Raw genomic sequence first — 241,398 nt, 5'->3', positions numbered from 1 at the left:
AGAAGTGAGTAGCATCACTGTGATGTCACACTTCGGGCCCTAATTTCGTAGACCATGCGCAAGCGCAGGCGCACCTGCTCTGCGCCCGCCTTTGCCGCGCGGAAAGGGCGTGACCGGCGCACTTTGCAAGTTTCCTGCAGTGCCAAGAGAGGCACAGTCAAGGCGCAGAGGAGCGCAGAGGAGCTCAGTGGTGCCCATCCACGCCTCCCTCCGCGCAAATGGCAGAGAGGGAGGAGAAAAGCCGTGAGTGGGTTTAACACCTAGTTCACACATGAAGCGTTTTCCGCTGCGCTGTGTGTGTGTGTGTGTGTGATCAGACATCGACTCAGCTCAGCAGTGATCGGACATGTCCGTCTGCTCTGTCCAAACTTTACAACTGGCGCGCGCGGCGCTTTAGCGTGCGTGCTGTGTGAACAGTTACATTGGTTAACCCCGGCCAATCCAAAACTGCCACGCACGGCGCGTCCTGTGTGAACCTTGTGTAACACAGCCGAGAGGTGTTTTCACCAATCAAATGAGCGCCTCTTCTCGCCTTTAAATGTGTTTTCTAACCACTAACCATTTAAAAGAACTTCATATAATGTTAAAGGTTCAATATTAAAAAAAAAAAAAGAAAACAATTATGTTCCAATGGTTCAAATGAGCGCCTCTTCTCGCCTTTAAATGCGCTGCGGCCGAGGCGCAGCGTCTGATTGGTCTGAGTGATGCTGTGACAAGAACTCAAGGTCATTACTTGCCACAATTTAAAAATATACTTATGTATCGTTGTTATTTTCATATCATTTAGGGTTTTGAAAATGTGTTTTCTGACCACTAACCATTTAAAAGAACTTCATATAATGTTAAAGGTTCAATATTAAAAAAAAAGAAGAAAACAGTTATGTTCCAATGGTTCCCTACCTTTAAAAAAATTACATGTGAAAACATAACCTTCATCACATGTGTGGTCTACTGTTCTATTTTGAATAGGTCAAAGTCCATAAGTCACTAAAAAGTCAATAAATAAAATTGTCAATGATTTTTGTCTTGTATTGAGTTTTTACAACTTCAGTGGTTTAAGGCAATTGTTTTCCTCATTTGATATGAGTTGCAGTAAGTTGGATAAAAGAAATTAATGTAAGTTCATCTATTAAAAAAAAATACAGTCACATATTTCATGTAAGCTCTTTAAAATACTTTTTGTGAGTATAAAACAATAAATGAAACAAGTTCACAAAACTTAGTTAAAATTAAACAATATAATTAATTTAAATGTGTTACCATAGCACTACACATTTAAGTAGCTTGAACTCAAAGAGTTTTAACTTATACAGTATAAGTTAAAAAACTTAAATGATTCAAGGCAATCAATTTCCTCAAATCATTTGAGTTGAACTTACTCATCAGGTTTTACAGTGCATGAACCAAAAAACAGGGAACTCGAAGGCCATTAAAATCAAAGTTCTTCTCTACAAAGACCCAAAAGACCAGAAACTGGTCCTGAACTCGTCAGAGATGGTCGCTATAGTACTGAAATTCCTCCAGAGTCTCAGTGAAGAGTATGTTATTGTTAAGCCATCATTATATCACATAAACCAATTGCTTATTCACATAAGGTATATATGCATGCAGGATGTTGGTGTCTAATCGTTGTCTCTGTTTTTTTAGGCAATGGAAAGAGGTCAACAAAGCAGTTTTCAACAAAGGCGTGAAGAGAAAGGTGGCCAAAATGTGTGATAGGATGATCAAATTCATCACAGACGCAGTCATCCTGATTGTCCGCCAACCAACCTGCACCAAAGCCATCAAAACGGATACCAGCTGCTGTGCCTTAACAGAGCAGTTCAAATGTGACATTGTCATCAGTTTTGAGAGCTCCTTGAGTCAAGCCCTCAAGGAAATTGGAGGTGTGGACTCCCCGTTTAGGATTTCACCTCTTTTCAACCAGGCTATTGTGAAGTCTTGTGAAGTATTGTGAAGTTGGACTCTCTTCCACTCTGGAGTTGCCGATGGTGAGAGGCGGCGGGCAGGGGTGGCGATACTTATTGCCCCCCGGCTCAGTGCCTGTACATTGGAGTTCACCCCAGTGGACGAGAGGGTAGCCTCCCTCTGCCTTCGGGTAGGGGGACGGATCCTGACTGTTGTTTGTGGCAGTGGCCCAAATAGCAGCTCAGAGTATCCACCCTTTTTGGAGTCCTTGGAGGGAGTGCTTGAGAGTGCTCCGTCTGGGGATTCCCTCGTCCTACTGGGGGACTTCAATGCTCACGTCGGCAATGACAGTGAGACCTGGAGGGGCGTGATTGGAAGGAACGGCCCCCCTGATCTGAACCCGAGTGGTGTTTTGTTGTTGGATTTCTGTGCTCGTCACAGGTTATCCATAACAAACACCATGTTCAAGCATAAGGGTGTCCATATGTGCACCTGGCACCAGGACACCCTAGGTCGCAGTTCGATGATCGACTTTGTAGTCGTGTCATCGGACTTGCGGCTGCATGTCTTGGACACTCGGGTGAAGAGAGGGGCAGAGCTGTCAACCGATCACCACCTGGTGGTGAGTTGGCTCCGATGGTGGGGGAAGATGCCGGTCAGACCTGGTAGACCCAAACGTATCGTGAGGGTCTGCTGGGAACGTCTGGCAGAATCTCCCGTCAGAGAGAGCTTTAACTCCCGCCTCCGGGAGAGCTTCAACTGTGTTCCGGGGGAGGTAGGGGACATTGAATCCGAATGGGCTTTGTTCCGTGCCTCCATTGTTGAGGCGGCCGATCGGAGCTGTGGCCGTAAGGTGGTTGGTGCCTGTCGGGGCGGCAACACCCGAACCCGCTGGTGGACACCAGAGGTGAGGGATGCCGTCCAGCTGAAGAAGGAGTCCTATCGGGCCTTTTTGGCGTGTGGGACTCCTGAGGCAGCAGACAGGTATCGACAGGCCAAGCGGAATGCAGCTTCGGTGGTCGCCGAGGCAAAAACCCGGACATGGGAGGATTTCGGTGAGGCCATGGAGAACGATTCCGAACGGCTTCGAAGAGGTTCTGGACCACCATCCGGCATCTCAGGAGGGGGAAGCAGTGCACTGTAAACACTGTGCTCAGTGGGGACGGTGCGCTGCTGACCTCGACTCGGGATGTTGTGGATCGGTGGAAGGAATACTTCGAAGACCTCCTCAATCCCACCGGCACGCCTTCCTTGGAGGAAGCAGGGCTTGGGAATGATGGGGTGGGCTCTTCCATCTCTGGGGTTGAAGTCGCCGAGGTGGTTAAAAAGCTCCTCGGTGGCAGGGCCCCGGGTGTGGATGAGATCCGCCCAGAGTTCCTTAAGGCCCTGGATGTTGTGGGTCTGTCGTGGCTGACACGACTTTGCAACATCGCGTGGACATCGGGGGCAGTGCTTCTGGATTGGCAGACCGGGGTGGTGGTCCCTCTTTTTAAGAAGGGGGACCGGAGGGTGTGCTCCAACTACAGGGGGATCACACTCCTCAGCCTCCCTGGTAAGGTCTATTCGGGGGTACTGGAGAGGAGGGTCCGTAGGATAGTCGAACCTCGGATTCAGGAGGAGCAATGTGGTTTTCGTCCTGGCCGTGGAACTGTGGAGCAGCTCTATACCCTCAGCAGGGTCCTTGAGGGTGCATGGGAGTTTGCCCAACCTGTCCACATGTGTTTTGTGGACTTGGAGAAGGCATTCGACCGTGTCCCTCGGGGACTCCTGTGGGGGGTTCTCCGGGAGTATGGGGTGTCGGGCTGCTTGTTACGAGCCATCCGCTCCCTGTACGACCGGTGCCAGAGCTTGGTCCGCATTGCTGGCAGTAAGTCGGACTCGTTTCCAGTGAGGGTTGGACTCCGCCAGGGCTGCCCTTTGTCACCGATTCTGTTCATAACTTTTATGGACAGAATTTCTAGGCGCAGCCAGGGTGTCGAGGGGGTCCGGTTTGGTGACCTCAGGATTGGATCACTGCTGTTTGCAGATGATGTGGTCCTGTTGGCTTCATCAAGCCGTGACCTCCAACTCTCTCTGGAGCGGTTCGCAGCCCAGTGTGAAGCGGCTGGGATGAGAATCAGCACCTCCAAATCCGAGTCCATGGTCCTCAGCCGGAAAAGGGTGGACTGCCCTCTCCGGGTCGGGGATGAGATCCTGCCCCAAGTGGAGGAGTTTAAGTATCTCGGGGTCTTGTTCACGAGTGAGGGAAGGATGGAGCAAGAGATCGGCAGGTGGATCGGTGCGGCGTCCGCAGTAATGCGGACTCTGCACAGGTCTGTCGTGGTGAAGAGGGAGCTGAGCCGGAAGGCGAAGCTCTCTGTTTACCGGTCGATCTTCGTTCCCACCCTCACCTATGGTCATGAGCTTTGGGTAGTGACCGAAAGAACAAGATCGCGGGTACAAGCGGCCGAAATGAGCTTCCTCCGTAGGGTGGCCGGGCTCTCCCTTAGAGATAGGGTGAGAAGCTCGGCTATCCAGGAGGAGCTCGGAGTAGAGCCGCTACTCCTCCGCGTTGAGAGGAGCCAGATGAGGTGGCTCGGGCATCTGATGAGGATGCCTCCCGGACGCCTCCCTGGTGAGGTGTTCAGGGCACGTCCCACCGGGAGGAGACCCCGGGGCAGACCCAGGACACGCTGGAGAGACTACATCTCTCGGCTGGCCTGGGAACGTCTTGGGATCCTCCCGGAAGAGCTAGATGAAGTGGCTAGGGAGAGGGAAGTCTGGGCTTCCCTACTTAGGCTGCTGCCCCCGCGACCCGACCCCAGATAAGCGGAAGAAGATGGATGGATGGATGAATATTGTGAAGTCTGTCATTCACAAGGTCAGAGCTGCTCTTCCGGTGAAATCCACGGCCTCACTTGATAGAGATTCCTCCAGCATGGTTGAACCTAACAACAACAAAAAAAAAAAGGTTCAAACTGGCAGGAGCTGTTTCGACAATGAAGTCATTCCTCACAGGCCATGTCACCACCGTCAGAAAACAGATAACGAAAAGAGAAAGGGCTGAAGCTAAGAAAGCTCGTAAGGAAAAGAAAAAGATGTCCCTCTGGAAAAGAACTGTACTGAAAATGCACAAAAGGAAAGTTCAGTCAGTTGCCTCAGAAGACAGTTCAGACTGTAGTCTTTCTGAAGAAGAACATCCCTCTGACTCATCAGCAAGTCCAACTAATGACTCCTGTGGTGATCCTCTGAGGGCTGCAGCTGACCCTGAAGAAGAGGTCCACACGTCTGAGTCGACTGGCAGCAGCTCTGGAGCCTCTGAGACGACCATTCAAACCATGATAATCCAGGTCTCTCCCTTTGAAGACCCAGAAGAAAAAAATAAGGCTGAGGCTGAAATGAAGCTGAGAAACAAGGATCAAACAGAGCAACCACAATCACTACAAAGTGACTTGGAAGATGAGACAGCAACTACAGTTGATGAAGCCCCAAAAGAGAAGTCCATCTGGGAGAGGTGTAAACTACCAAGGAAGAGAAACAGGGTCCAGCCGGCTCCCGTGGCAGACTTTGACTCACCTGGGAGTTTATCCTGTGGTGACTTGTTTACCATATTGAGTGATGAGCAACAACAACCGTCATGCTCGGTAACAGTTTGCTTACCCGACACATCTGATTTAAGGTCAGATCCTGAGGTCATCACACCAACTGAGTCCAACCAGTCCTTCACTGGCCCAAAGGAGGACAGCAGATCCACTCCATGGGAGCTTGAAGACTATGTAGAGGAGGAGACAAAGCAAGATGAAAGTGGCGACTCACCCTTAACCACTGTGGAACCAATTCCCACGGATGAGAAGGCCTTTGAGGCCACTGACGACTCCCAAGAAAAGATGACAACCTTCCTTGAGTGTCAGCCTGATGACCATGACAACAATGGGCCTCATCCACGAACAGTGCGTACGCACACATATGTGCTTAAATCGTGCGTACGAACGTTTGACCCACAAATCTGTGATTCATCAATATTTTCTTACTCGATTTGTTCTTATTTTACAAACAAATTTCGAACCTCCTTGGACTATGCGTACGCATAAATAATGAATGATCGGTGTCCAAAAAAACTTCAAACGCACATCTTTTAACAAGATGCACAACGTATTGAAGCACATTAATTTATAAATATCATAGACATAATAATTAAAACGGGGAATTTGTAAATGTACTGACTGAATGTATTATATGCATGTAAGTAAAATAACACAACTTTGAGTATTATTAATTGAAAATTGGAAACCACCGCCTACTACAGGGTTCCCGCGGTTCCTTGAAAAGTCTTAAAAGGCATTGAATTCATAATTCTAAAAATAAGGCCTGAATTGGCATTAAAAAGTTTTAAATCCAAATTTCAAAAGTCTTAAAAATTTGAACACATTGGTAAGATTTATGTTAGTTTGAAGTTAAAAAAAATATTAAGTAACACTTATCTATTTTCTAAATAATTTCCTGATTTACTCTTGTGGTAACATTACGTAATCACAATAGCGGAACTAAAAAAACGGGGATGTGGTTGCACTTTTGAAGCAGACGCATGTCTTGGTTCTACCTAGGGTGCCTGGAGAGAAAAATTTAGGAAAAATGGCAAAAAAAAAAATAAAATCCAAAAGTGGCTTAGGAAAATTGATTATGGCAGCAAAATTGAGAATTAAATTTGAAATTTAATTTCAAAAACCATGGAAAAATTCAAAAAATGGTTGAGACAGTGGCCAAAAAAGATGAATGGGGGCAAAATAGGCATAAAATTGTAAAAATGGGGTTAAAAAAAGGTAAAAAGGCATGTTTTATGTAAAATAAACATAGGGTTAAAATTGCCTCTAACCTGGGTAATTCATGTGGTGTTTTTGTTTGTTAGTTTTGTTTGTTTCAATTGTGGTTTGTTGTTGACTTGTTTTTAAATATGATTTCCAACGTCATTAAAAAAGTCTTAAAAAGTCTTAAATTTAAATTACCTTGAGCTGTTGGAACCCTGTACTATGAAATCACGCATCTGCTGCTAATTTAACCGCATAATTGTTGGCCTATAAAAGGCATGCATCATCTCACCAAAAAAAGGAAAGATGGCAGATTTAGTTTTGCTGGAAGAAATTGCGGGCTGTGCCCTAAGAAGAGAGTGCATTTTCAGAGACCGCAGAAACATGTTTGAGGAGAGTGATGAATGGCTTATCAGCCGATTTCGACTGCCAAGGCATATATTGCTGCAACTCTGCAATTCACTGGGCCATCAACTGAGCCCTCAAACGCATCGCTCTCATCCGGTTCCTCCTGATGTCCAAGTCCTCTCCACCCTGGCTTTCCTGGCAACGGAAACATTTCAGAGGGAAATTGTGGATCGGGCTGGGATCTCTCAGCCTTCTCTGAGCCGTGCCATCCCGAAAGTTTTGAATGGCATTGTACCGCAAATATCCAGACATATCCAATTTCCCTATGGAGAACAGCGCTAGAGAGAAGTTAAGAGGGGTTTCCATGGCATCACTGGAATGCCAAACACAGTTGAGGCAATTGACTGCATACACGTGCGTATTAAGGCTCCAACAGCAGACTCCATGCAGTTCATGAATCGAAAAAATTACTACTCCATCAACGTGCGGGTAATCTGTGATGCTGACTGCCAGATTCTCAACGTGGTGGCTCAGTGGCCTGGAGGAACCCACTTTATTCTCCAGAACAGCACCGTGGAGATGCGCTTGGAGGCAGGGGCTTTGAGAGATGGGTGGCTTGTGGGTGAGTGTAATTTATCTTTTAAGACCATAATATCAAATCTAAAGTGGTGTCCAGTTTGTGCTGATTTTCTTTTTATTTCTACCATTTAGGTGACCGTGGATATGGTCTTAAAACCTGGCTAATGACTCCATTTGCTGATCCAGAGACCCCTCAAGAGGTGTGGTTTAATAACATTCATGCCCACACGCGCGGCATAATATACCACACATTTGGGCTGGTGAAGGGCCGCTGGATGTGCTTGGATATAGCTGGTGGTAGACTCCTCTACACCCCTGAGAAGGTTTGCAGAATAATCCTGGCATGCTGTGTCCTGCACAACCTTGGCATGGCCCATGGCGTTCCTGCACCACCTGGTGCTGAACCACAACCAGACGGGGACGGGGACACACCGCTAAATGCAGGCGCTCCCGGCAGAGCAGCAGTTCAGGCGCGCCACTAACTACTGCAGCGGCTTGAAGGTGAGCACTGAAAGCTGTTAAATAACTCTTTGGTATTTAAGTTAAATCTCTTGGATTAATACAAAACAGAACGTAATAACTAGCAGGAAGAGACGACTCTTGTAAGATGTTAAACTGCTTTAATTAGTAACAAGTAACTGAATAAAGTTTGTCCAGAACTGTTCAACAAGTTGCACCAAGAGCCAAGATCGAGCAACTTCTTAAATTGAGCTGAACAGACTTAATTCAATTACTTGGTACCACCTGAAGTGGTTCAAGTTTGAAGGGTTTCTTTTCAGGGTGGAACAGTCAAAGAAGTTGAGATAGCCTATCAATTAAAAGTATATGACAAACGCACACGGAGCTTAACTGGAAAAAAAAAAATTTCAACAAAAATATCCAAAAAGTGTTTCAGTGTTTCATTAATGTTACTGATGCCCGTTGCTATCTCCTTCACAGCGTCCAGGAGAGCCACCTGAATTTTCAGGACCTTGTCAGTCAGCACGTGGCCCTGCCAACGCGAGTCCCGAGAGGAATCCTGAGGAGTGGGATGTGTGGCTGGTGGTGGCAACAGTGATGAAGACGTTGATGGCGTGACGTCCTCCACATCACTGTTATCCGGACCTTTAGATTAAGAAATTGTTGCAATCAGAATGTACTTTTTCAGTTAAATAAAAAAAATTGTCTGCTTGACTTCACTCGTGCAATTTATTATTGAATTCCAAATCTAAGCAAATTATTACCTTTAAGTGATGGCAGAATGTCGTCACTTTCACCCTCGTACCGCTGACATATCCCAGAGATGGATAAGTCTCCAAGTATTGCAGCCAATCGTTCATGAATGAAGCCAACAGGACCACATCATCTGCAAACAGCAGCGATCCAATCCTGAGGTCACCAAACCAATAAAAGTTATGAACAGAAACGGTGACAAAGGGCAGCCCTGGCGGAGTCCAACCCTCACTGGAAACAAGTCCGATTTACTGCCAGCAATGCGGACCAAGCTCTGGCACCGGTCGTACAGGGAACGGACAGCTCGTAGCAAGCAGCCTGATACCCCATACTCCCGAAGAACCCCCCACAGGACTCCCCGAGGGACATGGTCGAATGCCTTCTCCAAGGCTGTTTTCGAATTGGCCTACTACATACTGCCTATTAAAGTAGTATGTAGTTGGCACTGCCTACTACATACTACTTTCATAAGCAGTATGTAGTATGACTGTTTAGTTGGGTTAATTTTTGTAGCATGCTACGCTGGTCTTCAGTTAGAAAAAAACGGAAGTTGGCTACGGCTGACTTTATTTTCCCAAAAAAACTTCATTGAAAATGTAAAAAATAAACAAACCACGAGTAACTTATCTGCAAATATATTGCCAGAGAGAGCAATTTATATCAACTTTCAGTGGTGGAGATGATGAGGATTTAAAGATAAAAAAAGAAATGGCTCTTATATTTATACTCCTCTGCTACTCCGGTTGTTGTTGCTCCGCTCTCTGCCATTTTCACTTCTGATATGGGACCAGGCGCGTTGCATTGTGGGTAACAGTATGCGAAGCAGTCTGGTCCGATGCATTCTGTGGATTTTTCCCGATTCAGTACGTCATCCGGGTGTTTTTCTCATACTACAACTCTGAAATTTGTTTGCATACTGCATACTACATTTTGGTCGAATCAGTAGGCACTGCTAGTATAGTATGCGAATTCGAAAACGGCCCAAGTCCACAAAACACATATGGACAGGTTGGGCAAACTCCCATGCACCCTCGAGGACCCTGCTGAGGGTATAGAGCTGGTCCACAGTTCCACGACCAGGACGAAAACCACATTGCTCCTCCTGGATCCGAGGTTCGACTATCCTTCGGATCCTCCTCTCCAGTACCCCCGAATAGACCTTACCAGGGAGGCTGAGGAGTGTGATCCCCCTGTAGCTGGAACACACCCTCCGGTCCCCCTTCTTGAAAAGGGGGAACACCACCCCGGTCTGCCAATCCAGAGGCGCTGCCCCCGATGTCCACGCGATGTTGCAAAGTCATGTCAGCCACGACAGACCCACAGCATCCAGGGCCTTAAGGAACTCTGGGCGGATCTCATCCACTCCCGGGGCCCTGCCACCAAGGAGCTTTTTAACCACCTCGGCGACCTCAACCCCAGAGATGAAAGAGCCCACCCCATCATTCCCAGACCCTGCTTCCTCCAAGGAAGGTGTGCTGGTGGGATTGAGGAGGTCTTCGAAGTATTCCTTCCACCGGCTCACAACATCCCGAGTCAATCTGTGTCATACATAAACTTGTTACTTTTACCGATCAGGAGTGCTGACAGGCTGTCAACATTCCTGAATACGGAGGGAGTCTCTCATTTTTTAACTCTTCCTCCAGCTGGTCTCAGAGCTTCTTATTTCTCCTGATTATCCCCCAACTTTAAGTTTGCTCCTGTGAGCTCTAATATTTTTCTAAGTCAAATCAAGTCCTGTACTTGGGCATTATATCCAAAACTCAAAAACCATCCATCCCTTTCTCTCCTAGTTGGAGTTAAACTTGATGAGTTGATGAGTTAGACTCTTGCACCAGTTAAAAAGTTGATTGATCCTGTGGTTAGCCCTTGTTTGCTCGACATGCTCTAACGTGCATTGTTGAGTTACATTTGTCTTTAGCCCTGGTTCTCCTGGCCTCATAGAAGTGTAGAACTTCATGTTGCAGTGAAAAATGAGACCACATTGAGTAAAAAATATGACGGAAGCAAAAAACGCCCAGAGTGCTTGGGATTATAAGGGTTTTAAGCAGGCTTCAGCCCTAAAGCACGTTTTGAATGGCCAGTGTGACCTTAACCGCGTCGTGCTTGAGCATGATTCACTTCTCTGCTTTGGCACGGTTTACTTCATGCATGAGTACAAGCACGCGGATAGCACGTGTGATTCACGACTTATGACCACCGCGAGCGCAACTCTCGACAATCATTTTAAACAAAGTGGGGTGAAAGCAAAGAGGGATGTGGCCAAAACGAAAGTTGTAGCAGTGCTCTCTGTGTCTCATTTAGCTGATTCTGATGAGACCGCGCTTCATGTAAACAGACGCTTCACATGCGCGTGTATACAACGCGCTCTCTCTTCAGAACAGGAGAGCGTGCAGGTGGAGGAGACTGACTGAGCCAGTGAATTATCCGGGGCTGAGGAAAAAACATCCAGGGCTTGTCTAGGCGATGCCTATGGTGTGGACAATGGACCTTCAGTGAGTTCTTCTGTGCCCCAAGACAAAAGCAATGTATTATAAAGCTAAACTACAGATGCACAATTTTACTTGGTTCAACCTGGGTAACAAAGATAGGTATTGTCACGCCTGGGAGGAGCATGAGGGCTCCCTTAGCAGTGAGGTTTTTGCCCATCTGCAGCGCAAACACTTTGAGTCAGTCCTAGGGGCCGACCCAAACACTGAAAAAGTCGTAGTCTGGAGTGATGGTTGCGGCTATCAAAATCGCTGTTGCACCATCACAAATGCGTACATAGAATTGGTCATGAATTATGGTGTCACAATAGAACAAAAGTTTCTGGTTTCAGGGCACACACAAATGGAGTGTAACTCCATGCATAGCCTCATTGATCAGCGCACCATCAAAGATGTTCACACTCCACGTGACTACATAGTCATTGTTGAGACTGCACGTCTGCATCCATCCCCATACATGGTCACCCAGCTATACCACGATGACTTCATGTAGTTAACTGGGGCCTATGTCACCTACATTTGACCAGGAAGAGAAGTTGGCGACCCCACAGTCCATGACCTTTGGGCTCTCCAGTACCTGGCAGATGGTAGAATCCGGTACAATTTGGATCTCGAGTCTGACTGGGAGGACCTGCCTCAGCGATGGAGCCGTTCCACTGGGTCCCATTCCTCCCTGCCCAACTGTCAGTTACTCTCAGGAAATTCAATGACTTGCAGGCAATGAAACCAGTACTACCAAAACTGGCCCACCAGTACTATGACAACCTCTCTCATCAGTAGACAGTGTAAAAAACAAGTTCACACAGCACCTGAGCGGGACTTTGGTTAAGGTTGGTCAAGTTTAACAACCTGGTTAAGGTTAGACATTTAAAACAACCTACTTTAAGTTAGAAAAGTAACACAACTTGGTTTTGTTTAGGAGGGTAAAACAACGTTGGTTATGTTACAGTTGTGTTTATATGTAAGAGAAAAATTGCCTAAGTCAATGCATATTCTGCCTAAGTCACTTTTATTTGTCATGCAATCAATGTTGTGCCTAACTTTTTTTGGAAACTTGGTCCCACATCTGCTTGAACCTACAATATCAAAAAAAAAAAATCCAGCATGCTTCATAAAAAAATGTGTTGTTTCTTGTTTCCCGAAAACGCTAAAATATGACCTGGGCAACTATGCTAATAGGCTAACAATATGCAATATGCATATTAGGTTGCTAGGCGCTACCCAAGTAGCTGCCTGTTGCAGCAGCTCTCTCGTCTTTGTCCGTTTCTTGTTAATTTTTTCGTCTCTTTTACGTAATCTTTGTATTTGGAGTGGATCATCACTTTGTATGGTTCATTGTCGGTCACGGACGCCAAAATTTTTGTGGCTTCGGTGGTATTTTTGACTACTTTTTTCCTGTGTTTGTCTGGAGATCCTACATGTAACCATGGCTGCATTGTTTACATGCGAAATTAGCTGTAAGCAGCCTGTAGCATGTCAATGCTAACTAGTGTAGGGCTTGATGATTTCCCTCGAGCTGAGGAGGAGGAGGTGAGGACGACGTGCTGGTTCTCAGATGTGAGCTGGGAGGTGAAGACGTGGACCTGTCCTTCCATCCATCGTTGTTGGGAGCGTGGGATCTCGCTCCGGGGGATGGATGAGCTAGCCGTGCTAACCCAGCGGCATCGTGCTGTTCATGGACGTGGCTGACGGAGCTGACATCGGACGCCGGCGACACATCGGAGGAGCTTCGCCTGCTGTGAGCAGACAGGATCCAGGAGACAGAGACTGAACAGACTGCTGGGGAGGCTCAGTCCTGGACCCTGTGGAGGTGGAGACTGGCTGGGCTGGAGAGTGGTGGACGAGTGGTGGACGGGATGTCGTCATCTAATTTCTTATGGACATTTTTGCACTTTCTATACTCTTTCTTACTTTTTTTTTCTTAAATGCTGCGGTAACTCCTGAATTTCCCCTCGGGGATAAATAAAGTATTTTCTATTCTATTCTATTCTATTCTATTCTATTCTATATGCAATATATATATATATTTTTTCCGTTGCTAGGCGCTACCCAAGTAGCTGCCTGTTGCAGCAGCTCTCTCATCTTTGTCTGTTTCTTGTAATTTTTTTCGTCTCTTTTTCGTAATCTTTGTATTTGGAGTGGATCATCACTTTGTATGGTTCATTGTCGGTCACAGACACCAAACTTTTTGTGGCTTCGGTGGTATTTTTGACTACTTTTCTCCTGTGTTTGTCTGGAGATTCTTCATGTAACCATGGCTGCATTGTTTACATGCGAACTCAGCTGTTAGCAGCCTGTAGCATGCCAATGCTATCTAGTGTAGGGCTTGATGATTTCCCTCGAGCTGAGGAGGAGGAGGAGGTGAGGACGACGTGCCGGTTCTCGGATGTGAGCTGGGAGATGACAACGTGGACCTGTCCTTCCATCCATCGTTGTTGGGAATGTGGGATCTAGCGCCAGGGGATGGACGAGCTAGCCGTGCTAACCCAGCGGCATCGTGCTGTTCATGGACGTGGCTGACGGAGCTGACATCGGACGCCGGCGACACATCGGAGGAGCTTCGCCTGCTGTGAGCAGACAGGATCCGGGAGACAGAGACTGAACAGACTGCTGGGGAGGCTCAGTCCTGGACCCTGTGGAGGTGGAGACTGGCTGGGCTGGAGAGTGGTGGACGAGTGGTGGACGGGAAGTCGTCATCTAATTTCTTATGGACATTTTTGCACTTTCTATACTCTTTCTTACTTTTTTTTTCTTAAATGCTGCGGTGACTCCTGAATTTCCCCTCGGGGATAAATAAAGTATTTTCTATTCTATTCTATTCTATTCTATTCTATTCTATTCTATTCTATTCTATTCTATTCTATACCAAGTGAGTGGTGATGTTTTTTGAATAATAACAGAACACAGAACACACAGAACACTGTGACGTCACACTCTGTGACATCACAGTGTTCTTAAGAATGTTCAGTTAGTAGCCTGTATAAGCTTCAGAACTATTCCACAGAGTGAAGCAGAGTCAAGCAGACTGCAGGGAGAGACAAACCCACAAACTAAACCTGAAGACAGGATTTCAGCCATCATAAGAGGCAAAGAGAAAAAAAAAACAAACGTACCACGCATTTATCAAGATATTTAAGGGAGAACAGGTGAGTGGATTGAATGTACTTTGATAAGCATCAAAATTAGGTTGTTTTTTTAAGTCAGTATATTACTTTACACCCTTTTCCCAAATGGAAATAAAAGTTATATGGAAAATCAAGTATCCAAAATAATTAACCACAAGATTTAGACAAATGCGACCAATGCAACAAATACTGCTAAACAGAAATTTTACATGACTTTTAAACCTTCAAAAATCCAACAGTTAATGTCTTATGGTTGTTGCACCACAATTTACCAGGACTGTTGCAAAGTAAAGTCAACAAATGAGACTTTAACTTATGGAAAAACTTTATCAACAGGTCTTATATCAGAAAATTTCTTCTGTGGTTCTTAACATGTTTTGTATTTTGTTTTTTCTACCTCTAGAACTCAACTGCAACCATGAACCGGAAAACAGGGAACTCAAATGCCATTAAAATCAAGGTTCTTCCCTACAAAGACCCAAAAGACCAGAAACTGGTCCTGAACTCGTCAGAGATGGTCGCTATAGTACTGAAATTCCTCCAGAGTCTCAGTGAAGAGTATGTTATAAGCCATCATTATATCACATAAACCAATTGCTTATTCACATAAGGTATATTTGCATGCAGGATGTTGGTGTCTAATCGTTGTCTCTGTTTTTTTAGACAATGGAAAGAGGTCAACGAAGCAGTGTTCGACAAAGGCGTGAAGAGAAAGGTGGCCAAAATGTGTGATAGGATGATAAAATTCATCACAGACGCAGTCATCCAGATTGTCCGCCAACCAACCTGCACCAAAGCCATCAAAACGGATACCAGCTGCTGTGCCTTAACAGAGCAGTTCAAATGTGACATTGTCATCAGTTTTGAGAGTTCCTTGAGTCAAGCCCTCAAGGAAATTGGAGGTGTGGACTCCCCGTTTAGGATTTCACCTCTTTTCAGCCAGGCTATTGTGAAGTCTGTCATTCACAAGGTCAGCGCTGCTCTTCCGGTGAAATCCACGGCTTCACTTGATAGTGATTCCTCCAGCATGGTTGTACCTACCAACAAAAAAAGGTTCAAACTGGCAGGAGCTGTTTCGACAATGAAGTCATTCCTCACAGGCCATGTCACCACCGTCAGAAAACAGATAACGAAAAGAGAAAGGGCTGAAGCTAAGAAAGCTCGTAAGGAAAAGAAAAAGATGTCCCTCTGGAAAAGAACTGTACTGAAAATGCACAAAAGGAAAGTTCAGTCAGTTGCCTCAGAAGACAGTTCAGACTGTAGTCTTTCTGAAGAAGAACATCCCTCTGACTCATCAGCAAGTCCAACTAATGACTCCTGTGGTGATCCTCTGAGGGCTGCAGCTGACCCTGAAGAAGAGGTCCACACGTCTGAGTCGACTGGCAGCAGCTCTGGAGCCTCTGAGAAGACCATTCAAACCATGATAATCCAGGTCTCTCCCTTTGAAGACCCAGAAGAAAAAAATAAGGCTGAGGCTGAAATGAAGCTGAGAAACAAGGATCAAACAGAGCAACCACAATCACAATCACTACAAAGTGACCCTGAAGAAGAGGTCCACACGTCTGAGTCGACTGGCAGCAGCTCTGGAGCCTCTGAGAAGACCATTCAAACCATGATAATCCAGGTCTCTCCCTTTGAAGACCCAGAAGAAAAAAATAAGGCTGAGGCTGAAATGAAGCTGAGAAACAAGGATCAAACAGAGCAACCACAATCACAATCACTACAAAGTGACCCTGAAGAAGAGGTCCACACGTCTGAGTCGACTGGCAGCAGCTCTGGAGCCTCTGAGAAGACCATTCAAACCATGATAATCCAGGTCTCTCCCTTTGAAGACCCAGAAGAAAAAAATAAGGCTGAGGCTGAAATGAAGCTGAGAAACAAGGATCAAACAGAGCAACCACAATCACAATCACTACAATGTGACTTGGAAGATGAGACAGCAACTACAGTTGATGAAGCCCCAAAAGAGAAGTCCATCTGGGAGAGGTGTAAACTACCAAGGAAGAGAAACAGGGTCCAGCCGGCTCCCGTGGCAGACTTTGACTCACCTGGGAGTTTATCCTGTGGTGACTTGTTTACCATATTGAGTGATGAGCAACAACAACCGTCATGCTCGGTAACAGTTTGCTTACCCGACACATCTGATTTAAGGTCAGATCCTGAGGTCATCACACCAACTGAGTCCAACCAGTCCTTCACTGGCCCAAAGGAGGACAGCAGATCCACTCCATGGGAGCTTGAAGACTATGTAGAGGAGGAGACAAAGCAAGATGAAAGTGGCGACTCACCCTTAACCACTGTGGAACCAATTCCCACGGATGAGAAGGCCTTTGAGGCCACTGACGACTCCCAAGAAAAGATGACAACCTTCCTTGAGTGTCAGCCTGATGACCATGATAACAATGTTACCTCTGCCATCAAGGATAGTGACACCACAGAGAAACAGGCTAAGAGCAAAAAAGGCTTCTTTAGCTCCCTCCGCAGCTTGTTCAAAAGGGTATGTATACAGATCTGATCAGAACTTAGTCTTCGTAAACATCTTAATCAACAGTTCAAGAAATAGATCAGTGTTTACAGGATGGAGGGATTATAGAGCTGAATGTTGGGAAAAGGCAGCAGTTTAATCAAAAATCTGAAATTTTCTACTTCTCTTTTGTATTTTTAACATTTCATTTCAGCACCACACAAAAATTTGGTCATTTTTATTTGTTTTCATTTTGTAATTTCCTTTAACTTTAAAATTCGTACTCATGTTTTTTTTTTTTTTGTACAGGACAAGAAGAAAAACAAGAGCAAAGAGAAGAAGGAGGAAAACACCAAAAACCCGATACAGAAACTGTTTTTACTCTGTTGCACCGCAGTTGAGTGACATGAAGAAAACAATGACAAAAAGAAAACAATGACAAGTCCTGACACAGAAACAAAAAATAAAAATTACAAAATAATAAAAAAAAACAGTGTGGTAACATTCTAAACATACAGTAAATCCAAAATAATTTACACCACTCAACAGTCCTAGTGGTTAAGGTCGCCCTCTGTGGGGTTCGCCCTCGCGCAGGTGGACAAGCTTTGAATCCAGCCTGTGGCCTCTTGGCTGCATTTCACTCCCCACTCTTCCCCTGTTTCCTGCTCTATCCACTGTCCTCTCAACTATCTCATTGAAGGCATAAAAGCCACAAAAATAACTTTAAAAATGCACTCAACACCTAATACTGACAATGTCAAAACAAGGTTCTTTGGAAATTTTTACAATTTCATTAAAAATCAAAGATTCAAGACATGTGCATAAATATTCTCAGCCTTAGCTTTATACTTTTGGTAGCAGTTACAGCCTCGAGTCTTTTTAAATATGATGCCACAAAATTTTGGATCCTGGCAGCAGGAGTTGTCCTCATTCTTTCCTTGAAGAAGATGATATAGGTTGGGTTGGTGATGGTTGGATGACCTGAAGTCTCAGGTAAAATTTAACATCAAAGTGGTTTTGGTACCTGACCCAAAACATTCACTTTGTCCCTCCCCGCTGCTGGAGAGACATCTTTCCAGCAGTGCGGAGGGGAGTGGGTGGGGAGGAGGTCCAGGGGTATCTGCTCTGGTGGACCAATCAGGTCAGACTTGCTCCTGATTGGTCAATAAAGGGAATCGCTGACGTTGGCAAATCCCCCAAATCCAAACAGCTCGTTTTAGGTCAGGATTTTACATTCACAAGCACTACTAAGTACAGGTTTTGTTATTAAATATCATATTTTGTGGGCTGGGAAGAAAGCCAAAGACCCACAAATTTCACTAAAGACTTAATAAAGTGATTTTTGCATAATATGGGACCTTTAAGCTACTCTGTACTTAAAAAAAACAACAACTTGAAACATCCTTGGTCACTTTGGTCTGACAAATAGATGGTGAGAGTTGAGGAAAATGTCTGAGTGAAAATAAACGAGGGTGGGGTTGTTTGGTGGTGCCTTCAATACATTAATCACGCATGCCTGGGTTTTGGCCAGCATCTCGTGCAGCTCTCTGTTTTTGCTCTCAGCGATGGGCTCTGCTGGAAGATGGATGCTGCTCACCCTGTGTGTGTGTTTCAGCGCTCTGGAGAGCTGTGAGTATGTCTGTGAGCTGTCTTAAGCTTTGACACAAATTTAGTGAGACACGATGAGACATATGGCTAATTTTGTTCACGCTGCCACAGCTTCAAGTGACTTTGGGGGGGTATGCAAAGTGGGATCCTCAAAGGAGGTTTAGAAAGTGGAAAGTGTTAATTTATGTAACTTATTTTGCTTTAATTTTCTGGATTACATTTTATTATATCATCCAAAAGGTGACCTTTAAGGTAAAGTCAGATTACTATGTTTGATGTGGATTGATGCGTTGTTATTGCAGATTTTCATCTACTAAAAACATGTTTAACATGTATAACTTGTCACACTTGAAAAAGGTAATAGATGACAATTTCAACAAAAAACATTTACTAGATAGACTTTACTAGATAGCTTTGTTAAAATGGGGATCTCATTCTCACTAAAAACTCTCATTTCTTGAGAGCTGTTTGTCAAAAAGGTGCTCTTTTAGGGCATATTTTGTATTTTTTTGCTTTTCATGAAGCATGTTTTGTTTTGTTTTATGGGACTGTGTCCTGTTTGACATTTTACCAATTGGTCATCTACACAGAGACAATGTCATTTATTGACAGTATGTTTTTATCCCAGTGAAGCAGGCTGTTGTTCCACTCAGACTGTGACCGGTTTGGCTCACACTCAAAACTGTCATGTGTAATTAACAACTAATATGGAGACCAAATTCCCACACACACAAACCACAAAAGGCCTGGGGATGACAGCAAGGAGGGGAGGAGGGGAGGAGGGGACAGGGTTCATTATTTCAGTAATGAAGTGGGAGAGGGAGCAGTGCTGTGGTCTGCATGTCAGCAGGGACAGTCGCATAGGCTTATAACATGACGACTGCTGGTCAGATATTTGATGTCTCACTCATTTTTCTCCTCCCTGCTTTGGTGATTCACACAGCTACACTCAGGGTAACCATGAGGGAATCCAGTCTCAAGGTAGTTCAAGGAGACTTTGTTGTGCTGCCCTGCTCCTTCTTCACCTCCAGTCCCCTCTCTAGACTCAACGTCATCTGGACCCTGGCACCCTCCTCCAGCCCAGAAACCCCAACACAGGTCTGAACCCTGACATCTGCACATTTTTTTGACATTTGAAAACAAAAATGACTGGAATTTGACACCAAACATTGGTATTGCCTTAAATAATCCACACATGAAAAGAAATCACAAAGTTCAGGTCCATAAATAATGATTATGTGGAATTAAGTCGATAACACAGAAAAAAGGTATTGAACACGCTAACTGAGACTCATCTAATGCTTCCAGACTTCTTGTATGTTTTTACTAATCGCCCACACTGCTCAGGTGTGATTTTGGCCCATTCCTCTGCACAGATTGTCTTTAAATCTTGAACATACTTTGGTGCCCTCTGGTGAACCCTTTTCTTTAGTTCTTTCCACAAATGTTCAATTGGATTTAAGTCAGGTGATTGACTAGGCCATTCTAACAGATTGATTTTCTTTTTTTTTTAAACCATTTGATAGTCAGCTTTGCCATGTACTTTGGATCGTTGTCCTGCTGGAAGGTCCAGCCACGTCTCATTTTCATCATCCTGGTGGATGGCAGGAGATTCATATTAAGAATTTCCCCCATACATGGCTCCATTCATTGCTCCGTCAATTATATGAAGTTTGCCAATACCATGAGATGAGAAACAACCTCATGCCATGATGCTTTCACCTCTAAACTGCACTGTTGGTATAGTGTTTTTTGTCTGATATGCAGTGCCATTTCTCCTCCAAACATGGTATGTAGTATGACAGCCGAAAAAATCAATTTTGGTCTCATCTGACCAGACAACATTCTCCCAGTAGTCTAGAGTCTTGCGGGCTGAGCGTCCATAGAGGCCATGGCGGTGGAGTGCATTGCCTATTGTTTTTTCTGTAACAATTGTACCTGCTGCCTCCAAGTCTTTATGGAGCACTTTCAGGGTGGTCCTTGGCTCATCGAGTACTCTTCTCACTATCTTTCTGACTCCCTGGTCAGAAATCTTGCAAGGAGCTCCAGTGCGTGGCCTGTTGATGGTAAGGTGGTGCTTCTTCCACTTGTGAATAATGGCCCCAACGGTGCTGACTGGAATATTCAGGTGCTTTGATATAAGTCTGTAACCAGTTCCATTCTGATGCTGAGCAACAATCATGTTGCGAATGTCTTCAGAGAGCTCTTTGTCACCCATCATGAGGTGTGTCGTATTTAACTGCTTGGTAAAAAAAAACAACCAACCTTTTTTATAGGACCATCAATTTGCTCTAGCCCAGCTGGTGTTGGTTTGCACTAATTGAAAGTTTAAGTAATAATTTCTGACAGATTTCAGGTGGTATGATGCATTTCCTTGCCAAAGTATACAGCCTTTCCATGGTGTGTTCAATCCTTTTTTCCTGTGTTATCATGCTTAATTCCACATAATCATTATTTATGGACCTGAATGTCATGATTTCTTTTCATGTGTGGATTATTTGAGTTAATACCAATGTCTGGTTGAAATTTTGTTTCAATTGCAGCTTTGGAAATAAATGTAATGAGAAAAAAGTTGACGCATTCAATACTTATTTTCCCCACTGTATTTTTGGATGCAGTGAGTTATCTTGGTGGTACGGTTCTCTTCTGGGAGCCTGATTTTTCCATGTGCCCATGTGCACACACACACACCACCTCTAACGTGCAAAGGCCATCACAGGTAGACCAGCAGCAGCAGAGGCCAGAGCAGGGCATCAGCAGCCTCTGAAAAGCAGCTTGCCTGAAAGTACATCCCAATGACCTCTTTCCAATTTCAGGTGATCGTGTATGACCATGGGCAGGTGATTGAGGACCCCTCCCTCATTGGCAGGGTGGGGTTTACAGGTATGACCAGTGTTACATTTTTTATGTGGACTGAATGAACCTCTAACTATTTGAGCTGAAGACAGGAAGAATGATCACAGACTGATGTTGAACTGCAGGCATCCCCTGGAGTGCAGACATCGTGCTGAATGACACACAAGTTTCAGACGCAGGCGTTTACCGCTGCATGGTCAATAATCCACCGGAGACGGCAGACCCTGGTATTGGAGAGCTAGAGCTCAGTGTCTTGGGTATGTATTCAAGGATTCATGGGTTTTATTCGCTATTTGTACATGGACCGACAGTCCAGCCACATAGGAAATCTCTCAGAGTCAAGATATATAAAAGATTTAAAAAGAGAAAACAAACTGTTTAAAAAAATAGAGTATAAACACTTTAAATAAAGAAAATAAAACAATTTAAATAAAGAATATAGAAATGTATAGTTATCACATAATGTGCAAATCTATCAGAGGCTGTCATATCCCATGACTTACAAATGTACTGAAGTGTTTGCTTTCAGTCTGACTTCCTCCTATGGATGCTTCTGAAAGATAAGCTTGACTCGGTGTATTTATGAATTAGAAAGCCATGATTGTTTGCTTTTTGATATTCATCTGATTGTGTCGTAGCTCCACCCTCACTTCCTCTGTGTCAGTGGGATGGAGACATCGAGGTGGGAGGAAGTGTCACTCTTTCCTGCTCCGTGGCTGAGGGTGTCCCCACTCCTGACATCCAGTGGGAGAAAGTCAGTCCAGAGGAGATCACACTTCCTGTTAACATGGAGGGTGGGTCACACAACCACACACTCTTTATGTTCAGTCTGTCAACTTTTGATAGACTTTGGCAGATGATTCATCTTCTCGTTTTTATCACATAGTTTAAAAAACAGCAGGTTTTAGTTTATTAAAGGATGTACAAGACAGTTTTATGCAGGACTGCAAAGAAGAAGTTTACTTTATTAATTTACTCACCCGCAGAGTGAGAATGACTCAGTAACTCTGCATTTTTAAAACTCAAACTTTTTATCAAGGTAACTTCTTCAAAATCTCTGGAAGAAACTTTTGGTTTCAATTTTGGTGCCTCCTGTGGACCAAAGTGTTCATCTCATTACTTCCCAGATCGTGTGTCAATGTAAAGATAGTATAGTTAGAGTAAGTGCCAAATTTTAATTCATTTGTAATATTTGTGGTTTAAAATGTAAATAGAGCTGTTGCATCAGAAACTGCAATACAAAAATCATTGTTCTTGTTGCTGATGGTCTTGCTTTCTTTAATAGATATATTACATATTTAGTCAAAAACTGCACAGTGGCTTTATATAAAGGAGGATTAGGAACACTGAGAAAAAACATACAAAAAAATGTTGTGCAATTTTTTTTTCTGGGAAAAAAAATGCAGACATCTGAGACTAAAGATTAAAGTCAGAATTCTGACTTTTTTCTCAGAGAGAAAGTAATAATAAAAAAAAATTTGGACGATCTTTTTTTCTCAGTGGCCCTAATTCTCTCCTGTGTGCTTTATGATCCTCTAAACTTGTTCTTTTAAGTCCACCAACTCTCCCCTCTTTCTCTGTTTCAGATGATCTGTCGGGCTCGGTCCAAATCATCAATGTGTCGTCTCAGACGTCTGGCTTGTATCGCTGCTCTGCCACCAACCTCCTGGGTTCAGAAAACTGCTACATAAACTTATCTATCTACAGCCGTAAGTGCCTCTCAACCCTCTAAATTTTTTTTACTGAAGCCACTTTTCTCTGACAACTACCTTGTCTTCCCTTGTGCAGCCCCAGAGACTTCTTCTGGCATGCTGCAGGGTGTGCTGCTCACCCTGTCCATGAGCCTGCTGCTGCTGGCGCTGCTGGTGCTGGTGCTGTGGCTGCACCGCACAGGTCAGGACGGGAGGAGGTGGAGGGAGCGTAAAGAAGAGGAGGAAGAAGAGTGTTATAATGAAATACAGTACACTCCGTCGCTGATGAAGCGCTCCTTTGTTTGATATCATTCACTGGAAGAAAAGATAAATGCTTCAAACAAGCTATCAAATGAGAGATTACAATCTGTTCATACACTTTTTGTACAGCTGTATTACTTACAGCATTAAATCTTTAAAATCAACCAGTTAATTGTGTTTATTTTTTGATTCAAAACAAAAAAATCTACATATGAGGATTTGGTCTACTACTTAGTAGAGATAGACCAATATGGATTTTTTGGGGCCGATACCGATACCGATACTGATTATTATTAGGCAAGGAGGCCGATAACCGATATTTGAAGCTGATATTAATTTGCAGTCAAAGTGGAAATATTGGCGTAAAAATTTTGAACAATACAAATTCCAACACTTAACTGTATTCAAATGCCTTCAAGCATATGTTTATTAGACAGCTCCCAGACTTAGCAGCATGTTTTATAAAGTTAAATGAAAACTTAAAAAAAAAAATTAGCACAAGTTTTCTACAGTGAATAAAGTTTTCCAAAACTTCTATGTCACTGCAATAAAACTGGACTGAATTGAGTTTGTACTGCCTTTTACGGGCATGTAACGTAATTGTATTAATTTTCTGTTTGGTTTTACATGACTTATTTTATATGTTTTGACCATCTAGGGCTTCCATAGTGTTGACAGGGAGAAACTCTGTTTAGAGAAGCATCAACAAACATCTCCTGAATGTCTGCAGTTTAAAACATTTCTTACCATTTTTAAGAGGCAGCAAAACGTATTCCTGTGGGTATTGATAAGAGTGATTTTTGTGTCTGTGAAAGTTAAAATAAGCTTATAGACAGTAAGATAGTCACGATGCTAATTGCGTTAGCCTGTCAATGGGATTTTCCATTGACATTAGCATTATTGGCCTTCGGACTAAAAAAAGGCTGATGCCGATATACCCAAAAATGCCAAATATTGGCCTGATCGGTCTATCCCTACCACTTAGGATTAGAACTTCCTTCTTACCTCAGTTTGAAGTAGGCCAACCAGATTTCAGTCTTTTCAAATGAACCTTTGTGGTGCAGAGTCCAGCACAGACTGTCGAGTTCTCTGGTAATAATTACTTCAAACATCCTACAAAACATCTAATTTGAAAAGCTTAATGTGGATGTGTTGTTTTGAAACTCAGCACAGGTCACTCTGTCTATAACAGATCAGCTTGAGGCTGGTGAGCAGAGACCTAAGGCTGCTGACTTTCAGATCAGTCAGTCAGTCAACTGAGAGTTAACACTAACCCCTGCAGAACGTGGAGTTGACCAAAATCTTCACTTTGGCAGGAGATGTCATTAAACATCGTTAATAGTGTCGTAAAGCTGCGGTTCCGTGTAGACGACAGGCGTAAACGTATACAAATCTAAGCAGTTTCCCAAATACCCGGCTACATGTGGACATGACCATAGACTGCAAGGACAGAAGAGATGAGGTTTAAGGTTTTGAAAGGACTTTGCTGTAAAATTGTCGAGTTTGAAAGCCTGAAACACAACTGACAACGTATTTAATTACTGAGCAGTGAGCAAGAGCATGACCAGGTTAACTACGCTCTGAACAGCAAGTGTGCCTCCATAAATTAACTTAGACTTAAATCAGCTTTTTGTTTCCTGTGAGAAATTTTCCAGCATTTAACCACTGAACTAAAAGAATTAAAGGAATTAAGAGTCAAGTGCTGACACCAATAAGAAAGTAGAAAGGAAAATTGAGTCACTCACAATAGTTAATTTGCAAACAAGACACAAAAACCTTTAATTTAAATAGGAGGAAAAAAATCACATAAAAAACTGTACAGAACATTGAACAATGACTTAAAGTTCTTAAATAAAAGACCCCTCTTCCAAAATAACTAAAACAATAAAATGTTAACCAAGTGGGATGGTGTATGATACATTTTGTGCAAAAGAAGTTTGAGCTGATTCTTCCCAAACTGCACGTTTCAATGTGAAGAGTGCCCCTCTCCACTCAGCTCCCTCCTCTGATGGGTAAAAGAGTCCCTCCCCTAAACCTTAACATAGTGTCTTTGATGTAAAAGAACCCAAAACTCCAATAATAATAAAATAGATTTATATTTTAAATATATATTTATATACCAAACATGCTGTACATAATATAGCTGAGATTAAGAAATCCCTTTTTATTGACACCCAGGTCTGTCTGTGAACTTGTGCTTTCCTCACTCCCAGCAAACATAAAAATGATAATCATATAAAAACAATAGCACTCCCTGTTGCTTTGGATAAAGGATGAATAAGGAGAGAAAGAAAAACAGAAAACAGCACGGATCAGAAAGTCTGTTTTTCCTGAGTCGAGGGAGTTACAAGCGTGTTTTTTGAGGGGGATACTGTTGCACTTTTCACCTGTCGGTGCTTCTTCACAGCTGAGACTGACAGACATCTCCAGGTTGCTGAAATAGATTTTAAAAAAAGGAGCAGCTTTGAGACCTTGGGTTAGATTTTGCCAGAAGCTCAAAGTTGAGGGGAGAAAATAATGCTACAAAAAAGGATTTAAACAAAGAAATGGCAGAAAGCAAATCCTCTTATTAACGTCGGTGTGACCCAGTATTTAACTCACGTCACTTTAATTTTTTGTAATCCTCATTACAGTTTCCTCCTTTAGCCACTTAGCTCCATGGGGGAAAGCGATCTCCTTCCCCATTTTCAACCCTGAGAAGACTGACCTTCTCTTTCAAGTTTCCTACGGGGGGGGGGGTCTCCGCAGAGAGATTATTTGCAGAGAAAACCAGCATAACCTGGTGTTGTCTTGTATTACGTTTTATGCAGTAGCAAGAATTATATCAGACTGGGCACACTGGGATAAAGTAACCATGGGTTAAACTTTTGTCTGTAGTAAGTCAGTCCTCCAGCTTCTTCCTTTGTCACGTGATCTATTTCTATTTGTCTTTCATAGTGGGGGGGTGGTGTGGGAAACAAACCAACATCAAGTGACTTCTCAGGAAGTACTTCCAGTTATTTCACTCAAAAAAAGACCAACCATCGTGAGATGATACGAATGCGATGACATCAAACAATAGGGGAGGGAGGGGAGGGGAGGGAGTCCACGGAAGGCAAATTCCCAAATTCGTTACATCAGCATACAATATTGACAAACCTTGTTAAAGATATCTGACATAAGACAATAGTATTCAAATAAATAATCCACCTTTGCTTTCAGTATTTATTCAGCTTTGTTTGTTTCCAACTAAAACGCTGGATTAACTGTTGTAGAGACAGTAGTAGTAGTGGGTATATTAGCAGTAGCAGGAGATGCAGAAGCAGTAGTATAGAAACAGGGAGGGAGAAAACAGAGCCCCCTGCACAAAGCCACCTGGGTCCCTGCTAATGTGAAAATCATGAGCTGAGTGGGTCTGATCGAAGGGGGAGGGGGTTATTGATCATCCAAAGAAAACAAACTCAGTGCACCTTTAACACCGAGCAACTCTTCAAGTAAAGTAAAAAAAAAAGGACATTCCACTCACCAAACGAATAAAGGCTTTAAGTTTCCAACACTCCAATTTTGTAAGTTTGTGATCAACACAATTTCACAGATTGGACTTTTTTCCAACTGGATCCTGATCCGAGTGCAGCAGCTCCACCTGAACTCATCCCAGGTTTTCACTTTACTAGTCAGATTCAGGACTCGTACTCGAGCCTACGCAGACTGTAAACTAACGGTAAAGCACCACATGTTGGCTGGGGTGGAAGGGAGTTTTCTTTTTGTATTCCCTGAATCTTGTTCCAAGACAGGCCTGTCGAGTGTTGATGTGGTCAGGAACCTCTGGAGGAAGGAAGCGGGGAAACAAAGATGACAGTTTTGGTGGGATGTTTCTTTTTCCTCTGGTTGAACATGATTAATGTGCAGGGAAGAAGATGATGCCGAGGCTCCTGAACTTGATCAACGTGTTCTGTTCAATATTGTTTGAAGGGTCAGATGAGTGCAGTAATAAACGGGGAAAAAGAAAACAAGGCTTATTGTGGTTTCCACTTATCCTTCACCTGCAATGACAGCAACTTTTTTTCTTTATAAATTGGTTACATGAAAAAAAATCTGCTGCAGATGTCAAGTGAGAGAAAGTCGGAGTCAATCCTCTTTCCTCCAACATAGAAAAATAATCAATCCTCAAGCAAAACATCCCTTTTCATTGCACTGGCCTTTCTGGCCTGTCACTACTGTTCCAACCTGAAGGTTGTCCATAGAGACACTGTGTGCCTTCATCAGAGAAAACGAGAACCGCATCAAGCCCGTGAGTCGTGGTGAAAGCTGACTTTGGCTGAAATCATTTCATGATCTGAAGTGCATCAGCTCAGCATGCGATCAGATGTTTCACTCCTTTGGCTGACGAGGAGAGGGTTATGTGTATCTAACTGAATCTATCCAGCGCTGCAGCTGGCTGTAAGAGGATTTATAAATGGTGTTTAAACTGAGTTAAAGGAGGGATGATGGAATGAGTCCCAATGGGCTGGAATGAGTCTGGAGTCTGGTCCAGATTCAACCGCCTAATGTGCTTTTGCTGTGAGAGTGTAACCCGGGGATCCCGGTGCAGACTCAGCGCAGGTGCTCGAGTAAAGGCAGCTCTGTGGATTCCTCTCGGGGAGTGGGGGGGTCCCCTGCATTCAGCAGGGTGGGGTCCAGCGTCTGAGTGGCTCCAAGGGGATCTTGTGTCAGAATGGCCTCTTGTAGAGGTGCAGGAGCAGCAGGCTGTGAAAGATGAGAAAGAAAGATGCAGATTAGAGAAACTTAAGACTTTCACGTTAAATGGGGAGAATATTTATTACCAGCATGTCTTTAGACCAACAAGTAAGAATAAGCTCATACATTTCTTTAGGTTTCATTTGAGTGAGGAGTCAACCAATCAGCCTCACCTGTGTGCGTAAGGTCTGAACAGGTCCTCCTTCCTCCACTGCAGCTGGTCCGTTGAAGCCCTTCCTGCCTGAAAAACTCCACTTGCCAAAGTGACTCTCATAGTGAAGTCCACTGCTTTGTCCAAGGCTGAGGCCAGCCCGCTGGCCCGCTCGGTGCCCCGAGTTCTCCAAGAGGCTCACTGGGCAGAAACGCTCTGAACCTGGCAGAGGCGGGGGAGCCATGGAGCTGCTGAAGGAGAGCTGGGAGCTGGACAGCTGCTGGCCCAGGAGCCCCTGGATGGAGGATGTACGCTGGAGGGATGTTAGCAGTCCTGCCTCAATCCTGCCCTCGGATTGGCTGAGCAGAGCTAATGGGAGAGGCTGGGGGTGATGAGGCCAGCTCTGGGTTGGACCTAAGGGGTTGTCTGTACCTTGAAGAAAGAAGTAATTTCATTTCTTACCAAAAAGTAGAAATAAATAATTATATTTTCCATACAATACAGCAACAGAAAAGCAGGTAATGAAATGGGTTTTTTTAAGAACATCTTATTATACCAAACCAAAGTGCAGATTATCTTGAAGGTCGTTTCTCTACTGATCTGCATTTTTACACAACCCTGTTTTTGTAACACTTGTCTTTCCTTTTTAACCAATGGTACTAATCTCAGTTAAATGCCACAAGATTAACCATACTCAATCTGAGAGTAGCTGGCAGCAAACAGATGCATGTCTGTGCTGCACATTTTCCTTCAGTCGTGACAATGAAAAAACTGTTGTGCACACATGCAGAATGGCCAAGTACTGACTAACATTGTACTTGTAACTACAAATGATGGTCACATTGGATCAGGGTCATGGATCAGAAATTCTGTGAGGTCTTACCCATGGAGGGCTGGACAGTGGTGATGTGGGGCTGGGGAAGGCTAGAGGCAGGTGTACTCTGGGTGGTGTGAATGGCTGGGTTGGTGGAGATAGAGGTGGAGCCGCCTCCACAGTCTGAGTCCTCAATGTTTCCTCCGCTGTTACAGCCAGCACCACAACCCTTCTGTAACCTACGGAGAGACAAATATCAGAGTGTAGGCGTTAACACCCACATCCCTGTCCCTTTTGGTGTTGTCACATAAAGCTTAAGCCACGTACCTGTCCCAGCTGCTGATGAGCCAGATGTAAATGTTGTGTGGGCTGACAGGTCCTCCCCACACAGACCGGAGCTGGCTGTGGCCTCCAGCGTAAGAGGTGGTGAGGGGAGACACATAGATGGGGTAGCCAATGGGCTGGTCACATGAGGAGTTGATCATGTTCCTGAGGGCCTGTTTAGCGTTTTGAATGCTGCCGCGCTCTGGGTTACGGTTACGCAGAAAAACCAGCTCCTGCTGCTGCCCTGCCCACAGCCCACGCACACACTCTCTGTTCACCTGACATGAGCACAAAGGTAAATAGACTCAATACAACAGCAGAACACTCATCTAGTAAAGGGTGGGACAGAAACATTCACTCATACATCAATGATAGGGCTGGGTGGGTACGATATGCTATTCTCATGGTTCCATTCAATAATCATTTTGTGGGGGGAGGGAGATTCTATTTAAACTGTGCTTCTTTGATATTTACCATTTTTGCAATTTTTAGTTTGCTTTTTTAACACCAGACCATGTGAAAAAGTTGTATAATGATGATAATGAGAAATATTTCACCCTCTGCTGGAGAAAAGTGGTAACTTTTTCCAACCCAGTTTATGAACAAAGACTGGAATGCAGAACTTGAATTAAAAAAAACAGTTTTTTGACAAAGAATCCCAATTTCAATATTGCCGAACAAGAAATTCTGAAATATCAAATTTTGATTTTTTTCTCCCACCCCTAATAAATAAGCAGAGACAGTAGGTACCTTGATGACTCTGAAGCTGAGGAACCTCTTGTTGAGCATGATGATCTTATATTCGTCGCTGCCATCATCCATGATGTGGCGCAGTGCAAGCAATGAAGGCATGTTAGCTAGAATAGCACTGCGCCACACAGGGTCACCCTCGTGAGATATTAACATCTTCTCCTCGTTGGCAGTGATGGCGTCGTACAGAACCATGGGGTCCTCATACTCATCCGGGGATGTGAAGTGATCCTGGAGGATTTCAGATTAGGTTTGTCTTAGTGTCAAAAAAAAAGTATTAATCAAACCTGAGAGCCTTTTCAAGCAAAGCTCTACCTGATGCAGTTTCAGGGACATCCGCACGCCTGGCGCCACGACCCGATTCAGGAGGTCCATATCTGCGAACACCCATTCATCTCTGGGAGATGTGATGCGAAAGTCTCCTTTGAAGAGTGCATGGAGGCCATAGAGGAATGGCTCCAAGCTGAAACGGTGTTAAATCATAATTACAGAGAGTCTTTGTATTTCAATACAGAAGTAACTTGTCATCATGATTCAAATGATAAAGATAGTTGAAAAATGAAATGTATTTATGTATTTAGGTTCCAGAACATGGGTGTATTATTTGACTCATCCACAAAAAACGACAACTCATTTATGTAATTTGCAGTTTTCAACTTCAAAAATTTACATTCTTTGCCTAAATTAAAATGAAGAAAATGGCAATTTTTTCTTTATTTTTATAAATTCTCTGCTAAATACTTATCATAATACAAATGAAAACTCAAATTTTAGAATAAAAATGCAGAAACAGAAATACAAATGCATTATATTTGATGTTCATTTAAAATTCTGTCATCCAATTTGTATTCTATATTTGCTCTATAAAGTTGCATACTGTATGCCATGATTCAAATGAAAATGACAAGACTTGTTTTCTAACTTGCCATGCTAAAAAACACTATTCAAACCTACTTGAAAACGAAATTGCAAAATGGACAGCGCAGGAAAGTGATGTCATACCGCAGCTCATTTTACTTTTAAGTAATACACCCACGTTCTGAAACTTTAAAAGCATTTCTGTTATTGCATTTTCATTATCAAATTAGCCCTTTCTTGTTCAGGAAGTGACATAGAGCGTTAAAGTGGAAGCCTGCAGGTTGGCTCAGTGTGGCTTACCTTGCAGACATGCTGTGGGAGGCTGTGCCCAGAGCTCTTCTTCCAAGAATACACAGCCCGAAACACAAGTTTACAAGAGGAGAGTCTCTTTCACAGGCCACCGGCTGCAACAGCAGAGGCAACAGAGGCAAAAATTCAAAATGACACATAAAAATGTTTTTTAACCACTAAAACTACTTATTCTACACTATTAGGTTTTACAATTTTTGTGTTTTGCGGGGCCACTTAGCATGAAACTATGTTGCCCTGTTATTATGGACAGCATATCCAGACAGGACAAGCAGCACCTGGCCTGACCTTTAGCTATTTTCTGTTATAGTTGAAACAGTTCAGATCAATTATTGTCTCTTGAAGAGTCATGCTGTGAATGGCTTTGTTTGGTCACAGCTCAGCTAAAGATCAGATTATGAAGTTGGTATAAGAAAGTTGTTGAAGACTGACCGTTTGACGCCTGCTGTTGCAGTACTGAATCCAGTCCAGGTAAATCATGCAGAATGAGGAGGGGGTAATGCCTGAGGCCCTGTGGTCATAGTCCTCATCAATGTTCAGGTTGAAGGTTGGGTCACTGTCCACATAGTTAGGCCCAAGACAAGGTCGCAGTGCTTCCTGAATCGTCTCATTTGTCAGCCACTCTTCTAGCTTAGAGGATCGGCTCACATAGTAGATGATGCTCTGCTCGAGGGGGAAATAAAACACAGATGTGAGTCATCATTGGCTAAAAAATGAGGTTGTAATCATGATAAGGGAAAGAAAGATAGATCATTTAAAATTTTAAGTGACACTGGCGTACCTTGACATAGTAAGTGATGAGGATCTTACGAAGGTCAAATACTTGCAACATGGATGCTGCATTGTTGTCGCTGATGCTGTAGCCCTCTAATACGTACTTAGTGGCAGCCACCTCCCAGGCCAGCCAGCGCTGCCCAAAGGCAGCATTGAATGACAGCATGTGTGGGAGGTGACCGGGCTCACAGCAGCAGCAGCCCTCGTCCTCCTCCACCCCCTCTGTGATGGCCTCTACCTCCCTCTGCTGACAGTAGGTACCTGCACACATTAAAGCAGATACAGCATGAGTGTACATGCAAAAAGCTCCTCTGTGTATCGCTGCAAGATTTCAATCTGTGACACATACGGCAGAATTACCTTAGATTTAACATAAATTAAAATAATTTTCACGACTAAATAAGGGACAAGGGACTTTATGAATGAACAGTCTTTTCTTTTGCATAGAAATCAGAATGTTTATTAGAGGATCTTGATTTTATTGTTTTAGACATTAAGGCCCTGCTTTAGTGGCAAGTGACAAGTTCCTTTTGGAGAGTGACGCATAGCCGCTCTCTTTTTTAAGCTTCTTGAAAAATCTTAAAATAAACCACACAGAGAGTGATCTTATTTTCAGTTAGATAAAAATAAAAACCACCACTTTTTGTGCCACCTTAAGAAGTGGCACAAAAAGTAATTCCAAAAAGAAATGAACTAACATTGATACAGATGGGTTGCAGCATTTAAAACACAAGCTGCAAGTGTTACAAGCCCACATCACCCCCTGTTGCTGACCTCTGAACTCCAGACCCCTCAGCTGGAAGGTGACCAGGCCGTTGCCGATCTCAATGATGTGCACCAGAGCGTTGAGGTAGTCCGAGGCGAGGATGAAACAGTCACCTGTGGTGTAGTTACCCCAGCGACCGAGTAGCAGGTCTCCACACAGGCTGTGCTGCAATGAGCGTGTGAGGTGCTCATAGAAAATGGAGTTCAGGTTGTTGTCATCAGCTCCTGTACACAAAGAAAAGACCACAACCAGGAGTTACAGCACCAAAGTAAATAAGAGAGCTGTGGACATGTTGGAGGGTATGTTAGAGCGTACCTGGGTTGCGGTCTAACTGAGTAGCGAGTCTGGTGTTAGAATGATCGACGCGTTTGGTGCTGTAAATATAAACAAATAGCATTAGGGCTGTAAAAAAATACAGTTTATGATATTCCTGCAGAGACCGTAAGTTTCCAATAACACACTTGTAGTCTCGTTCCCAAAACTTCACAGGTCTGGTGTACGAGGTGACGAACACAGCGCTGCCCAGGACAGGATTGAGAGGGGTGGAAAATACAGCAGAAAAGATGGCTTGAACAAAAAGCACAGCAGAATCTGAAGAAACCAGAGTTAAGGATATTGAATTTGATGAAGAACTTTTTCCTCTCAGCATGCAGAGTCCTAAAGCCATCTTCTGGGACAGATAGAGTTTGTGCTGCCCCTGTATAAGCTTATCTGGTATAACGTGGACAAGACAGTATAAAGAGACATTAAATCAATGAAGCAAGAGGATAAGTGCGCGCCCCACATATAGTTTTTAAAAGCTACCATCTCTATAACAGCAGTCACAGGTTTGATTTCCAGTACCGACTCTTTGCTGCATGTCATCTCCCACTCCTCACATTTCTGTCTTGCTTCAAACTGCCCTATTTATAAAAGACAAATGCCCAAAAGGTCATTTTAAATAAGTGAAAGTCTGAAGGATACGGGGCACGGCGAAGGGTTGAGCAAAGGCGTGGAAAGCAGAGCCCCATGTGATCTGCCAGGGGGCGATGTAAGTTAACACAAAACGTAGCTTGTACAACAGGTCCCACATCTGAGAACACAGAGGACAAATACATGAAGTGAAAGTTCAAAATATTCTTAAATCATAACATGTAAAATCAAATATTTCAACTATTCTCCAGTTATTGTTTAATGTTTTGATAAGTTGGGTTTTTAGCTCAAATAATACACATGGAGGTGCCCTGACAAGTATTGGTGTATAAATTGATATACTTTGAAGATTTTCCTGTACTTTGAATGCATTTTTGATTTTTTTCAGAGATATAATAATAATTTGAGATATTTGGATTGCTTTCATCTTATGCTTTAAGCCCAAATAATCAAATATAATAATTTACTGAGATGCATCTGTGGGCCATGTTAAGTGTAACGAGATAAAACTTTCCACAGAACAATAAAATGCATTTCTGTGCTAAAAACAAGTCTGATGTGCACATTAGAAAGAGATTTAGTTTAATTCCAGTTGTGATGTGTGTCTTACCTTGCTGAAGAGAATGGACATGAAGTAGTAGTCGATAAGGAAGGTCTCTGAGAAGTGTGGATAGTCAAAGTGGAAGAAGAGCGTGGTGAAGCACAACGTGACGTACTGGTGTGAGGGGGTGCAGAAAGATGAACGCAGCAGCTTCATGCCTGCTATTGAGATGAAGAGAGCCCGGCTGCTGCAGGGATCGAGAATGAGAGGATATCAGTGACACGTGCTGACAAAAGCAGCTCAAACTTTACACCGTGGAAAGACATGAAAGGCTTACTAGATGTCAAGTTCTTTGTGGTTCTGGCCCACAGTCCGAGCTTCTGTCGTCAGGGAGTTCAGCACGACGGCTGGGTAGATGAAGTACTTCTCCACACACTGCAGCCACGCATACAGCTTCTCAAACCACATCAGCTGAGCAGCGTCTGTAGCAAACACAGAGAAAAATAATGTCACAAAGCTGCACACTGAACTTTAACCTTGCTCTCTCTGGTTCCCAGTGTGGTGTACTGCTAGTTTTTATCAGGTACTGAGCATAGATCAAATAAATCAGTTTGTTGCCTTTTTTAAGTTTCAATTCAGCTATCAAAGCACTCATGTTGGGTTTTAGTCTGTATTTGATAGTCATAATATTCTCCTTAGTTTCTTGAAACTGAATGCACAGCTTATCATTGAGGAAACCTCTAAGGCCCTGCTAGTGTTGTTCCGTGTTTTGTCTTTGAAAGCTTGTTAACTATATTATTAGACGTCTTTACCTTGTCCTTGCTTCTTCTCCTTCTACAGTCCCAGTTGTTCATAAAATAGGGTTTCAAAGAACAATCGGACTCTCACCTCGGACCTCAAACTGGCTGTACTCTCTAGAGCGGAGCACAGGGTGAGCCAGGCAGAACCACGGCAGCTGCTTGCGGAGCTGAGGCAGCAGATAATGTGTGATGAAGCCCACAACTCCAGCCAGGATGTACAGGACAAAGCTTAAAGCAGGCTGTGGTTGGAAGGAGGAAAGATGGGAATTAGCCCAATCGTCCTCTGGGAAATGTGTTGTAAGAGAGAAAGAACTTAAACCCTGCACCAACTGACTTGAAGAGCGATGAAAACTGTGCTGGCACTGATGGCGAAAGTAATGACGGCCATGAGAGGACACATGACAAGGTCTGAATGTAAGATTTCTTTCTGTAAAGAGACAGGGAGAAGGCACAACACTTTAAAATTACAGACACAAAGAAATTAAAGCTGTCTGTGCAGGCGAGTAAGGAGTGATTTGTACCACAGAGTTACGCAGCTTCTCTGGAAGGGGGTCCTTGATCTCCACAGGGGGTTCTTCAGGAGTTCTGTTTTCCAACTCTGGAAATAACTTAGACCGGACCAATGACCTGATGAAAATGGTACAAAAACATCCAAAAATGAGAACATTACAAAGAGCTGAGGTGCAACATTAATGTCTGCACAGGCCACACACTGAGAGCAGCTTGTCTACAGCTGAGCAGCAGTAGCATCAGTCTTCCAGCAGTGTCAACAAAAGGTGTGTTCGTGCTCATTTCTGTGCGTGAATCACTTGTGTTTTGGCAGTGCTCAGCACAAATTACACAACATGTAGTTACATTACTAGATAAATTTAGGAAAACAGCCATTAACAAAGATGTCTCTCAGGTTGCTGCTGCAATACAGAAGAAAGCTGCCCTGATTTCTTCCACCAGACAGTTGACTGAAAAAATAACTGTAATACATTCTGCAGGGTTAAAATGTGAAGCAAAAAAATTGGAAACCCAAAAAACAGGTTTGCCACTAAATATATAACTTTGTTTTTTTGCAAAGTTGCAATTTTCTCTCTCAAGTCTTTATATTTTTCAGGTATTAGTATTCATTTTATAATTTACAGGGACAGTGCATCTTATCTAACATTTCTGTTAACATGCCAAAAATGGTACAGTGATATAGGCCTATCTTGACACACAAAATACTAACCAAAGGATGGTTGGATCACTGCTTTGGCGGCTGAGGTGATAGGACAAGGCCAGGAGCAGGCCACAAAACACAGAGAACAGCACTGGCACATGGGCGTCCCCCCACGGTGCCTGATGGAAAGAAAAGTTAAGAATAAATCTTAGATAGGACTGTTCAATCCACTAAGAAAGCCTGTTTTTAGTTATGAAACTCTGTTCTTCTTACGTTAATAGCACCGAGGCAAAATCCATACAGCAGAGCAGCCACCAAAACACTGCGTATGAGGCTGAACAGAGATGAGAGGGGGCTCGTTGTGGCTGAGAAATGAAACACAAAAGGCGAGATTCAGTCGGTCTTTTTGTAGATACATGAACACTTCCTGATCATTCTGTCTCTGCTGACATGTTCTTACCAGTTCCACCAAACACGTGCATGTCAATCTGTTCCAGCAGACACATCACAAAAGTATTGACCTGAGGTAGCAGCCCAAACAGGAAAATGACCGGGAAACACAAGGCAAACACTGCCAGACAGGAAAGAACAAAAAGAGATGTAAGGCATCTGCACAAAACAAAAGATGCTGATGTTTTTAAGTCATGTGTTAAAACTAACCGACGAGCATATCTCTGACACAGAGCAAAAAGTGTGCAGAGAAGAAGGTGACACCGTAGAGGGAGAAAGGTTGCAGGCTGCCAGATCGCCCAGACAGGTCAAAGATCCAGATCATCACACAGCACAAGCAGAAGTAGACCGGTCGACTGTACACAATGATCCAGTTATGGCCCTGAGGGGTAACAGAGGAGGACAAGGTATTGTTACAGATCAACTGCAAGGTGAAATGCACGGCTTTCATTGGCGTTTTAGAGCATATAAACACATAGAAAATCAGTACTCACATGCATGGGAGAAGCTGCATCTGGCTGTACACTCTAAAACAAGACAGGCAGCCATTAGACATCATAAAAAGAAAACAAAACAAGAAAGAAGTACAAACAAATAAATGGTTAAACAAAAAGATGCAATTCATTAAGGCAATAAAATCCAGAGGAATTGCACCTTAAGTAATGAGTACTGGCAGCTTGCAATAACCAGGCAAAACTGGAAGACCCAGATGTCCCTGAAGAAGCCCTGAAGCAGCAGGAGGAACCCCAGGAAGGCCACCAAACTGGCCAGCACCACAGCAAACACGTTCTCTCCCACACGGCGATTTCTGCAGACAGATGGATGAAACATCAACATAAGCAAAAATAATAATAACTGAATCCCCTTCTCAGATGTTCTATAGATAGTTACCACCATATATGTATTATCTTTCATGGCCCTCAATAAAAAATACCTTTTACTCTGTTGAAAACCTTTAAAACTGAGACAGAGCTTAGATATAGAATTAGGACCCACTACTCTGTTCAGAGCTCTCAAAGGAACACAAGAACAGAGTGCGACCAAAAAGCATCTAAACACACAGACCAAACCTCTAAAGCATCAATGAGAAGCTCTCTCTTCACACAGAAGCACTGTGGTTTCAGCCTCTCTTGATAAACAACACAAATGCTTGTGCGTGATTTAGCCAATGATTGCTTTAGGTTTGTCTTTGTGGACAGCTTTCATAGAACATTGGTCGCTCTGCTTGCATTTTAAATATTCATTTGAAGTATCAAGACGCCATCAGATGGTAAGCTCATTCTATTTATAGCTACCGTAATTTCTGGACTATTGGGCGCACCTGAATATAAGCCACACCAACTGAATTTAGAAAGAAAAAAAAATAAACATTTATATGCTGCAGTTCACTATAAGCAGCATGTTGTACATGCTGATATTTACATGTGATATTTACTCAGAAATGGGTCAGCCCGATGTTTGCACCATTGCATTTATTACCCCAAAATATAAGGATAACAAACCCAGGCTAATATCTGGCTCCTTTTTTTATCACTGAAACATTATTAGTACATGCCTGTGCAGATGCCAGATATAACTCCTGGGAGAATTGTGTCAGAAAGCTGGCGTAAGAGCCATTCAGGAGGATGGATTCCTTCTGCAGTCACAGCGTGGTCTTATCCTGGATCAACAACCATTTCTATCTGTTTGCTTTCTCTGACCAAGTCCACAAGTGAAGTGTAATTATGTTGAAAATTTCTGCTGTAACTTTTCTAACCTGGACACTGGATTACAGCTGTCGGAGCTTGTTAATTTAAATTACATCATTTGTAACATTACAGGCTGAAGTTGTGCATATTTTTGTTCTTGCTCATTTATTTATTAAATGTAAAGCAAAAATAAGATGAAAAGTAATACTGGGTCTACAATAATTATTTTGTATTTCATTTAGGCCTATATAGTTTCTGCAGGCTTAAGATAAACCCTAAATTAGCACAATTCTCAAACAACAATGCCCAAAATATTAATATTTATTTCAAACAAAGGCCCCCCAACATGAAAATAAAGTAGGTCTTTGTCTTTCTGTAGATTTGAAATAAACTACTACGGTATGGCGGTGTGACCATGCATTTTCTTCACCTGTCCTCTTCCCATGTTTCTCCTCCTCACTGCAGGTTGCTTTGTTTATCTCTCCCTTTGGAGATCATGGGAGATCATTGTTGCTAAATGAGTACAACCCAAAGAGCGCCCCCTTGCAGCCGTAAAAACAGCTGCATTGTTGTTGCAGGGTTGAAAGTGTGTGAGAAAAATAGAAGCTTATATGGTAATTACGGTAACTTTCTTGTCTGGGACCCCTTTTTAAATATAGTATTGCTTCACTTTCTAAAAATAGTGGTAGAATTTGGTCAACATAAATGAATAATTAAAGCAACGCCCTGTTTGGAGTTTTCAGCCACAGGAACAATGTTTTCTTAAATAACCAAAGGCATTAAGAAACAAAAGGATATAAGGGATTATACTGCACTTCAAATACAGATATATATTATTTATCACATTGGTTAAAGGTATCAGAGACAACCACCAGCAAAGTACTTTGTTTGTTTCAGAGAACATGAGCCCAAACAAAGTATTATTTATTTCTTTTTGACTCCAGCAGTCTGGCCTACCTGTCCAATAAAGCCAGAAGAGCCAATCGATCATATCGAACCCTGAGCCACTTCCCGGGGAGCACCCAAAAGCGATAGTACTGTTTGGGTTTGGCTTTCTCCTCGATCATCAGAGTGTTTTCCTGAGACTCTTGCAGAGACTCGTGATCCAGATCAAACTAGATAAAAAGTGATAAATGAAGGAAGAAAAACAACAAGGTCAGCCTGCGGTAAAAAGAACCGTGACTTATTTACTTAATCTACAAAATCAAACTTTAACGAATCCTGACCTCGGGCATTTCCAAAGGCACCCTGCGCACCTGCATACCCTGTAACACCACAGGTCTGGGCTGGAGCATAGACAGAACTGGAGCTCCTTCCTGGACCTCAGTGGAGGTGAAGCTTGAGGACTGGGACTGTCTCTCCCTTTCCCTGCAAGGAGACATTTTACAGAATCAGTGATAAGAAGCTTTGTGATGGATTTCTTACAGTGAAATAATATGATTTTGACAAAAAGGAAAATCAATCACTTACTGTACTGGGTCCTCGTACCCTCCTCCAGCAGGTCCAAATGTGTAGGACCTCTTTACTCCTGTTTCGAGACAAAGTAAACCTTAAGAGTAAAACTGGACACAATGCATCAATAAAAACAATATTTTTTGGTCCTTTTGACTACTTCTTTAAGTTGATCAAAGTTGTGAATTCATAGTTTTTGTGGGTTGAGGACTGGAAAAACTTAAAAATACTAACTCACCGCTCTCATCATAGAAATAGTGCACTGCCCCCTCTGATGTGTCGTCAAAGGTGGAGGCCTCATGGATACCACTGCGGGGCAGTAGGAGTGAGGAGGCAAACTGTAAGGCTGATGGAAGTGTGCGGGTCCGAGAATGGGAGGAGGTTCGTGCCCGCTGGAGATCCTGAAGGCTATGGGTTTGAACACAAACGTTCTAAATGACTTGGTTTTAAATTAGATTTTTAGTTGAAAGCTTCTCTGTTATTCTTTTAGAGCTATATTTATGCAACTCAAATAATTTACTGTGAATATTAATTTCTTGTCAAATCAACATAAATTTTGCATGGGACCCAATTGTTTTTTGGCTTCATTATTCTTTCAACAGTTTTTCCAAAACGTTAGTAGTTGCTTTGACTGCTCTGCACGTAGAAAAGACTGGGGTAAAAAATGGTTTAGTTGAGGCAAAGCATTTGCTCTTTTTCTTTTCACACTTACCTGGGAGGAGATCCCATAGTGGATGGGGGCGGTGTAGGGTTGCTCCCAGCATTGTGTCTCCTGCGGATGGCCTGGGTCCTCTTAACGCTGCTGACTGAGTCGTGTTTGCCCCCATCTTCTGGAGCCATGGCTGAGAAAGAGTTATCAGTTACATCAGTGTGGGGGAATACATTACAATGTCAGTGTACAATATTCAAAACAACATCACAGCTCGTAAAAACACAAATCTCTGTATCAGTGGTACTAACTCACTGACTAAACATAGTGTAATGTAAAGCTAATAACTATTTAAACCTTTAACTTTTATCCAGGCATAAAAGTCACAAACCTGTCTGCATCAGTAAAAGTAACTGTGGTAACAATTAAAGAACAGAGTTAAAAACTAGCGCTCAGAGTTTACTTCATAAACTTGATGAGAAAATATTGAAATAATGTATGGTACACTAACGTGGAATAACAGTCACACTGCTTTTTTACAGCCTCCTACAGTGACTCTCCAGGGACATACAGTTCAAAAAGGCAAAAACAAGCAAAAACGGGACAGAATGTTACCTTAGCTTTAGCAACTCTATGGCTTAAATGTCAGCAGTGTGGAAATATATCAAACAGTCCAAAAGCCATACATGAATACATTTATGCAGAGCAAACTTCTTGCGAGGCCTTCAGACACTACCAGATAATCCTAAAACAACATGCAACACAGTTCATTGACAGAGGAAAGGCTGCACCAATGTGACTGGGCTTTAAAAGAACGGGTTAACATGCATGGAAAGAGGTCACCCAAAAAGCACAAAGAAGAAGGTGTGACGCAGTCACTGGATTCAAGCTTCAACCTGAGTTTTGTATTTCAAAAAGTCCTTTAACTTCCAAACTATTACAACATTAATTTGTTTTTTAATAATTTTGGAGATCTTCACACCATTCTTTTGATTAAGTCTGTGCTTAGTCACATTAGGTTTGCTGTATCACTAAGCTTGAAATTGAGTATGCATGCAAAATATACATGGGTGTGATTGTATGTGTGTATTACAGTCTACAACCAACTTCTTATATCTTTGTTAAGACAGTAGCTCATACCTCTCTTTATTTTTAAAGTTATTTTTCAGTCTTTTTATGCCTCTGTTTAGTGCGGACAGTAGGGATGGGTACCGAATTAGGTAGTTTTATACGTACCGACCAAACTCTGTCAAAAGTTCCGGGTACCGATTTATGTGAAATCAAAAGGTATCATGTTAAAGTACTTAAATGCATCCTTGTGACTGTGGGAGAGTGGAAGAGAGAGTGATTGTCCATGCTGTACAAGATTATATACTGGAGAATAAATATATTAAATTAAAAAGAATTAACATTTTATTATTTAAAAAAACTGATATTTTTTACCACATAAACACACAAAAGTACTGAAAATTGGTATTGTTGAGTACCGGTACCGATTGGGTATCAAATGTGAAAGGTCCCATCCCTACTGGACAGGACATTGGACAGAGGAGGACACAGGAAAAGGAGCCACAGGCTGCCTGGTCAAGGGCTGGCCTCGTTGGGCATGTGACCTCACTGTCTGTCCCTGTTTTATGTGGTTCAGTGAGGATGCCATGATTTGCTCCATTGTGAGGGTGAATTAAGTGGGCCCTCCAGACAGAAAGTGACATGTATTGTTAATATATTGGAATATAATAAAAATAACACTTTCGTTGGACTTTTTAGGTGAATGTGGCTCCTACTAAATCTAATAAGAATTCTTTGTACGAAAATTAACATGAACATTCATCTTGATTGGAGTTTTTGCAGAGTAAACGTGCAATCAAATATCTCTATTTTAAAACACTGTGTACCATGGCAAACATAATAACACATTAAGTGACATGCTCCACCATTTAGTGATAGAAGAGGAGAAAGAAGAAGAGATGAGAACAGAAAAAGTTGGAGAGAAAAGGTAAAGGTTATGAGGCTTAGATGCCCTACACACTCCCGTGGTGTATGAGTTCTGGTTTACATTTGTTTTTAGACAAAGTCATATTGCATCGTCTGCTGATGTGTTCCAATGTCACTGAGGTGTCTCACCCCACAAAAATATAACTCTAAAAAGTAGGGATGGGTACCTTTCACATTGGAAACAATACAGTACTGATGCCCGATACCTGGCAACCGCTATCGGTACTCAACAGTACCATTTTCTGGTACTTTTTTGTGTTCATGTGGTAAAAAATATCAATTTAATAAAACTTACTAACAATAAAATCTCAAATTTCTTTAATTTAACATATTCATTCTTTAATATATAACCTTGCAATGCTGTGTCCAGCATGGAAAATTGCCTACTTTTCCACTCCCTCACAGTCACAAAGATGTGTTTAGGTACCTAAACATGGTACCTTTCTGATTTCATGTGATTTGGTACCAGGTACTTTTGACAGAATTTGGTTGGTACCTATAAAAGTACCTAATTCGGTACACAACCCCAGTAAAAAGTTGGGCTGGCACGATATGCTTTTCTTGCTATTTGATTGTATTACGATTTTTGGCAAGCCAATTCGATTTAAATGCGTTTCATCGATATTAACAATTTTTCGCAATGTTTGGTTTGCTTTTTTTAACACTAGACCATGTGAAAAAGTCAAATGATGATGATAATCTCTACAGACTATATCAGAAGACATATTTTCCCATGAAATGCACATGACGTGAGTCAGAGAGAAACAATTCTCTCTGCTGGAGAAAAGTGGTTACTTTTTTCTTACCCAGTTTATGAACAAAGACTGAGACACATGATTTGAATTTATAAGAAAAAAAATATTTTGACAAAAAATCCTCATTTTGATATTTTCAAACAAAATCCCTATATCAATTTTCAATTGTTTCTCCCACCCCTAGTAAAAAGTGTTTAATGTGTGAAGCATAAATACGCAAACTGATGTCACTGACTTAATATCCATTATCAAATACGTCTGAAACTAGTTCTGCCATCTGTTTCTGTCAACTATGCTGACTTTGAACACTCACCTGGTACCATATTTTAACACTCTGAGTCTGCCAAACCAGAAAACTCACTCAGCTCTCATTGCACAAAGTGTCTTTTCCCCTCGTACAAGGAATAATTTTGCTTCTGCTCAACAAATGAAGATCTTCCTGTGTTTGAAAAGTGTTTGTGTTGAAAAACTGACTGGTGCTGATTTAAAGAGCCACTGCTGTCTGGTCTCTGCACCCCCTGCAGCCAAGAGTATGTATGCCCCGATGTTGGAGTAAACATGAGCCGCTGCTGCCAACACTTCTTGAAATCATGACTAAGTAGTAAGTAGCAGCTATTTCTCTTCATCTAAAAATCTTCCTCTTGCTTCTGTCATTTGTAAACTACAAAGATGAGTCATGACTCTGGAAACTAACAGCAATTTAGAGTCGGTAAATGATATGTTTATTTTCACATTTCTGACTCATTGAAGCCTCAACAATAATGTGATGAGAAATCACGCTTTTTCAAACAACTTAACATGTTCACAGCCAGGGACTGCACCGGGACTTTAACATCATTACATCTGATTACAGTGTTTGTCAGCACCAGCTTTCCCTTCAAATATAATACTTTTTTAGTTTCTTGGGCTTAGTTGGTGTTCAGCAGCAATGAAAGGGAACTCTGTTTAGTGATTTTTGTTCTTCAAATATTAATCTTGATGTTTAAAGGATTTTTTCAATTTGCCGTGTTGTGCTTCTTTTTATCAAAGGTTTGTTGAAACTGTGGTGCAATCCATGAGGTGATTACCAAATTGCTGGAAGGGAGATATGCTCAGAAAAGGGTCATATTTTGTATATTCTTGATCACCTGATCAAGATGATGTAAAGTGCAAATAAATTATGTCAATTTGTTATTAATGGAAAATGTCTGCCTTAGATTTTCTGATTTAGGTTTTCCTCTGAATGTTGCACATCATTTTAGACTCCCAAGACTTTGCCTAACTAGTTGGATTCACCACACAAGCTCATCATGGGATTCTGCTTTCACTGCCCTATAAAACTTCGGATCATTTCATTAAAGAAACACTTGTGCTAATCGATAGGATAACTTACCTCCACCCACAGCTCCCTCTTCAACCAGCTCCTCTGCCCTCCAGCCCATCTGGTTTCCAGTCCAAGAGCCTCCAAGAGAATCCAGACGATGATGATGAGTGCCAGGGAAGCCGTCAGTGTGAACAGTGCGGGCTTCCAGATCAGACTTGGAGATAGTGAGAGTGCGAGGTGCAGGGGTGGAGGTGGAGGGCATTGTAAGTAGAGTTGAGGGCAAAGCTGCATTGTTACTCTGGCCTCCACCTGCCCCGTCCATACTAAGCACTCTGGCATGAGTTTTAGCACTCGCTGTGCTTGAGGAGCGCTGAGCAGCACGAGAATGTGAGGGGCCAGCAGGTTCAGGTAAATCCCCTTCCCGAGGAGTAGGCAGTTGAGCAGCAGCAGGGAGCGGGGAAGTAATGCCAGTGTTAGCGAGGTCCGGGGAGTAACAGGAGGTAGAGGAACTCGAGTCGTCGTCATCGTCGTCATCTGAACTGTATCTCCTCTGAGAGCCAAGACTAGAACCAGCGCTCATGTCGCTTCCATCGTCTTCATCACTGGAATCCTCAAACAAACTTTCACTGTAAGCCTTGGCCCCCAGTCGGTTTCTCACTGGGATGTAATCTCTGTGTTGTCTATGATTGTGATGACGCCTGTAAGAGCCACAGTCAAAACTACTACTCCCTGCTCCTGCTCGCCTTCGTGGCGCTTTCCTTCGGCCTGGCCTGTGCCCTACACTACCACCGCTGGCCCGCAGCAGCTTCAAGTCTTTGGGGCGCACAACCTGCTGGGCTTGCAAAGCAGGCTGGTCAGGCAGCAAAAAGGGGGTAGAGGATATGGGTAAAGCAGGTTCAGAGCACACTAAACCCAGGGCCAGCCCTGAGGGCACTGAATTGGCTTGCCTAGGAGGGGGTAGAGGAGGAACTTGGACAGTTCTGTCTAAATCACAAACCTCTGAATGACCACTACTTGAAGGGGAAGAGTTCTGGAGTGGAGGGGGCTGTGCAATATCACAAAGTAGAGGAGGCAAATCCTCTCCTTCAACAAGTGTCCTGTCTAGCCCCTGATTGAGGGAGAATTCTTTGGAGGGGGAGCGCAGTAGTACACTGTCTGACAGGTTGTCAGTATCACTGCCACCCTGTCCTGCTGGGTCCTCTGTGAGTCTGGGGACACTGGAGCCTATCGCTGGTGCTGAGCCAGGAGCCTGTGCATCTGCAGGCCTCGGCTGGCTGGACGAAGGACTTTCCAGCTGAGTGGAGTCAGTCTTTTCACTGCGGTAACTGCTAACAGTGCTTAGTGTCTCACGGTCTGTGGTGGCACCACCTGCACTGAAACAGCTGTCTGTTGATCCAGCAGCTAGCGCCACCCCACTGCGGCTGCCAGGGTGCTCAGTCCCTGGCGCAAAAGCCACAGGATCAAGGCCCAAACCCAGGAGATTTTCACTCAGCTCCTCACTTAAGCTGCTCTTTATGAGTGGGCTGAGGGGAGTATCTCCTAAACTCTCAGACTCAACAGAGGGGCCGAGGGGAGAGTAAGCCCCCAACCCATTGTCCTCAGGACTCTGTTGAGACAGTTGTTCTGGTAGCTCCTCCACTTCCTGCAAATGTTCTTTCTCACCTCCATCTTCTTGACTGGAGGGTGACGGGGGGATAGACAAGCAGTTTCCAGGTTCTCCAAACCCAGTCGACACTCCAGAAACTCCCATGAGAGCAGGGAAATCTCCTCCAAGAGCGGCAGCAATGCAGGACTGGACCACACTGGGTGCCCCTGTACAGTAAGAGACCAGAGTCAGACTGGAATGCTTCTGAAGGCTGTAACACTGAGTGCCTGTTTATGTGTGCTGAAAAGTGGAGGACTTACTAATGGTGTCCTGGGAACTCTGGCGTAGGATATCTCGGTGAGCTGATGTGACAATCACATTATTGCTTCCTTGTTCCCGCATTAGTTCTCTGATATCTACAATTTAAAGAAAAAGCAATAGGAAATATTTCTAACAAACTAAAATGACATTGGTCCTACATTGTGTTGTTGTCTGAAGATAGTCTAGGAAACTATGGATTACATTACACACCACTTCATAAAAAAACACCTGTCAAATTTTGTACTAAAACTAAAAGTTAATACATTTACCTTTAGTTCCTCCTGAATCCTCCAGCTGGGGCAAGAACTCCTAATGAATAAACCAAAATCTTCAGTTATCTCTTCCTCAGTCTTCGTCAATACAATTAACGGTGACAGTGGAACAGTGTAGTCTACATGGTGATAATAAAAAAAGGTATTGCTCACCGACACCTGATTCAGTCCAAACAGAGAGTGTTGGGAGCTGCAGCGCACAGGGGGTGTTGAGTTCACTTTTCGAAACACAGTCATCTCCACTCCAACATGACTATCCCTGTGAAAAAAATCCACATTCAGGACATTTTCAGCATTCATTGTCATCTCATCAATTATTCCTGATCCAGAAAATACTTTTTACCTGTGATGATTCCCATCGTGTGCACCTGATCCTTCATCTCCATCCTCTGTTTTTGGTGCTTCAGCTGTGAGAGAGGCTTGCTTTTTCTCCACAATCTCCCCCAGGTCAAACATAGCATGTAACCGGTAGTTCACCACTTTGATGGCTGTGAAGAAGACAGCCACCACAGCTGAGTACACGCCTGCTACAACCAAACTAGGAGGAAGAGCCTGAGAAAGAAAGAAGAGAAAAACAGAATGAGTGTGAATATGAAAGGGACGAACATTTCAATCAGTCAGGGATATTTATTTTTTGATAACGGTTGGAAAATTGTTTAACCTAAAAAAAGATTAAAAAGTTAATAGGCCTTTGTGCTGATCACGGTGAAAGTTCCTCTTGCTTCTCTCATGAAAACTGTGGTCAACTGTAGTTAATGTATTTGGATACCATTTCCACAGATATTTGCTTTGAGAAGATACAGAGGTAATATAATATGAAAGGCCAATTAATTATACTTAAATAGAAGACTTCTCATTGATAGTTTGACAATTCTGAGCGGCTAAATTGTGCAGGGGAGCAATGAATATTGTGGCAGATTTTTGCACTTGCACAGGTACAATCACAAGCAAGCATTCTGGTCAAACAGTTACCTATCTTGCTGAATACAATTCTGCGTACACCTTTTCTTTTAATTTTATTAGTATAACATAGATTTAATATATGCCCTTATATTTTAACTTTTGCTGCTACTTGTTTTCTTGTTTTCTTTTTAATGTTTTACAATTTCAATCAGTAAGCACTGCAAGGGACCAAACTGGCAGATGATGCCACTGTTGTTCTCTCATCTGTTGTGTCATTAGCTTTAAAATTAAACAAAAGTTTTAACTGCTTGATTACAATAAAAAATGTGTGACTGTATGCTTGTACTCAGTAAGACCTTCATGTACATGTATACGCTTGCAGTCAACTCTGCTAGACAAATGTACTCACCATGTACAGCAGAAAGGGGAAGGCAAGGAGAAATATCCACAGGTAGAGATGGAAGCAGTTTGAGAAGGTGCTCTGATGGGGGTCCACATACCATCCGCCTGTCAGTGAAGCCCACACCCCCTGTCGCAGTATCTGAAGAGCTTGGGAACCCATCTCTACCTCCAGGATCAACAAGAAGCAAAAATGCTTCTCCCAAGGCTGTAGCTCAAAAAACTGTGCAGCAGTTCGAGCCACAGTATCTTGTGTCTATGATGGCACTTCCATTTGGGATGGCAGGATAACCAAGACGGGTTCATCAAGAATAATAGTTCTGGGTCTCAGATATGTATACTTCAGCAGAGTTCAAGAGTCCTTGCATATTCTCGTGCCAGTGTGTGCTCTCTCCTTGCACCGATGTTGCCACACTGTAGCCTAATCCTTGTTGAGTACTCAGTAGAATGACTTTTTGGCACATTGGTAACCCACTGAGTGCATGAAAACACATTCATCTGTAAGAAAGAGCAAAAGTGGTTTGTTTTCTTCTGTGGAGCTACATGATGAAAAATACATTAAATTTCATTTGATATCACAAAATATTTTTCAATATCATATCAGAAACCTGTCAACTGTTCAGCACCTTCAGGATGTCTTTTAAACGGCCCAACAGTACTTACTTCCTTATGATCTATGTTGTGATTTTGAGATAACAGTCGTCTATGGTTTCAAACTGATCTTGAATTATATCAGAAGATCCCAAGATGTGATCATTTGTCAAAGTGTCGTTTATCATGTTATTACCAGAGAATATTGTGTCAGCTATTGCAGGATTGTGTAGTTTAGCTGATCACTTAAAACAACGCTTAAAAACGTTAAGCAGACACTTGCACGAATTAAAGTTATTAAATTAGTGTACCGTTAGTCGGATGGCGTTTTCTATCAAAACAGAGCAAATGGGAGGCTACATAACAAAGTAGATACATTTTCTGATTTAGACAGGATGACAAAGCTCCATGTTTTTATGTACAGGCCAGTGCAGTGCTAGCAAGATTAAGTTTTCTGATTGACATTAGCAAGCTAACAGATAGTGTAGCCTAGCTTACTAGCTCTCTCTGCATTTGTGGTAGGCACAAACGAAACTGTTCAGCTACCATCGCTTCAGTCACTTCGATGAATCCGCAAAAATAATCCACAGCAGCAGTACGCTACTGCACACCCACTGACAAACATTTAAATAATCAGACTGCTAGTTACCGGCTAATGCTAGGCCGCGTATAGAAGCATTTCAACCTGTGCTATGTCCCTGTCGTAAACTGGGCAATTGTAACGCCAATCTACAACCTCATCCGCTGAAAGCTAAGTGAGCGTTAGTTGCTCGTCATCCAACAGTGTTAGCCTAGCTTGGCTTGAAATATTCAACAACTATGCTCAGGGTTAAATGCTTTCACATTTGAATCCTTACTATTAGCATTAGCTGTCCAGCTTGCCTCATATCCTCCTTCCGCATCCAGTCCTTACAAAATCTCAGAGCTCTCCTTCTCCAGATGCTAGCGAGCAAGCCTGTCCACAAAGTGTAGCTTCACTTTTTGTTGGCGTTAGCTGACAAATCATTGTTTTCTGAAAGTCTCTCTTCGTCTTTGGCTTTGAAGGTTGGCTGTCATGTTGTGGGAGCGGTGGTCCTCTTTCATGGTGAACGACAGCTTTCTTCTTTTCATAAACGGTGCCTCTGTGAGAATGTTTCAACAAGCTAGCTAACTGATGAGCTAGCGCTAGCCAGCAACTAGTTGACACACACGCTCGCACGCACGCACGCACAGAGAGCGATCAAGCGAGAGAAAGATTCCCATGGCGCTGATTGGTCATGTGCCCTGACGTCATGGGGATAATATTTTTGCAGTAAAAAAAACAATTCTAATGATGATAATGACACAAATATGTGAGATCAACTCACTGAGAATCGGAAATATAGTGCTCAACCATTAGCACGAAAGATGCTTGCTGGGGTTGTTTTTTTTTTTTTTTTTTTTTTTTTTTTTAGTAAAAGTAAATAGTTTTACAGCAGTGTTTTTTTTTTTTTTTTAGCATACACAAGGTAAACTTAATTTAGGGTATATAAATGATTTCCTAAAATTATAATCTGTTTTTGTTTCTGATGTATGCCTACACACAAAGATTTTGAACTACCATTGCTGTTAAATCAGTATTGTGGAAATTAAAATGAAATTCATAAAGAGAAAAACATGGTGAGCAAACAAGTGCAACGAGGACTGTACAAAATGTGAAAAAAAAAAGAAAATCCTTTAACAGGCTACTCTATGTAACTGGAGGTTGCTGGAAACAGCATTGTATTCAGCACATAGTTTTCAATCAGTGATCTTCTATGATAATAGGTGTATGTGGAAAGTGGTGTGCTCTCAAGTCATAAATACATAATTGATCATAGTGGATTCTTTTCTATTTGCGAGTATTTTAGATACTTATTTTCTTCTGTTTGCTAATGTCAGATTCCTGCTGCTTTGGACTTTTCATGACTATTTTGCATCCTTCAGTCATCACACAACTTTTCTCTCCTCCTTTCTAAATATAATGAACATGAGTTGGAATTTTTTTTAATTGAGTCAGATTTAAGTCAGAGAGTACCTTAACCATTTTGGTCCTTTGCTGAGTGGGTGGTTTATACTCACCATGCTTTTTGTATTAATCAAAATTTCCTCAGTTAGCTTTGCAGACTGTACATCAGAATAAAGAAAATAGTCCCATTACTGCACAAGCTCCCCAGCAGTATGTGTTCAAGAATATATTGCTTTCCACATTTTTGTATATAAAAAAATGAGGGTTCTGACTAGCTGTGCAAATTAACAACTTAAATTTTAGCTTGAACTCTCAACTATGCATCTTGATTTACAAAAATCAAGAGTTAATAGTACAAATCACTGTAAAAAGAGTAAGATCACAAATCACAGTATAAAAGACTGAGATTGAAAAAAAAATAGAATAACAAATACAAATACTTACGGTATAAAAGACAGGTTGATCAGAGTGGATATGTCTTGGCAGTCGGCATCTGGACTTCGCTTGTCATGGCTGTTCTGTTGAATTAGGCTTGTGACATCCCAGCAATGCTCTGAAGTGGCTTATCGTATCCCGTAACCACCCTTGTTGATACCTCATGTCAGCGCAGATCAGACCTAACGAACACCAGACCTGCACTGACACCACTCCTCACTTAGCCTACAGGTTTGCTCTCCATCACTCTCAGCACCAATGGGCTAACGGGACAGGTGACCCTGCTGGTTTGAAATACAAGCCCTCTAAATTCTTGTCTTTTGTGATAAATGTCTTCTGCTTGTGTAGGAATTGATGGCTGCTTTAGTGACTATGCATCACATCCTTCAGTGATGTGGGCCTAAGCCAACCCCTCTCTCCATCCGTCAGTTCCTTTTTGTTCTCAGCAGGGGGTAGTCAAACAACACACAATACATGTTAGTACCAAGGTAGGTTTACAGCACTGTTGTAAATGACAAAAATGCTTTTTAGTATATATGCATTTTTCATTTACTACACATACTGTGTATTTGACACACACCTCCTAGTGTGAAAGAATCATTGCATAGTAAACTCCACTAAATAAGCAGATAATCAGCTTTTATTCTCAAAACACTTTCCTTGCAATTATTGACAGCACATGAGTCACTTTCATGACTTAGGCTCAAAGAAGTCAGACAACGGACTAGCCAATCATGTTAAAGGAGCAGTGCAGTCATCAAGTATTGCATTGTAAATTTAGGGGACCTGCAGGGTAATGTAGAATCCCCATTTTGTTTTAGGTAGCAGACTCTGACCTCCAGTCCTTCAATATGGGTACAACTAGTACGGTAATTTGTATAACTGACACTTTAACATTCATTTAGCAGTATCTAGCTGCCAGAAAAGTCCTTTCCAAATTATTGCATCTGTTGAATAATTTGGAACACTGCATCCATCCATCTATTAGTTTTATTGTTTGTGTCGTGCAGGTAGGTGGTGGTGGCTGTCTTTGCTGCCATTGGACACCAGGCAGGGAGCATCCTGGGCCAGTTGTCAGCCTATAAAAGGGCTAAAGAACAAAACAGCAAGCACACACTCCCTCCTGTGGGCAATTTAGAGTGACCAATCAACCCAGTAAGCATGTTTTTGGACATAAAATAAAGAACTTTAGCTGTGTTTGACATCAAACTAAACATACATCAAACCACTTTTATGCAGGAGAAACTAAAAGAGCCCCTGAAACATGCATCAAGTTCTTCATGTGCATGTGGTCCATCATCAGTGGAGGTGAAGCCAGGTGGAGGTATGAAGTGTCATAGTTTGATGTCTTTGTTTTAGGAATTGTGACATTTGGAGTAGATTTATTTTCAGACTTTGATTTACCTGACGGCTCTTTCTATGCCTTGCTAACAGTGCGGAACTGCGTACATTGTTTGTATTTGGCCTCCAGACTCTTCTGACTGTGGTAGACAAACTGAGGCTCTAACTTTGTAGGGGTAGCTGGACATGGTAAACATTAGGGTCTAATCCTAAACCTAGGTCTCCATGAGCCACATCAACTTAATATTCCAATCAAAAAAAAAAACAAACAAACAAAAAAAAAACCTTTCTTGTGTATAATTTTTTTTACTTTGAGGGGTAGATCAATAGTGTGTCAATCTGCTAAACTTTATAGGTTAAGAGCTGTAAAAAGACAACTAGCATCTGCTGACACTAGCCAATCAATTTTTAAGATTTCAGTGTGGTCACTGGGGCGGCCAATCAAATTTCTGACTCTAGCCCTAGCTACCTCCTCCCTGTAATTACTCAACCCCCTCCCCCTACGGGTTGTGTGCCCCATTTTGGAAACCCCTGCCATAATGCAGCATTATAGTTTCTTCATTTAAACACACTCTTCTACTTTATTCCTCTTAATGCCCAATGTAAAACACAGGATTCCTGTTTTCTGAAGCATCAATGGGGGTCACTCACCAACAAAACCGCAAAAATGAAAATAAAATAAAAATGTATTTCACAGTGGAGAGGATTTTAAGCTTTCTCGGGAGTCTAATGGATTAATGATTTCTTCTAGGCATCACTGTTCCAATTCGGCCTCTCTTGGATCAATATTTTAATGGAGATCCAAACTAGATGGCAGCAGTCCTGTAAGGTGCAGAAAAAAACCCTTAAACATTTCATTTCATTATGAATAATGGACTTCAAGGCATTACTAACACACCAGCCTGGAAGAGAGAGTGAGCATGAGAGAGAAGAGAGAGGGAGAGAGAGGAAGATGATGATGAAACTCAAGTGTAAGAAGCTTATAAAAACACATCATGACCTGCAATTTGTGTGAAACGGCGTCTCTTCATGTTTAACATGTTAACTTATCTTGTTAGCAAAGTGTGGCCTGTGTAAAATTACATCATTGTGGTTTCATTTGGTTCCCTTTGTCCCAAAAGCTTAATTATCTGTCCATAAATTCTTGCAATAAGTGCACAGTAGACATATTTTCAGATGTACCTATGAGAGGATACGCCTGATTTAAAGGAAATTTCAACCTGAAACTCTTCTTCATACCAGTTCACTCAAAATTCCTCTGACCTAGATACAGCTGAATTTTCAGTGCATGTGTGATCAAATCTATATTCCACAAATAAAAGAGCACATAATAAGATTTTTCTTGTACACCTACAAGAAGCAAAGCACAACACAAGTGTATACAAAGTATATAATCAAGTGTATTTTCATATTTATCCACGTTCTGTACACATATTAAGATCCATTTCACATGAACACTATACAATAGCAATGAGTGAGGAATGGAATATTTTTCTGAGTGCTGAGCAGCTCATGTCGAATGGCACTTTCATAAAAAAAGAACAAGAAATCACAGAGCATGATGAAGAAATGTAGACATAACTCAACACAGAAAATGGCTTTATATTATCAGATCCATTGAGTAACAGATTCAGCACATATAAAATGCACAATGCAACAAAATGTCTGTTTGTTTTGATCCGTCCTTGTGTTTTCTCTGCATAATATGGACCGTCAATGATGCAGAAACAGAAGATGTTTGCAGCTATCAGAGGAAGGTGTGCTCTTTGTCTGGACTGAAGTAAAAGGCAATCTAAAATGTAACGTGTTAAGAGGAGTGGTAACAAGATACATCGAAATATCAGAGAAATATCAATACAATTCACAAACCTTCAGTTATTCATATCATAGAATAGTCTTTTTGTAACTGATAGAAAAAACAATACATGTTTGGCTGCTTTACAAGGAATATCCATGTCTCAAAGATATGTTTACATTTTCAGTGTGTGCTTTTGACTTATCCCATGACAGTTTGGAGTACGGAGAAGATCAAGAGAGAGCCAGCCTCTGCTGAGGCGCCTTGGTTCCCCGTTAAAAAGAGGAAAAACACTCTTGAATGTGAATCCCTCAAATTCCTGTGAAGTTTGGGCTCTGATGGTTTTGATGTCATTGTAAAAGCTGTGGGGGGTGGTGGGTGGCAGAGCTTTTTAGACGTTTATTTTCTTCATACTTGTCCCCTGTGTACACAATGCTTTTTCAATCTGCTAAACTCTTTATGTACATACAAGCAATGTTTACAGAGAAATACCTTCACTGGTGTAGACTGACTTGTTCACAATAATTCCTACAAGGAATGGCATGGCAGATCAAATGTGAAACCTCACATATTCAATGTTAATGATCCATCATACTATCAAATTTACTGTTTGTTGAGTGGTGTCGTAATCCCTTTATAAAGCTGTAATTTTCACCAGGAGAGCTAAATATCATGCTTCGTTTATGATGCTGCACCAGAAACTTAATACCATCTCTTGTGGACACAGCGAAGCAGAGTGACTGGGGAGTTTTAAAACCACATGACATAACAGGGACGCTGCAGAGATGATGTCTTATCCAAATAAAGGCTTTTCTTTTTTCAGTGTAGAATTACTGGGCTGCTCTCTGCTCATCTACCGTAACAATTCAATAACTGGCCTGTTCTGCCTCATATATCATAATGGGGACATTGAGACTTGAGATAGGGCATTACAAAGAAGTACAGAGAAAACACTTAGGCAAATCTGTCCGGATGTTCTCAGCACTTTCTTCACTGCACCATGCTATATACAAAGCCTAAGTGGATATGCCTCTAAACATAAAAAAATGGTTCTCTGACAAAGAATTAGTGAACGCAGACTGAGTGCACGTTGTGACACAGGATGAGTCAGATCTTGTGCCGTAGATGAGGGTTTTATCACGAATAGGAGCTGGGCAACCTTGACTCTGGAGAAAAAAGTCACCGTTAAAAGCAAGATACAGTTGCTTTGTGCAGTTGATTTTTCTTTCCTGTGAAATTTCTCAGACAAAACAGGGGAGCAAAAAATCGAAAGCATCCTCTCTCATCCTCTTGTCCCGGTCCAAACTCGCCCTCCTCTTCTCTAGACGTAATATTCTTTGTCTTTGTTCTTTTTGCCTTTTGTAATTGCCTTGGCCACGGAGGCCGTTGCTGTGCTTTTGTCCTTGACTACTGCTCCGTTGCCCTCTACAGTAGAATTGTTGGCAAAATTGTGGCCCTGGTCTGACTGGTAGGAGCCCTCGTCCCGGTTGCGGTACTTGTACATGGCATAGAGGAGGATAAGGATGCAGAGAGCAGCAGCAGCCACAATACCAACCACCATCCCCGTGGTGCTACTGGACTCCCTGATCACCTCCACGGCACCTGGTTGGCTCTTTTCATCGGAGACTGTGGGGTTGGCTGTGGGCACATGGGGAAAATTGGGGGGGTAAGTTAGTCCTGGCGTGTTTCGGGAGGATGGAGGAGCAGGGGGCAGAAGCACCTGGTCACGGGTGTTCATTTTGCCTGCAGGGATGTGGAGCTGGTCAGGGTTGGTGGTGGGAACATAAGGAGGTAATGGACGGGGTTTCTGGACTCCACCCTCACCAGAGGTGGGAGGTGGAGGAAGGACTGTCCTGTCAGTGACCATGGGGGAGTTATTATTGTAAAAGTCCTCATCATCTGATTCTGTCATCTCCCCAGAGCCGAAGGCTGAGACCTCCACTGGGTCACCACAGTCCTCCTGGTCCGGGGGGCAGGAAGGATGAGGAGTGAGAATCAGGGACTCTTTGGTGGTTTCGAGTGGGGACAGGAGGGTAGGGGGAGGAGGGATGACAGGGTAACGGGTGGCGATGGATGGGGGCTCAAGGGAATCCACTGTTATAATAGGCAACACTAATTCACCTCCTAGAAAGGAAACAGAAAAGGTGGGGGATCCTAAGTTAGAACAGCATTATACTCTGCTTGTGCTCATTAAAACAAAAACACAATCTGCTTATTTTTAAAAACATTATGAAAAAGTATACACCATTTTAGCTAGCACATCAGTTATACAAACAACTCAGATTGCATTGTGTTTGCGTCTATGCTAACAAGCTTTTGTGCATCAACATGAAGAAAAAAAAACAGCTAGAAATCAGCATGACGCTTGTCTTGTGCAGTTTTGGATTCTTACATGAAGCCGATGTGTGGGTGTGCAGATTAAGAATGTTTAAATACTATGCAAATGTAAAACAGTGCAGCAAGAACACCGAAGAGCTCACATGTAGACACAAACATACAGTACAAGATGGCCCATGAAAGGCGGCAGCCGAACGAAGAGCGTATGACAAACGGAGCACATGACAGACAAAAAGAGCAGTAAATTAAACTGCCATGCTGCTGTATGCACATCTGGAAGCAGGCGTGAAGGGGTGACAAGAGAAATCACAGACAGGTTATTGTATGAAGCAAATGTGGAATATATGTGTAAAGCAACCAATGCAGCTTGTGCGTATTAAATTGGATTATAGATTCCTGATCAAACAAGCCCCTATATATTAAGCTGTTTGTTTATAATAAATATCCCTACATAAACAATCCATCAAAGCTTTTTCATTTTACTTAGACCTGACTAGGAGGTCAGAATGTCCTCTGGCTGTGGAGGAATGTTTCAGTCTGCAGAGTTTGGTTATTTATGGCCTCTAGGTTCTCTTTCATCATTATTTGAGTCACGGTTTGCAGGGCCGGTTAACAACAAACAATTCTGATAAGGTCATTTTAATAATTGAAGCTACCATAATAAGGGCACATCCCTTTTTAAGTTCCATAGCTTGTTTCTGTCAAAAGCCTGATTTACTATCTACTGTCAGACACTCTTAATGACTGCAGGCCATTTTAAAGAGATTTTTCAGTTCATATCACAACATACAGACATGACTTTAAAGCAAATGTACAGGATGAATGAAGGCTGGTCTTTAACAAGTATCTGAAGAATAAAGTGGACAGCTGTCTAACAGAGGTCCTGAATGGCAGAAAATTCGTGAAAAGAGAGTTGGAATGTGAAAATAATGATGCCTCTGTGTGTAATGTCTACAATCTTGGGTAAAAGAAACAACACAAGCTGTACTACCATCTTTTTCTGACACAGCTGACCCACCTGTTCCTGGCTCACACTCTTCCAAGTCCTCATCATCACTCGGACACTCAGCAGATGCTACCAAAATATCATCAGAGTTCTGAGGCTGGAAGGAAAATGATGAAAAAAAAATCATCAAACACAAAGGCATCACAATCCCATCATTTAGATTTGTGCTATCTTTTTTTTATGACTGCGTTTGCTGTTTGTTGGCTGTCCTATTTGATGAAAACTGCAGCATGCAGCTATGTACTCCTCCAATGTTTTTGCTTGAAGCAACACTAGCAAGACTACAAACCCACAATATGCTCATATGCAGCTGCTTTTTATCCTTCAGCCCTGTGGCTGACTTGATGTGTTTACAAACAAGAGAGAGAATAACACTGATGCAGAGCAAATACTCAGAGGGTTAGTCCACATTTTAATTTCATCATATAAAATTTACTTTCTGCACATACTTAAAAGTGACTGCAGGAGACTAAATCTGACATGCTCAGTCAAGGCTCCATTGTGTCAAAATTGGTTGAAGGGTGCACAATAGACGCCGAATTTCTGAGCAGAGCAGAGAATAAAGGAATCCCTAATGGACTACCTGAATAAATTAAATATACAGTGCAGGCAATTTTAGAGAAATGGGACCAGAGAAATGTAATGAAAAATGCACTCTTTCTTTTTATTGGGAGTGGCAGAGGGGGTTTTCTTTGAAACCTCAGGACCTCTAGTACAAAGGCTGAAATCCCCTCAGTTTGGCAGAGTGGGGTGTTTGGATTTAAATCAGCTCATCTGAAGTGGTGCTTTGTCACATTCACCAGTCTGGGTGCAGTATTGTGACTGCACGATGTCTGCAAATCACTCTTTGAATTTATTAAAATATATATATTTTTAACATTCTGTTTGAATGTAAAAAAATATATTTGAGCATGGACACTTTTTTATCATTATTGTTATTAAGCAGGACATCCAGTGAGCTGTGAATAAAATTCACAAACTGGAATAATAAACCCAAACCTGTTATATCAGAGTCCTCTAGTGATGATTGGTATTTTTACAACTGTTTTTTGGAATGATAAAACTTTGTTTCACTTTCATTCAAGGTTTAAAAATATGAAAAAAGGAACTCAGGCTGCTTTTTTACCCAATTCCAGAGTGTGGTGGTGCCTGCAAGCAGATGTATTACGTGATTTTCTCTGGCTATGATTGTGTTGGTTTATGTCCACACAGGATGACACAGTCAGATACGGAATTACATTTATGTCTCTTAAAGTTATATTTTGGGCTTTTTATGTCTTTAATTAGACAGTAGAGATGACAGTGGACAGCAGGAAACAGAGTAAGAATGGGTAGTCTGGATTCAAACCTGGGCCACCTGTGTGAGGGCAAACCTCATGGAGCGCGACCTAAACCACTAGGCCATCTGTGCTCCTAGAATTACATTTATAAACATGACTGTGAATCATATCACAGACTGAAAACCCAAGATTAAGAGTCAAATGATAAGGTATGTTTGACGTAAAATGGAGAATCCAGGTGTGGTGTCTTAGAAAAGACAGAAAGCTTACTGCTAATTTTAGCTTTCATGAATTATTATATTATTTTAAATTGTAAAAGACCCAGATAAGCAGAGGGATCATCACAATTGGAGTATTGAATCTTTGAGCATAAACAAGACAAATATCACAGCTTTCAATCTTTCTCTGTCATCACTGCCCCTCTGTAACTTACAGATACTCTCATAAGAATGTGCTGGACTGTTTTCCCAGATTGATTTGTTATGTGTGTTTTCCTTAGTTTTCCCCAGCATCATTTCCGCCACTGGGAAATAATCACTGTTGTTAGAGGGATTTGACAAGGGTTGTGACTGTTACACTGGCACTGGCTGGTTGTGTCTCAAATGTCTGTTCAGACCTCACCTTTATGAAATCATTTATTAAAATACTTAAAAACATAAAAATCTGGTGCTCATTTTCTAAAACTGTGTGATAGAATAAGTGCAAAAAGGCAGATGCACATATTTATGTTGCTCTCTACTACTAAAAATGATATTACACTGTTTATGTGATGCTAACCTGGTGCAGAGGTTAAAAGTATTTATACAGAGTAATAATGTTGTCACATGTGATCTCCATGCCTTTGTGAGTGCAGAGGCATCAGTTTTATTTTCAGCCTATAAGCAGATACAAACTGGAGATTTGAGCTATGAAACACTTAACCTCCAACTGTCTCCTCACATCTTCCTCTCTGACCTTTGAGATGCTCTCCCTCAAGCTGGGTGACCTCTGCCTGCGGGTGGTGGTTGTAGCCATAGTGGTGGTGGTCTCCATGATAGTGGTGGACATGTCAGACACAGCCAGTGGGGTAGCAGAGGTGGTGTCTGTGGTCATCACTGTGAGCGAGTCCCCGACCAGACGCAGGTTTCCCTCCACCTGCACGCTGGGATCATTCTCTGCTGCCAGCTTGAGCACCTGGAGACCGTTGTAGTAGAGGCCTGAAATCTGACCCTGGAAGGGCCGGCCCTTGTCCTGGCCGCCAATTTTAATGGCCGCCTGGCTGTTAAAGATGGTCAACTGTCTCCCTAAAGTTAGACAGAGATATAGAGAGAGGAAGGAACAGTGGAGAGAGTAGTAGAGCAGACAGAGGAGTTACATGGTAGAGCTTGCACAGAGTGGTCATTTGAACCAGGTTAGCTTTAGTGATTATGACATTCATGATAATTTGTTTAGGACTGAATTTAAAAGGGGAAGGTTACTTAGCAGAGGTTTACATCCATAAGACGAGACATACAGTGCCTATATTTAGGTGCCTATTTAACTGTGTTGTTATGAGAGAGATCATCATTTTGAATTGGCTCTGACTTAACAAAGTGTCTGTGGGGGAAAAAAGACAGATGGTTCTCCTGGAAATCTATTTATCTCTCAACTCCAAAGCAGACGGTGCAGGGATGCAAATCTTATGACTTCTTTTACTAAAATGGCCAAATTATTAAAACAGCAGCCTCACAATAAATCAGGCTGAATCTAAATGGCGCTAAAAGACCCTCCTTCCACTGACTTCATCAGCCATTAGCTCTTTAAAACATGCTCTGCTCTGGTTTCCCTCTGGTCCAATTGTTTCACCTCCTCACAGATATCTAATGGCACTATTGTCAGCGGCTTCACTGATAAGCAGTGTTACATCACAGGAGGAGGACTGCAGTAATGGGCCCTTCTCAGGGGAATACTTATTAGCAAAGTTAATGGTTGCAAACAGTGATCTGCTTTAACAGCCTGTCAGGGCCGTTTTGTCGCAGCTCAAGTCTTGAGCTCGGGAGTCTAACATGAACGTTGTGGGACAAGGTGAGACAAGGTTGAAGGGAACAAGAAGAAGGAAGTTCATTTGGCCTGATAACAACCAGGAAACCAGGAGGTTTTATTTTTAATGACTCCAGTTTAGGGGGGACGATTATGTCACATGTTAGTTCGCTGCTGGTGATGTTACACAGCATTTCGATGATTTTTATAAGTACACACATGATCTAATTACAAACAGTGGTTAAAAGGGACGATAGGGGGTTAGACAAGGGTTATGTGTTTTTAGTTCATCGGTTTAAAATCGTGGTTAAGGTGCAGCTTTTCCACAAGGTGAAAGGATGACAAAGAATAAACAGCAAGTATGCTACATCCCCTTAGGTCAACTCTTTTACACTTGGAGCTAAAGTTTAGTTGTCAAAATCTGTACCAATAAAATGTTCCAATTAAAATGATGGCATACATCTGAGTTACTCGATCCTTGTCACCCTTGTCTTCTGGTACTGCACCTCTCATGGGGTTATTTAGTGGTTATTTTCAAGGATCAGTTAATTAATCAATTAATTTTTACCTTTATCGAGTAGCCACTCGTCAACTACCCGACCGAGTCTGTATGGGATTCTTTGTCTAGCAATAGCCAGTCGTTCATTATCATAGTGTCCTTCAAAGAATTTGGAGAGACAGATTAAAGGTTAAAGTCTGCAGGCTGAAAGATCACATGGTTAGAAACAGTGTTAGAATGGCTAACAGGTTTAACAAGTTATCAATTTTAACTCAGAATGAGTTAAAAGAAACTTGTGCTGTACTTAGAGTATCTAGTTATCACGAGTAACAGTGGCAATGCTAGTTAGAGAAACGTTTAGGCTATCTATAATACGCTACACTAGTTAGTGTCATTTAGTTCACTTTTTAAGCAAAGCATAATCTTCAGTAAAAAGCAATTACACTCAAATGTCAAATCACTTATACTGTACAAAAAAGAGGATAATTTAGTTAAAAAGGCAAGAAAAATCAGCAAATTACAACATTCGACCTGAACCATTATAGAGCGCCAAAGTCTCACCCCACCTCTGTACTACTTTAGGATTCAGGGTTTTTTGTTCTGCTTTTCATTTATACAAGAAGATGCAGTACAAAGTGTTTGCTTATTTACTGCATCACAGTGACATAAAAGCATTTCTCAAAATCTTGTTCAAGTTTCTAGTCATTTGGATAAACCTGAAACATATATGTATATAAAAGCTATATTGTGGTATCGGGGCTCCTGTAAAGTAGCCTTCAAGCTGGTTGAGACTTCAGTTCTCTATTTAACACATGCAAGACTCATCCTCAGAAATTACAATGGGAAATATACTGCAGGAGGAAAACATCGACATGAATTCAGCAACTTTTAAGCCTGGTTTATCTAGTTTTTGATGTAGCAAAGTTAGAAATATGGTTTATTCCAGGAATATACTTCACAACCAATAAATTCTTGTTGACATTTTCTAAATTAGTTCAGTTTATGTGCTTCAGTAACATGAAGATCTAAAATAAAACATGCCACAGTCTCTGACAGCTGACATCCTTTCCTGAACAGACACCCTCATCATTGTACTAATCATTTGTCTATTGCATATTAATCTGTACATTATGTTCATATCACATCAGTAAGCTCTCAATCTAGTAACTCATCCATATGTAGCCAAATGTTTTGCAGTTTGTTCATAACACATATACTTGCACTTCTGCTCATTGCATTTCTGGCGAATCCTCATTCTGTTACTCTACACTTGTATGTGTGTAATGACAATAATGTTGAATTTCATCTCTCATCCCAGTTTTTTTTTTTTGACCATTTACATCGTTGAGTCTTCTCATGCTTCCAAAACTCACCTATCCCTTCTACTCTCCCTCAAAAGCAAAAGCGGCTTCATTTAATTCTGCTGCGCAACACTTTATATATTATCATTAGCAATATATCAAAAAGCACTGATTACTCAGAGGGAGCTGACAAATGGTGTGCAATGCACATGGTGATCACCATCAGACAATTTTGATTTATATGTGGCTGCGACTGTAGTGTGTGTGTGTGTGTGTGTGTGTGTGTGTGTGTGTGTGTGTGTGTGTGTGTGTGCGTGTGTGTGTGTGTGTGTGTGTGCTTGTGCACGCGAGCACCAGCTGGAGGCTGAGGGGGACTCGGTTTCCTCCCGCTATGCCAGCTGGTGCACCTGTTCTAAATAAGGTTAATTGGTTGATTGGTTCAGAACAGGTTAAAGCACAGCCGGTCGTGATCATATTATCCTTTTTTGGTATATTTGGTATATTCACACAGAAGTTTGTCAGTTTTAAACTTTTTCGGAGGTGAAAATCCACATCAAGATGTTTGTTTCATGTGTATTTGTCGAGACCTCCATCTCTTTTCTTTTTTTTTTTTCTCCTGTGAACATTAAGTCAAGATTTCCCATGCATAGCTTTGAATGAAGTTTAATCTAACATTAATCTTTGTTTTTCAGTTCTGGGATGATTACATTTTTGGGTTTTGTGATATGCATCAAACACTTTCATTTCAATATAGAGGAATACATTATTATTTAAAGTGAGCTTTGCCTTGTCACTGACAAGCTTCAGCAGTGCTCGTATTATAACATTTAAGGCTGTAACTCATAATGTGTGTGTGGCTTTGTTTGAGCAGAGGCCCATGACTGACAGTATACAGTCCAAATTCAGCCTAATCCATCAATCTGTTTATGTAAATCAGACAAAATGCAAAGGTGACCTTTCCACTGGAACGAAGTATGTAAATTTAAGCATATTCACATCAAACTGCCAATGTCAACAAGGATCTATCAGCTGAATTTATAGCACTACATTCAATAACAATATAGTCTCAAAAGAAGTCCAGAGTTTTGTTGAATAATTAAAAAAGAGAACAATTATAGTGGGACTTCCTGATGTCTTTTGGAAATCCTGTTTATGTATGGGCCATGTGTGTTAATCCCAAACAAGACTCACAATAAACCACATCCACAGAGAAGATTAGAAGGGAAATGCTGATTAAATTTCCTGCTAAGGAAAATCTTTTTCTAACTGCTGCATCTCCACCTGTCTGACAGACTTTCTGCAGCAACAACAGCCGCTGATTGAGAAATTTCACTGCAAGATATAGTTAGCAAAGCAGCTGGAGGCAAAAGTATCAATTTCAGATTATCATATTGTTCAGCCAATATTCCACGTCCAATTGTATGCGTGTGGCAACTTAATAGATAGCTTATAGAGCCATGAAATGACTAGAAGAGAGAACTGAATTATAATAAGCCACCAGGCAAATTGCCAATCATTTTTTTTTTCACAAACAGTATATTTCCCAACTACTCATTTGAAGATTTATGGTAGAAAGGCAGACATGCAATCCTCTTGGGCTAATCCAGATGTTTCATGCTTCATCTCTTTGTATCCTCATAGTTTTTTTCCCCATCAGTCTTACCTGGAGGGTAACGCTCAATAACTGGATGGTTGTCCACCTGGAGTGTGGCATTGCCGCCGCTGCGTGTGAAGCGTACAACATGGTACTTGCCGTCGTTCACTATGACAGCAGGCTCATCGATGGTGATGTCATCTGTCCCTACGTTGAAGATAACACCGATCTTTCCTTGATCCTGCAGGTGAAAAAGAAAAAATAACATTAAATGTGAGACACTAAAAAACATCACATACAACAGTGAGTCAAAATGTGCGACTGTGGAGTTTCCATAAACTTCAGGGGATGTCTAGGAGGAGTCCTTGTTATAGCAGTAAGAGAATATCTCAAGTGACACAGACAGTATGTTTGGTTCTTTCTTTAGGGTTCAGTGCCATTCTCCCTCAGCAGCCCGCTCAGGTTTCTCGATGTGGATCACTCTTGACAGAATCCCGCCGCTTCTCTTTTGGTTGACCAACTTCTCTCCTTGTCAGCCTCTCTTCGCTTCTGCCAACCTTCCTCAAAGATCAAAGCTGCTTCAGGAGCCAGCCTTTGGGTGGCACAGACGAGAAACACTGCCAACTCACTGTGTGGGGTCTATCTTGTTTCTGTCTCAGCTTCGCAAACTCTCTGCCTTGTGCTCTTTGTTAAATGCGGCACAAGGTCAAAGTGCTGTAGCACTTTTTTAAGAAGCAGCACACAATTCAGTAGAGAGACACAGAGCACATCTTCCTCTGCAGACTGCCTACAAACTTCTAGAGTGCAATGACCTTTGCAGCTATAATTAAAATAAAAAACCATCCTGCTGTGTAGAGGATCCTTCAACTATTACAAGATTAGAAAAAGCTAATTTGGTGAGCTTGAATGAAGGAAGTTGCACATTATAAGACAGTAAAGTGATGTTGTACAGTAGGTCTCACATGCACACCTGACATGATATTTATGTTGAAGGGACTACGGAGCTTCTCCCAGTCTGTAAACTGTGAGCCACCAAAGAGTCTCAGCTTTTTATTTACTTTTATTTACTCACTTTTTCCCCTCCACTTCAGCAGCTGCTTGCACAATATCCCACCTCCAACCCCAGAGAGGAAGTAAGCAGTGAAATTGGCTGGTGTTGTGTTTTTATTGAAATGAAATCTTGGGAACTGCCAGACCTGCATGGCACACCATGTGCACATTATTTACTGACCTAGACATGATGTAAATATCTTCCAGTGGGTCTCACATTGGATTTTGAGGCTGTACTGCCAAAACTGACTTCCACAGCTCATTCCTTGACGTGTGCCATTTATTATAACTGAATGTTCCCTTCCTCTCATACCTCTCATATTGCATTACTCACTGAAAGAGCTGAGTGTCAAGTATGTAGACGGAAATAGTTCTTTTCTCGCCTTGATGGTGGCTGCTATTGTGCGATGTAAAACCTGTCTCTGAGCTTCGCTCCCTCTCCCCATAATCATATGTAAAATCCTTCTAGAAACCTTTTCAATTTCACATAATTATTCATGCTGACACAGTTGGTGTTAAATAGAGAAGTTTAATGTCCTCACAGACCTTGGACGTCTTATTAATGAAAAGATTTTTGGCTTGAAAATGAACTTTCATTATATTTCATGACTAAAGGAGCTCTGACTCCTAACACAGCCATCTCATGTCTCCTTACCTTTCATGAACCCAGGAGGAGGCAGATATGTACCAGGGATTTACGACACATGAACTGTAGCTAGATAATCAGATCCACCCCAGACAAACCTGATGAAACCCCTCTATGACAAACGTCTACTCGCTCACGCTTAATCACTGTGAAGCTGTGAGTTCATTATGGACAGCGGGGCTCTAAGTTAGTCAGTATAAGCAGGTTATAGGATCCTGCTGGAAGAGAATGCCTGAGTCAAGTTTCATTATCTATGAGTGTGTTAGGAAATAATTTCATCACCTTTTTAAGATATCTATTTTCATATTTCTTACATGTCATATACAGGTAGATACTCCCTTTTCTTTAACTTGTCCACCATTTACAGGGTAACAAACAGGGCTTATTCAATTTGATTAAAATGCGAGAGCAGACTGTGAAAGGTAAATGAACCAGTATAGAGCTTTCCTAGTCCCTCTGGCCACTCAAAACACTTCTACACTTCCACTTTCCTTCATTCTTCTTATCTTTTACTGATGGCAGAGACCATGGAAGAGAGCCATCAGTTTCATTTATATTCATCCACATACCGCTAACAAACAGCAGGAGAAATTTGGGATTCAGCGCCTTGCTCAAAGACACTTCACCATGTGACTGCAGGAGCTGAGAACCTTCGACCTACCGTTTGAGAGACATCAACTACCACTGAGCCACAGCCGCCCCCTGTCCTGAGGCAGACATCTATAATAGTTTATACAAGCAAACTTGAAGGCGATTGGTTACATTTGTGTACAAAGCTTTGTACATTTTTTACATGAAAGCATGGATACAACAACATTTCCTTCTACAAGACTTCAAAGGTATGGACAATTTTACAGTCTACTGAATACAACTTCAGATAAAATCTGTTTATTTGCAGTTCAAAGAAGTCCGCACATGTAAAGGTTAAGGAGGGGGTGATGCTTATGCAAGCCACTGTAAGAGGAATCTTTGCTCTCTTTTTTTCCAAAGCTAAAAACTGATGACAACTCATCAGCCAACCAAAAGGTATAACAGCCTTAGGTTGATTTCAGTCTCGTGTTGTACCCTTGAAAACAATTAAAATCTCCAGGGCCAGAAAAGTCTGCTCGGGGCTTCATACAGCTTCAACTAAAGTGTTGCTTCTATTTTGCTAACTCAGTCATACAGCCTGATTACAAAACAGCCCCAGAGCACCTCCTGACAGCTGCTAAAGCAACACCACTGCAGCCTGGCCTCTCTGGTTTGGGCTACTCTTTTCTTTTCTTTTCTTTTGCAAGCAGCTTTTTGATGCCCATGTTTTGGGGAGCAAAGGTACAGAAAGCTAGCTAGTCTGCCACCGAGCTGTTTTGACACCAGCTCTGATTTCCTCCGAGCATTGCCTCTCTCCAAAGCAGGTTTTACAAAGGGAGCTCAAGCCTCCTCTGAGCTGCTCATTCACATTAGACCAACAGGACTCTGTATAGCAAGGATATGATAGTTTGAAGACGAATCTTTGATGAGAAGAGAAAAAAAACAATAAGAACTAAAGCACTGACCGTTCTGCTATATTACCAAAACATTAATTCTTAAACATAGCTCAGAGTGGTGGGATCATTTTTGACAAGTATATCTGTCTGTCACAGGCTATTGCCAGCTTGCGTTCACAGTTTTGGACACGTTTTCTGGACCCTTTCCTGGATTGGTTTCCTCATAAGCAGGTGGGAGTTTGCATCAACACTGCAGGGAATTCAGAGACTTCCTGTCTTTTCTTCTCCCATGGAAATAATAAAGCGCTTCATCATCATTATACTCCACACAGTGATTGGTGTAACTGGCCATTATGAAAGAAACCTGGTAAATAAAAACAATAGCAAAGCACTTTTGAAATCCTAGGGGTGAAACCATCCTCTATCTTTCTTTTTTTTAAGGAGACGGCTAGATGGAAATGAAGGATCATCATAAATAATAAATCTTCAAACTGCTTCATGCGCCATCATGTAAGCTGTTTTCTAATTCCTTTGAACTGTTTCACATTTCCCAAATGATCAAAGGCACCTATTTTTCTCCTCTATCCGAACATTTCTTCTTGTTATTGTACAATGTGTTTTAGCTGTGGGCATAAACTGCACTTGCAAAAAAATAAAGCAATTTTCTTAAGTTAAAGTATTTAGGCACCACAGCACACGGTTTCAGAACATGAAGCCAATCTATTCATTATAAATTTAAAATGAGGACTGAAATACATGAAATACATGTAGAGCACATACAGACTTACAGTGAGAAGCTAGTCGGTGCTCAGCCTTTAGAAGTGCTCTCCAGAAAATTATGCATCCATAAGTCTTGTGTGAAGAATTTTAAATCCTACTCAGAAAGAGGAGGAAGATTTATTAGGGGAGATTTTGCTACTCAAGAGTATACATTGGGGAGCCAAACTGCTCTGTCCATTGGCTAATAGGAAGACTATCAGAAATGCATGAGAAAAGGATGAAGTCAAGCAACACAAGTCCAACCAAACCTCATCCAGTCTCTGTACGACTTCATAATTCATCTGTCTGTAGCAAATACTCTGCTGTGTAGAATTGCTCCTTTAACATTTCCAATTGCCACCATTTGTTTTATCTTTTAGACCCTCATTAAAACAAGCTATTTGTAAGCAGCGCTGACCTCTCTAATGTGCTCTCTGGTGGATATGAGGATGGTTTCAGCAGAATGCTCTTTGAAGCTTGTTTGTGTACAGTTATAGCTAATAATGCGACCGTAAACATAGCAATCTGCTGTACAAGACACTACTGCTTATTTGTTGAATATGTAGCGATCTAGGGTTTTGTTTTACCCATACAGCAACATTAACAGTCGTTATTATGAATTTTGATAAGTATTAAAACTATTTCAGATCTCCTCAATGGTTAAAGTCTTCATGAGTTCTTTATATTATTTAAAGGAAAAAGAACATGAAAATACCTTTTTAACAATACTGTTACTGATTTCATTACAGATAATCTTGCCTTGGTCATTTTACTGGCTCAGTGTTATGTCACTTAATTTAGCTAGCTAACTAGCCCTTATTCTGGGATTTCAATGCAGGATCACTTTCATTGCCTAACAAGATTTGCTACAAAGTTTGTGCGATCACACAGCTTCCCTGTATACAAGGGCAAGAGGGCAATCTTGCAGCAACTAGAGCTAGTATTGCCGTTTTTTCAACCCACTGACAATCAAAGGTTAAGCATTTTAATTCAGTTTGATGTAAAAAATAAAAATGCGTTCTTTCAATGAAGAAAATACTTATTTTAAAAAATCAGCAACAATTTAATTTTGTTTTCTTATTATTGCAAATTCTTGAAAATGATCAATTAATTTCCTGAGATAATTGCATGGATGATATCATGAAATCAGTCATTTTGAAAAAGGGACAACATACACCCTCAGCTCACTGTAGTGGAATGGCAATCTTCAAGGATTTATTTATTTATTTATTTATTTTTACATTTTTAGTGGGTTTTTAAGCAAACATTTTATCATGTTGATGAGCTGGGGTCTTTGAAACTCATGTATCAAATATACATTCAGCAACAGGAGCAATCGTACCAGGTTTTGACCCTCACCCGTATTCATCCCATCTTGGTGTTGACAACAATCTATTTGACTTACAAGGCAGACTAAGCAAGCTGATGCTGTTGTAAATCACCTCAGCCCTGTAGCTCATAAAACTCATATCATTTGTTTCGGAAACTATTTTCAACCCCCCCTTGTGGCCAAGTGTTATTTCAAACAGTGCATTGCTGCTTCCTTCGTCTGTCTTCACACAGTTTATATTGTCTCCTTTTCTTCAATGGGCAGGCAGAGACAGAGAACAGAATGTAAGAAAATGTGGAGTTAATGACATACATAAATACATTTACAGGAAATGACAACGAGGGTCTCCTCAAACCTTGAAGATGTTATAGTATGAGGTTTAGTTAGACAAACCAAAAAAGACAACCTCAACACCCTCTGCACTCTTTTTCATTCCCCTCCACTGAGCAGTAATAAGGTGTCAAAGTAAGCAATCTGTCAGAGTGCAAAGACTTGGCAGATGCAGTAGGAAAAAATCTTTTCAGCTGGCTTTGCAAGCAGGCAGGAGTCTTTGCATTTACTAGCAGCAGTCCAAAGCTGGCAAGGTCAGTTTCACACCTTCAAAACTGGAAATACAATTTAAGCAGTCAGTATGAGAAATATTCAGAGGATTTGAGGATCTGAGCTTTTGGACCATGCATGTTTAAAAACTGATGAAGCACTGCACGCACGAGTCTCTAGCGTAAATATATACAAACTGTTGAAGTATAAAGCTCTGAATAAAACTTTTTTGTTTGGATCTTAGTTAGATGGGGTGCCAGCCAGGGAAAACCGATTGCCTTAATTTTTCTGGATTAAAAAAAATCAACCTCACTCTTAACAAACATACCCTTTAAATAATAATGAATATACCCTTTGCCGAAAAAATCTTGACGTTAATACAGCCAAAATTAAGAGTTTTGCCAAATTAAAGGCATGACTGACTTAACTGAGAGGGTAGCTGGAGGTCCACCTCTTTACCTCACGCAGACTCAAACAAAGCCAAGTTGAGTCAAGTTTTTTCACTATGGCTGCCACTGACAGAGGGCTTCAAAACTTTGTATCAGAAAGAAATGGGTGACATCACTGAGACCATGTCCATTATTTATACAGTTTCCGGTCAGAACCAGACTAGCTGACAGCAGTCTTCAGGGGGCTGCTGTGCACTCTTCTAAAGGCCATGCTGACGACATCTAAAAACCCAAACTGGGTCTGAATGATGAAGTTGAAACAAGAGATTATACCACAGACGTACATACACGGGCGCTGTATTGACTGTGTTGTATTGCTTCTGCGACACCTCAGGGCGTTTGCCTTGTTATGAGTGGCAAATAACATAGTCACAACTGTTATGCAAGAAGCATTGTGCTGTAAAAAAAATGAAGCGGAGGATTTAAAATACCTTAAAAGTGCTGTTAAAGTAAGTTTATTTGGATTAATTCCCTAATCCTCCATAACAAGCCTTTGTCAGTTTTGTAATGGTCAAAAAAACATATTTGGCAGGGACAGTCTCAGACACCAAAAAAACAAACAAACAAAAAAAACAACAGAACAAGTATTTTTTTTTTTGCCTTTCCAAATACTTCCAGATGATTTAAATAAGCAACCAGTATTTGTAATTTTCCTTTTTATTTTCACCCCTTAATCATATTTTATAATCATTAATTTTCTTTCCATAGTTACAAGCCTCTGCTAATAAGGGTCTAACTCCAGTTGTGATTTTTGCCCTGAGCCCTGACAACAGGTGTGATTTTAATTATTACACCACTCGCAGACGTCTGACAGATCTCCCCTCTGGTCTTCATCATGGCACATCTGTCCTGTGGCTGCATGCTAAAAACGCTGATTTCCCTCCAGAACAGTCACCAGCAGCAGCTGCTGGGGAGATACTTGGTTCCACCATGGTGTTCATCACCAGAAAAACATCTCTTTGTCTTCTCACTGGAGTCCTTACTGTTATCTCGTTGATTTGATCACGAGTCATCTGTTTATACTTCAGCTCATCATTTGGACTCCAACATTGTTTTATATTGAGGGATTATCAGTCTGCGTCATCATAAAGATGCGCGCGCCTCTCGACCGCAGAAGCAGCACTTAGCTCCATTCATTCAGACGAGTTAGCGTTTTTTAAACACTAAATTCAACCTGGTAGAAGCATCAAAATGTACGGTTGTTCTGTTGACAGCTGTCAAAAACAATATTACACAATAGAGGCAAGACTTCTGTCAAGTTTCGACCGTTACAGCGCAACCGGTGTTTCGGCGTTATTAGCGACCATGCTAACTGGTGTCTTTCAGTCGACAGCAGCCGTGATTAACGGCCGAGAGTCGCCAGTTAACAGGGTCACACTTTACACTGATACACCAGCGACGTCTGCGTGTGGGTTATTAACTGTCCTGTCTTTTTCCAACCTCACTTAACAAGGTTGACAGCAAACAAGCAATATTAACAGCAGATATTCAAAATACAGATTTGACTTTGCTTATTTAATAAAAATAGTTGGTTTTGGGCTGAGGTTCTGACCAAATATGGACTCAATATGGACAGTAAATAATGAGTGAACCTTTAAATTATGATAACAGAAACAGATTTTAACGGACGAAGAAAAACTAGGAAACGATGTTTACATCCTGGTATGTCACAGTCTGATAAGTGTCCATGGATAATGCAGTCATGAGCATCCAGTGAGAGTTGTGTTTCCTCTCTGGGTAGGCTACATGCTAGGTTTCTCTACTAAAAACATCTGTCCACCTAATATCTGTCCATTTGCTGATCTCTTCTGTCCACTCACTGCTATTTCACAAACCTGGGAGCATTTTGCTCTCTGTCAAAGTGATGACATTAAGTTAAAAAATGTGTTTTTTGATGGTTAACTCCTCCACATTGGTTGACAAACCATTATACTCTGCAGTGCTTCTGTACCCAAGGTGCGCGCACATCCGCCGTTGTTGATAAACAAATAATCCCTCTATAGATAGTGTAAATAGAGATAAAATGGGTTCATTAAAATACATTTCTTTATTTTCAATAATCAGTGATTTAACTTCATTTTTGATCCTACAGAGAAAGATATCTAAACCTTATCCAGCCCTTGAAGTCAGTTTCAGGGACGTAACATTTACAATACTGCTGTAAATGTTAGTATGACACTGATTTCCCTCCTCCACAGCACTTTTTCCACTTTTAAAGTTTCAGTGTTAGTTACAACTGTTTACTTTCATACAGTGGGAATAAAAATGCTGTCTTTCATGTTTCCATCTGATTTTCTGTTAATGTGCGGACAATATGAGAGGATGATCACAAAGTTTGTTATCTTCTGTTTGCATACAGCTTGGACTCATTTCCCCTGCTCCAGTTAGTTGCAAACTTCACATTGTCCTGATTTCATTAGATCTAAGGACTGTTTTTGGACACTGCATTTATGATCACAAAAATGTTTCTTTCTGCAGAGGATGATTTGTTCTCCTCAAAACACGATTATTATCATTTTTCACGAGCAAGCTACTTTTCAGAAAAGCTAATAAAACTGAACTACATATCTAACAACCTTTTGCATTTTCTTTACTTTGTTGAAATCAAAGAAGCTCCCTGCAGTCGAAAAACAGACGAAAAATGTTCAAAAAAAGTGAAAAACTGACTGGATATTTTATCTTTTCATACATCTTTCAGATTCTGCACCAATTTTTCTTTCTTTCTTTTTTTTTTGTAACAGCCCAAAACTCAGATTCCCATCCTTACTATGTGTAGCTGAAGATAGTCTCCAAGCCCATGGGTGCTCTCCACTCGCACCAGGATGGCGTCCTTCTGTTGGCTGCTGAAACCCACGGCTAATCGGTCTGCTCGGGTGCTCGGTCGCTCATTGGGGGCCCAGGTGAAGGTGATGAGAGCGCCACCTTTCCCAAAAATGTATGTGGTCCCAGCTGAACACAGACAGAAAAAAAGAGACATGATAAGACAACATTCAGGGATTTCAAAAGAAACTTCATAAAGCTGTAAATGGGTGGAAAAAATAATATTAACACCAGTTGGATCTAAAAGACATTTATCCTAATGATTTCTTCTTGCACTCCTTTTCTCATTAACCTGCAGTGAGTCAGACCCTCTCCACCCCTGCCGCTCTGCGCACAAACAGTCATTTTTCAAAATAACACAGCAGTAGAGAGAAGCTTACACCAGGAAGGAAGGAGAAAAGATTCATTAGAGAGCTCTGAACTCTTAAATCACACTTAATAACCTAATTTACAAAGTATGATGAAGCTTTGCGTTCTGTGATGCAAACTAATGGCATCAGATGAGCGTTAAAGTCGCATCTTTTATTTTTGTGACCCTCAATCTCTATGAATGTCAAGCCTTAACCGTGAGTCTTGCTGATTTTGCAGAAAATGGCTCTATACATAATCCAGACAGGGACAAACAGATTAAATCTAAAGCTGTGGATATGTGCTCTATTTATTTATTTATCTAAGTATTTCAGGATCTTCTGTTTTTATATTGAATTGAAATATATGTTTATCTTTTCAGGTTTATTGAAACAGAATTTTTCAGAATGTGCATCTCTTTAAGGTTGGAAACAAACAAGTGGCACTTAGTGAACCATAAAAAAAGAAAATAATTAACCGCAATTATCACTGGCCTGACTTCCTCTCCAACTCAAACATCGTTTACAGTAATTACAGCACTTAAAAAAGCAATTTTGAAAACACACTTAAAATTCATTAAGGGGGACTGGACTTGTTTACATGTTTTGACCCTGCATGTTGGTTGCTATTCATACTCTCAGACTCTCGTCTAGGTGTTTTATCTTTATTATAGATTTTCATTTTCCTTGGCGACAAACCATCAAACTCAGCCAAACATCCACTTTTAAAGAATGCGTGCATGTTAACTTTTACTGCCCTGTACCCATTTATTTAAAAGATGAAAAGACCAAGAGATTAATGAGAAGTGTCTTTTTGAAAATGCTAGGATTGAAGCCAATTCATCCACCTGTTCATACAGAATCTTGCAGGTGCAAGGCAAATCAGTGTCGTCTCCTTACACTTTAATCATGTCGGTTATTCATGTGCACTCAGAGAGGGGCCTGTCTCCTTGAGATGAATGAGGCACACTTGCGTTAATTAATCATTTTAAATCTTGTTGGAGTTTCTGAAATACCTCAGAAAATCCACACACTTGTGTTAAAATCCATTTTCTTGTTAATCAGACACCTTTTTTTTCTGATATGATTTATTCCTTACCCCTTAGACACCTCAGGTTATTCATTCAGATTACCAAAATACTTTCAGTCAAATCAAAACAGTAGCAGCTGAGTATTTGAAACAAAGTTTGTTATCAATACCATAAAAATTCTCAGGTATCAATCAAACACATCATAAAAGATGTGTGGTTATTTTGACCACAGGGAGCAGTTGAGAACACAAATACTTCTTAATACTGCACCTTTAAAACCTGTTTATCTGGACCAGCTTGAGCATCTAAAACCTAAATGTTGTTTCCACCTGATATTTTTCAAACCTGAACCTCTTATTCTGATGGCAGAGAACACTTCACTCCAAATTGTGGCTTCAATTCAACCCGTGTTCTGAGACTTGAGCTCTTTGCTGGGTGTAATGGGCACTCAGCACAGAGGATTTCTTATTGACAGGAACTATCTGCTGCGTGGATGCTCTCATGACATTAAACACTCCAAAGACTCGACAACACCTTGTACTGACTTTGGATTTAATTAACAAGGGAGGTTCAGTGGCAGTGTTTGTTTCAAATAACGTTACTTCTCACTGAGGTAATCCTAATTAAAGTCTGGGATTTGCAGGCAAATGTAAGTCGGTGACATTAGTTACATTAAGGAGTCTCAATGAGTGGTTTTATTGGTTTCTTGTTAATGCGATCAAGACTGGGCCTCTTAGTCTGCCTTTGTTTCTGCAAGATGAATTCACTTGTTTTTCTGTCTGAAAGACTGAGAAGTTTTTGTTTTTTACATAAACTTTTACAAGGTACAAAATAGATTTATTTTAAAATTTAATAACTTTTTATGTGAAGTAGTAATATAAGGGATAGACACAACATCATAAACCTGTGTACAATGTTATAAAATCTCATAAAACAGCACCTTTTCAAACACATCAGCTTTTCTTAATAAAATATGTTTTATGGAGTATCAGGACTTCATCGAACCACAAAACAATCTCTACAAAAATCAAGCATCAAGTCACACAGAATTGGTATTTGTTGAAAGGCCATAATGCTCCATTTCATTATACCACACAGCCCTTCATGATGTCTGGCTCTGTTTGTTCTTCTGAAGCCACACAGACAAGCAGGCAGACCATGATGTGGTCAATCACATTATTCTGAGCACCATTTTCACAGCAAGTCTCATTTCAAATGTGGTCTTGAGTTTAAAAAATACACAAGAGACTAAAGCTGATGAACTTCTAAAACTGAGAGTTGGGTGTCTGGAACTTATTAAATGGTTATCACAGAGATCTCATTGGACAGTGTAATCAGAATCCTTGCTCCTGTGCCAAATGATCTCAGAAACTTCTCACACCACAGTGAAATCATTTACTGAATTCATGCCAGTAAAATAAAATATTCGAAATTAGGGATGTTCAGGTTAGATCCCGTGATGGGAAATCAGGGCCGATCATGTGGTTACAGACTCGATCGGAATCGGACATTACATCTCAGACAGGATCGGCTGTATATATATTTTTATTTATATAGATTATTATTATTTTTTATCAGATCTATAATAGTTCAAAACAAAAGGGAAAAATAACATCTTAGTATTTCCTAATGTTGTGTGGTGGTACAGATTCAGACCATCTCAATCCCACACAGAAACAATGCAGGGCATGACATCGCAGCAGTGACACTATAGGTTGAATGCTGTTAAGTAGAGCAGAACATGGCAGGAGCTTTAAGCTGGGAGCGTAGTAGCAGAATAGAAGTATCAGCAGATACTAAAAAACAAATGACTTGGACTCGGACTTGGGGGCAAAAATACCTGATCGGGACATCCCTTTCAGAAATGATGATCATTATACTAATATTATCATCATTATTATTATCTTTATTACTAATTTTATTACTACCCCTAAAACAAACCAGCTATGATGTTCACATTAAACAGGGCGTCACACCGCATCATTCACAGAAGAGCCATACAACAGAGTGTCTCTCACTCTGTTTCACCGCAGAGCATGATGTTGTCAGAAGATAATTCTCACAGCAGCAAAACAAACAGGTTAGAGAGTGATAGGTTGGGAGGGGATTGTCCACTAATCAACCACGAATGGCATTGTCCTGTCACAGAGATAGAAAAGATAAAACACAGATGTTGTTGCTGTAAATCCCCTACAGGTGTTGTTGGGAGTACCAGGAACTTTTGGTCCCAGGGACAAAATGTCCCATTGTTATCTGCATTTCTACCAGAGCCTGAAGTTCTGTGAAGATTATACAAATCAGGCCAGTTAAGGATTAAAGAGGAAATGATTATTAAACCAGTTATAATACCTGATCAGACCAGGTGACCTTTCATACATACAGACCTGAGTATAGTTGGCCATAAATCATAAAAGGCTAAAATTGTCATTAAGAAAAACAGGATCATGCGTCAAGAACTCGACATCTTGTCCATGTTGGGAAACTATCACGTTAGCCTTTACATAAAGTTGTATTTTTTGTGCAACACCAAAGCTGTTGGTTTGTGCCAGGCAAAGTTGACATTTCACTGTTCTTTGACCCATTGATGCCCTCCCTGAGTAGACTTTCTTGGTCTAAAAAAAACTCTGTTAACTTCCTACTTTGTTGCTGTGTTCACAATAATTTGGGTCATTGGAAAAAAAACAGCCTAAAAATAAATGTAAATGTGGGTCATAATAAGCAGCTGCACAATTCATCTTTATGGCTATTTTCAGGTGATAATGTGAAATGTAATGTGTTTAGTTAAATAAGTAATAGCACATGGTAAACACCTTTTCCCCTGGTAATCCCCACTTCCCTCCAAACAGGATGATGATGCTTTTCCTTGTCAAGGAAACACCTTGCTGTAAACATCTAATGAAGATGGGAACTGTGGTGCTTTGTTCAGAGCTGTGGGAACATGTGCAGCTGAAGAGACAGTCAAAGGGTGTACAAAGAGTAACATGCACCCTTGTAATGTGCATCATGAAATATGGATCACTAATGCACCTGCAGGAAAACATGGGAGCATCTGTCTATAGTCAGCAGTAGTTCCTGCATTAGTCATAACGCTAAAGCATTTCGTTCCATCTCTCTGCCTCTTCGTTCTGTTGCTTCCTATTGCTCCCTTTCTCTCTCTGTGAAGAATGTGCTTCAAATAAAGCAGGCAGTAAATCAGTCTTGTTAAGATTATTACTGTAAACATCACATTCACCTCCCTTGAAGCAGATCTCTTCTCTCTCTTTCGCCTCTAAAGGCCTTATAAGGCAGCAATGGTAGAATATAAAGGCTCTAAGGAGTCCTTCGGCTGTGCTGTATATCACATCATAATTACTCAAGAGCCATGATGACTAATTATACTGTACACAAGTATTGTAATTTATAGATATAAGTATAGGTGGTGAGGGTTTATTTTAGGTAATAACTTGTAGTTAGATTAAAGTCCTTTCATTGGTCTAGTACATTTGAAATGTCAGCAACTACTTTAGTGATACACACATTCTTCTTTTCTTTAACAACATTGTGATAGTGTCAAGGCAAGCCACAGTTGCTATAAAGAAACCACAACTGCCTTGTCTCGTCATAACGGAGCCCAACACAATAAATGTAACAGTATGGATAAATAGGATAAATGAAAATGGATAAATTGTTTGCTACCCGCTCCAACACCCTGTCCTTTCCATTTTATGTTCTCAGCCAGCTGAATAAGCAAGAAGCCAGACAACATGCTCATAGGACTTGTAAAACACACTAACACTTTGGATGTGAAAAGGTTTAAAAGCGTCCCCTGAGATTGCTGCCACAGAGAGTCAGAGAATCCCTGTGGCCTGAGTGAGTGTTTGCTCTCATAATATTACTAATAGGGACTTTTAAGAGGCAGCAAATCGACCATGAATCATTCAAATGGCAACAAGTATCAGCTGTAACATTAGAGGCAGAAAGCAAGCGACAAACTAAATTACTCATACACTCACAGCAATCTCAAAGATTTTTGATGATCATGATCTTCACTGGCAAAGCAGATATTTATTTATATTTTGGTGCACCTTTGGTTGCACTGAGAGTGTTTTTCATAGTAATTAACACATTTCTCAATGACTGACCAGTCCCCAGTCAGGTAAAACTGCACAGTCTGCCATATAAAACTGAGGATACTTGACAAAGATAGCAAAGATGAAGATGTCAAAGATAAAAAAGGAGATTTATTGGGGGAAGAGCCAATTAGAGACACATATCAATGTAAAACTCTTGAATGTGAACAACTAAAACTAGAGTTATTGAGACATATTACAGCTGAATTTGACGTCTGACTAATGGCATCTGATTTTGCTCCACCGTGGTCTATTTAATACAGCTCTGTGAAATGATGAAAATGAATAGTGCAGTCTTATTCCTGACAGTGATAACAAAAAATTAAAAGTCAGGTTGTGCTGTTTAAGTTATAAAGTTGTATTGTACACTTAGTGCAGAGTGATCAGATTCCAGGAAAGAACTCATAAATCAGTTTAATCAAAACAAAAGCGACGCTGAAAATCTGGTGAATCCTTATTAACCACATATGCCGCTGACACACGGATGCTTCAGCCGTGTCATGGTTGAACTGCTGTTTCTGCTTCTATCAGCACGGTGTATCCAGACTGTCAGCTCTAAAATTGAACGTGTGCAGCTCAGAGTGCCTCAAATGACCCCCTCCCTTTGTAATAATGTGAAGGTTTTGTCCCGCTCCACTCTCAGATGATTTGAGACGTGGTGAAACAGTTTTGACTTAAATGTGATTCTGAAATACTGCATTAATGCTTTCTCCCTTCGCAAAAGTCACAAAGACATTTTCCCTGAAAGCACCAGAACAGCTTTTACGACAAGAATACAATGCCCAAGGTTTCCTCTGGTATTATACCTATGGCCTTCAATTTTTTGCAGCTTTCTGATTTATTTCCATGAGTTTCTACACTATTTTCACTGAAGTATGGGTAAAGGTGAGCTATTAATTTATTGAACTGAGTTTTCTTGTATTGGTTTGAATGGTTTTCCAAAATAAAAGTTGGCCTTCGGGATGCTGTCATGACCCCATTTGGATGTTTTTCTATTAACAGCCTGTCATCAGCATTAGCCATTGAGTATATTTACATTCAGCTCAGATCATAGTGAGTTTCATTATGGGCTCCACAGAGAAAGATTTTAGCAGTAATGACGCAACACATCAGCCTCAAAGTGTGTTTACAGGTCTTGGGAATTCTACAGCACAATGTGCATCAACCTATATGAAGCCTTTCATGGCTGCAGAGGGAGCAGAGCCAGTCAGCATGAAATTATGTCACTTGGAGCAAAATTGGCTGCATGTTGAACCAATTTTGCTGATGCAAACCAACTATTTCCTTTCAACTTGAAGCATGGCAGGGCTTTTACTTTTAAGGAATCCATCGTGACCATTGGTCAGAAATTGCATCAGCCTTATCAGAATATGAGTCTTTCTTGACAGACTCTTAAGCAGATACACAAATAGCTCTTCCGCAGTCCCGGAAAGTTGCTAGCTTAGAAAGTGTTAGCTGAAGTGTTAAAAGTCAGTGTTGAACACTTGCTGTTAATGTGGACGTTCAGTGTGTTGCCAAACCAAGTTGGACTAAAATCATAGGAGTTACACTTTTCACAGATTTAGAGTTTATATACAAATGATTAGAGGAGAATTAATGTTATTAATACATTTCAAAATAGGCACATATGAGGGGTACGCAGGGGAACTCTAGACCTTTTCAAGTGGGAGGACCAAACCTACATAGGTGCCTACACACACACACACTCTCTCTCTCTCTGTCTCTTTCTGTCTTCACTACTTCTACTCAAAAGATTACTGAAACGTTATTTAGTTGTTGTTTTTTCCTTGGTTGAGGTTGGGCACCCCATGTGGCTGCCCAGGTTTCTAGTCCAGCCTGTCAATATGTCACCCCCCGCTTTTACCCTTTTCCCAACTCTATCCACTGTCCTATCCTCTCCAATTGAAGGCATAAAAACCTGAAGAAAAAAAAAACTTTGAGAAGAAATACAACAGTGTTGAAACATTTTTTTCCCTTAGTTTTTCTAATGATAAAAAAAGAAAATATTTAAAGGTAAAACCAATATGTCCAACATTTTTAGACAGAGGCCACCTACAGTACCAACGAAAGACTAATTTGGCCATGATGTAGTATAATTAGGGCTGCATGATTATCGCAATCGCAATCACAATGTCAGCACATGCAATTCAGATTTTTCTCCATGATAACCAAGCAAGTCTATAGACTCATCATGACACAACTTTTTTTATTAAATCGCACAATCGCAATCGCAATATTGTCCACTAATCGCAAATCGCACCTTTTCCCCAAATCGTGCAGCACTAAGTATAATCATGACCAAAATCTGTGTTAGTCCCAAACTGTTCTGATTTATCTCCCCTTTAGTGGCAATAAAACAAAGTCAAGGTAGGGAAAAATGGGCGGCAACCTCTGTGCGTTGGTTGTGAGTGAAGGCTACAAAACAAAGTATCACTGATAACCTATTCCTCTACTATTTACTTTTTGTGTACAGAATACATTTCGCATTTGTAATTAGTCTTATATACATATCCCAAGCAAAAATGAATAACCACTGGAGAAACCAGATATAACTTGTCACATTTAGTGAGGAAATGTAAAAGAAACAACTGTAAAACTTGTTACTTTAACATTTAAAAAAGGCTTTGCTCATCTAAGTGACTACTGTTCATTTCTGAGGAAAGCATTAGATTTCAGATTCTCAATCCTGTTTTTTTTTTTACCCCATGAGGATATTACACACTCTTCTCCAAAAGGAAAGACCTCAAGGGAAAACACATTAAACAGAACAGTCATACTACCACAGTCTTACTGGTTTTCTAAACAGAACAATACAGCTACAAACAGTTTAAACACGCAAAACAGAGAATTTTAAAGGAAGTCTTAAACATAGCTTTGGATTTTGGGTTGGCACAAAGGGTAGCGAGTCAAGTTTCTTGCACTTGAAACCTGGTTGGTTACTTTTCCTGAAATATTCTTAAAAGATTTCCGGTAAATCCCCAGACCTGTATTTAAATTCAACAATGATTAGGATGTTTCCAAGAAATCATTTTGTGACAGGCACAATGCAGGAAAGTCCAGCACTTCTCTTGGACAAATTAAGTGCTCAAGGTTTTATGCGTCAGATTCAGATCTGCTTTTTGTCACCACAGCTGTTTCTGTAGATAGTTCACATACTTTGATCATTATCACACGCATGTTCAGATACAATCTTTTTTTAACTGACATCAAGATTGATTAAGTGATTGATTTTCTGCAAGAAAATTGATGAGCAAAACGTTTTTAACTAAGGTTTTATCAAAAAGGCTGTTGAAGCTTTAAACTATAACCTAGTTTTGTGGGATTGGTCTAACTTTACATTTAATCCAGGGTATTAATAAGCTTTTTCATACCAGGGAACAGGGGGTTAAATGTTTTATTCAAATAGCCCAGTCAAAATCTTCACATCAAGATAGCTGCTGTGGAAGCAGAGGATCAAAGAAAAAGCTATAATGTACTTTCTGCCTTGCTGAAAAAAACATGACATTCTGTATCATGGCCACGTTTCTTTTATTACACTGTCCTCACTGTGCTGCATTTTTCATGCAATAAACCCAAAGCCTGTCCTCTGCTGTTAATTTTCACAGTATTGAAGGTTGCTTTAAAGTGCTCATGTCTGTTTGAAATGTTGCACACAGCACGTTTACAAGATAATCCTAGTCCCTCACCAACCCCCACAAACGTACTTCCATACCGAAGACTACACTCTTTAATGTGCTAATCAAGGCATCCATGTTAATGCATAATATAACAGGAAATAGAAACCCATAAGTAACACTTACAAAGTGGCTGTTGTGAGGTCTTTCTTGTGCCCTTAAACCTTGTTTAGTGTTTCTATCTTAGAAAAGTCGTGAGAGATTTCTTTTCTGCATTAAAATTGTCTTTTTTACTTCTTTTGAAGATGACAGAATGCTGTTTATCAAAACCAAAGTGTCATTCCAAAGGCAGGGTTGCGACTTTCAAATTTTTATTCAATAGGTTTTATTAATTAATGAGACAAAGTACAAAGAGTATCGTAATCAAGGCTAGGCTGATTTTGAAACTGGTGAGTTTGCACTTTAATGGCTGCCTGAAATTCTTCCTGTTTATCCAATTTTATGAAATTTTAAGTCTTGAGATCCAAGATTTTGATTGTTTCTAAATGAAATCTGTTTGTGTGTAATTTGTTTTGCTCTTACTTTTGTTAAATCTGCAAATTAAAGGGGTAAAAAAAAATCAGATTTGTTTTCAAGGGTAGGAGCCATCACATTTTTGATTTACATAAGGGCAATAAAAAGATGACAAAATGTTGCACAAACATTATTTTGTCGAGATTGCAGCCATTTCATGTATTTCCCTTTTATTTTTAAATCTCCTTCTGAAGTAAATGCTTTCTCTTCTTCACTTCACATTTTCACCCTCCTGTTTGTTCTGCTTTGCTGCAGATCTGGAGCAGAGCAGTGGCTACCTTGAACTCAGAGTTTTTATGCTTTTACATGCCATCCTCGGCTGTGCTGAGTTGTTTTACTCACAATGTCTTGTTCTATGACTCAAAATGACAAGTGTAGATGACAAATTTGGGTCCAGCCACAGAATGGCAAAGAAGACGTTGATACTAGAGTAAAATCAATTGCAGAATTCACCCTCAGTGTCGAAACGTGACATCGTACATGCTCTGGAAGAGAATCTCTGTTTGTTTTTATTGCTTGTCCGTGCGTATATGTGTGATTGTGAGAGTGTGTATGTGTATGCAGGCCTGCCACACTATCATCCTTGAGGGTAATGTAATATGTGACCCAGAGGAAATTGAGTCCTCTCTGATGGACCTTTCGATGCCCCTGTCCCTTGCTTTCTTCTTCTAGCAGAAAAATAAAAATTACATTGCATCCGACTGCAGCCGAAAACAAGACGAGTTTCTTTTTTTAACACTCGGTGCATTGATCTTAGGATAACATGCTATCTTCAGACGTCAGTCTTTAAATATTGGATTATACTCAAAGATATCATGATTCAAAGAAGCTCACTAGGCCATTTCCTCCACTTCAGACAGCTCTCTGAGAGCATTAGCTGCTCTCTGCTCTGCCACAGTCAGACAGTTCTTACACCAACATGGGGGCCCCGGAGGACGAGGTGCAGCAGATTTTCACTGAGAGTGTTGAACATGCGGGAGTGTGAGAGGTCACCTACAGTGCAAATTTTCTTGCATTCCAGCTGAGAGCATGGACAGTCTTGGGCTCTGGGGGTCATGGCATAGGCTAGCCCTTTTGGGGTTCAGTACTTGGTTGAAAAAATGCTGCATAAAAACATGCCATGAACCAACATCATTTAAGGCACACGCCCACATCAAGCCGAGGATGTTTTCACAAAAATCAAAAAAGCCCTCTGAGTTATCATGGCAGTGCAGGGTTGGAGCATGAACTGTGGAAGACAGTAAGCATGTTAGTTACATAATGTGTCTCAAGTTGGGATTTGGCTCCTCTTGATATGAGAAATCATTCAGTCAATGTGTTAACAATCTTAGAAACCTCTTTCAATATCTGGTGCACTCATGTAGGGTGTTTTGTTTGGCACAGGAAAACACGATTTCTTATTTACGACAACCTAGATACAATGCCAAAATAGTATGGGACCATGCTTACAGAAATCTGGCTGCAGGTTTTTGCAATGACAACCCCACTGCTAATGTGAGAGGGATGAGAATGGGCATTACAGGGTTTCATCTTCAACATCAGGCTATACAGAAAGCGAAGGTAATGAAGTGCCAAATTTAAGAAGACAACAACAAAAGATTGAGCAGTGATTATCTAGATATAAGTTGCTCCTGTGGCTGTTTTCCTTATAAAACTGTCAAACTCTTTTTGAGCTCCAAAGACCCTGGTATAATAAAGAGATGCAAGTTGTTTTCTTCATGTGATAGCTCGAATAATTTTTTTTTTTTTTTTTTTAGTAACAACTAAGTCTATTTAAATGTAAGCATATGCAATTTGGTTGAGAAATGAAAAAAAAAGCATCTTTCTCCAAATTTTCAGACACTAACATTCAGCCATTGAGCCCTAAACAGTGTCTTTCTCATTTTTTTAAATTGAATTTGCAAGGATATAGGTAAAAGTTGATATGTAAAGGTGCATCAGTAGCTATCTGACAGAATCATTCACTGAAATTTATGGTAAAGACACTTTAATAGTTCATTAAGTGTGCTCAGTTAGTAAATATATTGTTTCTTTTCCCTTAAGTTTTCAGGATCAAAGACAATGTCCTACGAAATACAAAATATGAAAATGACCCAACAAGATCATCCTGGTATAAAAAAACCTTATTAGCAAGAACTTCACATAACAGAAGCTGTGACATGGGCGTATTTGGCATTATTGCTTTAAAACTGCTTTAATATCATCTTCAAAGATGAATCAACAGTAATAATAGTCATTCATTTTCTGGCAATCTGACTAATCCTTTCAGCTCTAAAGAATTGTCTTTCTTAACAACTTCAGCACTAATTTACTGGCACTGATCCTGCTATTTAGCTCGAGGCTTCTTGCTCCACTGTGACCTGTAAGGCTCTTTGAGCTCACTCAGATTAATTTGTGTACGTTACTCGAACTGGGGGAGACTCACTCACGCTGTATGCAGTGCGTTGCAACAACACAAAAAAAAAAACCTGCGTTTAGAACGAGGAGTGGAAGGTATTGCAGCAGGGGAGGTGGCCTATAAATAGCTGTAGCCCAGAGGCCTCTAAAAGTCTTTGACTAGCCCTGACACACACAAACACACTAATGTACACACATGTATGTCATCTCAAAGGACAAGTCAATGGCTTGTTCTTTTGTTCATACTTTCTATCTTACATAACCCAGAACTTGAGTTAATATTTCACACAATTTGCATATGCATTCTTTACAGTGTAGTTTGTCGACATGACTGATAAATCCTCTCTGAGCTGTCCCTGTCATGTATGTTTCAGTAAATTGAATTTCCTGCTCTCAAGCACCTCAGAACAACCTACAGTACAAAATCTCCAATAGAGGTAATTGAAAATTTATCAGTAAGTTCTTTGAAGTGGATTTTTTTATAGGCCTGTTTGATCGCAGGCTGAGCCTTGCCTGTAAAAGCCTGGTCTGGAATGATATGGCTATAATAGCACAGATGTAATTCATCACATTTTTAGCCCTTTCGCAACTGCTGTGGTGAGAAAGACACTACAAATCCATCGGGCCTCTTTTTACAAGACATAAAAGTGAGTCTTAGGACAGGAATTTCTGAGAGCAATATAAAAGGGAGCAGTGACTCTGGTGTCAGCGCTTTGAAGGAGACAATTTAAGTGGCGTGGTGAATTTGATGTAGATTATTGAGGATAGGTCAACACTTTATAGCCCTGGCTTGAGCACTTTATTCCCTCGTTTATGAAGGAGCACAATGCAGATTATCAAGGCAGATTCAATGTGAAATTGGAAAACATTGATGGAACTGAAAACCCTGTGCAGAGGGCCATATATTGGAAGCACTGAAGGAAAGCCAAAAGAGATCATCTCTATTTCACTGCTCATACATCACTCACTCTATACATGTAATCGCCTTATGCCTGTTGCAATGCACCACTAATTACTGTGTAGCGAAGCAATCACCTTTGACACAGAATCGACTCTTTTACAGGGGGTGCATTACACTGCTTAAACAAACAAGAAGCCTGTAGAAATGAGAAGGAGATTTGCATTGATGATTCACCATACTTCTGATATATATGTGGATGATAGAAACACTCATCTATTGGTGCTTTAGTATCTTAGGAAGCTGCTCTGATAAAGGGGAAGATAAAGAGGTTTGATGATGCACGGAGGCTGCAGCAAACCCATGGTTACAGGATCCATCATCTTAGTGTATAACATGAAGAGAACCACCACTGATGCAACCAATGTACAGCTCTACTCTTAACCTCTAAATGCAACCAATGAATGTGCCAGGAAGCACAAGCATGCTTATGTCTATATCTCATTATTCCTGAACCTTGACACCAATTGCAATCAGAGCATAAATGGTTCAGCAGTAAGGCGGCGAATTGAAAGCTTCAAGTGAAATATCTTACCATGGCCCCCCCTGGTAAGAAAAGGCATCCTGTTGATGGCAATAGGAACTGTGCCATGCTTATTGTGAAAATGGTGGACATGGTGCGTGGTACTGAGACTAGAAGACACACGTGCTGTTCCAGTCTGGATAGGCAGTACAGTTAGCAAGGCAAACCAAAAGGCTAGTCTTGAACAGTAGCTCAGGCCCATGCCGAGGCTAAAGCGTGACCAGCTGCTCCTCTGTCCCAGCACAGGGGTGGCTGCAAAAAGTCTACCCATGTATGTCAGATCCACATGGGCCCAGTGCAGACACCTTGGCCAAGCTTTGGCCTCTGAGTGTTCAATTTGAAGACCACAGGGCATCTCAGTGAGAATCTGGGCCCATGTTTTCCATTATCTCTTAGTTTAGCGGGGTGGTTAAGCGATGATTGGAAAATATCCTTTATATTAGAGGGAGAAAAAGACCAAAACTGCAGTCCATGGAGCAGCCAAAATCCAATATTTTTCTCTAAAAAAAACTGAAGCACAACCAAATTATCTATTTTTTCTTAACATCCTATACTGCAAGATGTCTCCTGCACCGGAAAGCAAATGTTAACATCTTACTGAAAACCATCTCAAAACACATTTTTCAGAAAGTGAGCCGAGGGAATCCAAAATGTAGAAACAAAACACATCCCCAAAAAATGAAGATGAATCCACCTGTGATTTCAAACAAGCATCTTGCTGAAACATAATATTTAGGCTTGAAAAGTGGCAGGACAGAGCTTCATGTGACAAGAATTCTGATAACAGTCTCCATCGCCCACAGGTAGAGCTGGAGGGCAGCTGAGCCTGCCCACTAAGAAGAGTGCCCCTCCACCGCAGTAGAAAACACAACACGCTTCCGTGGGAAACTGGATCATTTCATTAAACTGAAAAGATAAGGAGATAAAAATACTCGCAGGAGAAGACGCAGCAATAAAGGGTGATGCAGAAACCAGTGCTTTTGTTCCCCTTTTAGTCGGGAAAAGGGATGAGAACAGAAATAGGGAGGGGGAGAGAAAAAGAAAGGGGGGAGAGAAAGAGGGAGCAGTATCTGCAGCGGCACGGTAAGGAGAAAATCCAGAAAATAAATAAATAATTTCTCAGTAGCTCCTCATTCACTGTCTCACAGACGCAGCAAATCCAGCGAACGGTAGCCTCTGGTGATGCAGAGATCCGCCAGAATGCAGCACAAGTGTTTCTGTCTCAAATGGACGAATGGTCCGTCTCTCGTGCTCCACCTGCTCAGCCTCATGCAGCAAAGACTACTGCTGCTGCATTCTCCTCACTGCTGCTCCTTTTTTTCCTTTATCCTCTCCCGCTGCCTCGTCCGGCTCTGCTGTTCTGCCGCTGAGAGGGGCGCTTAACGTGACAGCTGCATGTGTCAGTCTTTGGAGGAGGGCAGGTGTATCTCCTCAGATGAGATCGCCGGGGTGGTAGAGGCTAAGATGTTTCCTTGGACTGCTGCAGCAAAAAATATGCTAATTAAAGAGCACCGACGTATCATAATGAATCCCAGGTGGGTGAAATTCCAGGACAGGCTGGTTTCCAATGAAAACAACCTTGGCTTCGGGTTGTGGTCTAACCAACGTGAGATAAAGGAGCCCTTTTTGAAGGCATACTGTAGTCAGAGGCTCTGATCCAGCAAGGCACAGCATGTGCCTCTGTGTGTGTGTGTGTTTGTGTGAGTGTGTGCGTCTGAGAAAGAGAGTCTGTGAGCAAATGAGTGAGGAGGAGGAGGTGGAGGAGGAAGGGAGGGGAGAGAAAGAGGGTGGGTGAGCGATAGCAGGAGGGAGGGAGAGACAGGAAGAGACAGCGAAAGAGAAAACAGGCAGCCACGGCGCAAACACGCAGGGAAATAGTGAGGCAAGAAAATGGGTTGTGTGAATAAATACATGCTAGAGATTCGCAGCGCACTGGCTCGCAGGTCCTGGCAGTAACACGTAGGATTCATACTGCAGAGGAGGAGCCTGATTTAGGTGAGCTGTCAGCGCTGTTACAGAGTGAACACAAGGGTACTGGTACCGACGTGCTGCCTAACATAAAGATTCAAGAGTGCATGAATGATAGGAACAAGAATACCTGTCAGAATAACACAATATAGCTGTGCAGGCTGAGGAAGCTATGAGCTGTGATGTGTTCTCAATTTAGATGAAATCAAGGTCTTGAATCAGAATCTAATCTCAAGCCTCTATTTTCTCAGCTTTGCTTTGCCAAAGCTTGCTTGTTTTCAACACACTAAATCAATTTTCCTCCACCGTTCCCTCTGCCTGATGTGTTCACCTCGCATCTGTATACAAGTCACCTCTCTGTTAGAGCTCAGCAGCTCCCTGCTCTCATGCTGCTTAACCATGCAGAACCCATTTCTACCTTTAACAGATCTGAGTTCAGCTGAATTCTGACATCTTTTAAAGGAGGTGCTCCAATCTTTTGGGGCGTGGTGGAGAAAATGTGATGGTTGGGAGATGAACTGGAATGTACTGACACTTGAGAGGATGAACACATTATCAGAAACAGAGAGAGAGAAAAAAGTGGGGAGGGGAATGGGAGGTAAAGAGGAGAGGGTGCCAGGCAGGGGAAACAGAGATGGAGGGAGGGGAAAGCGGGAGAGATTGCACAAAAGTAAAGGGAGTAGAAGGAGGAGAGACTGCACCGCTATCAGCTAAATCACGGTCGATAGAGATATCAGCTGGGATTGCCTAGTCGGTTGAAAGGACACGCATGGAAACAGGAGGACAGAGGCAAGCCATGCAGCACCACCTCTCATAGTGACAAGAAGTCGACGCAGGCCATTACTCAAGCAGGGGAGGGGGCGGCGTGTGTGTGGGGGGAGTGAGGCTGATTGAACAAAAAGAACAGAGGAGGGGGGAGTGCATAACACTGTGGAATGGCAAGTGCCCTAACAGTGAGTAGACATTCATCTGCTGTTAGTATGGACAGCAATACACTGAGATCTAAAACCACATCTGTCCATTAAAAAGTGAGACTGACTCCTTTATCTGCTCACACATCTTTCTATAAATCTTCATACTGGGAAGCACCTGCCAGCTTTAACAAACAATCAAAATAATGTTGAGCTGTGTGCTGATGGAGATATTGACACATTTACAGAAGTGATTATTTGAAGTGGCAACACCTCAACAACACACTCTGGTTAAGTCAGCAGGAAAGTGTGTTTTTTTCCTGTAAAGACTCCATTTATTCTCGGTCTCCAGCGTCTGTATAATGGCAGTCTTGACAATGATTTTAATAAGAAAAGGCCCGCTTACTTAGACCCAATCATACCCAGGTAAACCAGCATTTAATTTCTAGTTACTGTAAGCACTGGGTAAGAGGAGTTGGAGTGGGTTGATTTATAGCCTCTGACTTGACTTGTCAGGCTCTCCGGCATGTGAGCATCTTCCCAGGCGTCGATGATATCTCGGTGAGAGCTGTCTAGAATGAAAGGCTTGCATTAATCAATTTACGTGCTTGAGGGTTGCTCGACGTGATGAAAGCTGTGCTATCTGGACAACAGGAAGGGGTGTGGGGCGGGAGATTGGGTGATTGTAACCTTGTGTTTGTCCTTGGTTATTTAATAAGTTGGCCAACCCGGGCAGCTCATCCTATTAACACTCGCTAAGACCCACGTCATAGGATAAACATCAAAGACACATTTTTTGTTTGATGATGAATCTTGTGTTGAGCTTTATTCTTCAATGGATTCAAATTCTTATCCCAGCTCTTCTGAAAAAAAAGGACCTTAATCTGATACTTTTGCAATTCTGGGCCAATAAACCTTTGATTTCATTTTTTAATATATTTTCCTACATGCTAAGTAAAACCTTTTCCCATCATTTAGAGCAGCTTTCTGGACCTTCTTCCATTTACATAATCGAATTACAGTCGCAAGCATGGAATTATATATAAGTTAAAAAGCCGGAAATCGTTCGAAAATCTTTGTAGAAAAATTTCAAGTTAAAGGCTCCCCAAACTTAACGTGACATGATGTGAGAAGACGTGTACAGCGTTGGAAAGACTTAAGAAACCTTAATGTGCGCTGTTTGTTCTCAGGAGGATTTGTAAGAGAAGATTTTTCGCAGACATCCAGTCTCACCCCAGGGGGTAAAGTAGCAGGATTAATCATAGCACTTTCAGATTAATTACTCATAATGTGAGCAACCTCTGAAAGGCATGGCCTGCAGTAGTGATGTTTGGTTGATTTCATTAGGCTAAAAATGACAACACCTAAAATAAGTCTGGCTTAGAAGGAGCAAGTGACAAGTATGAAGACACGGAAACACTGAATGGTTCCACCAACGCAAAAGAAAGACTTGGACAACACAAGAACAGATCAGATAAGATAGCAGAAAGAAAGACAGGTGTTTTTATTCACAAAGTTCAAAGCTCAAAAGTTGTGAACTCCTCAATCGTAGGTGTATAGACCTGAAAAAAAGGCTGAGAGATTACTACAGGAGGTCTGATATGTCTCGCTACACAAAAGGTGCAGAGTGCAGTGGTTTCAAAAGGTCTCACGTTTTTACTCTTACAGAATTTTGTCCCTCAGATACAACACCTTGATGAAACATGACTTCCTACTTTTTCTGACACTCTGGCAACCTGGCAGACTGGGCACTCTCCCTCTGAAAGAGCCATGCATGTGACAGTAGGCTGCATATTGTTGGCTGCACGAGGCACAGACAAAAATAGACTTGGTTTGCTTGTTTAGCTAAGCTTACAGGCCTCAGAATGTCTCCTTGAAAGAGGAGGAGAAGCAGTGATGCCTACAAGAGGAAGAAAAGAGCAACGGCCTCCTTATTTTGAACCTTGATGACACCTAAACGCTGGGCTTTGGATTGATGCAAAAGGCGTGAAGGTGGGGGAAGCAGCTTGAACGACCTACCTCACCTCTGTCTAAGGTAGAGCGCTGGCCTTGAAATTAAAAACCTGAAAAAGAAGTGGGCAGTGACCACAGAGGGCAGTACATATTTTTGCTTGGCTGTGGTGTTTTCCCTTGTCTCTCCTGAGTCTAATTTTGATGATGAGCCTGAAAAAGTATCAGCAGGACAGCCACAGAGGAAGCTTTTTTTGTTATTGGCTTGTGTTGATCTCCTTAGCTGCATGCACATTATAGCCACATTAAAGGAAGCATGAGCAGCATTGGAAGATAGATTTTACTGTTGCTATGACTGCAGAAAGTGTGACGGACATTAATGCAATGTCCAAAAACTTAACTTGTCTGAGAGGGCTTTAAAAATGTTATAATAATGACCCTTCATGCTAAACTACAATTATCAAGTATTTCTATGTCTGTAAATTTTGGACAAGATTTCAGTTACAGACCAAAAAAATGCAGCAGGAACAATAGTGTCCTTGGCCTATGGCCAAGGACACCTTCTAGCTCCTGCTAGAAGGTGTCCTCAGTTCAGGCCTCGGACCCTAAATATTGTGTCCTGCTTAAAAAGCTCCACTTCCTTTGCACACTCTGGGTCCTCTGTGCGGGCTTTTAAGTGCCTTTTACTGTATATCACTTCTATACAGAGCCTACATTTCACTTTCTCTTTGAAGGAAATTGAACACACAGTTCTTGCCTTTTTAATGTCTTTAAAGTATCCAGCTTCCTCACAAGCCACTTCTCAGTGATACTTCATGCATTAATGATTTCCTTCATTAAAGATTATGAGTGGAATCCACAGACAAGCCATTTCAGAACCAGTATTTTAGATATTACTATCAAAGCTGTGCTGTCATTTCATCTTAATAGAGTAGCTACTGGCTGAAGAAGTCGGACAATTATATCGGAAATCAATTTCTTATTGAGGCCATTTGGCCTTCTTGTTATAAGCAAAGAAATCCCCTGTTGAGTCTTGGATTTTTTATCATCGCATCCACTGAGGTTCTATTAGTCTGGTTTATCTATTGGTTACAAAAACAACAACAAAAATCTAATGAACAGATTTCAAACAAATCTAGTGAAAGGTTTTGGTCCAAGAATGAGGGAAAAAAATAAAAGGATAATAGGTTTTGTGGAGATCAGAACATGATATTCTCTGAATTTCGTTTTTAGTATTAGACTTGGAGACATAAGAGAAAATCAAAGAACTGCTTCCCTGGGTCATTTCATCCACTGGGCCATTTGAGGAAAACACACACTTCTAGACTATCTTGACATCGTCATGGCTCTCAAATTTAAATGTTTCGAAATGAAACACACCTGTACTTTCTCTGGATGTTACCGTTACTTTTTAGTGGTGAGTCATGAAAACCTTGATCGAACCACCATGCATGTCATTTCTTTACTTCATGAAATTATGAATGAAATCATCCTTTACAGCACTAAACAAGGAAACAAACATTTACCAGAGATAAGATGCCAAAGAGAGGACAAAAAAGGTTTGTTAAACTGTGGCTGAGACTCAGCGTTTCTCTCCCCGAGTGTCTCTCTCCATGGTGCTGAAACAATCAAAGCCAGACTCTTTGCTCCAGATTTAATCCGCTTTCACCCACAATCTGTCACCTAAAAACTTTTTGCCTGTTTACATGAAAAGTTCACAGAGTTGAAGGGATGCCCACGCCAGATAGTAGAGAAGAAGAGAAATATGTTGATATCTGTGACAATAGCCTCAATAATAACTCTCATGACACTACTGCATGATTTAAGGGTATTTTTCACAAAGGGTTTGAAGAAAGTTGCTGATGATTTATTAGCAGACATTTTTTATATCCTTTTGATTTAGATGCAGCATTTACAAAACACTTATCCAGCTAACATTATATACTTATTTCAAAGTGACATCTATAAAGGACATGTATTAAAATAATAATGTCATAACGCACAACAAAATAAATCTAGACACTGGTTCATCCCTTGTCAATTGGACAGAAAGGAGACACCCTGGTGTGAATCCACACTCATTGCAATGTGTACAGATTAGCATACTGCTAGATTCCTCTCTGCTAGGTATGGGCTAATGATGCATGACAATCCCTGGGGCAACACACATAGCAGCACCACAATCCAGTTTGCTAGAAATTTACATCTAGCTTTAAAGTATTTATTGGATGAGGCCAAAGGTACTACAAAATAAAAGCTGCTTTCTTTGCTGTTTATTGTGCCAGCTGAATAAAGGATTATCTAAAAAATCTCAGTAAAATTGGGGAGTATTGTTCAACAGCCAGAACAACCAGGGGACCATGTCTACAGAAGATATTAATGCATTTGCATTAAGGGAAAAAATGTAAAGCAAAAAAAATCTCTTCACTTTGGGAAAAGAGCATATCTTTCTCATTATATCATATTCATTGAGCATGAGAGGAAAGTGGGCACACAATCTATCAAAGTGTATTGGGAACAAAGAAAAAAATTGTAAAGGGGCTTTCTTTTGCTACGCATGTAGACACCAGAACTTTTGTCGTACGATTAGCTGAGAGTGAGCCAAGAATAGAGAGCAGGTGATGAAGGGAACAAGGAAACAGAAAGGGTAAAAAAAGCAAAGAATTGGAGATTTTGTTTTCCTGTGCGAGAGATAAACAGGGGCAGAGAGATCACTGGTGGAGTTGCAAAACATATACACCAAATGCAGACTGGGCTTTTGTAAAAACATTGATCCAGCCTACATACAGTACTCATCTATTTTGAATCAACTCCAGCTTGAATGTAGATACAGTTAGTAGGGTTGTGATTTACAGATGAGAGAGTACTTTTACACACACTGTATGCTGCATTAAATACTGACTATGGAGCAATAAACTCACTGATAAGGCACCCTGACTCTTCAGAGAGGGGATCTTAGTGCTCTAATCAGAGAATGCATTATCTACCATCTGACATTGACAGCCTCCGGGTGCTACATTTTTTTATTCTTTATTATTATTATTTTTTTATTTCGGACTTCCAGTATAGCCAGCAGCTAGCAATTATGGCTTTCTGTGCAAGGCTTTCATTTTTGTGTGCTGCCATTGTTGACAGTCCAATGTGCAACTCCAGAGGCAATAATGAAGTTAGGGTCGAGAGATGACATCAAAGAGTGGATTTAAAGCTGCATTTTCACACAGATATATGCTAATAAAAGCTGCTGCTGGGAACTTTCAGTTTTTATTGATTCTGACGTCATTGTCATTTGGGTGAAATAGTGCATGCTGATCTTTTACTCATAATTTCTTTTTCATGTGTTAGTGCTTACTTTTCCTATGAAAAATGAAAAAGTTTTGGCAGTTTCCTCAACTAAAACCTGACACATGGGGTAACCTGGGAAGTAATTATACCCATATAAGAATAATGAGTCTTAGCTAAGGTGGTCTTGTCTGGTGTTTTAAGTCATTTAGGGACATTAGCATTAGTAAAATTTTATTTTGTAACTGACTAAAAACTTTTAAGTTTTATATTTAAAGATAAAACTACAGATTGGCTCACTTATTAAACTGCATGTTTTTAACAGGATTTAAATAGAAAGAGACTGAAATGCTCCAAATGATTTCTGAATGTTCTTCAAAGACTGTGACTGATATAATATATGCATAACAGATTTGTGCGGTATTAAAAATTGTTTCTGTATTGGTGAGTCTAAGGGCTCTTATTTCGTGGAAATTCGCAGAAATGGGTGTGACGGCGCACCAGGGGGAGGTGTCAGCAGATTCATGTTGGCGCAGTGACAATTTCGTGTCAAAAAACAGTGCAGAAAGTGTGCTGAAAGCTCTCCAGCTCCAACCTGGTCTATCCTCGGCGCAAAGCGGAGCGCACCCTCCGCAGCTGTAATTTGGTGACGCTCACGTCAACAAAGCCCAGAGGCAGGTTCCCAGAGTGTCAGGCACATTTTAATGCAATAAACAATCACAGCAATCACCATTTAATGTAACCGTCTGAACCAGCATATACATTTGTAACTATATTAATTGTCCCGTCACATCTGATGTCAGATTAAAGCCGTTTGTCATATTGGAAAGTTAACCTGACGGCAGCTGGAAGTTTGATGCACATCTTACAATTAAACAATAAACAGCCTTAACATCTGAAACTGAGTATATATCTGGCTTCTCTCATTTCATTTAATTCAAAGAAAAGAAGGAGAGAAAAGACGAAGACAAAAGAGACAAAATAAATGTATGTCGCTCAGGATTTACTCGTGATTTCCCATATTTCTCTGTTTTAGTCTTTATTTCTAACATGATCTAAAAGATTGGAGTACATTATTGTAAGGAGGATGAGGCGGAGACACCGGGAGAGTATACAGTATATCAACAAAGGTATCCACCTGCACTCCTGGTTTGTCATTGCCAAATAACAGAACCTTTGGTGATATACTGTATACTCTCCCGGTGTCTCCACCTCATCCTCCTTACAATGATGCACTCCATCATTTTAGATCACGTTTTTTTTTTCTTTGTCTTTTCTCTCCCTCTTTTCTTTGAATTAAATGAAATGAGAGAAGCCAGATATATACTCAGTATCAGATGTTAAGGCTGTTTATTGTTTCATTGTAAAATGTGCATCAAACTTCCAGCTGCCGTCAGGTTAACTTTCCATTATGACAAACGGCTTTAATCTGACATCAGATGTGACGGGACAGTTAATATAGATATAAATGTATATGCCGGTTCAGACAGTTACATTAAATAGTGATTGCTGTGATTGTTTATTGCATTAAAATGTGCCTGACACTCTGGGAACCTGCCTCTGGGCTTTGTTGACGTGAGCGTCACCAAATTACAGCTGCGGAGGGTGCGCTCCACTTTGCGCCGAGGATAGACCAGGTTGGAGCTGGAGAGCTTTCAGCACACTTTCTGCACTGTTTTTGGCACAAAATTGTCACTGCGCCAACATGAATATGCCAACACCTCCCCCTGGTGCACAGTCAACTCCCCCTTGCGTGCAGTCAACTCCCCCTAGCGCGCTGTCACACCCATTTCTGCACAGACGGTCTACCAAATTGTCAAATTGGCAGCACACGGCGGTGCGCCACATGAAATTAACACTGCGCAGGGTGCGCCAGGCTTGTGCCCCTCTGCGCTGCGCCACGAAATTAGAGCCCAGAATGGGAGTTAGGGGTCAGAGCCAGCCCCACAGCCACTAAGGGGCCCCAAAGTGCAGTTAACAAATTCTGTATACATGAATGATGATTTGATGATATGTAAGATCAACACTATATCAATGCACAAAAACACAATCTTATGTCTATAGAGTGCTGCTACTGATGTAGGCCTGGTGATTCTTACTGCTTAGTAGCACTCACGGCATTTATTATGTGCTTTTTAACCTTTTGGCAGGTTTAACTGCTTAAACAAGAAAATGGAAAAACTGTGGTGTTCTAAAACTTTTGAGCAGTAGTGTAAGTAAATGATGTCTGAAGGAAGTTTGATCAACAAACGTCATGACGTTTGCAGCTGAAGTGAAATGAAGTAATGCAGTTGAAGATAAGTGTCTATGACAAGATCTCTCACATGGACCTCATCACATTCACTAAAAGCTTAATCTTACTTGTTAGTCAAGGCAGCCTCTTAATTTCACAACAAACTGTGACACGCAAGTAAAACTTTATTTATCTACCAGCTGACTAATTACATGGGTAAGTAACAATGGCTACTTTTACTGCTGTGCCCTGCAGCAGGCTGAGTGCCTTGTTATTCCACGTTTCCATAAACTAATCTGCTGAATGTCAATTTTATATGGATTGTGAGTTTAATAGTTTGCAGGAGTGTGCCGGGGGAAAGTGCAGGATTAATACACAGGCTTTTATCAGGGCATAGAAGCAGTTTCAGCAGCACCGTGTTGCTATGGCTGAAGGGAAAAGACGACAGTTATGACCTCAAGTTCAGAAATCCATCTTTTGTTGAAATATATCAAGAGTGATGTATGGACTGCAGCTCAGAGCTGACGTAACACAGCTCCATTGTATCGACTGCATGCAGCTTTTTTTTCAGCCTTACCATGTGAGTCAGTATGAAAAGCAATAATCCAAGGTGACATCTGTTTGTTACATGCACAACAAAAGGGAGTAGCTTTACTGTAGTCCATCTATCATCATTACAAACCAAAGTGTGCAAATTGCACAAGGTTTTCTTGGTATAAATGACAATTTGCCTCACCTTAATTATTCACAAAGAGGCTGTTGAATAAAAAGAAACTAAATCAACACGACATGCAGCCGAAACTTACTGTGAATCCTTATAGTAATAAATGAGTACTCTTTATAATAGATACAAAAGCACAAAAGAAGATCAACAATGAGACTGATTGTTTTTCTAAAGCTGCTTTGAAATCTGTCACCACTTCCATCAAATTGATGTCAGACCACAGTGCCTTTGTTTACAACTTCCAAAAAAGAGATACACAGTGAGTGATATGTCTGACGGTTGACAGATGAGAGTAAGAGGTGTCAGTTTGGCTCAACTGGTAGTAGATCATGTGCAGAGGCTGAGTTCTTGCTACATCAGCCTCTGGTTTACCTCCACTTTGGGCCCTGCGCTGCGTGCTGTCCCCACCCTCTTAATCTATATTTTCTGTTTCATATTCACTGTCTAACTTTTCAAAGACAAGGCCAAGAAAAGTTTTGGTCAGAATTTTTTTTTATTTATTTCCACAAGCACCAGACATGGTAAGCAAAAGAATATCACGCAGATGTAAATTCCTCACAGTAGCTTTAAATGACCTGAGCAAAGTTGAGCCCTGTTATATAGCTGATGGATTATGCAAAATTGCATATTACATGATCTTACTCACCCCTTGAGTGGTGCATGTTAATTATTACTTTAGAATAAAAATCCTTTTAATAACATATAGTACGTATTCCACTCTAAAGAGTAGTGATGGTAATGAGGTTGGCAACTGGTCTCACACGTGCTGCCAGCTGTTGCTGAAGCTGATTTTGTGGATCCTCAAACCCGAGTGCAGACAGGCCTGTCAAAATGCTCCGCAGACAACCTAAATGACAGAGCCGCATCCCATGCACTCTCTTCATCTAAATTCTTCATCGCAGTGGGTTATAATTTATCACAGACCAAAGAGAGTGAAAGCTCTGACTTTGTGAGAGGAACAGCAAGTTAATGATGTATAAGTGAGTGTGTCACTGTGTCTGTGAGCGTTAGAGTGACGGAAAGGCAGAAGCAAAGCCGCAGAGAGGCAAACTCTGCGTCTTAAGGCCTCTGTCTGAGTGTGCGTGGAGCCTTTATGATGTAAACTGAATGTAACCTTTCTCCTCTCACACAGCCCCTGCAGCAGGGACTAGGAAGCCCTGGCCCCCCTGGGAGCCAGCATAGACTAGCATTCATCTGAGGCTCAGCTGCTGCGTGTTCGGGGTGTCAAGTGAAACCCACCACGTTCCCATGCAGAGTGTGGCACAGAGGGACAGTCAGAGCTGCCTGGGTGAGTCCACTTGGTAATCAAGCCCTGCATAATGTTGGTCCCAAAACTGGACTCTGCCTGAGAGACACTTTGGCGAATGTCACTCTGGAGACAGGGACAATAAACAGCAGCACTAAATGCTGATGGGAAACATTTCAAATCTTATCTTGTATTTCTACACACTCACAGCACTTATTATGTGCTGAAAAATCCAGCCTCTTGGCAAGCTTCTGACCCCACTTTACACCATTTATTGCCATAATTATATGTGCACTGTGTTACTTCACCTGCAGGCATGTTATGATGGCTGCTACTTCTTTGGTTAATGACAAAGCAATTTAGAAAAAGCACTCTCTCAATAAATAGCATTTATATGAATATGGTTTCAAAATATCCTCTTTAACAAATTGCCTGGTGTTATGAAAAGAAATTCTCTTCTGCCATGCAAATGGATCCTCTATGGATATGACTCTCTGTTCTCGCTGTAGAAGCAGCTTTTTGACCAGCTCTTATCTTTGTTATCATGGAGTCTCAAACTGCCTATGGCTGTTTGAATCGGTCATCACAGCAGGGCTATTTCAGGCTCAGATCCAGCCTTCCTGGTAGCTCTTTTAAGGGAATACTTCAGTTTATTGTTTGTTTATGATGCTGGTTTGGGCACTTTCTCCTCTGTCTTCCTCTGACACACAAAGGAAGACAAAGCTGGGGGGTGGGGATTATTGATGTTTTATGCTACTTTAAACAACTTTTGTTTAAAATGATAACTAAATTTGTCTTTAAAAGTTTCCTCCAGCCATTTCCTCTAACTGATGCATGAATGGATAAATTCACAATAAGATAGACGGATGATTAGATTTATCCACATGATCTTCATAGGATGTACTGACAAGCAATGGATGATAACCAAGACTTTATGTGTGTAATCAAGTGCTGCATTACTAATTCACATAATCTTGGTGAGGGAATAAGAAAAACGGCTTCATCAGAAGCACACCTTTTCTGGGGCATCTCAGAGCCACTAGCCTAAATTTTCATGCATTGTTATAAACTTGCATATAAAACATTTTCATGAATAACAAAACCCACTAAATAATACTTTTTAAAGTCTTTTAGATGGGGTTTTTGCACCAGATTTACAAGATAACTGTGATTCAAAACCACCCGAAAAATACTTCTCAGAAATAAAAGTAAAGCTCCTTCAAGAAGAAGTATATAAGAGTTTGATCCTGGTTGTCTAAACCTGTGACAATTACAGAGCATTACACCCCGCAACCTATTTAAGCCCAATACTGACTGATGGCGTTACATGTTTTAATCCATTAAGAAGGATGCAGAGTCAGGGAGCAGCACCCCGTGTTAAACTGCATAAGCTGCACAAGGTTCGTGGCACAGTTCAATCATAAAATAAGTCTTTTCTACTTTGAGCCGTCGAGGATGTTGACATCCGCAACATAATGGAGTCACTTCCATTTAACAATACAGACATTTAACAGGACGTGTGAAGCTGACACTCGAATCACAGGCACAAAACGAGCCTTTAATGAGTGCACTCGCTCAGTGCGTGTCAGATTCATGGAAATTAAATATCCTTCCATCACTGCTAAATTCTCCTAGGTGAGGGATTTTAGTTTTATCGAATAAACCTAAAATGAGGCAAACTCAGATAACAAGAAGGATTGATTTACTTAAAAAAAGTCTGTATTTTATTTAGCAGCTACAGATACTGATGCAGTGAGTGCGAAAGAGAGACATTCCTGTTCATGTATTACATCACAGGTTTTGCAGAGACACAATTTAATCAAGGTATCCATAAATATTGATAAAAAAAAATATGAATTTGTGCTGCAGTTCTATCTTCAAAGGGTTAATCTTTCATTTAGATAGAGAAATGTGAGCAATGAATTTGTTAAATTGATGCAAAGTGTCTCGTCTGCAGAGTAACTTAATAATTAGATACTAAAAGCAGTGCTGGAAATGTCTTTGCAAAGCTTGTTAATTATTGGGTTCTGTGGGCTCAATAATGCTTAAAAGAACTGAATCCACAATGCATCAGGTTTACAAAGGTAGTCTGAGATAAACACTATTTATTTAGATCCACAGGGTTCCTGTTGTTTACACACTTGAAAAGAACGCAGACAAAAGCCATCCTAACTACTAAAATGAATTTGTAACTCACATAGTGGAAAACAATGCCCTGTCTGCCTGATCCTACAGTTGCTGCACAGTGATGTTAGATTGCATCCTGTAACTTTCAATCTCAGACAATAAACAGTGGTTTGAAGTCCTTGGTGGACAGAGTGAGCGGAGTTCGTTTCATAAAGGTTTGTATATTTCTCTCTGACTCTGTTAGTCAGTGTGACATTGGCAGAAGATTGAACTCCCTCTCCAGCAGTCAGTGTTTGCAGCGTGAGTCATAAGAGACCGTAACTAATCATGAAATAACCTGTCGCATATCTGAGAGAAACTGGCAGCATGGCTTGTATTTTCCAATCTGTTAAACATAGCCTAGCATAGCTGTGTCTGCATTCTAATGAGCTATCAGCTTGCATTAAATTATCCTGATCTGTGACACTTCACCCAAAGGTTATAAGAGGTCAGAAAAGCTGTGCAGAGTGGATTTAAATGGTGAGCAGGTATATTTAGGGAGAGCAAATTACTGATTTCTGGCTAATGAGAGCATTAAGGCCCTTGGAGCTTCCAGTGTTTGCTGTGAAAAAACAACTTCACTCTTAACCCTGAAAATAAGAGTCAAGCAGCTTTGCTAACATCTCTGTAAGACTGCAGTCCTAGTTAAAAAAAAAACAAAAACAAAAAACAAAACAACTTCTCATAGACAGATTTTGCACAGTGAGACAGTGACAGTGAGAAGAGAAATGAAATGTGTGCATTTTGGGGAGCTGAAAACTGGTTGTTGCCCTTCAAATAAATATAAAAATAAAAAATGCAAAACAAAAAAACGTTCAATGATCTGTGTACTGGCATTTATGAAACATAGAAATCCATAAAGATTCAGTTTCCTGGGAAACAGACTGCAGCCAGTCTTACAGACAGGAATTGTTGGGTCATTTTTCCCTCTGTCTACACCGTCATGAGGACCACAGTTTTTCTCTTGTTTTGTATCTGATTTAGGAGATAAGTCATTGCCATTGCCTCTACTCTCTGCTGCACAGAGCTGCACTGTGCACTCCTTAAAAAACAGTTAAGCTCTGTCATCATACAGATAGGCTGAAATGAGGAGGACACACTTTTTACAAATTTAGTGTTAAGCAGGTGCATCAAGGATGGGATATACATTCTATAAATTATTCCCAGCTCCCAGCTTCCCAGAGGTAGCAAAGAGCAGCTCATTCTAATTAAAAACAGACAAAATAACAACAGACCAAATGTATCAATGTATTAATTTTATTGGCAAATCACCTCATAATTTGAGCGGGCAGGAGGTATGGGGTAAGGTTACTGTCAAAAGATTTGTGTATACACCAAGGGGCAACATCTGGTTGCACATTTCTGGCACACATAGCATTAGTTTCAGGGATTGCTGTGCAGACACGCAGTAAGCATTCAGTACACTGAATAGTTATTTACTTTACTGATGTATTGCATGATTTAAATAATTATCACTAAGACCTGAACAGTTATGTTGTGAGTTTGGTCTGGTAAAAATGAAGCCTATGCGGAAGTGCTAAATGTTTCTATTCATCGAGAATCCGCTTGAGGCTGGCTGCAGAAAGACTGGAAGTCACGTACACACCCAGCCATAAAAAAATGGACTTTTACGGCATTAAAAAGCATATTTACAGCCTGGTTCAAAAACACCTTGGGTCTAAAACACTGATTTAACTATTGGCACACACTGTACAGTGAATGAATTTTTTTCTAAGTGAGCAGTTCAGAAGTTATTAGGATTGTCTGATTGTCCAATCAGAAACACAGCTCAGGTCATGTGACTGGCAAGCGCCCTGTAGCTGTTTGAAATGAAACTCACAGCCGGTGTCATAACGAATGTGGCTGCGCAGCGGATTGGCTTCACTTCAAGTGTCAGGAACAGATGGGTGACGTGTTGTTTTATACAGTCTGTGGTATACACACATACAAAATCGTGCATATTATTAAAATGTATGCATACTAGCCTATAGCTGTGCATTAATAAAAAATATATAAAAACTCTTGTTAGAATCAAATTGTATACATGACATGTTTGTGTATTTTCTCTGTGAGACTACAACTTATGAAGTTACAACTTTACAAAATTACAAATACGGATTGCATCTTAGCAATTGTGCTTCTTTTACTATGACTACTAATCTGACAACCTAAGCATAACTGTTAAAATTACATCAGGTAGCAGGTATTATGCATGGAGTGGAAAACATCAATTCTTCACACTGTGCATGTACTGTAAGTCTGAGCATTGTTTTAAATGCATGGTGGCGGAATGGATGGGACTGAACAAAATCAGGTAAAGTTTATCTATATTTTTGTTGTTTTACTGTTTTTTTTCTTTCCTTTTTTTTTCTCAAAATATCCAAGCAGATTCTTCAGTCTCCTTTGAGCAATGTTTAAAGATTTACTGTATAATGAAATGGCTATCCATTACCCAAAAGAGTTAAAGTTAATCTGGATACCAATGTCAAATAACACCTCTGTTCACAGCTTTGTGCAGCTATTGCCTGCTTTTAGCAGATTAGCAGAGTGGCAAAATTTCTTAACGCAGATTTAACCCCAGTGAAGGGAAAGGACATTTTGGGAACATAGCAACAATGATAATAAGACTCTGAGGCTGTGAATCTTGTCTTTGCTGCTATCTAGAAATGTTCACCTTCCTTCACAATGTTCCTACACAAGAGGTGATGTAACATCTGACTCCACTGCCCTGCTCCCACTTTTAAGTGTGGTCGAAAGTGCAACACAGTTGAAACCCACAGTGAAACACCACCTTACACATAAATTCCAACATTTAAGTGTGGTAAGGTAACGTGCAACATTTTCCTGAACATTGCATTGGCCAGAGTAAACACCAGCCTACTGCCGTGCACAAAACCTGGAGCACTTCAAGCATTTCCAGCTAAACAAAAATTCATTCAGTCAGTGTTTACCTGAATACCTGAGAGGGGCAATGATTGCTCAGAACATTACTATCCACACAATAAACAGCACTGAGGATTGAGGCGATTGTGACAGTGGCGCTCGCACAGTGAGTAAATGTGTGAGTGCTATAGCCCAACACTGGTTGTGAAAAGAAAGAAAATCATCTGCTTCATTATTACACCCGATCCCAGATCTCATAATAAACGCTCCAATCGTCTGTGGTGAGGAGATTAATAAATGTGATGTGTAGAGGATGTCTGAAAAAAAAGAAAAGCATGGCCTTTCACATGTCAATAAAAAGAGACACAACAAAACAAAATAAAACGGAGGAACTGTAATTACTGTTCTTATTAATTAAGCTATGCATCTGGGGCTTATACTTCTTAACTTCGATACCCCATTGAAATGAATATCTGAGTTGTCCAGAGGGTTTACCTCAATGTTTCTGACATAGAGTTGTTCTTTTTGTTTCTATCAAGATCTGTCTGTTAAGATTATAATCCACCTCCATCACTCCCTGCCCTGTACCTCCAAATACACACGTGATATGAGCATGAGAGGTCCCTTTGTCTCCTCCTGGTTAATGCTCAAGTTGAGGTGCAGTCAGCCTTCTAATGCTCATCTTTAAAATGACATACAGGTGGTTTGATGTCCTTAAAACAGCAAACCAAGGAGGCGGCAGAAGCTTAGTTCATAGCATATGTCCTGCCAGTGCTCATCTACCAAGCACAGCTAATGTAACCTCACTCTTCATTTTATTGAAAGACTCTCAAGTTTGAACAGACTACTGCAGAATAACTGCTGATTGTGGGTTGAACATCACAAACAAATTAGCCCCTTTAGCCTTTAGCTCAGGCTGTATCAGTCTCCCATTGAGGTTTCTTCTGCTCTTCTATCTGTTAGGCTCCAGTATCCATCAGATCTCTTATCTCACTGCTTAACTTTGACAGTTGACGTGGCGTTGTCATAGACACTAAGACATGCCGTAATTCAATCCAGTCCTGCTTGACCCAATCCAGAAGCTACAAAGTAGCACTTTGAAATAACCTATACTGGCGCTGGTAAGCTCATTTTAAAGTGTGGAGTACGATCAATCATATTTCTAGTTGTATTGTTCAAGTGTTTGAATGGGCAGCATGAAGAAAACATGAAAATAGATAGGGGAACTGTATCTGACTATTTTCAATAAACCCCCATTCCTTCTCTATAGCGCTGCGATATGGGGTAAATTCTCACTTTTTTTTCCTCCTTGTTATGTATTTGAGCAGTTAGTGCCCATTTTCAAGCAAAGATATGTGTGTTGGGTACAGAGAAGTGTCCTTTTACCTCAAGACAACCAAAACTCATTAACTTGAACACCTGCGGGCCCATGATGGCATAGAGCTTGGTATTGGAATACTGTAAAAGCACTTTGGCTGTTTTAAATGTGCCAGATAAATAAAGCTGACATTGACACTGACATTGGAACGACTTACTTGTATTGTCAGGGAGAAGATTTTTAAGAAATATGGTCCAATTTAACCCCTTACAGCCAGAATTAATTAATTAATTATTTTAAAAAGATTGTTTGATGTGTTATGTATTCTTACAGATGTTAAATTAAGTGGCGATTGTAAAATTTTAGTGTAAAACACAATAGTTATAACTAAGTTACATCATATATAGACATGAGAATTTCATCCCCTGACCAATATTGTGACATAATGGATCTGATATGATCTTTCGTATGTGTAGAGTATGAATCAATAGGTGACAGTGAGATAAGGTTATTTTCAGCTGAATCAACACCTGACAGGGAAGTCACAAATTTGGGAAAACAGGCATCAAGGGGTTAATTGAGTTTCTTAGACATTAAAAAGCCAATTAACTTGGAAAATGGTGCTGAGTTGTTGTTGAGATGTGTTGTGTATTTACACATTTTAAGTAATGAAGCAGTTAGCACATCTGTGCTGTTTGGTAAAAACTGCAGTCATTTTTATGGACTCAGCTTAGGATAGTGTCAGAAGCATCTATCAAATTAATCCTTTGCCCACTTTTTGTAACTGACCATTGCTTGTTAGCAAAAATAATTGCCTCATGTAATAAACGCAATAAGCTCAAATCTCTCCCAGTTGTGGAGCTATATTAATTCCTCAACAGCCTTAAAAACAGTATGAGTCAGTGCGTCAATGTCTCTTTCACTCCCAAACATCCAGACATTAAATAATTCAGGGATGCTCTTGTTTTGTTGGTCGGTACTGTTTTCTGAAAACCGGTTGCAGCATTTTTAATAGAAATGTCAAATTATGGGTCAGTTCAGTTGGTATTTGGATGATTGTTATTGTAACATAACACTGGCTTTCAGAGAAAAGCCCTTAAAATACCACACTTAAGGACCATGAAGACGTTTTAATGTGAGAAGCTGCAAGGACAGAGATGCTAAAATAAGTCAAAGGAGGAATTATATCCTCAGGTGCTTGACTTCTTTTCACATCAGCGTAAATGTCAAAAGTTTCCACTCATGCCTTCAAGGCTTCAAAGCTGTTAAAATGCTGTGAATGGTCAGACATTGACCTGTGGTGAATTTCACAGGAGGATGAATCTGAGGTTTTTTTTATTTTGGCAAAAAATTACACAGATTAACGGTATGCTGCTTTTAAGTCACGAGTTCACTTTTATAACCCCATGAGTTTAGCCAGTCAATTATCCAATTCGTTCCTTCCTCCATAATGTAGCTGTGGGGAGCTGCGCCAGCAGTCCTGGGCTCTGGGTCTCCATATGACTCACACAGAGCAGAGATTTGGCAGAGATGATCATGATAGGATAAACTGTTTCTATGTTGAGTGGAGCTGATAAAGCCAGGTGGCTGAGATGATGGTGATGGCAAGTAATGTAGAAACATGCGACTTGATGAGAGGAATGCTACATGATTTTCACAGGCCTAAAACTACAGTGATTGAAACAAACTCTGGTTTGGTGCCATGAGACACTCACTGCTTTACACCCTGTGCACTGTTCTGTTTAGACTTCAACTCACATAAATCTTCCCATGGACACCAGCTCTCATGTTACATGAATACACAGTAACAGGATGCATACACTCATCGGCCACTTTATGAGGCACACCTGTCTAACTGCTCGTTAACGCAAATTTCTAATCAGCCAATCACATGGCAGCGGCTCAACGCATTTAGGCATGTAGATATGGTCAAGAGTTCAAACCAAGCATCAGAAAGGCAACTCAAATAACCACTGGTTACAACAGAAGTATACAGAAGAGCATCTCTGAATGCACAACACATCCAACCTTAAGGCAGATGGGCTACAGCAGCAGAAGACCACACCGGGTGCCACTCCTGTCAGCTAAGACAGCCAAGACAGACCCATCAGCCTGGTCTGATGAATCTGGGTTTCTGCTGCCACATTCAGATAGCAGGGTCAGAATTTGGCATCAACAACATGAAAGCATGGATCCATCCTGCCTTGAATCAACAGTTCAGGCTGCTGGTGGTGCAATAGTGTAGGGGATATTTTCTTGGCTCACTTTGCACTTAGCACCCTTACCAGCCTAAATGAGTATTGTTGCTGACCACGTCCATCCTTTTATGACCACAGTGTATCCACTGTGATGGCTACTTCCAGCAGGATAACGCACCATGTCATAAAGCTGGAATCTTCTCTGACTGGTTTTCTTGAACATGACATGAGTTCACTGTACTCAAATGGTCTCCACAGTCATCAGATCTTAATCCAAAAGAGCACCTTTGGGATGTGGTGGAACAGGAAATTCTTATCATGGATGTGCAGCCAAAAAATCTGCAGCTACTGCGTGATGCTATCATGTCAGTATGGACCAAACTCTCTGAGGAATGTTTCCAGTACCTTGTTGAATCTATATCATGAAGTATTAAAGGTCCTGTATTATGCAAAAATCACTTTATTAAGTCTTTCTGTGAAATATGTGGGTCTTTGGCTCTCCTCCCAGCCCACAAAATGTGATATTTAATGGCAAAACTTGTACTTAGTAGTGCTTGTGAATGTAAAATCCTGACCTAAAACGAGCTGTTTGGATTTTGGGGATTTGCTGACGTCAGTGATTCCCTTTTTTGACCAATCAGGAGCAAGTCTGACCTAATTGGTCCATCGGAGCAGATACCACCGAACCCCCTCCCTGCCCACTCCTCTCCCCGGGAGGAGAATGCCAAAGTTGAAGAGCCATCACTGCTTTGTTTTTGGCTGTAAACAGCCACATAGTTCCAACTTTGGACAGTACATCAGAGGGCTAGCAAATAGACTGGTCCTGGATCCAGGCGCATTACCAACCATCCACCAACAAACCTCGGACCCTGGAAATGTGAGTATTTTAAATGCTGTGTGCTGTGGAGCAGATGTAAGAGCTTTTCCTCAGTGTCACCTGTCTCTGTGTTAGCTTCAGGATGCTAACTGTAGCTACAGTTAGCGTGTTGTTTTAGCTTGTAATGTTACAGTAAACGAGCTTCGCTGTTTTCTAAACATTGTGCACTCGGAGCTTGTGGCGCCGCTCTCAGCGGTGGCTCATTTACACATGCTTGATTTATTGGCTTTTTGGACCAAAACATGTTACTACCATTTCATGAAGCCATTAATGATCCATATTAAACTGCAGAAAAGGAGCATAATATGGGACCCTTAAGGCAGTTCTGAAGGCGAAAGGGGGTCCAAAGTGGCTGGTGAGTGTATAAAGGCTCAATTATGGCATTAATTCACATACTCAAGACAAACTATGGTTGGACCATGTTGACCTACATCATGAAGATGAATTAGAGACATTTTTCACAGGTCTGAAAGGTATTTGGCTTTGATGGAGTCCATACCATTACAGCAATCAGTCAGGAAGGACATGCGGCAACCAATAATGCTGATATTCACAATGTAGATGCTAGATCAGATACAAGAGCTGGTTTAAAATCAAAAGACCAATCAACTAATATGTATCTGCAGATAACAAGTAAAATATTGTAACTACCCTCAGAGGCCTTGTGGTGGCCAAGATCAGGGAAAGTACAAATGCACAGTGCATGCACACCAGGGTGAGTGTCAGTATAGTTAATTGGGCTATTAGCAAAACTTTCCCACAAAGAGTTAAGACTTTTCTGTTTGCAAAGGTATAAAGGTATAATACTGTGTAATGATGGGCGGGATGCAATTACACGTGTGCTATATAAAGGATGCTGGAGGCAGAGCTCAGTCATGACTGAAATCGACCCCCTGACGTTAATTGTGGGGTGTTAACTGAAGGTCAAACACTCTTTCATGATGAACCCCAGCATGCATGGAGAGCGGTCAAGTATAGAGGGTGATTAGATGATTCTTTCTCCCGAGAGCCAAAGGTTTTCAAAGGCTCCATTAATGGACCAATTTGTACAAGCTGTACAAGATTTATATCCAAGTGGTTAAAGCTGTAAAATGAAAATCCTTAGAGGTAGGGCTATAGGAAAAAATGATGCCACAGTACTTTTTAAGATTGTGATTATATAATAGTATGTCACAGTATTTTTATTTGTGTGTGTGTGAATGTGTTACCAGTAGTTTGGTAGTTTTATAATTCCAAATAATTAGTATTGTGGATTGGGATGAATGCTGCATGGGATCTTGGGTAATGTGGTGTGGCACATTCCTATGCCTGTAAATCTCATGATGTTTCTGATTGTAAAATCTACCCACCAAACTTCAGGCAGCACCTTGCTCTGCAGGACACAGCCAGCTGTACATTGTGATAAAAGGAGAAAACACCCACATCTGGCTTCAGTCGAACAATGTGTGATGAAAACACCTGGATATGCAGAATAAAGTTAACTATTTTAAAACTTAAAAGCTACGACACAAAAGTAAGGAGGGTACAGGGTTGATAGGGGACCCTGCCATGTAACTATGTAACAGGCGGAGCTGAATAGCCTGCAAAAAGAGCGCATGGGGAATATTATGAGACATGACAGCACACCGGTGTCCCTAAAATCTTTACCGTCATGATGTTGGTTGACCGTATATCATAGACCCCCCTTGCACTACTTTTCAGCCTCTGTTTGTACTTTCTAACATCTGTTCCTTTACGATCCAATACAGTGTTCCTTCATGGCAGCCCATGCATACCCCTGTATCTGTTTGCAGTAAGAGCACAAAGTCAGCAGCACTGAAGGTACAAGAAAATAAAAATAACACGCTGGTTCACAATGCCTGTACACACTCAAAATGCACAGGTGATAAAAAGGATTTAGGAAATCCAACTTATTGAACAGGTGAGTTTGAAATGAAATAAAATATATCCAGGAAACACAAAGTAACATGGACCCACATGTTATGCAGGTCTCTTACAGGCATGTACGTTTCGATGAATCATGTTTATTTATAAACCAGGCGTGTAGCAGCAGTGAAAAAAACACTACATGAGAACAGGCTAAGGTACAAACAAAAAGTGGGAACATCACCGGAGTAATAAAGTATAAAGGCAGTCTATTAGGGACAAGCATGGCTCCGAGACTGGAAATTGTTCACTCAGGTTTAGGTTGAATTAGTCCTACAGTTTGATCCTGGTACAAGACTCAAAATAATAAAGCTGGAATCAAAACGAAAGACAAGTTGTAAACCACTGAAAGAAGGAGAGGGCTAAATTTGGAAAATGTTCAAAGCAGGAAGAAGTTGGATTTTCTTAGTGCTTTCTAAATGATGTTAGGGCGAATTTAAAGGCTAAACATACAGCTATTCGTTTCATATGATATTTGTGAGATTCTAGTTGAGGTAATTTCAGCCAGACCTGCAGCAGGCTTGTTCTCGGAAAAGGTGCTTGTGAGAGAGGTCAGAGGTGAGTTTCTCAGCAGCGAAAAACAATACTCGAAACCTTTGCCAAAACGTTCCACCCTGATAAGAGAGTACAGGAAATCTCATGCCGTGACCAGTGGTAGTTTGGCTGGAGCCAAACTATCCCCATAGTGACGAGTTGGCAAAAACAGACACATGATGACGTCACTGAAACCTTCCATAAAGATACATGTTTGAAGCTGAGGGGAGTCGGTCCGTCCATCTACCATGATTGCTGTGTTTCGAGCTGTGTGACTTCAATAAAACCCGCAAAGGCTGCCAAGTTGATTCTGTCGTCTCATCATTGATATATGTGTATTTGCATCTGGGAAATCCTTAACATAAGTGGCGTCACGAACAGGAGCTGGAGCCAAACTATCCCCATAGTGACGAGTTGGCAAAAACAGACACATGATGACGTCACTGAAACCTTCCATAAAGATACATGTTTGAAGCTGAGGGGAGTCGGTCCGTCCATCTACCATGATTGCTGTGTTTCGAGCTGTGTGACTTCAATAAAACCCGCAAAGGCTGCCAAGTTGATTCTGTCGTCTCATCATTGATATATGTGTATTTGCATCTGGGAAATCCTTAACATAAGTGGCGTCATCGAATTTCGGTCTGATTGGGAGCCGGAGCGTTGGTCTCTCCAGGCAGGTGAAATCTGTGCCGGCACAAAAGGTAGGAGAAATTTTATTCTCAATTTTAAGAGTGATTTCACTGTGTGGTGAGACTAACTTTTGCTTTGGCTCTCTCTCACATAAAAGAACCTGTGGACACAGAATCAGCTTCAGCCTGTTATTCATGTGCACATGAAGGCTGCTTGAAAACGTGTCAGTAGGACACCTAAATTGTGAGACGGACAAATTAATCATTGGGATTGAAGCAGCAGAAAGCTTGGCCAAGCATTTAGAGTAAGGTTGTTAAAGATATGCTGGGCCTCAGTGGTATGGCTGTCGAGCATACACTGGAGGCCAGCTCGTGAGACAAGATACAGAAAAGTGGTATTGGAGAGCCATTGACCACTGTGTGTGTGTGTGTGGTTTTTGAAGTCGACTGCCTGGCCCGGGCCTGTTTAAACACGATGAGGTTTGACTGAAATCAGAGATACAGCTCAAGAGGAGCGAGTGAGAGTCCGAACGGTGTTGACCCATTAGGACCTTGCTCATGTTAAGTGCCGTGATCGGGGGCCGACCTTTTAGGGCTCGAAAGGCGCTCACCTTACCGGTTGCGGACTTTTCTAATATAATTTATACGTGGAGAAATTCACTATTTCAGGAGCAGTGAGATGCTGCTGGGCTGCACTGCGAATGCAGAAAAGTTGCAGTAGCACTGGCTGTTAAAGTCCTAGGAAATTCATTTCAGTCCTTAGGAGGGGCTCTTATAGTACATAACAAACCTAGACAAAAAGCTAGCTACAAGGGGGGTGCGGCAAACCTTGAATGAATAAAATACTATTTGGCAAAGGATAATTGGATACTGGAGAGAACAAATCTATAAGGAAGGAGTTGTCAGATCTGCAACTCCTCTCCCAATTGCCACCGACTAAAACACGTCTGATCAACGTGTTAAGTACACAGACATCTGCCTTTATATAAAATATCTCCAGTCAAAAAAAAAAAAAAAAAAAAAAAAAGAGAGAGAAAAACATACAAAACAATATTGCATGACCAAGACGACCGACTCTTGACTGCTGACGGACTAGACGGAGTGAATGAGCGTCTCTTTTCCTTTGTCTCCCACGTCTCACTTCCTTGTGTGTGTGGGTTAACCCTCAGTGTAGTGTGGAAGTAAAGCAGCTGCCGTTTGTGTGTGTTTATGTGTGCGAGTGATGTGTGTTGGATGTGGAAGCTGAGTGCAATAATACATGTTGAGATCTGATATTACATGTGCTATGTAAACTAAAAGCTGGCTGATTTATGCTGCATGGGGTATAATTTCGTGGAATCTGCTAAATGAGTCTAATGTGCTGCTCTGAGTTACGTTCACCTTAACACTAACTCCATGTGCTATGCTGATGTGCTCCGTATTGTGCAAAGATTAGGGGCTTGTGCATGCCAAACTGAACATAAATCTCATGTGCTGTGGAAAAACTGGGAATTGTGGGCCTAGGGCCTTAGATAAAACCAAAAAGTATATAATAGCACGTGTTAAGCTTTTCTGAGCAAGAAAAGGTGGATGTGTGAAGTGTAAGAGCAAATAGAGAGAATGTGAGTAAGTGTGGATGTGATAAAGTTGAAATCAAGACAGCTGGGAATGGCACACGGAGAGAATTGAGGAAGTTGCCTGTTTGACGGTCAAAACTAGACTGAGGATTCAGGAAGTAGAGTTGGGAGGAGCGTGTTACACAAATAGAAAGCTACACTTAGACACCATGCTTTTCCCGCCTTATACGCTGAAGGCTTTTCCTGCGGCCTGTTCTCTTTACTCGCCCCCTCCCTTCGTGAGAAGCCCTCCCTTTCTCTCCTCAACAACTTTCGGAGCTGGGACAGCGTTTTTGTTTTTTCAAAGTGCTGAACATTAAAGCAAGGGTACTTAGGGTTGGAGCACACGTTTTTTGTACGTTAACATTTACTATTATTGAGTTTTTTAATTGCATTTAATCATAATATAATCAATATGTCTAAGAATATCACACCAGTAGCTATTATTAGCTGCAAACACCCAGAGTTAATGAAAGACATTCAGAAGTTTTCGGACAAGTGGCACAAACAGTACAAAGGATTAGATCCTGCGTGGCCAGAAGAGGGCACATTTGATGTGGGAGTGTGTGGGGATATGGAATGTCGCATAAAAGATCGCAAACCAACATTTAAGACAAAAAGCAATCTGAAGCAGAAGGAGTTGGAGATCAAGATCATCAACCTGTTCAAAGAAGAAGGCCAATCTCACAGGAAGACGATAAGGGAAGGTCTTGCTGAGCTGCAGAGAAGCAAACAAAACAATGCAAGGAAGATGAAATTTCAGATGAGCGAGTCAGCAAGTGAAGAGAAAAAGAGTGAACAAACCAATGCAACAACCATCAGTGGATTATACCCAGTGATCACAGGATCATTCCACATTAATGGAGGCTGTGATATAGTGAACAGTGAGTCATTGGGCAGCAGTTTTGGAGGACAAGGGCAGAGTTCTACTACACAGATTGCAAATAAACCTCCAGAGTATACGGCCAGTGTGGGTATTCCCCCTAACACCCAACCATCCACACCGCAGCCATCCACATCCCAGCCACAGCAGCAGCCCCCACCGCAAACGCCAACTCAAAAACAGCAGCCTCAAGTTCAGACCCAGACTTCTGGACACAGAGTTAACCCACAGCCAACTCAGACGTCCCCACAGGGCGAGCAGATACACGACTTAGTTCCAAAACACTGCAGCACCACACTGAAGGCAAGTCCACAGGGAAAACAAGCTGTTCTAGACTGCTACGCAGACTACGACAGCAGACAGTCAGCATCAACGACATGGTGGTTAGATTTAGAGAGTGTGGGAACAGATTATGAGAGAGAAACAAACAGAACAGAGATCCAACAATTAGAGGGAGCTATAGACGAACAGTATGATCATACAGTTAAGGGACCAGCAACAGGGGAGCAACCAAAAGAAGGGAAAAAAGGGACACCGACTCAGACTGCAGGTGTACACCCCGAAGCTAAAATGCAGAGACAGTATGATCTTAGATACAGACCAAACATACACCCACCAGATAGGTACACAGACGGGCAGTATCCAATTCTGATTAAGGGCACCCAGGGTCATTACATCCCATGGCAGACACTCGACCTTGCTGGGCTGGTTTCACGGCTGCCAGACGTTCATGAGGGCGCTAGCAAGTGGATCAGGGCATTTGAAGAAGAAACAGTGGGAAAACTACTAGCTTTGGGAGACATTAAGTCTGTGTGGGCTCAATCATTTGGAGCTCCTGCAATGAATAACATTTTGGGACAAAGTGGCAATGGCTGGATGATTGATCCAAGAGCGGATGGAACAGAGTTTAATGCGTATCGCACAACACTCTGGCAAGCGTTACGCACAGAGTATCCAACTAGAACGGATCCTAAGGCTCTAAAAGGTGACCCCCTGCAAGAAAGTGAAAACCCGACAACCTATATCAACAAGCTGTTAAAAAGATGGAAGCAGGAAACAGAGGAGGAAGTGGACAAAAGCCCAACTTTGGTGATTTTGTTCAGAAATGCAGTCGTGGAGGCTCTGCCAACCCCATGCCGAAGCAAACTGGAGGATGTGGTTGGACTGACATCTATGCCTCACAGACAATTTTGCGATCACGTGACCCACGTTGTGGAAAAGTATCGCAAGGAGGAGCAAAATAACAAAGAACAGGAGAAAAATGTACAGAGGAAACTGGCACAGCTGCAGCTTGGTGAATTACAGAGTAAAAATAAAGTAAAAGCCCAAGCTACTGTCGTGGCTGACACTGCAAGACAAGCAGCACAGATCACACCAAAACCAATTGAGAATGCTCCATCGGCGCCCCCTCCACAAGCAACACCAGTGGTTAACATATATCCGCAGCAGCAGTACTCACAACCTCCAAGAAACCCTCCATATTATGGCCCACAAAGACAGCCAATGCAGCGTAGAGGGGAGGGTCAGAGGGGGAGGGGAGGAAGACAGTCGATACCAGGACGCTGCTGGAACTGCGGTGAACCCAACCACAAAGCGATGTATTGTCCAAATTCACGAGCGAATCCCGAGTGGGCAGAAAGTGGTCGTGGAGTGCAGCCCACGCAACAGAGAGGTGGAGGACCAACCAATCCATGGGCAGGTCCAAACCATGGGTATTAGGGGTGCCCAGAGAATCCCACAGGGGAGGGTCAGCTTCCTCTAATCACCAAAGGAGCTGATGCAGAACCAATGTTGCAAGTAAAAATTGAAAATAAGCAAACATCAATGTTGGTAGACACTGGAGCAACACACACTTGTGTGTGTCCTGAATGTGGCTCTCACCTTCCCCTCTCAGGCAAATGTGTGAAAACAGTGGGGTTCTCGGGTATAAAACAGTTAATTCCTATGACAGCTCCAGTGCGAATAGCAACAGACGAAAATGAAATCAGAATTCCTATCTTGGTATCGAACCAAACACCAGTTAACCTATTGGGGAGAGATGCATTATGTAAACTGAAAATTAAAATTTGGTGTTCACCACTGGGTGTGTACATCGACAGCGCTGGGTTGGTATCTCAAATGTACATGCAAACAGAGGGCGCCAAGGTGTATTGGTTGGGCGACATCACAGGGCCTGTGACAGAGACATTCCGGAAATGGGAAAAGTACATTCGAGTGCAGCTACCAAACGCAAAAAAGCCATTTTCTGAGTATCATTGTACAATGTACTACGACGCATCGGGCAGCGAAACATTTGAAGAAAAGTGGGATGAGGCAACCGCAGGTGTAAAAATCAATTTGAGCTCACAGTATATTATAGTAGGTGAACAGGGGGCAGCTCTAAATGTACAAGAGAACTCATTTATTTCTGAATGGTACAACGTCCCTGAGTCTTTGCCACACATCACGCTGCTGGTAAATGAAAACTTTAGATCAAAAGATTTGGGACCAATGATGCGGGCCGCTGCCCGAATTAAATGGGAAGAAACTGACAACCCATTAATCTTGATTTCACAAAAAGGGGACATGTTGAAAATTTTGTGTGACACAACAATGATTTCTAAGCCACAGGAAGTGGTAATTCCCGAACCTAGCACACAGCAGGTACTCACTGAAAGTAGCAAAGACAAAAACGGGCTATTTGAAGACATGACATTACGGGTTCCTGACCAGCTGTGGTCAAAACATGACACTGATGTGGGTTTAGTAAAATCTGCCAATCCGGTCAGAATCGAACTCAAACCAAACTTACATCTGCCAAATCGCATGCAGTATCCATTAAAATCGGACGCTGAGGCAGGTGTGAGCAAAACAATAGAGGGGTTAATCAAAGCAGGTGTGTTAATCGAGACAAACAGTGCATGTAACACACCTATTTTTCCAGTCTTAAAAAGTGACAAATCAAAGTACCGATTGGTGCATGACTTGAGAGCAGTTAATGAAATCATACAGGACCTACCAGCGGATGTGCCAAATCCACACACACTCCTCACAAATGTTCCACCGGATGCAAAGTTCTTCACAGTGGTAGACTTGTGCTCTGCGTTCTTTAGCATCCCTTTAGCCGAGGAATCGCAACACCTGTTTGCATTTACCTACAGAGGAAAAAAGTTAACATATACAAGAATCCCACAAGGAATGAAGCACAGTCCACATGTGTTCAACCAAGTCCTCAAGCAAGATTTGGAGGATATTGGAATTGACAGCACACTAATTCAATACGTGGACGATTTGCTGATCTGCTCATCCTCCTTGGATGAGTGTCATCGAGATTCAGTGAAGGTGCTCCAAAGGCTGGCAGAGGGGGGACACAAGGTCTCCAAAATAAAACTGCAGTACTGTCAGCCTCAAGTGGAGTACCTGGGAAGAACAATCTCTCATGGGACAATAGCAATATCTCCGTCCCAGGTGGAGGGCGTGAGTAGAGTCCCGCTGTTTGCAGTATACACCGTTGTTGTCGTATCCAGATATAACAATAAAGAGATGTCAGACAACAAATCCTGCAAACGTAATTCCTCTAGAAACTGAGGGTGACCCTCATGAGTGCATCGCCGAAACAATGAGATACACGAAACTCAGACCTGACCTTGAGTCCACACCAGTAATCTGTGAAGATGTGACATACTTTGTTGATGGTTCCTGCTACCGAGACCACCTAGGAAATCATGCAGGGTTTGCGGTAGTGAAACAAGAAGCTAACAAGTTTGTTACAGAAAAAGCTGAAAGTTGTGCTCAACCATGTTCAGCACAGCTGGCCGAATTAAAAGCATTGACTGAAGCGTGTAAATTAGCACAGGGGAAAGTAGCTAATATATACACTGACTCAGCGTATGCGCACGGAGTTTGCCATCTTTTTGGTTCATTGTGGAGACAAAGAGGATTCAGAAGAACAGATGGCAGTCCAATACAGCATGGTAACCAGATAAGTGAATTGATGTCGGCAATGATGTTGCCATCCAAACTTGCTATCATTAAGTGTCAAGCTCATCGTAAAGGTAACGATGTAGTGATAAAAGGAAATAATGCAGCCGATGAGGCTGCCAAAGCAGCATCCAAGTGCGAAGCAGCCATCTTGGCTCCTGAGATCTCACTTGAACCAACAGTCACTCCTGAAGACATTGTCTTAATACAAAAAGAGGCAAGTGAAACAGAACAAAACTTGTGGCGACAAAGAGGGGCATCAACAGATGAAAAAGGCTTATGGAGATCCCATGAAGGACTGTTGGTTGCACCGGTGCCCCTGTTGACCATTTTAATCTCCGAAGTACACAGTGCAGACCACTGTGGAAGGGGGGAGGTATTAAAAAAGGTAAGACAACAGGGATATTGGTCACCATACATGCAAGCTATGGTCGATGAAGTGTTAAGCCAATGTGAAATCTGTGCTCAAAATAATGTACGAAAACCAATAAAAACACCAGTTGGACACATCCCAGTCCCTGAAGGTCCGTTCAAACACCTAGCCATAGACTATGTTGACATGATAAAACCAGTGCAAGGGAAGCGCTATATGTTAGTCATCATAGATCGATTTTCACGCTGGGTAGAGGCGGTTCCATCAAAAACCTTGGGTTCAGAGACTGTGGTTAAATTTCTGACAAGAGAGGTTATTCCAAGATTTGGCATACCGTCAGAAATAAGTTCAGATAATGGGTCTGCTTTTATACATAAAGTTGCCAAGGGTGTCCTCCAACAGCTGCGAATAAAACAGAGATTATCCGCCGTATATCATCCCCAGAGCAACGGGATGGTTGAACGAATAAATGGAACTCTTAAGGCAAAGATCAATAAGATCTGTGCCAGCACAAAGCTGAACTGGGTAGATGCTCTGCCGCTTGCACTAATGAGGTATCGTATGCAAACTCACCGAAGCACGCATTTAACCCCGCATGAAATGCTAACAGGCCGGCCTATGCCAGCTCCGCAGTTGCGAGGTCCGTATAAGGGACCTCCCCTTGAGCAGTTACAAGTTGAGCTTAAAGACTATATGAACCAACTAACTGCAATACATAAGACTATCTACCTACAGGAAAAGAGGAGAGAGCCAATCCCTGACCAGGGGACCAAGAGACTGGTGGTGCCGGGTGATCAGGTGTACGTCAAGGTCTTCCGAAGAAAGTGGAACGAGCCGCGACGAGAGGGGCCGTACACAGTGGTGCGAGCTACCCCAACAGCAGTTCAGGTTGAAGGAAGTGGAACGTGGTATCACCTGTCTCACTGCACGGCAGTTCCAGGGAAAACAAAGGGCGGTATTCAGTTAAAAAACAAAGATGAACAAAATGACATTGTGGTGTGTCCTGAGCGTAACAAGCATTCTGATGTGGATACCCATAGGAACATGGGAAGTGGAGACTCAAAGAGTAAAGCTGAATGCCCTGGAGACCAGACCCACGACCGAGACGAATCAGCACCTCGGAGGAGACAGAGCCTATGAGTCAGTTGAGTACGATGCAACACAGACACCATCCCATGACAGTCTAGACCCTTTGCTGACACTCTCAGCTGAGCTCAAACATGCACACATTCTACAGCAATTAGTAAACGCCAAGAGGCGTGGTAAAAGAGCAGTACACACTATGTGGCATTGGTATGCTAGTGTAGATGTACCCACCTCAATGCATAGTGGGGATACAATATATGAAGTGCGAGTCATGGCTCAGGATTCTATGGGAGAAGAAATGTGTGGGGTCAAAAGAGGGAAAGAAGAACAAACCACAGGAAAAGGTGTCTGCCAGGTAATGTTAAAATTGGGGAAGCAATTAGAGATCATAGTTAGATTAGCAACACATCACAGCCCAAGTAATTCTTATTATGTTGCTGTTCATATTTGGAATGATAAAACCGGGGCCGAAATCCGATCATCAATGAGGTTAAAAAGGAAAGACACTCCTGATCCTGAACTTTTAATTACTGCACCACTCAAAAGTGAGATGGTGGAGGGGAAAATAAGGTTACACATTCCGTCCCAAGGAGTGTCAAACAATCTGTATAGACGCGATGTTAGGGTGATAGAGTTTGAAGTGGTTGAAACAGAGGTAACAACAAATGTGTTATGTGGATGGGCTAATCGGTATAACGAAAATGTGACAACTTGGGGATTACACCGATGTGGATTGGTAGTGTTTGAAGAAGCAGGTGAGTGGTTTGCTGAACTCAACCAGACAATGTATGAACCAAACATGTCTTACGCCTTAGAGTTTACCAGTACCTCCCAGGGGGGAAAAGCAGTTAAGCGAACACATCCGTGGTCGGTTCCAATTAAAGAAAGCGAGAGTGGGTACACTGGGACAAAAGGTAATGGGATTATTGAAAATTTTGTCACACAACCAAGTACTTATCCATACCCCCAGCCAGGTGAAAGAACGTCAGTTACCACATCCAAACATCTACCTACAACAGTAACTACACAACCTGTTAGCCATCATGTGACTCTAACACCAACTCCCGAATTAGACAGAACTAACAAAGTAGATACGACGACCACTAGTACAATTCAAACCGTCAGGCCAACATCGGATAAAGTGTTATATAAGGGGAAGCGTCTGTCTACAATAACGCCTGTAGATGTTACACAAAATGAAGCCATAACTTTAGCAGATGTCCCGACCACCTCCACAAAGCCAAGTAAAACGACAGAGGAAAGTCCTTATGGTGAATATGATGTCTATAGTGATTCTGAATGGCCATTGACAGGGGATAATCAACAGGTTAATGTAGGTGCAACAGTTAAACCCTTGCAGAGGAGTGTGAAAACTTATACAGATACACTTTGGGAAGCCGCTAGTCATAATGAATGGTATCAATGGGCTATGTATACAGTGAAACAGATGACACCTAGTGAGTGCATAATATGCGCTGAGGCCCCTACAGCACTTCCCACAGTAATACCGGAAAAGTACAGTCATGAGGAATGTGCAAAAGTACAGCAACAAAAGTGTAGAAGTGGTGAGTTTACCCCCAGACCAGGAATTCCAGCCTTGTTCGGACTTCCTATGTGTGGTATTCAATGTAGACTCCTTTATGGCTCCAGAGCAGTACACGGTTACCTAGATACGTGTGTAGATTGTACTTTTAAACAGACATGCAAAGAGTTCTCCATTTCAACATCTCAAGATGAGCCACCGACAAACTACAAAGTAGATGAATTGGCTGAATACGAGTGTTTCGCCAGCGGAGGATTTATTAATTCTCCAGGGGGAGGGGTTCATGTAGGGAACACAACTGTTAATTGTAAAATCACATGGGTGTTGTCATGGTTTCCAGAAGCTAATATGACTGAGCCGTTTGTAACCAGACCAATTTGGTTTGAGAACCCTCAGCCGATAGATCAGACATGTGTAAATATAACTATGACCAGACCTAGTATATATTTTTTCGGCAGCCAGACTTTTGCAGTTGCAGACAGTTACTGGATGTGTGGTGATAACATTCTACGAAATACAATACCACCCAGGTGGATCGGACTTTGTACATTAGTACGAATGAAGTTACCTGTCGTCGTGCTGTATGATGGTATAGATGAAATTCTCAAAATAAATGGAAAAACAGCCGAATTAAACAGAAATAAAAGACAAATCAGTGAGAATGTGTACATTAACAGTATGGGTGTGCCCACCGGAATCCCAGATGAGTTTAAAGCCCAGGACGAAGTCAGAGCGGGATTAGAGTCTATTCTTCCGTGGATCACTATTAACAAAAATGTTCAGTGGATAAATTACATATACTACAACCAACAGAGGTTTGTTAATGCTACATCTGAAATTCTGCGAGCATTTGGCAGCCAACTACATGCAACAAGCATAATGACACAACAGAACAGACAGGTTTTAAATTGGCTAACCGCAGATAAAGGAGGAGTGTGCCGCATGTTTGGGAGACACTGTTGTACATTTATTCCAAATAACACAGCACCTGATGGTATATTCTCTGTGGCTATGGAGAAATTGACTAAGCTAAAAGGGGAACTCAGGGAGAGTGCTGGCAAGGGGGGGATGTCTGGTGATTGGTTAGACCAAATTTTAGGGAAATGGGGAGCCGTTTGGGCTAAAGTTGGCATTAGTGCATTAATAGTCCTAATACTGGTTTCCTTTTTGGCATGTTGCATCGTTCCCATCCTGAGGAGACGGTGTGAGCAGGCTCTGGACAGACAGCTGATGATGGTGGCTGGTCTCCAGCGAGCACAAATGTTGAACATGATGACTCCGTCCCAAAAAGCACAACTCTGCCTGGACGAAAAGGACGCAGAGAATGGGAGATATCCGGACTTGTACCCCAATCTTGACTACTGTGACGACTCTGATGGAGATGAACAGAGTCCCGTCTGAGGTAACTCGTAAAAACTGAATGTTGTCAGGAGCAAGAGGATATCACAAGGGACGATGGAGTAATGGGAATAACCAAGAAGTGGCCATTAAGTGGACATTATATTGCAATTAACCTTTATACTACTTTCTCATATTCTCACAGGTGAATGCATATTTCAGTTCATGAGTATGTTATGTTTTAGTATGTCTAATCATGTTATCAGTTATAATCGGGATAATACGTTCATTTAAGTTCATGTAATCAATACAGAAGGTATACTTAGAGGTTTAGCTACATCAGCTTCAACAGTTTTAAAAGATGGGTAATTAATCACATTTATCCTTGGGAGAAATGCTTACAGTTAAGATATTTTGTTAATCATCTCAAATGGCTTCTATGGTAATTGTTGTGTTAAAGTGAAAAGTGTAGTGACTTGAAGTTCACGATGAAGGTCGCCAGCGGGTGGGGCCGTAAGGGAATTTCCTGCTAAAAGCAGCCGGCAGGTTTTCGCCCTTGCAAGATGTGAACTTCTTAAGGTGAATGATGTATTCTGCATTCTGATTATGATGAAGTCAATGTTCTGGTTATATACAGACATCTGTACGTGTACTCCAAAGTAGTTAGACTGATATTATCAAAGCTAACATCATTTTGTAATCCATGGTAACAATATTACACTTCATATATGTATTTTTGTTGTTTTTAGCTAAAGGAAGAACGTGGACTTTCGGTGATGTCATTGTGGGATTGCATTTTATTTAAATTCGGCTTTATGCTAATATAATCCCAAAATTGGAATTATAGGGGGGATTATGTTAGGGCGAATTTAAAGGCTAAACATACAGCTATTCGTTTCATATGATATTTGTGAGATTCTAGTTGAGGTAATTTCAGCCAGACCTGCAGCAGGCTTGTTCTCGGAAAAGGTGCTTGTGAGAGAGGTCAGAGGTGAGTTTCTCAGCAGCGAAAAACAATACTCGAAACCTTTGCCAAAACGTTCCACCCTGATAAGAGAGTACAGGAAATCTCATGCCGTGACCAGTGGTAGTTTGGCTGGAGCCAAACTATCCCCATAGTGACGAGTTGGCAAAAACAGACACATGATGACGTCACTGAAACCTTCCATAAAGATACATGTTTGAAGCTGAGGGGAGTCGGTCCGTCCATCTACCATGATTGCTGTGTTTCGAGCTGTGTGACTTCAATAAAACCCGCAAAGGCTGCCAAGTTGATTCTGTCGTCTCATCATTGATATATGTGTATTTGCATCTGGGAAATCCTTAACAATGACTGTTGGATGTAAAAGAGTCAAAGATTATGCTGAGGTGGGTCATCAGTTAAATAAAAAAGAAGGACTTCAAACTTTCTTTCATTCAGCTGAAGGTAATTTTGAACCATTCAGCTGCTTGAGCTCATGAATAGCCAAGACCAGGCCCAGGCTTAGTTGGCACACACTCAGAAGTATCCCATAAGCCTTTTTCAGGGGTAGGTCCTCATGCTGTAAGTATCACTGTGTTTTCTTGAGCCTCAGTCCCAAGGAGGGAGATTAAGTCTGAACTTCTATCCTGGATTATCCTTGTGGCCTCTGGGACACACTCATAATCGACGAGACTCCACCTGGTCAAATGAAAAATGGGATTTGATTGAGCACTTATACATCAAATCTTGTTACGCTTTTGTACATTATAGAGAAGTGAAGTCCTGTTTTTTTAGTATTACACAAACACAAGGACTTCAGTACAAAAATTAACATCAGTATTGTGCAAACAGCAACAATCATGTTTAAAAAACACTTTTTTAATCTAAAAAGGAAAATCCCTCCTTTAGTGTGTTTTACCTTTCATTTGAGCAGTGTCTGCAAGAAGGTTTATGTAAAACATCTTCACACAGCTTAGAATCTATGCCACTATGCCAAATAATACAAAATCCACCCAGCTTGTTTGAGGAAATGAAGAGTGGTCATAGCTCAAGCACATATATGTGAAAACTAGCTGCAAAGCTTGCTGTCATACCAAACAGAGAAGGAGGACAGCCTCTGTGTAGAGCGGTGTTACCCTACCTTTCCTGGATGCCTGGAGGCTACAGTCTCAATTTACAGTCTGCCTCACTTCCATGAGAATTAAACAATTCAAAAGAAATGTTGACTTACAGATTAAAGGCCAGAGTGGGCTCCTCTCTGCAGGGTGCTGACGGTTGGTTGCACGGTGGTTGAATAAAGCCACGTCAGGTGGAATCTCACATTTTCGTCAAATGTGTGTGTGCATATGTTAGGACAGGGTGGGAGGACACACGATGTTTGGAGAACAAGACGCAGGAACAGTTGTGTCACATTTGCTTAAAATCAGCAGTGGCCCATTGTGTGCTTTAGCACAGTGTTGTTCGTATCATGTCATGGGATGTAATACATTTGTCATTGCTGTCGTCGTGTTTTGAAGGGCTAAATGGAAGTTCAGTGACGTAATTCTATGCTGCACATTTTATTACACAGGACCAGTATTGGTATGTGCGTTAGATTGGTGCAACTTGGGAATACATGATGATACACATGTCAACACCAGCAGGTAATAAATATGCTGAAACAATTTTCCATAACGAAAGAGGTTAACCAATAATTACACTGTCCATATGTTAAAAAGGAGGTGTGGAAAATTGAGCACAGAACATCATTATATATCTCTGTGACTTTGGGGATAAAACAATGACCAGAAGCTAATTAGCACAGATGTTTGCAGCATGCATAGTAAATTGCTGTCTATATATGAATATAAATAACTGAGGCATAAACCACCTAAGGATTCTTAATTGTTTCACAAGCTTCTATATTTGTGCTCTTTGCCCTTAGGATGTAAAATAAAAAACCAAGGAAGCAACCCCCCTCCTTTTTTCAATGCTCATTTCTTCAAATGTGTATCTCACCTTCTGGTCTGAGAAAAAAAAGACATGCAAAAGACAAAAGTGGGAGGATTTTGTGTGGCTGAAATGTTGGCGAGATGAACAAAGCAGCAGATTGTGGCACGGATAAGATAGCCCTCACCCATGAACGCTGCTGGTTACAAAACCATCGTACTGCCTACATATTTGTTTGTGTTTTCACATTATTATCACATTTTCATTTGTTTTAATGCCTTTGATGATGGCCCAGTGTGAAGCATGGGGCTTGATATTTCCTCTGCATTGAACTGATATATTGGTTTGACCTTTGAGATCAGCCAGCCATGCCATTTACCACCTGCATGATGGAGAGCCCTACCTGAACACTGCAGGATGAAAAGCGAGAGTGCTTCTAAGGAATTGTGATGTTTTCAAAATGTTTGCAGTTAATTTTTGTATTATGATCTTGTAAATGCAGGAAGTAAAACCCAGAGATCCCCAAACAGTTGTTGAGGATGAAATCAATCGTAGCTGACAGTAAAACTGGCACAGTTTATCTTGATAAAGTGATGAGACTACAGATATATTTCAGGAGACTTTTTGCAGCGTTATAGTTTGAGAAACTTGCTTTTGGCAGCTCACGTCAAAAAATTTGGTATTTAAAAATGATATTGATCGACCCATATCTTACACTATTGAAGTTGACAAAATTTGTGTTTCATATCCTTCAAACGGCAAAATCTCGCCTCAAACTCTGGCAACCAGACATTACAGTACATACATTCATGTTAGTAACACTTGTTAGAAAGAGTGCTGTGAAGGTTTAGCCCCAGGCTGCAATTTGGAATTCTTGCTCAGGAGGTGGGGCGTGCATCAAAGTAGCAGCAATTACAGGAAAAAATTCCAGTCAAAGTTCTCTGATGTATTTCACATGATCTCAGGAAACGTTTTATGGTCTCCCCTTCGAATGCGTGATCTGGGTTATGAAACGGTGTGCCAACATGTAATCGGTCTCTCTCTGCTGTTATTTCAATCAGATTAAATAAAATGTATAAAAAGAAAAAGTTAACTTTCAGACAGTTCAGAAATGAACCTAGACATTGTTTATCAAAGATATACTGAATGTACTATGCACTGAAATCATCCCAAACAAAAAAAGTAGAGAAAAGGACATTCAAAAGAATGTTGCATGGTTGTATTGAAATAATCATTGAAGCAGCACAGCACAGCACAAAACCAGAGGCTTTATCATCAGTGCGTACAAAGGAGAGCTTTCTAAAATATGTTGTTGTTCCATTTGCATCCGAACATCTGCTTATGTGTTTAGTGTTTTGTCACCTCAGTTGTTAAGTTGTACTCAATTTTGTATATATGGCACAGAAAGCAAAAACAGAGCATTCAACTAGGGCAGCAATCTTGTTTTAGTCTGGTGTACTCTCCTCCCTTTCATGCAGAAAGCAGCTTGAACACCGTAATATAAATTTCATCCGGGTGCGCAGTCTTGGGACAGTATGGGATGTAATAGATAAAGACTACAGAGGACAAACTATTGATTCTCAGGTTAGATCGATAGATTACAGCAGCAAGAACATTTGGCTGCGTGAGTAAGTTTGTAGCACTGAAAGCAAGAAAATTAATGATGCAATCTGCTGGAAAACAGAATAAAAGAGCATTTTTAATAGAAAGCAAAATAAGTAATGGCCAATAAACTATAGTTCCTAAATGTAGTGAGATGTATATGCTCTGAAGTACTTGCTAAATTACAGGACCATGCAAACATGATGCTTTTAACCACTGTTACCATAAAATTATCCCAGTTACCCCCCATATTTTCTATCTTAAAACAATACTGCAGCACATTTCCAAAATGATCACCACAAAGGCACAATTCTTGCAGTTATTCTAAATGACAACAGCAAATGAAGCTTAACTTGCCATGACCACTGGACCAGTAAGCTTAATGTTAATCTCTTGCTATTATAAGTATGAAAAGCTTCCAGTAAAATTCAAGTCTATTATTTTGGACATAAAGAGCTCTTTACAGCAAGAGCGGCAATCAGACTAAAGGTTTTTGGAGCTGGGAACCGTCAAAGTTTCAATTCGAATGCAGATGATTCCTCACTTTAGGGCAATCCCCACGCAAAAAAAATCTCACTGAGAGGTTTATGTTGAAATTAGAAGATATAGGGCAAAGATATGCTCAAAAGAAATGTTACTTTTTGTTGTCAGATTATGAAAACATTTTTGCCTGGACAGGGGGAGAGATAGAAAGTCTCTAACTAATGAGCTACATTAAAGCATAACCAGGTTTGGTACATGACAGTAAAGTGTATGGATGTTGTTATGCTAACTTTAAACACTGTGTCTCACCAACAGGGCTGCGTGGTTTTAGAGATTCACCCTTAACTCTTGTTAGCAGAGAGGCTGCACTATAACTAGCTGTAGTGACAAACAACTGAGGAGGCATCTGGCTTCCCCGCTGATACAGCAGAGAATTGTGATATTAATTATTGAAACAATTAGATTTATTTCTAAAAAGTGAAAGCGATGCATTCATTGTTTTTTAACTGCCCAGCAGTGCCGGTCCCAGTCATAGTTCTTAAAACAAAAACACTGTTCGAGACTTACCGTGCAGGCACCACCCTGCTCTGCTCCTCCGTCTGCTCAGCTGAGACGGTGTGGATAGTGACAGCTCATAAGTCCTATTGCGCCTAACAATGAGCTGAGACATGCATCCAGGTGAAGTTTGGTGATTTATGTCCCATGATATAAAAGTATTGCTACAGTTTGTATTATTTCATTCAGAACATGGTGGCTTGTGCTGGTTGTTGTCATATTTGTGCATTTTATTTCATACTTCTTAGCCCAAGTGTCATTTTACTGACATTTTAGTAGAGATGTGCTCCTTCAAACAGTCCCTGACACAAAGATGTAGTGACGCAGTGTATCCTCAACTGATTTGAATGTATATTAACATGCTTTAAAAATGGCTCACAGTGCCCCATCTACTTGTCGGAGATAGAAATGACACATTTGTGAGTGGAATATTTATCGTCTTAGCTTTGAGATGTTAAAATTGTGAGTAAATGTATAAACTGTAGCAAGTTTCCCTTTTGAGATAAAACAGCACAGTCAAATTTAATCTCTAAGACTTTCATTGGTTTCAGTCATAAGCGCAAACATACAATGTAATGGAGTGAGTTCCAATCACTGTGGCAACTGTTGATATTTATTTATTTATTTATTTATTTATTTGCTGATTAAGTGGTTGACTGATTGTCAGATAAGAAGTGTGCTTAGAAATGGGCAACCAAATTCAGGGAGATGAGTGGATTGAGTTGATTTAGTTGTTAAAGGGCAGTTTTGTTTGCTCTTGTCACTATTTAAGTGAAAGAAAGAGATTAATCTTTAAAGTCTGCAGTTCACTGAACCAAAAAATAACAATTTCGATCAGTCTTCCACACATAAAAGGTCACAAATAAAAGGTTAAAAGCAATGCATTTTAGTTTTTGTGACTTCAGTTGCACATCAAAGTTCCCACCTAAAATAATGCACACTTTCATCCTTTGAATTCCTTAAAATCCACTGAAACTAAGAACCCGAAATAGTTCAAAAGCGCACACTTTTTAAATCTTGGAGGTCAATGAGGCATAAATGTTGGAAACCTTAGACTTGGATGATAAAGACATATTAGAAGTTAAGACAAGGCTTTTTGGCTATTTTCTGAAACAACTGTAGTTTTTGGTGATTCACTGAACAGACTGGCAAGCCAGGTGTCACCAAGCCCACTGACCGCCGAAGTGAGTGGAATATGAGGGCAGAGTTTTAAATAAAAACCTGTCATGACTTTTATTTATAGGCTTAAACCAACTAAAGGCTCACTTCATGTTTTTACAAGAGGGTTTTTATCGTCATTGCTTATTATTTATGGGATCATAACCATAAAATACTGTTGTGGCTGGCAGACCATCTAAACCAGTGCAGTGCTTCTCCACCCTCCTACCTATTCAGGCGTAACAGAGCTGTACTCACGGTCGCTGCAGAATGGTCCCCCGTAGGTTGTCATGGTGCAGTCACAGGAGAAGCCCTCCCACAGCTGCAGACACACTCCCTGATGGTGGCAGGAGTCCTCTGTGCAGGTGGTGCTGGGACCTGCAGGGGGTTGACAGGAGATGTAACCCAGGTGCTGTCCCCTTCTTTTTATTTATGCATCTTCACTGCTCCCCAAAAGGAATAAATACTTAATAATGGGCCAGTCATTATTGCAAAACAGCACTAAAGACATTAATCTTTTAGAAGACAGTGTTAATGGGGGTGGTTTTATTACTTGTACATGTATTTTACAAGCTTCCACTGAAAGCAGGTCAAGCAAGACAGTGTGGAAGTTCTATCAAAGCAGTTTAGACTTATCTGGCTTTTGTAACACGCAAGTGATGATGGCAAACGAAGGATAAAACACACCAAAGACCAGAGGTAATGTCCGCCTAAATCTCAACTGTGTCTGTCTATGTATCTGTCTGCTTCTTCCTGCCAAGCCAAACCCTCTACAACCACAAAGGCTCTAAAGTAATAATCATTTCTGCTGTGCAGAATCACTCTCTCAAGAGGGGATTAATGCTTTTCGTATTTATTTTAGAGACCACTATCAGGCCAAGTCATTCTATAATAATCAAACCTCAACTTGCCTTTGTTAATTCATGCTCTGGAGAGAACCATACATTTTGATTTTGGAGAATCTGTGACCTTTACCCAAGTGTCACCCTCAAGTAAAAGCACTGGTGGACATGAAGAACTTTCTGTCAGAACTGTTGCAACGATTTCTACAGAAGCCACAAGGGGAGATAACTTGATAATGTTAAACCTTAGCAGCAGTCTTACAAAGCTCCACATTGATAAGATTTCCTAAAGGGCAGCTGTGGCTCAGTGCCTCTCAATTTGAAGGTTGTGGTTTAAGTCCGCTTCCTGCAGTCACATGCCAAAGTGTCCTTGAAAAAGACACTGAACCGCAAGTTGCTCCCACTGTTGGCCAGTGGTGTATTAATGGGTGTGACTGTGATAGTTAAGACTGATACTAATGTAGATGTAAAGACTAATGTAAAGCGCTTTGAGTAGTCAGACTAGAATAGTGCTATATAAATACTGGTCCATTCACCATTTAATCAGTGGCACCTTGTGGCTAATGTGGTATCATGGCATGTTAGCATGTGTAATCAGACATTACAAAGCCACAGTATGTCTTCACGGGTCAGACAAAGCTGTTAATACCATGACACATGCAGAGTAATGGGCATGTGTGTCGGCTGTGTGTTTCTCTGGTTTGCGCTAACAGGAGATCAGATTAAAGGAGTGATACACAGGTGTCTCCTTCTTCGCTGTGTGTTTCCTGCCTCACCTCCACAGCCACGCTCCACCTCTCCAACCTTGTGAAGGGCATCAGCCAGCAGCTCAGGCAACCTTCCGTTCAAGTCCACAGATGCCAGACAGCCCTTGTAACCTTCCCGGGATGCTATTAACCTGGGCAGGCTGCTGTACATGCTTTTCCCAACACCACCAATGTACAGCTCTCCTGTGAGATGCAGGGGGGGAAATTCCCGTTAAAACTAGTTCATCACAGCTAAGTAGGTTGTTAATGTCAACTCTAAAACACAGGCTGACCGAGTAATAATATGATTGGTGAACAAAAACAGTAAAACGCTCATGTTGTTGGGTGTATGCTACAAATCTGAGTATATTTTTCAATCAACCCTAGTTTTATTTAAAAGGATTAAAAATTGAATGACTATGATACATAACACAGGTCAGTTACACTGAAACTATCTGTTTTAAAAAAGCAATCCGACCTTGGAGGTCTTTGTAATATCTTGTTGAACAGCTTTAAAGCTACCGATTGTTCCCAGTGTCTTCATCACAACTATTGGTCGATGAAAAGTCATTGCATTTGTCTTTTACATCAACTTTTTCAACAAGAACACAAAAGTTTAAAATAAAAACAACAAAAGGATTGTGAATGCTACAGAGCAAAAAAGTCTTACTGTGTCTTTAAATATTGTTATGGCTCACTGAAAAACTTTGAATACCACATATTCTGAAAAAAGGGTAAAGCTTCACTAAGGTAATAACCACTGCTTGTTGATTCCAGTGTTTCTAATAAAATGCTTCCAGGTGTTAACATGGGTTACCTTTTAAATCCAGGTTGCGAGCTCCATTGGCGTGTTGCGTGACAGTGCGAGAATCAATCTTTAGGATGTGCACATTGTTGTTATCACGAGAGATCGCCACATTGTGCCACTGGTTGTCACTGAGCGGCTTGTCAGAGTTTCCCTTCATTAGTGACGGCCCGTTCCCCAAGTCAAAGACATAATGAATGTACCTACAGGACAAAGCAGAAGTTTACATTTGGTATTTTTATTCAAGTTTATTTTTATTTCTAATTTAAAAAGTATTGTCATTTTCTGGTGATTGAATAATTCATATTCATTAAGTCATTAATGTTCTGTGATTCCAGCAGGTATGAAATTATTCTGATGGAAAGAGAAACCATGCAGCTGTGTGCACTTCTTGCTGCCAGTCTGTTATGTGATACAATCACAGAGGGGGGCTCCTACTCAGATATCTGCTCGAGCTCTGTTGACGATCAAATAAATAACAGTAAGTGTACATGAACACACACTGTAAGGCTGAAGGCATGACGGAGCACTGTCAAAAAATAAATCTCCTTCATATCAAAGCAGAGCAACATCCACGACAAAGCTGCTACACTTCACACGTAACATTGAGCAGCCTGGAAACTGTGACAGAAGTGTTGGAAGCCATTTTTGTTGTCTGTGTTGTCTGTTTGAGCTTCTGCTGCAGGCTCCAGAGCTGAACAAGGCCTCCTGCTGACTAATTGCTTACTGGGAGAAAGTCTGTGCAAGGCTTGACAGTGGGAGGCTACAATTGTTGCTATGCTTGCTCTGTTTTCGGCAACCTTTTCCCTGCTAGTCTCTGCCACAAAAATTATTTACAATGCATAAAACATTTGGAGCATATTTGAGAATGGTTGTGCAAGAATTATACAAGTGCTGCAGTAACGTCAGATTTACTTTTTGCACTTGTGCTTTCTCTCTCTCTGTTTCTCCCTTTGACAAAATTATTTATGATGAACAAATGGTTTTAAAGCTGTTTTTTGTTTCTTTCTGCTGTGCTGCAGTCAGATTTACTCAAGTTAGGAATCATAACGAGGTCATCTTTAACCTAGAAAGTAAAAAAATAGAACAGCTCTTTTAATGTTTCCTTATGCTTTTGGTGCTGTTGCACAGAAACAAAAGACTACACACAAACAGGTGGAATTAATTCCCTACCCTAGACAGCCCTTTCTTTCTTTTACTGGTTAATCTAAGGACTTACCCCTTAACCAGCTCCACCACAATGAAGTCGCTACCATCACCAGAGTTATAAAGTATAAGGCCGTCAGGACTGGTGGTCTTAAACTGGAAGAAAAGATGCATGGAGGCATAGGCCTGCAAGGTGGAGAAAGCCAAGTAGCTAGCTTGGGTTAGAAAAGTTACAGGATTGGCCACAATGTGCCTCATGCCGAATCGAGCATTCAGCTCGCAGTACGAGATGTCTCCGTTCTTGCACTGGTCCAGATAGAGCACCCCATTAAAGGAGAGAGCTTGCAGGTGGCCGATGAAGTTGGAGGGCATCACAGAGATGAAACGCCGCTCTGTCATGATCCCCGTCTCAATGTTATTGAACTCCAGGCGGGTGTGGGCGCCAGTCATATGGCCTGAGGAACCAAAGATGCAGCTTGAATTGCAAATACCTTTCAATCTGTTTATTTTTTTCAAGCATTTCTCCTTCTTTCGTCTTGACTACTATACCTTCAACAGTCACATTGTCAACAGAGAGCTGCAAATTCTTCCCACGCCGGACCACCTTCACTGTGTGCCACTCATTGTCATTCATCTTCTCGCCTACGAGGAGTATCTCTGGTCCCTTGCCTGAGAGGAGGAAAGCGTCAAGTGACAATCATACCGTATGAGCTCGGTATATATAAACACGATTATACACACTGCAGCTCTCATCACGAGGAGCACTCTCTACCCAGGGTGCGAACACTTATTCACACAGGGCATCATTTACACACACGCACACACACACATACGCACACACAGCTATTAACATTCACCAGCAACCAATAATTCCTACTCAATATTAAACAAAAAAGAGCTGCAGTAGCAGCGTTTTCTTCTTTTCTGTTGAATAGCTGACGTGTAAAATAATTTCTTTTCTGAAATAGATGTATTTTTCTTCAGAGGGCTATTTAATTGATGTCTACATGTGGGTGATATCAGAGGCTTGGCTCAAACACACAGCTCCAAGTTTCATAATTTCTTATCTTACTCCTTTCTCGCTGGTTTTAAAATAGGTCACAGTGCAGAAGCTTGCCACTGCAGCACCGTCATCCCGAATCAGTGCCTATGCAACAGGCCGACACGGCAGTTCAAAGGAGTTCTGACATCGCTTGGGAAACTAATTGGCCATGCCTAAGCTGACTGCGCCTTTAGGGGTTTGTCTGTCTAATTGAGCTCAGGGTGCAGGAGAATTACAGGGGACGTACAGAGGGCAATAAATGGAAAACATCAACTGGTTTCAGAGCACTTCCCTGTTTTTATCCTGGGGGAAATAAAGACTGCGACGGGAGACCTTGTCCAGCACTGCATATCAAGTGTCTCCACAGAGCGCGGCATGATACCTCCATCCACCTGCTGAATATCGACAGCGCACACCAGACGGATCAATCACACCAAAGCCTGCTTCCCCTAGTGTATTTGATGGATTTATTTAGATAATGAAAAACAAACCACGCTGGAATTGTATCCAGCACAAAACGGAAATGGTTGCCATGTACGCCGAATCCTCTGTAAGAGAGGAGATGCAGGTTTGCTGTAATGGATGAAGAGGTCGTAGGGACATATTCAACATACAGGTGGCTCTCAGAGGGGAGCTTGCCTGGTCTGACGTCACCACCAGATCCAGTGTCAAGCTTTGAGTTGAATTTCGTTAAGTTGAATTCTTAGCCCCTTGTGTTTCCCAAACCAGTCCGCTACTTAATTGCATTGTGGGGGATGTAGGCATAAGATAGAAAAATAAAAATGTGACAAGATGCTGAGCCCAAAAAATAAGAACTTTTTGATTTATTCCTTGTAGTTTGGTTACGCTTGGGGTTGTTGTTACAAATCAGGCTCTAACAAGGCAGGCTTTCCTGGGGGTACTCTTATGTTTCTTTCAAATAATGTTATGATTCTTTCATTTCTGATTAATAAAAAAGAAGCATGAACAGTCGTTAAATAAAGCATACATTATTTCTCTGAATCATAAATGCAACAGTTTCTTAATTTGAAAGTTAAGTAAGATATCTATCATTCAGTGTGCTTAACTAATAACAGTGATGTACTGTGGGATTATCAGAGTTATTACCTCTATTGTTTAACATCAACTGTGTAGATAAACTCCTGTCCTGAGGTAGCCAAACTGAACGATACAGATAAATAGAACGCATAAAATATGCTGTGAAAATGTGCAGAGTGGGCTAAATCTTGTCACAGAGACTGGTTTGCATAAGTGATAGTTATCTATCTCTCTGCAGTTAAATATTCAATAGAGGGCTAAATCTGACATCAGATTAAACTCATTTTAAAATGTGGTCTCTTTTTAAGGCACCTTCTTTTTTCGGACTCAAATTAAAGAGCAAACCACACGTGTACAGACTCTATTGGTCCTGTGTGATCCTTGTTCAAAACTGAACTCAATTTGGTATTTTTACATCAGGATGACTTCAAAGGTCTGACGTGGTTTTAAACAGGTCAGCAATGTAAGAGAGCTGAGTCTCTAAATGCAGGATGTGCGTGTTAATCAAAGCATGCTATGGTAATTCTGTAATGCTGCAGAACAAATGCAGCTCTCCAAAGTGTGTATTGTAACATCGTTCCCCAGATTCCACAGAATTAACCGGGAGCATTGTAGCAGAATTTGTTCTCACAACCATTACCCTCCCACTGACAGCTTGGAGCAGCTGTTGCAGATGTGCTGTCTCTTTGATTTCACCTAAAATAAGCCGAGACTGCTCACCTTAGAGATCAGAACTACTCTGCCTGTAATAAATATAAAAGATTATTCTTTGAAGTAAAACAGGAAAGGCGATTTAGGATTCTTAAAGAGCCAGCAATGCAAAATTATGTTTTCTATCATTTCTGGCAGACTGTCCTATGGTTAAACTTGAGCTTTATTTTCTGTGATCTATACCAAAATATGTTAACAGGCCATCCATCATTTCATCTTCGGTGTTGAGCTCTTCAGGGGTCACTGGTGCAGCAGAGCAACCAGCAGTGCTTTTATGATCAGGCGGATGATTAATTTTACATTGGAATGCACATGCAGTACTCAGCTTGTGAGGCTGGTGCATGATGGTGCAATGCCATCTGCTGGTAGAGTGAGCAACTTTCAAGACAGATATCCTAAATGAGGTGAGAAATGGCCTCTTTTGAAAAGCCCTGTTTATTACATTTTTACACCCATATTTAAATCAATATTTGACTACTCATTTAACCTTCATTGTACACCATAAAATGTTTAAATTGCCTAAAAATGACTCTTTTGCAGGTTGGTCATCAAGGGTTTAAGAGGACACAACATGCACACCTCACTCCTGTCTGACCATCCACACACACACATGAATGCACACAAACAACATACACACAGTACTCACCTTGAACAGGGAAAACAATATCACCCAGTCAACATTAAGGGTTGTTGCTTAGGCTGCTACATGCATCTTTAATCCGTCATAACAGTTAAAGTGACCCTATGCGCTGCAGGCTATAGCTTTTAAATCAGCCCCTCTGATCAGTAGATCAACACAAGATGATGCAGACTGCAGGGTATTGATTTTCCTATGGTTAAAAAAATTAGATGTTAAAATATGTTTGAGAGTACAAATGCTTGTTCCAGTGGCTTCTTTCCATCCCAGGTCTGCATAAATTTAACATGATGATTAATGCTAAAGCTGCTCTGCAAATCTGTAAAGAACTGAGCATTAAAAGTTGAGTTTCAGAGAATACAGGACTTATTCACACATAAGAGGTTGGAAGCAAGCTTTCAGGCAACACTCGATTATACTGATAACATTTATGTGCATTCCTAAGCCTCCTCTGTATTAGATGATCTATATCAGAAAGCCGTTCACCTTTCCCTGGAAATAGCTTTTATCTGTTTCTCATGCCGCTTCAGTACGAACCAAAACTTAAATGGCTTTTCTCTCAGTATCAGGTTAGAGCAACAATCTGCGTCATAAATTCCAACATCACCTAAAGTGGCACTCCATTTCACTACGGTGTAAAATACCAGAAAATCAATTCTGATGATAGAGAGGAGGATCAGCCTTTCAGGCATTTGTCTGCTTTTTAATCAATGGAACTACATTGTTCATCTAAATACCCCACAGATCTTAAAAACATGATGGATGCTCACTTCTCTTCATCTCCTGGCTGTTATATTGAATACTTTTTCATGCTAAATGATTTTTTCTGACACTTTATGCCTTCATCAAGTTTATCCATGTTGCAGTGCACAGCACATCTGGTCCAAGACAACTCACAACTTAATTAATATCTCCAGGGTATCACAAAGGAAGATAAAATACTCTATGACAAGTGTGATGAGAAGTTATATTAGGAGCCTCAATTCGCCATGCAAAACTTGAATCCGATGATGTAATCGTCTTATAAAACTAGATCCTAACTTCAATCATTCCCAAAATTAATTAAATGCAACAAACAGTCCTCCAACACATTTCAACATTTAAAACAAGTCTTTCTGATCAGTGACTGTCTCGTCTTGTGCTGATCTAGAGATCAGATTTGAACTTAAGCTGTAAATGGATTGCAGCTCTGCCACTGCAGTGTGATTACACACTAACAGAATCAAAATTTCCCTCTAAACAGAGCCTGAGCACCGCTTTTCCCACTAAAGCTAATTGCTAATTGTACTTGAACTGTTCCTAATTATCAGCTATGTGAGGAAATTAGTCACAGGCGAATGAGTGACAGCAGCTAAACAGTAGACTTCTGTAGGTCACATTTAGCTACATTTGATTACAACATCATTAGATTGCAATAATGAGAAAATGTGTTATTTAAATTGTTGCCAAAATGGGGATTTTATGAGTGGAGATCCAATTATATTAAACTTTACAACTGCTTGCCACAATGAAGCCTCATTCTTGGTCTTATCTTTGTAATGACGCTTGTGAGTGGGACTAAAGCAGCAGTAAACAAGGACAATTATGTCACAGAATCAATGAGTTGTGTTGTGTTTCAGATGGGAATAGAAGAGGCACAAGTTTATACCACAATACCGCATTTTTTTTCTAAATCATGGTACAGTAAATAAACATAGGAGACACTTACTGAGATTACAGTCTATCCTGATACAATCTGGTGAGAGAGAGAGTGAGATGGTGAGATTAAAAGAAAAAAGGAGCTGTACAAAGAGGAGAATATTTCACATCCTTCAAGGTATACTCTGCAGACAGTTCAGTGCTTTTCAGAGCCCACCATCCGGGGACAGCCTCGAGAGTCTAAACCGCCACTTTCCTCCCTGTAGTGTACAGTACATAACACTTGAAAAAGGCACGGTGAGAGAAAGGAAAAGCCTCAGCATGTGTCTGGCACTGCTGGAAGCATAATAGACCAGATCGAAGCGGGGATCAATAAGGGTTTTATTGACCATAAAAGTAGAGGTGCACCAGTTTTATTTTTAGTGTTGACGAGGCTCTGATGTGTCGGCTTACATTTAGTGTCTGGAAATGAAATTTACTCTTTCAGATACTTTTACTGATGGCTTCACTCAAAAGTGATGTGAGGTCATACGAAAAATATGCACAGCAGTGAAGAAGTGTTTGCTGCTGGTACGAAAAATAAAAATGCCTTTTTTTTAACATCTGGCCATGAACAAACCATACTGAGAAGAGGCAAACAAATTACTGCAAAGATCAGATGAGCTTGGTTGTAGAAGAACAACTCTGAATGTAACAGGAGAAGCTATAACTCTACTGAAAAGTTGCTTTTCATACTCACAGTTTTACAGAGTCATTAAACATCTTTTATATATTTAGTCAGTGCAAGTGGATTGTTACCATATATTGTTAGTCTAAATAGCTTGTACAGTCAGGTGGAAGTTAAAGAAATCAGAATAAATTAAATCAATGCATTGATATACTGAGCTTTATAAGCGTGACTGGTCTTTTAACCCGATGCACCTCTACCCACAGCCCAAACCTCGACTGGTCTTCGCTCTTCCAACTACTGGTCACAGAAACGGCAGAGTCTTTTGCTATCCAGGGGGATTGATAGTATGATATTTTCAAAGTTAAATACAGAGGAAAAGGGCGATTTGCACAACCTGCAGCCACAATGAACCTTACACCATGATCAAAGAAAATAAGAGAACAAAAATTATGCTTCACTGACTTTTTTCAAGGTCCACTACAGTTATTCTTCAAATTCTAGTGTAGTAGAATATCTGGCCTCAAAAATAGTTCACCCACTTATTATTTGCATTCCCCAATGAAACCAGATCATGTGACTGTACATGAATACATTGGAGTAAGTCATGTGGCTGCGGAGTGCTCTCAAGCTGTCAACCATCACAGAGCAGTGGATACAGACAGCCAGAGACCAGGGGACCTTCTGCTGCAGGTGTGTGTGTGTGTGTGTGTGTGTGTGTGTGTGTGTGTGTGTGTGAGAGAGAGAGAGAGAGAGAGAGAGAGAGAGAGAGATAGTGTGTGTATGTGTGTGTGTGTCCTCTGCTCAGTGAAGTGGCCCTATCCTGGACAGGCCGGTAAATGTGAGGCGTGGGAACTACAATGGTCACATCTACAGAGTGAACAGTGAGAGTGGTAATATCTCAGGGTAATAACAGATCTGGTCTCTGACTGCCTTCTCCTTGATCTGCAGACAAGCCATTGAAGGGCTGAAAGAGCCGAGATGGTCAGATGGGACCTGACCACTGGATGAACTGAGAAAGAGAGAACGACACAGAAAGAGAGAGAAAGAAAGTATATACACACTGACAGTTGCTTACAGTGACTTCAAACACCTGGATATTATCAGTTTTGTTTACGTTACTTATTTCTTTAAGACTACTTTTATTTGTTTCACATCCCTGCCTCGTTTGCTCACCATATCAGATGTTTCATCTATTACCATAAGTTTTTAACTTTCATTGTTTATAAACACATTTCTCAGGTAGCATAAAGCTTAGGCTGAATATCATATAACTAACTTATTCCATGGTTTGATTTCAGCTTCAGACCTTTGATACATGTCTTACCTTCCTCTCTACCTCTCAAAAACTTTAAGCTATATTTAAAAAATATTTACAGCTTTTTTACTTCTCCTTTAAAGTGAACAAAAATACCAGGCTTTCTCCAGGTGCTGTATATTTTTCTCATTAAAAGTTACATACTTAAGTGCATCTGGAGGTGATGACAACTTTATGCCTTAAATACCATCTTGAGGTTAGCAAGAGTTGACTTTGACGTTTCTTTTGAGTTAAGTGGGCTTGTTCTTTCTTGAAGAAAGACGGATGTATTGAAAGACGACGCTCTCTCTCTGGTGAAATGAAGATAGGGAGTTAACATGGGGGGGCTGCTGTGGACAGAGTCAGTCATTTCTCAGCTGTACTGTTGACGGCTGATCCCAGCACCCCCAGTCCCATGCAGGGATGTGTCCTGGGGCAAAATGCTGAACCCCATTTTTTTCCAAAGACAAAGTCAGTAGTGTGTGAATATGAATGAAAGAGATTGGTTAGTTTTGATGGTGTTCTTCTGCCATTAGTGTATGACTGTGGTGTGAATGGATGACTGTGATTCATAGTGAATAAGTACTTTAGGTGGTCTAGAGGCACAGCCACAAGGCCATTTACTATTAACCATTCAAACAACTGTCATGTCTGTGTCCCTAATAAAATGTATCATTACAACCAGCAGCCAGAAAACAAGAAATATAATAAAGGGGAAAAACTGCACTATTAGGTATTTCTTCTTACTTTACTTTACTTACAGTGTTTTCTAAACGGAGATCCTATGGAGGGCTGTGGAATATTGGCAGGAAGTAAAGGGGCAGGGGATTATCAAATGTACTTTTGACATATCATCAATACAATTTGAAATCCATGTGCTCTTTTTCTTTGCCAATCTTTAATTGAAAGCAATGACGCACATCACTCTGAGCAAAGCAGAAACAAGGAGCTGCTATGTGTGGCACTAATAAATCAGAAAGTTGTTGTAACACTGAGAACTCGCTTCCCACCTCATCTTAAAATGGAGAAATCTGTGGAAAGACGACCAGACAACTCACTGAACATGACTCAGCCTCAGAAGGGCTACAACCACAGAGTACCGCCTGGGCGTCGAATCAGCATGAGCCATCTAACAGATAGTATGGCTTAATTACAGCAAGTAAGAATGGCCGTGAAGTGGGTTAACTGAACATTTTAAAAAGGGAATTTCATGAAGGAGTTGTGAGTTAGATTTTCGCCATTCGTCATCGGCATGGTCGTGAAGGAGGATCCCTGCCAGACTCTACTTAAAGGTTCTTGAAATGACATGGTTTGTAGCATACTGTTAGACAATTTTCTATTTTTCAGAGGGCTTTGTGTGAGACTATTTCTTAACCCAAAATGGTTGCCAGGCAACCAGCAAAGACTCCAGGAAGCTGCTGTGTATAGCGAGAAATAATCTGATACCCAACCACCCTGTACACCAGAGAGGGTGTTTTTTTCTTCTTAGTTTTTATACTGATAATAAAAATGAGAGCTTTAGGGAAGTGGTATACAGATTCTTTTTCTTTTTTTTACAGAACCAGGCTTTATATAGATTCCTTTTCCCACGGTTTTCCTGCTACTTAGCTAACTGGCTGCTGGCTACGGCTTTATATTTCACGGACATGTGTGAGAGTGGTATTACTTCTCTCATCTAACACAGATGCCAGGGACCGTTCACGCTTATTTCTTTGAAATATTTACACAGATTCTTGTTTATAGGTCAGCTACTTCTTAAGTGAACAAAATGTTCCTGACATAATAAATGAACACATTAGTTTCAACTAAAGGGAGTATGTCATTATCATTTCCTTAGCCTTTTTAAAGTTAACAAGATTATTTTACTTACAAAAGAAGGAAAAGGTAATGAATGAAAAAGGTTCTCTTGTCTGTACACGAAACATTAAGATAAATCACTTAGATTGAATAGTGAAAACACAATTTTCCCCTTTTTCTAGTTAAATAGAACTGCATTAGATAGATCTGATCTACTTTGAAACATACTAAAGAATAGGGAAGGAAGGGATCTTTAAGCAACTGTAGCAGTGTGTATAAATATGGTGATGGAAGAGATTGAGACAAAACTGGCTTGAGGACTCGCTAGGTGACACGTCCTAAAAGGTCAACTGGCCACAGCAGGATTACCCAGGTTCACAGTGAGCTTCACTCTGCCTCCGTCCAGCTCCAGACGCAGAGTGTCTGCTGACTCCTGGGAGGTGGTGGCCATCAGCAGCCCAAAAGCCCTCTGGGACATGAAGCGGAGGGACACATCCTCAGCCTCTGTGTGTATCGTCCTCGGCAGCACCACCTTCAGATACATGCTGCCGTCGTAGCTCACCACGGTGGCCTCTGTGGATTAAAAGGAGAGGTAGAAGAGATTAATCCCAAGGGGAAAAACCTATGGAAAAAAATTAAAACAGAGAGTAGAGTCTGTTTAATGAACCCTGAATTTGGCTTGAGCTTATCTGAAGTGCTGCATGATATAATTTTAGATTGCAGTTTTCATCGGCTGCAGCAGATGGCAGAAAAGGCCTGAAGCATATGGAGAAAGAGGGCGAGATTGCAGGAGCAATCAAATTTATAAAGGATTTACACCCATCATAGTCCAATACATGGAGGATTTTCATATATCCCTCATACTATTAGCTGCCAATAGATCTGTGTAATTTGGTCCCTCTGTAAAGAAACCATCTGCATGGTGAATGCAGCGTGATTCAGGAAGAAGCAGCACTGCATTCCTAATGAAACACTCACAGCACCAACAACATTGTGATATTGACAGTTCAGTAATGAATCACTATCATGTAAGGAAATACTGTAATCACTTCTGAATGACTGGCATGAATAACAACTGAAGTCTCCTTTGTCTTGTCACTGTAGAGTGGAGATGTGGAGGATGTACAGCTATAATTTGAATAGTTATGACATCATTTAGTGAGTAGGTGATCAAGCTGCAATTGCAAATGAAATTGTTACGGTTTGGAAGGCCTGAGTGGAAAGCCTGATAATGAGTTTTCTTTGTTTCTTCATTTTTCCATTCCGTGCAGGCTCCTCCAGCTTCAACACAGCTAAGTTAATAAATAAAATACTGGCCAAAGTGTGTTAAGAGCTTTGCGGCACTATTTTAAAATCACTTATCCTCTCTCCTCCATCTCAGAAACCCTTACCTTTCTCACAGCTTGGACCGAGGTAGCCAGTGCCGTTGCAGTCACAAATGTGGCGGTTCCAGCCTTCTCTGCACAGTCCCCCATTGGCGCACGTGTCTCTCGTGCACCTGACATGAGTCTCTTTAGTGCAGAGGTTGCTGACACCTGCGGCGCTCTGAATCTCTGCCAACCTCCACAGGTTACGGCTCTGTCCGTCCATGAAGAGGTCCCTCACACAGCCCACGTAGCCCAGACCCAGAGATGCCGTCCAGACCTCAGGGGGCAGCACGAGGGCTTGGCGGTCCTCAGGTAAACCTCCAAGGTACATGTCTCCATCCAGGTCAAGGACCTCACTGCCTTCATTAGCAGAGAAGGGGATGCTCTGGCTGTTCACAGAGATAAAACCTGTGGGGCAGGCAATGAGTCAACTTACACAGCATTTTTGGTGGAAGAAAATGAAGACAGGTGTGTGTGGGTTGTGTTAAGTGAGAAGTAAGAAAAAACTGTGAAATTGAGGAAGTGGGCACTACACTCTGCTTGTCTTAAAAAGTGTGGATTAAAAACCGGCACTGCCAGTCCTTGGCAGTTGATTTTTTTTTCTTCGAGCTGAAGCAGAGGGTAAAACTAAAACTTGTTTTGGAAAAGTAAAGAGTTATAAATGACAAATCAAAGCCTGTTGGGAGGGAATGAATGTATTTATAGAAATGTGAAGGAGGGAATAGAGAGGAGCAGTGTGTGTTTCTGGCTTAGGCTAATAAGGCAGACATTTTAGATTCTACTAATAAGACCCAATTTAAGGTGGTTGAATCTAATTGGCAGATTATGAAACAGGGTAACAGGGATTTTAAAAATGTCATACATTCATTATCACTTAAAATACTATCACAGTTAAGCCCAGTCTATATGCATGTTTCCCTGTAGCTGATATTGGGTGAGAGCACGTGCATGTGGCCATATGCTGACGTCGACAATATATACTCTGTTACCCACTTTTCTTTCTTTCTTACTTTCTTTTTTTTGACATCACACTAAAAACCTGGTTTGCTTAAGGATTTTGCGGGTTTAGAGTCCACTAAATGTGTGCAAATGAGCCAAAGTGGCATTGTCTAACTCACAAAGCGTGTACACATCATTAAATGCTGCACAAACTGCGCTGCAAAGGAGGCAGTGACTCTGCGTCAGCAGTTTTTGCATACATTCAAATGAGCTGTTATGCCCTTATTTTAAGCAAACAGGGCCCCTTTCTATTCTAATGAGCCTTGTGGTGAATGACACCAGATTCTTTAACACTGGCGCTTATAGTCCTGCGCAGTTAGAGTGAAACATTTACTGCTAGCTGAAAAATGGTGATTACTGCACCATAGTGTTCTTATATGCTCAAAATTTGAGGGTTCAAAACAACATTATCATCTCTGAATTACCTAAAAGTATCATATCGCCGCACAATGTATGCTAATATTTTTTTTAAATATTACTTTACATAGGATTGAACCCAAACCCTTCGAAACCCTTGTTTCCAAAAACCAAACCCTTGTTGTCCAATGTAGCTAATACACAATGAAATATGTTGTTATAAGCATAGACTGTGAAAAAATGGATGTCATCTTGCTCAGCTCCAAGTGAGGTCGCCACAAAAACTGCTCCCCCTGGTGACTGGCTGCAGTATAGGTCAAAAAATCCATCTCTCCAGTCATTCCAGATGGGCCATGGTCAAACTCTAAAAAATTAATACACCTCGAAGAAATAATTCTTACATCCGATTGTTGTGGTGATTTGAAGACATCATTTGGCTGCCTTGAGTTCAAGTTCTCTTTTTTTCTGAAAGTTTAATTTTCATAAGTTGTGAGGTTGAAAACAAGGTTTTACATCATGTTAAACGATGATTGAAAGCTGCCGTTCTTGTGTATTTTTTTTCAGGGATTTTAAAATATGTCAGAAGAGAGCCAAGAAGAGATTAGACTCTTGAAAAAATATATGTATATATTTTCGTCACCTGGCTCCACTCAGATTCTCCCAGAATCCCTGTCAGTCTTTACTGCGCAGACTCAGGCCGCACACCGGCTACCAATGGCTGCGCCTGTGACAGGGGTATTTTGGCTTCAAAACCGTACAATGGTAAATGGTGGAGCCACGCTGTCCACTCTGTATACAGTCTACGGTTATAACATGAAGTTTCGTGGAATGTCACTCCAAAGTGTTGGGGTTTTGTCTTTCCAGTTGCAGATCATTCAGAAAATGCTGAAATGAAATGGCTACCATGTGGTAAAAGTAACAGATCTATTAACTTACCATTACGCCCTTTTCTCTGGAAGTCAACATGGCACCACTCGCCATCGTCCAGCCTCTTGTTGCTGGCTTTCATCTTAATGCTGCCCGAGCCCATATCCATGACCAGGTAGAGATATCCATCCATTAACTCTATGGCAAAGAAGTCCGCCCGGGGCTTCCTGTCAGGCGGTGTTCCCTGCAGACTGCCATGGCTGAACAGCAGCAGGCCGCTGGGCTCTGTGGTGCGGAAGTCAAAAGATATGGTGCCCGTCTTCTTCGTATTCCACCTGGGCAATGTCAAGTAGGCAGCCAGCGTGTCGAAGGTGACCGGCTCCAGGGCCTCCACATTCTCGCAGCTGAATACCAGGTCACCATGGATACTGATCTTAGGGTCTCGCTGTTCAGCCAGCCGTGACAGTTCCAGCCTAAACTCATTATTCTTGTAGACCACCTAATAAATGAGAGAGATGTCGTGGTGAGATGACAGCCGGAGAGAGCGATAAATTCAGAGCAAAGGTTGGAATATTACTCATCGATAAATACTAGAATCGATATGACACAGCAGCAGTCACAAGGACATGCAGCGAAAAAACACAATGAATCATCCCCGGTCTCAGAGCTGGGTTAGAAAATGCCCCGATGATTTCATTTCCAGAGTTGTGTCAAATAAACTTGCACCATTAAGTATAGGGATGTAGGAGCCTTGATGTATTTCTTAGACTAAAAATCAATCATACTTGTCCCCCTAAAATGTTCCTGACGCCTGCTGTGTCACGGATACAGGAAGCTTTTAGAGCTGAACACATTGTGTCTACTGTTCCTCAAAAAGCTGATTTTTTTAATAATTTGTGAGACCAGTTAATCTTCCTCAATATATCAGCCTGCCTGTTTTTGGCTCCACATAAAATCCCCAAATTGTTCAGAGGAAACAAAGGCAGCAAGTGCTAAAACACTTCCGCAATTGGAAAATGCACTTAGATTTGAATACAAATGCAAACACCCACATTTTAGACCTTCTGCTACTTCACTTAGGGAAGTATAGTGGGTGGGTCTGACAGTGGAGTAAATTCAAAGCCAAAGTGATGGATTCACAGACGGTGCACCAAAGAAATGACAAATAATTCTGTGTTTTGGTTCAAAGTAAACAGTCCCAACAGAGAAAGAGGGAAGGGGAGAGGTGGACTCTCATGCAATCTCTTGCAAGCACAACACACAATTTAATATTTAAAGAGCCAAAATAAGTAAATCTAAGAGGGCATCAACTTGATTTTTCATCCTTACTGCTGAACTCTTGGTGCAGAAGCAGCTTAACAGTGGTAAAATATTGGATTTTGCACTCTTGCTGCAGTGAGTGCATAATAGACCTCCCTCTGTTTTTGAGGAAAGTCTGGCTATTGATTTGATATTTAAGATCAATCAAAGGAAAATGAGTGCAATCTTTGAGCTTTACAAAAAATACCAAGTACAGGATAGATGTGCAGTTAATTCTTAGTTTATCATCAATTTTTTGTTTTTGCATTTTTTTCAGTGTCTCTTGCTATTTTTTTTTTACTCACCCTCCCCTTTTATGTTTGTTACTCTCTGTTTCTCTGTTTTCCTGCCTGAAACGGTGTGCCCCGCTGTTATTGTTCTCACCTTTACCTCGTTTGTCTCACCTTTGTCATAACATTTAGCTCCTGAGTGTATTCAGTCTTTTGCTGTGCCAGAAACTTGGTTTCTAATGTGGCTGTTTGGTGCTATTCTTGGTGTTTAACCTCATTTTTTCTGGACCTTGACATTTATTTTTTAGATTAATTTTTTCTTCCCACCTAAAAAATATACCTTACATTCTTCATTTGAGTCCCCTCTGGTCTCAAAATATAAAACCTTTGTGGAAGTGATAAAAGCTGCAGTTCATTGAGAGTCCGCTGAAGGCTGAAGCCCTGGGAACCACATACAAATCTATTCAAAAAAGCTTATTTTTACAGCAAATCTAAGGATATTTTCCTCTGCCTTAAAAGCATTTTTAGTCTGAGAACCCATTTTTCTATCTGCACACACTGTAGGAGAGTGGATTTTTTCACAACTTGATGATGCTGAAGCTATTAAACTCAAGGGTATTGCCCAAATAAGAGCATGACTGCCTTGACTGACAGGCGGGCAAAGAGGTACAAGGTCTGCCTCTTTACCTCATCCATGCTCAAATTTAATTATGCTTTTTTAATATGACACCTGTCTACAATAGGGCTGAAAGATTTTGGAATCTAATTGCGATTTTGTTGGACCTATATTAGGATTGCCATTTACCATGCGGTTTTTGAGAGGGGGGTTTGTCTTCTACATTATTCACTTAACACAAGCAATAAACCTTTGTATAGTATGACCAACACAACACAGGATACTGTTAACATATAAACAAACCTTTCCTGTAGGCCAGCCCTACATATTATGATGAAATGAGATGAATTGGTGCATGAATTGATATAACGTATCTTAAACTATTTATCTACAAATCAGAAGAATATTGACTGATTGATTTGACTTCAAGCCTTGTAGATGTGTAATAAAATTATGATTAATTTTCTTAAATTAATAAAAATAAGACAACAAACAACAAAGCAAAATACTGCAGAACAAGGAGTCTAGCATGAATACTAATCTGAAAAATAAACAGGAATCCTCTCTTCTATGAATCTAACACTAAATAAAGTGCAGAAATGTAAATAGGACCAAATGTCTGGCTCAACAAATTTCTGGCTGAAATATGTCAACATGTGGAGTGCACTGTTTTAATAAATGAAAAAGAAACACTGTGTGAACATTAATATAAATATCAAATGTATAAAAATCTTACTAATCTGTCATCAGTAACAAAACACAAACTGAAGTGCAGAAATGTAAATAAAAACAAAGTTTTGGCTCAACCACTGAAATATGTATACTTGTGTATTGCACTTTTTAAATGCATTTTATTTTATTTTATTTCATTTTATTAAATTGCAGCCTTTGGGATCTGAAATTGCATTCTATTGCACTCTATCAAATTTGATGAATTGTTCAGTCCTTGCCCATAATGAACTAATATGTCCGCATCAGAAACAAATGTGTGACCTCACATTTTGTTCATATATCACGCAGTCTACAGTCCCCTTCCTCTGTGTTTGCACCAAACCTGATCATCACAATATCCTGTTTTATGGTGAGGAAATATCTTGTTCTAATGCATCTCTTTCTTGTGCTGCAACTGTATTATGTTTCTGTGTCATTCTAAGTTCATCAATATGCACAGCAGGAAACAAGAGTCCTTGTCTCATTTTGTATCAGTTGTAAGTCACCCGGAGCCCACTGTTATCTGCCACACGGCTCAGACAACCCGTCACTGCCTGAGGTGACACAGCACACTGCACAGAGGACTAACAGCCGAGCTGAGAGGCAATTTGAGCCAATATCACACTTCACACTGCCTTAGTGTGACTAATTAAGCAGTGAAATCAGATGGTAAAACTGACCATCGAGAAGTAAGTGTAACAAGCAAATTTTAAATGGGAAGACAGTCAATCAAAACCACCACTCACATAAAGCGTGAACAGAGTCTGAACGGTTGCAAACAGACATTGCTTGAAACCAAATCTAACAAAAAGGCACACTGTGACCTCTGCAGGGTTATTACATAAGCCAAAGGACAATACAGGAAGTGGAATCCTATTTCACCAATTCAGGCGCCTGTTGTATGTGACAAGGATTACAGAGTATCCCAAAACACAAGAATAAAGCCCTCCCAGTGTCGATTGACAAAGCCCTCGTGTCTTTCATACTCAAGTGCAGAATAACAGCAGTCTGAGAATAAAATCTCTTCTGCTTCTAACAGCCGTGCGAGCACATTCTTCATAACCAAATTGGGCACAATCTTTGAAGCACTAGAGTTGAGAAACCTAATGATGAGGTCTAGAATATCCTGTGGGCACACATAGTATGGGCCAATAAGCCTGTGGCTTCAAAGACAAATTCATCTCTGCCTGCAGGTTGTTGTAGTCGTGACATTTGTCTAGAAGTGGCCATTATTTTTCCTGTACCTGATGAACCTGATGGCCCCTACCCAGCAGCACTCACATCTCTTATCATGGAACGTCTAGGGGGATTAGTCATGGCCTGCACTCTCTACATTCAATACAAGAAGATAGATTTCCCTCTCCATAGATCCTCTGCTTTTACAGCTCTGGTTCAGGCTGACCCGGCTTTGAACCGGGGCCCTGCATTTCTTGACAGAGCTGATCCCGTTAGATCAGCTCGACTGCTGCTATCGCTTACCCCTCATTACCAGGACTTTTCTGTTTTGTCACCCGGTCGTCATTGGTCTTTACCCCGTCACCCTCTCTCTGCTTGCTTACACTTCATCTGTGTTAAAATGCACAGCAACCGCAGGTCTTAACATCACCACCAGGCGAACCGCCTACAGAGCGGAGGTTGCAGCTTTGGCAGCGGTGCTAGGACAACAATCCATCCATAAATAACATCTCATTTTCATTTCACTGTATTCATACTGCAGATAGTTATGTAGAGACTCCTTTTGCAACCGTACAGTCAACATTTGATTGTTTTCAAGTGTTAAAGTGTGCTAAAATACACAGCTCATTTTACAACAAATACAATGAACTCTTTTCACATGTGTGTACAATCTGTCTTATTGTTCATAGTTGTCATGCAACACATCTAGAGACTGTGGGAACTATGGCACTAAAAAGCCTAGATTTTTTGCCACAGAAATACATTGACAATAAGGTAGTGGATTGCTAAGGCTGCACTCAAAGAACCTGATTCAGTAAAGGATTGTGTGGCTTTAACGCCCACAAAACCTGTGCAACTGATCTGAGAAGACATCGTCTAATCCACAAAGCAGGCCAAAGGGTTGAATGCTCCACAAACTGCGCTGCAGAGCAAATGGTGTCTCTGTGCGTCATTGTTTTTCGTATTCATTTAAATGAGCCATTACGCATTCATTTTAAGCAAAACAGGCCCTTTTCTATTTAAATGAGCCTCATGGTAAATAACACCTAATTCATTAACACTGGTACTAACAGCCCCACACAGAGTGAAATATTTACTGCCAGCTGAGAGCTGGTGGGAACTGCACCACATTGTTGGTACATGTTGTTATGTTCAAACTTTTTTCTGATCAAAATGACATCCCAACTGCTGGGTGTCTTTGAAACAACATATCTGAACATTAAGCCTGTCAATAAAGCTTTGAAAATACTATGATTATGATAAATAGGGGAAGCATTTCTCTGGAGCTATCTAAGGCTCAACCCCTGAACAGACAGCCTATGCCATCAGACACAAAGTAGAGGCAGGGGTTTTAACGAATATACTCGATGTATCGCGGGTTGTTGTATGTGAGATGTATAAAATGACTGTATCCCGACCATCAAGTACGAATTGACACATAAATGTTTTAAGATGTTGGGATCTAAATCTCTTTTGAGTTTCACTTCCTTCACTTTCTGCTGGTGCTCCTGTCACAGCACGCAGCACACTACCCCACCCAACCAGAAAATTCAGCTGGGCATGCGTGTTTTCATATTAGGAGATGAGGGAAAAGAGATGCTTGCATCTCTCTTCAGTCGTATATTTGAGTTTTGTAAATGCAAATTTTAAAAATCCAACTAAAGGGTCTGTTTGTATCGTTATACTTGTGTCATTTTATGCATCAAAGGGTTGAATTTAAACTTTAAATAGAAATTTAGAGGAGAATTCAGTACATCATGTATCGCAATATAGCTTAAAAATATTGAGACATTAGTTTAGGGCCATCTTGTGCAGCCCTACAACAAAGAGCATTTGTTTATCTAATTATTTATTTATCTGAGTTTGTGTCACAACTTTCCAGCAGATCATATACATGAACACAATTCAGCACAGTGAGGATGAGACACAGCACAGAGTGGAATCAGAGAAAAAACTTGTGCAAACTGCACAGAGCTGCAGCACTTTGTGGGTGTTATTGCACTTGAATATCATTGAGGCAATTCGCTTGAAAATTCTTGGTGCTATTAGAAGCTAAAATCCATTCTAAATAAATTCCTGCTGTGTAATTTGAGTTAAATGCTAGCAGAACATGCTAATGTTTTCACAGTGTAAATAATAAATCATAATTTCAGTTTAGCAAAAGAAAAAAAGGATATAAGAACCTGACAAAGTAAAACTAATGGGACAGTCATGAGATTATCACTCAAGTCATATGCCAGATAAGAGTTTTATCTAATGTTTTATCTTATTTTGGTGCAGCATGAAAAATACGCAGATCCCAAACCCCTTGTCCTTCAAAGCGACCTGCATAAATGCTTACAAATTCCTCCTAATTTTACTTAACACCAGTATCATCATTGTACTTGTAAAAGAAATAAAAAACACAAGGGGATCAAAGACAGCATGATTCATCCTTTTTGACAACCATGAATATCTGTTCAATTTTAATAGCAATGTTGCCAAATGAAAAATGCAGCGACATCATTAGGAGAAAATATCAGGTTTTGACAAACGAGTATTGTGTGTAGTCAAAAGAGCAAAGGAAGTGTAAAGATACTACACTGAAAACCTGCATCATTCTAGCAGAACAGAGGCTTCACCCCCTCACCAAAAAGGCAACTGTTCAATCAACCAGTCTGAAGAGGTCCAATTACCACATTGTACATGTCTCTGTCTATCTGTGACATCATCCTAATCTAATATCAAAACTTATCAAAAAGTAGTTCAGATGCAACAATAAGTACTGATTGGGAGTCCATTCAGTGGTAGTGGTGTTGGTTTTTGTCTGAGCCAAAGTGGTGGACAACTGACTGATGAGCTGATACTGCCATCCCTACAGCCTCAAGTCTTTGATGTAAGATCTCTGAGACACAGGTTGTGGAGACAGATACAACAGATAAACAGATTCTAGCTCTCCCGTAAAAAAAACAAACTCTATCTCTGCACAAACTTGGCTAGCACTAAGATTAAGTGGTGTGATGAAACTGGATATGCAAGTCTAAAGCCAGATCATGACACCCAATGTGCCAATGTAATTACCTAAATAAAGAGGACTTACTGATTAGAACTCCATTTTTTGTCCTGGTTCAAGAGAGAAATCTTTTCAAAGTCAAGCACACACTCAGTATTTTTTTTTTAAGTCATCAATCAACTTTTAATAAGACAATGTGACAGTCTTTTACAATCGGCCAAGCTTTTACTCTCAAAGGAAGCTGCTTGTTATGTTTTACCTCGATATCTTGCTGCTGTTACTGGCAAAGTGAAGTTGTTTTCACTCTCTTTGCTTCCTTCATTTTATGCATCCTATAAGTGTCTGTCCTGTCCTTGTTGTGTTGTATACTAAGCTGAATACTTTGCGGCTGGATTTAAAAAGGATCAGAATGAAGCTTGATCACAGTTCATTGACATGAACAGATAAACGGTCGAGTGACGTAAGTGTGACCAGAAAAAACAACAACACATTTATTCTAGTAAGGTATTGACACCAAGAAAATCTCCAATCTGCCACCCCACTTTTGATAACCCAGACTACAGCCAGTTTTAGTTTGTTCTCCTTATCCTCCCATTGTAAGTAAAAGCATTCCTCTTGTACAAAGCATAGCACACTCCATTTTCTTTTTATGAGATTGCTCCCTTCATTAAAAATTTGTGTATACTAATTCTAATGCTGAATATGTGATCCCAGCTTGCTTGCTTGAGATAATCAATGTGACAGGTACAGGCTGCAGTTAAATAGCTTCAAAAATTCTGCGAATAGTACTGGAAAGTGAGTTCAGAAGACGACAGGATGCGCCTGTTTTTAATGTGTATTAGGCATTGTTCACAGGAATTCCCGCAGGAATCTATAAATGCACACACTCTGGATGTTTCTCCTTCAAACACCCTCCAACCAGGGAATCGATAGAAATGTGAAGGCTGGTTTTCTATACGCACGACAAGCTGTGCTTATAGGATGGGGTTGTGCTATCTGAGGAGGACAGGATAGTGTTACCAGTCCTCTGCTAGGACTGAGGTCAAGCTGTACTCACGTCTTTCAGGCAGCCAATGAAGTTGTTGCTGACTGGGGAGCCCGGCAGGTCGGCCGTGTTCAGGCTGCCCCCTATGTAGAAGAGATCATCAGAGCCCAGCATGGTGTAGTCCTCCTGGGTGTATCCTGTGGTGGTGAGGATCCCATCCACCAAAATGGTCACCTGGAGGAGAAAAGAGGGGGGAAAAGAACAAATGTCAAGAAAAAGAGGTTTTCAGCTATGTAGAAAGAACTGGCCTAATTATTTCATGCTTTATTTCATGATTCTGGTTGAGCTTTTCTTAATGTTAAATCTCGACGGCAATTAAAAGAAACAGCTTTGACTGGTTCACTAATCTCAGCTGATCCCTGTTGCTGATACATTAGCAAAATTGGAGTGGAATCAATATAGCCATAAATATTCCTTCCACTGATACCACAGCTTCAAAGCAAAATAAACACTACAGAAAGGGTGATTAAAACCAGATTAAAGATATCAAGATGGCAAGCTACATTATTTTTATATTGGCAGCAACAAAACAGGATTATTCTCATATCAGTCTCATCGGCACACCGGGACAAAGGAAATGAATGACTGAATAGGGCTATAGGGAAAAAAATTATATGCCAGTTGCCATGACAATGAGCTTACAGTTAAACATGTATTCCTGAACAAACATCTCAGCTCCCACTTTAGGGAAGAGGGAACAATTGGTTTTCTTTTGTGGGTGGAAATGTTCAGTTTTTAGTAAAAGCTAATGGCTCTTTAGAAAACCGTAATGTGCTTTGGAAATTGCATCTAAAGCCAAAATTGAAAAGTGACAGCTCTAAAAGGGCCTGCATGTTAACAACCATTTATAGGCACTTCATAGGAATAAAAATTAACAGCACCACTTGTATACAGTTCTCTTCCCCCAAACTTTTTTGCTCCCATTTTTCCCCACATATAGCTAATTCTAGCTGTAACATGACCAAAGCACAAACCTCATGGCTTTGGGTCTATTTTTTTCAATTTGGCTGACATTTCTTGGACTCGGCTTCTCTTAACATCCTTTATTAATTTGTTCTATGCCACATCTCCTCTTATTTTCTCTGCTGTTGCCTATCCCGGCCCTTAACCACCACCCTTCAGCTTTGTGTTTGCCAAATATACTGGGAGAAATATCACAAATTTCCTCCACTGTCTGATGGTATCATGGAGAGCAGTTAGACAGGAGGAGGAAACTGCTTTCTGCATTTTGATTTGGTACAGTGATGTGTGTGATCAGGTTCTTCCTTGTATCACCTTTGCTGTTAATATGAGGTTATAGCCTGAGCAATCAGAATAAAATAGCCAGGTATTATTTTAAATTCCTTCTCATGTTATACTAACATGTGAAAATACAGTTTAATGCTTTACAGTGGAGTGTGCATACTGACAGACACATACATAGTGCATGTATTTGTTAAACAAGCAAGAATGCATTAAATTCAGTCTGCAGCAAATGAGTTACTGACAAAACTGTGTGGAAACATCCCAATTTATGACCCGACAAAGCTTTATATTTTGCATCATGCCAATCCACAATCACATGCTCCTGTGTCCCATCTGTTTGACACATGAGTGCAGCGATCAGCCTCTCCCTGTTTCAGAATCATTTTATGATTAGATGTTTTTAAAAGCTGAATAAAAGTTATGGTGATGGAGGATGGAGCTTGGTTTTTATACAGAAAGGTGAAATCTGATCAGAATCATTCACTGAAGACACAGTAATGCTAAGTGTGAACCCTTGTAAAAGCTATAAACTTGGGTTTGAATAACCCTGAGTATACACTAATACCAGGTCTAAACGACCTCTAAACTTTATTTGTGGACATGAATAATAAAAAGCCTTCCAAAGACCTCAATCTAACTAGATGACAGTAAAGCAAATGAGCAGCATTCAGAACAAATTGATCAATATCACCCTGCCAGCTTTGAGTAAGTAAACACAAGACAAATAGTGAAAAACGTGCTCCCCAGTGTGAAGGGTTTTGATTTTTTAAAATGGTCTAAGTTGTTAAATTGTACCCTAAGAACTAACTTGTGTTTCCATTTTGTAAACAACCTGCCATGTTGAAAGCTAAAGGATAGGAGACAAAGGTTTGACCTGACACGCTGTGTACGGGTGTCAGCTCTCTAAAACAAGGTCCTGCCTCACCATTCTTTGCAGCTGGCAGGTATTGATTCCTGTCCATCCAGTAGTGAAGCTTTCAGTATCTTAAGCTCACGCAGTGGACAATAGCAGGGCTTCACTGCGGGTTGATGATAGTGCACATAGAGAAATGTCAGAAAACCAAAGAGCTTTCATGTCCGGGAATTGATTAATGCTGCTTCATGTTTCACTTTATGCTGTCAAGGGAAGCATGGCCAGTTTCTTAGAATATACATGATATCCCCATGGTGCTTCAGAGTATCAGAGGTGAAGGATGAATGTGTTCAAAGGTAATTACTGGATTAGGAAAGAAAATCATTCATTAGAGGCCTAAGCAGGCTTTAGTTGTGCTTGACTACTTTGAGGTTTATCTTTCCATATATTTTTCAAGGATTTCTACACAGACATTTTAACACAGAGCTTATTTAAGTGTTTTTTATTACTCTTGGTTACAGTGACAATAAAGAGCTGTGTTTAAACATTTGATCACGAAGAGATGGGTGCATGAATCATTAATAAACATCAGAAAACGAGAAAGAAGAAGCACCATTCAGTTTGCCCGCAACAGAGTTAAAAAGGACAGATGGAGAGGGAGAGGTGGTAAGAGGAGGAATTTCCAGCTGAAAAGCACCAGCGGATCTAATAAAATGTTTCCACCAGCACACTCTTGGGAGTTACAGTTCTCCCTATCTACATGTCAGAGGGGTAACTTATCTGAGGGGAAAGCAATTTACACAGGGATCAAATGCAGGGCTGAAAGCAGAAGTGACGTTGTAAGCATTGGATTGCCACTCCTCTGGAAGTCAGGTGAAGTCAGGAAATAAGTGTGGAGGAGGATGCAACTTTATATGCAGGTTAATGTGACCGGCTAGGAATATATAAGCAATGATGAAAGTTGGAAATAAAATAAGAAATGAACCAAACATTGAAATGCACTGCACATTGCACATTGCATGGTGTACAGCTTATTTCAAAGAAACAAGTTTAGCTCAGTTTATGGCTTAATTTACAAACTGATCACTTTATTTGAACAAAATGCCTTGGCAGCTTTTGCCTCCAGAAACCCAATTACCTCAGGTGTCAATATTGTGAAAGAAATGATCCACTGTGATTTTGTTGAACCCAGAAACATCACTTGTCTTTTTATTATCGAGCGCTCCTCTAAGGCACAATAATAACACTGCAGCTCTGCTTGAATTGATACATTGTGCAAGCCTAAACTCCTGAAGATGTGCAAAGTGTACCAGCAGTAACTTCCTCAGCTATTTACTGCTCCAAAAATATTCACTGAGCACAGATTTGACATTTAAGCATTGGCATAATTTGATTTATCTGAAGATGATGAAAAAAAGAGAAGTCAGATTATAATAGCATAGTTAGACGATGATTTTTATGAGGAAGAATTTTTTTTTTGAAGAACATTGAAGGAGGCTACAGCATTGACATTCAGAGTGATATTGTGAAAAACTAGCTGATGGCGTCAAGATGTGATGATAACCAGCTCTGTATTTATTTGGCTTTATCTTACGATAACAGTTTTGGCTGTCTTGCCTTTGATGATCAGACAGCTGAAGAAAAACCAGGAATAGAGGAAGAGAAGGAGTGGGTAGGTGAGCTAACCAGTGCTCTATATGCAACTATTTTAATGCAATTTTAGTCCCCACATTAAAAAAATACCTGGGAGAAGAAGCCTCAAGTTTTGATGGAAATCACTGCCATGGAAAATACACGTCACTTAGGTCAACAAGGAGAAGCTGGACGATCACAAATGACAGACCTCTGGAGGAAAAGGATCTATATTTGTAAACCATATGAATCGATGAGGGTGAGTCAGTGAGGGCTCTGTAGCTGTCCTTATTTAAATGCATGAAGCAAACTTAAAGTTCAGTTAATGTGCAGGTAGTTTCCTGAAATAAATCTGATCCTGCTCTCTTCTAATAGTTGAATGAATCACCCATTGAGATACTTTGGCTTTGACTATAAGAAAATAGCTTGTATTAGTAGCATGTAGTTAATCAGTGGTTTCAGATACTAAAATAATCTAAAATCCAGAAATAATCATTGTTCTAGTTGATAATCTTGTTTGCTTTTGTAGCTCATAAAAAGGTATCAACTCTGCACTGGAGTTTTGACCAAGCGGCAACCTCCAGTCTGGGAGTATGAGACAATGTGGAAGTGCTAAAATCTGCAGTTTCTTGAGCGTCCGTTTGAGGCTGGCTCCAGAAGTACTGGAAGTCACATACACACCAAGCCAAAAGAGCCATTTTCACAGCGGAAACTAACCTATTTACAGCCCAGTTCAAAAAACGTGTCCTGTCTGAATTGCTAATTTAACCATCGGCACACACTGTACAGGGGTAATTTTTTTTCTAACTTGGCTGTTCAGAGGATATTGAGATCTTGAGCTCGCCCAATCAAAGGCACAGCACAGGTCATGTGACCGACAGGTGCCCTATAGCTGTACGTGAAGCCCTTGCCACTACCAATATGGCTGTGATAGTAGATGTGCTTCGTTCTCAGTTTCAGAAACAGACGGGTGAGGTAAGGGAGACCACGTCCATGCTTTATACAGTCTATGGTTTTGACCCTATGATTTCTAAATGTTTGCGGTCTCAACTCCCATGTTGCAGCTGAGGAGCAGATATGGTGGGTTGGATGAGTCCAAAAAACAGAGCCAAACAGTAATTTAACATTTTATTACTGTATTTACAAATACCTAACTTGATACGCCAGACAGACAGTTTCATATATTCACCACGGAAATATTTCACTAGTCCATCTGGGTAGCAGCTCTTTGGATTTGTTTTCAGAAGCGGGACCTTCAAAAATATCAGCAGCTGGTGATTGGACGACCGTTCTGATTGACACACTCACTACAGACCAATCCACATCAAGCCACAGTATGACGTAGCTTGTGTGCCCCGCTGCTGAGAAACAATGGACGAACAACTACAGGAACTCAAGAAACAGCTGGGATAATGGCGTTAGACGACTGTTGCCGTTTTTGTTAAGTTAACTTAAGAATCAAACGAACGCTGAGAAGTACGGAAGTCTGCTGACGTTACATCTTCTCATCAATTCCGCTGCTCCCACCTTTCTTCTCTGATTGGGCCAGTTAGAATTTAGCCGAGTGAATTTGTTGGTCATTGGAGCCTGGCAAGATGGATCTGCAGGATTTCAGAAACTGAATCAGGCAGGTCCATCTGCTCTGCAAGGTTCACAAATAGCAGCAGGGATGCAAATGTTTATATTTCTATTTATCTGCTCAGATCTGCTCAAATACACAACTGTTTGATAGGTCAGCACTGGTGTCGGTGGCCCTTCAGTAGCAAAAAATCATAGTTATAAACATTTTTTGGCACTATTTTGTATTTTGGCAGTTCAAACATCTGTTACAGAAGCAACAGCACTCATAGCAGCTCATTAGTTGGAGTCCCAGCCTTGACCCTTTACTACCCTTTTCCATCTACTCTCCATTCACAACATTTCTCATCACTCTTCAGCTGTCCTGTGAAAAAGAAGCAGATAGGTCCAAAAATATGTTAAAAAATGATGTATTGGAGATTTGAAGTTGCCAGCAGAAAAACAGAAACACCCAGAATGAGTAGTGTTTACTTTCTCAGTTGGTCACCCAACATTAAACACAATAGACTCAATATTAAGGGTTAAAAACTCTCTGTAGACCAACAGAAATGGTTATTCTCCAGCATTCACACTGCAAGCTTTCCTTAATATAAAAAACAATGACTAGTGGAGCTTCAAGGTGCAGTAAAATGGGACTAATTATAGAATGACTGCAGTCAAGAGTGCCAGCAGGGTAACACTAATGTAACAGACACATCCTACCTGTCTGTAATTAGTTTGGGACTTCGGCTCTGAGCTTTGTCTGGTGGACAAAGTTAATGAATATGAAGCCTCAGGGTTGAGATGTCTGGAGTACAGTACAGCAGGTACCACAGTATAATATAGGACAAGTGCAACGGTTGTAGTCATTATAAGAAAGTTCTTGTATTTCTTTCAAAAGTGCTCAGATACTGCAGTAAACATGCCTGAGGGTAAAGCCACAAAAATGGTTGGATTTTTAGAGAAATTTGACAAATCTGGTTGAAAATGTATTGGATGGATGGAAATGTTAGAGAAAATACATTTCAATCAAACATAGAGCACCATATTTTCTAAGCTCATTTGCTCTAACAAACTTGAACCAACTTTTTTGATAAAAGTGTGAGATTTTGCCTCCAGAGGCCAGCTGATGTAGGTGTATACAGTGGACATCTACACACCTGTCTGCGGTTGCGTGTCACTTGAACATCATGCCACGTGTAGTCACTGAACTTGCCACTGGCAGGCTCCACCAGGGCCTCGAATGCACCAGAGCCCAGGTTTATGACGAGCCACAGAGCACCGTTCCTCAGCGACAGGTTCACATAGTCTGCCGACCTTCCTGTGTGCAGTAGCAGACCGTTCCTCTGCTGCGTGCGGAAAGACAGCGTGATCTCATCCAAACTGCTCTGAATAGGAGTCATGGACAGGTTGTAGCTGAAGAACTCATTGCCTTTGAAGGTAGCCATGGACTCCTCCTGCCCTGAGAGGGGAGGAGAAACATATTAGACAGCTGTTTGAACCTATAAGCTGAGGCTTTGTCTCTGCTCATGTTGAAGTTAGGAAGTTAAAACAAGACTAGAGTTTATAAGAAAGATGCAGCATTGTCTCATTTGACAAATATTTAGAGCTTGAATTCAAAAGAGAAAAAAAAAAAACTAAAGCTGTTGTCTGACTTAGAAAAAAAAAAGAAACCATCCTGTTTATTCACCACTTGTCCTAAAAGTTCTGCGACATGCTCAATACTCTTTACATAACTCCAGCTCTGGTGTTTTTGAGATTTCATGATTTGTTGACAATAAGAGTGTTAGAATATGGCAGCCATATCCTTTAGGCTGACATTTTAAAAAATGCATATACAAATGTGTCAGGCTTGGCTAAACATCTTATTCACAGCTGCAGTCCAAAGGATTTCCAGCGAGTGAGCTAAAATGCAAAGTTAAATCTGATGCCTAAATAAATAAATAAATAAACACCCAACTGTTCAAGTAAAGAAATGGAATAACTTGAAAATGACAAACTCATAGGTAGATAAATAGAGTAATACAGGAGATAGATTTAAAGAGACTGTTGTGAAAGATCCCCACAGAGGTCTGACTCGCAGAGAAACGTGTGTTTCAAACAAACTACAGGTGATTCAGGAAACAAGTAATAAATACTGAGGCTGTGAAGATGTGCAGCATCAACTTTTGCCTCTCCAGAGGTCAGAGGTCACACAACCTTGCTCTAAGTGTTGGTTTCTGGTTTCAGTTCTCTCTGCTTGACTTTAAACTAAATTATGAACACACTGTTCACACTCTTTCACTTCAAAATTCAGGTCAAGACTTCTGATGTTACCTTATTGTTCAGTTTTAAACCACAGGATTAATGCCGACTCTTGTATCAGGAAAGCCTTGAACTCATGAATGGTGTGTTTGAAGCCAGTTCAGGCACCTCTTTCTGTGCTTGTTTGTATGAATCAGCCCTGAAGCTACTGAGCAAGCTGTTTCAAGCCGGACAGATAAGCTATCCCTTAAGCCTGTGTTTGCTTGTACAGTAACTGTCTGCTCCTGGACTCCAGAGCCAATTTAAGCCAGCAGGATCAGCGGTCCCATTAGTCTCTATTGTCTGAGCGCTGTGTTCCACTACAGGGCGGACAGGATCTCGTTAAGCTATTGTTGTTTAGCCTCCTCTTAAAGTTCAAGATTTGACCGATGGTGTGGGTGAAGTGTAAACCTAAGCCCAGGTGCAGAGTCAATACAGAAAATGTAGCTGTAGAGAAAAATATGATTATGAGACAACAAACGTGTAGTGGCCTAATTTAAAGGAACATGAGTGCTTACGTGTCCCATTAATAACCCCACAGGCGCAGCTTATCTAATATCTAACTTAAAAAAAGATCAGTCTAAATGAAAAGGGGATTTTCATCATATTCTAAGCACATCCTGTGTAATTATCTCCCTGTCATTACCAGCCTGCTGTAATAGAGACGTCACTAGCAGCTGACCCTGAAGCCCTTGTGAAGGCCTATGAGAGATCAATGGAAGAGTGTGGGCGTCTGGAAAGGGAGCAGCCTGTATTTCTTTGTTCTAGCTACCATGGAGGTGAAGCATTTTCTGCAGGATTGATGCTTGCAGACTTGCAAAACGAGCGTTACTGGCTGTGTTTTGTCTGACACTACACAGATTTTTGACTCTAGCATGACATCAAGGAGCAACAGAACATGCTAAGAGACGGTGCTGTGGCTGTTCAGCGCTTTATGCATACTGCAGCTAACTGGGGGTAGAGCCATCAACCTCCTACCTTAGCTGTAGCTATAGCTGAGACTATATGGCCAAATGCCTGATCCTGCAGAAAAAGAAAGCTCAGCAGATTATAAAAGCAGCAACAATCTCAACATGTCTCTCCTGCAGAAAAAGAAAGCTCAGCAGATTATAAAAGCAGCAACAATCTCAACATGTCTCTCCTGCTTCTCTTCTCATCGTCACATACCGCTGCTTTTTCCTTCCTCTTCCCCTCTCTCAAACTTACTATACATCATCCAATCTTCTATCACTTTCCAGCCCATGGTTTAAATCCATTTAAGGTTGCTCTAAATTCAGAATAGTGATCCTTGTAGCTCTGCTCTTTTCCCAATCCGAGGAAGTGTGCAGCCAAGAAATACAGAGCAGCTACTGCATCCTATTGCAAGTTCACTTTAAAATAGCTAACAGCAGGTGTTGTTGCCACTAAGCCTACATCCACATCTGCAAAGGCACCCTCCTCAGCTATACATAAACTGCTAAGAGTCACAGCATGATCAATTTAATACTGCAGAGGAAGAGACGCCATCAGGTGGGAAGATATCATCTGTGACTACTTCCTGGCAGCCCACCTGTTCCACCCTTGCTTAAAATTACTCTTTGCTGCAGTGGCTGCAGCAACATATGGATTGCTCAGTAATATAATGTTTAATATGTGATTAATTTTTAAGTGGTTCAAAAGCCTGGGGCACAGATGGCTCCTCATCCTGCTTTGGGGGGTTGAGGACTAAGTTGTCGGCTGAATCTAAGTCAGGCGTTGCAAGCATGTGCTTGGGGCAACAGTTTAACTTTGGGATGGAGGCAGAGCCGTGCATAAGCACTCAAGGTGGTCCCTGAACACACCTGTGCCCTCATGAACTCACCTTTTAGAGTCTATCTGTTTGTGTGCACATAGGCAAAGTGATCTGGGACAGAGACACAGACACAAGCAACCACTTCTGAATTTTCTGAAGTGTGCTAAAAGCTTTTGATTCATTTATATTTCAACCATGTGATTTTTCCCAGCAAGTGGCAACAGTGGTGTAAATTATATGTGGAATTATTTGTGGTCAAATAAATCCAGATCAAATCAGACAGCTCTCTGGAGTATCCCCTCCGGCTAAAACCTGAACATTGTTAAACATTTGTCTAATGTTAAAATGTTAAATGATTCTTTGATATCCCATGCATTTCCCATGACATAAGATGCACACTACTTTGTTACTAAGTTAAGCTGAGTATTGCTTGGAGGCTTGCCCATGTAAATTTTAATTCCCCAATCAATTAAAGGCTTTCCCCTCTTTTCCACTCGTTTGATAAAGCAGCTACATTTACATTCCACCATTGGGCACAGTGTGCTCCACCGTGAGGACACGCGTTCTGTTAGACTTTCTAAATATTTGACAAAGCAGCTTTATTGTAATACAACACACAATGGTTATCACTACTGAGGCCATGGCTGAATACAGTATAACACGCTGCGTTCCTCTATGGGGATAAAATGGAGCTTTAATTGAACATTATCTTTTAGCCTGGTGCAGACTGATTACAACATGACCAAGTTTGTCCCCGAGCAAGTAGCCAAAGAAACCAGACCATAATCTGTAACGTCACAGTCATGTAGAGCTTTCAGCGGTACCACTTATAGCAGCTAAAAAACTCCTGTTATCACACTGTGAAGTATTCACTTAAGCCTTTTCATCTACTGTAAATGACCTCAATATGAGTGTTATCAGTCCTACAACAGAAAATGTATGTGGGATCACCCAGGGTACCCAGCACACTCAGTTTTTCTTCAGCACAAATTTATGCTACAGAGGAGGGAGGAAATCACTCCAAGATGGCATACAAAACTTTTCAGTTTACGCGTGAAGGGTATTTATAATGCTTCCCCAAAGCAAGCATACCTACTGTACACCGATCAGCCATAACGTTGTGACCACTGACAGGAAATTGTGCCTTTGGGCCCCATGTGAACATTTTGTCTTGATGTTGAAAGCAATAAAAGTGGGCAAGAAAAAGGATGAGAGCAACTCTGACAAGGGCCAAATTGTTAGATGGTGAGACAACTGGGTCAGAGCGTCTCCAAATCTGAGGGTCTCTAGGGGTGTTCCTGGACTGAAGTGATCAGTTCCTTACTTCCAACAAAAAGTGGGACACTGAAGAAATAACAGAAGAGCAAATAGAGCGCTTGAAAGAGTTAATGCTGACTCTTAGGGTTAGGCATGGAAGCTAACTCTCACCCTAATCCCAAACCTAAACCATTGACTATAGATTAATGTGGATAGCAAAAGATGCCACCAGATTATTGCCTCATTTGGTGTTTATATACTGCACTGATGACACATTTTTTGAGCAAAGGGGCATGCTGGAGCAATCTGGCTGGCTGAGACTAACATTACACCTCCTCTGCCAGCTGAAGCATGCATTTCAATACTGATAAAACATCAAACACCCCCAGGTCAATACAGTCCAGTAGCACAGATTATTTTGTCAGTTTGGAAGAGGCACTCAAGGTTATGGTAGTTCAATGACTCCTTGAGTAGGGGTCGTTATGCTTTCCCATAACCAAATATGGATATAAAGTAACAATGCTGGACATTCAAACTTAATGGATTTACAAATGTCTACAATTTATAAGTCAAACCAATGCTCAAAGCAGCCAGTTCTTCAATATAACACGGGATCTTTATTTTACTTGTTCAAATATTTACCACATGGCTTCTCTCTGGTTTATGATATGTTACAGGAACAGGCCTTTAACATTGAGGTTTCATAGCGGTGGCCTCACACCACCCCTCTTCTTCTCTGCCAGTACAGTAAAAAATATCTAAAGATTGTGTTTGTCTACAGACCTTTCAATTATGGCATCTAGGGATGGGTACCTTTTACATTCAAAACGATATGGTACCAATGGACCTGGCAATCTGTATCAGTACTCAACTGTACCAATTTTCCGTAGTTTTGTGTGTATTTATGTGGTAATAACAGTTTTTTTAATAATAGAATCTCAAAGTTTTCAATTTAACATTTTTATTCTTCAAATGTAAAATTGCAATGTTATGTGTATGTCCAGCATGGAAAATCGCCCATTCTTCTACTTCCTCACAGCCACAAGGATGCCTTTACGTACCTAAGCATGGTAACATTTCAACTACAGATAGAACTTGTAGTAATCAATAAAAGTACCTAATTCAGCACCCATCCCTAATGGCATCACATGTTCTCTTTTTCAAATAAAATAACTAATCAAGCTTAATGTTTCCATATATGCACACAAATCAGCATGGAAGAAGCTTCTATGGTGGAAATCATGCTGGATAAAACAAATTTCAGATGTTTTTTTCCTAGTTTGACTCATGCTGTATCTGTTATGTTGGGAGAAGCTAGCTTCAGGACCTACACTGAAGTCATTCACCAGGCGGTGCTCTAAAGTTTTGGATTCACTTCTTTGTAGCTGTTGTGCAGACCATGTTTTTCTACAGTTTAAATATGGTCAGAAATAACGCAACCAGTCTCACATTTAGGGCTGAGTCTGTGTAAAAGGCTAGGGTTGTTGCCGCTGACCAGGGTGCCAATGAACAATAGTGAGGTGTTGACTTGGTCTCCCAATTCCCAAGATTTCAATCCAATCAAAAGTCATGGCAACCAATTCTGATTCTAAGAGTCTCCTCCCTGCACCCTACATGACTTAAAGAATCTTATGTTTGTCTCTTGGTGACAGACTCAACAGCACACCTTCCGAGATCTACGGGAGTGTTTTGGCTGATCCGTATAGTTAGATCAAGATACAATGTCTTCACCCGATGACACCTTTTAATACAGACAGGTGGAACAGTTGGGCAAATCAGTTCAGTCCAAACACTTGTGTTTTAAGTTTAACAACACTGTTGTCAACTGAAGAAGGAGCTTTCCACCATATCAGTCATGTGGTCATAATTTTACTACTGATCGGTTTGGATAGGCCTATTTTGGGAGATTCTTTTAGGAACCAAGGAACTAGTTTATCTCTGTGTAATCTGATCTGTTATTCCTTTTTTTTTTTCAAAGAGACACATGGAGACAAAAGCAGTGTTTTATTGATGCTATCAACAAATTGTCAGTGTGAGCCATCAAAGCAAAGTGTGTGTGGTGAAAACACTGATTGCCATGGAGACAGAACAGAGCCATTTATCCAAACCTAAGAAAAAACTAAGAGCTAACAGCAGATGTTGTGTAGGTCAGTAATACCCAAAGTTTAGTTAAAAAGGCTTTTTTTTGTATCATCTGCTAGTTTTGCTTTTTTTAACTAGATGAATGCAATTCCCAAGGTTTTCTGTCATTGTTCTTGATTTTAATACTTATTTAGAGCTTTATTATTACATCTTTGTGGTCTGAGTAGGACGAGAAAACCACAAAAGCATCTCCTTCTCTCTTCATTTATCACTGGCACAAATTCTCCTTTGTGAAAATGTCTCTGCCATGTAAAAATGTGTCTGCTGTCATTAGTCTGAAGCCTTTTCCTGAATCAGTGCCTATATGAATATTCAACACCTCAGCACTACTGCAATGTAGAAATCATTTGAAATGAATGTTTTTTTACGACCCACTGATCAGCAATCATAAACAACCCCATGATCACACATTTGAGAAATCAGTACCAGCTTGTACCTATCTCTTAAATTCTGTATACAGCACTGAGAATGTGAAAAATAGAAGGAAAATCCTCTGATGATACAGTTTGTTTATGTACCTTTTTGGTTTTTTTCACAGGAGAAGTCAATAAACTTTTGTGCAGACCTGAGCTATATCTTTGGCCTGAGGTCCAGTGAATTTCCTTTATTCTTTGTTCCCGCTCATTTCCTTTGAAAACACCATGAAACCATGAGCATAGATGCATTACCTTGGCGAAACACTGCAGAGGTCAAAGGTGAAGTTCCAGTAGCTCAGTCAGTGGTCAGGACAAGGGTTTGACGGACAAAAATTGAGTGAGTAGTGAGCATAACATGACAGGAAGCAAAAAACGAATAGGCAAGTATATGTAAAAGAAGGAGAGGAAATATTAGTGCAGCACAGTAAACTCAAATGAATTCAGGGGGAGGGGGAATGTTGTGATAACGGTGGCTGGGAAGGAAAGCAAACCAATAGACCCCATACCTTGGCGGTTTAACATCAGGTGCGCCAGACCTTGAGGGAAAGAACAGAAAAAAGGATACGAAAAACAGGAAGTTCATAAAGAGGTTCGGGAGAACAAAAGCATTGTCACAATGTTGGACTGCAGTTTGTGACAGACATCCTGGGGAAGGTACGGATGTCAAAGGTTAAACTCAAAGAGAAAGGGGGAAATAGAACTCAAAACAGACAAACATCTCAAGGAAGGAGAGGGAAGGCAAGGAGAGAAAAAAACATCTGGTTTTCTGCAACCCTTTGATTGCTCACACAGATGCTTTTTTCTGAATGGAACACGTACTGTATGTTTCTTGATGCAGACAGTGTTCGAGATATGTCTTATAACACAAACCTGCTCTGTTTCGTAGCAACGTTATGTTACACGTGGTAACTCTAGTGTGTTGATCTCTCACAGAGCTCTGCAGGCGTATCTACTCATCTACACACACACATGTATATATTTGCATTTAAGTGCTAAATACAGCATCCTATTTAATATTCTGCATGGCAGCTTTGTATAAAAGGGCAGAAGTGACACCGTTCCTCATCCATTAAGCCGTGTGCCTCCATTAATCTCACTCACAGGATTCAGCATCTAATGCAGCTCATGGGGTTAAAGATCTTGGGCACGGACACGTTTAAGAAACACATCATGAAACTGAATATGATCTGGCACACCATCTTTATATTTTAAAAAAAGGATAAAGAAAAAAATCTGACTTTCTTATTCTGTCATCTCAAGCAGACGGGTTGGCTCACCAAAAAGGATGCAGATCTGAACACACGCTGCACTGGCCAACAAATAAAGGGCTTAATGGTGTAACACAGCCAGTCTAACACTTAAGACTGCCACAGCCCAATTTGAAATCTAAATATATTTTGGGTTCCACTTGAACCTTTAAACCAAGATTAAGTATTTCCCAGAATATTTTCTAATTCATAAGCTAAAAAAATCTTTGTGAAGTGGGTTGATGTGAATCCATTGCAAATCATCATCAATCGTATACAACAAAAAGAAAATAAACACAAATTCAACAATTTTTAGACCAAAAAGCAACAACTTGTATTTTTCTATTATAAATGACCTCTTGTGGCCCACTCTTTGTATGATAAACTTTGGATGATTACACTTTGAAAACCATGTCTGAAAGGAACATAAAGACAAACTGAAGGCACTCTGCAGCATGTCCATCACATCGTCTCCCGTAGCAGCTACAGTTCTCTGCCGGACTCTGGCTGCACAGCAAGTCCAGCGACTGAAGCCAAATTTGATTTGTTCTGTGTACACCACCAGCCTGGATCTTTTTCTCTGTTTAAGCTTATTACACAGAGAAACACAGGCAACAATCTCCAAAGGTCATTCAGAGATTGAACCTCACATCCTGCCTAAAAGAAGATGGGGATGACACAATGCAAACATATCTACCAAGTACACGAGTCCCACTGCTGCACAAGCCAACACAAACATCTCTCATCCAAGCATTAGCACTCCAAGACTCATACAGAGAGTCTCCTCTCACAGTTCCTGCTCAGTCATTAGGTAAGAAATACAAAAAATAAAAAACATGAAGCTGCAGGTCGCTGGTGCACAAATCTCCTGCACACGTTCCACTGAACAAGGCTGTTCATACTGCAGCTCTCGGTGTGGAATGGACATGATTACCCCCGGGAGCGTCCTCGCCTGCCAACACGTAGGCTTTTGATACAGTGTGTGTCGTTGCAGCGGCAGTGACTGAGCCTCTGCTTAGACAGGATTCAAGCACAGCCATGTGTACAGAGCAGACAAAGGGCTGCTGTGTGCACCCTCATAGAGGCTGTGCATTCCACATGACAGGCCAGATGCACCGTGTGTTCACACTGTGCTAACACTGTTAGCTCCCCATCCACTCCACACTTCTCAGCTGATCTTATTCTCACCACATGTGCCGAGACATGACTGGACTTGAACCTATCTTCCTCTAGTGCCTGCATCTTCGGCCTGTCCTGCTGCCGGGACAGAGTAAGCTAGAGTGGCTGATAGAGGCGAACATGCTGCAATGAATAAAGAATATACAGTTTGCCTTTAAAATTAATACATGTAGCAAATTTGGAAAAAAATAACATAAACAAAAAACGTTTGACTAAAAAAATGCTGCAAATGCGAAAAGAAAACAAATGCATTAATATAACTTGCACTAAAGTATGCAAACTCTTTTGACAAAAAATCAACAAGGCCCCCTGCAGGCTTAAAGTACCCTGTTACTACAATTGTGCATCCATATTTTTTTATTGTTTGGCTGTTGCTTTCTTCCAATTATTTCTGGATTTGCACCACATTTTGTGTATTCGTCTGTTTTGTATCTAGCTCTATTGTTCTCATATTTTAATTTAGATAGATGTTTACATTTTTAGATGCCCTTTCTTTTTCTTCTCTCTCTCTTTTTTTTTTTTTACAAATGCAGCCTGTCTCACCTTATGAAAGTCTTTCTGGGTCACTACAGCATGTTCGCCCTTGTGGGCCACCATAGAAAGCACATCACTCAGCAGGACTATGACATGGCAGCGCCGACAAGGGGCTAAAAGGGAGCCTTGTTAATCATTAACAGTGACACAGACACTGCCAGCAGCACCAGGCTGTGAGCAACCACCAGCAGAGACAGCATGTAGAAAGAATATCTGGTGAAGTCTCTTTCCATTTCTTTGACTTTTGTCCCTGTGGGGAGGGGGAGGAGGGGGAGGTTTCTTATTATCCATCTAATAAGAAGAAACAGTCACAAAGCCACAGGCCATTGCTCTATCAGCCTGGTAACTCTTCACTTTGGTGATTTCTGAGGAGCTCTGCAGCTATGATAACTCCTCACACTTCTGATTTTTGTCGGGCAGCGAGGCGAGAAAAAACGACCTGCATGCCTGACTAATGCAGGCCTGACTAATGGAGATGGATGCTGGTGCTATGGTGGGCAGCACTTAACCTAGCGCGTGAGCTAACAGAGTCATCTTTGACTATGTAGATGTCATTTAAGAAGTCTGAAGATAAGCTGAAGAGGTGTGGTGTTGCTTCTGCCCTTTTCTGGTGCAGCCAGGCATTGAATATGCTCAACCCACTGCGCTGAGCCAAACATTGTGAAGTCAGTGTGTGGCAAACTCAGAGATAAAACCAGACCTGCAGAGGGGAAATCCTGTGAGAGAGAGAAAAACCCTCCCTGCTAATCTACAACTTTTCTATTTTTAATTACAACACAACCTTAACAGTGTAGGACACCTTTCGGGGCAACTTATAACCAGGTGATGTAAGCTCATCTCGTTAAATTTTTAGCAGGTTGTTTTTAGGATATATTCAAGCTGGCATCATTATATAACAAGATTTTAGTCTCCATTTATATAATAAATACAAATAAGTGCTCCAAATGCCACAGTGTGAGCCACTGCACAGTGGAATCTGTAAATTGGCTGATTTACTTGGTGGGTGTGAGGTTATTGATTTGTTTTCATCATGATACTCTATAAGGGATAGAGAGCAGCACTTGTTTATTAATCACGTTTGTGGTCTTTAATGTACACATTACTCATCAATGCGTGCTGACCTTGGGTAAATCCATAATGAGTCCATCCTCCTGCATTGTTTTGCACTAATGCATTTACCCATATTAATGATTATAACACACTTTGATAGCTGAATGAGGGAGGTTTAGATTATGAATATAACACATGTGTATCCATATTTTTTACCTGTATTTATTACTGATTGACTTTAGATATACATGAAACCAAATATTGTTAAGATGTGCTTCCTAGAGGCTGGCACGCTGTTTTTTAAGGTACACGATAGGAGAGCAAATCTATGTCATGGTACTGTATTTCAACTTATAAACCCCCCCTACACCTCTGTGTCTGCCCTATTTTTCTTTCACAGATTTTAGCCGAGCTATTTTTCTCCTCTTATAATCACACACAAACGCGCACACACACACACGCACACACACACACACACACACACACACACACACACACACACACACACACACACACACACACACACACACACACACACACACACACACACACACACACACACACACACACACACACACAAATGAAATAATTCAGTCAAGTCAGTGTAACTGTAACAGTGTTATACATTTTAGGGTTTGGGATCGAAGAGAATTTATACCAGTGTGACTACGAGGAAAACCAAAGCATACTTTGATTTCTCCATTTTGCTCATGACTGAGAGAATTTTTGGAAATAGTTTTAGTATCTTGAAGTAACCAAATAATTATGGCAGGAAAGATAAATGCAGATGTTGAAGGACCTCTCAGTCATCATTGTGACATTAATTAGCGAGTATCTTGAAGACATAGCTACTTCATGAGGATTAGGATTTGCCAATTTTGTTTTTCCATTAAAAAGTACAGTAATATGGAACGCGTTTTAATGAGGGATTAGACCAAGGTCACTGCTGCCGATAGATGCGAGCCCACCAGGACCAGCTGCGTCCTCTCTTTTGCTTTGTCAACCCCGTGGATCTTAATATGTCGCAACTGTGTGCTTACACATGGAAATGTGAAAACAAAGAAAACAGTGTCACTGTGTTTGTGTGCTGTGTAAGGTTCTCCTTTACGTTTGAGAGACTTTCTGTGTTCTGCCTCTGCCTTGCGAGGTGGCTGTCCTTATCTCTCATTCACAGACCTCAATTCCTGTTTTTTCGCTCACAGTACATCAGAGGATGCTGCACTCTTTGGGCATTAGAGCTCGCCCCACCATGGCCTTTGTCCACTCTGATCGAAGGCAGCCCACGTGCAGCGTACTGTAGAGGAATTACTGGGAAGACTCACCTGCTGTGAAAAAGCTTTAAAGCACTTCCTCACACAAATAAAGATAATTCACTTAAAACCCTCAGCCACAACCAAATATAGCATATGGGCTACCATCTTTGCCATCTCTGGGGGAAGGAGGCGATTTAGCGTATGCATAGATTTGTCTATTTCTGTCGGTGGAAGAACAACAAAGACTTACTGCTGAGTAGCACATGGAGTATGAAGGATAGGGAAAGAGGCATCTGGTGAGTGTGATTCTGCTGCTGTCATTGTTGTCTTCATGCAGTCTGCATTGGGGATTGTCTCCATGTCGAGCTTTAATCCAATAAACATTGCGATGTGCTCTCTTTGCAGCATATCATTTAATAATGCCTTGCTTTTTTGCTGGGAGCAGAGCCACGCCGTCTTTGCTCTTATTAAGAATGATTAATGTCTGTTTTTGGAAATAGTGCTGAGATGAAACCTATTAACTTTTACTGAAGCATACAACAACTTACCACAGCCACTTAGTCCATCTGAAATGCTGTTTTTAGCATTAGAAACTCCAGTACCACAGTTCTATCCCTTTAACGTTTAAAAGAGACAAATATAAAAATGAGCAATATGCTGCTCATTCTGATATGCCAAACAGTCAGAGGTAGGATTTCTGAAAACAGGTGTGCAGGGTCGATGCATTTCAGCTGGCAGCAGTGATTTATAACGTGTAGTGGCTCAGTGCATCTTGCAGGTCTCCTGAGCCTTTTGGCTGCCCTTTCACCACAACCAGCAGTCCTTACTGGGGAGATGGATGTCTCGCTCTGATGCCGACTAAACAAATCTCCCTTCCCACTTTCGATCTTCATTTTCACATTCAGTATGGGCACCTCATTAGAAACAAATCCTGTTAAAGTGTGGCCGGTTAAAACATTGTACATAATGACAGAAATGTCTCAGTTTCTGCCAAAGTGGATTTGTTCCTTTGAAGAAAATAAGTGTGACTGCACCTAAAAACACCATCTTTCTATAGTAATTATAATTTGATTGATGTCAAGGCCTTAGAAGGGAGAGGATTTAAGCTATAATATGTCCACTTATTGGCCATAGAGTATAATGGCATTTAAGGCTTTAATGGCTCAGTGAAGCTTCACATTATACAGTAGTTTAGAAGAGGAATATAGGCACTGAAGAGAGAGGGAAAAAACAGGAGTTATAAATAATAAAACAAAGTATATCTGTACAGTCATCTCCTCTGTGATGCAGTATATGAACACTCCCCATACTGCGCGACACCCACGTACTCTGCAGACCCCTCCAGTCACCTTGAGAACACTGATTATACACACAATGAGCATTCAGCACATTAAGTGCTTTTTCCTCAGTGACCCTGTGACCAGTGATAGTATATCTCCTTTCAGCTTAATATGTAGGATGTCAGAACTGCAGTCCAAACCGACAACAACAACCTGATAATAATAAGCAAACACACTCGCTCACACTGAGGCTGCAGTGGGTAATAGCCTCTGCAAATAAGAGCATCACGAAAAACAAATTATGCTCATCATTATGCTCATTATATTATGCATTGTCTTACCTTCCACTTCTTTCTGGACAGCTGCAGGAGAGCAAAGACAAACAGACAGATTTAATGACTGCAGGATATTGAATATTCAACAGCTACCTGCCCATTATCTACACATGAAGCACTAAAAATGATAGATCTTTCATGTTTACTTCATTAACCTCTCTAAGCAAAAAAGCATTTTGTTTTTTACATAAAGGTTACAGCATTAACAGTTCAGAAAATAAAGCCAGCATTAATTATTAATGCTTTATTTTTAACATACTTCTAAATTCATAATTGTAGGTATTGTAACGTTTGAATGGCACCGACTTATATCTACTCCTAAATTAAGGCATCACTTCATAGAGAAGCAGATAAATGCAGGTTGTCAAGAAAGATGGTAGAGATGCTTCATAAACAGCCTTGGATCAAAGATGAGCTGTAACAATGCATCATTTAAAAAGATGCACTGTCAGTTTCAAGCTTAATGTTGTCATGAAGGAACTTTCCCACATTTTTCCTTTAAACCAGGGAAATCATCACCCATAAGACACTTAGGGCTGTTTGTTAATATTACGATAAAGATGAAAAGAAGTGAAACAAACTGAAGTATTTTCATTTATTTTTAATTGTGTACAAATTTTTAAAATATGGTTCTCTACAAGTATTCAAAGTGTAGCCCATACTGTATTTTCCATGCTTAATTATGTTTTAACTATTTCAGTAATTTATTTCTTCTTTTTTTTTTTTGCCTGTATTTGACTTTTCCATATCCTTTCCCGGTACAGTCTATGTTTCTCACACTGGCTAAGCTGTGTATCAATTCATTATTTTGTGATTCTTTAACTGACATAGTGTTTATGAACTGTTCCAACCTAAACATACATGATTATACATGTATGATTATTAAAAGTATTTTATATTTATTAAAGACACCAAGGGGAACCTTCATGCTATATGAGTTGATTTTGTTGACCTCTTCAGAGGAAAAACTCACAGTGCCTTATTTACTTATTTTATCTTTTCTTGTCCAGTATCAAGCCAGAATTTCAAAGGCCTGTTACAATGTGAAGTTCTGCTCTGCCTGTTTTGTGGACTTTCCAGGAGAAGAAAATCAATGCGGTAGCCTGTGAGATGTCAGAGCTTCACACATTACTTACATTAGGAGGCAGTTATCTGTTATGACTTGTAAAGGTAATTTTTGAGAGAGCTAGACTCACACACCCAAGCAGCCTGTAAGTAGTGCTGTGATTGCATACTTTCACCTGGACTGCTTTTAAATGTTTTTTATTGATTAACCTACGGGGCTAAATGGGGGTTTGGACCATGTGCTTATGGAGGGGATATTAATAAGAGATTTTAACTATTTATGAGCTGGCCAAGCATTTTCACCGGCAGACATACGCCAAAATAAAGTAGTGTCACACAAGATATCACACATGAAATATCAACAATACAGCAGACGATCACATAAAAATGCTACAAAACAGCTAGAAGAGAAAGAGAAGTAGGACAGCTGTCTTACCTTCATGGCAGTACCTCCCCTTGTAGCTGGCGTTGATACAATCACACAGGACCTCTCCCTGGTTGACAGAGCACTGGCCTTTGTCTCCGCAGGGAGAGTGTGTTTCACATATGTACTCCAAATCACTGAGAACAGCCTGGCCATCGAGCAGCAAAGGCAGGGCCTCCCCCAGTTTCAAATTCGCTATAAGGCCCTGGAATGGCGGCTCATATTTAACCGTGCTGGACGTCAGGGCGGAGAGGCGAACATCAGGAGGGATTCCACCCACATAGAGGTCGCTGGCCACCACCATTTCTTTCCTCTTGGACTTCACCTCGGCTTCTTTCTCCTCATTGTCGACGACTAGCTTTGTCTCCTTGAAGTTACGAGTAAGGAGGACTCTGTGCCAGCGCTGGTCATTGATTCTTGTCTCGGTGTGAAGGGAAGCTGGCTCAGCACAATGGATGGTGAAGCGCAATTGGAGTCTACCATCAGCGATTAGAAGCTCCAGGAAGTCGCAGTTCCCGCCATCGTCCAGGTACAGCACCAGGGCTTTGCTGATGTTGGTTTTCAGAATAAAACTCAGCTCACCTGTGGCTTTAGCATCCCACTGGGCATAGCGTGTCCACTGACCCGGTACTCCCTCATACTCTAAAGCCAGTCCTGTTAACATCAACCCAGCTAACAACAATAAACAGGAAGTGTTGCCTTTACACCTGCTCATTATGGCTACTATCTACAACTACAAGTGTGTGGTGTTCTAATTCATATGAATCTAACAGAGTTCTGAGGGGGAATATTATCCTGTGTTAAGACTTATTTTTTCTCAGCCTAAAATTTGCAGAAATAAGCCAGCAGCTCCCACATGCAGAAAAAAAAGAGTTTCTTTAGCTTTGACTGCCTACCCTGATTCTTTCTGCCATCTCTCCATGGGTGACACGTGACAGAGCAAGCAAACGAGGCACATTGCAGAATACTTTGCATCTACTTTGGATCGGCAGAGAATGAGAACAAACAACACAAGTGATCCACAATGCAGCGCGCTTCCTCGTCTTCGCCATCCAATGTCTTGGCCTCCATCCAGCACTGTTCCTGTCAGTTCCCCATGGGTTAGCTAGGCACGCGGCTTAGGTACAGCCTTCATTCTTCTCAGCCTCCCAGAATCCTGAGACATAAAAGAAAAACAAGTAATGAGTAGCTTGGAAAGGATTCTTGAACAGTTGATCACACAAAACAGGTAAAGAATCTGCAGTCATTATAAACCATTAGAGAATCTAATTCATCTCTAAACGGCATTGAGGGATGTGTATGGAGATTGGAGTGTTTGGTGGGTTTATCTGCTATGAAAAAAAAATGTGAATACAGCATTTGGTAGTTTTTAATGGGGAATTTCCATCATCTTGGCTCCTGCAACAGACTCTCAACATAATGCTCGAGCCAAGAAGCATCTCAGTCCTGGCGCCCAACCTCATGTCTCAGCATTCAGGCAGAAAGAGAAACAACCAGTCTTTCTTTAGTTAGCTGAGACCCGTGCTGGTTTCTTAAACTGATGGGAAAAAGCCTACTTCATGAGCCTTCCTCCCAGCAGATGTTTTGGTACGATCCGTGGCCTCGCTAACTTTGAGCCCCTTAAGCCCTCTGTGCTCCTCGGGCTCGAGCTAAGACATTACAGCTAAACAACACATGCAGACCAGAGGCTTGGAGAGATGAAAAGGAAGAGGCCCGTGTAAGAAACAAACAAACACATTCAATCCTTGTAGAAATAAAAAAGAAAAAGGGGTACACCTCCCAGAGTGCTGGAAGGGATGCAAACAAAAGTCATGCATCAGTTTTATAAGAAAAAGCAACTTACTCCAGCTTATTGTTACTAAAACTGCAAATAATCATTACTGAGTTGATTTTTTACTATCAAAGTCTATCACATACATACCCATACAAGTTGCTAGGCCCTGTTGGCAATGGCTGCCTTTTGCAGCAGCTCTGTCTTCTTTGTCCATTTCTTGTCATTTTTTTGTCTCTTTTTCGTTATTTTTGTATTTGGAGTGGATCATTACTTTGTATTGCTCATTTGTTGGTCATGGACACCAAACTTTTTGTGGCTTCAGTGGTATTTTTAATACTTTTTCTCCTGTGTTTGTCTGGAGATCCTACATGTAACCATTGCTGCATTTTTTACATGTGAACTCGGCTGTTAGCAGCCTGTAGCATGTCAATGCTAACTGGTGTAAGGCCTGATGTCTTCCCAAAAGGTGAAGATCTATCTCCAATAAGATGGACGAGCTAGCTGTGCTAACCCAGCAACAGAGGGAATACCAGAGGGCAGAGTAGCATCATGCTATTCACAAGCTTGGCTAATGGAGCTAACACCAGACACCAACGCCGCATTGGAAGAGCTTCACCTGCTGTGAGCAGACAGGATCCAGGAGACAGAGATGGAGCATGACTGAAGAAGCTCAGTCCTGGACCCTGTGGAGGTGGAGGCTGGCTGAACTGGGGAATGATGGACAAGCTGTCATCATCTATTTTCTTATGGACCTTTTTTCACTTTCTATACACTTTCTTACTTTTGTTTTCTTGATTGCTGCTGTGACTTCAATTTCGTTGTACTTGTTACAATGACAATAAAGATCAATTCTATTCTATTCTATTCTATTCTATTCTATTCTATTCTATTCTATTCTATTGAATAGCTGTTTCTACCTTGTACATTTTTATGTTGTATGCTCTGACATAAAGTGCAATACTGTTTTGTTTTACCTGTCAAACATATCACTCACAGCAGCTTTGGAATGAGCAAACAATGTGACACAGTCTGCACGCCACAATCCCTCTATCTAACACCAACCTGATGGCAGACATTAAATATAACTGTAAAGAAGAACCTATAACTCCTCGTGGTCATGTTCGCTTTTATAGGACATGTACAACTAGTACTATTACTTTGAGTCTGTTTCATAACCTGTTAAAAGCTTCTCACAAAAAGTGTAAAAAATGTGCCATTTATTTATCTTCATTACAGTATTAAAGAAGATTTCCTGCCAGAGAACAAAGCGGACAATAAAATTATACAGACAAGGACTGTCTGAGCAGTCACAGTCTGATATAGCTTATTCCTCTGTGCCAAAGAACTGCAGTGCTGTCCAAAACCCATTAAAGACACATAAAAAGAGTTATATGATTGTGTGATCCAATTATAGGTGATCAAAACAATATGCGGCCGCAATCTATTACAAGCAATTTGCACAACAGAGCGTAAAAATAATGTAGATTTCAAGGATGCCTGCACAGTGTACAGCATGCTGTACAGGAGACGTCTGATCAACTCGACAGCATGTTTGATTCAGGAAGCAGGGTATACAATAAATTCAGCTCTTAGCATTCACAAAATGCACCAATGTCACCCTGTCTCCTCAAAAACAGAAAGAAAACACAAACTGTAGCAGCGTTCATACCAGTATTGATCCATCCAACAAAAATCAATCAGCTCACAAAAAATACAAACAGCTGTAAGTAATACTAGTCAAGCTCCAAGGTTTGCAATATACTGCAAAAAATGGATATCTTTTTATGAAGCAAGAAAAAGTCTTTATGTTAAACTGAGTTCTTTGTCGTTTATAGAGGTTTCTCCACCAGGAGCGGAGACATTTCATGCAAGTTTGGCCCAATTTCATCTCTGCCACAGAGAGAAATATAATATGTGTTTGAGTCTGCAGGGAATAGCAGCCTCTATTGGGTCCTCCTCTATTGGTGTAGATGTCGCAAGAAGGAGTGCAACACGACAAATAAATCAAAGTTTCTCCCCAAAGTCTCAGAAAGCTCCGGGCTGGGAGAAAACCCTTCTGATAGACGGCTTTATCATGGGAATAGCTGTACGGTGGAAGGTCATAAAATCTGACACCCTCCTCACACAATGAATTGCAATTTTCCAGGGTCAGGTACACAGCGTGAAACCCTTTTTCAGAGCCTGCTGCAGCTCTGTAAAGGTGCTGGAATTCAGCTAGCTTTGATTTACACCAACAACACATTAATATAATCCTGTCTAAAAAGGGAAGAAGGCATGTGGTGCTTTCAGCTTCATGGCCTCGCCACATGATAAAACTGTTCTGCAGCAACTCTCATTAACACTCATCGGGAGCGACATGCGCTGCAACATGTCCTTGTGAGACACACAAATGCACCCTAATGTGGGAGCAGATACATCCACACGGGTGATGATGATAAATAATATACATCAGCTGCTGGAGGAGCTGAACATGAAGCATACAGCAACAGCACAATACAGAAAAAGGAAACCAGTTAATTTTTATTTTTCATTGCGTTGTACAAAAGGCTAAAGGCAGAGCTTATTTTATCTCTTGTTATCTGGAAATAAAGTATTAGGTCAAATATGCTATTTTACATGGTGAAATGTGCCACAAATGTCTTTAAATATAAAAAGCATATATGTATAAATTACTGTTTATACTGTAAAGCTCTTTAGACTCATCTGGCCTAAAGCTAATTTGGTCCTAGATTCATATTCGGATAATGTCAAGGAGAGACCACCTCTTTTGTTTGTTAAATAAGAGAAAATACTGGAAATAAAATTGACATGAGAAAAATATATTGAGATTTGCCTCTAAAATTACCCCAGCAACAGAAGGTCTGTCTTAACAACACAGTAATAGCATCATCCATAGCCTTAGTTTTTGCTACACAGTTGACCCCCAATCAAGCCCACTGACTTCACAGATAACTTTCATGTGGTGTTTTCATCCTTTGTGTTTCTGTATTTGTTTCCTTTAAATCTTTGAAATCCCCTGTGTTTCCTGTGTTCATCACCCACTCCTGTTTTGTTTGGGCTTTTCTGATGCTAGCATCAATTTCACAGACACTCAAACTATCTCAGGGACTATTAAGTTAATACACACAGGGCGGATGAAACATACAGCTGCCAGTTTCCCACTGGGGTCCTCTGTGATACTAGTCTGGCAATGTCGTTTCTCTGTACTTGTAAAAAAAAGTACTCTTCAGGTGACTCAGCACATATTCTGAGTTTAAGTATAGGCTGCTGTAATGGGGTTTTTGAAGAAATGCTTATTTTCAATCCTCTATAACATTCAGATTTTTAAAGAAAACCTATAGAGGTATCTGTAAAAATATAAATGTTCTTTAAATGCAGCTTTTATCCCAGCCTCTGATGTTTCTGCCTTTAACAGAATTGTTTGGTTGACTGAATTGATAATATAGCCATTGCACCTGTAATGAAAATCCAATACCAAGCTTAAATTGAGGTCCAAGGTGTGTGTAGACCTGGGGTCATCTGATTGCCTGTTCACGGAGGACTTAGTATTGATCACATCGTAATAACATACATGAATCAAGTTGTAAGAAAGGTAGTCGTTATTGTAACGTGTAACACAGCCTCCCCTCCATTTAATGGCTTTCTCACTGGGTAACATGTTCTTTCTTCATTAAAAACAACAGGCTAATTACCAATCAGGGCTGGAATCGAGCAGGGGAGAACTGTGGGCAATTAATTACATTTCAGAAGGCTTACCATATCCCTCCCCCACTAATGCAAAGTTCAGTCTGCCTCTTTCCCTTTGGGGACAAAAGCCGCCTCCTACAGTGACAATGTCGGGAGGTCTGCCAGACTGGCTGTGGGCTAGAGTCCCAATTAAAGTCACCATCACCTGAAGATGTATAAAGAAGACCAATGTTTCAATCTAACTGATTGACTTATGCTAATTCTGTCAGACTTTTTGGATCTGTAAAAAAGCAAACATTTTATTCAGCCATTAGATTCTGACTGATCTTGCTGGAGCATCAGGAGATTTAAATAAACTCAGGTGTCTGAGACACTCAAAAAACACCTGCAGCCCATCCGCTTTCAATCAAAATTTCAACTAACTGGGAAACAGCATTACAGATGATTACTATTAGGTAGCAGCTTGCTAACTGTCATGGTCCAAGTAGCTTTATCATCTCATTTACTATTCTGGGTACATCCTGGACAAATGTGTGTTAAAGCTTGAGTTTATCCGTCTTTTACTCATTGGTTCTTTCACATGTTGAGCACTGCTTTGCATGCATTTACTACAAGGTATTTAAAAGAAAAAGTCAGGATTCATGGCAGCTTTTGATAAGAAAGGCTGATGAAAAAGATGACAAACAGGTAAATGTGCCAGCCTCTCCAAACTGAACAAATTATAAAGGCTGTATTCAACAAAAAAAAAAACTAACAAAAACAATAAAACAGTCTGTATTAGTGAATGAGTTTGAGTCTTCCTCTATCTTCCAGGTTCTACTACAGTCACTGCTTGAGTCAGACTCCAAGGCTGAATCATCTACATTCAAGTCCAAGTCCAGTCACGAGTCTTGAATCAGAAAACCAGGACTCGTACCAGATAAAATATGGCACAAATATGGCTCTCTTATTGTTAAATCCCACGCTGCCAGAACATGAAGATGGACATACTTTTACCAGAGTGTGCTTTCTTCTTTACCTGTCATGAAGTTATACAAATGCTGCTTCATTCTGCAGTAACATGAAATGACTGAAATGCAGTGATACATTATCTCTTTCCATCAAGTATAATTGAATCAAGTATCAAATTTAATGGTCATAAGGTTTTTCGGTCCATGCCAGACATTTTCTCAGCACATGTACAGCACCTCTCGTCTCCTGACCACTCAGAGCTTCTACTACGTGTCAACACTCGCCCATTCACACGTAGTCACACACCGATGAAAGAGGCTGCTACACCAAGTGCAAACCTACCTGTCAAGTTAAAATTCAAGCACATTCCCACCCTAAGACTTTGCTTCATGAGCAAACTAGAGAATTCAGTATCACAAGCTCAAGGTCACTTTCATATCTGGACTGGAGGAGTCGGGGATCTTCCTGCTGATCATCTGGTTAATGGACGTCTGTCTGTAACTCACAGCCTCTTAAAGAATTCAATACTTAGCTTTTTTATAAATAATAAATTGTACCCTGGCCCTGTTACAAAATTCCAGAGCTGTTGCAGATGTCTGATAACTGTGCTTCAGGGACATGAATAACATTCTTTTTTTCACATACTGTGTGAGATGATTTCTTGAGGAAAATTGGAATATTTTCAGAAATAAGAAATTATATTATGGATTGAAAGGGCATGCACAGTCCTCACTTCTCAACAGAAATAGAAATTCGTCTTAATATTTCACAAAGGCGTAGCCCTACAGTCAAATATAAGGATATATGAGAGTTGGTCACTGAGAAATTGAGAATTTAAGGCTCTCTAAAAACCATTTCAACCATCCAGCTCGCTCTGCTTCAATCAATACATATATTCTCCTAAATGGAACATCTTCAGGGTCTATCTGTTCAGGAGCAGCATTACACTGCTGGATACATTCGGCATGAATAAGTCGCTGCTACAAAAGATTGAACCTATGAACCTGGGGAAGGACAGAGAGGCCGACAGGCGCGTTGGAGGTCCCACTGCTCCTGATTGTGGATGTGCAGATACCCCACAGACTCCACACTGCAGGGAGATGGAGCAAACAGTTTGTGCTTGAATCCACGACTGACACTGAACAACAGGGATCATAGTGTGATACTCGGGGATGTTTGAGGGAACACAGCGGTGATCTTAAAGTAACTCTCAGTAGAATTGAGTGGATAAACAGGTGAAAGAGCAAAACAGGGCTGAATGAAATGACATGGCTCACTCAACTGGCTCAGATACACTTGGGGATGTTTATCTCGGAAAAAAAGTCCTTTAACAGAGAGGGGAGTTATGATTTTGGAGGAAAGCTTAAACCAAAGATACAGCATTTTTTTTCAATAAGCATCAGAATCGATGGTGTGGATTTAACAAAGGGGTTGTAAAATATCTCTGTCTGAAGCGGCAGTAACTGTCTGTGTTTTATGCTCTACCTCGGCCTGGGTACAGTATGCTTGATTTAACCATATATGAGGTCTGTAATTGCCTCCTGCAAAGGAACTTTACCTCATCATGATGGAGTTTGTATTAGAGACGGGCTCAAGGTCTTCCTGCCATGTTGCACGCTCAGGTTTTATTTCAGTACTTTAATTAACTGTGAGGGCTCTGAATCATTAGTCTTACCTGCAGCATTCCCAAACTCATTTTCAGTTCACATTATAGAAAAATGCAGCATTTGCACCTCAATGTACCACATGGATATTGTTCTCCTGCAGTTTAGCCATATTTTTTTTATTTTTTTTTACCCATCAGTTTTCCTATTAGAGGACCAGCGGAGGTTGAGCACCCTGTCATTCTCTAAATGGAGCCTGCAAGACTATGAAAGCAATTCAAAACAGGCCTATCGAAGCCAACGTGGGGAAAACTGTGCTCAATATGCACGCCCAATCTAGCAGAGGCCCAGGTCTGTCATGGGTCTGTGCGTTGACTAAAAGCTGTGCTGCAAGTAACGACTTCTCAGCACACCGCTGTAATCTTTTACCCCCCCAGCCTGAGTGCTTAGAGACTGACTGATGCTTGGAGAAAACATTGCATACACAAATACACATAAACATGCACACATATAATGCAGACAGTGTGGTATCTGGGCTCTGCATATATGAGAGCATAAAGTCTCCTGTGACCATGTGAACATAACAGAAATACAATTCTGCAAAATTATTTTTTGATAAAGTGAGATGCATCTTCTGATTGTCTCTTAAGCAGCTGCATGGGCTGGCACTTTGCCCCAAAATCTGCTGAAACTATAGAAGCTGTGATGACTCTGTTTTGAGTTTGCTTTTTGTTGATATCAGGGTTTAAGTTTCCTTATGTTTCAGTCTTCTGGTGTTTCTTTTTGGTTATTCTTTGTGTTTCTTGTCTTGCATTTTCTGTGTTAATCTCAGTTATTCTTGTGTTCTCCATTGTGTTTCAGGTTCACTTGGTTGCTCCCTGTTTGGTTCAGTTCTCTTTGTGTTGATTGCCACTCATGTATTTAACCTGTGTCTTGGTCCACGCCTGTGTTTAATTGTCCCCCTGTCTATGGCCATGTCCACATATAGCCAGGTATTTTTAAAAACGAATATCCCCTTGTTCGTTTTTAAAAATACTTTCGTCCACACGCAGCGGGCAAATCTGCCGATAAGTGTGGCTCAAGGCATGCCAAACCCGTATTTGTCATTGTTTTCTGGCGTAAAACCCATGCTGGCCTATCAGTGAGCCCTCGTCATTTAGCTGTGATGTTTGAAAACCAAAAACTCTGTTTACTGGCGTCAACACAGAACCATGAAACTGGAGTTTTCAAAAGTCTTCACTTTGGTCAGAGTTTTTAGACAACCTCGTTTTCAGTGACTTAGGGGCTGTTTACACAACAACGGTTTTAAGGTGAAACGCAAAAGTTTTGTTGCGTTTCAGCCTCACGTTTACACAGAAACGGCGTTTTAGCCGACCTAAAACGCAGAGTTTTGAAAACAGCCTTCAAAGTGGGATTTTTCTGAAACGCTTCCAACACCGTTGCCGTGTAAACAGTAGGCCGGCATTTTCAGTGGAAACGCTGACGTCACACTCCGCTTCGCGCGAGCGCATGCAACAGGACAACAGTACCGTTGTTACGATCCTCGTGAACAAACGTGTTGTGCTTGTGCTGCTCAATCTGCCTTATCTGCTGACTGTCTTGTAACAAAACTTGCATCTTTTGCACCACTTTTTATCTTAGTATTCCCCAATACACCAGATGACCGGCTCAACTCTACTTCAGTGGAGATCTCCCAAAAACGGCCTCTGGTCAAGACAGTTATAGCACCATCTACAGGCCTGGTATACTTACTACAGCGTTTTCAGTCCATCAGCGTTTCCGTGTAAACGCAGATTTTTTTCACTGTGTTTTAGCGTTTTCAGATGAAACGTTGTTGTGTAAACGGGGCCTTAAAGCTTGAGTTTTATGTGGATGACAGGCATTAAAGCACAAGTTTCCCAAATACCCGTCTACGTGTGAACATGGTCTATATACACCGCACACTACACTAGCAGTGCCAACCATGTTGGCCGAAACTCAGTATGTAGTAGGTAGTGTGCTAAAACTTGCAAAATCTGCAGTATGCCAAAAATCCTTGGATGTCCTACTGATCCAGGAAAATTTCTCAGTATGCAACAGACCAGTCTACCTGGCATACTGTTTCCCACAATGCTAGCACTGTTTTGTCAATGCAGGTGGCAGGTTGTGGTGAATTACTGCCATCTGCTGAAATGAGTCTGCATTTTAATTACAACACAACCAGCCATAAAAAATTAAAAGTCAATCACTTCCAGATAACTTTAGAAAATCAATGTAACTTTTGTTGTAAGATCAAAAATCAAATATGATGTTTCTGCTGTGGTATGATTAACAAAATAACTAAAATGTCCTAATCTACCCATAGTTTGTTTTGCACATTTCTAATAAAGGTTAAAAAAAAAAAAAAAAAAAAATCAGCAGCTGTAGGTCCACCTTCCAAAACTGAAAACTAGAGTAGTATACTACAAAACAGCCCCGAAAGAACTGTCATACTACATATTACATAGAAAAGGTACGTAGTATGTAGGTGGTGGTTTGTAAAACAGCCATAGTCTCTGTTTCTTGAATTCTTTGTCAATTAATTGTCTGTTTGCTGTCATTCTGTGTGTTGTTCGCTGTCTCCTGATTCTGTGTGTTTTCCAGTTAGTTTTTTTTTTTCGAATTTTTTTGGATTTTTTCTCTTGTATGAGTTTTTAGATTTTGAGTAGAGTTACATAAATCTTTGTTGTTAAATCTGCAATTGGGTCCTCCACTTCCATTTTCCTGCTCCTGTGGATACTGACTGAAGCTTTGCCATCCATTTTTTCTTCTTCTTAAATTAAACCAATCCCCCTTTTTTCCTCATGATGCCCTATGAACTTACATTTCCTCACAAAAAAACAATGTAAACAACACATAATTTTATGGAAAAACAAACTCACAAAGTGTTTGTTTTCTTTGTCTGCAGGTTTTTAGGAAGTCGTGGTGAGAGCAGTGAGACTGAAACAATCAAAGAATGAGCTGAAACAAGATAAAAGCTGCACAGAGCAGCAGTTGGGAATCATTTCTATTAGCTTTGACAAAACAAGCATACCATCCTCAGTAAACACATAAATAAAATGAACTTCTTAAGGCAAGTAAAACTGCAACACAGAGCGAAGGGAAGTTGTTCACTTGCATAATTACCCGGCTTTCCTTCTAATGATTCTGCTGTGTTGCATGCTCAATTCTGGTTGGCCAAATCCCTTGACAACAGTTATTAATTCTGAATAGCAGAGGCAGCGCTCAGGACAACCTGTTCACACGTGTCACACATATCAAATCAATCTGCAGAAAGGAAATCTAGCACAAGTAGTGCTAATTACTTACTGACAGCTTGTAGTTTTACCTCTTCCTGATGACACTCTGACACAAATAGTACTTTCCAACAGCATCAGGAGACAACAAGAAGGATATTCTTAAAATGAACTGATTAGGACATTAAAACATGCAAAGAGCTGAGTAAAGAACATCAATCAAACTTAAGAAAATAGACACAAAGCTGCCATTAATCAGAACAGGGCAGGTGAGGGAGTAAAACGTGCGGACAGAAGAGCTCAGAGAAATCGTTGGTGTAGAGCTGTTATTATCTGCATCTGTAAAATGTCAAATAAGTGTGAATAGTAAAGACACGTTAGATGTTAGTTTGACCTGTAAGTTGGCCGGTGAGAAGAGCACTAGTCACTGAAGCACTTCCAACAGGCAAAATTGGGGGACTATTTTCTTTAGCTTGTACTCAGGCAGGCCTTTGTGGTAGCCGGTATTGACAATAACTTTCTTTTATAAAAATGAGAAATCACTAATAGGTCCGAAAAAAAGAAAAACCAAAACCAAAAAGGCTCCAGATAAAGAAGAAAAGGTTGGCGTAAGTTCATGCAGAACAAGGAAGTCATATGCTCAGATGTGATCAGCTGACAGGCTGATGTTCTATCACTTACCCCTTTCAACCAATCACAGCGTGTCTAACGAGAAGGTGGTGTATTTAAATCACGTCTTAACCATCTGTTATCCCTGCTACCTCTTTGCTGCCCAGCTGCTGCTAGTTCCACCTCCACCCCAGCGTCCTCCTATCAAGACTCCGTGTATGTATCTTATTGATCTGTATGCATCCTTTTAACCTGTATGTATGCAGGTTTGCTATGCACTCCCTGGAAAGCTTGAGCAGGCTGCTCAGCAAACCCAGCAAGTACTCTGGAAAGCAGAGCTTTAACGCCGATTCTAACTGTATCCATTTGGCAATAAATGGTATAATTTATGACAAGAGTGTTCCTGACTGAACTTCATTTAATTGATTGGAAGAAAATTGATAAATGTGCACTTTTTACTACTGAAAATAGGGAGCACAGACGACCTAGCAGTCTAGGTTGCACTTCATGAGGTTCACCCCCGTGCAGGTGACCTGGGTTTGAGTCTAGCCTGCGGCCTGTTTCCCTCATGTTACTCCTCATTCACGCCCTGTTTCCTATTCTATCCACAAGGGGTGCAATGAAATGTAACATTAAGAAAAATGGCAAAATAAATTTCAAAGTTGCACGGAATGAAATCAAGTGAAAAAAAAACTCCAACGAGGAAAAATTAAGGAAAAAAGGGAAAAACAGATCAAATACTTTGTTTTTATATTTTTGTTTTATGTTTGTTAAAAAGTTACCCCTACATTTTGTTGAAACGTTTGCAATAATGGATCATTTACACTGGGGAACACAATTTTTGTTGAGTTAGGTCTAATAGCTGTTTTCAACTAGTTTTTGGGTGCAGAATCCGAAAGTGATCTCAGTTTTTCTCTATCACATCAAGTTTTTGAACAGTATGATCCTGTTTTCTTAAAAATATGAAAAATACTTCACATAGCAGATATGTGCTTGTTTTCTAAAAATCCTCAAATATTGACATACAATAATATAATATAGAAAAAGGCATGACTGCAATGTTTATTTAACACTATTATGTTTTTACAAAGGATATGGCTACTGGAGGAGCTACAGGAGCAGACATGATGTGGAATACTGGAAATATATACCTGTGTAAATAAAACACTATGATGGTTGAAACTACAACAACAGCATAAAATGAGACAGAGTGGTTACAAGGTCAAGAGAAAAGCCAGCACAAATGTTCTTCATTACATGACCATGCTAGCTTTCTGTTTGCAGATATTGATAGTGCTGACCTATTGGGATCTGCACAAACCTCTCACCGCACTGTCTCAGTTGTGAATGCACAAACAAGTTGCTGAAGATGAGTCCAATCATAAACAGCTGGCAGGTCTTACTACTGCTAATCAGAGAAATTTTGTTTATTTGGATGGTAAGCTGTGGAGAAAAAAAATTGATGTGCTAGAAAAAAAAAAAAAGACCGCTGTGGAATCTGCATGCCTATTTTAGTTTTAATCAGCATAAAAATCTAACTCAACAGATTTTTTTTTCATTTTTCCCCCAGTGTTATGCAAAAATAAATAGCTTTTTAATTTGTAAGGAATTTTGCCAACTGTAGAAAAATCCAAAAGTGAGAAAATGAAAATTGGACCAAAAATGCTAAAGACAAGATCAGTAGAAATTAACCCAAAGATTTTAATGTGGTAATTGCCTGGATTGGACAGCGTGTACAGTAGCTGGGGAAGTAGTGTTCAGTCATAGAGGCTGATCCTGTGTTGATACCAAGCCAACATGTTTAAGGACATTTCCTCAAAAAGCATTAAATAGACCGGTGAGGAGTATAAAGCAGAGAAACTTTTCTGAACAAGAACTTCTTCACACTTTCCCTTTTGTGATGATGAACTGTCCCGATTCTTACCAGCTGTGTTCACACACACCTGTCTCCTCATAGGAATTCAACAAGGAGACAAACAGGGAAAAAAAAGTCTGGGTTGTGTTCACACATGTAGCCCACCTAGACAAAGTTGGGTGATGTTCAGGAGAGCAGTGCATCTTTGAAAAAGGGTATCTACCTGGTCTGCTGCACCAGAGCTTAACTTGTTTCTTTTTTAAGAGTTTTTTTTTTTTTGACTGCTTTAGCATTTCATAGCTCATGCTTTCATCCGCCTCAGAGCTGATGAAAGACAAAAATGTTTTGCTTTGTTTGCTGTCTCATAATGAATCATTTATGCATCTGTCTAGTTGCATGTTTAAGTGATTACAGAGTGTAACTGGGAGTTGATTTCTTCAAAAAAAAAAAGAAAAAAGATAAACACGTTTTTTTAATAAAAAAAAAAAAAAGAAAAAAGGACAAAGCATGGGGGCATGAAAGAGTCGTGCTTGTTACCCAGAATTCAAACATTTTCTTGTCTCTGAATCAGCCCATAATTTATTTACTCCATCATATTTTATGTGTTCCAAAGGAGAGCACACACATGTGGTTCATCTCGGTTGCGTTAATTGTATCTGTGTTTTCCTCCTTTGTGGACAAAAATAGAGGACAAATAGAGTTAGTCATGAATATTTCAAATAACAGACACAACAGTCATGATGAATGTAGTTGAGTAACTGTGTAATCTCCTGAGTTTTGCAGCTTGTTGTCCTCTAGAGGGACCACGGGTCAGCATACTGAGAGCTACTGATGCATGGCAGACAAAGAGAGTGACCAGGAGATTTTCAACGCTCCATCAAACCCTGAGTCCACAGCATGTCAGCACTTTGGCTTGCAAAAGAAAAACTGTCAGTTTTAGTAGAAATTTGCATAACTTGGACATTGCTGAAATGTCAATGAAATGCAGCAGGAAGGCTTTAAATCAGTACCACCTCAGTGACAGGCTATTCATTTATAATCATGTCAGACTGTATGTGTGTTACATTGTTGTATTGTACCAGGAGCAGATTAATACAGTACAAATAGACATACACACGTTTATAAATAGATGAAACGATTATAGACATGGCTGCTGTAAGCTCATTAATGCTTTTAAAAGCACGGGAACACCGACAGAGATAAAATGAGGGTTCAGCAGATTGATGCCGTAAATGTGATCTGAATCATCAACTCTCTCACAGGCAGGTCACAGTTTGTGTTCCTCAATGGATGAGCCCAATATGTCTCCCCTGGGCACTGCTACCCGTCTTCAACGTCGTCTTCCTCCCACACTGCCATATTCAGTCATCACACCAAGCCACAACCAGCAGGAGTTTGCATATGACTCCGTAATAATCAAACTATTAGTGGAGCCAATGGTGCAGAATAAAGCAGCCTGGTTGAATAAAAAGTTTGATTGATTTTAACGAAGATACTGACAGAAAAAAGCAGCACATACCGTAAAGTGGCAACAAGTCACAATACGATCCAAATATCATTTTTACATGAATAGTTCATTAATCTTTTGATCAGGTGAGCATCTTTATGATAATTAGTGAAATTCTGACATCTGATGAGGTAAAAAAAAAAAAATAAATAAGCGAACCTGAAACATCATGTTAAGCATGAGGGAACAGAACATGTTTATGATTTCACAATCTCACAATACCTCTGCCAGCATCTTAAGACAGTTCAAACTCCTGGGAATAACGACAAATTCACCAAATTCTCTGTATCATCAGCAATATTTGTTTGACACAAGACTGATTTGCAGACTTTTTTTCGGAGTCCTTAGGATTTACGTGCTACATTTAAATCATAAAAGCACAGCACTTGTAAATGATGCTTTAATAGTTTCAGTATTTACGAGAAATCCCATTAAAATGAATCAACCTGTAGTATATTAGGTCACTAAGTTATTTGTCTCGGTTGAAAAGCAGCCAAATAAGATGAGACCTCTATGGTGATCTCTCTGAGGCTTTCAGCTGGTGTATACCTTTGTTTTCTTCTTGAATAACGTACAAACTCATCATCTCATGAAAGCACCTAATCTAGATAAGACTTTCTCTTTTGGTTCGCTTTTTCTGCAAGTCTACTTTGCTTTGGGAGGTATTAACAATGATGCTTTTACAAAAACTAAGTCCTCAACAGATAAAGTTCTCTGAATTGAGTTAAATTAATAAGATGGAATATTTGGGTTCCCCCATCAGACATTAAACCCAATGATACCACATTTCTCAGCAGGTCTCAGTTTCACTGTTAACAGTCACACAGAGGCTCTATTCTGCTTACTTCAAACTCATTCAACAAAAACAAAAACTATTGGACTACTGTCACAGTAACAACATGACAGTGATGATTTGAATAATGTAATAATTAGGCTTTTTAAGGTTGATCCTCAAAGAAACAAGAAGAAACAAACTGAAATGTTTGTTGGTTGAATTGAGGTTAGACTGATCATTTCTGGTGTATTCCAGGAAAGCAGGAAGTTTGGATTTACCAACATTTAGAAAATGAAAAACTACATAATCTACATTGTTAACTGAACTGCAAACAACTTTTTTTCAGAGAAATACAAATTATTGCTGGACGCCAGTAGAAGCCAGGACATCAACACCCGTGTTTGCTCTCCGTACAGACTGTTTCACCCTACATTTTAAAAAATTACAGAAACCCTTTTCATTCGTGTTTGGATTTCTGCAAATGTATTAAAATGATCATTTGCACAGACAGTAAACGCAAAATTAAAGGAAGGGAAAATAGACATAAGTTTCTGTTTTGTCACCAAATGTTCTTCCAAAGCTCATCCCCCATTCACTTCTGATGTTTTGTTTCTTTTTCCATTCTTTTCTATCTTTTTCATGCCACTGTACTGCTGCAACAACTGAATTTCCTCTCTAGGGATCAACAAGGGTTTCTCTTACCCAAACCTCCTTTACATGAATAGTAAAAATCTACTCGTCTTTATCAGGTTTTGGGCACTTACAATGCAGCAGAATACAGGCTTTTTTTAAAAAGTGCAGTATATAAATAGGTTATGCATGCAAATACGGCAAGGGGGAGGCAGCAGGAGGTTGTCACTCATGATCCGAGACTGCCGGGGGACCTACAGCACAGCTACAAGGACAGCACCCGCCCTCCACCCTGCAGCACCCAGGACGGAGCCACAGAAGGCTGCTCAGCTGTGTGGGATCACTCTAACAAGCTGCTACCTCAGTCTGGCCCAGCTGAAGGTTCTTACACTGTTTACTAGGCGCCTAGGAAAGCGGCCTCACTGAGCTGTTGTTGCCGGGTTTAAGATGGGAATAAATTCTGTCTGTGCTCTCCACGCCAGAGACTCTCAGTGAATACTAACCGGTCTGGGAGAGGAGATTTCTTTAACTTAATTATCTGGAGAGTTAAAGTGTAAGACATCGCACCTGGACAAGTTAAAGGGCCAAAAATATATATGAGGGTTCTACAGTTTCTTAAACAGGAGCTGAAATTTGAACATTTGGCCGACTGATTTTCTTAAATCTCTAACAAACCGTTAAGTGATGTTATCCTGCCATTAATATGTATCACAATATGGAAGACAAAACAAAGATACATGTTAAATAAAAGAAGAAGAAGAATCATATAAATGATCCAACATGTCACTGTTCCACCAAAATCTTACAATCAACAGCAAAGATTTTTGTTTCCACCCAGTTCTGTTTTAGCATGTTAATTAAACAAAGCGTTCAGTAAACTGATCCAAACAAAACCAGTTTAACTCATTTGACTGCTCTGTCTGTTACATTATTGAAAGCTGTGTCCCACTTCTTTTGAAGTCTTCATTTCATAGCCGGAGACGTCATAATAGATCAACCAGGCTGTCTCACTGCAAACATTTCTACAAATATAGCCAAAAAATATGGCCTTCAAACTGAATTTTGGAGGACGCAACACCCACTGCAAGTTGCTGATAAGTTTGTAGAACTATTTTACTCATGTGATACTGAAAATCTCGCAGGTTTGTACTGACAGCAAGTCTAAAGAGGGAGAATTTATAAAGCTCTGAAGTATTTCACTGTGTTTGAAAGCAGGGATTTTCCATTTCTAAATTCAGCTGTTAACAGCACTAAGGTAAAGCAACCAAAGAGCCTCGCCACCTGGGTTTTAAAACGTGATCTGAAGCCTTAAAAGCAGGTTGGATAATAAATGTTAGAACTGCCCCCTTTGAAGTTAAACCTGACATTTCTTTCAGTCTGTGATGTCTGCATTTTGACTTTAAGTCATTTTCTGTGATGTCTTAGCTTATAAAGGAGATTGCCACCAATCAACCAAATCTGTAGGGTCATTACATATGATATCAACTCTACAACAACTTTTTACCCAAGCTGGACAATAGAGTTAAAAGCACCTGATGCTCCAAAAGAAAGGCTGCAAATTCATTATTTCCGATTACCTCGCCTCCTTCGATTTGTGTTTCTACAAGGAGGAAATTCAGAGGATTTGGAGAGCAGTGAGAGGAAATGAAGATGTTACCGCTATGAGTGAATCACTGTTACTACAAATGACAAAACTGGTGTGAATAACACAGAATAGCATCACAGTTTCTTCACTCTGCTAGGAAACACATTTAAAAGAGTAGATATATTATATGCCATTATGTATTCTTTCTTATGTCAATAATAAGAGTTCATACTCGGATGAAAAAGATAATTCAGAAAAAGATGAGTATGACAAATGAATGCAGTTATTATATTACATTAATATGACTGTGAGAAATGTCCAATACTCTCTCTCACTCATTATTTCTCATTTTTCTTTCTAGTTTGGGTTTTAGTTTTAAAACGTTGTCTTTCCACTGGGCCTTCAAAACCTCTTGAATTAGGGGTCATTGCAGATCACTTACAACTGCCTACATTTCCCATGACAGGACAGCACATATCTTCCTGTATCTAGTTGTCTTATGTATTTGTGCTGAGCTTTTTTTTAAGGCCATAGCTCAATATTTCTTCTGTAAGAGTCAGCTAGCATTAACCTCTTAGGAAAATAAGCCTATTTATTTATCCAAATCTGTATTTGATCATCAGATTCTCAAACAAATCTCCCTCCACATTTATGATAATGTGAGACAAATGCATAACAGAGCTTGTTTTAATTTGGCATCATCCAATTATCAGAACCAGGTTTCCTCCCAGCAGTGTGCTCGTGAAACAAAGAGGTGATGCTCCTCCGCTTCATGTGTCACCTTGACTTTTGTCACAAAGCTTTGTTGTTTTTTATTTTGTGCTGTGACTCACTACGTAAACATATCCCCCCTTTGCACCTGACATGTAGGGAGCTCTGATTATTTGGTGAAAGCAGTAATTGGAACATACTGATGTGGTTTCATGATTCCTGTGGGTATCTGCAGCGCAGTTCATGCTCTCAGTTGTGCACTGTAGAAGATGTGTTTCTTTGCACTAGCGCTGTGTCCCTGTCTTCAAATGTGTGTCATGCTGCAAACAACACCCTTTTCTTCCTTTGCTTTTTAAAGCTTACATTTCTCCTTCTGTTTTTAGTCCTTTTTGGAGCCAACATCCCTGCAAACAACTCAGTCTTTTACGATGGGCATGCGGTCACCTATGGCTGCTGGTGTGACACTAGACACTTTGATTAGTGATACATGATAAAACGTTTTTGTTTCTCTGCTGAGAGGAAGAGGTTCTCTTCAGGGGTTTGTTGACGCGAGCTGCAACTGTGAAGTGGTGTCATTATAATAGTATGAGCGTTTGTAGATGGCCATTCTCGTTGTCTAATAGAGAAGATTTGATGTTGCCCTGCGGGTTTCTGTGGTTGGGGACACATGTTTCTACACTTTAATAAAAGGAGGCCAATTTACCACGGATGAAAAACACTGGTAAATATTTTCAGGGAGCAGAATTTAAAATTCTGAAATTAAACCCTTATGACTTTTAAAATTCCTGTATGCGCAAATAAAGGTGAGTTACAGAAAGAGCTCCCTACTGAATAATAATCTAATACAAGCAGGTTTTTTGGGGACTGGGACATTGTTCAGCTGCTTAAGCTAAGGCAACAGTCTGCGAAAACCATCATGAATTTTGGGAAACACAGACTTAAAATGGTACAACTATACTTCTGAGAAGACCCAACCAGCAAACAGTTTGGCACAAAAATCCCTTTAAAATTGGGTTTTGTTAGTTTCAAGTTTTATTTTCTGTGAAGAGTAGTCTAAATTGTCAGGCTAACAGTCCCAGATGTTCTAAATCTTTGGGCTAAGCTACGTTAGCTTGCTGATGCCAGTCGCCTCATATTTATTGGACAGACATAAAAGAGAGTGGTATCAATATTTCATCCAACTCTCAGCAAGGAAGAAAATGAACATATTTCAGAAGCATTTGACTTTTCTTTAACACTGCTGCATCGAGACTTTGACCTACTTTATAGTGAAATGTGTTTACACTTTGAGAACAAAGGTAGTGAAGAACGTATAATTTTGGTAATAATACTAGGTGTCATGATCGCAGCACTGGAAAGAACAAAAACATCAAACCCAGCTGAAGCATCAGCTTTTAGCTGTAATTTTCTCTGCGTTTTATTTTCACAGATGTTTAGCATTTATGGAAAGCTTTTTACTTCAGCTGCAAGCTTAAGGGATATAATCACTGCGCTCATCAACATCAGCAGCATCATCACCCCTGCGTCAAACACACAGCCCAGACTTCATCACTAGCACAGACATCATTATCCTCTTCCTCATCATCCACTTGATCCTCTTCTTGACTGTTAGCTCATATCTCTGCATCAGCTGTTATCCTGATGATGTTTATGTTGCATAATTCAAAGATAAGTATAACCCTTCAATATTTTTAGTGCTGAAAATGAGCTGTTTGTACCTGCGCTCCCTTCACTGCGTGTACGGCATGAATTGATTTTATCAGTAACATGAAAGTAGGGTTTGGAAATATAGAATCTGAGTGGAAATATTCCACTCTAACAACAGTGTGAACTGTATTTGTAGTATCTGGGGCCATAGTTGTGCTGTTCGGTGTGTGTGTTGATAATTTTCCTTTCAGAAACTACAAATTTATCTTGCAGGGAAAGCTCTTACAGAAACAGTTGAACAGAGAAAAACAGTGTCTTTACTGCACCTGTGGATGTGGCTGTGATAAATATGAGCAGATAAGGTGTGGTGGCTTGAACCACACTTAAACACAGTAACCAATTTATACCATGTCTGTCTTTACCGTCTGGAGCAGTATGTGGGCCATACAGAGAAAGCTTGTCAACAGAACGGGAGCTTGTGTCTTCTTAGTGGCACAGGGCAACTGTAACAGCTGACTTTTTCACAAACCAGCAAACCAGGTAATTAGGTAGCTAACCACATAACAGTAGCTACAAGCATAAACATGGTACTGTGCACAGCACCCTCATTAAATGAATGTAAGTCTAGTGTATGCATAGTGGAGGATAAAATGCATGCACATCTGCTTGCTAAATAGCTATAACTGTAAAATCATTTGAAATGCTTTCCTCAGAGATGCAATTTGGTTGGGTTCCACCAGCAGAAATCTGATTTGAATGGCAAGACAGCAGGCAGCATCTAAATTTGTTTGCACACTGCAAAATGAACCTGCTATAATCACCGTTTCCGTCCAATCCAGCCAGATCAGAGAGCAGCTCTTATCATATTCAGAGGTGGAGGTCGGGCTTTGGCTATCAGGGCCTTAGCTGTGGCAGAAAAAAGCTCCACAACATCATTAGGTAGGGCTAAGCCCTGGCATATCTACTGTCAACATTAAATCTTTCCACTCATTCTTTAGTGTTCGGAGGAAACTGGCACACAGAGTATGATCGTCACTGAAAAGAAATGTTTGTCTTTGCTTTATTTTGTGCAAAGACTGACGTTGTTGCTTGCCACCCACTCTTCTCTGTTTCAGTGCATAATGACATGAGTGATGTGTGTGGACGAGCAAAGCATGGCGTGGGGCGCCATTTAGTCAGACGCTGTCAATCTCACACAGGTAAGCCAAAGCAGGAATGAGTGGGAAAGTCTTTTAGCCTCATAAATACATTTGATATTCTGGTGATAAAGTGAAGGCTCTCACTGTGCTGCTGATGTTTTAGCAAAATGCTTCCTGTCTATGCGGGTGTTCAGACCAAAAATCAGCCCTGCGTTAAAACACAGCAAGGGGCTGCAATGGTGGGGGTGTAAGGCTTCAAGTCTGAAATACAATGCACGATGACTGAGTAACAGATCTGTGAATATGAAGGCAACTCTGCTGCCAAAACACAGCAGAGTGCCTTATAATACTATGATACTTCATTTTATCCTTTATCATCAATGCTGACAAGTGAACAACAGAAGTGCAGCCTTTAAATTACAAAGTCCATTGTTGTTGCTGCAAGAGTTAAAGCAGGTTCAAGTTTCTGCACTCCTGCTGAGCTGTCAAGATCGCCCCTTTCCAACTCATCAGAAGGATGCGTTTAATGTTGATCCCTGACTGCCCTCTTAATGAAACTAAATCCCAACAAAAAACAGTGTTGCTTATCACTAAGGAGCAGCATTTTCTTCCTCTGCTGTGCACAGAAAGAAGGAGGCATCTTCTTTGAAAATAAGAGGCTGTAATGCTCGTTAGACACTGCGACTGGTGGATGGGCAACTCTTCTATTCTCAGATCTTTCTTTAAGAGGGGTCAGTCACAAAAGTTGAAAGTGAGGGTGGCACTGTTTTAAACTTAATCAAAGACATCCATCCTCTGTACACTGATCAATATGGAACATCTAGGGCTCGGCTTGACACAGTTTCCAGGGGCTACATCAAGTCTGTACCAAATTCCACAGTCCTCTTATCAAAATGTCTCACAACATAACAGCAGGGATGTCACTTTTGAGATGGAGTATCCTTTTTATTTATTTCAGGATGTTGTGTTATTAAAGAAAAAAACTTACATCACAAGAATGGTTTTGTTGAATGACTTATTTTCCTCAGAAACAGTAAAAAACCAATGTGGCATACAAGCATCTTCAACTGTCATCACTTTTCAACCTTTTACCCTTAGCTAGAAATGTCAGATGACTCATTCATCCTTCATCTTTCAAAATTAAAATCAAAATTTAAAATTTAGACCAACTGACAAGTTTTAAGGTTAGGAAACACTCCGATTGTCATTATCAAGCTCAATTTATCAAACACAGACAAAAACAGAGGGTCACAGAAACTGCAAGACAACAATGTCAAGTTCATTTCCCAAGTGAGGCTAACATTAGCAGAGCTAGCACCCTAACCTTCACTCTACTATGTGTGTTAACATCCACATTCCTGTGCTGGACACGTATCGCTCCAGTCAACAGAGACAAATTTATCTCTAAGGTCTGGATTTAAATACTGCATGCCAACAGTTATCTGTTAGCTGTGCCTGTTTGAATTTAGGTGGTGGAGCGTTACTCCACCTGGACATAAGCCACTCACAGCAGCTTTCATTACAGACAGTTGCAGGTGTCTGCACCACAGCTTAGAAAAGTGATGCATAATTTGGTGTGATTGTGCCATTGTGATTATTTTTTACAAGATTATATGACAACATTGCCATGTGGTAAGGGTGGGCGGTGTACCGGTTTCATCACAGTCACCGGTAACATATGTTGCCTTGAAATGAATTTTGCTATACCGTAATTACCGCGGTAAAGCTTTGTTACACATAATTTAGCCCAAGTAGTGGTTAATCTATGTGGAAGATTAATTCTCCTGAAGTGAGAAGACATTTTTCTTATTGTTTTAGTCCTTGTGAGTGATGATGATAAATATCTAAAAAGGCTACCTTGTATTGATAAAGCTGTAGACCGAGCAACTGCCTCAAAAGGTTTTGTTTTTCTGCTTGTGGTTCAGGCTCTGAGTCTAAACTCTCACCCTCCGTTCTTCAGTCAAAATCACTCCCAACAATCTGTCAGTAACTCTGTGTCTATCTGTTTGTCTGCTCTAAAAACCTGATGGCGGCAGGAAAATCACGTCAGTGAAATGTTATGTTTCATGTCAGAGCCATCTGTATTACAGCAGAAGTGTTAAGAGGAATAAAAGCTCAGAAATATTTAGTGCTTCAGTAGACAACCTTACAGGCTTCAGAAAACATACAGGACATAATTTTAGAAAAACTCATGGAAAGAAATACAAGTGTAAATTTTTACAAATTTATTGGCTTCCAAAATTTTATTAGTTAATTGATCACCCTCTTTAAATAAAAATGCAAAAAGTTTTTTTTTATCTGTAAGTTTTCTTCATGCCTCAGACCAGGTTTGCTCACCAGTATCGTGCACTTTAAGCTTGAAATGGAAAAAAATTCTCTTCCAAAAGCACATTGTGGGCAAAGACCTTTTTCTAACCCAGTGTTAGACATTTTCCACCTGCGAGGTAGGATGTGTACACTTATAAAACAAAACAGATTTAGAATTATGTTTTGAGAGACTTCACATTTTTACATGTCGGAAAACCGAGATATAATACCGTTATCGCAATGTGAAGGGAAAATACCGTGATGTGAATTTTGGGCCATATCGTCCACCCCTACCATGTGGTTGTGATTACAATGAAAAGTAATATAAGGCTACATGTTTTGCTACAAAAGGAGTAGTAGGGCTGTAGAGATTAATGGTAGTTGTGAAATATGTATTTCTCAAATAAGGACACATAAAATTCTATTTCAAACTTTTATTTTTTGATTTTTTAAATTCAACTGAAAGAGCTTTCACAGTACTGTTATCAGTACACCACAGCATACTGTTTAGTATTAGCTTTAAGTGCTGCTGTTGTTTTAACTGCTTTGGTTTGGTTTGGTTTTGATCAGGGTTCTTTTATTCATAAATGCAATAGCCTACAGATCATTATTTGTAGTACATAACTAAAACAATAAATTCTATTTATTGGGGTGCGGGGTCTCAAACTTCAAGCTCCCCCTGCATAAGTCAGCACCCTGGTCTTGTTTACTGTCATAGTCGTGCTACAAGTTAACACACGCAGATTCAGAGCAGCTGACAGGTGTCGGAGAGGTTGCTGAGTTTGTGAACACACATACGCACATTTAGGCATTTAAAAAGCAAATCCCAGTCTTATGTGTGATCTACACTTTCTCAAATTGCCATCGTGATTTGATGAATTGTGCAGCACTGGCTTGGACACATCTGATTGGACTGCAGGCCTACATCAATAATGACATAATGATTTCTTTAAAAGTTATGTAATTCTGATGAATTCATTATATTTCTATAGCTTTGTTATGAAAGAAGGCAAACCATCTGTTGATCACCTTTTCTCCTCACTACCCTTTTCTTTTACAAATCTACTTTCTGAGACATTTCCAAAGAGCTGAAGCAAAATACCAACTGACTGTAATGTGTGTAAAGCCATACTAGCAGTGAAGCACTCATCAGAGATCCCTGGGGAATACACAAAAACTGTACAGCAACAATGTTTTTCTAAAGCAAATATTTTCAATTCAAACTGTCAAAACATACACTGATCCAAAAGCAATGAAGAGAAAACCCTCAGTTGGAGAGTTAACATTTACTGTATGTGTATCAAAGATCAATGAAGCCCTTCTGCAACTGTGAAACTTCATACATTTGCAAATCTTTCAGCCTGCCTGGTCTGAATATGCAAATGGTCTACAACATAACCGAGAAAGCAACCGAAGTGATTTTTACTCAAAATGACAGCTCCTTCCCCCTCAACTCTCAAAGTAGACTTCAATTGCCGCCGAGGCCTCGTCCTCCTCTGGAACACCACATATCTATGCCTGCTCTATGAATTAGCTCCCCATAAAGATACTTGGAAAAATGTATGCACAAAAAATTTAATGAGACAACCAGTCCCTCCTGTGTCTAAGTGACATTACCAGAAGCCATCATTCAGTGCTGCACTTGCTCTCAGAGTCGGTCCATCTCTACAGTACACTGCTAATGATGGAAATGTTTGCCCTTGAAATCTCAGTTAATAAGCAGCTCTGCTATGACATCCATGATTAGATCATCCAGAGCTGTCACATCTCATCCTGAGGAGGACGCCACCAGACAAAACCAAGAGTGGGAGCAAGCCTTCTCTCTTATTCTCTTTTCACACACACACACGCACACACGCTGACATGAAAAAGCACACATCTACAAACATCTCCTCTTCTGCAGCTATGCAACAGAACAGCCTGGGTTAATCTTGGGTAACAGCTTCTTGGCCTGGATCAGAGAGCTGCGCTAAGACCCGATGAATGTTGACATTGATACGGTGGCAGCCTCCACACACAGGTAGGACGCACGAGACAAACACCTTTGGAGATGAGGCAGCCTCGGGCAAGGATGAGATTGAGTTTGCAGTGCGGCATTAGATGAGATTTACGATGCATACTATAACAAATTAGCACAAGTCTGTTACCCATGAGAGACACATGCAGACACGCGGTGAATTGAAATAAATGGGTGCCCGGTGTTTACCACACCACCCCCCTGCTATAGTCACTTGGCCATCTGAGTGTGACAGGCCCAGTTCTGGCACAGCACAGACCAGCATGATGGATGGACAGCCAGGGCAGCTGCTAAAAATCTCTTGAATTACGCCCTGGCTGATATGTCACTCACTGATCAATTGCATCCACGTAAATCTCCCGCCTGAGGAAAGAAAGCGAGCAGTGCTCAGGGGCGGGCTCAGATATTTTGGCCTGAGACACAACTACGAGGCCGTCCACTCAGGGGTGGCCTGCACATTTCCAAATGAAATGTATTTGCCTATGTATCTACACTGCAACTTTTTATCTCCACTCTGGATATTTTCTTGCAAACATTTAAAGCTCAGGTAGACCAGAATACATCCACTATCAAAACCCAGAGCTGCATCAACACAATGTGAATTTTGGGGAAATGTTGAGATGATTGTAGGTATTATACAAGTGTTACATTCCTGAAAAATCAAAGCGAACATCTGAGTCTTCTTCTCTTTATCCTTGTAGGAGCACACACAAAAAATGCACAACCCAGAAAATTTCACCAAAAAAGTAAACTGCAAGGTTGGTACAAACAAAATTCAAGCATTTCACAGAGGAGAAACCATCATAGTTAATGCAAAGGCGTCAAGGGTAGCAAATTAAATTTCAAGATGGGAATGAACCACCTTATACTCCCTGGACACGCTCCTGGTGGGATTTTAATCTAGTAATCTGTAATTTGTCAGTGTGATAGATTAACAATGGCTGACCCGGCTAGCGCAAAACTAACTGAAACTGTCAAACTGCACATTCTCCCATGGCTTATTCCTGTGGATTTATTTCCTCCTAAAGATGAACGCAAGCGCTGCCTAAGGAAAGCGAAAGATCCACTGAGTGATCTGCAAACAGAGATAGTGTAAGACCTCAGTGGCCCCCTCATCGAAACGTCTCAGATGGCAACAGATCTGATACAAGTTCAATCAAAACCTTTCAAGTGGCCAAACTGCACTCAGGGTTTTCTTAATTTCAAAGTAAGAGTCTGCTGATGTGATGCAGATTCTATCAGGCTGACTGTCAGCAAAGGTGAGGCTTTGACCTTCCTCACGTCACCGACGTTTCAGCAGGAGAGACTGGCTTATGCACACGCTTCTTTAAAGACGACACTGATGGACTGTAAAGGGGGCTAAGTGTAGTGCTATCATGAACACTGCAGTATTGATCCACTCTGTTGTTAGACTTGTAATAGATTTTTGTAGTAGAAATTGATTTTCAAAGCATTATTTGCTGCTTTGGGATGGCAAAGACCCAACAGAAAGTTGCCAAATTTAAATATCCCTGTATTATTTATCAGACTTCTCTGTATTTTTGCAGAATGTATCACTAAACAGAAATGTGATGGTATTTTTAGTAAAGACTTGTTCTCTCACAGGCAATTAAGCTCCCCAATATGTGTTGCTTAACTGTAATTTGAGTTTTAAAGACACTTGAAGCGTTGAAAATGTTGCCTTTCCACTGCAAAATCCACAACAAAGTCTAGTCCCACATCACCTCATCTGGCTCCACTTGTATAAAATTTAAACTCTACACTCCCAGTGAGACAGTAACTGTAGCATAAGGATAGTTATTCTTTACCATCTTAAAATCTTCTGAGTTTGCACTGAGAAGTAGATTTGGGCATGGTTTCTTTGCCATATTCTGAGCACTGTAACTGCATAATGTATATCCTGACAGGGGGATATTGTGTTTTATATCTCTAAGGGCACTGATTATGCTGCCTGGGCACATTTTAGTTAACCGTGCAGTTTCAGCTTCCCTTTCTCGCGCTGTCACACGGTAACCACAATGGATGAGCCAGAATACTTACATTTGCAATGCAATGGGAAACTTGTGAATGTGCATGAGACACCTGAATGGAGCAGACAAACCTGCTTTGCTTTAAACTGCTGGCTGGCGTATCGTACACTTTAGAAGTGAATGCTTATTATAAATACCAGCTTCAGGGGCTTTTATCTGCAGTTTTAGAACTCATTATTCTGCATGCTATTTTGGTCCAATTACAATAGGAGTGTGCAATGTTAAACTATGTGATTATGAACACTTGTATTACTTCATTTTTCTTTGTTATTACTGCCTTTGTATCAAGACCAGGGGCTAATTGGAGACAGTAGAGGCCATCAATTTTTTTCAACATGGTGGGAGTGAAAAAACTGCACCCCAATGATCTTTTAACTGTCAATTAAGCAGCAGAAAATGCACCGATGTTCCTGAGAGGAAACGCCTGATCACTGATAGTGCGATAGGTTGAACTTTTAGGAAAACTGCAGAAGGGAAAAACTGAACTCCAAAGCTTCATTCTTTCTGCACAATGGCTTTATAATCTCAAAGCTAAACTCTGTTCTGCTGTATTTTTTGTCATGCACATACTTAATGAATCACAGCTGAGCTCTCAAATAACATTTCTGTCATCGTGACAGGCTCCAGTGTACCTTTCCTGAATCCTGAGCAGCATTCTGCTTACAGAAAATTATAGACCACCTTCCCTTCCAATCCACCTACTTTACCACCTGTGGGGAAAATAACTGGCAATTTCACTGACTATTATTTCACAGATATATCACCGTATCAATCAAGCTTTTCAAAGCAGGCTCTGATGTGTATGCAAAGCTGGGTTAGGTTTTTTTCTGTGTGCAAGTGCTGGTTGATTTTTTTAGACATGTCCGTTTCTGGACTTTAAAACTGTTTTACAACCTTCCAGCTACTTTTAAAAACAAGTGGCACAATGACCCAGATTGTGAGTTAACCAACAGTGCGCTGCTGGTGTCACGCTCTGACAATAAGTCTCCCAGCTATACGCCTCCATCTTTGTGCAGGATTTCCTTTCTATTCTGTTTTCATTACAACTAACACACAAGTAATGAGATAAACCCAAACTCGCCGAAGGTGTAGAGAGAGACAAACATCTCAACAATGACCTTTTTTTTGTCTTCACCATCCAGGGACATAATCCCTTGTTTGGCTGTGCAGCTGGCATGCAACTGAGTCACGCGTCAGCCCTGATTAGAAGCAGCAGTGGTCCGCGGGCCCCGTTCCTCTGCCAGAGCCAGGAGTGGAAAAGGCCAGGGCCACCACTCTCAGTCTGTGGAAGTGACCTTGATGGGGTATGATAGAGAGGAAGCGACACGATTCGCAATGCCACACAATATCTGTAACCTTCCACTTCCCCACAATGCATGCTGAGGCTACTGAGCTGTGCTAACACACGCGCATGCATGAAAACAAACACACTATGTCAACTGTGCACTGTCATTTTTAAAGCAGTCTCCTCCTTCACATCATCTGTCTTTTTTCTTTTTTTTTATGCATATTGGCTGGTGCTTTGTACAAGATGTTCTCGTTTTAAATGTTATTTCTTGTTAATGTTCAGCTGCTAATGTTAAAGTCACACAGGTTAAGCTTTAATAGCCTAAACAGTTTCTATTTGAGGCTGAATGCAAAACCTAGATACAAAATTCATACAGACTCTTTTAGCTGCAATGAATTCATTCAAATAGCACTTTATTTGTTTTCACAAATATCCCTTATTTTTTTTCTAAAAATTTCTCACTCTACCCTCGCCCTTAAATCTCATTGGATATAGTGATGGAGACAGATGTCTTGTGAGTCAGCTATTAGCGACACAAGTAGGGTAAAGATGTTACTGAAGGCCCCCAAAAATACCATTTGGTGAGTAAAATCTTGGCAATTGTTTTTTCCTGTGTAAAAATAAATCTAATGAGTAATAAAATAAACATGTGAGCTGTACTAAGCTGCAATTATCAATGATGCATTATTCCAAGGAAAAGAAAATGCAGTAAAACAGAAAGTAAAAGCCTGACACATCCAGTTGCTGCATAAAAATCCCCGACATAATAACATTACATTCTCTGAAATTCATGCATAGTTCATGGTTGGAGCGTTGCAGTCCTCCTTGTTGTTGCAAAAGAATGCAATTTCATTTAAATGAGTCTGTCAGCTCGACCAGCGGGGATTTAAGAGTGCAGCCAACCAGCATGTGGTAATGAGAGAACGTGCAGCGGATCCGAGACGCAACACTTTGTGCTGTCCGAAGGCAAGGTGCTGTAAGGTGGAGAGCAACAGAAGCCAGGCAGAGGTGGCCACCTCATTCAGGTGCACAGGAAATGTGAGCTACAGTGACGCCTTTGGCTTCCTCCTCAGTGAATACATGTGAGTTCATCTTGCCTACTCTGGGAGCTCGGTAACAAAATGTAGCCCCGTGTGCCACAGTTGGAGGAGAATTTGCAAAACAAATGGGTTAACAGGAGGGGCAGGAAGGGCAGCAGAATGAGATGTCAATTTGAGGCGCCTCCTTTTGTTTTTTGGAGGATATCATAAGATAATGGGATGATTTTCTTGGATGTGAGCCCCTAGAACCGCAGTAAAATCATAAAACATTTTATCAAATTTATGATGCACAAGAATGCAGAGACAATGAGTAAACTGATTCTGTTTATTTTCATGCACTTCTTATCTGCATTGCTGGACAATAGATGAACATTTTTGAATTTTAGACTTTAATTCAAACCGCACCACCTCCTCAGTGGTCACCCCTGCTGAACTGGTGCCATACAATGTGCTGTGTGGAGGCAGCAGCTTCCTCTGGAGGCGTGGATTCTGGGCTGCAGGTTTCAACAAACATCTTTTTTACCACACAGGTAGGAAACCTTTCCTTTCTTGGTCCACAACTTATTCTTCTCTGGTTTTAAAGCTTATCTGCTTTTTAGGGTTGAGGATAAGGCTTCTTTTTTTGCAGATGATGTGGCAGCCCTCCGACTTTATAGGTCCCTCAGTGTGTATGTGTCTCACACTCTTCTCATTCCTATCTTTAAACTGCCCAATCCTTAGCCACAGAACAAGAAATCCCTCTCAATAATAAATAGGCTACCTCCAGCATTTCAGAGACAAGGGCCCTGCATGCTGCATGACTCAAAGACCACCTTAACTTCACTTTTAGCTATATAAAAAATTAATACCCTGCCAGCCCGGCATGTGGCGAAATCAAACAATAGCTGATAGCTGGTTCCCATATTAGTGCCGGGGCTGCAGCCCTTTCTATTCACTGGAAAAAGCCAGCACGGTGTGTGCTGTAGCCCGACCACAGGACATGTCTTCCGGCACGCAATTAAGCGACCTCCTCTCATCTGCAATCGTGTTGAATTTGGGAAGCATACACCTCTTCCTCCACCCACCTCAAGTGACTGTAAACACCGCTAACAAAAGATGGTTGATTTTAATCCCGGTTCTCTTGAGAGAAAGCTCCAAAAAGACCTCATGAGAAGTGTCAGTAATTGGTGAGGAGCAGCCGAACGCAGCCGAATGAGAATACAAACAATTCCTGACCACCACTGACATTGAAACACACACACACACACACACACACACACACACACACACACACACACACACACACACACACACACACACACACGGATTCTTTCTTACTGCAGCATGCTTTAAAGCTAATTACCGCCGTGCATAAGGTCGTTTCTGTGTGGGAGGTGTGCGGTGTCATTTACCTGGGCATCATCCTGCGATCCGACACATGGAGACAGCGAGGGGGTCTGAGTATTCCAGCCAGGCACAAAAGAGAGAAAAAAAGGAGGGGAAAATCCTGGATTGAATGCGGCAGATGAATACGCGACCTCTGCCTTGAGAAAATGCTGCTTCCCTTCCTTATCTCTAGATGTTTCTGTGTCGATGGAGGCAGGCAAAGAGGGAAGCCCGAAGCTCCTTCTCCGTACAGACAAAGATGCTTTCTCTCCTCCGCCGCACCGAGAGCAGCAGCAGCAGCGGCGGCAGCAGCAGCACAGCCGTCATTCCCCCGACACTTGATGGTAATAGTTTGGTAGGTAGCTTATATGGGTTGAGGGCGCGGTCAGCTGCTGTTGACCAATCGTGCTCCCCATCAAACTAACAGCAGCGTTGCCATGGAGGATTAAATGGCGTTTAAGCACACATTCATAACCTGGAAGAAAAAGCCAAGAAGGTGCGTTTTCATATAACACAACTGAAGAAGAAGAAACCTCTCAATATGACTAGCCCTTCTCTCTTTCTCTATTAATTTTTTAAAACTAGAGTGCTGAGAGATACTCAGGTTCAAGACCCTCCTCGTCAACCCCACCCTCATGGTGCCAAAGTGCCCCAAGGTAAGACTGAGGGCAAGCTGCCCCAGCTGTTCAAAAACCCAACAACATATGTAGATTCATTATTCCTCAATGAGTCATTCTGCTGCTGGAAAAAAAGAAAGAAAGACGGAAATTCAACCTTTCACAAAAGGTGTCTCAATGCCTACTCATCTGGATGCCATCTTTGTTTTATCAACACCACACTAAGTGAGATGTGCAATAATAGCAGAATCACCCTTTACTATATTTAGCATGGCTCACTTCAGAGGGGAGAGCTCTCATCCTCAGGGGGAAATTCTGTGTTGATTTCAAGTTTATAGTTTGGTTACTCGTTCAAAGGCATTCACATCGACAGAGTACAGGACAGAAATGGAAACTACAGAACATTATCCAACTATGACAGACGATAAGGCCTGCCTTCAGCTCCTGCTGATGAACAAGTTTTCATTTGGCCAAGCATCACATAAACTGTGATTCTGCTTTTCACAACCACCCCTAGAGACGCTTAAACCTGTAGCAGTTCAGTCATATATTTACGCAATGCTTAATCCTTTGGGTTTAAATTATGCAGAAATTAGTTCCTGAAGTAATAGTAGACCTAAGTGGGTGAGTGAAATCAAAAAATTGCTCCACATGTACTTTACTTGTAACGTATAGGCTCATACTCAAAGTTATTCATGAAAAAAGTGAAGTTCTTTTTTTTATCTTTACCCTGTAAAGCAAGTGTCAGTCAAATTGACCCTTACCCTAACCCTTACCCAAGCCAAACAGATTCAGGTTATGTATAAAATAAAAAAAAGTAGTGCTGGGAAAGTTAACGCGTTATTTTCGCGTTAACCCGTCAATCTATTAACGCCGTTGAATATTTTATCGCACATAAGTGCATGTTGCTCACATGCTTTTATTTTGTAAATGTCTGTTTCTGACCGCGGTGGAACCGGAAGTGTAATTGGCGGAAAAACACGATGAGTAACCAAAACAAGCATGGAGAAGAGGGGCAACGCAACAGAACTCGAAGGCGCTCGCAGCTTAGTATATCAGTCCACGCGCGGCGTGCCAGATATAAACAAACGCAGGTAGTCTGCCAGGACGAAGAGCCACAATGAGAACTGGAGCCTTATTTAGCTGTGTTTTTGTGTAAAAGTAACGCGCTAAAAGTTCTCTAAATAAAGCGTAAATGCAGACCGATATCAGATTTTTTTGGTGGGAGTCCATTCATTTGTGTTTTTGGTCAAGTAAAATATGGCCCAGTCTGAGTGCAGAAGAAACCGGCAGAGGAGCAGGGAGGGGGTGTTTGGTGCGAGCTCCCTGGGCTTCTGCTGCACAAAAACACTGCTGTAGGGGTAATTTCTGCCCTAAATCTTGTGATAGGACCCAACTTGATCCATCCCAGAGTATCACTTTAATGCCCTGACAGTGGCAATAAGCTTTAATTTTGTATTTACATTTTGTAAATTTGATTTGCACTAAATATGTGATTTAACTATTACTGTATAACAAGTACTGATTTAGTGTTTGCATGACAGATGTTATGGCACTTTCACAATGCGATTAATTATGATTAATCAGGGAAATTATGCAATTAATTACAATTAAAAGTTTTAATCGTTGCCCAGCCCTAAAAAAAAAAGACATGTTAAACACCAAACAAAAAGATTCTTTTTAAGAAATTGTGCCAGAAAGCAAAAGAGAGAACCAACTAACACAGAAATATTAGTGCACATGATTATGTGCATTTTCTTCTGGATTTAACATGTGTGTTCAATCTATACACACTCACCTTTACAGATAATCTAAGAAGAAGATGACGGAGCTCATGTGGAGAGACACATTTTGTCCTTTAACATTTAGCACCTTTTCAAACATGCAGATTAACGAACACAACAGATTAATATTCAGTGTCAAAGTAAAGCTCTTGCTGCAGGGGGCTGTGTTTTTGTGTTTGATTCACTGAACTCTGTGCTGAATATTTGACTTATCTGTGGCAGCTGGCTCACCTGTACAGACCTCTTAAAAGCCCATAAAGGTGAAGCAGTATATAGGTCCAAGCCTTTCATGCAGGAAAGATAAAATCATAGCAATCTGGGATCTGAGGATTACGTATGAATAATGTATGTTCTGAAATGTTTTTGCCTGCAAAACAATTCAGCCTGAGTGAGCAGATGGGGTTGAATACTTTTGCAGCCATGTTTCAAAATCCTCACTGCTATAAATCAACGCCACCTATGTGTATAATTTAACACCTGGGGGAATTAAGTACGTAATGTGAAAGGAAGGAGCACTTTGTTTGATTGTCTAAGTAACAAATAAACAAATGTATTTATAATTTATGTGCCAAAAAATAAAAAAAAAAGGTCACAGAAGAAGAAAGAAATCTGGTGAACCAAAAAAATATATTTCCTGAAATAAAATCATATCTTCCGCATCAGTATTCATCTCCTGTTTAAGCACAGGCACTGAAATCTGAACAATTACAAATTACTGGGTTGATACTGTTAAACAACTCTGTGGAGTAAAGTTCCTCACATTTTTTAAAAGTTAAATGCACACCACTTGTTACTAGTGTAGGAGTCAGAGGTTATTTGCTGTAAGCTTTTTGTCTCGTCATTATCTTAACTTAAGCATCTTGCAATGTCTATCAATAATTTGACAACATTTTTTTTAACTCTGGAACAATGAGCACTGAGTGATGTTGGATTTGTCTCCAAACTTTTTTAACTGTAGGTCTGTGTTTAGTTAGAAGGCAAATGCTAATGAAGTCTATAAATGGAGAATAATTGGGATTTGCATTTGATGCAATGAAGTAATCTCAGAGTTAGCATGTTGAATTTGTACCCTTCTTATAAACTATTTGGTTAAACACAGCAACAACTTAACGTCTATGCTACCGGGGGTTAAAGTTTAAAAAGACTCCTTTTTTTCCCATAAAAGACGTGATGGAGGCCTCTTCCCTGCACTGGTTTCTTTTCGCAGTATGACTGGCAACTTCAGTTAGAGTGGAGCTGAGAGACAATGTTGAAGAGCAGATTGTTAGCTGCACTATGCTGCAGCTGTCTGTTTTGGGGAAATGTTTTTCTAAAAGCCGAAGAAAAAGCTGATATCCTGTGGTGTAGCTGTTTTTAAGAAGCACTAGTGTTTTTTTTTTTTTAAATGTTAAACAACTCCCTGCCTCGGCTGAAGTTTTGTTGATGAGGAAAGTATTTTTTATTCAAAACAATGCACGCATGCTATGTGAACATAAAACTTCTTTCTAAGCTTTTAGCCGGGGAGGGAGTCTCAGTTATTTCTGGCCATCTGTCTCCTCATTCCTCACCATGCTAGCAGCGTCTGTGTAAGAGGCCGTCAGTCTCTGGACCTGTGGGTTCACCATTTGAGCCCAGAGTGAAATATTCGACAACAACAAGGGGCTTTTATGAAAATTTTAGGAGGAAGAAATTTATGGCCTCTAAAGAATAAAGACGATTCTTTTTTCTAGTCCTACCAACAACATATTTGGTTCAAAAAGAGCTACAGTATATCGACAACAATAGCACTTACATAGAGTGGCCGAATACTCAAGAGAGTATGCTTTTCAATATCAAAAAATCCACAGCCCTGGTAATAACAATGACAGACATACAGGCAAATCAGTCTGTAATCACCAAGCGGCAACCTCCAGTCTAAGAATATGAGACAACGGGGAAGTGCTAAAATCTGCTGTTTCTCAAGTGTCCACTTGAGGCTGGCCCAGATGTACCGGAAGCCACATACACACCAAGCATAAATTAACCTATTTACAGCCCGATTCCAAAAAAACATCTCCTGTCTGAATTAATTTTACTATTAGCACACACTGGGTGGGTGAATTTTTCTCTAACTTGGCGCTTCAGAGGATACTAAGATCGTGAGCTTGCTCAATCAGAAGCACAGCCTAGGTCACGTGACTGACAGGCGCCCTATTGCTGTACGCGAAGCCCGTGCCGCTTCCAATATGGCCACAATTCCCGATTTGCTTCATTTTCCATTTCTGAAACATTCTGGTGACATCGAGGAGACTTTGTCCATGTTTTATACAGTCTGTGGTAAGCACAGTGCAAAGTTTTCAAAGTCTATATTAGCCACCATAACATCACCGCATAGTGTACAAATGTCTTGAAGATGTGCTAATCATGGTCATCTTGTTCCATGTGAACCAGAAGTGACTGTATTTCAAGGGTGGAGAATGAGGGGAGTGAGGGTTTGTCAAATGATATCTTATCAGGAAACAGACTTATCTTGGCAGCCAGCTTCAAGTGGTCAACCAAGGAACCACAAATTTTGATATTTGTTTGCAGCCCTCTTTACTTTTGAAACCCAGAAACAACTTCGTAATCCAGGCTGATGTAAAACCACCAAATATGATCTGAGAAAGGTTACATCTGGTCCACGACATGACACATACTGTATTGTACTGAGTGCAGTAATAAAAATGTCCAATAGCTCAGTCATCATCTTTTGTTCCTCTCTTTTATTCAAGCTTTTAATGTGAACATAATTGGTATTTCTGACTCCAAAATACCTTACCACAAATGTCTGTGTGTTTTAGTGGCTTTTATATGACAGTCATTGATTTTTTTTTTTCTCACAGTTTGTGGCAGACAGCTCCGCAGCCTCCACAAGAAAATGGAAGTGCTCACTGTTGTGCAGAGGGATACGTATCCGCTACCCTGCAATACAATATTGGCACGACTTGTATTATTAGAAAGCCCTCAGGACTTAAGTAAAGCATGCATATTATTGAACCTGCTCTCTGGGGCTCGGCAGCAACCTACAACTTATTGGCTCAGTATGCAAACAACACTGGTCTAGCGGCTTACAACATTTCTGTGGCTTGTGCAGTTCTGATGCCACACTCTGTTGTGCAGTTTAAGCAGTTTCCTCGGCACAATTAAGCAGTTAATATTCCAAACAAACCTGATAACATGGAGTCAGCAGAAGAGCGGCACAAGTAAACGAGGTCTCACAGGACCCGGCTGACTAAAAACTAAACTGTGTTTATATAATCTGCTCTGCAATACTGTGTAATATTGATTAAAGGGTGAGGGTGTTGAAATATTGATGAGAAATCAGTAATTCGTGTTGGTGCTGGGTCCAAGATTTATGTAATAAAAATGTACAGTACCATTCAGACTATGATTTATAAAACAGAATCAGTGAATATTGAGCTTTAATCTCCTTAAACAAACTATTAACATCAACTTCTTTCATTGGATTGATCAAACTTGATGTCGTGTGACAGAAATATGAATTTATAGGCAAAGGGAGAAAATCAAGCAGCTTCTTTTCATTTTGGACTGTCATAGCAGGCATTTACGTATAAATAAAATAATAAAGGCTAATTTTAATTCATCTGCCTCATTTAAAGGGTCTTGGTTTAATGTATGGAGACTCCCTCTAACACTGCCATGACTTACTGTGGCACTACAGTTGCATCACTGTACAATGCTAGTGATTTTGTGGCTATGAAAAATCTAACTGGCAGTGAGAACAACGTTTGAGCGCGACACAAAGCATTTGACATTCATATACTGTATAGACCAAGTTAGCATTACTTCTCAAGTCTAGCAACAAAGGATAGCGATTTAGCAACTAGCTAGCATACTAAGCTATGTAGAAAATGATTTGAAACAGAAAAAAGCTGCCATGGGTATTGTTATATTTAAAGTTAAATTACAGACTGCACTGTGATGCTCTGGTTGCTTCATAGCACTGGTTTCTTCCTATTGTGTGAGTCTCTGCTTGTTAGCTGGCAACCTGTCCAGGGTGTACCCTGTCCAATGGCAGCAGAAATGTGCTCCAACCACTCAAAATCCCAACTCAGAAAATCAGTGAAATGGTATTTAAGAGGAAGAAAAGTTTGACTTTGAAAAGTAAATCAACTTACTATGAACTGAAGTCACTTGATGCCATAGCTTTTTTGCCTCCAAGACTGTGAACACCACAAAACATAAAATGAGAGGCACTCAGAGAGCGCAGACATCCACCAAGCATATTGTGATTGTCCCACAACACTTTAGTCCTACTTTAATGTTATACTCCCTTTCAGCAGACTGTCTGCTACAATTTGGTGTTAGTTGCAGGTTTGTACAATTTTTTTTTTTTTACCTGACAGTGCTGAAAATTATGATGACCCAGTACATATTTCATATTCCAGATCTTAGTATCCAGGATATTGCCAGGATCTGGATCATACTTTTACATCTGTCAGAAGTTATGGTGACCTTGTGTTGTATTATGTTGCAAAGCAATCCGAGCATTTATGGTGGTTATATATCCTGGATCCAGACAGTGATCTGGATCACCTCCAAAATTTAATCACTTCTTTCTTATCCTATTTTGAACATTTTATGAAAATTTCATCAAGATCCGTCCGTTAGTTTTTGAGTTATGTTGTTCACAGACAAACAAACAGACAAATTCTCCCTGAAACATAACCTCCCTGGCGGAGGTAATAAATAAATAAATAGAAATAAAACAGGGCACTCATATTGACTCAGGAGCAAAAAAAAAAACAGGGTACATTTTTTCCATCACTGTTATGAAATGGGAGGAGCTACTCTTGGCATAAAGGTCATGAAGGTGTATGTTGACTTTCCTTAATAGATGCAACAGGTGCGAAAGAGAGCTGTCAGTTAACCATGATTCTGTACACGCCCACTCAGTCCTGAGAGGAGGCCTAATTAAGGGGGAAGTGAAAACACAGGGTTTCTATCAAACCTTGTGGAAAAAACATCTTGCTTTGCTAATCTGAGAAAGAAAAAACCACAAATTTGAGAAAACAATGCAATAAATGATGTAGAAATGTTTCTTTTTTGTCAGATCCAAAAGACGATAGTAAGAATTTTTGACTGTGCATTTTGTGTTGCCTTTCGATAGTACATATGTGGCAGTTAGTAAAAAAAAAAGGCAAAATGAGGCAGCAAAGGCTGAGGTATCCTCATGTTAGCTCTCAGAGCTAAAGCCAAATGCTTCCTACACTTCCCATGGGGCCATTTTATCATTTTCATCAGTCATCTTCTGGCTTCTTCTTTAAGCTCCTTTCCCTCAACCTTTTAAGGATTTTTTTTCTTGTGCTTGATAGTCATATATTCAATCCTCACTCTACACAGGTGCACTTACTCATCCTGTTTTTTCTCTCTGCAGCCTGCTCACTGCAGAACAAACCTGGTGCTTTTCAATGTGACATTATCAGATTAACCAGCAGGTGACAGTGTTCCTCCTGTGTGGGCCTCATGTGGACAGGTTCACACTGATAAAGTGTAGCTTCTGACCGGAGTAAAACAGTGCAACTGAACACCATCCATAAACCTACTGTTTCTTGGTTCATTGCCAGCGAGAAACAAAATGCAAATGGGATGATTAGTATTCTGCAGACACAACACCCTGTTAACTCCACACAACAGAAATGTTCGGGATGGATGCAATTAAACGCTTTCCTCTAATATCAGAGATTAAATTATATCACAATAATGCTTATCTTGTCTGTCACTGTTTGGAATCATGTCAGTGAAACTGGAGATACAGGATTTGATTGGGGAGTAAATCAGATTTTACTATTAAGTGCTTCATATTTTCAGTCCAGTGCAATAATCAAGTAAACATATTCCAGTAATGAAGCAGAGTCCTTGCTGCAGACTCATGTGCAAAAAATACCATGTGCCAAGCAGTAGGTGTAATACCTTAAGTCCTTAACTTTTATGTGTTATGTAAACAAAGATGCCTTTTCTTTCAGGAAAAGAAGGAGAAACAGCTTTGTTACACCGACTGAATGTGTGTAACAATACGAATGGCTGGGACTGAGTGTGTGAAAGAAGCGTAGTGAAACTACAGCCAGAAACACAGAGATGTGATTACTTGGCTCTATAACTGGTGTGCAGTACATGGTTTCTGTTGAATGATAACTGAATCTTTACAGGGATATTCTTTCTCTTGTAACAATCTGACTATCTTTCTGACCTCACTCTTAGTGTCAAAAAACTTCCCTCTGAACCGTGTGTCTTCTGCTACCTAGTTTGTTGCAGAACCTCACATCAATGTATTGAACTAATGAAACTTCAGGAGAACTCACCCATATCAACCTGTTTTCTCTCCCCCGCAAAAATCTGACAAGTCTCATTTCTTTTTCTTTCATGCTCTGCTTCCTCCAGAGCCAATCCCATGACTCCTGAATCCTGCTGCTGTGGAAATAGAAAAAAAATAAGTCTTTCCCTCACCTAGTAAACAGCTAAATACACCAGCTGGCCCAACCAAGAGAAGAAAAAATCTAAGAAAGAAGAAAAACATTCAGAAAAAGAGAAAGGCTCATGAAGGGATGCAGTACAATGTGATGTTTGGACACGAGGGTGCGAGACATAGATTGCACGTGCAAATGTAACACATTATTCTGTGTGACAGCTTTCAGATGCATGCAGCACTGTGTGAGGGGAGGTTTTACTGTAATGTCAGCGTCTTATTTTGGAGAGTAAAGTATGGCAAGAAATACATTCACAACCACTTTATGCTGTCAGTGGAAGTAGTCTGACAGAGGGGGACAGAAAATCAGACCTGATCAACAGATCACGTTCTCAGAGGTGGTTTTAAAACTCACATAAAGTTTAGTGATGGCCAAACTGTGGCACTGACTTAAGCAGGAAGGCATGGTGTATGCTTACATCAAAACTTACAACACATTTATTAACCCTTTCTATTTCCCAAAAATCCAATCTACTTAAACTACAAACATTAATGTCTGCAAAAGATGTGTGCATTCCTGTATACTGTTTTAATTTAAGAAAGACACTTGAGCAGGGGCCAAGCAGTAAAAGAGTGATCCAATGGAATAAAGCTGTCTTCCAACCACAACCAGTCACTGCAAGTCTGCCAATCTCATTGCCAGAGACATTTCCTGTCTCTTTTCAACTGCCTTATGTAAGGAAGGCAAAAAAGTCTAAAATTCTGACTTTTTTGTAACAATTCTATTTATACATTCATTTGTATTGTGCTTTTCAAAGCTCTCGAAGGCACTTAACTGATAGCAAATATAAAAGACACATTCAACATTTAAAAGCGTTTTTTAAAGATTGGTTTTGCGTTGCAACTTGTCGTGGTAGGGAGTTCCAGGGAAGGGGGCTGCAATGTTGAAGGCTCTGTTGCCCCAGGTTCAGTAGATATGTCTACGTCCTCTGAGGAGGTTATGTTTTTGGGAGAGTTTGTCTGTCTGTTTGTGTGTTTGTTTGTTTGTTTGTCTGTGCACAACATAACTCAAAACGTAACTAGCAGATTTTTCATTAAATTGTCAAGAAATGTTCAAAATGGGATAAGGAAGAAGGGATTAAAGCTCCATTTACACAACAACGTTTCATCTGAAAACGCTAAAACACAGTGTAAAAAATCTGCATTTACACGGAAACGGCAAAGGACTGAAAATGCCGTAGTAAGCATGTCAGGTCTGCAGGTGGTGCTATAACTGTCTTGTCCAGCAGCTTTTGGGAGATCTATCAGCAGGTACAGCAGATTCAGCAGCACAAGCACAACACAGTAGTTCGCGACAATCGTAATAATGGTACTGTTGTCTTGTTGTATGCGCTTGCGCAAAGCAGAGTGCGACGTCACTGTTTCCACTGAAAATGCCGGCTTACTGTTTACATGGCAACGGCAACAGCAGCGTTTCAGAAAAATCCCACTCTGGAGGCCGTTTTCAAAAGTTTGCGTTCTAGGTCGGCTGAAACACCGTTTCCGTGTAAACACAAGGCTGAAACGCAACAAAACTTTTGTATTTCACCTTAAAACTGTTGTTGTGTAAATGGCCCCTAAATTTTGAAAGGTGATGCAGATCACCGTCTGGATCCAGGATTTTTTAAAAGGACTCTATCATTGTGAGATAGGGCTGTTTTCATCTTTGTTATATACTCCACGATAAATGGTCGGATTGCTTTGCAAAATAATACAACACAAGGTCACCATAATGTCTGACAGATGGTAAAGTACGATCCAGCTCCTGGCAATATTCTGGATACTAAGATGAGGAATATAAAATACATTATATTACCAAAAGTATTTGCTCACCCATACAAATGATCGTAATCAGGTTTCCTAATCACTTGGCCTGGCCACAGGTGTGTAAAATCAAACACCTAGGCACGCAGACTGTTTTTACAAACATTTATGAAAGAATGGGCCGCTCTCAGGAGCTCAGTGAATTCCAGCGTGGAGCTGTCATAGGATGCTGAGAAATTTCCTTGCTCCTAAATATTCCACAGTCACCTGCCAGCTTGGCAGGTGACTGGGGATTTAAAGTAGGCTCATTCCGATTACAGTGCCTCGATCGAGACCTGCGGCGTTATTTTTCATCACTACCTCCCCGAGTCGGGAGTGGGTAATTGGCGCGCCTGCTGCTTCCTTGGATGTGGTAGCCGTTTCTCAGGCTTTCTCTAAGAAAACGGAAGAGTTTGGGAACAACGGCAATTTAGCCATAAAGTGGTAGGCCATGTAAACTGAGGGGGTCAGCAATTGCTGAGGCACATAGTGCAAAGAGGTCACTGACTTTCTGCTCAGTCAATTGCTACAGAGCTCCAAACTTCATGTGGCGGCAGTATGCAGAGAGCTTCATGGAATGGGTTTCCATGGCCGAGCAGCTGTATCCAAGCCATACATCACCAAGTACCATGCAAAGCATCAGATGCAGCGGTGTAAAGCACACCGCCACTGGACTCTAGAGCAGTGGAGACGCGTTCTCTGGAGTAATGAATTCCGGTTTTCCATTAGGCAATCTGATGGACAAGTCTGGGTTTGGAGGTTGTCAGGACAACAGTACATTTCAGACTGCATTGTGTCACGTGTGAAATCTGGTGGAGGAGGAATTATGGTGTGGGGTTGTTCCTCAGGAGCTGGGCTTGGCCCCTTAGTTCCTGAGAAAGGAACTTCGAATGTTTCAGGATACCAAAACATTTGGGGCAATTTCATGCTCCCAACCTTGTGGGAACAGTTTGGAGCGGGCCTCTTCCTCTTCCAACATAGAGAGCCAGGCCTTCTTGACCAGCATCAGTGTGTGACCTCATCAATGCACTTTTGGAAAAATGGTAAAAAATTCCTATGAACACACTCCTAAACCTTGTGGACAGCCTCCCCAGAAGAGTTGAAGCTGTAATAGCTGCAAAAGGTGGACGGACATCATCTTGAACCCTGTGGGTTAGGAATGGGATGGCACTTAAGTTCATATGTGAGTCAAGGCAGGTGAATGAATACTTTTGGTAATATGGTATATGTACTGGGTAAACATCATTTTCAGCACTGTCAGGTAACAAATTATGGTACAAACCTGCAACTAACACCAAATTGTAGCAGACAGTCTGCTGAAAGGGAGTATAACATTAAAGTAGGACTAAAGTGTTGTGCAATAATCACAATATGCTTAGTGGAGGTCTGCGCTCTCTGAGTGCTTTTCTTGTTTTCATTTATATCTTTGCCTTATACGATAGGCCGGCTGGGGAGAGCTGGGAAATGCGGGTTGTAGAGAGTGGGGGAAGACATGCAGTGAATAGATGAAGTTGGGAGTCAAACCCGCAGCCATTGCAACAACGACTACAGCCTCTGTGTATAGGAGCCAAAATGCTTAGACTGGTAGAACAGTGCCCCTAAAAATGATTATTTTAAAAGGAACAAGAGCAGTAAGATTACAATCTCATTTGCTGAAATCCTCAAGGACTCAAAATAATTATTGTTCAAAGTCACAATCCTATTACCAACAAAATGAAATGTACCAAATTTGAATGCAAAAGAGCTACCAGGAGACTTCAGCAACACACCCTGAGTAGTCAGTTTAAACTGAAGTGAATCATAATTTTAAAGGTGGGGTTAAAGGTGGAGTGATTCCACAGTTAACATGAGCTGAACACACAGATGTACACAAATTGAGAAATATTAAAAAATAACAAAATCAAAACAGTTAAACCAAATAGTGTGCATGATTTGTCTATTTCCTTCCTTATTTTAGTTTCATGCCTGCACATTGCTGTACATTTAGTCTCTGACTGTTCTTGATGATTTCCCTTTTTATTTCTAGTCCAGCTGAATGAAAAGAGCAAAACAGATTGCATGTTGAAGGGAGGAAACAAAGTGAGGAAATATAAATGTACACCAGCCAAGGCTGCTTGCCATCAGTTGTCCTTAGCAGCCTTTACTAATAACTGCAACACAGCGCACACACCTTCCCAACTGTGGTTACTCCCGGCCAATCAGAGCATTCATTCACATCACAGTTAATTGACTGCTTTTTCTCCAGGGAGTAAAATTGAAATTAAAATTAATTAAACCTTCATGCCTCTTCCTGATTAAATGATGAGAGATCATAAGTAACCGAAAAGACAAATTGGCAGATAGTGTTAATCGGAAATAAAAAGGTCCTTTCAGTCACGTTGTGCTGGCACACGGATGTGTTTCAGTGGCCAGGACTGTCGTAACAATGCCATTTCATGTTAAAAATAAGCTTTCACATCCAGATTATCATTGTGTTTTCTTCCATCAGGCAGCCACGTTCATTGAGTGTGGTCTCGAAATGCTTGATGTACCATTTGACAGAACAGCCAGTAGACATGTAAGAACATAATTTGCTCATCATAATGGACAAATAGGGGGCACGCCAACTTCAATCTCTGTCATCTGGTCTGTGATGGTTACTCTGTTCTGGGGGTCATTTGGCACGCAGGAACATTAAAGGGAACATAAGAGGAAATGCATTTAATGTGGGATGTACATTATAAAAATTCTTCAAAATGCTGCAGTAATCTCCTGCCAAACACTTCAGCTACATCCTGTAATTTCATTTCTGTGAGTGCTGCTTAGCTGTTGTGATGTTGGACAGAAGCATCTTTTGTTTTCCATCTCGTCCAATCGGGCTGCAGACTGACAAATGGTTGGAAAGATAATTTCACCCACAATCCTTTTTCTGTCAACATTAATTCAAAGTGCAGAGCAGTCCACTAAATCTTGACATTAGAGTAACAGTAACACACTTTCTTCCAGCTTTTAACCAATTTCAGTCCACTGACAGAAACCTCCTTAACAAGGTTATGATGAGTGTGCAGTGGAGTATCCCACTGAGGACACTTCACCTTCCCCCTCACGCTGCGTCCAACTCATAGTCATATACTGGTGTTGTCTGCCGGCTCTTGCTGACATTAACAGGATATGCCTTTCAAATATCATGGCCTTTGGGACTGGGTCAGAGGAACTATTTATAGAAGGCCAGGACTTCATGTTAGTTAGGCTTGCTGTGGCGATAACTGAGAATAGAGTTGGTTTAAAGAGCTCTGCTACAGCTGATTTTGTGTCAGTTATTGCTGCAGGCACATGAACAGATGTGGTCCACACAGACTCTGGATCACTGGCTCATACACTGCTTACAGCCCTTGTGGAATAATACAGTGGCATGGGAATGTCATTTGCTGCAGTAAGGCTGGTGGACTTACAAGCAGGCTGGAGTTCAAGGCCTGGTCGAGTTTCTTCAAAACAAAAACTGCAAATCAAATGCACAACCTTAAACTCACCCCAAATTCGGATAACAAGCAGATTTTGCCATGTTTTGCTTTTTAGTTGCAGCAAAAGACATTAAAAGGAATGTCATATGCTGTTAGCGTCTGCTAGCCTGTGCCTTCCTGCCAGCTATGTGAGAGAGTAAACAAGTTAGCCACTGTAGCTGGCAGATATTATCACCACACGCGTGTGTTTATTCCACACATCAGGCAATGTTTTAAAAAGGCTAGCGGGCTACTTCAAGTAGTAGAAAAAATGAGCATTGTTAAATTTTTCGACAGGTTGTTATCATTATTTAATATACAATAATACCAGATTACTTGAATTGTTGTTGGGTGCTAGCTTTTAAGATGTCACATTCTTCTAAAACAACAAACAAACAGAAAAAATTGATAGAAACTAGATTGTACTTTTAAAGGGTTGACTGTAAATGATGTCATATTTCTCCAAGGACTCCATTATGTCATTTCTAATACATGCAATACATCTCATTTCTTCATGTGTAGCATAATTAAAAAGTTACAACCTCTGCCCCCCAACATACACCCCACCCTTTCCCTCAAGCACCCAATCAGCTCCACCCTCCTCTTAATATTAATAGCCTTGCCTTTAAATTCCTGAAACTCAGCCTGTGGTGTGGGCGCCTCTCTTGCTGTGTGTCCGGTCCTGCCTGCTGTCTGACTGTTTACATCCTTGCAGAGTTGCTCCAACTTTTGCCACCATGTCTAAACCCCTATCCGACCATGAGAGGAAGAAACAGATCTCAGTGCGAGGCCTGGCCGGCGTGGAGAACGTTGCAGACCTGAAGCAAAACTTCAACAGACATCTCCACTTTACGCTGGTCAAGGACAGAAATGTGGCCACCAAGAGGGATTACTACTTTGCTCTGGCTCATACCGTGCGGGACCACTTGATCGGCAGGTGGATCCGAACCCAGCAGCACTACTATGAGAAAGATCCAAAAGTAAGTACAAGCCAGGACAGCAATGAAGATGTCATGTATGAAAGTAGGGCCCATTTCTTAGAAGGTGCAACTATATTCGTTGTAGTGATGACATACAAAAGTCAAGATAACATATCATAACCCCACAGTGTTTCACAGTGTCAGAGAAATATAAGCTACTCCATCTTAGTGTAAGCAAATATGAATGCAAATCGGCTGAGCTAAATTCCCACCTGTCCACCTCTATACACAGTGAATGCTGCTTTATCAACATGCTGTGCAACAACCTCAATCTGACACTATTTCAGGGAATAAGCCTGCTGCTCAGACACACTGAAAACATTTTTTTCTTTTTTAAAAAAAGCTAACAGCAATGATCTTTATATTCCTGAGCTGTGCTTTCCACAGCCTGATGTCAGTGTAATGCCAAGTCCTGACATTTAAACTTCAGCGGGCTCTTCTTAGCACTCTGCTGGTATGCTGCCTTTCTTATAGTGTGTTGAAACACTAAACCACACCATGACCTTCTGTACCCATCCTGTCTGACCATAAAGCACATAGCTTTTTACTTGTGTCATATGAGCACATGCCCCCAAGGACATGTGAGTGCATGTATAAGTCACAGAGTGGAGGTAAAGAATTTCAATTGCAGGACCTGCAGTGTTACTGAGCAAGATCAACAGATAGATGCAACAGCAGGAGGCTAGAGTCACTATTGCAGACCATGCTGCGTTACTGCTCGGAAATGTCACACAATTCCACATGAAATTATGATCTGAGGATCAAAAGTGAGACTCACTCCAAACTATGTTCACTAAGAAAAGAAGTATTACATTCATTAACATTAATAACTCAATTGAGGGGGTACACAAGGAAAATTTGCTCATACAATCACTTCCTTTGTCTGATCTGCAACATAAGTGATCATCTTCATATTTATTAATCATCAAAAGGTATGCATCTAATGGCTTATATGAAGGTGTTTTCATGACATGTAATGGGTAAGAAACCATTCTTCTATCTAGACTGAAAGGTCAAAGGTCAACGAACTGAGATCCTCCTCTGGAGTTTGTGCCGCATGTAAAATCACTTGCTGCTAATTCACACTTACAAGTTTAATTGTAGATCATGTGCATGCTACGGTGAAAACTAGATCCGCATCAGCAGATACAAGGGTAGAAGTCCAATAGAGTTTGGATCGTACGGTAATAAGCATCTATAATCTATGAGACTCGGTTAGCTCCAGTGCAACATGGCTCTGTCTGCCCTATTCACCATTACCCCCCTGAACCACTTCATTTATGTATCCTCCAGACTTGAACCCCACAATGAAAGGGTATCAGGCTCAGGCTGACCTTTACAGCGACCTCTACAGGAGCTATTTTTGCATAGGCAGAAATGTTGGTGTTACGTAACAGCCAAAGTAATCTGTCCCCTAACCCCTCTTCCCTTCCCTAGCCTCCTCCTCCCCTCTGCCTTTGCACCTCTGCCTGGGTCTGCTCCTGCATGTCAAAGCCGGAGGAAAATAACAACAACCAAATGGCAAAGGCTAAACACAGTCTCAGATGGCACATTTCTATAGACGCTAAATCATGCAACTTTGTTTCTTGGACATTTGCAGTTGGATGATTTTGGACATCTGGTGTCTCATTTGAATGTTTTTGGATCAGTATTCAGTTTTTCAATGTTCACTTGGATTGATATTGAATCTTTCCCACTTTCTCCTCACACTGCAGCGTGTTTACTACATCTCCCTCGAGTTCTACATGGGCCGTACCCTGCAGAACACCATGGTCAACCTCGCACTGGAAAACGCCTGCGATGAGGCCACATACCAGGTCAGAAAAATGACCTTGTTCAACCATCATTTCTCACTTAAGCTGACACTTTCTGAGACCTTGTGTTCTGGTGTCAATGTGTGTAGCTGGGACTGGATATGGAGGAACTTGAGGACATGGAGGAAGATGCAGGTTTGGGAAACGGTGGCCTTGGCCGCCTTGCTGGTAAGCATCTTTACACCCTTCATATCTGATAAATTCAAGGTTCTATAAACCCCTGTTGGCTGGTTTAAATAATACATCATCTTATATAAGAGTGAGTCAAAGATTTATCAGCTTTTTCTATCTGGTTTTCAGCGTGTTTCCTGGACTCCATGGCTTCCCTGGGTCTTGCTGCGTATGGTTACGGTATCCGCTATGAATTCGGCATCTTCAATCAGAAAATCGTGAATGGCTGGCAGGTTAAAGAGAATTCACTCCTTTTTTAAGCCTTGAAAAGACTTCACAATCTTGTTTCAGTGCTGCTAGAACAGCTGCTCCTGTTCCTCTTTCACCTTAAATCACCTTCTGGATGAGTTTCCTTTATCATTATTTTACTCCAGTGTTCCTTGTCATTTTCTGTGTCTGGCTCAGCTTAGAAGCCACTCAGCGGCGTAATGAGGGCTTTTTCTCTTCAGTATAAATGTGTGTCATTATCCAGGTTGAGGAGGCTGATGATTGGCTGCGCTATGGCAACCCCTGGGAGAAGGCTCGCCCTGAGTATATGCGCCCCGTGCATTTCTATGGCAGGACTGAGCATCATCCCGATGGTGTCAAATGGGTTGACACTCAGGTGAAATTAGGGTTTCAAGAAAGGGATTATTACCAGTGATGGAAAGATTAAATATTTATCCATGTCATGTGTCTGTGTCTGTCTGTGTTGGTACTGGCAGGTGGTGCTGGCTCTGCCATATGACACCCCCGTCCCTGGCTACAGAAACAACATTGTCAACACGATGAGGCTTTGGTCTGCCAAGGCGCCCTGCGAGTTTAACCTTAAAGACTGTACGTGTCCAGCAGAGATCAAACATTCTGAGTCATGCAGCAGCTTTAAATCAGAATGAATGAAAGGAGTTTATGTGATTTTTCTTTTTTCCCTACAGTCAACGTTGGTGGCTACATCCAGGCTGTGCTGGACAGAAACTTGGCTGAGAACATTTCCCGTGTGCTGTATCCCAATGACAATGTAAGAAACGTGAATATATTACCTGATGTCAAGGCCATGCATGTGTGAACTACAATTAGAGAAAATTGCTGAGGGTGGATAGGAGCTGTGTGCTGAACTATATGGCTCCTGTACATCCTGAGGGTTTATCTTTACTCAGCAAGGAGACCGATTTCCATAATTTGGACCCAAGCCCGTGCCCTTTGTCTCCAGCTGGAGCCACCGTGTGCTCTTTCAGCTTCCTGTAAAGCTCTTTTATAGCTGACGTGACGGCTGACCACCGTACGATAACTCCCTGAAAGCTAAAGAAGAGGATTTTGGAGATAACCATCTAACAGGAGCTATCACTCATGTCGTGTGTGGTAATTTATGTCTGCAAGTGAGAGCAGAAACAGAGCTGGACCAGATATTCAAGCTTCATTAGGATTCAGGTCAGTCAATACTTGAGCATCAGGAAGGGAAGGAACATGGGAATTATCAGAGCATCTGTATCTGTACGTTCAAAAATAAAGTAAAACAAAACATGTTAATGACGGTAAAATGCTATTGACAAACCCAAATACATAGTTTCCAGTTAAAAACTTGCATATCTCAATACATCAAAACCAAGCAAAATAAAAGTATTCAAATCTATCTTTGAGCTTAAAAAAAAAAAACTACAGTATTTACTAATTAGCAGCACTGCAGAGGTAGCTACACACAACCAAAGTATCTTACTTCTAGATCACAACTTCAGATGTACAAAAAACTGTAGATCCTCCACTTGACAGTGGCTGGAAAAGCCAAGGACTCCCAGTAAGGGTCAGAGCAAAGCTGACCCACAGGCAGGTAAATGTAGCTGTTTGCCAGGAGGCTTAAATCCCACCTTAGCTCCATCTCTTCACCTGTTTCTGGGTTTAGTCAACATTTCCAGGATGACCACTTTCTTTCTTTGGTGTTAAAACATAAGAAGTTAATGAATCTTACAAATCACTGTTGGGTATAACGTTTAAATGCGCACTACACTTCGCTAGCCCTTACTCTTAACTGAATACATGTTTTTGATTTAAAAAGTACCAAAAAAAAAAAAATGGACTCAATCAACAATGTTTATGAATCTATAGGTTCAAGTCCTCTTTTCTATCTAGTATGTAGTAGGCACTACATACTACCTATTGCTTTTGCTTGTAGTATGTAGTATGACAGTTCTGTTGGGTCTGTTTTGTCGTATACAACTCTGGTTTCCAGTCTTGGAAGATGGAGCTACAGATGAGGTTGGGTTTTTTTTGCCTTTATTATAAATATACAAAACAAGCAATTGGCAGATCTTGGCATTTGGTTATTTTATTAATCATATCACACAAAATCATTCTTGATTTCTAATCTCACACCAAAAAGTTATATCGTTTACTGAAAATAAATATGAAAGGGATTTTTATTTTTTACAGCTGATGTACAAATCACTTCTATATAATCCATGTATGGTTTAAAAAGCGAATTAGCGATTTATATGTGCTAATGAATTTGTAGAAGTAAACACCTCTTTTACCACTGGAAGTGACAAGATTTGCGGGTGTTTCTTCGCATAACTTCACTTCTGTCTCATGGACGGTCTAACGATAGTGTTGCGTTGTAATCATAGGCTGTATATAGAGTTTACCATTTACCATTGTACGGTTTTGAAGCCAAAATATCCCCGTCACAAGAGCAGCCATTGGTAGCAGTTTGCAGCCAGAGTCTGCGCAGTAGAGACGATGAAGGATTCTGGGTGACAATTTTTTTTTTTTTTCTTTCTAGAGTCTAATCACTTCTTGACTCTCCCTCCTGATATATTTTACTATACCTGAAAAAATACACGAGAACGGCAGCTGTCAATCATTGTTAAATGTTACGCAAAGCCTTGTTTTTTAACCTCGTATAACTAATGAAAACGACACTTTTTAGAAAAAAAAAGAACTTGAATACAAGACAGCTAAATAATATCTTTAAATCACCTCAACAATCGGACATGAGAAACATTTCTACGAGGAGTATTAATATTTTTTAAAGTTTGACCACAGCCCATCTGGAATGGCTGGAAAGCCAGGTTTTTTAACCTATACTGCAGCCAGCCACCAGGAGGAATAGCTTTTATGGAGACCTCACTTCGAGCCAAGCAAGCGGGCATCCATTTTTTTTTTTTACAGTCTATGGTTGTAATTATAATGCTTATTAACTCCAGTAGACGGCAGTAATTCATCACAACCTGCCACCACATAGACGAACAACGTTAGTGCCATGCATTATGGGAAACAGTATACCAGGTAGACTGGTCTGTTGCGTACTGGGTCAGTAGGACATCCGGGTATTTTTAGTACACAGCAGATTTTGCAAGTTTTCGCATACTACCTCCTACATACTGAATTTCACCCAAAATAGTAGGCACTGCTAGTGTAGTAGGCGGTTTGGAAAACAGCCTATGAGTACAAAAAATCAGTCCTAGTCTTAGACTCCAGTGCTGCAGCACCGTGTGTGACTTTAGTGATTCTTCTTTTCAAAAACAAAAGTTTAGTCATCCATAATCAGCTGTGAAGATCAGAAACTTACTCGATTCTGCCAAGAAGCCAGTTGTAACTCTAAAATGAAAACTAAGAAACCAAGAAAATGTTAGTGTTACATGTGTTTGTGCTGTCTAACAAGACTTGTACAACACAAAGCAGAGGTCAAGGATCAGTAGAAAGTAAAAAAAACATGAATAAACCAAATCTCTTTTTCAGAACCTGAAGAAGTGAGGGAATCTGGTGGAGCTTTGGTGAAGAGAATAAGTTTAGCTTTATTCTCAAATGTTAGAGGTTTCTAAAAAAAATATCTTGTTCTGCTGTAGTTTAATTGCATGAAGGCTTAGCAGAATATTAAAGATATGTGGGTTTTTCTATGCTTCAATTAGAACTCTTTGTTGAACTTTACACATATGTGCAGAAGATGTGCTCATTTTGTATTTCGTTTTGTTATAATGAAAAGATATACTGTGTTTGAGTGGATATCAGTCACTCTATGCAAAAAGCCATGTTTAAAGAATAAAAAAATGATTAATGTGTGGCATCAGATCACAGTCAGTCAAGTATGTGTCTCTATTCTCAGTTCTTTGAAGGAAAGGAGCTCCGTCTGAAGCAGGAATACTTTGTGGTATCTGCCACCCTGCAAGACATCATCCGCCGCTTCAAGGTCTCTAAGTTTGGCTCCAGGGAGATCGCTCGCACAGACTTCAGCAAACTGCCTGACAAGGTGAAGCAAAAAAAAATCAACAAAATACTTCCTGTCAAAAATTGAAAAGATTTCCCCCTGATGTTCTCCTGGTACCCTGGTTAAATTGCCTCTGCCATTGTGTTGAACAGGTTGTGGGTGGCTGTGGTGTATTGTATGATAATAGTAGAAATGAACAGGCTCCACAGAGCACTTCAGAGCGTGTTCTAATTCTGTGGTGACACTTATTATTATTCTGCTTTTGCAGGTTGCCATCCAGCTGAATGACACTCACCCGGCCATGGCTATTCCTGAGCTGATGAGGGTCCTGGTTGATGAGGAGAAGCTTTCCTGGGACTATGTGAGTGGGAAAAAAAATCGTGACTAAATTTTTTCTAATTTTCAAGTTTTAAAAATTGTAAATTTAAACTAGAATTTCAGGGTTTAGAATATTTAGTATGATCTGGTATTATCAAACCATTATTTTAGTGAAGAAAATCAAATTTAAATTGTTTTATAGGACACAAGATTTCAAATGAACTGCCTAATAATTGCTTATTTCCTTAAGTGCACAATGAAATATTCATGTTGTGTTTTCTGCCTTGCTGTCTTTGAGGCCTGGGACATCTGTGTGCGCACCTGTGCCTACACAAATCACACTGTCCTTCCTGAAGCTCTGGAGCGTTGGCCAGTCGACCTGTTTGCTCATCTGCTTCCTCGCCACCTGGAAATTGTCTATGAGATCAACCGTCGCCACCTGGAGGTCAGAGCTGCACATTGCAACATATTTCATTTCCATGCCACGCTGGCTTCAATCTTTCAAACGCCTCCTCCTTACATGATTGGTGTAATGCCAAGCATAATGCCACCCTCGTTATAATTATCATTATCATTATTTTAAATCGTCTACTCACATTTCAACTCCCTCCTGAGAACACATGAAGGTACAGCATGTACAAAAAATTAACAAATGAACAGGTAAATATATTTGACGGTAGTTACTGATCTTGAGCAGAATACTGGGTCATAGTCAGAGATAAAGAAAGTAAGAAGACGACTGATAGAAGCTCAGTCTCCTGGTATAAGTATTATTATTGTGTGTTGAGCTTAAGTATTTTATAAAGGGATGCACTTCTGAAAAAGCCTCATGACATTGTAAAATCACTAAGACATAGAAAGTGCTTAATTAGATTTTCAGAGGAGTCAAAGCCTTTAACTAAGGGGTTTGGGCTTGAAAACCGAAAAGTCTCACTGTTAAGAGGTGAATGAAGGCCTATTACAGTAAATACTGCAGTAAAAAGGGCTTTAACCCATAACATGTTGGACATCCTCCCAGCCATTTCTGCCAGAAGTTGCGTAACTTTGAACTTAGACAAAACGTGTGATTTAATTCACTTTGGCTTGTATTGCATCTATTACACCTGTGCACCGCTTCAGGAAACATTTCCCACAACCTGGCTCCATAAAATTAACACAGTTCAGGACTTGGGGCTGTGCGAGTCGGGTCGAGAACAGAGAGAGCCTGTGTAGCTCAGTTTTTAGCCGTTTGCCAACCTCTTCTAAATTTTATGTCCCACTCTTGCTTCCAGACCCCTCTTGTTGTTTGTCTTGAGCCATCCATTAAGTGACAATAGCTAACCATAGGTCTTAAAGATTAGCAGCCTTTATCCTTAGTTTGACTCTACGAGTTCATACAGGGTTGCTTGAGAGGCGTATGGGAATATTTAGGAAGAGGGAAGCTGTTGGATTTAGAAATAACAGAATAGGTGAGTTACTGGCAGCCCAAAGTCCCTGAAAAACTTTGCATAGCTGTAAAAGAAATCATCTTTGAAAGCACTTTATGCTTTTGATGGTCCATTGCCAAAAAGTATCCAAATGCGATAGGGGGTATAAACGGGTCTTCACTGAGGATGTTTTAAAGAAAGCTGACAGGAATTTGAATAGCTGCCTAAAAATGAAACCAGATCTGAAGAGTGGATCTTGTCAGTGAAGCCAGGGGGGTTGAGAGGTTGAGAAGATGTGAGTGAAGCTGTAGGAGAAGATAAACTGTAAGACTGCCTTTAGTCCATATCGTGAAATATCTGGAGATCTGAGCCAATAAGTTCCCTTACAAATGTGCGATGACCACTAATACGGATAAAAGAAGACAAACTGGGCCACGTTTACATTTTTCACAAAAGCGGTCTGTGTGAATCCTGGAAGACTTTTTAAGTCTGTTGAAAACTTGAAGAGATCAATAGATCAACAGTTCAAACTTTATGAGATATGATGTTAGGATTCAAAGGGGAAAGGTTTGCAGAAATGAAGATCTGATTTGTGTTGTATTGATCTCCAAGTTGAAGGTCAAATTGTAAAATCAGAATAATTATGATCTACAAATAGGAGCTCACATTTTTATGATCCACAGTTAGTCCATTTTATTTTCCGCCCAGTTACATAAATAAATAAATGAGGATTTCAGGAAAATCACAACAACTGTGGGACTTCTTATGTCAAAGTTTGTCTACAGGGGTAATGAAACTCAACCTTAGACTCCCTCAGAGCTGTTTTATTTAGAAAGTTTCATATTTGATCATATTTTGGGGGGCTTTTGGGGACAGCATCCTGTATTATTTTCCAGCCTTAAAGGCTAACATACCCACAATGTCACTGTCACTTAGCAGCCTCAACTGGCATGATAATAAGTCCACAATGAAAAAAAACCCTTTGCAACTCAAGACATTTAGCAAAGCAACAAATGGAACAGCTGTAAACTCGTTCCACCAAACAACGGGTACAGTTTCAGATGATTATGATAACTTTTAGGATCAAACAAAAAATCCTATGAATCACATAACATGTACATTTACTGGAAAATGTAACCTGTCACAACTCACTCTCATTAACCATTCAAACTTACGTAAAGCAAAGCAACAACTTTGAGGAGAGAAACTACACTGGGGGCCTAACCATGAATAAATTGTCAATAATAATTTCTGAGTTTAAATTGCTAATGTGTAACTTATAATGGTGTTTAAGTTGCAGACAATTAAGTCACAATGCAACTGTATTGCTACGAGGAATTTCAGTGTGATGCATGCTGGTGGGTATGAAACCAAAATAAAGAATTAAGGCTGAGGTGGATGCAGGAAATACAGATAATACAATAAATCAGGGAAAAACTCAGAAAAAAAATCCTCTCTGTCTTTTTGAAGCCCAGCTCAAATTGGCAGCTATGAGCAAATGACCCTCCTCAGGCCACCAACCAACAGGTTTCCATTATCTGTAAAACAAACAGCAGGACTAAACCACAGGCTGGTCGAGTGCCTGTGTGTGCCCACTGAAAGAAAACAAATTTAGTGAGAGTATATTTGCTCCTGTTTATTGATACTGAAAGCAGCTGATGGCAACCAGGAGCCAAGAGCTCGCTTTGGTGCCCTTTTGGACGGCTTTTTAAACTCATTTAGCCTTGATCGTCTATCTCAAGAAAACAACAATATCCTAGTAAGTAAGAAAAACCTGTGGAAGCTGGTTAGAATGAACATACTGCTTAGTGTACCTCAACAAATGCTACATTCATTCATTCATCTTAGTGTTCTGTAATGACAATTTAGAAAATCCTCAAGATTAAGGTTCTTTTCTGCCTATCCCAGCTTTGCATTTGTATACTGAACGAAAACCCTGTTTGTATCCCTTTACTGGTTAAAAGGCAGGGGCTTGGTGCAAGCTTCCCAACTCATTGAATACAAACATGGAACCAGCTCATGGGCATGCGTGGTGTACAGCTATATGGTTACTTTACCCACGGTTTTGTTTTAATTCATCAGGAAGTGTCTCAATATTTTATGAAATTAAGCTATAAATAGTTTTATCTCCCCCGTAAAAATATCTCACGAATCACAAACCCCACACCTAACATGTCTAATAACATCATATTTCAAAACATCTTTCTGTATGTCTGTGTCTTTGCAGAGAATTGCAGCAAAGTATCCTGGTGATAATGATCGTCTGCGCCGCATGTCTCTCATTGAGGAGGGTGGACAGAAGAGGATCAACATGGCTCATTTGTGCATTGTGGGTTCTCATGCTGTCAACGGCGTGGCCCAGATCCACTCTGACATCCTCAAAGCCACTGTGTATGTGCCTAAAATACACACTCATTAGCTTCTAATAGGGATGCTCTGAAGCGACTTGCTTCCTAGCTGTTGAAACATAAATTGAAATCTTAAAGGGGCTGTGAGGAGTTTGAAAATGATCTTCAAAAAGTCTCCCTTCTAGATATATGCCTGATTGTAATTCACATTTTAAAATGAGACCATCAGCGGCAATATTGCTGGTTACAGGCTAGTTTAAATTGCTACTTCTTAGCTTCCAGTTCGGGTCGACCAGTACCGGATTGATTTACAGCACGTCTTGGTCTCTATGACAACACCACACCAGCTGACAAAGTTTTGGTTGTGAAAACGATTTCTTGGTTTAACTTTGTTGTGATGGTGGACACAGGAGCCTAACTGTCAGACAGAAAAAGGACAGAAGAAGAGCAGAAGAAAGCTAAACGGGCTAATTAGCCTTTAGCTCAGGCTGTATCACGCTATAACACAGGGGCTAAGCTGTTAGTGATAATGTTCATTCCAACCCACAGTCAGCAGTTATTCTGCAGTGGTCTGTTCAAACTTGAAAGTCTATCAATAAAATGAAGAGTGAGGTTATGTTAGCTCTGCTTGGTAGATGACTGGCAGGACATAGCTAACCAGAATTTACTAACGTCACACATTACGGACATGTCTCAGAGCACTGGACTGTCTGGACTACCGCTAAATATAAACGGCTACCAAACTACTTACAAACTGACAGTGTTTACTTGTTGTCACGTTAGCCTACAGATATGTCGTAGAACTGGGCTGCCAATGTCCCTAACAAGTAGCCGTCACGTTTCAAACCGTATCGCTATGTAATTGTACTGATAAGTCCCTTACCTCAGTAAAAAATTGTCTTGAACAAAGAAAATTTGTTTTGATCCGATCTCCATTTGATTCCAAAAGAAAAACACGCCTCACTTAAAGTAATTTGCCACAGTGTGCGAAGACTCCAGGCCACAAGGTGGCGAGGGAGTGCAATCAAAGCAGATCCTCCTCATAGCATCTTTGAATTGTGTAAGGGTTAAATAAAACAGTCAAAATTTAGCACAATTCAATTAACATGTCTAGATAAAAGAGTCTGTGGGTAAAGGATTCCAGAGTGACAAACAGTAGCAGAGCTAGCACCATGTGACACCATTTGTTACCTGTATGCTGAATAGTCGAGCATTACAGCATTAAGGCGGTGGTCACTGACTGGCCCCGCAGGTTAGACTCAACATACGACTTTAGTTTTGGGTCATAATGATAAAAAGATTAATAAATTATCATTTATTTTATCTTTTTGTTAACTAAATTCCCACTTTTCTTGTATTTATCATCGCTGACTTCATCAGTGTTATGTGTGTTTTTTTGTGTTTGTTTGTTTTGGGTTAGTTCTGCTCCATAAACTCCAGCCTCCATGGTTTTAAGGGTTTTGTCATTTTTGTGATGCTCTCTGACTGCAGTTTCAAGGACTTCTACGAAATGGAGCCACATAAATTCCAAAACAAGACCAACGGCATCACTCCGCGCCGCTGGCTGGTTATGTGCAACCCTGGGCTGGCTGAGGTCATCGCCGAGGTCAGTCCTGCTTCAACACACACACACACTCACACACTCACTCAGACACAAGTCCCACAAATAAAATGAAAGCTGGAAATCCCTCTGACATTCTCTCATTTCTATTTATAGAGAATTGGTGAGGACTTCATCCGTGACCTGGACCAGCTGCGAGATCTCACCCAGTTTGTGAACGACGAGGCTTTCATTCGTGATATTGCCAAAGTGAAGCAGGTGAAGTAATGAAAGTATTGTTCTATATTAGCTTGACGTGTGCAGATTGGAATGAACATATACTTGAGAAGAAAGACTTGTTTTTTTTTAACTTCGATGGGGTTGTTAATCCATGCAGGTGCTGCTAGCTCGAAGCACAGAAGAAAAAGTGTTCACATATCAATTTTCAGCAATCAGTGCCCTTTAGAAATAACAAAAAACACTCTACTTAATAGTAAACTGTGCACACAATCAGGCAGCAGCTCTTTACAAAGAACAAACCTGCAGAGCTGTTTGTTCCCCTGTGATCAATGTCAAAACCTCCACTAACAGCTTTCCCTGCAGCCTCTGCACCAGCAGTCAGCATCATTTAAGTCAAGGAAATTGTTTCCTTTGACACTTGGCGCATGCTGTTTCGCTCTTAATGTTTCTTTTTTTGCATAATAGCTGAAGTTGTTTCCTCCTTTGTAATAAAGTTGATGTGTTTATTATGTAGGAAAACAAGCTGAAGTTTGCTGTGCACTTGGAGGAGCATTACAAAGTGAAAATCAACCCCAACTCCATGTTTGACATTCAAGTCAAGAGAATTCACGAATACAAGCGACAGCTGCTCAACTGTCTACACATCATTACCTACTACAACCGTGAGCATACATTTCTAGCAGCTGCACAACATTTTCTGCCCTATTTCAAATCCTGGGTGTTGAAGTTGCTTTCTGTGCATCACAAACAGAAACTGTACTCTTAAAGTGTCTTCTTTTTTTTCTCACCAGGCATCAAGAAGGAGCCCAACAAGCAGTGGACTCCAAGAACTATCATGATTGGTGGAAAGGTTTGTAGTTTAATAGCACATCTTGGGTTTTTAAACTCACTCTCACAGCTTTGACTTTGATTTCCTTATTTTTCAAACAGGCTGCTCCTGGGTACCACACCGCCAAGATGATCATCCGTCTGATCACAGCCATTGGAGAGGTTGTAAACAATGATCCCGTGGTTGGAGACCGCCTCAAAGTCATCTTCTTGGAGAACTACAGAGTGACACTGGCAGAGAAAGGCAGGCACTAAATCACTGACCTATTCCCTGGGTTTTATTTCCACGTCTCTCTGCTTGCTCCCTCTACTGCTGATGTCCCCACTCATGATTTTTTTATGCACAACACAAAATGCTTATTAGAGCCATCAAGCCTCTCTTTCTGTCATCCTTCAGCCATCCCTGCAGCAGACCTGTCAGAGCAGATCTCCACAGCCGGCACTGAGGCCTCTGGCACCGGCAACATGAAGTTCATGCTGAACGGCGCTCTCACCATCGGTACCATGGACGGAGCCAATGTGGAGATGGCGGAGGAGGCTGGCGAGGACAACCTTTTCATCTTCGGCATGAGGGTGGATGATGTTGATGCTCTTGACAAGAAAGGGTAAGGTGGATCGAGTCCTATTCTGTCCAAATGTTGTGTCATAAATTTTTGTTTAATTTTGACTCCTGCCCCTTTACAATATATACTCACATTTTTAGCTTCAATAAAGGAGCAAGACATTTTTAAACACAAGATTTGGTTCTGTGTAACAAGAAGGGGGTATGTCACAAGTATTAATTGAGATTTAGAGCAGACATCAATGCAGAAGTGTCTTACCATACCAGCCTTTGCAAAGACCCAAACAATTTGGAGATACAGGGCTGAGTTTTTCAAAATAATCCAAGCGAAAGAGACATTTCCACTAGATCAAACTTTTGAATTTTTTATCCTTATAAATCCTCCAGTTTGTGTTGTCAAATCTTTTGAATAGCCATTACATTGGATGATATATTTAAAGGTCCCATATTGTGCTCCTTTTCAGCAGTTTAATATGGATCATTGATGTCTTTATGAAATGGTAGTAACATGTTTTGGTCCAAAAAGCCAATAAATCAAGCACAGCAGCATTGTTTCCAGGCTCTCATAGCCCTTCTGTTCAGAACGATCCGATTTAGTGGGCATGACCTTCATATGTAAATGAGCCACCACTGATACTGTCCTGCTCTTCTGCATCACTGACAGTGGCACCACGAGCTCGGAGTTCACAATGTTTGGAAAAAAGCGAAGCTTATTTACCGTAACATTACAGGCTAAAACAACAGGCTAACCGCAGCTAAAGTTAGCATCCTGAAGCTAAAACAGAGACAGGGGGACACTGAGGAAAAGCTGCTACATCTGCTCCACAGCACACAGCATTTAAAATACTCACATTTCCAGGGTTTGAGGTTTGATGGCAGATGGTTGGTAATGTGCCTGGATTCAGGACCAGTCTATTCACTAGCCCTCTGTTGTACTGTCCAAAGTTGGACAAGCAGTCGACCGTGAAGTGACTAGCACACACATGCACAGTTTTACTGAGTGTAGCTGGCATATTTCCTTGATAAATTAACTGTAGCCACTCTAGCTATTGCATGGAACTATGTGGCTGTTTACAGCCAAAAACAAAGCAGTGACGGCTCTTCAACTTTGGCATTCTCCTTCCCACTGCTGGAGAGATTTCTCTCTAGCAGCGGGGAGGGGAGTGGGCGGGGAGGGGGTTCGGGGGGTATCTGGTCCGGTGGACCAATCAGGTCAGACTTGCTCCTAATTGATCAAAAAAGGGGATTCGTTGACGTCGGCAAATCCCCAAAATCCAAACAGCTCATTTAGATCAGGATCTTACATTCACAAGTACTACCAAGTACAGGTTTTGTCATTAAATTCACATTCTGTGGGCTAGGAGGAAAGCCAAAGACCCACAAATTTCACTAAAAGACCCAATAAAGTGTTTTTTGCATAATATGGGACCTTTAAGACCTTGACTTCTTATCTGATTTCACTGGAGCTTAGAACAGAGTAAAGTAAATCTTAAGGTTACAAATATTTGTCTACCAGCTCAAAATCAGGTTGCGCTTTGCATAATTTAACAGTGCAGCTTCTTGGATCATAGTAGAATTAAATATTCATCTGCAAGCATTTCTGAAACACAGACAAACTATGATTTTTTTTCTACTTCTCTACTTTCTACTTCTTAGCTTCATGAACTTCAACAAACAACCAGCTTTACAGTACTTTTCCCAGAAGGTCAAGTTAACAATCACTTTATGACTCAAGCGTGTCGTCTATCCATGCTGACGTGTGTCCAGCTGAGAGGAGCGGCCTTTTTGATACTTCTGAGTGGACCCTGGTTACGTCACCTGCATTAAGCAGCCCAGTGATACAGCACACGCTTGTGCCTCTCTTCTATTCCTGAATGTGTGTATTATTTATTTTTGGCCTTGCTTAGATACCACGCTGAAGAGTACTACAACCGCCTACCTGAGCTGAAACAGGCTATTGACCAGATTGCCGGAGGCTTCTTTAGCCCAAAGCAGCCTGACCTGTTTAAAGAAATTGTCAACATGCTGATGCATCATGACAGGTAAAGACACATCTTACTTTGCAGCCTGAGGCACATGCAGGAAAACACATGGGAATAAAAACATGCGAGAACTTGAACCCTGGTGCTACAATAGAAAAGAAACATAACTTAGATTTGCATGTGCAAAGATCTCCAGTACTCAGCACATAACAATGCACACACATGCATTGGTTGAGGGTATCTTTCAACATGAATTAACTGCATTTCCTCTACACAGATTTAAGGTCTTTGCTGACTATGAAGATTACATTAAATGTCAGGAGAAAGTCAACGCGCTTTACAAGGTACGTTTATTAAAAGGAATGATTCCATGAAGGTATTTTAAGCTTTATTGCTATTCATTAAAAGAGACTCAAAGCCAATAACCCTGTAAATTAATTCTCTTGTAATTTGCCTGTCAATCATTTTCCAACCAGAACCCTAAGGAATGGACCAAGAAGGTGATCTACAACATTGCCGGATGTGGCAAATTCTCCAGTGATCGCACCATCTCCCAGTATGCTCGTGAGATCTGGGGTGTGGAGCCCACGCTGGAGAAACTCCCCGCCCCTGATGATAAGCCATAAATTCCCTGCGAAGTAGCTCCTCTTTTCATGAACACCTTACAAACATGTTTGATACTGCACCTACTAAAGACCCCCACAAACCTGGATCCATAGGGACTAGCATCAAATGCTCCCTGCACGCTGTGTCTCACGCAGCCTCTCGGACTAACTGAGAGGATAAACTTCAGACCTGCATCCTCACATCCTCACTGTTAGGTAACAGAGCGGTGGAGTAAAACTGCTGTAGTTATCATCACAAACGCAGGATTTGCTGTTTATAGTCACAGCTGTAAAGTGGATTAAAGAGCTTTGTGGTGGGCTTTTTAAAAGGAATGGTGATTTTTTTTTTTTATTCACACTACACTTTTCTCTATTTCCACTCACACACCTTCTGAATAAAAATTTGTTTCAAAAACCACAACAGCCTGGTTTCTACTGATTCACTCAGCACTCTCTACGAGAAACATTGGACCTCAACACCAAATCATAAACTGGAGGGAAAAATAACCTTCAGGGTCGGGCCTCTGCAGAAAATAACAACTCACAGTCAGGTTTGGTTCAGCTGTAAAATCAAAATCTGTTGGAGAAAAAAACAAGTGGAACCTCAACCAAAACCTGAAATTTATAAATAGGTGACCACTGCAACATGAAAAATACATCTTAAAGCACAGTCCATGTCATCTGCTCCAATCTCAAATATTCAACCACATCATTTCAAAGAGGTGTCAGTTTTTATTTGCTAATTGCATAACAACCTGTGTTCACACACCTATTCCACTCACTTACTTGTGCATGTTGCCGTTTCCAAGCAGAACGCATGCATGTATTTAGGAGGAGGGTTAAATGAGTCTATGATGATTTTTGGATGGTGAGCATAGCCATTACTGCTTTATGATTACGTGAGTTTGGTGCAAGAACACAGATTGGATGATAACATGTACAGGGGGAGCAACAAAAACATGCTTACACCTGAAAGTGGGTAAGAAAACACTACATTAGTGCAGGATAAACATCCTTGTATTTCATCCAGTGTGTGGGTTGTAGTTCAGGGAGGAAAGGTGCAGCCTTTGAGTGCACTGACTGTAAGACAAACAGAAGAAAGCCTCACTGCAGATCCAGGGAAGATAATTACTGCAGTAACAATCTGTAAAAATGATGCAAGAATCAGTGTAGGTGTGGATTTTTTTTTTTAACCCAGCACATCTTTTCCAATCTTCTCATTCAATTCAGTTGAGAAATGTTGCTACCGGAAATTTATAGGGACATTTTTGGGAAAGGGTGACAAAGGTTCACTGAGATCTGAGTGTAACACATTAACAAACGCATTACATGATAAAGATGAAGCAACAGTCTAGATCAGAGGAGGGGGGCAGGGGGTGTAAAAACAAATAAAAACACAGGAGGGATAAGAGAGTAAGGTAAAGCTGTGGTTAACATTTCACCGCTTTGTTTAGCTTTATCTACAGAACAAAACAAAATAAAAGGATGTTTAACTTCTGTAGATGGTAGATCTCTGTTTCTGCAGGCTTTAACCTTTGCTTCCTTAATGTTGGGATTTCCAATTAAAAAATTTTTATAGTAAAGAAAAATATCAACATCTTCAAAACCAGTCATTTTTCCCTGTAAGATGAAAAAAGTTTTTGTTTGCAATCACAAGTTAGCCAGTATAAGAGTCTTGTGTGATCCATGATCAGTTGAGGCATAAATGTGGACAAATTTACACATAAAACATAATTACACCTACTTTCATGTTTCATTCTTGTTATTTTGAATGTTATCTTGTTCTGAAATCAGGGTTTTCTAAAACACCAGAGTGAGAAAGAAGGGTTTTTTTTTTTTTTTTTTTTTTTTTTTAGCAGTAAATCATGTAGAGCTTCTATGGGGGGTACCAGATGAACAGTATAAAGCCTCAAAAAAGCAGAACACCCCTTTTTGAGTTTGAGTGTGTATGAATGCATTTAGCTCACACATCACTCAGTGACCATAAACTGCAGTACACAGATGTACTTAGCTGATGTGTTTTTTATTTCTGTATTTTCTGGGAAAAGATGAAGTAAAATTTAACTGCATGCTGGGAAATTTGGTCATGGGTCCAAATGTGCAACACTATTTTCAGTATTTTCCAGAAAAAAAAAACAAAGGAAGAAAGGAAAGAAGAAAGAAGAAAAAAAAGAAAGAAAAAACAAGCAACATTCTTTGTGACATACTACTAACAAGAAGATAAATGACAGCTCCAGAGAAATACTGGATTTAAAAATCATTTTAAAATGATTTTCTATCAGTATTTTCAGTTCTTCACTCCTGCCATGTCTCATGAGGAGCACTGATGTGTAAAATGTCTATCACTTTTAGCAAATAGAATAAAAGAAAATTTGACATTTTCTAGGACTCAGACTTGCACAGACATGAAGGGTCAAAGTTTTTAATGTTCACTTGTGTTTTTAACTATTAACAGAGTAAAAGAGACAGAACATGGGAACATATGTAATGTGTTACTGTTGTGGATTTGTCAGTGTTTAACCCAGGATTTACTGGTGCAATAAATTAGAAGATAACTCCTCGGGGTCTGTCTCCGAGTCCCACAAGAGTAAAGTTCGAACTTAAATCAAACTAACAGCTGAGAAAATCTGGGAAAATCAAAGAAACTGAAGCTTTTGATTCTGAGAGTCCGCTAATCTCTAAGGTATGAGTTATGCTTATGTGTCTTAAGAGGCTGTTTTCTGGACTTTTCTAGGATGGATGTTTGAGTGTCTTTAAGGCTACGAGATGGACTGTTGTGAATTTCAGGGCACAGAAACACAAAAAACAAGCAAACAAAAAAATGTGGGTAATTAGCTTCAGCTATGATTAAAACTTTGCATTTTATCAAGCCATAAAATCAGGTCATCATTTTTTAAAACTCTTAGCACTGATACGCTAATGCACAACCTACACAGAACTAAAGCAGAGGTCAACATTAAAGCTGCTGAATCCCAATGCTGAAGAAAGGATAGTGTAAGGTGATGTATAGTTGTAATGGATTTTTTCAGCTAATGAAAAAAATGATATTTCTGGGTTTTAAACTTTTTTTTGAAAAAAGTTTCCTTTACATCACCAAATGTCAGTCACATGGTAGAAAAACCATATGCTCCCAAGCCACGCCAGTTCTGTGTCACTCTGATGTGCATAATGTATCACATATCCATATAAAGGGGCAGGCCAAAGAGGAGGAGCCCAAACATAACTCCTGAATAATTTTTTTTTAATATTTAACAGCAAAGGCATCAATTTAACTTTTTACAAAACAAAAATAAGGACTTTATGAACTTAGTGTTATATTTTAAATGAACTTTAATTATTGCAATGTGGCTCTTACAATAGTGGTTCAGTATATTAGAATCTTGATAGAGTGAACAGGATCTTAGCACAGAGCCACAGTGTCAACAGGCAGAAGTGGATGTTCTTGTCTCCTTTATGCAGATTAATCTGCTTAAACTTATTTTGAGCCTGTTAAAATGCTTATATTAGCATTACACTTCAAATTCTACTTTTAAAAGTACTTGTAAAAAAAAAAAAAAAAAAAAAAAAACACGCCAGCCAGAGGCTGTGGGAGACAAGTTATTCAAATGTATAGGGGCCCAGAACAGCTACACACCTAAAAAAAAAAAAAAAGTAAGCTGTTATCTACAGCTTACAATTAAATCATTTTGTTATCTTGAGGCAACGAGTTCTTTATCTTCTAACCAGCGTGACTGTGGTGTCTCTGAAATCAGGAGTTTTGTGCCTGCATGCACGGATGGCATCATGACAGCTTCAATTCCTGATAGGAGCTGAAAATGTTTGATCAGTAAACACCTAAAATACATCTGAGTATATGCTAGTAACAACTTTGAGATTCAATTTACCATATTTATGAGGACAGATATAAAAATGGAAATGTTGTTCCTCTCTTCCAAT

At 40.9% G+C, this 241,398-nt stretch overlaps 4 protein-coding genes across 10 annotated transcripts; 2 read left to right on the top strand and 2 right to left on the bottom strand.

The window, feature by feature from the left end:
* Nucleotides 1–19,387: 19,387 nt before the first annotated feature.
* Nucleotides 19,388–23,367, top strand: LOC141791764 (immunoglobulin superfamily member 11). The gene is made up of 7 exons (XM_074672412.1): nt 19,388–19,400; nt 19,458–19,612; nt 21,331–21,397; nt 21,496–21,627; nt 22,009–22,164; nt 22,957–23,079; nt 23,159–23,367. Exons 1-7 carry the CDS (start codon nt 19,388–19,390, stop codon nt 23,365–23,367), a joined length of 855 nt encoding a protein of 284 aa, XP_074528513.1.
* A 1,779-nt stretch (nt 23,368–25,146) lies between these two features.
* LOC141791380 (pecanex-like protein 3) lies at nt 25,147–49,745 on the bottom strand. 2 transcript variants are annotated; one of them, XM_074671795.1, is made up of 36 exons: nt 49,408–49,745; nt 47,970–48,457; nt 47,001–47,209; nt 46,811–46,916; nt 46,655–46,694; nt 46,385–46,480; nt 44,549–46,291; nt 40,490–40,619; nt 40,016–40,185; nt 39,796–39,853; nt 39,552–39,693; nt 39,283–39,440; nt 37,292–37,445; nt 37,132–37,164; nt 36,848–37,019; nt 36,648–36,758; nt 36,461–36,552; nt 36,257–36,366; nt 35,559–35,664; nt 35,372–35,464; nt 35,126–35,276; nt 34,575–34,719; nt 34,307–34,484; nt 33,748–33,856; nt 33,246–33,375; nt 33,100–33,158; nt 32,793–33,008; nt 32,026–32,279; nt 31,677–31,907; nt 31,236–31,339; nt 30,393–30,540; nt 30,078–30,308; nt 29,331–29,605; nt 29,073–29,242; nt 28,212–28,621; nt 25,147–28,047 (listed from the first exon to the last, which is right to left on the bottom strand). In XM_074671795.1, the coding sequence occupies exons 2-36, from the start codon at nt 48,120–48,122 to the stop codon at nt 27,895–27,897; spliced, it is 6,840 nt and encodes a 2,279-aa protein (XP_074527896.1). In that variant the 5' UTR covers nt 48,123–48,457; nt 49,408–49,745; the 3' UTR covers nt 25,147–27,894. The 2 variants fall into 2 exon arrangements, with proteins under 2 accessions (XP_074527896.1, XP_074527897.1); XM_074671796.1 differs by having other exon boundaries at nt 49,433–49,745.
* A 3,927-nt stretch (nt 49,746–53,672) lies between these two features.
* nrxn2a (neurexin 2a) lies at nt 53,673–206,798 on the bottom strand. 5 transcript variants are annotated; one of them, XM_074672925.1, is made up of 22 exons: nt 206,372–206,797; nt 174,583–175,726; nt 173,088–173,108; nt 166,710–166,739; nt 166,456–166,467; nt 159,495–159,796; nt 153,060–153,221; nt 145,048–145,477; nt 142,780–143,163; nt 141,758–141,961; nt 137,698–137,724; nt 133,111–133,230; nt 132,635–133,016; nt 131,428–131,618; nt 130,641–130,814; nt 129,281–129,400; nt 73,110–73,291; nt 64,172–64,343; nt 61,277–61,366; nt 59,665–59,993; nt 57,443–57,527; nt 53,673–56,211 (listed from the first exon to the last, which is right to left on the bottom strand). In XM_074672925.1, exons 2-22 carry the CDS (start codon nt 175,283–175,285, stop codon nt 55,409–55,411), a joined length of 4,923 nt encoding a protein of 1,640 aa, XP_074529026.1. In that variant the 5' UTR covers nt 175,286–175,726; nt 206,372–206,797; the 3' UTR covers nt 53,673–55,408. The 5 variants fall into 5 exon arrangements, with proteins under 5 accessions (XP_074529026.1, XP_074529027.1, XP_074529029.1 ...); XM_074672926.1 differs by lacking the exon at nt 137,698–137,724 and having other exon boundaries at nt 206,372–206,798; XM_074672928.1 differs by lacking the exon at nt 61,277–61,366 and having other exon boundaries at nt 206,372–206,796.
* On the top strand, nt 205,392–237,790 carry pygma (phosphorylase, glycogen, muscle A). 2 transcript variants are annotated; one of them, XM_074672930.1, is made up of 21 exons: nt 205,392–205,510; nt 221,207–221,471; nt 223,187–223,288; nt 223,375–223,453; nt 223,586–223,689; nt 223,929–224,060; nt 224,161–224,272; nt 224,371–224,453; nt 227,532–227,675; nt 227,902–227,994; nt 228,250–228,396; nt 231,585–231,748; nt 233,197–233,311; nt 233,423–233,524; nt 234,000–234,147; nt 234,277–234,335; nt 234,416–234,557; nt 234,711–234,918; nt 236,783–236,917; nt 237,135–237,201; nt 237,334–237,790. In XM_074672930.1, the coding sequence occupies exons 2-21, from the start codon at nt 221,229–221,231 to the stop codon at nt 237,481–237,483; spliced, it is 2,529 nt and encodes an 842-aa protein (XP_074529031.1). In that variant the 5' UTR covers nt 205,392–205,510; nt 221,207–221,228; the 3' UTR covers nt 237,484–237,790. The 2 variants fall into 2 exon arrangements, with proteins under 2 accessions (XP_074529031.1, XP_074529032.1); XM_074672931.1 differs by lacking the exon at nt 205,392–205,510 and adding an exon at nt 206,974–207,001.
* The last annotated feature ends 3,608 nt before the right edge of the window (nt 237,791–241,398 follow it).

The sequence above is a fragment of the Halichoeres trimaculatus genome, unplaced genomic scaffold (genome assembly GCF_033239565.1).
Source record: "Halichoeres trimaculatus isolate MK-OKI-2021-1 unplaced genomic scaffold, fHalTri1.1 fHalTri1_scaffold_6, whole genome shotgun sequence".
In the NCBI taxonomy this organism is placed as follows: domain Eukaryota; kingdom Metazoa; phylum Chordata; class Actinopteri; order Labriformes; family Labridae; genus Halichoeres; species Halichoeres trimaculatus.
Note: the sequence above shows the minus strand (reverse complement) of the source record. Positions and strands in the feature narration are given on the sequence as shown.

What these genes read in the sequence shown, in the direction of transcription:
- LOC141791380 (XM_074671795.1), bottom strand. Translation starts at nt 48,122, where the DNA reads ATGGGTTCCCAAGCTCTTCAGATACTGCGACAGGGGGTGTGGGCTTCA. An exon ending in CACGATGGGAATCATCACAG is followed by an intron (nt 46,917 to 47,000) that starts GTAAAAAGTATT and finishes TTTTTTTCACAG; the next exon opens with GGATAGTCATGTTGGAGTGG. An exon ending in TGTCAGAGATATGCTCGTCG is followed by an intron (nt 36,759 to 36,847) that starts GTTAGTTTTAAC and finishes CCTGTCTGGCAG; the next exon opens with TGTTTGCCTTGTGTTTCCCG.
- nrxn2a (XM_074672925.1), bottom strand. Translation starts at nt 175,285, where the DNA reads ATGAGCAGGTGTAAAGGCAACACTTCCTGTTTATTGTTGTTAGCTGGG. An exon ending in TCATTGGCTGCCTGAAAGAC is followed by an intron (nt 145,478 to 153,059) that starts GTGAGTACAGCT and finishes CTCATTTATTAG; the next exon opens with GTGGTCTACAAGAATAATGA. An exon ending in CGGTCCAAGCTGTGAGAAAG is followed by an intron (nt 141,962 to 142,779) that starts GTAAGGGTTTCT and finishes TTTAATCCACAG; the next exon opens with AGGCCACCGTGGTGAGCTAC.
- LOC141791764 (XM_074672412.1), top strand. An exon ending in GCTAGAGCTCAGTGTCTTGG is followed by an intron (nt 21,628 to 22,008) that starts GTATGTATTCAA and finishes ATTGTGTCGTAG; the next exon opens with CTCCACCCTCACTTCCTCTG. An exon ending in ACTTCCTGTTAACATGGAGG is followed by an intron (nt 22,165 to 22,956) that starts GTGGGTCACACA and finishes TCTCTGTTTCAG; the next exon opens with ATGATCTGTCGGGCTCGGTC.
- pygma (XM_074672930.1), top strand. Translation starts at nt 221,229, where the DNA reads ATGTCTAAACCCCTATCCGACCATGAGAGGAAGAAACAGATCTCAGTG. An exon ending in AGAAGCTTTCCTGGGACTAT is followed by an intron (nt 227,995 to 228,249) that starts GTGAGTGGGAAA and finishes GCTGTCTTTGAG; the next exon opens with GCCTGGGACATCTGTGTGCG. An exon ending in ATATTGCCAAAGTGAAGCAG is followed by an intron (nt 233,525 to 233,999) that starts GTGAAGTAATGA and finishes TTTATTATGTAG; the next exon opens with GAAAACAAGCTGAAGTTTGC.